The sequence below is a fragment of the Myripristis murdjan genome, chromosome 15, assembly GCF_902150065.1.
Source record: "Myripristis murdjan chromosome 15, fMyrMur1.1, whole genome shotgun sequence".
NCBI classification, from domain to species: domain Eukaryota; kingdom Metazoa; phylum Chordata; class Actinopteri; order Holocentriformes; family Holocentridae; genus Myripristis; species Myripristis murdjan.
Genome location: NC_043994.1, coordinates 23,744,610 through 24,030,782, shown reverse-complemented (window position 1 = coordinate 24,030,782; position 286,173 = coordinate 23,744,610). Strand labels below are relative to the sequence as shown.

General features: G+C 42.8%; 14 protein-coding genes across 29 annotated transcripts; 5 read left to right on the top strand and 9 right to left on the bottom strand.

Moving 5' to 3' along the window:
• Positions 1–44,501: 44,501 nt before the first annotated feature.
• LOC115373093 (interferon-induced, double-stranded RNA-activated protein kinase-like) lies at positions 44,502–52,007 on the bottom strand. The gene is made up of 12 exons (XM_030071342.1): positions 51,875–52,007; positions 51,033–51,162; positions 50,527–50,600; positions 49,942–50,002; positions 49,074–49,159; positions 48,779–48,898; positions 48,575–48,706; positions 48,266–48,467; positions 48,012–48,152; positions 45,371–45,472; positions 45,041–45,103; positions 44,502–44,918 (listed from the first exon to the last, which is right to left on the bottom strand). Exons 1-12 carry the CDS (start codon positions 51,979–51,981, stop codon positions 44,784–44,786), a joined length of 1,353 nt encoding a protein of 450 aa, XP_029927202.1. The 5' UTR covers positions 51,982–52,007; the 3' UTR covers positions 44,502–44,783.
• A 4,896-nt stretch (positions 52,008–56,903) lies between these two features.
• On the bottom strand, positions 56,904–69,116 carry LOC115373092 (interferon-induced, double-stranded RNA-activated protein kinase-like). Its single transcript, XM_030071341.1, has 19 exons — positions 68,896–69,116; positions 67,455–67,584; positions 67,196–67,338; positions 66,991–67,114; positions 66,687–66,760; positions 65,904–66,038; positions 65,629–65,761; positions 65,157–65,224; positions 65,001–65,067; positions 62,859–62,890; positions 62,588–62,630; positions 62,413–62,498; positions 61,010–61,129; positions 60,809–60,937; positions 60,502–60,703; positions 60,230–60,373; positions 58,007–58,108; positions 57,662–57,724; positions 56,904–57,538 (listed from the first exon to the last, which is right to left on the bottom strand). Exons 1-19 carry the CDS (start codon positions 69,000–69,002, stop codon positions 57,401–57,403), a joined length of 2,040 nt encoding a protein of 679 aa, XP_029927201.1. The 5' UTR covers positions 69,003–69,116; the 3' UTR covers positions 56,904–57,400.
• A 4,949-nt stretch (positions 69,117–74,065) lies between these two features.
• On the bottom strand, positions 74,066–82,843 carry eif2ak2 (eukaryotic translation initiation factor 2-alpha kinase 2). The gene is made up of 19 exons (XM_030071340.1): positions 82,579–82,843; positions 80,703–80,832; positions 80,432–80,586; positions 80,219–80,342; positions 79,938–80,011; positions 79,214–79,348; positions 78,939–79,071; positions 78,423–78,490; positions 78,267–78,333; positions 77,536–77,567; positions 77,239–77,281; positions 77,072–77,157; positions 76,865–76,984; positions 76,664–76,792; positions 76,357–76,558; positions 76,084–76,227; positions 74,921–75,022; positions 74,593–74,655; positions 74,066–74,470 (listed from the first exon to the last, which is right to left on the bottom strand). The coding sequence occupies exons 1-19, from the start codon at positions 82,683–82,685 to the stop codon at positions 74,333–74,335; spliced, it is 2,052 nt and encodes a 683-aa protein (XP_029927200.1). The 5' UTR covers positions 82,686–82,843; the 3' UTR covers positions 74,066–74,332.
• Positions 82,844–83,216: 373 nt separating this feature from the next.
• gpatch11 (G patch domain containing 11) lies at positions 83,217–86,514 on the bottom strand. The gene is made up of 8 exons (XM_030071343.1): positions 85,938–86,514; positions 85,373–85,599; positions 85,239–85,280; positions 85,028–85,148; positions 84,817–84,907; positions 84,027–84,143; positions 83,756–83,837; positions 83,217–83,668 (listed from the first exon to the last, which is right to left on the bottom strand). Exons 1-8 carry the CDS (start codon positions 85,985–85,987, stop codon positions 83,613–83,615), a joined length of 786 nt encoding a protein of 261 aa, XP_029927203.1. The 5' UTR covers positions 85,988–86,514; the 3' UTR covers positions 83,217–83,612.
• heatr5b (HEAT repeat containing 5B) lies at positions 86,303–109,127 on the top strand. Of its 4 annotated transcripts, none has more exons than XM_030071338.1 (37): positions 86,303–86,361; positions 87,593–87,812; positions 87,906–88,117; positions 88,916–89,024; positions 89,244–89,393; positions 90,275–90,446; positions 90,566–90,723; positions 90,819–91,068; positions 92,816–92,971; positions 93,265–93,515; positions 93,622–93,733; positions 93,845–93,997; positions 94,091–94,190; positions 94,435–94,544; positions 94,636–94,799; positions 95,360–95,535; positions 95,724–95,829; positions 95,947–96,137; positions 96,568–96,727; positions 97,091–97,280; positions 97,530–97,699; positions 97,849–97,996; positions 98,103–98,282; positions 98,621–98,875; positions 99,233–99,250; positions 100,125–100,306; positions 100,544–100,612; positions 101,686–101,865; positions 101,984–102,224; positions 102,927–103,160; positions 103,866–103,993; positions 104,418–104,562; positions 104,796–105,068; positions 105,555–105,779; positions 106,163–106,314; positions 106,405–106,618; positions 107,507–109,127. In XM_030071338.1, the coding sequence occupies exons 2-37, from the start codon at positions 87,687–87,689 to the stop codon at positions 107,812–107,814; spliced, it is 6,168 nt and encodes a 2,055-aa protein (XP_029927198.1). In that variant the 5' UTR covers positions 86,303–86,361; positions 87,593–87,686; the 3' UTR covers positions 107,815–109,127. The 4 variants fall into 4 exon arrangements, with proteins under 4 accessions (XP_029927198.1, XP_029927195.1, XP_029927199.1 ...); XM_030071335.1 differs by having other exon boundaries at positions 90,819–91,113; XM_030071339.1 differs by lacking the exon at positions 99,233–99,250.
• Positions 109,128–109,397: 270 nt separating this feature from the next.
• LOC115372318 (striatin) lies at positions 109,398–142,563 on the top strand. Its single transcript, XM_030070113.1, has 17 exons — positions 109,398–109,728; positions 122,390–122,493; positions 125,665–125,738; positions 128,103–128,181; positions 129,391–129,564; positions 131,110–131,245; positions 131,344–131,509; positions 134,144–134,254; positions 135,784–135,927; positions 136,044–136,180; positions 136,852–137,027; positions 138,286–138,333; positions 138,441–138,562; positions 138,673–138,840; positions 138,960–139,100; positions 139,927–140,115; positions 140,920–142,563. Exons 1-17 carry the CDS (start codon positions 109,519–109,521, stop codon positions 141,087–141,089), a joined length of 2,349 nt encoding a protein of 782 aa, XP_029925973.1. The 5' UTR covers positions 109,398–109,518; the 3' UTR covers positions 141,090–142,563.
• Positions 142,564–142,702: 139 nt separating this feature from the next.
• vit (vitrin) lies at positions 142,703–164,999 on the bottom strand. Of its 11 annotated transcripts, none has more exons than XM_030070103.1 (23): positions 164,935–164,999; positions 158,757–158,847; positions 158,379–158,444; positions 157,579–157,735; positions 157,189–157,322; positions 157,032–157,109; positions 156,468–156,683; positions 155,115–155,150; positions 154,592–154,630; positions 154,444–154,494; positions 153,387–153,449; positions 152,730–152,792; positions 150,288–150,362; positions 149,488–149,553; positions 148,956–149,018; positions 147,965–148,027; positions 147,599–147,646; positions 146,955–147,020; positions 146,704–146,851; positions 146,499–146,602; positions 145,375–145,601; positions 144,781–145,294; positions 142,703–144,036 (listed from the first exon to the last, which is right to left on the bottom strand). In XM_030070103.1, the coding sequence occupies exons 2-23, from the start codon at positions 158,788–158,790 to the stop codon at positions 143,858–143,860; spliced, it is 2,490 nt and encodes an 829-aa protein (XP_029925963.1). In that variant the 5' UTR covers positions 158,791–158,847; positions 164,935–164,999; the 3' UTR covers positions 142,703–143,857. The 11 variants fall into 11 exon arrangements, with proteins under 11 accessions (XP_029925963.1, XP_029925961.1, XP_029925964.1 ...); XM_030070101.1 differs by lacking the exon at positions 164,935–164,999 and adding an exon at positions 164,357–164,694; XM_030070104.1 differs by lacking the exon at positions 164,935–164,999 and adding an exon at positions 164,357–164,694 and having other exon boundaries at positions 158,757–158,842.
• A 1,078-nt stretch (positions 165,000–166,077) lies between these two features.
• LOC115372181 (visual pigment-like receptor peropsin) lies at positions 166,078–172,606 on the bottom strand. The gene is made up of 6 exons (XM_030069863.1): positions 172,358–172,606; positions 171,420–171,625; positions 168,761–168,860; positions 167,676–167,780; positions 167,349–167,566; positions 166,078–166,729 (listed from the first exon to the last, which is right to left on the bottom strand). The coding sequence occupies exons 1-6, from the start codon at positions 172,494–172,496 to the stop codon at positions 166,247–166,249; spliced, it is 1,251 nt and encodes a 416-aa protein (XP_029925723.1). The 5' UTR covers positions 172,497–172,606; the 3' UTR covers positions 166,078–166,246.
• Positions 172,607–188,757: 16,151 nt separating this feature from the next.
• On the bottom strand, positions 188,758–195,094 carry LOC115372842 (spastin-like). 2 transcript variants are annotated; one of them, XM_030070997.1, is made up of 16 exons: positions 194,717–195,094; positions 194,495–194,578; positions 194,318–194,401; positions 193,176–193,336; positions 192,865–192,998; positions 192,456–192,549; positions 192,273–192,347; positions 192,047–192,118; positions 191,856–191,931; positions 191,319–191,410; positions 191,100–191,179; positions 190,958–191,000; positions 190,139–190,218; positions 189,959–190,029; positions 189,802–189,842; positions 188,758–189,679 (listed from the first exon to the last, which is right to left on the bottom strand). In XM_030070997.1, the coding sequence occupies exons 1-16, from the start codon at positions 194,832–194,834 to the stop codon at positions 189,554–189,556; spliced, it is 1,431 nt and encodes a 476-aa protein (XP_029926857.1). In that variant the 5' UTR covers positions 194,835–195,094; the 3' UTR covers positions 188,758–189,553. The 2 variants fall into 2 exon arrangements, with proteins under 2 accessions (XP_029926857.1, XP_029926856.1); XM_030070996.1 differs by having other exon boundaries at positions 193,170–193,336; positions 194,717–195,093.
• Positions 195,095–196,481: 1,387 nt separating this feature from the next.
• memo1 (mediator of cell motility 1) lies at positions 196,482–205,075 on the top strand. Its single transcript, XM_030070584.1, has 9 exons — positions 196,482–196,969; positions 198,658–198,739; positions 198,843–198,911; positions 199,065–199,177; positions 199,737–199,848; positions 200,526–200,668; positions 200,838–200,914; positions 201,461–201,565; positions 202,188–205,075. The coding sequence occupies exons 1-9, from the start codon at positions 196,909–196,911 to the stop codon at positions 202,317–202,319; spliced, it is 894 nt and encodes a 297-aa protein (XP_029926444.1). The 5' UTR covers positions 196,482–196,908; the 3' UTR covers positions 202,320–205,075.
• Positions 205,076–206,873: 1,798 nt separating this feature from the next.
• On the top strand, positions 206,874–210,862 carry srd5a2b (steroid-5-alpha-reductase, alpha polypeptide 2b). 2 transcript variants are annotated; one of them, XM_030070711.1, is made up of 6 exons: positions 206,874–207,203; positions 208,531–208,874; positions 209,592–209,755; positions 209,930–210,031; positions 210,128–210,278; positions 210,429–210,862. In XM_030070711.1, exons 2-6 carry the CDS (start codon positions 208,564–208,566, stop codon positions 210,493–210,495), a joined length of 795 nt encoding a protein of 264 aa, XP_029926571.1. In that variant the 5' UTR covers positions 206,874–207,203; positions 208,531–208,563; the 3' UTR covers positions 210,496–210,862. The 2 variants fall into 2 exon arrangements, with proteins under 2 accessions (XP_029926571.1, XP_029926572.1); XM_030070712.1 differs by lacking the exon at positions 206,874–207,203 and having other exon boundaries at positions 208,332–208,874.
• On the bottom strand, positions 210,059–215,089 carry mkks (MKKS centrosomal shuttling protein). The gene is made up of 5 exons (XM_030070709.1): positions 214,593–215,089; positions 213,508–214,500; positions 213,021–213,202; positions 212,528–212,638; positions 210,059–211,971 (listed from the first exon to the last, which is right to left on the bottom strand). Exons 2-5 carry the CDS (start codon positions 214,496–214,498, stop codon positions 211,543–211,545), a joined length of 1,713 nt encoding a protein of 570 aa, XP_029926569.1. The 5' UTR covers positions 214,499–214,500; positions 214,593–215,089; the 3' UTR covers positions 210,059–211,542.
• A 4-nt stretch (positions 215,090–215,093) lies between these two features.
• slx4ip (SLX4 interacting protein) lies at positions 215,094–248,493 on the top strand. The gene is made up of 8 exons (XM_030070710.1): positions 215,094–215,189; positions 216,795–216,852; positions 224,687–224,776; positions 225,182–225,308; positions 236,566–236,643; positions 237,797–237,885; positions 246,423–246,529; positions 246,620–248,493. Exons 2-8 carry the CDS (start codon positions 216,826–216,828, stop codon positions 247,443–247,445), a joined length of 1,344 nt encoding a protein of 447 aa, XP_029926570.1. The 5' UTR covers positions 215,094–215,189; positions 216,795–216,825; the 3' UTR covers positions 247,446–248,493.
• Positions 248,494–250,472: 1,979 nt separating this feature from the next.
• Positions 250,473–280,102, bottom strand: jag1b (jagged canonical Notch ligand 1b). Its single transcript, XM_030070817.1, has 26 exons — positions 279,824–280,102; positions 279,188–279,493; positions 271,091–271,142; positions 268,293–268,550; positions 267,804–267,864; positions 265,330–265,460; positions 265,096–265,215; positions 262,734–262,847; positions 262,519–262,632; positions 262,306–262,419; positions 261,588–261,634; positions 260,911–261,084; positions 260,314–260,464; positions 259,366–259,530; positions 259,163–259,276; positions 258,254–258,367; positions 257,946–258,059; positions 257,371–257,487; positions 256,555–256,582; positions 255,924–256,009; positions 255,224–255,337; positions 255,022–255,131; positions 253,173–253,412; positions 252,395–252,526; positions 251,948–252,089; positions 250,473–251,303 (listed from the first exon to the last, which is right to left on the bottom strand). The coding sequence occupies exons 1-26, from the start codon at positions 279,878–279,880 to the stop codon at positions 250,819–250,821; spliced, it is 3,660 nt and encodes a 1,219-aa protein (XP_029926677.1). The 5' UTR covers positions 279,881–280,102; the 3' UTR covers positions 250,473–250,818.
• Positions 280,103–286,173: the final 6,071 nt, after the last annotated feature.

The following is a 286,173-nucleotide window of genomic DNA, read 5'->3' as shown; positions in this document are numbered from 1 at the left end:
GCAGAATTGGAATTGCATTCTGTGAATTCTCGTGCTGTCCTTGCCAAGGTCTGACATGAGGGAATCAATGACTTCACTGAAATATCAAACTGTGCCATAAATTATAATGTTTCATTGCCTACAACCTTGATCCGCCGGAGTGAGGCAATTTCACCATCTTTGCCACTGAAGACGAGCCGCGGCTCTCCAGCTGCACTCCTGCAGATATTCAAATAATTGCCCTGCTCTCTGTGTGAGAGAGAGAATGAATTTGAATAATGTATTGCAATGGGAGTGAGGCCACAAGGCCTCCGAGGTCGTAAATTCTGCTGCTACATCAGCTCAGCCCACGGGAACGGGAGGCACACAGGGTTGTTTATAAAATGCCCTTGGAAAAATGAGTCTAATCCCCAGCCAAACCGTAAGCCATGGGGAGAGCATTAGATAACCCACAAGCTGCAGAGTAATGAGAGTAATGAGGGAGATGGAGAGGCAGAGCCAGGGCAGGGGAGAATGCATCCATTTATTGGCTGTATGCTCTGATTGCCCAGACCATTTGAGACAAACTGGAGCCTGACACAGTGCTGGAGTCCATTTCGTCTGATCAGCAGCAATACCAACCCTCTTTCCTCGGCCAGTGAGTGGTCCAGGCCAACCACAGCCATACATCATGTAATTTATATAAGCTACTGATATCATGTTATTGTAGCATCAACATGAACGTCCCTCTGCGACTGAGTGTGCTGCACACCGTCAGTCAACCATACGCAAACCTTGACACACAATCAAAATAATACATGTAACACTGATGAAACTAAACATGGCGATGCGCTGGGCAGAGTTTGATGCGAAACATGTCCAAGTGGCGTCTGAGCGCCGTTGCTTTCAGCCCAAAGAAACACCTTGAATCGAGGAACGACACAAATAGATCCTGTTTCTCACTTTGTTGCCTGTTTGCATTACCTGAAATATGCCAAGAGTGTCACCACGCGACTCTGTTTTCACACTGCTAACAACTACATCACCTGCGAGGTGAGTGCTAGCTGTAGTGCAAATGATGCTACAGCGACTTGTAACAATGTTAGGTTGTGACTGGCTGCTAATGGGAAACGATGCCTAAAAGTTCAGCTCTTGCCAGTTTTTTTCCATACCGGCAAATGAGGAATTGAAGCAGCTGTAGTTGATATCCTGACGATGTTTTGTGGTTTTACAGAATGAATGGACTTCAAGCGAATTGTTACTCAAGTTGCCTCTGGCTTAGAACACACACTCGCACGCGGGCACACACACACACACACACACACACATGCACATACACACCATGACAGACTAGTTTACCGGCTTTACAAAGCAAGCCCATTTTCCCCAGCTCCCCTTGATGTCTCATTAGCAGCAGAGGCAGGCTTCCTCCTGTTTGGCCAAAAATGGAGGAGGGGGGGTACTAAAGGGTACTTTTCCAGAGTGCAGGTGAGCTGCGGGGCTGGCTGACTGACTGCTGTGTTATTGCCTCCAGAAGGGTTCCTGTAAATGAGGGCTGCCTGCCTGCCACTGCGTCCCCCCCAGCCCTTTTTCTGGCAGCCCACCCCATAAAGCCTGAGTGACGGAGCAGGTAATAAAGGGCCTGAACGCAATGACTCAGCGGTTTAGCCTCCATTTAATTTCATCTGAACGCAGTACGGACCCCCCCGCCACCCCCACCCCCACCAAACTGTCTCCCCATACCTCCACTCTTTTCTCCTCTCTCCCTGCAGTGCACTTAACCCATTCCTACCTCTCCCGTGTCAGACTGTGTTTTCAGCCGTCAAGTGATTGCATGGCAGCTCTGTCATATTACGGAACAAACGCCGCCTCGTTCCTCAAAACACCGTCCCCAGTCACCTCACGAAAATGCCAGTGAGTCACGACCGTGTGCTTTGAGCGTTTACGTCCTTTGTTGTTTTTGGTGTGCAGCCTCTTAACTTCACTCTGCTGACAGAAGTGTTGCTGCTGGAGAGGGAGAGGCGGGGTCTAAGAGAAGGAAGGAGAGAGGGGAGAGAGGGAGGGGAGGGGGGGAATGTAGGCCACACATTCCTTTCCTAGGAGCTGTCTGAGCACAAGCAAACACTGCACAATCAGACCAGGATTTCCGGCATTCCACAGCATGGGCCAGACTCTCCGAGTTTTCCCCTCACTTCGCACGAACCTCAGCTCTGATCCCTGCCGTCCTTGCAGCTCCCCGTCTTGCCCTTTCGGTGACGTGCACCTCCCCGTCTGCAAAACAGATCCATCTCCTTGCATTAACACTAATTGCTAGACGCTGCCCTTCTCTGCATCGGAATGATTGCTTTCCAGGCCGAATGCCATTCGTCATGTCTGTCACACCTAGATATGCACACTCAGTCAAACCTGCAACGTGGGATTGGTGCGTTCTCTTTCCCTACAACACACTGTACAGTCTGCAAATACTTTCAAAGAAACCTCTTCAGCGCTGCCAGTGCCATTGGCTGGTTTGTTTTTACAAGTGCATGCTGCATCGCTGAGCTTTGTTCAAACCCACAGATGTTTATTTTGAATTCGAGTGGAGAACACAACGTTTCCAAAGATGCCAAATATGCCCTGCTGAATTACAGGGAAAAGCATATAAAATGCTGCATGAGACATCTAGATATTTTCTGTTTGATGGTGATTTGATTTCAATCGTGCAGCCGTGAACTAATGACATCTCGGATTTGAATATTCCTCTCAATGTAAGTGTGATGCAACTTGAGTGTGGTGTTGCAAGCAGCAGATAGATGTATGTGATATTTTTTGTACACTGTGCAAAAAAAGAAAAGTTTCTCACACATAAGGGGAAATTTCGAGATAGAATCAGGGTTCAAGAGGTTCAACACTGAAAATGTGGGATTGGTCCAATTCTCCCTCATTCTGCTAAACAAGGTTAGATCCGTCCTCATCCACCCAGTAGGACAATGTCTAATTATGGCCTGTCCCTGTGCTGTTCTCTCTTCTGCCCCTGGGCCCCCACTGGGCTCTCTCATTATTACTTATTGTTTGTGCTGTTTCCTGGGAAGGAGGGATGATACTGTCCAGACCCCCTCTCTTGCTTCTCCGTCCCCTCCTTCTCTCCTTCCAACTTCTCTCTCTATCTCTCTTTATCTTCCTTCTTTCAACTCCCTCTTTCCGTCTCTGCCTTTTGTGTCTCATGCAGCTGCAGCACAATAACAGTGTTTGAGTGCAATAGCTCAGACAGGCCTTGGTTTAAATAAGCACCCCCGGGGCCATGTAATAACCCAGCAACCCCGTGTCCTATCCCCGTCTCCCAGTCGCTCTCCCAGTGCTGTGGCCCGGTCCACAACACATTCCTCCTCGTGCACCCTGCCAGCCAACCCGCCAAACCACCATAGGAAAAACACAGAGCATGGAACTGTGATTCACAGCCCTGATATAGAATATCACCTCCTCCCTCCTCCCAATCCAACAGCTGGTTTCCTGGAAGCAGGCTCGTGTGGTGGGATTTTGGGACGGGGAGGGCAGGCGGTGGAATGGAGGAGGCTCTGGCTCTGCTCCTTCCTTCAAAGCCCTCTCTATCCACATCTGCAGCTCCTCGGTTGAAGCATTAGTCAGGCGGCAGCAAAGCCTTCACAGGAGGCCTGTTTTTATGTGAGGTGCAAACATGCACCGTGCAAAAACAGGGGGGGGTTGACGTAATGCAGGTTATCTCATAATGACGAAGTATGGTTATGGTTTTCGCAGGCTGAACCACCCTTCATCTTCTCAGGTTAAAGGTGAGGCAGATGATGGAGCCTTCATTTCTCCAGCTGTCACAGATTGCAGAATAAGTGTTGCTTGCATTGCTGGCGATCTTGGAATTATTAGCCTGTTCTGCTGAATAAAGACATCAATTAAATGCCTGCGATGTCAACGTAAACCCTCATTTATCTAAAACCCCCGAGAGATCGATGTCATCCACGGCAATGAAAGCGCCATTTAGCTTAACTTGTCACCTTGCAATTTTCCTTCAATCCAAACGGGAAGGGGCAAAACAGTGGTGCACCGTGTTATTTGCGATTGCGAGTGGAGTGCCCTTAACCTACTTTAGAGAGTATGTCAAGTCATATGTCTCTGTAGCCTTTCCTGTCTACACAATGACCCTTGAGTGCAGGAGAAGAATGGGCACAGGACTCACTTCCCTCCTGTGCATGAACAGCCTAATTTAGGAAAGCGTGTCAGTGTGAACCTTTGTCACATTGCGAGGCTCAGAATACCCATTGTTCCCTTGATAGACTCATTCCACTTGGCTTTTAAAAGAGCAGAGAATATCCTGCATCCTGTGCCCGCATAGACATCTGCATTAGTATGTATGCACTCACCAATTTGGTGCGCACACACACGCACACACACACTGGCGAGACTGCTCACTCATACACACAGACACACAGAGTGATATGGAGAGATTAAGAATGGAAGTAGGCTAGCATGAGATCATGCATGCTCTGGCTCATTAGGTACATTTAATATAGTCTGCCTGCAAAGCCATCTGTTCCATGCGGATGGTGCCAGATATGATGTGATGCTGGCAGCCATGGTTTTTCCTGTTTACCATTTCGGAAGATGGTTGTTACGGGGAAGACTAGAATTGGGTGAGTGATTTCAAAGCTTGGAGTGCTAGTTTTCATTTTTGAGTCTGCCTCTGAAGCAGCATCTCCGTGCGGCTTTCGGGGCTCAGTTTTAATGCAGTAAATGACGTAAACAGTGATTTTACTTGTTTAAAACACCAAATGAGGTGTGATGTCAGTCTGAATTCGGAGAAAGTATTGGGAGTTGTCATCTGAATGTCTGTCTGTGTCTGTGTGACTGTGTTTCTGTGTGTGTTTCCCTGCAGCAGGAAGTGTGTGCATGCGAATCCACAGAGACAGAGAGCCCCCCCTGCCTCTTTGCAGCCCCCCCTCCTCCCCCCTTTCTGGCTGGGAGGGTCTTGGGGATTAACTTTCCACTTCTCTGATCCACTTTTCCACAGAGCCAATAGCTATGCAGGTCTGGAAATGTGTTATGTGGCTGGGTGAGAGAAAATCAAGGCCAATTCCAAACTAAATTTATGACCCCTGTCTCAAGGTTATTTCTGTTCTATGCCTATGCTGCCTATTCATTTTGGCGCTCTCATCTCCATTAAGAACCTCGCAGTAAACAAGGACATTCTCTCCAAAAGATATTGCTCTTTCACAGAAAGCGTGACTTTATTTACACAGACACCACAGTCCACTATATTGCTGCATTTCCCATTGAGAGCTGTAGCTGGCTTTAGAATTCCTCTCCCCTTATGCATTACATAAGCTTGTTTTGCATATTTCCATTAAGTTTCTGTATTCAAGCTGCTTTCCAAATCATAGTAATTGCTTCCTCCATTCGTCTATTGAGTCTGAAGAGATTACCCGTTGCAAATGATTTCGGTTTTTACAATTGGACGGGGAATCCAAAATTGGGATGGGGTGAATACGTGGTGACAAAACTGAAGTTATACTATTATTCCACCTCTGGCTGCTGGAGCTCTTAATGCACTGCGGTTTATTAGTGCAGTATATCTTGGATTTCAGGGAGCACTGTAAGATTCAGCAGAGTGTCATTCAAACCGCAGGGTAGAGATATAAAATGGTACAGTCCTTTAGGAGAGGGGATTGAAAGCCTCCATCAAGGCAGCCAGGGAGGGGGGAGCTGAGGTATTCCTTTGAAGTGGGTGGCTCAGATATTAAATAATTGAGTTGTAGAAGATTAAAGTTTCAGGAGCTAATTTGGCCCCCTCCACGGCCTGTCACTCCGGGGCTGGAGGAGTCTGCAGTCTGCAGACGGCTGGTGAATAACTGTGACTCACTTCCTGTGTGGCTAGGCTGGAGAAACCCTATATCTGTGGCTGACTGAAACAGGAAGTTCAGCCAGGGCACACTCTCTGTCTCTGACTCACAGCGAGGGTGACGCCATCTTTGCACTCGGAGCTTCAGGAATCCAGGCTCCCATGTGCTCTACAAACAAAGAGGCACAGAGAGATTTCACTTCCCCTTCTTTTTCCACATAAACAGTTGAGATAGTTGCTGACAGCCAAACTCTTATATGGAAAGAGGCTAATTTGCTGATGCAAGAGGAATACGTTGCTTGTGTAAGCCTGGATTTCAATGTTATTTGGACATGAGGGTTTCAGTTTCAGTCACCGCATTCTGACAGGGAGCTGAATAGCCTGGAGGTGAAATCTCTGTTATTTTTGTCTGGGATGCCTCTCAGCTGACATTGAAACCTAATTTTCAAACACCTTGAGGATGACACTGCCTAAGTCATAAAGTAATTGATATGTATGAGGGCATATACACATAAGCACATTGTCTTTGAGGACAAATAGCTGCAATGAGCGCATACAGACACCACTGAAGGAGGTGTAAGGACATGGTGGTGAATTACCTATCTTGCTTTCTTTTCTCTCTCTGTGTGAATTATGTTGGTGCAGCGGCGCCACAGTGGGCGAGAAGTCTTCCACAATGACTCAAACCCCTGCGGCGATAATGAAAAAGAACAACTCCATCTTCCTGGGGCTAGATTGGCTGGATAAGGCCCCGGTGTAGGGGGCTGTAGATTTGTTTTCCTGAGTCTTTAACCTTGCAAAGACGTCAAGATGAATCAGGCAAAGATGTGCCCCAGCTGAGGCCCAAACTGTCTCTATGGCTTTGAGATATGAGACTCAAATGTCTAGTTCCCCGTCGCTCCGCGTGGCCCTGAGCTCACGCCTTTAACGCCTTTGTTTACAATTCCTCTTATTTAACAAAGCAAATATGCGGTGTCTAGTCATCCTGTGCTTTTTAATACAAGGCGATGTCGTCATGCCAGTTCAAGAGCCTGATTTGAATGCTTATAGCACCCTACCCCTGGAGTATTTTTGCTGCTCAGAGGGTGTGAAGCCTCTGTCACCTGGTCCAGTAATATGTTTTGACTGTCAAGGGTCACAGTGAGCTTAGGGCGTTGTTGCTATGTTGCAGGGAAAAACAGGCCTCCCGTTGTCATGTGGGCCAGAGGGCTGCTGGGACGGAGAGCCAAAGCCCTGTGGTAAGATCAGTTTATGGAGGAGGACTATGTTTAAGAATGAGCCCCTGTGGGCTGTTTATACTGTGCTGAACCAGCATTACTCCCATCCAACTGGAAGAACAACAAATAAAGCTCAAAACCTGAATTTGAAATGCATTATTAGTGCTTCACGACTGTGTTATTACTATTTGCTGTCTGTTTTTATGTTACATTTAAAAATAAATCCTGCAGAAAACAAAAATGATTCCTTGCTTAAGTGTACTAAAATACTATATTAATACACTGGAGAAACTCATTCACCTGAAATTCATAAATTCAGTTTGACTGATACATAAAATAGGCATGATAAGTATAAAAATACAGTGTTTTATTGAGTGTGCACAATTTCTGTTGTTGAATTTCAGTGTTGATACAAACAACAGGGACTCAGCTGTTAATGAGATTGTACAAGGTGTTTTGTAATATATGTACATGAGAGGTCCATATTAATGTTGACATTTCAGATTTAAATAGGCCCATGTGTGAGGAGGATGGCACCATGAGGAATATGTGTAGGTGGGTGTTGATGGGTTTGATGACAACTCCTTTAATTGCGTTCATGACAAACTCAGGATGAAAACCATTACACACGCACACACGTTGTTGGCAAGCACTGGAAGACATTTATTACTCTTTTGCCCTAAATTTTACAATCAGTGATGAAACAGTGAAGTTGCTTAAGATCAGTCACCAAGGGAATGACAACATAAGCTCCAGATAAACACACAATATTATGACTAAAACAACGATCGCAACGTAAAAGGCGGGGTTTGCCTTCACTGGGGAGGCACGGCCCCTCACCTGCGTCCCTCTTCTGTTCATCTCAGTCCAACCTGAAAAGTTTACAATACCTTATGAAAATAGCCAAAGGGCCTGAGCGCGTTTTCAGCGCGGCACTCAAAACCACCCCTGCGCACGTTACTTCTCTCTTTCACTCCGGCGAGATAATGTCTCCGCCGCCTTGAGGGACAGTCTCTCGAATGAACCCTGAAGATGAAAGAGAGCAGCGTGAGGAAAAGGCGAAAACAAAGGAAGACCAAACACAACCTGGGTTGGGAGTGAGCGGTGGCAGCTACACAAAAGGCCCACAGCAACGTCGATCCCTCCCTCCTCTGGTATGGTGGCCAGGCATGCTGGAGCTCTGTCTGTGTCTGTGGTCCTGTGCAGACTAGCTCCAATTTAGCTGCAGGCTAGAGGGAGGAACGGTGGGCAGGGTGTGTCTGCTCACTATGGAAGCAGGTGGGCAGATTGTATTGGGTGAATGGGGGGGTGGGGGGTGGGGGGGGTGGACAGAGCAGGTGGTGTGGTGCCACTGGCTCACCCCCACCCTCAAAAGCCTAGGAGCCCTGAGGTGACGTGACGGCGCTGCTGATGAAATCACGTAGGCCAGGGACTCGGCGCAGTCACCTATTCAGCAGGAGAGACGGCGCAGACAAAGGCATTCACTCTGCACATGCGACGTGAATGTAGCCGGGCTGATATTGTTCACATACATCCTTTCACTGCCGCTCTGAATATAACCATCTGCTCTTCTAACTTGGAGGCCGGTGCCTTTTCCAGTGAACACTTTTTTTCAGAGATGCATATGTAACGTGTACGAGTGCAATGAAGCCATCTGTACTCGCTGTGGTCTTGATCGCTCCGCCAGACATCGCCATATTAAGAACATATATTCTCATACGTTTTAAAAGCGATATGTTGTTTTGAGGCGATGGTTTCCTTTTGGTCACTTTTTGAGACATTTTTTTTTTTTTTTTTTTTTCTGAAGGTTGTCCCAGATATTTGGAAATGGTTGATCTAGGCCAGCTCCACAGCAGGGTAGCCAAGGGGAAACCAAGGAGCCAAGTTAACTAGTTCATGTCACGGATCGACTTATTTCAATAGATATACTGCAGGATAATAAACGGAATGTAGTCTTTACCAAAAAAAAATGAAATATAAGAATAATAATGACAATAATAATGGCAGCATAGTGTAAGTAAACTGCAAAAAAGAGCTTGCAGCTAAGACGACTTCGTGACCTGCTTTTAGTACGTTGCTGCGGATGTGAGACGTTCTCACATTCCAGAAAGATTTTTCTGACACTAAGCAGCTTATTTTATATATTTCATTTACATTCGCGTCTCCGTTGTGTTTGCCAGGTCAAATAAAAAAGATACACAAGTTCAAACCGGGGCTAAACAAAGCAACCACTGTCATAAGCCATCAAATTCTAATAAGGCATAACCTAGTCCTGGGTGGGCGAGGGAAGCCGGTGTTTTTCTGCTATTTCCATTTATAGACTGCGCCAACGAGCCTCCTGGGAGATTGCTCGCCATGACTCATGTCTCCAGTGCTTCTGGTCCAGACTGCAGTGCTGCTCACCCCCCCCCAACACACACACACACACACACACACACACCCCCAAGAGCACCACTGCCTTTTCTACCCAACCATCCTGTCACGCTGTAGCTCACTTCGTGTTTACCTCACTTTTCTTTATCCCCCTTTATTTATTTTTCTCCCCCCACCCCCTCTGCTTTTTTCTCTGCTGCTGTCATGCTCTCTGCCTGCCATTCTCTCATTTATGTACACATAGCAAGCAAGACAAGGCTTTGTGTGCGCCCCAACAGACAGCGTGAAAAAAAAGAGAAAGGGAGGTTTAATGGGAGGAGTGAAGCAGGAGGGTCAGGCCAGCCACTGTAGCTGATGATGAAAGCGATAAGCAGGCTGAATCAGTCACATGTAAATAGTAGCTACAGTACAGACGGCAGCCATTTCCCAGAACTGTTGTTGTGGTGAAACGGCAGCGTCAATATGGGGGGATGTCTGTCTGCCTTTCCCAGCATAGCAGCCTGCAGGCTTTTCACCATCACGTGGTGTGCTTGTCCTCTCTCCCACTCCCTCCCTCCCCCTCTCCCTTTGGTTATATTCCAGTCACGGCAACCCCCCACCCCTCGCTCCCTCTACCCCGCCCCTCTGTGCTCTGTCAGGTCACCCGCCTTGTTTGTTCAGATGGAACAGAAGAGGAAATGAAAGCTCTGAGCCCAGTGTTAACCCATTCCTGGGACTCGCGCTGACAATGCTCGCTCCACTTTACTGTACGCATTCCTGCTGTTTTTCAGCCTTTCATCTGGGGAAAAAAAAAAAAAAAGAGAAACTTGTCATCTCGCTTTGATGATCTGTGTCTATATTAGGAAGCAATAACAAAAGGGGCCAGTTCCTGTTCTTTTCCAGTATGGTTTAGTGTGCACAAAGGATTGGGATAAAATAACAACAACAACAAAAAATAAAAAAAAAATGTCTTGACTGACTCCAGATCTTATATGGTGAAAATGTTCGGAGGGTCACAGCAACAGTGGTCTATTTAGCGTGCAGCACAGCTCTTTGCCACAGGACATTATGCACAACATGCATGTATGACCTCATTGGAAAAATGCTGTGTCAGTGCCTTGCTGGAGCCAAGGCCAGGAGTCAGAGTCTTCCCTTTTCTACTATATTCTATTTGCATTATCTCAAATGCATGTGACCTGTTGGAATATTTTGAGTTTGGAGGCTGTATTTAAGTCTGTCTGCCTGTCAGTGGGTGTTTATGCAAGCTTTTGCGTATGCATGTTTATCCTCCAGTCTAACCGTGTCCTTGGTTGGTTACTATGCAACCAGGTCAGGACAACATGGACACCACAGTAGCTTGAATGGCCATTTTGGGTAAAAGCTCTCTGCAATAATAAACAGCTTCTGGCAACGTGAAGATGTTTTCCAGCTGCAGATCAGTGCCAAAATACAGAATTAACTGCAATACCATTTACTGCTGTGGAAAAACATCAGCCGTCCAAACCAACATACCTTTAGCGTCTCTGAACAGCTTGTAATCTCTCACCAACGAGATGTCTGTCAAAAACATACCAGCTTCAGCTGTTGCCAAAGAAATTATTCATCGGTTACCGTATTAATTTAAACTCATTCCTCTCTCCTCAGCATGTTGGAGGTACTTTTCCAGGGGACTGAAAAAGGAATTGTGTGAGCTCACATTTGTTTTTAAAAGACAGCTTTTTTATCTTGACTTGGCTACAGTTGACCATTGTGTTTGCTGGAAGCCCCAAGATGTCTTTACATGGGGAAGATAAGCCTTAGAAGCACAAAACAGCTGCCTAGGATTTTTACAGTGTTGGAGCAGGAGTGATTCATGCTTATTTTGGACTGGCTCCAGAGATATTTGGACTGATTTGAAGGGAGATCAACCGAACTTTACCCTCTCTCAGAGAAAGGGAAGAGAAGCAGAGATGCCGCGACTGCCAGATCCTGTGAGGCCCGAATTAATTTGGAAACTACAAAGAGGGGCTGTTTAGGTATAGTTAAGAATTAACATTTACTTTCCTGTAGGTCATTCTTTCATGTGCCTCATTTTAATGTAGCAGCTATGTTCCAGCAGTTATCTGTTAATGACTTGAATCAGTAAAGACGGATACAGATAACTCTCAAGCAAAATACCAAGGCTACAATTTCTGCTGAGCTGTGAGTACAGGCCGTGGTGTATTTGTGTTGCCCTGACATGTCATCATCACGGCCTCCATGACCACTATGCCTGGTTTCTTGGAATTGCTGGGAACATAACTATTTTCCCTGGCAGGAGGCCAAGTTAAACAGATCAGTCACACAGTGTGTTTTGTAATTGAATCAAATAAACAGGATGAGCTGGCCAGTAAACATTGGAAGGAGGGCAGGGCGTTGCAGGAGAGCTCGGTCCTCCCAGGTCGGAGATCCACACATGCTGCTCCACCCACATCATCAAGGCAAAAGTCCACGAGGTCAACCACCCTGCTATCAGTAGCTGGGCACGTGTACTGTAATGTACACAAATTATACACTGACACACACACACACACACAAGACTTTTGTTGTATCCTACAACAGTCAACCTGCATCTGTTTTTTTCCCCGGTGACTCCACGTCTGTTATACTGCACTGTGTGTTATGGTCGCTACAAAAATATCTACGCTGATTATGGATGATGTGAAAGCCAAAAGATCAAAAGGGCATTTAAGAAGTGCCAAGTATTCTATGTGAAAATTGGTGTTTGTATGCAAATGTGAAAGTAATATTTTACTTTTTTCTCATCTGTTCTTTTATACCACACACAGGCCCAAGGCAAAGCCCTACTCAGTTTGAATTATCCGAACCTGAATGTGAATTCAGTCAAGAGTGGCGGGTGTCCAGCGGTCTCATCAGATGCACACGAGCATAGCTGTTGAATTTGAACAATCTGACGGATTACTGAGACTGAAATTTGGGTATTTAATTTAGAACCCTTTATTGTCAGCCATGCCTCTCAAGCTTTCTGCCTTTCTTCTGGAAGGAACCAAACAAATGTGCTGCAGCCTTTAGCCATAAGTTACTCTGAAGTGCTGAACAAGAGGTTATCCAGAAGTGAAGGCCTGTCATCTTACAGGACAGAATAGAAGGGGTCACAGGTCATGATCCAGCCCTGGGATATGGAGAAGGTCACCTTTGTGATTTGTGGATAAATATATGATGCCATTGTGCCCCGGGCGGTATCCAGGCAGGACTTCAATCTGCAGCCCTCCCTCCCCCTCTGCGATCAGTGGGACTGGGCTGTTATGACTGGGCCAGTCTGACAGATAGACCATGATGAGATTCAAGGCTGAAAGCCAGGCTCTGTGACTGGAGGGCCGGGCCAGGCCAGGGATGACGCAGACACTGGGAAACAGAGAGTACTGTGGACAGCCCTGGCCCCGGCTCTGGGCCCCCCAGCCCCTCCTGTGCCTCCAAGCACTTCCTGCCACTGTCATTCTACCAGCAAATCCAATCCCTGATCAAAGGCCAAGGAGAAAAAAAGGGGAAGAGAGGAGAGAGGAGACAGAGAAGTGAAAAGGGCGAGAGAGATTGACGTGCGTGTTGGAGGGGGAAAGAGGGAAAACAACAAACAGCTCTTTATCTGACGGGGGAGGCAGCTGCTCAGGCTGGGGCACCTGTGTGCCTGCTGCCTCCCAACCCGGCGCCAAGCTCCGCCCAACTGCCCGCAAGTGCCAGACCCATGAAAGGTTGCCATGGCAACACCCCCGGCCCATCGTCTGAAATAAACAACCTTTCAACCTGATCTGAGGAGAGTAACCTTTAGATGATCCATAGCCAGGCTGCAGTAGCGCTGGCACAACAGTCATGACTAACTAACGACTGTGCCACTTTCACATTTTACCTATTTTTTGTTTTTCTTTGTGTGTGCATCATCTGTATACACCCACTGACAACCACAAAAATAGCCATATCACCTGTATACACGCAGATACAGACACAAATATAGTACACTTTTTTTTTTTTTGCTGCTCTTTTGGTATTTAATCACAGACAGCTCACTGTCCTCTGATGTCTGTTCCGGTTGTGGAAATTTGGCGGTGCACAAGAAGCTTAGCGAGATGAGAAGTATGCAATGTCTGAAGTCAAAGGAGATCACCCACCTTTTCCTGTCACTGCCTGAAGCAAGGCCATGCAGAGATCCTGCAGCGTCTGCGGCGACTCAGACTGGACTGCTGTTTCAGGGCAATTACCCGGGCCAGATTAAAAATCAACTATCATTGAGCAGATGTCCTACCTTTCTGTCCCAGTACGAGGGAGGGAGGGAGGGCAAAATCTTATTACATCTCTCCAGGCGGGGCACGGACAGTGGAACCCTTTTCTTTAGGATTGGATGTGTCCTCCCTGTTTAAAGTCTCCACACACACACACACACACGCACGCACACACTTACACACTGTTTTAGAGGACAAGGTTTCTGGTTCTAAGCAGAAGTGACATCCCATTCATTTGAGCTGGTCAGGGTCTGATGTTCCCCATCTTATCTTACAAGGCTTAGTGCTGTGAAATGACATTGGCTCTGCACCAGCAAAGACCACTGCAGTGGCTAGCATCCCTGAAGCCAGCTCACTCTACACCCCACACTCTGACGCTGTCTGCAGCTTAATACCCTGTTATGGTTAAATGCCGCTATTCAGTATCATTTCACAGCTGTTAATGTCCAAAGCGGTCAGTGTCTGTCATCGCTAAAAATATCCCAGACAAGGGCTTGCTAATTGATGTCAAATGTGAAGCTGAATTTGTCAAGAAGTGCCAGCTGATTGCCTCAAAACTGGTGGTAAAAATCAGACTAGTTTGCATCTAGCTCCTGCACTGGGAATATAAAGCAAGCTGAGATTAGTGGGCTTAGGGCTGTGTGAAAATGAATATGTATTGGTAAATCTCCAATGAAATTTGCTTGAATATGTTTTGCGGTTTGTTTTCTCAGCTCTTGTCATTAGCTGTCTCCTTTGCTGGTAATGGTGCAGCAGGATCAGGAGACAGTTGCCATGGTAAACAGACTCATGCACAGGCGTAAGCATCTCTTGAGTGAAGACTTCTGACATAATTGCCTTCATTAAATTCCTTGTTAGGAGCAACAATAAATGTACGAATACACATGGAGACAAATAGATACCTGCTAGGAATTATTACAGAGGCAAGAAGTGCACGCACACACACACATATCCATATTTATATATGCATATGTGTGTGTGTGTGTATGTGTGTGTGTGTGTGCAGTACAGTACAAGTATATTCAGATATTCAGTATGTAAGCATGTCTGTGCACATCCACTGGGACAAAGCTATTTCTGCATGGAAAAAAGGAAACCTGAGATATATATATGTACATACATATAAAGAAGGAGGAACACATGATGCTTTAACACTATGTTGCATGTTCCACCATCACCAGTGTCACACCGCTTTGGTTGACTGGAGGTAAAAAATGAAATCCTGTCATCCTGGCCGTACTTGAACCTTCTATCCATGTCGCCAGCGCCGTTCGTCCGGCTTGTCCTCTCTTAAGAGTGTCTGTTCTTTGAAGGTTTCACTCTTTCATCCCCCTCCATTTAATCTCCCCTTGCATGACAGCATCGTCCCCCGTCTCTGTGTTTTTCTGCACGGGGCTGCTTCAGAGGGATGATGGGAGTGTGGGAGGGTGGATGATTGATACTGGCGGGCTGGCGGCTCCGGTACAGTGTGCAGCAGCGAGCACGCGGCGTCACACGATGATCGAGGTGGCGTACACGACCATACAAAAAGGTGATGAGACGAGCCTTTGAGGGGAAACTATTTCTGTACTTACCTTAGTGATTTATGATTTACCTTTTGGGGTTTTTTTGTGTGTGTTAAGACTAAGGGCTAAAACAATCTTCAAATGGTTGAGAGCCCCATAGAGCAAATGGGATTTCTCATTTGTTTTTTTTTTTTTGTTTTTTTTTTTTACCCATAATATTTTTCCAGCCCTTGGCGAAGTAAAACATGTAAAAAAAGACACTGAAATAAAAGCATCTTCTGAACTTGTTTTGCCAATGACCAATTTAATCCAGTTTCAGCACTTTGAACAACAAAGACAACACTATTTGATGTGCTTTTTGTGCCCATTATGCACTCTAATTCTTTGCTTCATCACATCCTTTTTGATTGCTGAATCAATTCGCCTGGGTATCACTTGTGCTGTGCTCCATGCAGCCTGTTAATATTCCAGTCATCTCCTGTATCAGATAAAGGAGAGAGACAGGCTCCTCTTCATCTCTCAAAACACCAGCTGTGCAGAGCTGTGAGACGCACACAGACACGCGTGCACACACATACACATGTATATAAATGTAAACAGAGCATTGCACGCACTCTACTAACAGATTAATACATACAGGCAAACTTATATAATTGAGGAGTTTGAGGGCAACAGCATCAATTTTGCATGGCATTCATCCTGCATGATTCACAACGTGCACAGACTCTTACTCTTGCTCGCCAGCAGTTTTTCTCGGTGGTGCTCGGCCCTCCAACCATTTTCCCCATTTCAACTGAGGCACCTGTGTGCATCGGGTAACAGAAAATAGCAAAGGTGGATGTGGAGGAGGGGAGGAAGTGACAGCCAGAGATGGATAGATATCACCTCACTCCAGTCAGGGAGCTGTTGATATGCTGCTGGCACCCCCAAACAGTCCTCTCTTTCATATCCTACTCATCCCACCTGTCAATCCGCCATTTCTTTGAGCCCTTCACTTGCTCGTGCTCCAGCGTATCCTTGGTTTTTTTCCCCTCAAACAAGAAAAGTGCACTGAAGCAGTAGTTTTCCCCCATGCCCCTGGGCTTTGCTGGTCCCCTCTCTTCTAACGTGATTAGTCACTCAGGCATCGAGTGGACCAAGAGTCTGGAAGCCTCTGATAGAGGACCGCTCACAGCCCGAGTGACAAACTCAAGGACATTTTGGTGTTGTTGTTGTTGTTGCTGCCGTTATTTATGTGGAGGGCTGCATGAGAGTGGCCGGCTCCTGGGGGCTGAGTCGAGGCAGTCAGCCATGGCGATTACATGCCACTCGTCCCAGTTCTTTCTCTCACTCCACTCACCATCACCAGCAAAGAGCTAACAGCTTGTGTGTTATCTTTACAATGATTCACCCATCAGTTCACATGGACACAGCACTCTCTGCACCCTCTCTGCACACAAGCACTCGGCCATAACCCTCGCACAAATTCACCCACTGCACAGCTAAATGGAAATGCATGGGGGCGACCATACGCATGGAGCTGAATGTCAACAAATGCAGGATTTCCTTTTCTGAGAATGCTGATTATCTTTATTCTGTGCCCCCGTGCCTCATCGGAATCACTTTTCCGATCAACTACATGAATAATATATATGTTATACCCATCAGCTCGCATCCTAGCACACATAGGGCAAATTAGTAAGGTTGCTGAGCATTACAGTGGGTTACCTTGTTTCCCGGGAAACAACAAAATCCAATTAAAGGAGCCCATGAACCATAGCAACATGTGGTAAACACAGCATGGCACAGCCGCGAGGTTGTTATTCAATCATCAGAAGTAAAACAAACAATTACTGCAGAATGACCCTAATGCAGGAACAAATGAGAATTTATGCATGAGGAGGCGTGGGCTGGGAAGGAAAGTGATTCATCCCTTATACACATCCGCAAGAGACTGCTCAGGTTCCTTATTCACAAGAATAATGATAATAGTGATGAGACAAGCATTGTGGGGAATTTATTATTTTGCTTTCTAAGTGTCTTTCATGTTGAGGACAAAGCATTTCCAGTGATTTTGCATTTCAAAGAGAATCTACAGTATTGTTTTTATTGGAATTGATGGAGGTATGTTACCAATGCTAATGAACTAATGCAAATTTTGTGGTTGCATCAATTAAAATAGATCAGAGGAACAGCACCTTGAAGCTGATGAATTTTTCATGTCTCATCTTTCTCAAACCCATGATATTTTATTTTTAATCTAGCAGAAGGATTCATATTATATCATTATTCATATTTCTTCTGTTATATCCACAGTACAGACCACCAGTACAGGTGTATGAGCCTCAAGACAACAGATATTCATGGCATGTTGGTGCTGAGGAAACCACAGGAACAAAATCCATTTTAATTTTAAGGAGGAATAACATATCAAAGCTGGCTGACTCTCCCAGTTGCCATGGCAACAATCTAACAGAGTTGGGGTTAGATGAATAAAATGGTTACACACTGACAGAATAAAGCAGGAAAAAAATGTATCCATACTGTGGATGCAAAATAACACCAGCTTTCTACAGTCTGTTTTGATTGAATTAAATCGATTTTATTCTCTCAGCTGATGCAGATGGAGAGGAGGAGATGATCAAGAAGGTAAAAACATGAAAATAAAATCTTGCAGCAACTTACTTCCTCTGCAAAAGCTAATCATTTTGTGCATCTGTCGTGTCAAACTGGTCGTGATGTGCACCGTGCTGACCTTTTGTAATTTTGCGATAATGAATCGCTTGTAAGGCTCACACTCACGAACAGGGACTCATAGCTTTTTGTGCGAGTTTGCTGTTGCCTCCAAGTACCTGCATAGCCTGTGAGCATCTATAGCTGACTCATAGTAGCTGTTAGCGGAGGCTTCGGCCTACAGCTTGTTAATCATCTTATTCTGAGCAGCAGCGCAGGCTGTTTCTTCTCTGATATACAGTATTTACCAGAATGCTAGAGGGATGATTAAATCTTGTGTTGTGGAAGCATGCAGAGAGAAAGAGATTGCCTCGGTGCAATGGAGTTGACGCTGGATGTGATTGAATCGTCCTTGTGATTGGAGCCGAGCCTCTCTCTCTCTCTCTCTTCCTTGCCCGCGTCTTGAGACTGAGCGCGGTTGTGGTGGCCTGTAACCATGGTGACGGCTGGTCTGGTTACCTGCGTGCAGAGGTAGGGGAGGCGGGTGTACAGCGAGCTCGTGACTCCGAAGCTTGGGTTACTAACCACGGTGGACAGAGGGAGGTCGTGTGGGGGAAGGGCACTTCACACAAAGACCATACTGTTCTCTGCACATCCATTCACGGGTAGACCAGCCAGTGGGGGAAACAAGATCAATAGCATGAAGTAGTTGATTAGAGTAACTCAATATTACTACTTAAGTTTCCACAGATGCTTTTAGAGCGAGCTGAGACCAACCATATCAGGCCCTTTCTGTCCGCTTATCTGTCTCTATCTTTCTCCTGCATGTAGAAGTACACACACAGGCACGCAGAATCATCATGAATAACGGAGCAAACATGGCAGTGACTTCGCCGCCCCCACAGGGAACCCCAGTGACACGTATTTACCTTGCACAGGCAATCACACAGCTTACACTGAAAGAGGCCTATGGAGTTTTAATCGCCTCTCCCTGGAGAATTGATGCACGTTTCATTTACTGCACATACATAAATTATTGCGTGTCATAGCTGTCAAACAAATGACTTCAAATTGCTTGGTGTAAGTTTTCTCTCATTAGGCTCACTAATTTGTCACTCATTCTTTGTAGATCCCCAATATGTACCTCGCCCCGACTAGTTTGACTTCAAGGCCCCCTTTAGTCTTTATTTACACATTGACTTATTATTGAGAGAGGCTGCTTTACACAGAGAAGTAATTAATTTTTGACTAATGATGTGCCAGTTGCTTGACAACAGCAATTACATCTTAATGACTGAAAAGCTTAGTGTCAAATGATTGAGATGCAGCTGGATTGGCGCTAAATAGCATTTAAGCCCTTAGAAAAGCCAGTACTGACAACATGCTCTGGCTTGAATACACAGTTTCATCTTCCATCATATCATGTAGTGTGTAATTTATGTGGTGACACTGAAGTCTGTGAGCATGAGATATGTGTGTTATAAATGATTGAACAGCCATGTTTTAAGCCTGAGAACATTCTCTGAACTGCAGAGCACAAGGCAGGACTGTGGAGCAGCAGACAGAGTAAAACCCTTAAAGATATTTCAGTGGTTTAAAAAATGTGCCTGTGAGACTGTCAGAGGCTCTGCTTTGTAAAGAAACATCGCACATTTTCATTGAGGCCGACTTCCCCCTGGTTTCAGCGGAGCGAGGTGAAGTCAATGCAGAAACTGTACATTCACTCAGCACTGAGCAGCTGCTCAAATGGCCCAAGGTTTCCCCTAGAAACAGGCCAACGCATTCCAGAGATGCATCAATGGGATTTGTTGTTATGATGGAGCGAGGCTGGCAGTGGCCAGATTCGGAAGGACTGTTGCCATGGAAACCACTCGAAGGGCCAAAAGCAGCTGTAGACAGTCAGCTGATGCCCTTTGGGTAAATCCTTTCAAACATTATTTGCCTACTTCTTTATTTATTTATTTCTCTTTCAGTTTAACAGAAAGCCACTCACATGCACAGGCATGAGTTGCCGGCGCCATTTTGTATCCGGTAAAAGCACGCTAAATGGAAAACTGAAATGTCACACACCGTCAGATTCCACATTAACACGGACGGTCGTATGCTGAATGTCTGATTCTGACTGTGTGAAACGCAGTGCACTAAAGCCGTGCCTCGTTTTACCTCTGGAAAAAAACGGCATCTTGTTACCAAGTAAAGATCCTCGCGCTTCAGTGTCTGTAAATGTATGCGGCGTGTCACTCATGTGAGTCACATGTTGCTTGTGTTATCCTCGCACTGTCTCTGGAACAGGCTGAGGCTGTGTGAGCTGTCATGAATTGGAGCTGTTTTACGGATAATGGAGCCCAGCATGTCAAAGGGACAATGTGATCTTTCTGGTCCGGAAGGGACTGTGTAACACTATCTGCAGCTTAAATGGAGCAAGACAAAGAGTCAGGGTATCGTCGTGTATCACCACTGCCACTATTCTGGATGAAACAACAGTGGGTGTGTGGCATCATTCAGTTTCCAATTGCTGTTTTGTGCACATCATGAATGATATTCTTAGACCATGTGATTTGACCTTACTGTAGTATTATCAGCGAATATCATGCTACAGCTGAGATAAGGACAATGTTTTGGTGGTGCTACGTGTCACGGGATTTTATTTCAAGACGAGTCACTCACTGCCAGACTGCCTTTCTATATACTATAATAAGAGCCTCAGCACTCACATCATGACTGCAGGTGATAACACTGAACAATGTAATGAAATCTTGCCGAGCTTGTTTTGAGTGTTGAGGATTGGGTGGAGTTGCCTCAAGTAATCCTCATTTTCCTATAACAAGCGACACCCAGTACAGTCAGGATGAGACATACATTATCTTCCAGCATCACTGTTTGCTCTATAAACAGACTGTACAACGAGCGCTCCCGCTTTTGTGTGGGAGGGACGGAAAGCGCCACTGTTGTAGAAAGATAATTGTAACTTCAAATCTTGTAACTGAAGGTTTAGCCGTCACGGGCAGAGGCGAGTTTCACGGCCCTGGCCTGAAACTGACATTTTGAAGGTGCTGCATTTTAGCCTGACAGCAGTGAAAGGCTTACGTGGGTGTGGGTGTGGGTGAGTCGTGCACGACGGCGTTTGTTTGCAGTGCAACTAATCCGGCTCGACTTACCTTGCTCTACCATTAACTGTGGGAAAGAATGCGGCTCCTCTACTGTACTTGTTTTTCTTTCTGTCAGGGGTGTGGCCCGTTCATTGTGAGGCCGTGCCACTGGTTCTCATGACAGACATGCTTCCCAAGTGTCGCCTTTCCAGATTATCATGTTGATACTACAGTGGGGGAAGACTCTTTAAACAAATGCTACAGTGACATCATCTGCCTTGAGAGGTTCACAGCATATGGCCGTGGTTTCACTTTACGGTCGTCGCTGTCATTTGAAATGATGATCAGTGAGCAAGACGCTGCTTGACAGAAATTATGAAAATGGTGCTGCTAAAACCTTTTTTTTGCCACAAGCAGTTAAGAAATTATATAATGACTTACTGTAAACGCTACAGTAGCTGTTACAGTGCACACATCATTAGAGCTCTATTAAACAATCAAATTAGGTGCATAAAATTAGTGGTGTCTTCTCATTACTTTGAAACTATGTCAACAGCACTTTAACATCCAGCCTCTGCATTTTCATGAGTAATGCAGAGCCGCATTTATAAACAAGTCACTTGGCTTTAATAGCTAATCACATCAAGCAAGCATCAAAAGCTATTTATTCGGTTCCATGTCCTCTCTATGCAATTAAAGATTAACTATACGATGTATGCTATGTAATAAAGCACATGCTTGTGGCCAAATCATATTAAACTTATTTTAGGGGCTTGGGCACTAAATGCGGATCATTCCACATGTCTAGGAAACATGTTTTATCTATCTTCCCGTGCTTTCACAACCAACTTCACAGTTCCCCCCTTGTTAGCCCTCTGCGCACATCAGCAAGGGCCCATTACAAGGAAATGCTGACCACTTGGCCGAGGTTTGGTATGGCTCTGACACATTTGGGCCCATTTAAAGCAATGTTTCCCAACCTTCGGCAGCTGCTTTCCATCTAGTGGCATTTTCCTTGTCTGCCCCCCTCCACACACACACACACACACACACACACACACACACTACTCCCCCCCCACGCACCCCTTCTTTCTTCACGTCAAACTTGGCAGGCAAGTTTACACTCTGATTTTCAAAGCCGCCCTGTTCTCTGTCAAATGTTGCGTGGCAACATCAAACGCTCTGCCGGACAGAGCCTTCCTGGGATTCCAGCGTGGTGGGCGGATAATTGGAGGCAGGCCTCAGCGGATCTGGCAGATGTGTGATGAGTTTTTACTGGAGCGTTTTTTTTGAAAGTGGGGGGTGGGGGGTGGGGGGGTTGTGAGGGACGGGTTTTAGAGGGAAAACATAAGGGCTTTCTTTGTTGTCGTCCCCTGCTCCCTCCCTAAAGCTGGCCACAGGGGCGTCTTATTGGCCCAGTGGCCAAGTTAGGCCTGAGTGTGGCAGTAAACATCACATACAGACACGATATCTGAACCCAGCATGTGGAATTTGATGTCTTTGGTCTGACTCACAAAGCCTTTAAGCCTCCAAACATTTCCACATGTCCTGTCTTGCTTTTTCACTGTTTGGCTTTTTTTGGGGGGGAAGTTCTCTGTATTCATTACTTTTGCAAGAAATATCCAGATAATTACTGGGAATTTGATTGCAACTTTGGATGAAGGTCATTGGAGTTGCTGTCAAAGCTTTAGTGATTGCAAAGACACTCAGGAATTCCCCCTCCTCCCTCCACCCCTTCATCCCACTGTAAAAGCAGGAATGCTGCACTAGGATTCTTAGTCTTCCTGTCCATCCATCATTGAGCAAGCATAACAGAGACCCAGACCAGCTCCTCCCTAGCCAAGGGTGGGCTTCCACTGAAAGTGCAAGAGGCCAGGGCTCAGTGGAGGGGTAGGGAGAGGGAAGGGAGGATGAGGGGGCGGGTGCTCTTGGGCTTGGGAAATTGTTAGACAGAGAGGGAAATGGACAAAGGAAAAGAGACATGCAGACAGAGTTCCAAGCAAAAAAAAAAAAAAAAAAAACCCACAGCCCTCCCATGTTTTTGTTAAGGCCCAGGGGCTCATGCAGACAGTATTAAGTTTTAATTTTTTTCTTTTTACACAGGAAGGCGGTGCAGATGTTCCTGAGAGCAGGCCTGCGGTTTCCCTGTTTTCCCTTTGCTGGTCCGTTCCCGGCTCTCCAGCGTTGCCAAGGCGCTCCCTTACTCGGTGCTGGCGTTTTTGTTTTTCCTGAGAGTGGGGCTCCAGCAGGAGGGTCATCTCCAGGCCAGCTCCAAATGAGAAATAGTTGGCCGGCTGCCCTGGCGGCCGCTCAAATCCGCCCTTTTGAAAAGATTACTGTGCTGCTGCTGCCGCCGCCTCCTGTGGGGCATGCCAGATCTGCTGAGGGGAGAGGAATGTGCAGGAGGGCTCGGGGAAGGAGGGAGGGGGGCACCGGGGGGCCACATTTCATTCGACCTCTTTCAGAAAGTTTTTCTCATTACTTTTCTTCTCCCTCTGCTCCTCTCTCCTTCTCCTCCTCAAATGTTTCAATTTCTCCTGCACAGAACAGGCCATGGACTGTTCCCAAATAAAACCTGACAGGGTTTTTCCATCCAGCCAAGAGCTGTGTGACACAGTCCAGTTCAGCTGCCTCCCTGCCTCCCTCCCCTGGCTGTCTTTTGGCTGCTTGTTTTTGTTTCTTAGGGACTGGTGATGAATGATCGATTGATAGCGTTAAGGCCCACTCTGGGACTGCCGCAGGCTATCTCTGCTAAGCTGCTTTGCCTGATAGGCTGCTGACTGTGGAGACTCCAAAGCCGGAGCAATAAAAGTTGATTTGTGGGGGCATTGTGAGAAGCCCCAGACACTTTAGAGAGGTGTGCATGTCTCCTCTGGCCTGTCACAATCAATACTACCCCACCACCGCTGGGCCTCTCTGTCTCCACCGTGTTTACTCTTAAATAATGCATCACACTCTCGCACAAATACCTTCCATTCACACTGGGGATGGAGACCATTAGCCATGGCCATGTGGAGCAATGAAATACAGCCCCTGCGTCCACTTTCTTTTTATACAACTAGCAGATAGGGCATTTCCTTTCTTTGAGTGCTTCTGCGAGGCATCATTTTAGTGCTGCCTGACCTAATTGAACAACTTCAACATCCAATCTTTTCAGGCTCAGATTACACACCCGCCTAGTTTCAGCTGGGATTAACCTCGGAAAAGAACTCTATTACAATTAGTGGAACAATGGAGATAAGAAGGTCTTGCATGAGCTGGGTTCTTTGAAACTGACATGTTTTGTCCTTCTTAACAACCTGCCCTAAGGGGACGCACGCTTATGAGAAGTGCAGTCATCAGACACCAAAGTATATGACATGAGATGTTTACAAGACATTGTCATGCAAAAGGAAACATTGACATTTCCATTGAATATCGTCATGCATTGCTACGTTTGATTAGCTGTCACATTACTGATGAGTCTGACAAATGCTGAGTCATTACGTCATTACTTAGCTATAAGAGCACTGGAGCCTCCCCTGGGATCATTAAGCTGCTGACGGATTTGGAGTGATGAGGCCTTGGTGGGTGGTCCTTATCTGAGAGTCAGGAAACAGGGCCAGACTCATAAACACCCCTCTCACCACAGAGGAAGCACCCAAGTGTGGAGACCACACCCAAAGTTGCTGTAAACCATGTACATGCCCAAAAGAAAACAACCACTATGGCTAACTAAGCCTCATCCAAATCTCCAGCTCTCACAACACTTATGGGAGCAGCCAAGGCGGAGATGGCAGTGTTGCAGAGAAAACAATAAGCCAGCTTGGTTTGATTTGCTCGAATAGTGTGCTCCAGCAGACATCACCACGCAGGCAGAATCAGAGTGTTGGTATCAGTCTGTCTGCTCCGAGCTGACACTATATGAATAGCAGTGTGTTCCTGAGTCACATCATCTGCTTAGTAACATGCACACAGGGGAGGGCAGGACAGAGTGCTGTGATTGGGGGAAACCAGGACCCTCAGGATATTGAGCGCTAATTGCAAAGCTGTTTTTCTTCTCCATTTTTAACAGATGCAATACGCCAGCCACAGAAAAAGGGTTGCATAACAGGATTTTACAGCAGATACCCCTCCTCCTCTGTGGCTGTCTCCCTCCATCTCCATCCTTCTACTCCCACCCCCCCCTCCACCCCCCTGCCTTTCCAAGCTACTCCATCTCTTTCTCTCTATCCTCTCATAACAGCTGGAGCTGAGCCAGATGGTTCAGATGCTATTTTAAAGATTACAGACAGAGGAAAAAGAGAGAAGATTGTTATTTTTAAGTATTTTTACTGCAGAGAGAGAAAACATGTCTGTCAGACTGTGGTTGAAATTGCATGCTTATGTTTTCAATGTATTTAAAGGACTGCATGGTTATCCTGGGAAGATTCGTGGGTACAGTCACACTGGTCATGTATGTATGTGTATTTGTGTACTTCAGGAAGCTTTGGAAAATCTTCGTTAATTGGTTTCAAGGCTTGTGGACCTTGTGTTGTTCCCATTGATGGACCTGACATGGGTCTTTGGCAGCGGCAACAAAGAGCTCAGTGTGGCTGGTCTTTGTTGCCGCAGAGCTGGAAGGCCAGTTTCCATATTGGGACAATATGCGCTGTGACCTCTGACCCTGCTGAGAGGCGGCTGCTACAGAGCACTTGGAGATTTATACAGAAACACGTAGCACTCAAGGCTTGCACACACCAGCGAATAACCTTCTGGTAGGTAAAATTTACTGGAACACTTAGAGTATGAACACATACAGACAAATTAACTGTAACTTTTGCTCATCAACACCCCAGCCAAAAATTACACATGCAAGCGTTTTGCCGTCTGACGGGGGCAGGGCAGACTTGGCCGGGGGAGCTGAAAAGATTTGCTACACATACACACAGACTGGTGATCTCACTCTGTGTAAGGGAAGGCGAACATGAAGTATTTGTTGCCACAGGGCCAAGTATGTGTGTGGGACATGAGCGTGAGGGGGTGGGATTTGTTGCTTTGTGAGAAGGGAGTGGGAAGCATACATAGCTGTTGTATGACTTTTTGTTCAGCACAGTTAAGTGCTGCGTTTCCACATCAGTCCTGGAGAAAACAATGAAGAATTATGTAATGCTATTGTTACTCAACGCTGATTACTGCCCCTCATGTGAACAACAGGAAAAGGACAGTACATTGTGCCAGCGCGACTGTGCATGTACACTTACTGCACGAAATATTACATCTTCCTGATACTGAGCTGGAGATTGTTTTGCACAATCCACACCTCAGCTGTCTCAAACCATAAAAATTCTTTTCAAATTCATATTTAATCATTTGCATACACCTCGTTCACTGTGACTGGTATAGATTTGAAATATTTCCTTCATTCACATCAATGTAGTTCATAAAAAAAAATATTTTGCATTCAGTTTGCATGCATGTGCACATGTGTGAGTGTATATATGTGTAGCGGGGGCACACACTCATAGGCCACTGTATGCATGCACGGATGACTACATCTGCCGTCCACAATAACCCTTGGAGTGATATCCAATATGCTGAGTATGTTCTGATGTTTGTGCTCTTGCTTGGCGGGGGTGAGGGGAGGATAGTCCAGAAATAGAAGTGTTTCATGAAAACATCAGAATGGAGAGTCATTGCACTGTAAAGGCTAGTTTTATAATCGCCCCAGAGGAACTCGGGCTTGTCTGTTCCATTTGATCTCCCTTTTTGCCCTAATTCAGTTCTGCAACTCTAATGTATTTAACCCACTGTCAGGTCTGACTATCCCTGCTCTCTATCCCAGCCTTTTCCCTTGTCAGGTCATGTTTGTTACAAAAGAGTTGAGTCGTTTTATTTATTTATTTTCTCTCCCCCCCCCCCTTCGTCTGGGAAGTGCTGTTACCATTAGGGACTGTGATGATGACTGGATTATGTAAGGCAGCGATCATCTCCCTGAATGCCAGTCAGACTAGGAGAGGGGAGGCGAGGAGGGGACAGCCATGAGCAAACAATGAAATGATTTACAGAGGAAACTTGTTTCCTTGACCGAGCAGTCTCTTAATCATTCTGTTGTTGAGGATTCTCCCAGGACTTGTGAGTGGCAGTGACAGCAGCCGAGTCTCAGAGCCTTTTCTGGCAGGATGGTTTGAAATAGGCTTGTCAGAGCTCAGGGCACAACAGACAAAGTTTATGTAAGTATCCAAAAATAAAGTGGCAGCACATTTGGCCATGTTTAACATTAGCCCTGAGTTCACTAGCTTTCAGCACAGCATTATGTGACTGTTCAATGTGGCCTTGATTTTTCACTGATTTGACAAGGATAACAACAAATCAAGGTGTGGATTGATCCTGATTTGGACTGAATCAGGGTCAAGACATGTGGCATTCACATAGTGGCAACAGTACCACCGCATACAAGCCTGCCGTGAGCACAAACCATATCTGATGTCCCATATGAATTACAAAACCTTATGGTGCATATTGTGACGAGTCATGTGCAAAATTGAATCTTGCATTTCATAACATGAATGAAGAGCAACCTTTGTCAAACATGGCCTTACACACTGCTCTTTATTATTGCACAGCTAGCCAATAAATTCCACAGGGATGTCTCTGCTGACCTAACTGACTGCCCCCTTTATCATATACATATATTGAATATGTAAACTGGCCCATTCCTGCTATCTTCAGCATCCTCATTAATGTGAAAGCCCTGCACTATGAGCTGTTAATCGTTGGGACGTCCACAGAGGCACACAGATACTCAGGTACAATGACACAGATACCAGATTCAACATGATTTTTTATCTTTTCATTGGCCCTTTGAGTCCACGTTTTTTTTTTTTTTTTTTTTTGCTCTATGGTTGCTAAAGCCTGTACTATACTCAAATGAAGACTTACATGACCTAAAAACAAATTCCCGAATAGTAAGGTCTGCTTGTTCATGGTAAAAGTCTGCATCCCAACCCCCTTCAAGAGTCACACACACTGTGCTCAACCAGCCAAACCAGCTTGCCTCCTGACTGAACACTGGATCAATGTGTATCCAGATCAATAGGCTTATTATTGCTGCAGTTGACTGGTGAACAAAGCCGATTAGCCAAGTCTCCACAGCGTGTCCCCCTCAGGTTGAGGAGAAACACAAAAAGGTCACCAGTCACAAGGTTAGTGTGCTCCGTGGAGCTGCTGCTTGTACATACCAAGGAAGTCCTTACTCCCTCTCAGCGAATATGATTAATAGAATTAGACACTGGGAAACATTGATCAGCAGACTTTGTGCTTGCTCGGATCCATGCAGAAATCCCATTGATTTTTCGTTACGTTGGTTTCCCTTTCTGAACATTAGTTGTACTCATGTTTTGCTGTTTTAATGTTTAAAGGAGTCACTCGATTTTTAGCCTAAAATGAACTATCCACATGATTAACCGTACGCACAAAAAGCGGTTTACATCCAGCCTCCTTTCTAGCATTTCCCCCCAGTGTTTTGAAGGTCAACTGCACAATAAGCCCATTAATGATACCAGGAGGCATCAGGTGAAATCATTTCTATGGACCCTGGGGCTCAGCAGTGAGCTGGGAATGGATGGTGTGTCTATGACAGTCAAAGAAGGCAGTGTTCTCCAGTGAAAGGCTACGACATGAGTGGACTCAGGGCCGGGGTCATTTTGTTGCATTTTCTACCTGAGACCATGTCTGAGAACCTGCCAAGAGACACTTAAGACTTTGTGAATTCTGCCTATTTAGGGTGTATAAGACTGCATACATGGAGTGAATGAAAGAGACTTATTCATACCCTGAGGGTAATTTCATGATCATGAGAAACCAGGGCCTCATAAATCTTTTCATTTAGCAACATATTATGTGCCTTCAATCACTGAAATCCTTTAACTATAACATTCAAGGGTCTGTTGCGCATTGTATTACTCAACACTTTTTTATTTGCTCCCATTCAAGCATACCTATTGGTAATATAGAGTTTTTTATGGTGTTTGCAGGTATTAAATGAGTTCATGCACTGTAGCATAAATAATCTTTGAGGTGATTAAACCTTGGTGAAAGTGTGCTTTATGAAAACACAGTGTGATGTTTATGTTTGAACGGAGAGGCAACTTTGTCCCTCACATGTGCGACTACCATCCAAAGCCAAAGATGAATGGGCCACTCTTTTCCACAGAGATATAGGCCTTGTGTCTTGTGAATGGAGGGCTCTCTGTCTGCCCTGTCACTCGCCTGTATCCTGAAACCCAGTAAGTCCATGGGGGGAGCTTGACTGTCCTGGTCAGCTCTGACCCCCACACAAAGGCCACCTTTGATTGTGAGGCCTGTAATGAGGTGGAGGCGGGAGGGAAGCAGAAGCCAGGGGAATATCTGATGACTAAGAGACTGCGTACGCCACTGTACATGACTGTTTGATTAATGAATGCAGCATCATCACAGATTGGCCTTCATCCAACCTCCTGAGATCATAACCTCCACTCTCTCTGCTTGTGTTACAGCATAAGCACAGGAAAGGAAATCTTAGCTTTTATTTATGTGTATTATTTCCTTCCATTTACATGAACTTACACGTCATTTGGGTGTTTTTTTTTTTGTTTTTTTTTTTAAATATAGGAGAGGTTCTCATAAGTCAATTGAGGTGTGTCTGTGGATACTGACCTGGAGCCGTGTGTCTCATGTGCTGGCTCAGGGTTTATTTGCAGCTGCTGTTACTGGAAATGGATCCCTGGAGTGATCTGGATTCAGCTGATCCAATTAAACGCTGTGAATAATTGATCTGACAGTGAAACTGAGCCCCGTCACACGGGAGCAGTGACATCATCATTTAAGGGTGAAACTGTACTCCTGTGCGGCTGGACTGCCCCGGGTCGTTTGTTCCACAATCAGTCCACTGTATCTGATTACTGCCGGTGGAGGACACAAAGCAGAGCATGAGGGCAGCAAGGGAGGTTACACCGCCATTATCACGCTCAGCAAGACTGTGCAAAGACAACAGATTCACTGATGGCCCGGGCGAGGAAACTCATGAGATCGTCACATGTTGCAGGCTGAAAAACTGATCCCACTAAGCTTTTGAGGAATGTATTTCTCATTTCATCCAATAAAATTCCTCCTGTGGAGCTGTCTTTTGGTGTCAATGACATTCAAGTTGAATTCTCAAACCCCAAACCAAATTGTCGTCTCCATTCTCACGTTCTTTGCTTGTCTCTGATGTTGCTCTTGCAGCGCGTTGAGGGCTGTGCTTGCGTGCTACAAAGGACAACCTTATTAAACAAGACCTCCATGTGAACCAGATGGACTCTGCGTGGGTCGATTATCTTCCTGGCCATGAAATAAGGTGCAAATAGGAGCCATCTTTGACCCTGGCCTTGGGAAGCTTAGATTGTAATATCTAATGAATCCCCTCCAGAGAGGTCTGCTCCTGCCGCTCGCCACCTTTTCATCTAGATCTGCACCACAAATGAGAAAAGGAGGCTGTTGAACATCCAACATCTTGTCTGCATTAGCCCCAAACCCCTGGGCAGGAATTGGGGGGGGCCCTGCTCTCTATGTCTCTCCGCGCTTTCTCACGGAGGGAGGAAAGGGTGTGGGGTCCTGCTTTCAGCTGACTCTCATGCAGCAAACATTTTGCTGGGTCGGCACTTCTGATCCGGTCATTATGAACTCATGAGCCTGATGAGATCACCCAGACTGCTTCTCCACACATGGCAACACAGCCATCATATATCACGATGTAATGTCCATGTTTCAGAAGTGGCATTATGGCTCTTTGCCTGTGGACAATTCAGAGACTCATTGGCCTCGGTTCAAAGCCTGATTCAGAGGCATGACTAAATGTGACCACAGCAGGTGTTTGGTTGATGGTCACTCTCCATCTCTCACTCTCTGGCTGGGAAGGACAATCCCTTTTTAGTCCTTCACCACTTACATCATGAAAGGAGATCAAGCTCTAGCAGTGTGGATAGCAACTGTGGTGCTTGTACAGTATAAAATACATGTTGATTTCCTTAGGCTGAAACGGTATCAGGCACATATTCCATGCCAGATTATATGCCATCTCTTAAAATGAATAAATAGCCTTCTAAATCTGCAAACAGAGCTTTGCTGGGCAAAACTAAAGCTGGTAAATAAACACTATAATGCTGGGTTGTCTCATTTGCATGTAGAGTAGTAGGCTCTCACCTCTCCAATAGTGACTGCCAGTCTGTCTTAAGTGAAGAGTTTAAATCAGATCTGCTTGATTGGAGTTTGCTTTTGTTTTTTGTTTTTTTCCAAAGAGGAGGCTGGTGTACGCAAACATGACTTTGCTCCATATTTCTTTATGAATTGAGTCATTGGAACTTCTCATGGGCAATGAGGGGACCATGTCAGTTAATTAGATGAGGGCGGTGACGGCTCCATCCATCACCTTAGGTTTTCTTTCATCCAGGAACCAAGTCCAGTTGGAACATTTCCCTCATCCGTCAAACGGGAGAACATTTCCAATGACAAAGACCACCACTGAGTGCAGAGCCGGGCCCTTTTTTTCAGGGATGAAATCTTTCGAACAACATTCTGACATGAGCTCGACCTCCCAGGAAAAGGTCATGTGGTGTTCCCATGGCAACAGGGAACACCACCAGTATGTTAAAAAGGTGGCAGAGGGGGGATCTAAACTGAATCCGTGGCTGCGGAATTCAGTGGGTGGATGCCGATGCACGTTGAATATTAAAATATTCTCTCTAAATGAAGTCTGAGTAGCCGTGCCTCCATTCATTACACCACTCTGATGTTCCATAACCATTAACATCTGTTAAAGCCCAATACGCACCATGACACATCCAGCTCTCTGGACAAGGAGGGTATTTTTAGACATGTACTCATTAACGCTGAGAGATCATTTGTAATGAAGGACAGAGGGAGAAGGAGGCCAATAACCCTGTGAAAGATGGTATCCATATTCAAATACCTGCGAAGCGAGGGGGCTTAACTGGGAGTTGAAAAGAGCGGAGGTGGGATGTGAAGGGCAGGCCAATCAAAGACTTTAGGATGGCGACGTGGTACAACACTCACAGTCGAGGAAATTATACAGAACATTTACATGCATCCCTGACTGTTTATAGCTCTTCTTCTACGAGACAAAACCACATATGAAGTTATAGCTAACTGCGCGTACATATAAAACTGGTGTGCTCCCTGAATCGGTATCAGTGCTATTGTTCTTGCTGAGGTCAACATTCCTCCAGTAATTCGGCTATAATTCAAATGAGCCAGTCAGTTCTATTAGCGGGCCACGGCTATCATTCAGAATCAGGCATGGTATCGATTGATGGACTGTCCTCATTGAGAACCATTCAATTATTCCCCTCACAAATGATATATATTCTGCAGCCAACATGTACCATATTTCCTGTTTGGGTCATACAATGGCGGTATTGAATTGTGGGAGTGTTATCTGTTTTTCAATAATGGGATTCTGATTTAATTTGCTGCAGGAGGGAGAGTGCCGTGCGTTCGGTCTCTTTCTTCAGGTAGAGGTTAGATTGGATAAGAATATAGTGCCATTGTCTTACAAAGTGAGGACACAAACACAGATAGGGTGATAGCCAGCCCTGTTTTCCCTCCTCCATCAGCTCTCATGGCGTCCTGCAGACTGATACAACAGTGCCCCCTAGAGGACAGACTGCACCTGGTGAGAGCGCTTGCCTGCTAGAGGCAACTAGAGGCTATTCCAGGTGTTTGTCTTTACAGATTGAATATGTATCACAATATACTGCATATGTAATGTAATTAGCAGAGTGCACTTTTTTCAGTGTTTTGTCCAATTGGCAGATGCTGTGTTGCATATGACTATGGCAGTCTGACAAAACACATCCATATGCTTTTATGAAAGAAGAAGAAGAAGAAAAAAAAAAGTAAAAGCAGTACAAAAGAGAGTTGGAATAGCCATGTAGGCCAAATATGTTTTTGCATACCCCAGCCATGTCTCACCAGGCTGGCACTGTCCCCAGCAAAACACAATGGAGCGAGGGAGGGACTCATTTGGCCAGAATGCCCTTTGCTGCTACACAATTAGCAGCAGAACAGTGGGTACACTAAATACCCAAGTGCCACTAAGGCCAACTTGGCCTGTGGCTCAAACTGGACTTGGCCAAGTTGGCCGGTGACTTCACTAGTGTCTAAGGCCAGTGATTGTCCTCCCAGGCAGCCGGCAGATGGAAAAGAACAGGGGCCAGGTGCTGAAAAGGACAGTCAGTGATGGAGTGATAATATCATAACATCAGTGTTAATATTTATTCATGATTGGAAATTATAACATTTGATGAAATCCAACTCAGTCGATAGATCCTGCCAGCTTGTATTTTGTTGCTGGCGAGACGGAATGTGTGTCGCCCTTGTAAATGTCTGTTTCATGCTATTTTCACATTTTGCTGTGTTTCAGGCTGAGCACATGAATGTACAATTCCTCTGACAAATCAGAAGCGAAGAAGTGGAACCAGAGACCAGATTTTGATAATGAGGAGAATGAACATGCCGCGAAAAGCACCTGAGTGCTTGCTAATGTGGGTCTACATCATCTTCATTATTAATCTACATGAACAAAGGCAGGGAATGAAACAATGGTGTACGACCTTGAGGATGGAAACACTGATTAATCAGAGACTTTCTTTTTACATTTTATATTTTATTTATCTATTTATTTTTTTACTGTGGTTCTCTTTCCACAAGTAAACAAGAGGTGGCAACTTCTAGCAAGCCTAACATCCATTTACTCAGTTTGTACAAACTCAAACCACTGATGCATCTTACAAGGAAGCCCAGCAGGTGATAAACTCATTAGGTGTGTGTGTGTGTATGCATGTGTGTATGTGGAGCTGAGCAGTATGATGGCTAAGTACCAAGCTATCAGAGATTCAGCCCACGTTGCCCAACAGCCCTTTCTGCACCACCTAAGAATTAATCAATCTGCACCAAGCTATTATTATCCTGGCTACTGCTGTTCATTGTAATTCCCAATTCTCTTGTTCTTTGTCTTTCTCCACCTTCACATGTCCAGCGCTAATTCTCCGCCGTTCTCCCCAACCCCAAAAAGCTACTTATATGGTCGAATTGCTTCCTTTTTCAATCATGCAGAATCTAAATGAGTCTGATTTGTATATGGTGAGTCATGAAATGTAAAGTCGGGCTTAGAGACCTGCAATGACATTTGGAATCGAATGCAAAGGTTTTACATTTCTTTCTGTTGGGTTGCAGGTGAAAGAGAAGAAAAAAAAGAAGAAAAAAGCATCAACAGTTAATTTAATTTCTCTAGGACCACGTGGAGTGAGCCACCCACGCCTGATTTAAGAGCCTTGAAATTTTATTCATGTGGTTTTTCTTTTTACATAGCGTACAAAAAGTGAGGATTCAGAGCTGACTTACTGGAAGAGGACACAGATGCACTCATCCTTGTTATTATCACAAAGTAAAGAAATGGATGTGATGTCAGCAGTGTATCCAGCAGTACTCCAGCATCACCACACAGCATTTCCCAGCCATAAATGGATGTGCACACATTTTCCACAAATGTTGCTATATACTGATCACTGGAAATTATGTGCCGTGCAGGGAAAGCTCTCGGGGACGGCGTTCTCTCTGATGCTCTCTGCAGAGTGATGTGGCTGTATTGACGAAGCTCAGTGTGTAGTCATAGGGGAGAAGCAGTTGATGGTGCTTAGAGACCTCCCTGGGAAAAAGAAAGGCAGACGACAGGATGGTGAACGTGATTCCGACCGCAGGGTGTTGATTTCTGGGAAAGTGGCTCAGGAGGCTGGAAGTGCGGTGTCGACTACAAAGACAGATGGCCGCACAGTGCACTCAGGGGTGCCGCCAGAGATTTTGTGCTCCATGAAGGGATATCACTTTGGACCCCGCCACTCCCAACCCTGTTCAACAGCTGTAATCGTACATCCAGAACCCAGTCAAAGGTTTAAATGCCTCTACCTTACATTTACTGAAAATGAGATATGTCAAAATGTCTAACAACAGGCAGAGATGTATGCATTGTGAAAAATTTACTATATGATACAGAACTCTCTAATATATCAAAAACCCAAATAAGCATCAGGTTTCTAAGTAAAAAGCATACAAATTATGGTAAACATATTAGTATAAGCTACATAATAGCACTTTTTCAGTATCCTTACTCAGTATCCTGTCTTTGTCTCTCTCTTGTCCAGGTGCTCGTCGCTTCTTTGATATCAATTATTATCATCCAAACTGCTCCTACTGCATTATTATCTGTATTATTACCTAATTATCGGTCACTATGACTCGTACATTGCAGCGTTGATGATACTGAGTGACTGACTCTTCAGAGAGTTTGCCTGGTTCAGTGTGTTCAGCGGGGCACACAGCTGCGGGATGCTGTATTGGTTGGATCTGGCATCAGGACAACTGATTTTTGTGTGAATAGCTGGCTAAAAGTTCACCTGGCTGCAGCTTGCTTATTACATTTAGGTTAGCAGAATGTAACATTTTAACATCTTGCTGTGTTGTGCTGGGACACGCTTCACTTCGCCCGCCGGACTCTCAGGTAGGCCTAATTACATTCATGCGACATGCGGAGGGGGCAGGACTGAACCATTTCATGCAAAAGGGACAGGGGTTGGGGTGTTACTTTTTGGCCAAAAACAAGGAAAAACAACGACAGAAAGCAATGGTTTTATTATCACTACAGTATGAGTAAAGAAATAAAAAAATATTTACCTTGTGCTCTGATATTGTTTGAGGCCCTCTGTCAGTTGTGGGCCCTTAAAACCATTCTCAGTCCCCCACACACTCCATATGGTACCGCTGGGTGCACTGATTCCCCTCTGACGCTTCACACACTACAAGAAATCCATTTATGAGATGGCTCTCTGTCTGTAATGCCACTAATTTGGGTCTGATGAAGAACACTGGAGCCGAGTGCCAGCAAAGGGGACTTTCAGCCGTCCCTAAATGGATTTCTGAAGGCCCAGATGTGCCATGCATTGAATTTAATTCAACTTTGTTTATACCCGCAGGGCCTATTAAAGGGTTGTTTTGTCAGAATATATATAGACACTTTTATATACAACAGAAACGTTTGTAATGATCCTAGAGTCTCAGCTTAGCAGCTCTGAAGACGTTTAAAACCTACAAATAATTATATAGACAATTTAGACACTTAGATAGAGTAGCAGTACTGATAGGGCTGGGTATCGGTAAGGACCTCATAGTGCAATACATATCACCATATCACAGTGCATAGGTCAGAATATGAATTATATCATGATACATTGCAATGCTCTATAGAATTGACTAAAATGTACAAAGAGAGCTTAAAATACAACCTACTGCATAAAACTTTGGTAGATTCATAAAACATACATCATTAAAAACAGTTAAATTCAAAATTTCCATTCCAATTCATTAAAGCAGAATTAGCACAATGCACTTGTTTTAAATAACACATAGTGCATAAAAATGTAGATGTCATAATATTGTATCAAAATGGAGTGCATAAACAATATATATTGATACAAGGGGCAAGAAAATCTTTTTTTGTTGTTGTTGTTGTTGCATGAATAGAGATACTGGCATTGCATCAAATCAGTTTCACAAAATTCTTCCATTTGTGAACAGCTCCTACTACTGTACTACTACTGGCACGTGTTTTGAAATCATTCACCAGTGCCTGTTTTAAATGTGCATGCTAATGAGTGGTAAAGACCATACACTCGTACTGACTGGCATTGATTTTTTGAGGCGCCAGACAAAAGCAGCAGTTCTCATTTCTAGGGAACAATAACGATCAATACAGTTGTCTGGGACGGCACCCTTTCTGCAAAAAGGGAGATGTGATCAACCCCCAACTCTCCAACCACAGACAGGGCTGAGAGGAGGCCCCAGGACCCCGGCGAGGAGAGGAGATCTGTGTGCTGCCAGCGCACACAGGGGCACTGAAGCGGGACCACAGACCTTCAGACAACAGGTTCTCCATGTGATGTATTAATCCTATTGTGCCTTTAATCTGCAGTCATCCTTCCACTTGTCCTTTCTGTGTGGCTTTTCTCATGTTCAAGATACCTCTGGACACCACGGACATTCTCAAGGACTTTGATTTATTTTACTTTATTTTTTCCCCCACCGGCACAAATGTACATTTAAATGTGAGATCAAACACAGGCTGAGGCGAGATGAAATTCACTGAATTCATCTTTGAAATGTACAACCTTAAGTGACCATTTCACTTAATGCGAACAAACCCACTCAAGCAGAAAAGAGGTTTAACAGCTCTCAAATATGAGACAGGGGGGCTGATTGCAGAGAACCAGGCAGAGAGTGTCTGCTTTTAGAGGCTGTGTTGGCTTGAGTGAAGCCAAACTGGACACAAATCATCTGGAGCACCATCCAGAGGGGTGGGCGTGTGGGTGGGTGTGTGGGTGGGTGGGAAGGCAGAACAGATAAAACGAATCCTAAAAAGCTCCTGGCAGCTGAATAAAACAGCCCAAAGGCTGTCTGTCATGGCATGGTGTTCAAGCATTGGCCCCTCTTTCTGTTCTGGCTTTGTTCATGTCCTGGTTTCACAGTGCTTTCATCTCTCTCCCTGCCTCTCCCATAGGTGCCTGCGTAATTACTACTGACACAGAGAGAGGAAGAGGCAAACACGAAACCTCAAACACTATAAACACAATTCACTCCTGTCAATTCACTCTCTATCTGTCAATTGCTTTTTTCTTCCCCTCTTTCTTCCCTGTTACTTTGATGAAAAAAAAGTGGAGGGCCTATATTCCCAAGTGCATTGGGTTCAGTGAAGTTTTTTTTTTTTTTTTTTTTTTTTTTTCAGTAAACCACTGTGATGCCAGTACCTGCCTCTGCTGTTGTTGCATACCATGTAAGCTATGCAAAGACTTTACCTTGCATGCTCCCGCCAATACTGAATTTTATCCTTGCTGCAAAGTCTCTCCTCTGTGTCAGAATATCTTTAAATAACCCAGACCATAAACACTTCACTGCCGGTGAACCACAGCTTTTATGAGCATCATGCAACATTTATAGCACATGGAACATGAATCTTATCCCATAACTTGAATGATAAAGTTTGTGCCTGCGGGTGCAGTGTGGGAGTAGGCGCCTCCTTTTGTATCATTTAAGAGCAAATAAAATAATAGTTATTTTACAGTCTCTGGGAGTAGAAAACTCTCTGTTAGGATCATTACCGCCTATTGTCTCTATGTTTTTCCCAGTGAGGATATTTTTGCAGCCTGTCTAGGGTGTTTTGCCGCCTTCTGCCCAATGTATGCTGGTATATGCTCAAGCCCCCTCATGACCCTGATTGGGAATAAATAAATATAGACTTGGAATAAAATGGTTGGTTGGATGTTTGGATGCAAGATATTTTTGCAACTACAACAAGGAGGATATCCAGAAATCTTTGTCCTTGGTTTGGAAGGATTTGTAAAAAAAAAAAAAAAAAAGAAAAAAAAAAAAAAAACAGTAAAAAAAGCAAATAAGCAAACAAACAAACAAACAAACAAAAACAGTCGCACCGGGGGTTGAAATGGGTACAGACTGTTTTGTAACCTTCAGCTGCTGCACCTGTCACAGATGAACACACAAACTGCTCTGACACATGGAGCGCACGCTATATTTCCTCACTTCATGGTGTCGCTTTTCGTGAAAAGCTGTCCTTCTCGTTTCTTTTCTTTCATTTTCATTTCATTTTTTTTTTTAAACCATAAGCCTTCTTCTCCTGAGGGCCGATAATCCATAATAACATCATGATTGCATCACCTCACACATGTCTTTCATTTGGGCATGAAATCAGCACAACAGCTGGCCTGTCAGACAATGTTATTTTTGTAAAAGCAAGCAGGGGAGTAAACTGGTTGCAGAACCCTTCAGAGGTTCCTCCTGGCACGCTGCCTCCTCCCCTGCCGCTCCGCCATGAACTATTGAACCCCAGATGGGAGTGACTCATGACTTATTAAAAATCTTACCAGGTGAGTCCGCCATCATGCCTTTGACCTTCAAAGCCGCGAGACAGGGCTGTGACAATTTACCGAATGAAAACGGAGAGGGTTTGAGGATTTGAGGGGGCAGGAAGTTGACAAACGGCTATGATGGCTTTGCCAGGGGACAGCGTAGGCAAGCTGTCAACAGAGAGAATGCAATATCGTTTGTAGTAAATTACCAACCCACACAAAGTGACACGAGGCAGTGTAAGTCAAGGGGCTCTGACAGGTTTGTCAGCTGCCACGCACAGGGCACATCTTCTCAGAAAACCTCACTTACACTTACACACACATACACACAGGCATGTCCCATGTTACCCTCACATGGAAAGCCGTATGCCAATGAAAGATGCAACCAAACCAAAAAAAGATACATCTGTCAGACTCACACTTCAGCACGGAATGGCTGGATTTTGCACAAATAACAACAGTTAAGAGTAAACAGTGTAAGTTTTCACTTTTGGTGAAATTTAACAGAATTTTGAAGGAGAAACTTTTGAATAAACACTGTTATACATGTTTCCCATATTCAACCACAAGTAGGCCTATACCACGATCACTAGATGTGTGGGAAATCCAGCCAGCCCAAAAAGTACCTGATGAATTTGAGTGAAATTTGGTGGCAAGTTTAGCCAGAGGTCAGCAAAGAGGTCATTAACTGTCCGGGCTATTTGGACTCAAAGGGGCGTGGTGGTGGGCGGGGCATGACACAAACAAGGACCTTGGTGTCCATACAACCTGGCTGGACAGCTGGTGACAAGTCAAGGTGGCACTGACCAACTCTGATTGGCCAAAAGGGGCGTGTCCCATTCCTGAGAAGGGCTTAACACAATACATAGTACATAATACATACACAGTGTAAATAAGAAAGCTTCAGAGTCTCTGTAAAGTTTATTTTTTCTCTTTGACAGAGCTAGGCTAGTGTTGTCTTTAAACAATTTCAGCATCTTCTTTATTGTTACTGGTAGTGAGAAAAAAACAAAAGAGAAACAACACTGGAGACAAGTAAAATAATCTTGCCAACTCATAACAATGTTGTCTCGAGTTATTCTCAGTTATTTGGAGGGTGAGTGTGATTTTAATAGCAAATATGTGATGAAATTGTTGTTTTTTGCAGTGTGGGAGAATGGCTGATGGAGAGCAAGAGGAGGAGGAGGAGGAGACACAGCCGCTGCCAAAGTCTAGCCAGCACGCATCACATCCTATGATGTGAAAATATCATTTCCCCTATCTGACAGGTCTACTCTCAGGGGACGGCGGAGTGATAGTTTTTGAAGAACGAATAGAAGGAGCGAGGAGGAGTGAATGATATCTCCGTGGAATATTCCGTCGATGTGGAGCAAAGTTTGCCGAGTGTGTTGTCTCTGATTCATAATGCATTCAGCGTAGACCAGAGTAGTCATATGAAATGAGTTTTATGTAACTAGATTACAAGAGCTCGGGGGAGGATGTACTGTAGGTGTGATGGAGAGCCTCTGATCTCGTCTGCTGATTGGAGATGAGGCAGGTGGCTCAGGGTGAGCACAAGGTGATTTTCACAAAACGGAGAGCTCAGATACTCACAGGCCTTGATTGTGATTCAAGTTAACTCTATTTGTCCCTCAAGAGCAAAGAGTTTTGCCACCTGAATGCACAAAAAACATGAAAACGTCAAGGACAGTTTAAAACATTGACGTAAATCAGTATTAAAACCGTGAAGCAACAAATAAGATGAATCAGATAATAAACACATGCAGCACAAAAAATAGAAATAAACATCTGAAATAAAATGAGGTAGGCTATAGAGTACATGATAAACGTTTCTAGGGTGGGGTACAGAGTGTTTCAGGTAAAAAAAAAAAAAAAAAAAAAAAAAAATGCTCCAGAAGTTGAGTATACTGTGAGATAGTTCAAAGGAACACTTGTATTTTTATTATTGTGCCAGTCGTCTAGGTTGCCCTGCTAATTTAAATTATTCCTGATGTTATTTGCACAGAGTCAGCATCGCTGGAGATTCCAGTGCTAGCTTTTCACAGTAAACATGAAACCTTAATTTGGTTTTGTCAAAGTTTCTGTTTTATGATTATTTCAATGTGCCCCAGTTGAGTGTTTTCATATCAGCGTGTGCACTGCCTTACGCTGTTCTCACTGTCAATCACATGGAGGAAAGTGGAGTTTAGATACTTAGATTAAGCTGGGCCAGCAGCTGCTTGCCATTCACTCCACGACATGAAAAATAACTTTCAGAGATTTTTAACTTTCTTCACACCAGTGTTGCATCACCATAATGAAGTCGGTCATATTAGTTTTCCTAAAAGCAGCAGAAGCAGAACGTTGTAAGGTGGTTATTTGAGCCCAAAATTTGAATTTCAAAATCAGTTGATTATGTTGTGAAATCTTTAGTACCTCTGCAAGAATGTAAATTATAGGGTAAATTGTAGTAAGTGGGCCAAACACTCAAAATCACTTGTATGGTCCTTTAAGGAAATGTACTGTATGTGTTTTTTTTTTCATATGTGAACTAGTTTTATGGTCTAAAAATGGATCAGAGGTCCTCTAAAATCTAATCTCATGCAGCATGCTTTGGAGGAAATGTAAAGGAGCTGTAGTGAGAGGTAAACAAGCCATAGCTCTAAGTGACACAGGTATTGTACTCTAAGTGTGGTGAGAGTGGAGTGGACAGCGGCAGGATGTGGTTCTGGAGCAGTGGAAAGTCCAGAGGAGAGGAGCCAAGCGAGGCGTGCGGCGAGGCACAGCATGTGACCATGCTCCAGTTAACTGGCGGTCACCAGAGGTAAGTGGGCTATAACATGACAACAGAAACTTCTGAAATATATGTATGGCAGGGAGGATGACAATACTATCTGACAGTTCATGTGTCTCTTCAACTGTCATTTTGACTCTGATGTCTGCTGCTGGGCAATAGTTTTGTCTTTGCAGCGAGGCAGATTCCTGTGACCCACCGTGCAGAACAAACTCTGGTTGCTGCCTCTGCTACGACCCTATCCACTGAGTAATCGTTTGCTCTGACCCTTGGGACTGCAGGGAGACACTCCATTGCTCTGCTCTCGACTGGAGAGTCCATTTTGCCACAGGCAACACGGTCCAGGCCACTGACTAGAGCGCTGCTTCAGTGCCCACACTGCTCTCAGAGGAAGTGACCTCAATACATCCAATAACCTTGCTCACACAAGTGAGACAGCCGAGGAAGATTGGAAACACACCAGGTTCCTTATCGCAGATAGTGCTAAAATGCCAGAGTACTTTTTTGTGGTGCAAATAACAACTTAGGGATGATTCATTGTTTTCTGATACACTGCGTCTGCTGACCGACACGTCACTCAGCAAAAACAAGAAACAACTATTATCTGATAACTCTGATGGTGATTATTAGATGGAAGTGAAACTTTTAAGAAGAGTTAATCATGATTTCAAAAATATATCATCAACAATGCATTTTATCATTTAAAAATATGGTCATAGTTACTGCTCTTTGCCTATGCAGAAGTAATACAAATAAGAATAAGAAAATTTAAGCATGAATCACTTTTCAAAAAACAGTTTACAAAATGCTAAACAGAAAAAGATATGGAACAAAATCCAAACACAGAATGAAATGCAACAAAACACAACTCAGTAATACACCACCACACAATTCAGAATACAAAAAAAAAAAAAAAAAAAAAAAAAAAAAAAAAACACAGCTCAGTAGAAATAGATGGAAAGGTCATGTTTTGCAGGTGGCGTTTTAAAAACATCCACTAATTTAGCAGTTTTTACAAGGAAAATAGTCACCTCATAAGGTCAGCTATTCTAAAATACTCATTGATGCTTTTGCAGTCATCCATTTGGCCCATTCAAATCATCCAGCTGAAAACTATATAAACAGAGCTCATTCAAAAAGTCACTGTTTTGCCTTTTTTTAGCGTGGGGTGTGACTGTCTTTAAAAAAAACAAAAAACAAAAAAACAACTATTGTGGCTAGATGTCAGATGATGGTATGCTGTTCCTCCTTAACATAAATTTGCAGCGCAGCACATACAACACAAACCTTTTTCTGTCTACAGAGGAGGCAACAAATTAGATGTAACGCTCTGGCGTGTGGATGCGGGGCCCTGTGTGCATGCCATTGGCTGAACTATCTACTCAATGAAACATGCCTCAGATCACAGGGCACGCTTGGAGTTCATGCTTCAAAATGACCTGCATATTGGTCTCTGCACAAAGAGGAAAAAGTCATTCAGAGCTTATGAACCTATAGAGAACCCTCTGCTGTTATTTCCGGAAGTACCTGCCGGGGTTTAGCTGTTGTCGCTGCCAGATTCCACCTGTGAGGAAGGGCCATGGCTGATGGCAGGCAGAAATAAACTGAGTTGTTCAGTCTACATGATGGCAATCGATCCACCTATGGCCTCTATCCACAGGCACTAAGCTAATTTTAGGGAGCTTTGCAGTCTGGTGATTGTTGAGTTAACACACCAAGAGCCGCAGGAGCTGATTTGTGCTGATTACCGGGGCCTGTGTGGCTTTGTGCTCCAAGGCCAGGTGATTGTGTGGGATCCTGCATTTGGCACTTGTTATTGTTGTTTTCCACAGAGATGCTAATCATCCAGCATGCGCCGGAGGCATGATTAAATGTCACACAGCTCCCTCGGTTTTGGCCCTCTCACTGTGAATAAACCTCTCTCTCCCACAGGCTGCGAGGGCCCAGAGACTGCGGCCGTGCTCTGCACACAGCGGCCTGGGCAGACCCACAGCTCCTCCTAGCTGTCACACTTGGTAAGACAACAACACTTGTGTCAGTGTGTTTGCAACCTGTTATGCATCATCCACGCTGAACTTTAGTGACACACTAGTGTAGGATGATTATCAGATTTTAAAAATGCTTTCTCAGATGTTTGGATAGTGGTTATTTAAAGTACACAACACACAGTAATCAACCAAGTTTTGAACAAATCTTCACAAAAAAAAAAATCACAAAAATGATGAAGTCATCAAACAATTGAGAGAAACAGTGCTTTATGGATTTTATAAGGAAAAAATTAAAAGTTACAGAATAAAACGATCCATTTCTTAGCATTGTACTCAGAATACTCAGATTATATAAAAAAAGCCATCTCAAGCTCTAAGTCTTTTTGCAGATGTTTTGTTGATCCTGAAATGAATACAGGTTTCAAATACCGTGTAATTCATATACGAAAAAGAACATCTCATTTAAGAAAGATAGAAATAAATGAAGAAAGAAAGAAAGTGTGTTGCATTTACAACATTGGTGAGAGCTGATCTAAGAAGGCAGGAAAGATGACTTTCTGGGAATTAGAACACACTTGCTGACTCAGAGTTGATAACACTCCCTGTTGGCAGAGTTCAGTGCACATTGTTCTGCGTGTGTACCAGTTATCATCATTAAACATAAAATCAATACTGACGGAGGAATTAAAAGCTGGGAGGAACAAGGAGACGTCCACACGTGTTCTCATACAACTCAATCTGACCTTGTTTATTGAAACGGCCATCAAAAAGACAGGTCAGCATTGATCAGTAACACGCATCTGCGATTTCAATCAATTTCAAAATAAGAGTCACGAATGTCAACACACCCATACAGGCTCATTTGGATGTAAAAACGTTCCTGCACTGAATCCACAATGCAACACATCTGCTATGAAAAGCTCCACAGTATTCAGACCCTTCTGAAATTCAAAATGTATCTGAAACACAACTACATATATATTATCTTTAGCTAGTCAACCCTTACACCTTAACCCTTACACCCTAAATCACCATTGCTGTAAATTGATATAAATATTGTTTAAATTTTTTTGGTTTTTCAGCATTTGTGTCTAATTTGATAGTGAAAGTTGAGAAATGTGAAAAAGAGGGGGGGGTGACATGCAGCACAGGGCCTAAACTGCATGTCCAGGTCAGTCAACACAATCAGATGATCCAGCACAATTTCTTCTTCTGAGCCCCGACTGGTGTGAGAGAAATTGTTTCCAGCTCTGTCTTTACTTCGCTTGCCTCTGGTCGGTCTTCTGGCATCGCGCACAGCATGGACGTGATTAATTTGTGCTGCAACAGAACAACATAAGGGTCAGCAACTGAAATCACCAAAACAATATTATTAAGGCTCTTACACTGCATTATTTTCTGAGAAGAACTGAAGATGATATAATGATAATGTAATAATGTACCTCTTGGGGAAACTTCAGTGCAAAGCCTGTGGGAGGTTTCTGACCTCGGATATCCTCCCAAATCTGGTATTAGAAAGAAATAGCGGTTAGCCCGTCTGATATAAACTAAAAATTTGTCAGATGATGCTTTATGTGTGTCAAGCATCATCATGTTAAACACATAAAACAAAAAAGACTGAACATAAAAATGAATGGGGCAAAATCTGAAATCTGTTACCTACACTGTGCCTTTCTTTAAAAATAATCCAATTTTACTGGAAAATACACACGCTGGTTTCTTACTTGCATGAGACATACAAGATAATGACAGATACAGCAGTTTTGCATTACCTCTGATCTTTCCGAATGTGTAAAGATGTTGCAAAGGACTTCAAAATATATCAGCCCCAAAGCAAATATGTCCACTTTTCTGTCATAGGTGCTGTGGCTCCTCTGTCACGAAACAAGAACACAATATTAGTATGAGCTGCCTAACGTGCCACTATAATCACTAAGATATATTACACATAAGCAGATATGCTAATTATGTCATTAATTAAGCGAATTAATTGATTAATTAGCTTAATTAGGTATCAATATGAACTCCACATCTTAAAACCATGAGGAATTATTGTAGTTTCAAATGGACATTTTCTTCTATAATATGCAAATACAACTGTGATCAGATTTTGCAGATTTTGAAGGTCAGAAGTGGAGCAAGGGAGCTTTTGGCTCTGTCTCTGGACGAAAGACAAGGCTTGGGGGAGAGAACCCTAACCCTAACCAGCTGCAGGGGGTGGCAGGGAGACTGCCACTGCTCCACTACCCAGAGATGTTCTGGAATTAAAGGAGTTGGCAGTTGGTCCAATGGCACTAGTGGAAGTGCGTCAGGCAGGAATGGCGTGCAGGTGGTCCCACCTGTGCTTGCATTAGGGCCGAACGATTTGGGAAAATAATGTAATTGTGATTTTTTCCCCCGATATTGCGATTGCGATTTAATATGCGATTTTTTATTTTATCCTCTTTTTTTTACCCCCCAAAAATCGTAATGATTGATTTAAATTTGTCCAACACAATATTAGATACATTTTGTATACAATGTTCTTTCCCATAGGCTGGGCCAATTTGTTAGAATTAAATTAAAAGATGTATGACTTGAAATAAATGACATTTTTATTTCACTGCTCATTACAGAATACAGAAACATAAGAACAACATATCTGTGGTTTTGCCACTGTGCATTTAAGTAATTTAAACAAAGTCACTGTAAGAAAAAGGTAGTGTAAAAAGTAAAAACACTGTGTGCAAAATTTACAGTCTTAAGAAAATAAATAAATAAATAAATTAAAATTATATGTATATTACTGCTCCCAAGTCAGTAACATACACACAAGACATGATAACTTACCACTGGCAAGATGTAATGTGTGCCCAAAACACTGGAGCCTCATCCATTCATTCAGCTGTGCAGCCAGCACCATATTTGATGCGTTGTCTGTCGTGATACAGACATGTTTTTCCTCATGGAGATCCCAGCTGTTGCGCGATGGCCTCTGGCTCAACGGAGCAGTCAGAAACTGACACAAGTGAGACTTTAGTCTCGAAGAGGAACCGCACGTCGGTGGTGTGGAATTATTTTGATTTCAAAAAAGATGTTGCGCAGCGGCAGGTGCTGTGCAGAACATGCCATGCTACCGTTGCTACTTCAGAGAATAACACTACAAACTTGTTCCAGCACTTAAAAAAATACCACAAAACCATATATGACAGTTGTCTGGCCAAAATGCCGAGCACCAGTGCGCCTGGCAAGCCAAATACCTCAAGACAGGGATCACTGACCGAAATGTTTGAAAGTGTTACCCCGTGAAGTAGCAATGGTAGCACGGCATGTTCTGCAGCACAACACCTGCCGCTGTGCAACATCTTTTTTGAAACCAAAATAATTTCACACCACCGACGTGCTGTTCCTCTTCAAGACTAAAGTCTCACTTGTGTCAGTTTCTGACTGCTCCGTTGAGCCAGAGGCCATTGCGCAACAGGTGGGCAGGATGAAAAGTTGGTGTGGCTGAGAGCTCTACTTGCTGTAGCTCGCGTCTTGTGACCAACTTATAATCGCACAAGTTGCGGTTAGGAAATCGCATTTTATCATATCGCGATATTATCGCAAATGCAATTAATCTTTCAGCCCTAGCTTGCATCTCGTCTGTTTCTATTCAGATACCCCTTAATGGTCAAAGTGGCAAACAATGTCACTTTTTTGTTAGCCAGTCGTCAAAATGGAATAGAAGCCTTTATTGTCACTGTATGCCAGATACAGCAAAACTGGAGATGCTGCTCCTAATGGTTTATGGTTCAAAAAGGTCCATGTATTCAGTAATTATTGAGAGTTTAGGGCAGTAATGGCCTGGGGAAAGAAACTGTTCCTAAATCTGGATGTGTGTGTCTTGATGGACCGATAGCGTCTGCCTGAAGGCAGCAGCTGAAACAAGTTATGGCCAGGTGGGTAGAGTCTTTTGAAATGGTGGAGGCGCACTTGTCACCACAGCTACAACCAGACAGGGTAGCTGGGCACAAGGCCACACTTTGGTGGTGTGTCTCTGGTGACATCCACAGGAAGAACAAACCAGCTTTTAGTCTTGTTTTGGAAACGAATGTCTACACGGAGCTGAATCAAGGACAACTGGACCCGAAGAACGGTCCTCAAAGCGGCAGAGGCAGGACGTTACGAAGTGTTCACTCCTGGAGTCACAACAGGGAAGAGCACTAACCAGCCAGGGACCTGGATAACATCCACACACAGGTTAAAGACCTGGGTCTCCCCACCAGTCTGTCAGAACTAAGAAGTGGGTGAGAAGTGAAACTCCTTTGAGAATCTACCAACAAGTCCAGCTGCCCTCGATTCAACTCGATGTGGATCACCATGACGTGGATGAACCTCCACAGACATCGTGGAGAAGAATCACTGAGTAAATGTGAAAGCAGCTCATCTTACTTGTTCAGGAGCCATGTAAGACTTGGATCCTGTACTCTTTGTCCGCTCTATCAGGTTCTCGTCACTCTTATTGTCCTCGGTAACCAGACCAAAGTCCCCAATCTTCACCTCTCCTTCATTTCCAAACATGATGTTGGCAGGCTAACCATTGCAAAACAGTAACAGCAACATATTAACATAACATAAGCATCCAAACATCTTCTCAAGTGATGTTTGGCAAGAAAAAACCAAATATTTGTTTCACTTTGCCTCACCTTAAGGTCTCGGTGGAGCAGATTCTCGGAGTGGATATATACAACTCCATTAACTATCTGCTTCATGATAGTCAGACCTTCTTCCCTTCTCTTGTGATCTCGCTGTTGGCCGTTCTTCTCATCTATCCACTCTCTAAGTGTTTTCTTGTCACATAACTCCATCTGAATGTACAGGTACTGTGCAGATGAACTGCTGCTGGACCTTGAAAAGCAAATAAAGAGAACAAAATAGTCAAATGTAAATCCCTTAAGTTTAGTAAAAAAAATTATTAAGCAGGGTAAGTAATTTAATGAGTGGATAAGACATACTGGGAAGTGCTGTCGCTGTCAGATGAAGAAGAGTCACTTTTGTACTCTGAAGGCTCGGTCCAAGCTGTGTGGTATCGCACAATGTTAGGATGCTGGAACTTAGCCAGCGCCTCCACCTCTCGTTGAGCTTTTCTGTAATAAAATAGGTCAGTTATTCACACTTGTTGTATATCTGTATGTAACAGTGTTGTATCCCAGACTTACTCTTTAAAGCGGATGATCTTTACAGCATAAAACCTCTTCTCAAGTTTTCGTCTTGCTTTGTACACATGACCGAAGCCTCCTCTGCCAAGGCGCTCAACGGAGTCAAAGTCTGCTGTGAAACTATGGAAATATTAATATTTATGTGATGTGGAGGCAAACAAACAAAGCAAAACAAAAAACCCATAAATGTCTACCTGATTGTACAAAAATTATTGTGAGCGACACACAGATCTAAAAACCACAGAGGTATTAAGAAAAAAAAAAAAATGCCAGCACAATTTAAAGTTTTCCATACCTTGCGGTTGCCAGGTGGGTAGATGAATTCTCACTGGGTGTTTTTTTGATATTCCCGTTTACTTTTAAATATGGAATCATCCCATCCTTAGAGAATCATAGAATGAGAAAATGTGGAGTTTAAAATGCTTAAATTAATGGAAAGTTAAAGTTATTTCAGTGATCTGTGGTCCTACTTCTTTGCGCTTCACATCAGATTTTGATTTCTTTGTTAATGGAAGAAGAAATGCAAGCATATCAAAAATAGCAATACCTTTTACAAGCATATTGAGTGGAATTTTCCTGTTGCATAAGATAAGGATTATTAGATGCAGTAACACACCTGAACCCTGAAAGGACTGATGAGCTTCAACTGTTAGTGCTGCACTTCACACATTGAAAAGGTTTGTTAATCTGTGCCAACAAGAAATTTATTTTTATAATATTTTATATATATTTTGTTTATTTGAGAATATTTTATTTATTTGAAAACTTATTTTATACATATTTTTGTTTATTTGATAAAATTGCATCTATTGAAAAGCTTATTTTATATATATTTTGTTTATAATGAGAATATTTTATTTATTGGAAAACTTATTACCGGCACTTGGCAGCAGTATTCTATTTTTTTTTTTTAATTATTATTATTTCTATATTTTGTATGATGTTACAATAAAGTTGCTTATAAACAAGCAATTTTATGTTTTGCAATTTGTTCCCATACTGTACCGAAAATGAACCTCAATGGAGACCTCAAAACCGAGGTATGTACTAAACCGAGATTTTTGTGTATCGTTATACCCCTAGCACTTACCTTGTAAATGATCTACTGATGCCACATAGCAATTAAAAACATACTGATAAAGGGGACTGGCAGCAATAAATATCTGGCTGTTAAAGTTGGACTGTACCTGAAGAGCGTCGTAGCCCAGGTGATTCATTTTATCACTGCAGTAACAGAAAAATCACAAACTGATTAAAATCTGTAAAAATAACAGTCAAACTGAGTAAAAACACACAGGGATTGTTAACAGCACAGTGTTTTTGCCACAGAAATGGAATAAGCAGAATCTACAGTTGATAATGGGTTTACTTGACAACTCCTTTGCGACAAAACAAGCATTATTAAAAATATTGGTAATGGATACTATCTTCAATTGTGATTTGAACAAAAGTGAAAATAGTTTGTGACAAACTTTACAAACCATTATTAGTGGTATCTGCCACATTAGATCACAGTAACATTAAGGGGGAAACCAGCTCATTTACTTAGGGTTATGTCAGATAATCAGCTGCATTAATGTTACCAGACTGTTGAATAAGTTATATGACATCCGAAAATACTACCTGTTAGCCGTGCATCAGGTGTTCACAGCAGCTTGGTTCCGGCTGCAGTTCCTTATTTTTATTTTTTTTTCTGCAAAACTGAAGAAATCCAAATGAAGCAGTGTACTGTGGCTGTTTCTACTCACTTGAAGCTGGAAAGACTGTCATTCAGTTGCCCGTTTGGTTGACCTGATGTACTGCTCTCATTCTCATCTGCAGTCTTGAAAATGACAAAATATGCTTTCAGTATGACTCACTGACTGTTGTGTGGCCTGTGGTGAGCGTGACACCCCAGATTTTGCTTTATAATATCATTATAATCCATTTTTACACCCACAGTGGCCAGCAACATGATTCAGACTATTAAGGCAATTTTATATTAAGGCTATGTTATTTGGGCACTCTCTGGTTGACTCCACAGCTCTTATGGAGATCCTGTTTTTCTGACTATGTTCATTGAGCCAGTATGTAAAGTTGGGTTGGCTGACATTTCTCTGATAAAGTGGTGCGCTGTTATTTTCCACTGATGTTTCCATCTGCCAAGACAACAGCCAACATGCACAGGAACCACACACAGCACACAGTCTTTCACTTTTTAAACAAAGAGAATCAAACACACACTACTTCATATAATGAGCAAAGTTAATCTTACGGAGTAGCCTGGATCCTGCAGCTCCAAGCCGATCAGAGCCTGTTTAGCTGCATTTTGCTTGGCTTCTTTTTTGTTCTTCCCCACCCCATTGGGATAAACACGACCATTAATCACTGCCCTCAGGGTGAATCTGTAGAGTAAATGTGAAACCTAATTTAACCAAGCAAGTTGGGATACTAAGATAATGTTCACCAGTAGTGAATCCATTCACTTGACATAACATCAGTGTGGGACAGTGTGTCGATCTTTTAAAAAGTATCCTCTGGCATAAAAGTGATCTGATTGGGATGAATCTGAAAATTCAGTTTCTCAAAATAGATTATGACATTTCTGATCCTGAAGATTTGGACTTGGACTTTCTGATCCGATCCAGCCTTTAATCAAGATTAAATGTTGTCTTTGTTTTTTTTTTTTTTTTTTTTTTTTAACTCATAGAAGAATCTGGAGAAATTTAATACCAAAAATCAGAATAACTTTGATCCCACCCAGATTCAGAGCGGACTGGCCACAGACAAACTCCACAGGAAGGTGAAGAGAAGCTCACTGCTCCAACAATCCTGACTTGAGACAAATTACCCATTTCTGAAAGTAATGTTTTTGTGCCAAAGATTAACCTAACTAACCCTAACCCTAACAGAGTATATTGCCGTGACAATTTTGTGATTGAGTAATTTCCCCAGCACTACCTTTCCCCCACTTGTGGCATCACCAAAACATGCTGAATCATCATAGGGACTCCCGACCCTCCCTCACATTACTTCAGGTGAAACATGACTGTGCAGTTCTGGGGTGTGCTGCTCCTGAAATCCCAAAGGAGAGAAAGAAAAAGCGATGCAACTCACGTTTTACTGTGATCGGAGCCGTCAGAGCCAAGTTCCTTGTAGTAAAGCACCGAGCGTGTTTTTTGTGCATAATCATTTAATTTACCGACATAATTTTCGCCGTCCATCGTTAATTATTCTAAGAGAGGCCTGACAGATACACTATATTACCAACTATATTATCAAGTATTCGCTCACCTGCCTTTACTCATACTATGAACTGAAGTGCCATCCCATTCCTAACCCATAGAGTTCAATATGATGTCGGTCCACCTTTTGCAGCTATTACAGCTTCAACTCTTCTGGGAAGACTGTCCACAAGGTTGAGGAGAGTGTTTATAGGAATTTTTGACCATTCTTCCAAAAGCGCATTGGTGAGGTCACACACTGATGTTGGTCGAGAAGGCCTGGCTCTCAGTCTCCGCTCTAATTCATCCCAAAGGTGTTCTATCGGGTTCAGGTCAGGACTCTGTGCAGGCCAGTCAAGTTCATCCACACCAGACTCTGTCATCCATGTCTTTATGGACCTTGCTTTGTGCACTGGTGCACAGTCATGTTGGAAGAGGAAGGGGCCCGCTCCAAACTGTTCCCACAAGGTTGGGAGCATGGAATTGTCCAAAATGTTTTGGTATCCTGAAGCATTCAAAGTTCCTTTCACTGGAACTAAGGGGCCAAGCCCAGCTCCTGAAAAACAACCCCACACCATAATTCCTCCTCCACCAAATTTCACAGTCGGCACAATGCAGTCTGAAATGTACCGTTCTCCTGGCAACCTCCAAACCCAGACTCGTCCATCAGATTGCCAGATGGAAAAGCGTGATTCATCACTCCAGAGAACGCGTCTCCACTGCTCTAGAGGCCAGTGGCGGCGTGCTTTACACCATTGCATCCGACGCTTTGCATTGCACTTGGTGATGTGTGGCTTGGCTGCAGCTGCTCGGCCATGGAAACCCATTCCATGAAGCTCTCTGCGTACTGTACTTGGGCTAATCTGAAGGTCACATGAAGTTTGTAGCTCTGTAGCAATTGACTGTGCAGAAAGTCGGCGACCTCTTTGCACTATGCGCTTCAGCATCCGCTGACCCCTCTCCGTCACTTTACGTGGCCTACCACTTCATGGCTGAGTTGCTGTTGTTCCCAAACGCTTCCATTTTGTTATAATAGAGCTGACAGTTGACTGTGGAATATTTAGGAGCGAGGAAATTTCACGACTGGATTTGTTGCACAGGTGGCATCCTATGACAGTTCCACGCTGGAATTCACTGAGCTCCTGAGAGCGGCCCATTCTTTCACAAATGTCTTGTTTCACAGTCTGCATGCCTGAGTGCTTGATTTTATACACCTGTGGCCAGGCCAAGTGATTAGGACACCTGATTCTGATCATTTGAATGGGTGAGCGAATACTTTTGGTAATATAGTGTATGTTAGGTAACTCTCAAATTGCTAGGATCTCTTATCCACCTCAGTCCCGTCTGATCCACTTAGTTGTTTCTCACTTTCGTTTCACTAAAATACATGATGCAATGATCGCTTCCCACCAAGACTGATGTCGCTTCCTTGTTCAGCGAGTCTTCGTTTTTACCTGTGTTTGGAGGAGACGCTAGACCAGGGGCATATTCAACGACGTTACGATAAGTAACGTTGTGTGACGTTGTCTCATTGAACGATCTGTTTGGTCGTAACGTTTTGTAACAGAGAGCAACATGCCTCAGAGGTAGTTTTCCTCCGTTTTGTGGATGTGTCAGAGGTGTTATCCAATCAGCACCAGCCTGTATTTGAGCCTCCGCGATTTAAAACGATAGAGCTTCATTATGGCTTCCAAGTTGCTAAATCAGTGTAGCCAATGTTTAAAATGTTACCCATCGTTTGAAGAGGTAAAAGCACATGTGGTAAGTATGATGATAGATCAGACATAGACTGTTGTTTTTCTTCAATAATATGGCAACTCTTATTCAACTTAAAACTTAAAACATGGTGGTTAGAAAAAAAAACACTTTTATTCCATTTTATAAACAGTGGTTCGTAAGTCTATGTCTAAGTGATAGTTCAGCTCACAAGAGGTGCATAAACACAGTAGAGTAGAGCAGAAATGTTTCTCTCACAGTAGAGTAGAACATGAAATGTTTCTCTTCTCATCCTAAAATGAGCAACAAAGGTCGGGTCAGTGTAGTTACGAACTAAAGTTTCCGCATAACCACTGATCCGGGTTGGAGGTCTCCTCCTGCGTCTGATCGCCAAAGCAGTGGCAGTTATGTTGCAGTACCCCTATTTAGGCATGGGCGGGGTTAACCGGGTACCCAACTATCCGAGGGGAGTTAGCAATAGCAACTCGGTTACAAATTACTACTTGGTCATCCACGGCATACAAAAGTGCCCAGTCCAGCTTAGGATCAAACTACATAATCATGTCATAGTTTAGGTATTCTTGATGTTAAACATTTTTGGATCAAACAATATGGTTTTTTGTTTTGTGAAAGCATATTTTTTTTATCAAGCCTCAAACTTTTCAAATCAAATCAAATCAAATTTTATTTATATAGCACCTTTCATACATAAAACAAATGCAACACAAAGTGCTTTACATTAAAATACATACAACCCTAATCCCCCACCCCCTCATACTCACCCACACACACACAAGTACAACATATTTCACACATGCATACACTCCAGGCATACACCCCACCACACCCCAGCCCACCCCAACCCAACCCAAAGATAGAATAAAATATGGCTGAGCACTGAGGGACCAGATGAGGAAACACCATTCATTCTTTGGGAGCCATCCACACCGGGAGGCGTCCCAGCCCACGACTACAGGGGGCACCACCACAGAGACCACCCCGACCCAGACAGATAGGAGCCCACACCACGGCCATAAGGCCCTGGAGCAGGGCCCCCAACCATCCAGGCCAGGACAACCCCCAGGCCGGCACCCCCCGCAGGCAGGCCAGACACAGCTCCCGGTGTGGAGGGCCCCCATGAGGAAAACACTGGAGCTAAAAACTAAAAGATAACAGAGTAAAATACAATCAATACTAAACGGAATAGAGAAAAAATAAGTAAATAAATAATATATAAACATATAAAAAATGAAGTGTAATAAATGATAATAAATTAAAAACAATAAAATTAAAACAATAAAACAATGCAGGCAACATAAATATGTATTAAAAAGTAAAAAAAAGAAATTATTTAATCAGCAACTAAAAGCAGTAAAAACAATAGAAGCAGCATAAAAGAGTGGAAATAGAATCAGATAAAAGCCAGATTAAAAAGGTGGGTCTTGAGCCTGCGTTTAAAAACATCAACAGTCTGAGCAGCCCTGAGGTTCTCCGGCAGGCTGTTCCACAGACGTGGGCCATAATAATAAAATGAAGATTCACCATGAGTTTTTGTTCTAACGTTGGGAACAGTTAAAAGACCAGTACCGGAGGACCTCAGGGTGCGCGAGGGCTGGTAGGGTAAAAGCAGGTCAGACAGATAAGAAGGCCCAAGGCCGTTAAGACACTTAAAAACTAATAAAAGAACCTTAAAATCAATCCTGAAACGCACAGGGAGCCAATGCAGTGATTTTAAAACTGGTGTAATATGAGCCTATGGAGTTGGCCCTGCCTATAGGCTAGAGCTAAGAAGAATGTAGAGAGCAGGGAGGGAGAGGCTATCGCATCTGTTAGAAAACATTCTGAAACGTTAACGTTATTGTTCAGTGATTCTCAAATTTAAGCACAACTCTTCTCGGACAACTTTCATCGAGCAAGATTTTCAATTTTCAGAGAGAGGGTACCTACTTGGCTATGCGCATCCACACTGAAGACTGCTTATTCTGTCAGCTTTGTGAACACTGGTTGAGGCCAATTTATTTAATAAATGGATCCAACCACGCACACTAGACAGCATTTATACATGTTTATTTTATTTACTGGGACATGGACAAAACATGAAGATAACGATGACTGTGAAAAAAGTTTTCTCCTCGATTAAACAGGGGTATTTGTGCAAGGGATGAGCGAGTACGCCACTACCTGTAGGCTATCTGTATCTGTATCTGTTTAACCATCGACATTATCCGTATCCTTATTCGTATTCAGAGTGGGCGGGACCGAAACCGGAAGTTGTGGGGTTTGGCCGGAAATGGGTGAGGCTTAACCGGTATGTTATTTCAAGCCTGAAATTGATATAGGTTGATCAGAAGTTGCTATATTTAATGTTTATTGGAAAACTATTTACAGAACAACCTCAGAATTGAGCTTCAGATCAATGTTTTTGATCACAATAGTAAGCAAACTATTTACAGAACAAGTTTTTTTTTTTATTCTTAAGTGCATTCATGAATACAACACATGCAGTAGCAATGCAATTATGAAGTACTAGAGAGAGTGTATATCTATCTATCTATCTACCTATCTATCTAGATAGATAGATAGCGAGCTGAAAAAACCTGACCGCTACTGAAGAGAGGCGCGACGTGAGCTGTCACACCAGAGTGAGTGACAGCTGAGGTTGTCCCTGTTTGTGTGTGTGTGAGTGAGCGGGGCACACGGCGTAAGGGAGGCTAGCTGTGTGTGACTGGCCTATCACACAACGTGGACACAGTAAGCTACCCAGTGAGGATTTTCATTCATCACGAGCACAGATATTGACTCATATTACTCGGATAATACTCGTACTTGGCAAAAGTGCATATCCGTAGGCCTACTGGATACTCGTTTCAGCCGAGTACTCGGCTCAACCCTAGCAACAAGCGTTTCCGGTTTCAATCAATTTCAAAATAAGAGTTACGAATGTCAACACTCCCAATACAGGCTCATTTGGATGTAAAAACTATCTTCCACTGAATCCACAATGTAACACATCTGCCATGCAAATCTCCACAATATTCAGCCCCTCCTCAAATTCAAAACGTATCCAAAACACAACTACATATATATCATCTTTAGCTAGCCAACCCTTACACCTGAACCCTTACACAATAAATCACCATTGCTTTATCTTCAAATTGATACAAATATTGATTTAATGCTTTGATTTAATTCTTTTGATGGTGAAAGTTGAGAAATGTGAAAGAGAAGTGGGATGACATGCAGCACAGGGCCTGAACTGCATGTCCAGGTCAGTTAATAATAATATGGTACACACTCTACCACATCAGCCACCGAGGCGGCCCTTCAAAGTGCAATACTAGTTTAACTGCACACGCTGAAAACATCATCATGAATTAAAAACATTTAACCGTTTGCTCAATTGACTACTTTGAAACAAATATTTGACACAGTAATTCATTATTTGTTGACAAAAATCTGCACAGACTGCTTCACAAAGTTCTTCAAAGCATGATCCAACACTGATTTCATAGTCATTGACAAAACATGAGGAAATGTGTGACATTTTTCATTAAGCTTCTTTCATTTAATAATCATGATCATTTTGTTAAAAGATATGACAAAGCATGCAAGAAGTTAAAATGGGAATATGAAGGACAAGAAATGACGATGCTTGCAATGTCTAATGTGTTTCCGTTCCTTTTTGAACATTTTCTTGTTACAATCAGACGGTCCTATTGTCCAGTTTCATGACGTGTTCCCTGTCTAGTGCGAGAGAAATTAATTCCAGCTCTGTCTTTACTTTGCTTGCCTCTGGTCGGTCTTCTGGCATCGCGCACAGCATGGACGTGATTAATTTGTGCTGCAACAGAACAACATAAAGGTCAGCAACCAAAAATCGCCAAAACAATATTATTAAGGCTCTTGCACTGCATTATTTTCTGAGCAGAACTGAAGATGATATAATGATAATGTAATAATGTACCTCTTGGCGAAACTTCACTGAAAAGCCTGTGGGAAGTTTCTGACCTCGGATATCATTCCAGATCTGGTATTAGAGAGAAAGAGCGGTTAGCCTGTCTGATATAAACTAACAATTTGTCAAATGATGCTTTATGTGTGCATCATCATTTTAAACACATCAAACAAAAAAGACTGAACATAAAAATGAATGGGGCAAAATCTGAAATCTGTTACCTATACTGTGCCTTTCTTTAAAAATAATCAAATTTTACTGGAAAATACACACGCTGGTTTCTTACTTGCATGAGACAGACAAGATAATAATTATATATACAGCAGTTTTGCATTCTGTCATTAAAAGACTTACCTTTGCTCTTTCCTGATGAGTAGAGATGTTGCAAAGGACTTCAAAATATATCAACCCCAAAGCAAATATGTCCACTTTTCTGTCGTAGGTGCTGTGGCTCTCCTGTCATGAAACAAGAACACAATATTAGTATGAGCTGCCTAACGTGCCACTATAATCATGAAGATATATTACACATAAGCAGATATGCTAATGATTCCATTAATTAAGCAAATTAATGGATTAATTAGCTTAATTAGGTATTAATATGAACTCCACATCTTAAAGCCATGAGGAATTATTGTAGTTTCAAATGAAGGAGATTTTCTTCTGTAATATGCAAATACAACTGTGATCAGATTTTGAAGGTCAGATTTTGTTGCTGTTAGGTTTCACTTTCAGCAGATGGAAGTCCTCACCATGATTGTTTTTTGTTCGTTTTTGGGTGGCATTTCTGCTTTATTAGACAATTAGTCCAGTCATTTTATGAAAAAACCTAGGACAAATTGCAAGAGAAGCAAACTCAACTGATTTTGTATCCTCAGTTTGTCCTGAGTGAGGGAAAAAAAGTCCCATGAAATCCCATTGGTGGAAAGTTTTGAAAATCACCTATTTATGACCATAAATTACCAAAAAACACTGTTTTTAACACACAGGGGAAAGGGGTTCAAAATTTTACTTTCAGATATCACTATAAAAATTCATAAGTTGATTACACACACAAAGACAAGAAAAAAAGTCAATTACAAGTTCTTTGAATTATTCTGTTTACACATGCATATCATACATTATCTGATTTGATATGCGCTAATAAGGAATATAAGAAATAAATGCCAGAACAGATATTTAAACAGTGAATTAAAAGGTTACTATATATATAGTAACCTTTTAATTCACTGTTACATAGTAACCTTTTAATTCAAGGTTACTATATACATAGCAACCTTTTAATTCATTGTTTAAATGTCTCTGCTGGCATTTATTCCTTATATTCCTTATTAGCCCATATCAAATCAGATAATGTGTGATATGCAAGTGTAAACAGAATAATTCAAAGAACTTGTAATTGACTTTTTTTCTTGTCTTTGTGTGTGTAATCACCTTGTGAATTTTTATAGTGATATCTGAAAATAAATTTTGAACCCTTTCCCCTGTGTCTTAAAAACAGTGTTTTTTTTTTTGTAATATGTGGTCATAAATAGGTGATTTTCAAAACTTTCCACCAATGGGATTTCTTGGGACTTTTTTTCCCCTCACTCAGGACAAACTGAGGATACAAAATCAGTTGAGTTTACTTCTCTTGCAATTTGTCCTAGGTTTTTTCATAAAATGACTGGACTAATTGTCTAATAAAGCAGAAATGCCACCCAAAAACGAACAAAAAACAATCATGGTGAGGACTTCCATCTGCTGAAAGTGAAACCTAACAGCAACAAAATCTGACCTACAAAATCTGATCACAGTTGTATTTGCATACAAAATCAGTTGAGTTTGCTTCTCTTGCAATTTGTCCTAGGTTGACCCCAATTTTGGCCTAAAATTACTGGACTAAATCACGATGGAGAGAGACAGGAAAGACGGGGCGGAGAGAGGGGATGACATGCAGCAAAGGGCCTGGGCCCGATTCAAACCCATGCTGCTGCTGCTACACGCTCTACCAGGGTGCCCAGTTGGTGTGATGGATCACCATGGTGACAGCAAATAAGCCGATTCAATATCGTATATATGAATGTGGTCTGTTTCTGTTCAGATACCCCTTAAAGGTCAAAGTGACAAACAATGTCACTTTTTTGTCAGCCAGTCATCAAAGGAGGCACACGTGTCACCACAGCCACGACCGGACAGGGTGGCAGGGCACAAGGCCGCACTTTGGCGGTGTGTCTCCAGCTTTTAGTCTTGTTTTGGAGATGAATATCCACACAGAGTTGAATTGAGGGCAACTGGACCTGAACGACGGTGTGAGGTGTTGACTCCTTTGGTCACTCCTGGAGTCACAACAGGGAGGAGCACTAACCAGCCAGCGACCTGGATGGCGTCGACACACAGGTTAAAGACCTGGGTCTCCTCCCCAGTCTGTTAGAACTGAAGGAGCTTCTTGTATGAGAAGTGAAACTCCTTTGAGAATCTACAAACAAGTCCAGCTGCCCTCGATTCAACTCGATGTGGATCACCATGACGTGGATGAACCTCCACAGACCTCGTGGAGAAGAATCACTGAGAAAATGTGAAAGCAGCTCATCTTACTTGTTCAGGAGCCATGTAAGACTTGGTTCCTGTTCTCTTTGTCCGCTCTATCAGGTTCTCGTCACTCTCGTTGTCCTCGGCGGTAACCAGACCAAAGTCCCCAATCTTCACCTCTCCTTCCCTTCCAAACATGATGTTGGCAGGCTAACCATTGAAAAGCAAACCCCCCCCAGCAAAACATTAACATGACATAAGCATCCAAACATCTTCTCAAGTGATGTCTGGCAAGAAAAAAAAAAAAAAGATTTTTAGATGTTTTCACTTTGCCTCACCTTGAGGTCTCGGTGGAGCAGCCTCTTGGAGTGGATATACACGACTCCATTAACTATCTGCTTCATGATAGTCAGACCTACTTCCCTTCTCTTGTGATCTCGCTGTTGGGTGTTCTTCTCATCTATCCACTCTCTAAGTGTTTTCTTGTCACATAACTCCATCTGAATGTACAGGTACTGTGCAGATGGATCGCTGCTGGACCTTGAAAAGCAAATAAAGAGAGCAAAACAGTCAAATCTACAATCCTTAAGTTTAGTAAAAGATTATTAAGTAGGGTAAGGAATTTAACGAGTGGATAGGACGTACTGGGAAGTGCTGTCGCCGTCAGATGAAGAGTCACTTTTGTACTCTGAAGGCTCGGTCCAAGCTGTGTAGTATCGCACGATGTTAGGATGCTGGAACTCAGCCAGCGCCCCCACCTCTCGTCGAGCTTTTCTGTAATAAAATAGGTCAGTTACTCACACTTGTTGTATATCAGTATGTAACAGTGTTGTATCCCAGACTTACTCTTTAAAGCGGACGATCTTTACAGCGAAAAACCTCTCTTCAAGTTTTCGTCTCGCCTTGTACACACGACCGAAGCCTCCTCTGCCAAGGCGCTCAATGGAGTCAAATTCTGATGTGAACCTATGGAAATATTAACATTTATGTGATGTGGAGGCAAAAAATAAAACAACCCCCGCCCCAGAAATATCTACCTGATTGTACAAAAATTATTGTGAGTGACAACACAAATTTAAAAACCACAGAGGTATTAAAAAATATATACACTCCTGATCAAAAATTTAAGACCAGTTGAAAAATTGCAAGAATGAACAGCCTATTTCAGTTTAATGGTTGTTTTGCAATAAATTGCTTACTCAAAATTTTTTTTTGTCTCACTCCCATTTCTTCTTTTTGCATTTTGAAGATCTACCTGGAACCTTCTTAAGATCCAACAGTGTAAAATGTAAATTCTTGCAATTTCTCAACTGGTCTTAAAATTTTGATCAGGAGTGTAGGCTGTTCTTCAGCTGATCAAAAGTTTAAGACCATTGCCTTTAAAAGCCCAAATCTTCACAAAAATGTGGATTCAGTGTCATTTTCTGTCAGGTATCCACACTGTCATGACCAGGACCATCAAGGTAAAATTTTTTCTCATCAGAGAATAAAACTTTCTTCCACATTTCAATGTCCCATATTTGGTGCTCTCGTGCAAACTCCAAATGAGCAATTTTGTGCCGTTGAAGGAGACCAGGCCTTTGAAGACGTTTTTTGTTCTTAAAACCCTTCTCTCTCAGATGCTGTCTGATGGTTATGGGACTGCAGTTGGCACCAGTGACAAGCTTAATTTGGGCCAAGGATCGTCCCGTGTCTTGATGGACAGCCAATTGGATCCTCCGGCTCAGGTCCAGTGAAATTTTTTTGGGTCTACCACTTGACTTTTTTGTTCCATAACCCTCAGGATCTTTTAAGAAGTTTAAAATGACTGTCTTACTGCGTCCAACCTCAGCAGCAATGGCACACTGCAAGAGGCCTTGCTTATGCAGCTCAACAATCCGACCGCGTTCAAGGAGAGAAAGTTTTTTTGCCTTTGCCATCAGGAGGTCATGACAGTGTGGAAACCTGACAGAAAATGACACTGAATCCACATTTTTGCGAAGATTTGAGCTTTTAAAGGCAGTGGTCTTAAACTTTTGATCAGCTGATGAACAGCCTATTTCAGTTTAATGGTTGTTTGCAATAAATTGCTTGCTCAATTTTTTTTTTTTTTGTCTCACTCCCATTTCTTCTTTTTGCATTTTGAAGCTCTACTTAGAACCTTCTTAAGATCCAACAGTGCAAAATGTAAATTCTTGCAATTTCTCAGCTGGTCTTAAAATTTTGATCAGGAGTGTATATATGCCAGCACAATTTAAAGTTTTCCGTACCTTGAAATTACCACGTGGGTAGACGGATTCTCACTGAGTGTTTTTTTGATATTCCTGTATACTTTTAAATCTGGAATCATCCCATCCTTAGAGAATCATATAATGAGAAAATTTGGAGTTTAAAATGCTTAAATGAATGGAAAGTTAAAGTTATTTCAGTGATCTGTGGTCCTACCTCTCTGCTCTTTCCTTGTGCATTCTGGAAATTCACTGCAAGACTAGCAAAACAAAGAAAAAGGATCAGGAATAATTGTTAGTTCTACAGAATATCTATTTGTATTGACATGAGATGTTTTATTTTATGCGCTCTGTACACAGTCTTTTCTAAAAAAATATTATTGATTTATGTTGCAATACACCCTTTGCGGGTTATATTCTACACAGGATGTTCATTTAAAAAGGAGATGAACTTAAAAAACATATTTTCCATCTAAAAGATGACTTACTTTCTTCTAGGCTTTACATCAGGTTTTGGTTCCTTTGTTAACGGAAGAAGAAATGCAAGCATATCAAAAATAGGAATACCTTTTAGCAGCATATAGAATAAAGCAACAAGTAAGATGAAGAGTTTGTTTTCTACTAATAAGGGAATTTGGCGACGCAGATGGTGAATTGAATCCAAACTGCATCATGATTCGTCTCACACATTTATTTACACTCCATATCAAACGTTCATTGTAAATCCACTTCATAACAAACATTCCAAACAGCAGTGATATTTGTGCTGGCGCTACTGAGCCATAACTATTACATAAGGAACTTGCAATTTAAAAAAAAAAAAAAAAGAGAGAGAGAGAGGACTATATTGTAACGAGTGTAACTGATGAAATTATTATCATTAGTAGGAGACAAATTACACAAATAACATTAAAGAATTGCAGCACAGTGCGTTCCCCTGTCACACTTCCGTCTTCAAATCATGCCAGGGTGGTGGATATCACAGATTGAAATGTAAATTGTGACAAGTTTTGAGGCAAGCAGTCTAATTGCTGTAAACATATAAATACTGTGGTGACACTCGTGCGTAATTGCTGGCGTCTTAATAATAATAATAATGATAATAATAATAATAATAATAATAATAATAAAAAAACTTATTGTAGAAATTCTAACCATTCAAGCCTGACGTACTGATGCACTTTTCCGCTATAACCTGCAGCCTGCAGCCTGCCAGTAGCCACTGTCACCTGCAGCCTGCAGGTGACAGTGGCTACTGGCTCTTAACCCCCCTCTCCAAACCCCCAGAGCGCGTTCAAGAAGACAGCAATAATGCTCAGTTTTTAACAAATTCTTTTAATGTGTTTGCCATCTCAGACATAACGTCAGACACACATTAGTCATAAGTATTCTAATTTCTTTAAGTTCGTCAGCTATGGCACTCATCGCCCTAAGCGTCTTCCTCTGATTTTGCAGAACAGGGGCTCGGGGCGCACTGGTGCTGGGGACAGCCAGATCCTCGGCGCCTATGGCCCCCTCGCCCGGACTCTCCTCACTGGGTCTTATTTTAGCCTCCACCTTCAAATCCGACCTTTTTTTTTTTTTTTTAACAGCGGTAACAGCGTGTTGCCACTCTCCACACTTCCTCTCATTTGTAACACCACTACTGTGGCTGCCAAATAACAGACACGTTCTCCTCTCCACCTCACCCACAAGCACCTCGATTTCTGCATCTGTAAAATTCCGTTTTTTCCGCCTTTCTCTCGCAGGTTGCCATGATTAACCGTAACACACCATTGGTCAGCTGGATCATTTACATATTCATCAACATTCATGAGGTGCTTTGCATTGGCCATTTATGGTTGAATGTGGGCGTGTAGTGGGCGGAGGATGAGACGCAATCTTGTCTGCAAACTTTCAGGTGGTCGGTGATTTATAAAGGGAAATTGCTTGCAGGTGTGCGTACGCATGGTTTTATAAGTTTGGATTTTTTTGGGCGTACGCCATTTTCGGCTTTTGGGCGTACGTACACTTTTAGTATGGATCCTACACAAAGTTTTATAAATGAGGCCCCTGCTTTGTTGATTCCCTGTGAGTGTTTAAAGAACCTGAATCAGGAATAAAAAATGGGGGTGTGGTGTTTAAAAAAAAGTCAGGTAGGGACTCATCAGCACCAGATTCACAATGTGAACATCACCGCAAGCCTGCACTAATATTATGCCAAGCCAAACTAGCTCTGTTTCTGTCTGTGTAAACTGTTTGGCTGGTTTTTATTACAGCTGAACAGTGTGTGAGTGAAATTAGTGACTTTTCCTTTTTTTTTTTTAAACTGAGAGAAATGGTGTGATGACAGGCTATCAAACAATTCTAAAATAATTATTTATACTTTTCAAATGATTCCAAGTTTGGACGTGCCAAAAAAAGGTACATCAGGGACACGACTCACATTTTCTCACTCCTAAAACACTATTGCTATACCTATTGCCTCTCCATCTCCATCTCCAGGAGTTTGTGATTTCCATGTAGGAAATCACAAACTCCTGGAATGCACAATGTGTCACCAACAGATGATATGAAACACCATTAGGGGGTATCTGAGGGTGGAATTTCCCTATTGCATAAGATAAGGATTATTAAATGCAGTAACACACCTGAACCCTGAAAGGATTAGATGAGTCGTATGTTGCCATGCTTTGTGGTGTTTCATCAGTGGACTCCCTTGGAGAATAAAATTAATGAGATTACAAGAGCATTCTCACACCAAACTCTATTATCTGTTCTATTTCTTGTCTTAATTAATGCCTTACCATGTGCTCTGTGGTCTTGAGAAACTGGGTGTTGTGCCATCTTCAGACGTAACTGACTTGAAGGACACCTGGAAGACACAAAAAGGTGTTTGGCTATTACAAAAGATTTGCACCCTAACATCGGACGTGATTGGGGATTCACACAGGACATTTGGCACCCAGCATGTTCATGGACTGAAAGCATCTAAGCCACATTTTTGCAGACATGTTTTAATATAGGACTCCACAGAAACAGTCAACAGTCAACACAATTAGCTGGCCTGTAGATTTATTACCACCGCTTTTTGAAGTGCAATTTTCTTGAATTTTCTTCTTCATTTTCAAAACAGAAATGCTGGTGACTGTGGATCTCTACAGCAGCAAATCTGGATGACTGTTCATGAACTTCCATGCACTTACCTCGTAAATGATCTACTGAGGCCACATATCAATTAAAAACATACTGAAAAAGGGGATTGGCAGTAATAAATACCTGGCTGTTCCAGTCGGATTGTTCCTGAAGCGCAATGTAGGCCAGGTGAGCTGCGTTTTGCTTGGCTTCATTGACAGTCTTACCCTCACCTTCAGGGTACTCCTTGTCGTCAATTACAACTTTGTAGGAAAATCTGTGCACCACAGGGAGGAAGAGGTGTTTAATATGATGATCATGTTATGATTTCAACATCATATACTCTCTCATCAATCTAGCATTAGGATATTGTGTCTACAGCATCTATTCAGGCTCTATAGGGGTTCAGTCATACTTACATCGGGCAATGGGACGGACCAGTTTTTCTCACTAACATGAAGTCAGGGTGGCGACTTGTCTTCTGACAGTAGTGGTTGATAATTCCAATGAAATTTGTTTCTTTAGAGCTCATATTAATTTCTGTCATTTTATCACTGCAATAACAGAAAAATCACAAACCGATTAAAATCTGTAAAAATAAGTGACAAACTGAGTAAAAACACACAGGGATTGTTAACAGCACAGTGTTTTTGCCACAGAAATGGAATAAGTAGAATCTACAGTTGATAATGGGTTTACTTGACAGCTCCTTTGCAACAAAACAAGCATTATTAAAAATATTGGTAATGGATACTATCTTCAATTGTGATTTGAACAAAAAGTGAAAATAGTTTGCAACAAAGTTTACAAACCATTATGGACAAATGACATTAGTGATATCTGCCACATTAGGTCACGATAACGTTAAGGGGGGAACCAGCTCATTTACTTAGAGTTATGATATGATATATGTGTGATATGAGATATGTATCAGATAATCAGCTGCATTAATGTTACCAGACTGTTGAATAAGTCATATGACATCCGAAAATATTTCCTGTTAGCCGTGCATCAGGTGTTCACAGCAACTTCTGCCTTGGCAAGGTGAACGAGCCGGAAATAATCCAACTTGCCATGAACCTCAGGCCCCAGCCGATTCTACCTAATTCTATTTCTGTGTTGTTGTTTGTTGTTGTTGTTGTTGTTTTTGCAGTGATTAAGAAATCCAAATGAGGCAGTGTACTGTGGCTGTTTCTACTCACTTGATGCTGGAAAGACTGTCATTCAGTTGTCCGTTTGGTTGACCTGATGTACTGCTCTCATTCTCATCTGCAGTCTTGAAAATGACAAAATATGCTTTCAGTATGACTGACTGACTGTTGTGTGGCCTGTGATGAGTGTGACACCCCAGATTTTGCTTTATAATCCTTTTTTTTTTTTTTTACACTAACAATGGTCAGCAACATGATTCAGACTATTAAGGCAATTTTATAAAAAGGCAATTTTATATCAAGGCATGCAAAACTAGACAGAGAAACAGCTCTATCAGTGTGCACCATGACTTACACCTGTAGTTTGACTGCCAAATATGTCATTATATACAAGCCTGGCTGCTTCCTCCTTTGCTTCCTTTTTTGTTCTCCCATAGGCAGGTGGGTATTCCTTACCGCCAACCACAAAGTAACAGCATCTAATGGTACAAAAATCTTATTTAGTGTCCTTTCAAACAATGACCAAGACAAAACTAGTGGGCTACAGAGGAGAGACCTACTGAGTTGTGTTATTTGGGCCCATTCTGGTTGACTCCACAGGTTTTATGGTGATCCTGTTTTTCTGACCGTGTTCATTGAGCCAGCATATTAAGTTGGGTTGACTGACATTTCTCTGATAAAGTGGTTCCACTGATGTTTCCATCTGTCAAGACAACAGCCAACATACACAGGAACCACACACAGCACACAGTTTTTCACTTTTTAAATACAGAGAATCAAACATGCGCTATTTCAGGAAATGAGTAAAGTTAATCTTACGGAGAAGACTGGATCCTGCAGCTCCAAACTGGCCAGGGCCTGTCTAGCAGCATTTTGCTTGGCTTCCTTTTTGTTCTTCCCCACCCCACTGGGATAACCATGACCATTAATCACTGCCCTCTTGGTGAATCTGTTAGAATAGTAGAGTAAATATATATATATATATATATATATATATATATATATATATATATATATATATATATATATACACACACACACACACACACACACACACACACACACTTCTATATAGATAGATAGATAGATGTGTGTGTGTGTGTAGAGTAAATATTCAACCTAATTTAACCAAGCAAGTTGGGATACTGAGATAATGTTCCCCAATAGTGAATTGATTCACTTGACATAACATCAGTGTGGGAGAGTGTGTCAATATTTCAAAAGGTATCCTCCACTATAAAAGTCATCGGATTGGATTGAATCTGAAAATTCAGTTTCTCAAAATAGATTATGACATTTCTGATCCTGAGGATCTGGACTTGGACTTTCTGGTCCAACCCAGCCTTTAATCATGATTAAATGTTGTCTTTGGGCTTTTTCAAAACTCAAGGCCAGAATCTGGAGAAATTTAATACCAAAAATCAGAATAACTTTGATCCCACCCACAGACAAATTCTCCATTTTCTGAAAGTAATGTTTTTGTGCTAAAGATTAAAACTTGTTATAATAACTTCCTAACCAAGGTCCAATACAGGTCAGCAATAAAGACTTGAGCATGTTGGTGGTGCTCAAAAGTGAATGTACAGTGTATTTAAAATTTTCTGTGATTTTTGCATATGGCCTATCACAATGCAATTTTCAATTATTGTAGGCCCTATTTCTTTTCAGGGGTGGAAAGTGCATTTGCTGAACTTTTCAAGTAAAGTAAGTACAGTGTTGAGGTAATGACACTGTCATATTTCCACTGCGTGAGCCTTTTTGTCTTTTTACTCCAATGCATTTCAGAGGGACAGTTGTACTTTTCACCACACTTTATTTAGACTGTAGTGACTTGAGTGAACTTAAATAAGATGATAAAAAATAAGATGCTATGTGAGTTTAACCTATCCAACAATTTGTAGACAATGTTACAATGCTTGTTACAGATTCGTGCGTCAATAATTTAGCACTTCCTTACAATGACTTTACTTTTCCTACTTCAGCGGAGCTACATTTACTTTTTCATACTTTTAACAGAGTATATTGCCATGATAGTTTTGTGATTGAAGGTGCTTGAGTAAGTTCCCCAGCACTGATTCAGCATGTTTTGGTGATGCCACAAGGGGTTTTTTCCTCTCTTGTGGCATCACCAAAACATGCTGAATCACCGCAGGGACCTCTGATCCTCACTCACATTACCTCTGGTGAAACATGATTGTGCAGCTGTGAGCTGTGCAGCTCCTGAAATCTCAAAGGAGAGAAAGAAATCAATGCAACTCACGTTTTACTGTGATCGGGGCCGTCAGAACGAAGGTCCTCGTAGTGAAGCAGCGAGCATGTTTTTTGTGCAAACTCATTTAATCTAGTGACGTAATTATCGCCGTCCATCGTTAATTAATCTAAGACAGGACTGACAGGTATGTTAGATAACTCCCAAGGCGCTAGGGTCTCTTTTCCGTCTCCATACCGTCTGATCCACTTGGGTGTTTCTCACTTTCGTTTCACTAAAATACCTAGTTTCGATTTCATAGTTAAAACGTCAGGCCTCATCCAGTTCCATTATTACTGCTTTTAGCCGACAGGGGGCGTACCACTATTGCATTAAACTCTACACAAGACGCTCCTTTCTCTGTATGCTGCCTGTAATTGCTGTCAAAATTATTAGAAGTTGAGGCTGCGCAGGAAAGCTGCAGAGATGGAGGTCACTGGGGACCTTTGCATGAAGAAGTCAGGGAACTTTCAACTTTCCACCGGTCAGGAACTTTTTCAAGTGTCCTGGCCGGTGGTTTTCACTGTTGTCACAGTGATGAGGACAGAAATCTCATTCACCACTACCTGCACAGTTATCAGTGTCTGTATTTAGGCTGATTTCATGTATTTTGATGTACTATTAAAAAACAACAATAGAAAAAACAAACATCTGGTAGTAGCAAAGAGTAGAAAATACAAGGATACAAGGAAGTTTATTTGTCATTATACAACAGGTTGTATAGTGAAATTAAAATGTGGTTCCCTCTTGATTGATTAATTGATTGATTGTGTAGAAAATAGAATTATTAAGCCTGGAGGAGTTCAGATGGTGCATTTAGTAGTCTCACAGCCTGAGGGAAGAAGCTGCTCTGTAGTCTGGTTGTACGGCAGCGGATACTTCTGTATCTTTTTCCTGACGACAGCAGGGTGAACAGGCTGTGGCTGCGGTGGCTGTTGTCTTTTAGGATCCTTTTGGCTCTGCGCAGGCACCTCACCTCCCCGATATCACTGATGCTTGGTAGATGGGTGCCAATGATGTTTTGGGCAGTTTTAATCACTCGTTGCAGAGTCTTTCTGTCCTGGGCCGTACACATCCCATGCCAGTTTGTGATGTTTCCAGTCAGGATGCTTTCAATCGCTCCTTTGTAGAAGCTGACAAGAACTAGGCATGGGAATTTTGCTTTCTTAAGTTTCCTTAAGAAATACAGCTGTTTCTGAGCTTTTTTAACCAGGGCAGAGATATGTGAAGTCCATGTCAGGTTCTCTGTTATGTTGATTCCCAGGATCTTAAAGCTGCTCACTTGCTCCACCTCAGCTCCATTGATAGAAAATGTAAAACTTTTAATGAACACATGTAAGGGACTGTTTTGAAATCATTAAAAAGGGGAGCCAACATGTTGTCAAAATCATAAATAATACACAATTTACAAAACTGTCTCTGCATTCTGTCCACAGAGAAAAACGAAACACTGCACCAAAACAGCTGGAAGTGAGGTTTCCTTGCAAAGATGGTATAAAAACTGAGCAAGACACTCAATATTCCTCCGCATATGCTGCTTCAGTGACCTTTAGTGTGATGCATGATGAACATATCTCACATGATCTCACAGGATTTTGTCTGCTCTTATGTGGAAATATAATCTTTCTAGAGTCAAATATACTGTCACGGCTCTTCCACCCACAGGAACCTGAACATTTTTCTATGACGCAGTTCATTCGTGGTCTGCTGCTGTATTCCCGGGACAGTTGGAGCACAAATCCTCTTCGTCTGTGGGAAAAAGCAGAGGAATCGATATCAGTAAAGACGATAAAAACCAGCAGCGTAGCAGCAGCAGCTTTCTGGCATCACTCTTACAAGTGGACTCCTCTGAGGTAGGACATCAAAATCTGCAGCTTGTCAAGGGACTATAAAGGAACAAGGAGGCACATGTCAAATCTTTGTATTATATTATTCATTTGGGTAAAACATCGCACAAACTGTCTGAACTGCTGGCAAAACAATTTGAATGATAAGTGTTTATTCTACAGTTATATTATTATTCATGGCATCAGAGGATTTCACATAAAATCGCATCAGGAAACAATCTTGGTCGAATTTTTTTCTTGTATGGCTAATCGGGAGGACCGGGACAATTCCCTGTGGGCTGGTCTGATGTTTGGGCCGCGAGGGCCTTTTTTTTTTTTTTTTTTTTTCCACTTTTTCACTAAAGCGAGCTCGCCGTTTGAAACGACAAATGTGGACGATGAAACGGGTAAGGCAAGATGTTGAACTTTGCCTGCAAACCACCGTTATCAAGTCAATGAATTTTGTGGCGTTGTGACATATAACATAACGTTATGTAATTTAAATAATAGTATGATGCGACGCCACATAACTGAGAAACTTTGTCTTGTAGCCCCTCAGAGTCAGAAGCAAGATCCAGCACCAAGCACCAGCCATGAGCCCACAAGTCCAGAGTGGGCAGGCAGGATTGCTCATTGAGTGAATATTATTAGAATTAATATAATGAATAGTATGGTGTAGACCTGCTCTATATGGAAAGTGTCCTGAGATGCTAGATGATTCAGCACTACATTAATGAAACTGACCTGAATTGATCAGAAGGCTTTGTAAAAAGGGGAGATTTGTGCTGAGAATTATGACAATTTTAAAAATGTGATTTGGTGTCAGAAGCAGAGCCAGGAGCCAGTAGTGATGGGGGGGATTGCTCCTGTCAGTATGGAAGGAACATGTGAGCTTTTGTAACAGAGTGTGTGAACAAGCAAGCATTAGTTCCAATATAACCACTTTCTATGCCCAAACGATACTAGTGACCCGTTATATTTTTTGATTTTAATAATAATAGGTTGTGATCTAAAGTGGGCCGGTCTGAAGCATGAAACTCCAGGGCTGAAAATGAGTCCCACTCCGGCCCTGGTCTGGAGTTACAGTTGACAAAGCAACTCTGAGGGCATCCTAACAAAAAAGTAGTTTCTTGAAGTGTGCTATAAGTATACTTAAAAATGAGTATACTTTAAGTTTACTTTGTAAGTACATAACATATATATACTTAAGAATAGTAGCATATTTGACTTATACTTATACCAAGATACCACATCTCACTTTATTGATTGTCCCAAGAAGGGCGATTTGGTTTGCAGCAGACATCCTACAAATCACAAAGGGACATAAACACATAAAATACATACTGCACAAGTAGCAGCAAGTAGCAAGCATCGGCTCGCCACAGTAGTACAGTTCATGAAAGCCTATTCAATAAAAAGTGCATAGTAAGTATTGGTTGTAATTAAAAAGGAATAAATAAGTTAAAACGTAACATGAATGTCAACAGATAAACTAGGTAGCAGTATAAAATCTTCAAGTATACACCTCAACCCGTTGAAAAACAAACAAAACACAAGGAAACAACAGGTTGAACCTGTGCAAATAGCAGCAGCAACACAGAGCATTACCTTATCCTCTCCGTAGCATTAAACCCCGGATGGAGATAGGCACAAAGGAGAACTTGTAGGCTACAGGTTTTTAATGGCCAGGGGGACAGTTAAGCAAAGGCCTGAAGGAAGCAGCTTATATTCTGAGCTGAGCGGATGGGTGTCATCCATACGAATGGACTTGGCCTTCTTAAGCACCTGTGTATTAAAAATGCTATCCAGGCCATTAAATTTCACCCCAGCAACTTTGGAAGCAACTCTCACAATCCTCCCAAGGGAGTTCGTGTCTTTATTGCAGAGGTTTCCATACCAACAGATGATGGAGAAGGAAATGGCAGACTCAATAAAGGTAGTGTAAAACATTTTCATCAAAGTCCTGTCAATCTGGAATTTGGCGAGCTTTCTCGGGCAAAAAAGGCGTTGCTGATTCGCAGTTCACATCAAATTTCAGCTTATTGCTGATTATGGTGCCTAGATATTTGTAGTTCGTCACCAACTCGACTGGCCGATTATGGACAACACTACACTGAGGAACTGGGGAGGGTCATCTGAAATCAATGCACTTATCCTTTGTTTTGGAGACATTGAGAAAGGCTTTTTCGCACCAAGATATAAAATCGCCGAGAACCTGACCATGGCCAATTTGGCTTTAAGTACCTCAGCATATATTTTAAATATCATGTTATAAATTTACATGTTCTAATTTGTAGTAACAAGACTGTTATGGAGTTTAATAGATTACAGTAAATAGTACCTTGGCTGAATTAGATGATCATTTGTGTACTTTAAAAACCACACAGAAACATCCGAGATTAACATCTGGGTCCACTTTATTGACCAGAGTCTAGTCATGTTCATGATTTGGCAGAGGTGTTACATACAAGTTGTTTCAACAACAACACATTTCTTTATTATCATATCAGGCCAGATTGCATTAACTTTTCCACTTTCTAACCTCATGAATAAAAGTCTTCTGCACATTTATCTGTGAGTCTTTTCATACAGGCCTGCTAGATTTAGCAAAGACCTCACCTAAAACACAACATTTTTTGCACATGAACAAAATGCAGCAATTTGATGAGCACACATTTGTTAAAAAATAACTAAGTCATTAATTGGATACAGGTCCATTTGGTTTCATTTGTATACTCAGAGTTATGGGGTCCTGGAAATTAAAAGGTTTGAGAAGCACTGTCCTAGATAAATAACAGAGTACCACCTCTTAGTGATTACAATTCTGAACAGAAATGGCTTATTACTTTATCATTACCCATTACTTATGTGCATTAAACTGACACTGATATGCAAAACCCTATTTCCACAGTATTCCACCCCTCCTCAAATTCAAAACATATCCGAAACACAGCTATATATAAATTATCTTTAGCTAGCCAACCCTTACACACTAAATCACCATTGCTTTATCTTCAAATTGATACAAATATTGATTTAATACTTTGGTTTTTTGGCATTTGTGCCTCATTTGATAGTGAAAGTTGAGAAATGTGAAAGAGAAGTGGGATAACATGCAGTACAGGGCCTGAACTGCATGTCCAGGTCAGTTAATAATAATAATAGTATGGTACACACTCTACCACATCAGCCACCGGGGCGGTCCTTCAAAGTGCAATACTAGTTTAAGTGCACACGCTGAAAACATAATCATGAATTAAAAACATTTAACCGTTTGCTCAATTGACTACTGACACAAATATTTGACACAGTAATTCATTATTTGTTGACAAAAATCTGCACAGGGTGCTTCACAAAGTTCTTCAAAGCATGATCCAACACTGATTTCATACAGTCATTGACAAAACATGAGGAAACGTGTGACATTTTTCATTAAGCTTCCATTTTGTTAACAGAGATGATAAAAAATACAGTACTGAAAAGAGACAAAAACAGCTTTCCCAACTCTAAAAAGCAGACCTTAGCATGTAAGAAGTTAAAATGGGAATATGAAGGACAAGAAATGACGATGCTCGCAATGTCTAATGTGTTTCCGTTCCTTTTTGAACATTTTCCTGTTACAATCAGACGGTCCTATTGTCCAGTTTCATGATGTGTTCCCTGTCTAGTGCGAGAGAAATTAATTCCAGCTCTGTCTTTACTTTGCTTGCCTCTGGTCGGTCTTCTGGCATCGCGCACAGCATGGACGTGATTAATTTGTGCTGCAACAGAACAACATAAGTGTCAGCAACTGAAATTGCCAAAACAATATTATTAAGGCTCTTACACTGCATTATTTTCTGAGCAGAACTGAAGATGATATAATGATAATGTAATAATGTACCTCTTGGGGAAACTTCAGAGAAAAGCCTGTGGGAAGTTTCTGACCTCGGATATCATCCCAAATCTGGTATTAGAGAGAAAGAGCGGTTAGCCTGTGTGATATAAACTAACAATTTGTCAGATGATGCTTTATGTGTGTTAAGCATCATCATTTTAAACACATCAAACAAAAAAGATTGAACAAAAAAAATGACCAACAGGGCCAAACCTGAAATCTGTTACCTATACTGTACCTTTCTTTAAAAATAATCCAATTTCTTATTTGTATGAGACAGACAAGATAATAATACATATACAGCAGTTTTGCATTCTGTCTTTAAAAAACTTACCTTTGCTCTTTCCTGATGAGTAGAGATGTTGCAAAGGACTTCAAAATATATCAGCCCCAAAGCAAATATGTCCACTTTTCGGTCATAAGTGCTGTGGCTCTTCTGTCACGAAACAAGAACACAATATTAGTATGAGGTGCCTAACGTGCCACTATAATCACTAAGATATATTACACATAAGCACATATGCTAATGATGTCATTGATTAAGCAAATTAATGGATAAATTAGCCTAATTAGGTATTAATATGAACTCCACATCTTAAAGCCATGAGGAAGTATTGTAGTTTCAAATGAAGGAGATTTTCTTCTGTAATATGTAAATACAACTGTGATCCTCAGTGATCAGATTTTGAAGGTCAGATTTTGTTGCTGTTAGGTTTCACTTTCAGCAGATGGAAGTCCTCACCATGATCAATGTTTTTTGTTCTTTTTGGGGGGGCATTTATGCTTTATTAGACAGTCACGGTGGAGACGGACAGGAAAGACAGGGCGGAGAGAGGGGATGACATGCAGCAAAGGGTTGCATTGGGTCTGGGCCCAATTCAAACCCATGCTGCTGCTGCTACACGCTCTACCAGGGCGCCCAGTTGGTGTGATGGATCACCATGGTGACAGCAAATAAGCCGATTCAATATCGTATATATGAATGTGGTCTGTTTCTGTTCAGATACCCCGTAATGGTCAAAGTGACAAACAATGTCACTTTTTTGTCAGCCAGTCATCAAAGGAGGCACACGTGTCACCACAGCCACAACCGGACAGGGTGGCAGGGCACAAGGCCGCACTTTGGCAGTGTGTCTCCAGCTTTTAGTCTTGTTTTGGAGATGAATATCCACACAGAGTTGAATTGAGGGCAACTGGACCTGAACGACGGTGTGAAGTGTTGACTCCTTTGGTCACCCCTGGAGTCACAACAGGGAGGAGCACTAACCAGCCAGCGACCTGGATGGCGTCCACACACAGGTTAAAGACCTGGGTCTCCTCCCCAGTCTGTCAGAACTGAAGGAGCTTCTTGGATGAGAAGTGAAACTCCTTTGAGAATCTACCAACAAGTCCAGCTGCCCTCGATTCAACTCAATTTGGATCATCATGACCTGGATGAACCTCCACAGACATCGTGGAGAAGTATCACTGAGAAAATGTGAAAGCAGCTCATCTTACTTGTTCAGGAGCCATGTAAGACTTGGTTCCTGTTCTCTTTGTCCGCTCTATCAGGTTCTCGTCACTCTCGTTGTCCTCGGTGGTAACCAGACCAAAGTCCCCAATCTTCACCTCTCCTTCCCTTCCAAACATGATGTTGGCAGGCTAACCATTGAAAAGCAAAAAAACAGCAAAACATTAACATGACATAAGCATCCAAACATCTTCTTAAGTCATGTTTGGCAAGAAAAAAAAAAAAAAACGATTTTTTTAGATGTTTTCACTTTGCCTCACCTTGAGGTCTCGGTGGAGCAGCCTCTTGGAGTGGATATACACGACTCCATTAACTATCTGCTTCATGATAACGAGACCTTCTTCCCTTCTCTTGTGATCTCGCCGTTGGGTGTTCTTCTCATCTATCCACACTTTAAGTGTTTTCTTGTCACATAACTCCATCTGAATGTACAGGTACTGTGCAGATGAATCGCTGCTGGACCTTGAAAAGTAAATAAAGAGAACAAAATAGTCAAATCTAAAATCCTTATGTTTAGTAAAAGATTATTAAGTAGGGTAAGGAATTTAACGAGTGGATAGGACGTACTGGGAAGTGCTGTCGCTTTCAGATGAAGAGTCACTTTTGTACTCTGAAGGCTCGGTCCAAGCTGTGTAGTATCGCACGATGTTAGGATGCTGGAACTCAGCCAGCGCCCCCACCTCTCGTCGAGCTTTTCTGTAATAAAATAGGTCAGTTATTCACACTTGTTGTATATCAGTATGTAACAGTGTTGTATCCCAGACTTACTCTTTAAAGCGGACGATCTTTACAGCGAAAAACCTCTCTTCAAGTTTTCGTCTCGCCTTGTACACACGACCGAAGCCTCCTCTGCCAAGGCGCTCAATGGAGTCAAATTCTGATGTGAACCTATGGAAATATTAACATTTATGTGATGTGGAGGCAACAAAACAAAAAAAAAAACACAATGCCAGCATAATTGAAAGTTTTCCATACCTTGAGATTACGAGGTGGGTAGACGGATTCTCACTGGGTGTTTTTTTGATATTCCTGTTTACTTTTAAATCTGGAATCATCCCATCCTTAGAGAATCATGTAATGAGAAAATATGGAGTTTAAAATGCTTAAAAAGTTAAAGTTATTTCAGTGATCTGTGGTCCTACCTCTTTGCTCTTTCCTTGTGCATTCTGGAAATTCGCTGCAAGACTAGCAAAACAAAGAAAAAGGATCAGGAATAATTGTTAGTTCTACAGAATATCTATTTCTCTTTTATTTTATGCGCTTCATAATGTACACAGTCTTTTCTAAAAAAAAAAATATTATTGATTTATGTTGCCATACAACCATGTGTACTTGCTGTCTTTCCTCTGCACCCTTCGCCGGGTATTCTACACAGGATGTTAATTTAAAAAAGGAGATGAACCTAAAACACATATTTTCTATCTAAAAAAATGACTCACCTTCTTCTAGGCTTCACATCAGGTTTTGGTTCCTTTGTTAATGGAGGAAGAAATGCAAACATATCAAAAATAGTGCTACGTTTTACAAGCATATAGAATAAAGGAACAAGTAAGATGAAGAGTTTATTTTCCACTAATAAAACACTTTTTTCTCAGGCACAGACTTTAGCCCAAATGATCTGCTTTGTTGATTCCCTGTGAGTGTTTAAAGAACCTGAATCAGGAATAAAAAATGGGGGTGTGGTTTAAAAAAAAAAAAAAAAAAAAAAAAGAGTCAGCACCAGATTCACAATTTGAACATCACCGCAAGCCTGCACTAATATTATGCCAAGCCAAACTAGCTCTGTTTCTGTCTGTGTAAACTGTTTGGCTGGTTTTTATTACAGCTGAGCAGTGTGTGAGTGAAATTAGTGACTTTTCCTTTTTTTTTTTCTTAAACTGAGAGAAACGGTGTGATGACAGGCTATTGAACAATTCTAAAATAATTATTTATACTTTTCAAATGATTCCAAGTTTGGACGTGCCAAAAAAAGGGACATCAGGGACACGACTCACATTTTCTCACTCCTAAAACACTATTGCTACACCTATTGTGATTTCCATGTAGGAAATCACAAACTCCTGGAATGCACAATGTGTCACCAACGGATAATATGAAACACCATTAGGGGTATCTGAGGGTGGAATTTCCCTATTGCATAAGATAAGGATTATTAAATGCAGTAACACACCTGAACCCTGAAAGGATTAGATGAGTCGGATGTTGCCATGCTTTGTGGTGTTTCATCAGTGGACTCCCTTGGAGAATAAAATTAATGAGATTAAAAGAGCATTCTCACACCAAACTCTATTATCTGTCCTATTTCTTGTCTTAATTAATGCCTTACCATGTGCTCTGCGGTCTTGAGAAACTGGATGGTGTACCATCTTCAGACGCAGCTGACCTGAAGGACACCTGAAGACACAAAAAGGTGTTTGGCCATTACAAAAGATCTGCACCCTAACATGGAACGAGAGGGGGGATTCACACAGGACATTTGGCACCCAGCATGTTTTAAACCTTGAGAGGTGATGAAGTCCATTAGAAGAAGATTTAGCTTTGCTCTGTCAAAAGTTTTAGTGGTTGTTATTTGATGCTTCACAAATGCTAAAAATGTCAACGCTGCCTAACAGCATTACTTCACAATAAGGTTACACCTATGAATTAAAGAGATGCAGTGCAATTTTCTTTTTTCTATTGGAGAGGGTTTTCAAAAACAGAAATGCTGGTGACTGTGGATCTCTACAGCAGCAAATCTGGATGACTGCTCATGAATTTCCGTGCACTTTCCTCGTAAATGATCTACTGAGGCCACATATCAATTAAAAACATACTGATAAAGGGGATTGGCAGTAATAAATACCTGGCTGTTCCAGTCGGATTGTTCCTGAAGAGTTTCGTAGGCCAGGTGAGCTGCGTTTTGCTTGGCTTCCTTGGCAGTCTTACCCTCACCTTCAGGGTACTCCTTGCCGTCAATTACAACTTTGTAGAAAAATCTGTGCACCACAGGGAGGAAGAGGTGTTTAATATGATGATCATGTTATGATTTCAACATCATATACTTTCTCATCAATCTAGCATTAGGATATTGTGTCTACAGCATCTATTCAGGCTCTATAGGGGTTCAGTCATACTTACATCGGGCAATGGGACAGACCAGTTTTTCTCACTAACATGAAGTCATGGTGGCGATTTGTCTTCTGACAGTAGTGGTTGATAATTCCAATGAAATTTGTTTCTTTAGAGCTCATATTCATTTTTGTCATTTTATCACTGCAATAACAGAAAAATCACATACTGATTAAAATCTGTGAAATTAGGTGACAAACTGAGTAAAAACACACAGTGACTGTTAACAGCACGTAGAATCTACAGTTGATAATGGGTTTAATTGACAGCTCCTTTGCGACAAAACAAGCATTATTAAAAATACTGGCACTGGACGCTATCTTCAATTGTGATTTGAACAAAAGTGAAAATTGTTTGTGACAAATTTTACAAACCATTATTAGTGGTATCTTCCACATTAGGTCACGATAACATTAAGGGGGAAACCAGCTCATTTACTTAGAGTTATGTCAGATAATCAGGTGCATTAATGTTGCCAGACTGTTGAATAAGTCATATGACATCCGAAAATATTTCCTGTTAGCCGTGCATCAGGTGTTTACAGCAGCTTCTGCCTTGGCAAGGCGAACCAGCCGGAAATAATCCAACTTGCCATGAACCTCAGGCCCCAGCCGATTCTACCCAATTCTATATCTGTGTTGTTGTTTGTTGTTGTTGTTGTTGTTGTTGTTGTTGTTTTTGCAGTGATTAAGAAATCCAAATGAGGCAGTGTACTGTGGCTGTTTCTACTCACCTGATGCTGGAAACACTGTCATTCAGTTGCCCATTTGGTTGACCTGATGTACTGCTCTCATTCTCATCTGCAGTCTTGAAAATGACAAAATATGCTTTCATTATGACTCATTCACTGTTGTGTGGCCTGTGGTGAGTGTGACACCCCAAATTTTGCTTTATAATCCATTTTTTTACACCCACAATGGCCAGCAACATGATTCAGACTATTACGGCAATGTTATATTAAGGCATGCAAAACTAGACAGAGAAAGAGCTCTATCAGTGTGCACCATGACTTACACCTGTAGTTTGACTGCCAAATATTTCATTATATACAAGCCTGGCTGCTTCCTCCTTTGCTTCCTTTTTTGTTCTCCCATAGGCAGATGGGTATTCCTTACCGCCAACCACAAAGTAACAGCATCTAATGGCACAAAAATCGTATTTAGTGCCCTTTCAAACAATGACAACAGAGCCAAGACAAAACTAGTGGGCTACAGAGGAGAGACTTACTGAGTTGTGTTATTTGGGCCCATTCTGGTTGACTCCACAGCTTTTATGGTGATCCTGTTTTTGTGACCATGTTCATTGAGCCAGCATATTAAGTTGGGTTGACTGACACTTCTCTGATAAAGTGGTGCGCTGTTATTTTCCACTGAAGTTTCCACCTGCCAAGACAATAGCCAACATGCACAGGAACCACACACAGCACACAGTCTTTCACTTTTTAAACACAGAGATATAAACATGCACTATTTCAGGAAATGAGTAAAGTTAATCTCACGGAGTCAACTGGATCTTGCAGCTTCAAGCCGATCAGAGCCTGTTTAGCAGCATTTTGTTTGGCTTCCTTTTTGTTCTTCCCCACCCCATTGGGATAAACATGACCATCAATCACTGCCCTCAGAGTGAATCTGTAGAGTAAATATTAAACCCAATTTAACCAAGCAAGTTGGGATACTGAGATAATGTCCCCAAATAGAGAGTCAAGAGTCAAGATCTGGACTTGGACTTTCTGATCCAATCCAGCCTTTAATCAAGATTAAATGTTGTCTTTGGGTTTTTTCAAAACTCAGAGAATATGGAGAAATTTAATACCAAAAATCCCACCCACATTCAGAGCAGACTGAAAGTAATGTTTTTGTGCCAAAGATTGAAACTCATTACAATAACCTTCTAACCCAGGTCCAATACAGGTCAGACAGCAACAAGGACTTGAGCGTGTTGGTGGTGCTCAAAAGTGAATGTACAGTGTATTTAAGTTTCTCTGTGATTTGTGCACATGGCCTAGTGCAATACAATTTGGGATGACTGTAGGCCCTGTTTCTTTTCAGAGGTGCAGAGTACATTTGCTCAAGTTTTCAAGTAAAGTAAGAACAGTACTGGGGAACTGACACTGTCATATTTCCAATCTAATCTAACCCTAACCCTGTACTAAATGCATTTCAGAGGGACAGTTGTACTTTTCACCACACTTTATTCAGACTGTAGTGACTTGACTGAGCTTTGGCAACATAAAATAAGATGCAATGTGAGTTTAACCTACCCAACAATTTGTAGACAACGTTACAATGCTTGTTTACGGAAGCCCTAAAGGGCCATACATACATATATTTTATTTCCTCCGTTTTCCCGTGATAACGAGATAAATTTCCTCCGTTTTCTCGTTATAACGAAATAATTTTCCTCCGTTTTCTCGTGATAACGAGATAATTAAATCGAGAAAACAAAGCGATTGTGTAGTTTATTAAAGCATTGCAGACATCAGTCAGTGTAGCAATGTCAGAGGAGCAGGAGAATATCGATCACCGCATCACTTATCTGTTCAATCAAGGCCTGACACAGGCTGAAATAGCTTTATGCTTTATGTCAGGGGTCACCAATCATGTGCCATGCAGGGCCGAGAGGCTGCAGGTTTTCATTCCAACCAAGACCTCCACCAGGTGATTTCACTGATCACCTGGAGCTAATCGGTGAAATCACCTGGTGGAGGTCTTGGTTGGAATGAAAACCTGCAGCCTCTCGGCCCTCCATGGCACATGATTGGTGACCCCTGCTTTATGTGTCCAAGGAGACGTCAGTCAGCATGACATGTCACGTATGATGGAAATCTCAGGCCTATCACGTTTCATTCATTCATTCAAAACGGAGGGAAAATATCTCGTTATCACGAGAAAACGGAGGAAAATTATCTCGTTATCACGAGAAAACGGAGGGAAATTATCTCGTTATCACGGGAAAACGGAGGAAAATTATCTCGTTATCACGAGAAAACGGAGGAATTATCTCGTTATCACGAGAAAACGGAGGAAATAAAATTTATGTATGTATGGCCCTTTAGGGCTTCCGTAGGGTTACAGATTCGTGCGTCAATAATTTAGCACTTCCTTACAATGACTTTACTTTTCCTGCTTCAGCAGGGCTACATTTACTTTTCCAGACTTTTAACAGAGTATATTGCCATGATAGTTTTGTGATTGAAGGTGCTTGAATAATTTCCCCAGCACTGGCTTCCCCTTGTGACATCACCTAAACATGCTGAATCATCACAGGGACCTCTGATCCTCACTCACATTACCTATGGTGAAACATGATTGTGCAGTTGTGAGATGTGCAGCTCGTGAAATCCCAAAGGAGAGAAAGAAATCGATGCAACTCACGTTTTACTGTGATCGGGGCCGTCAGAGCCAAGGTCCTCGAAGAGAAGCACCGAGCATGTTTTTTGTGCATACTCATTTAATCTACCGACGTAATTATCGCCGTCCATCGTTAATTAATCTAAGACAGGACTGACAGGTATGTTAGATAACTCCCAAGGCGCTAGGGTCTCTTTTCCGTCTCCATCCCGTCTGATCCACTTGGGTGTTTCTCGCTTTCGTTTCACTAAAATACCTAGTTTCGATTTCATAGTTACAACGTCATGCCTCATCCAGTTCCATTATTACTGCTTTTAACCGACAGGGGGCGTACCACTATTGCATTAAACTCTATACAAGACGCTCCTTTCTCTGTATGCTGCCTGTAATTGCTGTCAAAATTATTAGAAGTTGAGGCTGCGTAGGAAAGCTGCAGAGATGGAGGTCACTGGGGACCTTTGCATGAAGAAGTCAGGGAACTTTCAACTTTCTACCGGCCAGGAACTTTTTCAAGTGTCCTGGCCGGTGGTTTTCACTGTTGTCACAGTGATGAGGACAGAAATCCCAGTCAACACTACCTGCACAGGTACCACTGTCTGTATTGAAGCTGATTTCATGTATTTTGATGTACTATTAAAAAACAACAATAGAAAAAACAAACATCTGGCAGTAGCAAAGAGTAGAAAATGTAAAAGTTTTAATGAACACATGTAAGGGACTGTTTTGAAATCATTAAAAAGGGGAGCCAATATGTTGTCAAAATCATAAATAATACACAATTTACAAAACTGTCTCTGCATTCTGTCCACAGAGAAAAACGAAACACTGCACCAAAACAGCTGGAAGTGAGGTTTCCTTGCAAAGATGGTATAAAAACTGAGCGAGACACTCAATATTCCTCCGCATATGCTGCTTCAGTGACCTTTAGTGTGATGCATGATGAACATATCTCACAGGATTTTGTCTGCTCTTATGTGGAAATATAATCTTTCTAGAGTCAAATATACTGTCACGGCTCTTCCACCCACAGGAACCTGCACATTTTTCTATGATGCAGTTCATTCGTGGTCTGCTGCTGTATTCCCGGGACAGTTGGAGCACAAATCCTCTTCGTCTGTGAGAAAAAGCAGAGGAATTGATATCAGTAAAGACGATAAAAACCAGCAGCGGAGCAGCAGCAGCTTTCTGGCATCACTCTTACCGTTGTACGTGGTCCCACACCATATGCAGTAAAAGTGGACTCCTCTGAGGTAGGACGTCAAAATCTGCAGCTTGTCAAGGGACTATAAAGGAACAAGAAGGCACATGTCATATCTTTGTATTATATTATTCCTCTGGGTATAACATCACACAAACGGTTTGAACTGCTGGCAAAACAATTTGAATGATAAGTGTTTATTTGTACAATTATCATGGCATCAGAGGATTTCACATAAAATCGCATCAGGAAACAATCTTGGTCGAACACTGACAGTTAATTCCACCACTTCATCCTCTTCCTCCTTTTCTTTTTCTTCGACATCCTCTTCCTCTTCCTCATCAGAGCCTGATTTGGGCCAGTACCAGTCTTCTCTGGGGACGGTGATGCTCTGAAATTAAAACAAAAGGATTCACATTAAGTGCTATGAGAATGGTGGATTGCCAAAATAAAGGTAACATGCTTACGGCCACACCACACTGAGCACGCCCAATCTCTTGAGTGTGATTATTATATTCTTGTAGATGTTAGAATAGTTAAGACCAAGCTGAGGTAAATTACAGGTTACGTTTAATGTAAACCTTTTGATAGTGATAGCTTAAAACTCGAATGTCGCCAGTACCTATTAGACTCCCTGCAAATGGTATTATATATATATATTTTTTTTTTGTGTGTGTGTGTGTGTTTTTTTTATTTACTTATTTATCTATTTATTATTTTGTATCTCGAGCCTTGGTTTTCTTATGTCGTATATATGTGTGTATTTTTTTCCTCTGTCTAATTGGAAAATTTAATAAACAAATTTGAATAAAAAATAAAGGTAACACCAGCAAGGTAAGGTAACGCCAGAGCTTTTCCCTTGGTGATATTGTTACGACACTGATCTAGATTATTTTGAGTATTTTGATTCTTTCTGTTTTTTATTCAGTGCAACACAATGTTGCAAGGTTAACTCTAATGTGCGGATAAGCCCTCCTTTTCTTATTCCCTGTCTGTGTTTTTTATCCAGGCCCTGTCTCACAGTAAATAAAAGATAGAAGAGATATTGCAAAGGTTCCTCCAACCTTTTGACTGTCCAGCTGCTCGCAGGCCCGCTGACTCCTCCTGAGATCTCCTTCAATCTTCCGCTCCTCTCTTTCTGTCCTCACCCTCACCCTGCGATGGAAAAAAAAAAAGCATAAACTCAAATAATACACACACGCACACACACACAGACACAATAATAGCTGCACTGTAATAAGGCAAAATCTTCAGTGACACGTCCGCAGACTTCACCTAAAATCTTCCATGGATTTTGTCTCATTCTGCTGTTTGGTGCGCACTTTCTGTCGATAATGCTCGAGCTCCTCCTCGGCTTTTCTTTTCCTGACCTCCTCCATTCCAATGCCGCCTCTGTCTGAGGAACAGATACAACAGCAAATCATTACATCTGTTTGATCGCCCATGTTTTTAATTGTTAAGCCTTGTTTAATGATTTGCTGCCTACCAGTTTTGATATTAAGTGGGATTGGATCCACCCTCCCTGCTCCTGTGAAGACAGCAGAGACTGATCGTTAACAAAACAAGAACCACAAATGACAGCGCACCTGCTAAATAAGAAATCGCTCAGTGGAAACCTACCCTCCTTCCCAAGGCCTTGTCCAGCTTTGTAACCCATTTTCTGCAAAAGTGCAAAGCCTTTGTTCTCATTGCTGATGGAGTTATGCAGAGCCGCCTCTCTGCTCTCCTGTTCTTGCTCTTTGTAGGTCTTCTGACGGTTCTTGGCATTTTTCTCAGTTTGTTGTGCCTCCTTCTTCATGGCCTCTTTCACTCGCTTCAACATGGGAAGACCAGGCTTCACATCTTGTCTGTCAATGAGAAAAATAAATAAATAAATAAATAAATAAATAAAGAAGACATGTAACGTAATGGGGGAAAATAAAAAAAAAAGCCAATAAACCTGTTAGTTACCTAGTTAATCACTGCTATTCAACATGTATTCTGAAAACTGGGCTGTTGCGAAAATAAATTAACCTCAGCTACCAGTTCTACATCTTCATTACTGATAGAAAATCCTTCTGGAGATGTATGAATGAGCTAAATTATGCTTTAACGCAGTACAAAATATCTCCGAGTCTGGAAATCTTTATTATTCTCAGGACCTGGGGATTTTAGTGCAAATTCAAGTTGCAGAAAAAACACTCACATTTTATTGAGAAATGCGTCAGACATGTAGTCCTCTTCCTCGTCAGACATCTTATTCGCGTATTCCTGCAATATTACAGAAAATAATAACTCCAGTCTTTAATGAACGCAGACGTTTCGCCTTTCCTCCTCCTGATGTTTGGGTCGGTCAATAATACAGTTCGACTCGCTCCCGGCTGCGCAACAAACGAGTTCCTGTGCTTTTGACGATCACGTGTATAAAACAGCTTAGAAGACGCAATTGAGTATGATCAAAACATAAAAAATAGAATTAGCATATGCATTTCAAATGACATTACATTTGACAATTTGCTAATACGATAATTTGTGTTTTCTAAGCATTTTTTTCCCCCCACGTCGGACACATTTCAATGCGACACCCCAGATGATACGTCGTCATTCATCCTGGGGTTAGCGACTGACAGGTAGGATGAACAAATTATACATTTCCCCAAGCCTTCGGGTAACCGCCGCGGCTGAGCTATTTTTCAGCGGCTAAATGTTTAAAACAGCGTCTGGTGGGTAACGTTAAAAGGAGAAGACAGCGTTTAGCCAGAGTTTAGCTTGTTGCTCGTAGAAAGTCGCTAGCATAGGTGGCTAACCTGCTCTGCCGTCAGCCGCCCCAACGGCAGGTAGGAGGAAGCGGCGAGCCTCCAACCACAGCTGGGCTTATTATTTTGGATATTTTTTTTGGATAAACACAAAGTTAAAGGCTCCAACAGCAGTGACATTTAAGTTGTAGTGGGCCCAGCAACCTCACAGCTGTAGCATAATAACTGTTACCTCTCCACAAACCAGGCTGAAGGTTAACTTTGAAGCATTGCTGCACGATATATCATCATCATATCGTTGTCTACACATGAACATGCGAAATATTAATATCTTAACATGGACGATATCAAGTTTAGGGTTAGAGTTAGCCTAAGAAGATAGTGACTGGTCTGTTAAAAAACAAACAAACAAACAAACAGACATATTTATGTTAACTGCATTTTCTACATCTAGGCTAGTTGGTATTATTATGCTGTTTTTGGAGGAATGCTTGTTGTTACACACAATATTGTTGAAGCATTGTGTCGAAGCAGAGGTGGCAGCAAAATATTAGATTTTATTTTTGAAATTATTTTGATGCAGACACAGACAGACAGACAGTTATTGGTCTATTCTGATCAATGATAAACTTGAGGAAGTAGCTGCATTTTCTACGTCCATTGGGTATTAGTATGCTTTCTTTTTTTTTTACATTGAAAATTTCAATTGCACTATTGTCTTCTACTTCACTTTTTCCATTAGTTGGTATTTTTTTTTTTTTGTGAGTTTATTTCCTTTTTATGCTCTGTACATAGCAGAAATATGTTTGTTTTATTGTGCTTGTATGTCTAACTCTGTGTAAGAACATGAGAGCGGCGGAAGGACTGGTACTAGCCTAAAGTCAAATTCCTTGTATGTGCATACATACTGGTGAATAAAACTGATTCTGATTCTGATAACCCATTGTCATATCGTCTATCGTATCACTGTTGAGATATTTGGCATAAATACTGAGGTATGAAATTTTGTCCATATTGAGCAGCTCTACTGTAAAGGGTGTCAGACCTCAGCTCAGCTTGCTAGAACTAAACGATAACCTGACTGAATGAAAGTGTGCCCTTACAGATTGTAGGGGTGAGGTTGCATCATCAAAAGGCTGCGTCAGAAGATCCCAAATTCCCCAGAGCTGTGTGTTGTTGCTGCCCGGGTCCCCCTCACCATGGAGCTGGCTCACAGTCTGCTGCTCAATGAAGATGCCTTGGCCCAGATCACCGAAGCGAAGAGGCCTGTCTTCATCTTTGAATGGCTCCGCTTCTTGGATAAAGTTCTTGTAGCAGCAAATAAGGTGACTGTTCGGATTTTGATGTTGTGTGATGATTAATAGGTGTAAGCAGGTGCTACATAGTGAATGACTCTGTTTTTTGTGTTTGAATGGAAGGTGGATGTAAAGGAGAAGCAGAAGAAGCTGGTGGAGCAGCTAACAGGACTGATTAGCAGCGCTCCGGGACCCCCAACAAGAAAACTGCTGGCCAAAAACCTGGCTACCCTTTACAGCATCGGTGACACATTCACAGTCTTCCAGACTCTGGATAAGTGCAATGACATCATTAAAAGCAAGGATGACACGCCTGCATACTTACCAACAAAACTGTGAGCTCCCATACATCAAATCTGTGTGTCTCTTAATAGTTTAGCAGCTTGTATTGTGTAGCCAATACACACTAAATTAAAATCATACACATTTGCATCAAGGTTTAAACCACTCAACGTTGCTGTCTGAGTTTTGGGTATATGCCCACCCTTAAGGGGATTAATACTTCAGCCAGATGTTAATCTGCAGAGTGACATTTTGTGTTTTAAAAGGGGGATTAAGTATGCTTCAACAGATTATATGTGGTGTTTCTTGCTGGTACTAATGGACACTCGCAGTGGATGAAACCACATCAGTTGTGCCATGTCGGCATAGTGTTTTAGTATAAATGATAATGTAAGCCTTGAAATTAAATTTGGTGGATAATGGAGATTATAATCATTGGTATTGTACTGTATGTGTCATTGAAAATAATGGGTATTTCACAAAATAAAACCAAAGCAAATTGAACACTAGAGGGCAGTCAGTAGAACACAATCTTTTATTATCAAGGTAATAGAAATAAATGTAAAGTAATTATCTTTAAGAAATACACCGAGACACATATTTTTAAGAAATGGTTGAAACATGTAAACAAAAGTGAGACTTGAATGCCAGGGATTGTCTGACATAAATAGAAGTCCAGAGATACAGTGCTTCAGTGTTAGGTTAAAAAAATGGATATGCATTTGAAGAATTCAAAATGCTCTTTAGATTATTGCATTTTTGTTATTTATAATAATATTAAGAACAACAAAAATATATTATAAATCACTGATTTATACCTTTACTCTAACCCAGTAACTCTTCTGTTGCAGTGCTGCAGTGGCATGTGTTGGAGCTTTTTATGAGAAAATGGGCAGGATGTTGGGAAGCTCCTTCCCAGACACCATTAACAATCTTTTGAAGGCATTAAAGAGTGCAGAGGTATGTCTTTTATGAATAAAATATTGTTAGTTCACATGAACAATTAAGAGGACTGGATACACGGTATTGTTTGATAGATAATGGAACACAAGCAGGAATGGATGACTAACTTGACGGATTGATAATTCAGTGATCACTTCTTTTGCATTCATCGCTTCTTTTGCTGGTTTTGCAATTAAATCCTTCCAATTCCCCCTCATTTTTGCTTTGTTGCTTTAGTCCCAAGGCAGGGGCGAGATCCTCCTGAGTCTGCAGAAGGTGCTCAGCGGACTCGGTGGGGCTGCAGCTTCATGTCACCGAGATATCTACAAGAACGCTCGCTCCCTTCTCACTGACAGGTCCATGGCAGTGCGCTGTGCAGTAGCAAAGGTTGGTTACAGAGAACATTTAGTGGAGTGTTTCAGGAGTTAACAATACAAATTTAAAAGGTACAGGACATGTTAAAAGTGAAGCCAGTACCAGTATATCTGAATGAAGGCCCTTCACTGGTGTTGGATTCTCTGCAAAATAATATCATCAACAGCCTAATATAATATTACTGTTGAGGAAACACATTTTTCATTTTGTCAAACGTGCCTATTTGCCTTTCTGGAATAATTTGGAAGCTTTGTTGTTTCTAATGTAAAGATTTGGATTTATCAGCCTCATCCTGTGATGCATTTTCTGCTATGGGATAATAATTCTTAATCACTGTGACAGCAATGGTCTCATTGTTTTAATTGTTCTGACAATGTTTGTCCCTTTGCTGAGCTGTATTGAGCCTTAATAGGAAATGTTGCAATAAGACCTGAGATTGCATTTTCCACTGCTTTTATAAAGATGAATAGCCTAAATGCTCTGTTGGAATAATTGTATTAGCAATGATTAGCCTTTGCCCATTTAGGAGATTAATAGATCAAAGCCATGCAACTAGCTTGTGCCACCTTTATAGAAAAAAATATGCCTGAAGAACATCTCTTTGTTCTTATGTTGTTTATATTAATGTAAAACTGTGATGCGTCTGAGTTGTGTTGTGTAAATGTTCTTCCCTATTGAGAAATACAGCTTCCTGTTTAAGAATCGTTATATCTGAGATAATATGAAGAGTATGGCTGTTGTGGGAATATTGTTATACATAGGTTTAAACAGCACATTCATATGTGACTGTATGCATGATCGGTTTCTATGATGATTCACAGTTGCTTTTGCATGTATAATATAAATGTCACTAATTAAGGTACCACCTTCCTTTTTTTTTTATCCTTGAGCAGTGCCTGCTGGAGCTACAGAATGAGGCAGTTTTCATGTGGACCACAGAACTAGAGAATGTGGCTACGCTGTGTTTTAAGGCCCTCGAAGGCTCCAACTATGGGGTCCGGGTTGCAGTGTCCAAACTGCTGGGGACAGTCATGGCTACTGCCCTGATGCCCAAACAAGCAGCCGGTGAGGATCTCTTTTTGCACAGTTTATATGTAATGTTAATCTGCTGTGCGATTTCATTTCATGTTAAGTAGTCTGTATCACCACTCTTGTTGTTAACCTGCTGATCCTTTTGTCCTTAGTGATGCGTCAGAATGTGAAGCGAGCCACCCTGGAGGAGGTGCTGGAGCTCATGGCCACTGGCTTCCTGCGTGGTGGATCTGGCTTCCTTAAGAGCGGGGGCGAGATGCTGAAAGGAGGCGCCTCTGTCAGCAGGGAGGTGCGGGTGGGCGTCACGCAGGTAATGCCAGTTCTGCTCAGGCAAACATGAGAAAAATCACGTCAGTGTTGTCTGATTCTGTAACTTCATATGTATTTCTTATTCATGTTCCTCAGGCCTATGTTGTGTTCGTGACTACACTTGGTGGTCAGTGGCTGGAGCGCAACTTCGCCACTTTCCTGTCCCACGTTTTGGACCTAGTGTCTCACCCACGGGCCACACAGACGCACGTAGAGGCTGTGTACTCGCGGCGCTGTGTCTCCTTCATGCTACGCGCCACCCTGGGGGGCTTGCTGGGAGAAAAAGCGCAGATTGCAGCGGGCAAGGAAATCTGCCAGGCTATCAGCAAGCAAATGAGGGCTGTGGGTAAGGAGGATGGGGGGGAAATATCACGGTTCAGAGCATTACAGAGTAAGTACTCATCCATTATTACATTTTTTTCCCCTTTTTCAATCACCATCCATATAATTGAAAAAAATTGCATGGCTGGCGGGTGTTGTGTGGATGGTTTTTCTTGCTTGCCCTGCGTTTTTGCTTGCTTCTGCTTCTTTTTGATCACTCTGCTCTTTTCTTAAACCTCTGTTAACAGCGAATGGCACAATACTGTCAGTGGCATTATCCATTTCCAACTCAACATTTAAGTTACTCATGCTTGCATAATAGACATGACTGTTTTGCCTGTTTATTCACATTCTGGTAATGCATTACAAGCACTAAGCAGCAGCGAGCATAAGTCTGACTGACTGTTGACATCTGGCTTGCACAAGCAGAAAAGCTGCATGTTCCACTAAATCCACTGACACTCAGTAGAAGCAAGACATTTTTCCTTAACAAGACATAATATTTGCAAGTACTGATTTTAATACATCATTTAATTTATTACTTTTAGTTCCAACATAATTTCTTCCCTCAGTGCATCACATTAATCATTTTTACAATCACCTTTATCTTTTTTTTTCAAAAGTGATGATTCTTACTCTGTGATTTGCTTTGAAATCTTTGAGCTCCTAAACTGTGGAGAACTGTGTCAGAAGTGCATTTCTTTTGCTGTAGTTTTTGATGTTAGAACAGCATTTGAAAAACATGTCGGTGTCCCTTAAGACTTTGTCCTGGACCCTTTTAGCTTTTCCGTTCGACTGAATTTCTGGAACCACTTGAAACGAGCCATAATGAATTTTCTGTGTGAAAAATAATTTGGGAAAATGCTTCCTGGAACCACAATGGAAGTGGGATTTCTCCATGGGCCCAATTGTTATCACTGATCCCTAAAACCCCTGTCTTGTAAAACAATATGACTGCCACAGTTAGGGAAACAGTTATAATATTACCTTTCAAATTTTGTCCTGTAGTCAGTTATCTTTTCCTTAAGGGTGATCCATTTCTCCTTTCTTGCATTTATTCTTGACCTTGTGTTTTAATTTTCTGAGCTTTACTACTGAATAATTGCCTCTTGTAGAGTTCTGAGGATTTCCATTAATGATTGTAGGCTAGCCTTTCAGTGATTTGTTTTAATTTGAAGAAAAAATCTGTTTGTCCCATTTTTCTTATAGTGCAACAGTTACCACTGATAGATGCGGGTTTTTACCTTTTTCTGAAAAAAAAAAAAAAATCCTCAGATCTCTGTGTTAGTGACATATATGTGTAGCAGTGTGCGTATCAATATTTGCCAGATTCTAGCACTTTATGTGCAGGGCTTTGCAGATTAATTAAGTGTGACAGTAGCACATGGATGCTAAAGTGGCCAGCCAGTCAGGTTATATAGATAAAAAAAATGTTTTTTATGCATCTTTTTATGTAAGTCCAAAGACTATGATTAATGGTTGACACAATGTGACACAACATGGCACTTTGCCTTGTATCTGAGAGAACTAACTGTCTGAGTTGTGATTTAATGTGCAGGCCACTTTATCAACCCATGCTGTATTTGAGTATTAGAATGTGTTTCTGTGAATCTGATTATGTGGAATTACATTTAATCACTTGTCAACAATTTTCTGCATTTAATGACAAGATTTTAGATCCTGTTCAACTTGACTGTTTTTTCATTTTTTTCTCCTTACAAATCCTTGACTCTTTTTTTTTTTTTTTTTTTTTCTGTTGCACATGTTAACAGAGGCAGTAGTGAATGACACCAGTGGAGAGAACAAGGCAGGGGCAGCAGATGTCTCTGCCAGTCAGCATGTTATGGTGTGTGCCCTCAAAGAGTTGGGCAGTCTGGTTCAGAGTCTGAGTGCCACAGCCTCACCACTCATCCAGGAGCCCTCCATAGGTGAGATACGCACAATACTGTGTGGGATATCATTCATTTGGTATAGTGTCCTCATGTTTCAATAAACATGCACTGTGGTTCATGTGGAATCAAGTATCCCATCAGTAATTGTAATAATACCCCATTCAGGACAAAAATGCTGGCTATCTGACCACATCAGATAGCCTGTTCTGAATTAAACTATTTTGTACGAAAGGCTGCTGTAAATTTTTGATAATGCATTTATCTACAGAATATTAGCTGGTAGTTGCTATATAACACAATATATACATTGTTGCTACTTTCTTCCTCAGGGCTTCTGGAAACTGTGACCTCAGTGCTCCTCCACCCGAGCATGGCAGCCCGTTTGGCAGCAGCATGGTGCCTGCGTTGTGTCGCAGTGGCGCTGCCTTATCAGTTGACCCCGCTGTTGGACCGCTGTGCTGAGCGCATCAACAACCTCAAGAGTTCGCCTGAGGCTGTGAGCGGCTACAGCTTCGCCATGGCTGCCCTACTGGGAGGCGTACACCAGTGCCCGCTGGGTATCCCCCACTCCAAGGGCAAGGTCAGTGGTCTCTGAATGTAATAAGCAGGTCTTTTTCCTCTTCCTGTCACTCTTATTCCCCTGGTTAGATTGAACGATTAACTCGTATGTGACTCCTTTCCTGTAGCTGGTGGTGAGTATAGCTGAGGATCTCTTGCGGACAGCTGCCCAGAACAGTCGATTGTCCCTGCAGCGCACACAGGCAGGCTGGCTGCTGCTGGGGGCCCTCATGACCCTGGGTGAGTCTCCCAGAAATTGCTGATTCCTTTGCCTTGATTTGTCTGCAGCATTGTTCAACCACCAACATGACCACTGCATTGAATTCTGACTGTATTCATACATGTGCCTAGGTCCGTCCCTGGTGCGCTATCACCTTCCCAAGATGCTGCTGCTGTGGAGGAATGTGTTCCCTCGCTCCCAGAAGGAGCTGGAGGCTGAAAAGGCCAGAGGAGACTCCTTCACCTGGCAGGTCACCTTGGAGGGCCGAGCGGGGGCGCTGTGTGGTAAAAGAAACACACCATCCTGCATGGCTACACATGATTTCTAATGTGAAAATACACGTTTTTGACAAGAATTCCTCTTCCTCCTTTCTGTAGCCATGCGTAGCTTTGTGGCCCACTGTCCTGAACTGCTTACAGAAGATGTGATCCGTAGGTTAATGACCCCCATTGAATGTGCCATGACCATGATGTCTCAGTGAGTGTGATTTTTTTTTTTTTTTTTTTTTTTGGTTATATGTTCTTAATTGAAGTTCTCAAGGTGCAGATTGCAGGGATATGCTTTTTTCTTCTTCAGCATTTTAGCCTTTTTGAACACAGCGATACCGTTACTTTCTAGTGATTTTCCTTCTTTTCCTTCACTATATCCTATTTTTGTGTTCCTGGTCAAGCAGTCAAGGTATTATGGTAAATGCTTCTGTTTTTTTTTTTCCTTTTGTCAGTGTTCCTGCCATCATCAAAGTCCATGGTGCCCATCTTAAGGCAAGCGCAGCCATGGTGAGGCTGAGGTTGTACGACATCCTGGCCCTTTTACCTCCCAAGACATATGAAGGTAGTAAAGTCAGTTCTGCAGTTTTGTACTCCTCTCGTAAGTCGGGGACTCCTAGACAAGGTGTTGTAAAACCTGTAATTGTCTTGTTTAGGCAGCTTCAATGCCCTCCTGAGGGAGCTGGTAGCTGAGTTCACTTTGACTGACAACTCAGCCAACACCACCACTTCCTTGCTACGCTCCCTCTGTCACTATGACGACAGTGTGCTCATGGGCTCATGGCTTCAGGAGACTGACCACAAGTCCATAGAGGATCAGGTAAGTCAAAGTCATCCATGGTATGAAGAATCCAAATATACTATAGTACCGTAGATGCTGTGTGTTTGTGTTTCTAGGAACGATTTTTGGGAAGACAGATTCTGACTGTGTTTGTCAGTTGGTTAACAGCGCAATCTATATTGTACACACATTAGTGCTGAATGATATGGTATAAATAATCATATTGCAATTATTTTGACAGATACTGCAGTGGTTTCATAATTCACCATTTTAGTGAGAATGATCATTTTTGCATCATCATTTTCAAAAAAAGTATTTAAATGGTGATGATGTGATTTTAGCTGCGGTCTGTACCGAACAAAATGCTTTCTCTTTCTGGAGAATATGATATGTAGACTAGGGCATGTCTGCAGCACCATAATACCTCATTTGTAATTGTATTTTGTATCACATTTAAAAAAAAAAAAAAAAAAAAAACAAAATTCTATTTGCGCTTGGCCATATTGTCATTTAGATAATATTTCAATTAATTATTCAGCTCTCGCTTGTTACACTGTATTCAGGTAGGTGATAATATTCTTATGATGGTTCCCATGCAGCTGCAGCCCAACAGCGCGTCGGGCAGTGGAGCTCTGGAACATGATCCCTCCTCCATTTACCTGCGTGTTCCCGTGGGCGAGGCTATTCCTGGGCCTCTCCCTTTGGGTGTGTCTGTCATCGATGCATCAGTGGCCCTGTTTGGTGTCGTCTTCCCCCATGTTTCCTTTAAACACAGGTGAATGTCCAATTTAATCCTTGCTGTAGAAGGTTTGAAAAAACAAAAAGGATTCAATATTTACTATGCTTCAGATATTACTTCATCTTTTTCTGTGAAGTTATCTGTATTTATATCGCTCTTTGCTTGGCACAGCTCTTTTCGTCAAGTCTATTTGAAAATTCAACCCAGCTTTTTGTGCACTGTAGGCTGCAGATGCTGGATCACTTTGCAGAGTGTATCAAGCAGGCGAAGGGAGTTCGACAGCAGGCAGTCCAATTGAACATCTTTACTGCAGTGCTTAGTGCCCTCAAGGTGAGAAGAACCTGTTTTATACACTGCCCTGACTCCTCAGGCAGAGGAAACATGTTTTATGAATCAGTTGATGCACCATGAGCCACAATGTCTCCCTTCTGTCCTCCCCGTCTAAAGGGCCTGGCAGAGAACAAGAGCACTCTGGGTCCTGAGGAAGTGCGTAAGTCGGCCCTGGCCCTGGTGATGGGAGCCTTGGACAATCCCAACCCCATTCTGCGCTGTGCTGCAGGAGAGGCCCTGGGCAGGATGGCTCAGGTGGTGGGAGAAGCTACCTTCATTGCCAGGATGGCACAGTACAGCTTTGACAAGTAAATAAATCACCTTGTGTGTGTGTGTGTGTGTGTGTGTGTGTGTGTGTGTGTGTGTGTGTGTGTGTGTGTGTGTGTGTGTGTGTGTGTGTTCAATAAATATAATCTTTATTCATCCAGGGTAGTCCTATTTGAGATTAAGGTTCTCTTTTTCAAGGGAGATATAGTCAAGAGAGCAGCAACTCATTTAGTTACAGACAAAAATACACTGGAATGCTTAAATTTAGGTTAGAGATGATTAAAAAAGTTCAGAAACGGTGATGCACCTCTAAAACAATCAAGCTATTCACAACATTGATATTTTATAAATGATTCAGTCTTTCATTGTCCTCGTAATTCATCTGAATCTCTCTCCCTTTTTCTCCAAAATATTTCTCTATGGTTGACTTTCATCATGGGACTCAAATCACCCCTTATCTTCTGTCTTAAGGCTGAAGTCAGCTCGTGATGTGGTGTCAAGAACAGGCCATTCCCTGGCTTTAGGCTGTCTGCATCGATATGTTGGAGGAATTGGCTCAGGCCAGCACTTAAAGACCAGTGTCAGCATCTTATTGGCTCTTGCCCAGGATGGATCCTCTCACGAAGTCCAGGTAAAAGGAATTACTCAGCAAGAATGATTTTAAAATTCACACGTAGCTGAGTGCAGAGGGTGGAGGTGGGTTGGGAAAGAAATTAAAGAAAGGCATAGAACTTTGAATAGCCACTTATTTTTATTTTCTCTTTGGCCTCCTTTGTCTGTGTTTCACTTTACATAGGCCTGCATACCTTGACTGTCAGTTGTGTTTCATCGTGAAAAGTGATGAAAAAAAAATGGTTTAAAATACATCAAAATCACAACTAGCATTTTTTCTGAGCATATGTTCTGCAGTTTGCAGTGTTGTCTCATATAATGCACAATATTTCTCATGTTTCAGACACTACTAATTCAGATTCTCTCCATCCTTATTTGGCAGACATGGGCACTGCACTCTCTTGCTCTGATCGTGGACTCCAGTGGTCCCATGTATCGAGGCTACGTAGAACCAACCCTGTCTCTGGTGCTCACCCTGCTTCTCACTGTACCCCCCTCCCACACAGAGGTGCACCAGTGTTTGGGCCGCTGCCTGGGTGCCCTTATCACCACCGTTGGACCAGAACTACAGGGTAACTATGGCAGGAACAAAGTCACAATCCTCTTTGCATCACAGTGACTGCTCCTATTGGCTGTTTACGCCGACTAAGCTTTGTAAATGTAATATACCCTTTCCATCCCAGCAGGTGGCACTGTAAGCCATTTTTATCCACCATCAAGCTCTAAGTCACTAAAGAAAACTTGGAGCCATAAGTCCTCTTACTGCTAAAAATGCTCTCTTTAGTGTCTGCCTCCCTAATCTCTGTTGGTGTGTTTTCCAGGGAATGGTGCCACCATCTCTACCATCCGTTCGTCATGCCTGGTTGGCTGTGCCATCATGCAGGACCACTCTGACTCCCTGGTGCAGGCGGCTGCCATCTCCTGTCTGCAACAGTTGCACATGTTCGCTCCTCGCCATGTCAACCTGTCCAGCTTGGTGCCCTGTCTCTGTGTAAGACGCCTTAGCAATCATGTTAATCAGTGCTCATGATCACTGTGATAAATATGCGTTCCTGACATACAACATGGAGCAGTGCTTCAGTGTACCTATATTTGTGATTTGTCATGATCTTTTATTTACTATCATGCGGATACCTTCAGGTTCACCTGTGCAGCTCCCACCTGTTGCTGCGCCGTGCCGCCGTAGCCTGTCTGAGACAGCTTGCCCAGAGAGAGGCTGCGGAGGTGTGTGAGTACGCCATGAGCCTGGCAAAGAGGGCTGGAGACAGCAAAGACAGCACTACCATCAGTGAGTACAGCCCTTTGGTGCTGACAAGAACATTCTCTGTGCAGCCAAGACTTCTGAACAGGACAGTGTGACTGTGACTGCGTTGACTGTTTTTTTTCTGGTGTAGATCTGAACATCACAGAGACGGGTCTGGAGGGTGTTCTGTTTGGCATGCTGGATCGTGAGACAGACAGGAAGCTCTGTTCTGACATCCATGACACACTGGGCCACATGCTCTCTTCTTTGGCTGTGGAAAAGCTTTCCCACTGGCTGAAACTCTGCAAGGATGTCCTAGCAGCCACCACAGGTGACTCCACAACATATTGCAAAGTGACAAATTAAAATCTATTGTCCCAAAGGAAACTGAATTGGCAGAGGCCAGCACAGAAACCAAAGTGAACAACATACACAACAGTGGGAAAGATAACACATTTGCAAGTTAACAACATTCACGCTATCAGTCCAGGCTGTTTAATAATGGAGATGAAAAAGCCAACACAGACAATGAATTGCAAAACATTTTACAGAACGGATTAAAGCTTCTATCTATGATAGTGATATCATTTATTACTACCCCAGCAGTACTTTGCAGGCATTTTGTGTTTGTTCCTCCTCACTGTCTTTTAAATCCTCTACTATTTGCAGAGGTGGGAGGTGCTGTCACATTTGAGATGGGGAAAGATGAGGAGGACTCTGAGAAGAAAGATGAGATGGACGATGACATCATGTTTACAGCTCTGGGTGAAGAGAACAAGACCAAGCCCTCGGTGGCGCCACGCTGGGTGACACGAGTGTTTGCTGCTGACTGCTTGTGCCGCATCATCTTGCTGTGTGAGAACGCAGACAAGACACACTTTGACCTGGCTGCTGCTCGCTCTGCACAAGCCAAGAACCCCAAAGGTGCAACTCACCACACACTGCCAGCCAGAATAGCTTAGATCTCACCTGGTTTGCAATTGACTAACAGTAGGCCGCCAGGGATCTCTTGTCAGTGCTGTGTTTTTTTTTTTCTTTTTGTGTACAATAAAGGAACGTGTGCATTCACTCTAGCACTGAGAGCTGAGAATGCTTTTAGCCTTCAACACAGTCAGAGTTAAAAATATTTTAGTGTTAACAAAAATGCTGTGCTCCAAATAGATTTCTAAAGACATGAAAGTGCTGCTAAAAAAAATGAAAGCAGATATTTGGTTGGCACAGGCCACTGATGATGCTGGAAAAGTGAATTTATGACTTTGTATGTCTTCTTGCTGCTTCTAGTGTCAGCTGTTGAAGAAGGTTGGTCTTGTGAGTGTGCTTTTATGAAACAGTGAAACAAAGCTTAAGATTAGTAAATGAAGAATGGAGGGATTTTTTCACTCTGACAGATAGAAGAGCCCAGTGTTTATATAAGCCTCTCTTAAAAAAGGAAACATTCTGCTAGCCAGGCACTCAGCACACAGCAGTGATTAGGTAGCAGTCTTCAGCCCGGGTAACAGCTAAGCCAAATTTAGTGACTGGGGTTTGAATGGTGGTTGGTCTGCATGCTGATGCTTCCACCTAATCCACTGAAAGGTGTGCTTTTTGGTTTCTTCTCAGTCAATGCATGTACACACTTAAAGTTAAAGCCATGATGGGGTGGCTGCACGGATCCATTGTGTCTGTCTGTATACATGGTTTTCTATTCATTTTCACTGAGAGGTGTCCATCGTCTGTATAGGGCTGATGACTTGTCTGTCATCAGATTTCCATCGGTTTTGATGGATAGAATGTTCAACTGAACTTAACCTTTTCTGAATTCATCACCATCTGTGTAGCCAATTAGAACTGAGAACTGAGGCAGCTGTTCCTAGGTTTGTTTTTGGAAAAATCACATGAAACTCTGAGAACTTGGAGGATGGCTATAATTAATGTGTGCACCATCCCATTGTTGTGTGATTTATTATCAGTGGATAATAAAAAAACAAAGATAAAATGGAGAATACCTGTCATAACATTTGGATGATTCATTCCAAAACAACCCAAATAGACAGAAGTCCATCCATCAACAATTTTCTCAGTTTTCTCACAGATCTCTTTGGCTGCCCCCTGAGATCCACTTCATGTGATCGATGCATATCTCTATTCCTCACACAATCCATACTGGCTTCCTTCCCATCTCCCGTCTGTCCAGGTGACCTGTTGGTGCTCCATTTGTCTGACCTGATCCGCATGGCCTTCATGGCAGCCACAGACCACAGTAATCAGCTGAGGATGGCTGGCCTGCAGGCCCTGGAGGACATCATTAAGAAGTTTGCCTCTGTGCCAGAGCCCGAGTTCCCTGGGCATGTTATCCTGGAACAATACCAGGCCAACGTGAGTCTGTCACAGTCTGCAAATTGCATCATGTTGCAGAAGTCCAAAAATCAATTGCAACATTGCAAATATTAAAGGAAATAAAAAGGAGTAGATCATTACCATTTCTTTGCTGTTGGACAAATGACTGTATCTATCCCCCAAAAAAGAAGAAGAAGAAATCCATTTTTCATTCTTGTATAATGCTTTTAAATTAATAGACATTTACTTATTACCACTAATCATGTATGCATGTAGGTTGGAGCTGCCCTGAGACCAGCCTTTTCACCAGATACACCGTCTGACATTACAGCTAAGGCATGCCAGGTAAGGCATCCTGAGTTGTGCAATAATTTTTAGTAAAAGGTTTTTTCTGTACCAATTGAATTGGGCTGGCTTCCTTTGTTTGTAGGTAAGTGCAAGCTACTTCACAGCCCTTTTTCAGGTGTGCTCTGTTCTCTTCCATAAAGATGCTATTGCACTAGTAACCAGCTCTTTTTATTTGTACTATAACACATGAGTCATTGAGTCAACAGCCCTCATATGTTCATGCTGTTACAGCACTATGGAGCACTGCTGGTGCAGTGTTACTGTAGCTAATTGCCACTGCATAGTGAGTCACCCTCCAATGAGAAACCCATCCAAATCTCTGTCTTAATGCTTAATGACTTATTTGATTTGTGGAAGATGAACGACAGGAGGAAACAACAGCAATCTGCCAGCAACCTGTCAGCAATATTATTTAAAACGCTTCTTCTTTTGATGTCCCCTTCTGTGTCTCAAGCTGAGCATTTTTACCTGCTGAAGCTATTTCAGTTCTATCTAAAGGAAGAGAGCTTGATCCTTGTTGTTTTCTGTCTCTGCTGTGAGAATGACTCATCCTATTTGGAAAAGAGAAAGCGTTATATCCTTTGGAGGCAATTTGCTCTACATCCGTGAGTTACAGTAGTAAAAGCTAACACACATCACTGCTATAGGATTAAATGCATATGTGCAGAACAGTCTGAAAAGTGCAAATAACAGGTCACCCTCTTAAAGTTTATTGTTAAGGACATTGCATCAGTATGTGCATACTTGCAACTCTTTTAAGAAAGCTCCCTCAGATCCTTACCCTTGGCCAGTAAGATTTATGCCTGCTCTAGTACAGGTTGTCCTCAGAGGGAAGTAATCTTAGAAATGACTGCAGCCCTTGAGTAGTCCTGAGATGTCAGTCCAATTTAATAATGGCATTCATTGTAATTATAGCAATAGTGCTTTGACCCTCCCTTTTATGCCATGCATGATGGTTTTCAGTTTTGTTAAAGAGATGTAAAAAGGTAATAGCACTGAAAGGTTGTGGGTGCTGTATATCAACAATTAGTATTGCCATTTCCGACCCTGACGCATGTGTATAATTTCAGGTGTGTAGTACGTGGATTGGTAGTGGTGTAGTCAGTGACCTCAATGACCTGCGGCGAGTCCACAACCTGCTGTTGTCCTCTCTGGACAAGGTGCAGGCTGGGAAGGGCTCCTCAAGCCAACTGTACAGTGAAAGTGCCACCACTATGGAGAAACTGGCTGTACTCAAGGCCTGGGCTGAGGTGAGAATGAAGACCCTGCTCACTCCTGCTCAGAATACTGTCCCATGTCTTCAACCCTGCAAATGATGTATATTTATTATGAAAAGCTGACTGCAGACACCATCTCTCTCCCTCTCAGGTGTATGTGGTGGCTATGAAGATCAAGAAAGAGGCTGAGTCCAAACCAGCCAAGCCAGTGCGTAGTGGGGATGATGAGGATGATGAGGACGATCTGGGGACAGACGTGCTTCCTCCTGACAGCCTCATCACCCTGGTGCAGCCAGAGCTTCCCTCCCTCAGCCGCCTGTGGCTGGCCATGCTCCAAGATTACGCTCTGCTCACCCTGCCTGCTGAGTTCTCCAGTCAGCTGCCCCCTGATGGTATAACACCAGTTCTCGTGTCACCCCCAAAAACTGAACAAAATCCTGTGATGTATTTGATCCAGTGATTATTTACACCTACCATTCATTTCTCATGAGCGGTCACTCTTATGACTAATGCTGTTGAACAGAACATGGGGATGTAACCCACTTCAAGCCCTAGTTTTTTAGATTGCTGCTCTAGTTTTTGACACTATAATTGTTGTTACTAATATTTCCTGATTTGGATCAGTAGTTATTGAGAAAGTGTGACTGAAAACACCTTTGAGTCCTTAGAGTACTGTCTGCAGCCTTTCATTCAGATAGGATCAGTTGTTCTGACATATTGTCAGAGATGCCCCAGGGAATGTATAACAAAACATCAGACAGGTTTTTTTTTGTTTGTTTGTTTCCAAGAAATAACAAACACATTAGAGTTTATCAGATGATGTCTGGTCAGTCAGTAGCCTCTCACTTGGTTGAATGCTTCCCCTCCCACCTTGGTTTGAAAATCAAGAAATTGATCAAATTGAACTTGGCACATAGATTAAATATTCACAGCTGTCCTTAAGGTAAATTATTTTGTCTATGGCATGTGGGAGAACATGTTTACAACAAACAGTGAATACACATTATGTTTTTATGTTTGTACCAAATGTAATTAATATTTGAAAGCCATTTACTATTGCCAAAGCACGTTTTTTGTTGTGTGTTTGTATTCAGGTGGTGCATTTTATACCCCTGAGACCATTGACACAGCACGGCTGCATTACCGCAACTCCTGGGCACCTGTCCTGCATGCTGTGGCCCTGTGGCTGAGCAGCACTGGGTTTGGTGGTGCAGAGGAATCTGAAGAGCCTCCTGCTCCTTCTAGAGCTCCTGGCCTCCCCCAGGGAGTCTCTGCAACCACTAAGACCTTTGAGGAGCTGGTCAAAGACAGAATGCATCTAATGTTGGGTAATGAGACAGCCAGTACCTATTAATTATAATATGTATGTTGCCTTTTTTCCCCACTGCCTTTGTCTCTGGGTCCCGCTGACCCACTCCCTTTCTGCTCCAGGTCCCACTGACCCGGTCCCACTGAAAAGGAGCAAAAAGGGAGTGGGTCAGTGGGACCTGGAGACGAAGGCAGCGGGAGTGTGTGTTCAGACAAGTGTACTACCCCCCTTTAGGTACTTTGGGGGACGTGTAAAGGAGTGGTGTGAGCAGAGCTATGTTGATTTCAAGAACTGAATGTTAACACTGATGTGCTAATTGCTCAACAAAAATAGAGTTTGTGTGTTGACTTCTGACCAAGCTACTTCTGGGTGTGTGAATGTAGTGCTCACTGCTTGTTGTGTATTTTGTGTGACCATAGCAAAGAGAGGACTGCCTGCTCTGGCTCTGGTGATCAAGGTAGAGGAGTCTATTTGGCATCAAACCACACATCCTCTGTGCTGTGATTGGTCAGCTCATGAAAATTGCAGCCAATTGACTCCTGTAAAAAGTTGAACTTTTGTTCACGTAAGAAACTGCTGTAGAAACTGAATATGTTTTCCAAAGTTGCTGCTTTGCATTCACCTTCCAGCTGGCCACTCCCTGTGGTGAAAAGGCGGCGCCAGATTGAAAAAGGCAGGGTACTGTGAACACACCCTAAGTGCATTTTTGTGTTCTGTCTCCCAGGTGTCAGTATTGAGTTTCTGTGCTTCCCTCGGCCTGAGGAGCCCATTGAACATGTGATGTCCTGCCTGCAGGCCTTGTGCACTCTGCTAGACTCTCCTTGTGCTAAGACCCATATCGCAGAGGACCAGGTAAAGGCACAAATCAGGAAGGACAGAAGTTATAGATATAAGGAAGAAAGACTAGCATATGACTGGTAAGTTCAAGGTCCAGAGGAAGGCTGACTGTTATGCAGCATTTACTGAAAATGGGTGGGAACAGCCTTCGGTGAGGCTATAGTTGCGTGAGTAATGTGTATCGTTTTGCCAAGTTTATGCTCCTTGTCTCCATCTCTCTGTTAACATTTGCCCCTTTATTCCACTCTTGATTGCTTGTCTGTGTGGGCTTGTTGGCAGTAGGCCAGAACAGATGAGTATTATGGAGTGTAGGCCATTAAATGGATTTGACCCATAGAAGCTTAATGGATACACACTCTGAATGTCAAGGCAGAGAGAGAATGTTCACACTCCTAGTGTTTCACAGTTGTGCTATTGAATATTGTTATTTGTGTCCTAGCTGTTGGCTGTGGAGCTGCTGAACGTCCTCCACAGGCTGCTGCTGACCCGAGACCCTCCAGCTGTACAGCTCCAGGTCACTGCTGTAGTACAGGAGACCATCAGGGCTGCTCTGGACCATCTGCGGCAGCAGAGGACCAGCCAGGGTCAGGAAGTGGCACATCTCACATCCTCAGCCTTGTTTTAAACTATGTGGCATATTGATACATTATACTCTCAAAACAAATAGTTAACTTTACTATTATCTGGAGGATGACTAAGCAAACTTATGTTCTGTAGGCATGCTCAGTCATTGGAGTTGTACTATTATAGCTGAGTTGGTGCAACTCTTTAACCATCAAGATTGATCAAGCTAGCTAACTCAAGTTATTGTCCTTAGGCAAAGAGGAAGGAGGAGAGAAGGACTCCCAGTCTACCCTGGGAGAAGGAGGAGACACAGGAGAGCTCCTGCCTGGCAAGTCCTTGGTGTTTGCAGCCATGGAACTGCTGGTGTTCATTCTGGTGCGCCACCTGCCACAACTAAATACACGGGTCAAGGAGTCACCGAGCCATGTGCCTCTCAGGCCCCAGCGTCTGCCTGAAGAGAGCGCCCGCCTGGTGGCAAACACAGTCTCTATTCTGGCGGAGCTGCCCTCACTCTGCTCCCCTGCTGGTGAGGCGTACAGCAAACTTTAACCTCATATACCCCAAGCAAAAATATAAACACATGCACACAACAAAGCAAAGTCCCTTTTCACACCATGTGTACAAGCACAGCACTCATTGATACTAAGACTCTGACCTGACTTGATAATTTCTACAACAATTAGCCTGACACGCTTCTCTATTTTGTAAAAGCTTATGACAAATCCTATCCCTAATCTCATTGACAAAGCTGGTCCTGCTTTGATTTACTGGAATTTTAACACCAAATTCAGCCTTTAAAGTAGCATGACTCAATATCCTCTTTCTCCATCTCCTTTTTAATGGTTTCTGTCCGGGCATAGATGTGCCTTTCAGCGTTCAGATGGTATTATGAAGTGCTGTACCCATTTGCAAGAGATTAAGAATAAGGATGAATATTATTAGCATAGCAATGTGGTGTTCATTGTGAGACGGTGCCCCTGCCATTTCTCACAGTTTCTACTTTCCTTCACAGGAAGCATGACCATACTACCGACAGTGCTGTTTCTGATCACCGGGGTACTGAGGGAAACCGCGGTTAAGACTGGTGACAACTCCGTGCCTTTGCCCGTGTCAGCCGCCCTGCAGGGCATCAAGACCATCATCACCTCCCCCTTGGCTCGGGTGGAGAGCACTCAAACACAGTGGACTGGCCTTGTGAGGAGCAGCCTAGCCTCTGTGCTAGAGTACTCACAGCCAGGTAAGCAAATATGCAAACACACACACAGACACACCTTTCATACATGATTAATACTTTAGGTAGCAGAGTGGCTCAGTGAGTGAAGAGACCGCCCTTGAACTATGAGCCTGGTTTGTCCCTGAGTAAAACAGAATACTTAGCACCTCTAGGGGTGCTGTAACTTGGACTGGCAACCTGCCCTCTACCAAAAGAATAAATTAGTCAGGGAATGAAATACAAAAGGCAGGGATGCATGCTACCCTCTGCTCAGTGCATGCTGGGATAGGCTCCAGGTCCTAGCAATTAGAAATAAATGTGTATGGAAAATGGATGGATTGATAAAGTGCTCGTTTTTCATTCCTTAACAGTTTACATTGTATTTGCCTCTTTGTGTAATTGCGTAGATGAGTCCAGGCCTGACATGGATGAGGTCAGTATGTTGACAGCTATCACGCTCTTCCTGCTGTCTGCCAGCAATGAGATTGTAGGAGTAACCGTCCTGCAGAAGGGTTGCATGGACCGCTTCCGAAATGGCCTCAACTCCAGTGATCCCTGGGTACGAGCCTATGCACACACAGTTGAAGCATGACGATTAAATGTGTAGCCAAGGTCAGTTAGGTGAGTGAATTTGTTATTTTTGCCACAGGTTCAGGCCAGGTGTTACCAGCTGCTCCTGTCAGTGTTTCAGCACTCCAGCCGTGCACTGTCTACTCCCTATATCCATGCCCTGGCTCCGCTTATGGTGGAGAAGCTAAAGGCAGTGGAGTGCAGCCGGCCAGGGACCGCTGCTGAACTGCAGGCTGTTCAGGAGGGCATCAGGGTTCTAGAGAACCTGGTTGGCATGGGAGAAGAGCAGAACCGTAAGTACACCCTCGCATTTTCATCTGCTGTTCAAAGTATTTAGTTTTGGTTACATTTCACTGAACTGTAATGTTTTTTAGTTTGAGGCAGCATCTTGAATCATTTGCCAGTAAGTTCTCTTAAATGTCAAACATGAAGATGATTTGAGAGCCAGTTTGTGTTTCAAGCAACATATTTGTGGTATTCATTTTCAGTTTCAAGCATGAGCATTTATTCAAGGACGAATGATTAGCTTGTTAAGTGGTGCTTCGAGATCTGATGAGCTCCATGTCCCTCTTCCTCCTACCTTGCCTGAGCTGGATGCTTGTCTTGCTCTTAATGATTACACTCTCCATAACCGTTCTGGCCAAACAGTCAGTGGCTACTGTGTCTCACCTTGATCGGCCATCTGTCATGTATCAGTCAGTACATACAGTATGACAGATTATTTCTCAAATCCTGTGTTTGCTGTCCACTGCAAACATAAGTTAACTGAAAAGGTAATTGTTATGATCAGAAAGCAGATTGTAAAAGTGGCTAAGCCTTTTCAGGTAACTTTCTATGTATATATACATTCAAAGGTTCAGTGTTTGTATACAGAGTAACCATTTTTGAGATATTCATGTCAAAACTTTCTTCTCAGATATTTTGGTTGCTTTGTTTTATTTGCTTCTTTTCTGAGGAACACTCCTGGCATGAGACATTGATTTGGTAACTGGCTCTTTTCACATGGTGCCTAATATAACTGGGCTGGGAACATTGGGTTTGGTTTATGGCCTCAAAGTCTGTCGGTGCAATAAAAATTGCCAAACCCTTTTCACATTAACTGGACTGTTTTAATTAATGCCACTGTTATGAATATTTGAATCTTTTCTTTCTATTTTAATTTCTTGTCATGTTTTCAATAGGGGTGCAGCTGCTGGCTCTTCTTGTTCCAACTCTGATCTCCTACCTTTTGGATGAAAACGCCATCTCCTCTGCTCCACAAGTTTCCAAAGGCCTGCATGATTTTGCTCTTCAGAACTTAATGCGGATTGGTCCACTCTATCCAGCTGCCTTCAAGACTGTAATTGGAGCAGCACCTGAGCTTAAAACCCGCCTGGAATCTGCCATACGGGCCAACCAGGCCAGCAGCAAAGCCAAAGCTGCAGCCAGGCAAGCTCAGCCCGCTGTGCAGGCTGCCCCAACTATCAAACTCAAGACCAGCTTCTTCTAAATCTCCAGAAATATACACCCCACCGCTTAACTCAGTGTTGTTTTTTGTGTTAAAAGAACACCCTATGTCATGTCTGTATCAGCGATAGTCTCTTAAATGTATTTATTTATTCTGCAACTCATCTTTGTTTCAGTGGGTGAGTATTCTGTTTTCTTGAAGTCAAGGAGACAATTATGTAAATATCATTAAAGCGTCTTTGAATGTTCACTTAAAAATCATCTGTAGGAAATGTCATTGTTTGAATGTATAATTTTCAACCTTAATGCACATATGTAAAGGGACACAATCTAAATGATCCCCCCCCTCCCCAATCCTTTCCTTTTTGTCTTTCCATCATTCCTCGCTGTCCAACATGTGACCTACACTGTGACATTCCTGTGTGATTTTTGCCTCACTGTAAGCATAGCAATCCACCTCAGTATTTTTGCTTTCTTTTTTAAAATTTCAATCATGCATGTCATTTTAATGGAGCTTGTTTTGCAGAATGAGCAGGCTTAGGGTCTGCTTTCAGAGAATTGCTTTAGTTAATCGATGCTGACGAATGCTGCTGTTTGCTGGAGAAAATGGTTTATTGCTGTTAAGATGCGTTCTAGATCAGTGGTTCTCAGCCTTCCTGGGATTGCAAGGATAATGTTGGGGTGTATTAAAATGTTTTATGAGATATGAAAAAAAATCTAAATTTGTAATCATGTCTATACTCTTCAGATTTTTCTCTCTTTTGTCCTTTCTCTTATGAAATAATGACTAGTTTTAACAATCCAGTCCTCCTCTGATCGTTAATCATTGAAACAACAAGAAAAGGAAAAACTGAGAACTGTAAACCTGTGAGGGGTATCATGAAAAGAGGTCTCATTTCATTTTTAAGGGTCAAAAACCAAAAAGGTTGAGAGATACTGTTCTAGACACTCCCATGTTCTAAAGTTACTTAGAAATTAACACTGATTTTTACTGAGGACTGAATAACACTTCATCAAAATTCTGGTAAAAATTAAATGTAGCAAGCTTTCAAATTGTTCTTTATGCAAAATAATAATAATAATAATAATAATTCTCAAAAAGGCAAAGCATTAATCTGTCAGAAATCTGTGTAGCCCACAGACTCTCATGCTACTATGTGGTGGCAGTGTGCACATTTACGCCTTGCTTACAGTTGATATTTGAGGCTCTCCTCATCTCTAGCTTTATGTCTTAACAGCTACATGGACAGTGACTTCAGTGAATATCAGCCACAGTGATTGGAAGGCACACTGTAATATTGCACTCCCCAGTCTTTTGAGATGAACTGTTACATAAATAAAGTTGTTTTAACCACAGTATGGTACTCTATGACTGTCTTTTGATTCTGTATTTTGGCTGCACATTTTAGCAAAAAAAGATATTTTGGCACATAAAGAACTGTGTGGGATCCAGGACAACATGCACATTATACAAGTGGAGTGTGGAGTTTCCTCCCTAGTGGGACAAATTAAGGGAGGTGTCGTCCTCCGGAAAATCGTGGTGAAGCAAATCGAGCGCACCCAACCAAAATGCTGTGGGCGTGGCCTCTGTCGGTGATGTCATTCAATGACAGCTAGCTGTCAGAAAGTGAGTTCATTCCCCGGAGCCGAGGAGACGGAGAACCGTCGATAGGTTTTTGCCCTCCCGTTGGTATCCAGTACCTCGAATCAGCGACACAACAGACAGACCTCTCCACCGAGCCCGGCCATGGACGAGCAGGCGGGGCCCGGCGTCTTCTTCAACAATAATAACTCTATTTTACCCGGCGGTGGGAAAGGACCGTTGGCTGATGGCGACGCTGGGGAGGCGGCTAGAGCGCAGTACAGTATCCCGGGGATCTTGCACTTCCTGCAGCACGAATGGGCCCGTTTCGAAGTGGAGAGAGCACAATGGGAGGTGGAGCGGGCCGAATTACAGGTGAAAACCAACATATTTAACCCACACACGACCACATATTGGTGGCAGCACCGGAGCATTGTGTTATCCCTGTTTGGTAGCACGCTTTTGAGTTGCTCAGTTTGATTGTTCTGGCTAACAGGCTAGCTTGTTAGCTCGGTGGCTCAGGAACTAACAGAGCTGCAGCGCCCCCTGACCCGACCGCATGACGACTTTCCTCTGATTCAAACAGCTAACTTGCTAGCTACCTGACAGATGTGGTAAACAAGCTTGAGAGAAATGTGGTGTAACTTATTGCACCGGTCTGCCCGGACGTTTTAATTAAACGACCCACCATTAGCTAACGTTACTTTAACCAAGAAAACGTTAACGTCTCTGTCCTCATAGTGGTGAAGAAACACGCTCACAAATAACGTTACCTGATTGTATTCATATGACTGGTTGGCATCAGGTACATATTTAATAGTTAGGCAGTGTTAGAGCAAATAAACAACATGATAGAAGTAGTCTTCCTCAGTGGTTTGACCTGTTGAGATTTGTCACTGACACCATACACTACATTAAAATTGAGGAATCAGTATCTTGTATGAATACTATCATGTATTTATTTATTTTTTATCTAGCTGGATGCCATGTCACTGTCACCTATAAATATAAAATCTTCAATGGCATTTTGTCCACAGTTTTAAGCACCCTTCAATAAATATCTCATTGTTTTCATTAGGCCTTCCAGCCGTGGAAAATAGACTAGATCTGCTCTAAGGAAGCAGAAGGTTTTCCTGCTAAGAACCAGAATTTTCCAAAAGGAAACAGGATACAGTCTGGGAGGCTTGTTAGTCACTTTTAGTCTGCTAAACCAGAGGTTACTGTCTTTCAAGAAAGAAGTTCTATAAACAATTGGAAAAAAAACAAGAACAAAACAAGCCTGAAACTCTCGCTTAACTTTGTAGTTTGTTAAAATTTTGTATTGAAAGTCATTTTTCATGCTTTCTGTTAAGTGTAATGTTTCACTATCCTTCCCTGTCTCCTTTTGCTGTATCTTTGACTGCTTTGATGTCAGTACATTGCCGAGATATACTAACCTTTTTGTAGCAGGTGAGTATAGACAAAGCTGAGCCATTTTTCAGACGCTATAAGCAACAACCTGACATGATCGATGTTTCACACTTTAAGGATCTAGAATAGAGGAAACTAACTTTCTGCATCCTGGATAAACCTGTGATTTTGGCCTCTTGGATTTCAGTAAATATTATTACAACTCATTACAAACTAATGAGTCATTTCATGCCCTTTTTAGTAAGAAGAAATCCCAGGTTCTTCCTGTTTTGATGTAGCAGTACAACCACCTGACAGACAAATGCCAGAGAGCTGACGTTGAGTTGTGAAGAAAAGGGGGACAGTGTGTGTTTTGTGATTTGACAACGAGCGGCTCTATCTATAGACTGTCATCCAGTTAACAAAGGAACATGGAGGGCGACGCTGCATTGTGTCTTGATCGATGATGTAAGCGCTGCTCAGTGTAGTAAGACTTTGAGTCATCAGCGTCGGCTCAGTCTGGCCTGTGATATTAACTTCCTGCCTGCCGTTTTGAAGCACGCTTATCAGTGAGGCAGCAGCAAGCAACTGCGGCAAAGCAGAGTGAGCCTGCAAACTTCCAAACCACCCAATAAGGTGGTTTGTTTGTGGCGGCAAAATGGTGCGCGCTCGGTTTAAGTTCTTGTTTTTGTATACTCTCTCACTGCTGTGCAATGACCCCTAAATGTAAGGCTTCATTTGCAGTTCTTGCAACAGGGTATTTCACACTTGTGGCTCGCTCAGTATTTCAACCCTATACTGTCCAGGAGCTATCACAATAGATGTTGCCAGAAGAATTAGTGTTTTGTTGACTGTGAGCAGCTGCTGTTTTCCCTCTCTTAGTGTCTTCTTGTGCTGCATTGTAGCTCAGAATTTAAGATGATTTGGTGTCGAAAAGCTGGTCGTATATAACTGGGACAGCAATCTTGTTGTGTCCTTGAGGAATGAGGGGTACCTATTTGTACTTGTACATATAGAAAGCAAGTATAGCCTTCAGTGAAAGTGCCACAGCGAAGAAGAAAAGATAGAAACTCATTAAAATGAAAGGAAATAGACATGTATGAATAATGAAAAGTTGCAGTGGGCTGAAAGCCTTAATGGAGGAGCATGCCATGCATCCATGTTCATTCTGTTCCACTTTGCTGTTAGTGCAATATTTGTTTTCATCACATGCTTTTTTTTTGATCATAGAACCATACAGGTGTATGATTTAAGTTACTACATTTCCTTTATTTTTATCAATGATAATAATAACTCTTATTTCAGAATACTCTGTTCTTTTGGTTGCTGAAGAGAGTTTTTTATGGATGGATGACAGTTGAGGCTTCGGCCTACGTTATTGGCTGGGACAAAGGTGAACCCCAGGGCTTGTTAGGAATGCCGTCCAGCCAGGTCATGCTTAGAGCCACTCCTCTCTACTGGAGCGGCACAGAAGCACAGTATATGCCTGACTAGATCTGCTGCTGTGCTGGTCATGTCGAGTGCAGACGTTGCTGTCATCCATGATTAGACTCCAGTTGAGTGGTCACCGATAATCAATTGATTGACTGACCCAAGCTGATTTGTTTCATTATTGCTAGTGAAAGCTCACAGCTCTATGCTGTCCGTGTTGTCATCTTGGTGCTAAAAGTGGCTCAAGTTTGACACTGTGATGAGAATATGGGTGACCCAAAGTTGTGTTGACTCCAAGTCAGATTAATGGGGCTACATTAGTTAAGTCTATTCATTTTTAATTAGTGGAGTACACACTGCCTGCTGCCTTAGACTTGCAAACTCTGATTAGTGCAGGTCCTCTCCTGGACAGATTGATTAGGTTGAGTCGAGTTACGCTTGTGTGGCCCAGGCAGTGATCCAGTGTGCCTCATCAGCCCTCTAGTCATGGGGAAATCCCTCCTCGATGGGGGTATCTCTTTGCCAGAAGTATCTGTCGGCAGCCATAATTTGACACCGGGAGAAGGTCAAAGGTGATTCAGGGTGTAAGGTGGCTCTGTGTGAGTGTGAAGTGAAAAGTGGACCAGCTGATGATCACTCTGGTAGAAATCTCAGTTGTATTCCTTAAGGAACACCAGTAATACAAACAAGTGGAAGTGGCTTATGTTATTCAGCAGCTCGTACGCATGTTTGATGAGGCTGTAGCTAAATGTAGAGCAGGCTGCTGGAATTAGCCTACCTCATTTAGATGACTTAGTATTTTTGTCTGTTTACTTTTGCTCATGGTAATGCCTGAGGCTTATTCACCTCAGTAGTGCAGCACTCGGTGGGGGAAGAAGATGTATGATTTCTATGGAAGACACTGTACACACACATACATACACATATACATACTGTGGTGTTAAGAAATCCAAATGGGTGGGACCGTCATTCCTCAGTCAATACTACCTCCACCCCCAAGCTGTAGTTATTTTTGCTTGTCCTCTCGATGGGTGGCTACGAATGGAATTGTGCACACATGATAGAATGGCCTTCCTCAATATGCAGGGTTTTTCTCACTTTTGTTGGTTTCAAGGACCAACACGCTAATTTCAAGGACTACAAATGTTAAAACTAATTGCCTGCTAGTTTACATCGAATGCTGCGCAACTTGCCCACACATTTTGTCAGATATAGCTAGACCACAGAGAAGCAGCCCTGCACTTTGCCTCACCTTCAATTTTAGGAAACACTGCACTAATGCTTGATAAGACCCCCATAAAGCCATGGCAGGTCATATCAGTACACATTTTACTGTGTACAGATCACAGTGAATTGTTAAAATGACTTAGCCTGTTTTTTCCTGTGAGAGTGACTGAAGGGAGCCATGTTTACTCTTAACTAAAGCCCAGTCCTCTGAGCTGTGCTCCACTGTCCCTGTTGGAATCACACCAGAGCCTTTCACCAAGTGTAGGGCTGTTAATTCCCCTCTCCTTCCTCCATTCACACTTACAAGCTTCATCTGTCTACGTGGGAGTGCGGGACAGCTGCCTGGTTGTGCCTGCCTCCCCCCCTTTTACAGTAAATCTGAGGTCGCCGGTCTGTCAAAGCTGCAAATTTGTGTACTCATCAGTTCAAATTGCCTGGCTCTGTGTAATAGTAAGTCAGTCGGTGTTGTATTTTCTTGCCTTTTAAAATTATTTTTTGGCTTGGTAGAACTGTTTTGTTACACATACTTTGATAAGTCAGTCACCCAAACTCGAAACATTGGAGACCTGTTGTCACATAATTAGATTTTCCTCATACTTATTCTCATTCTGTCTTAGTTTAGTTCATTTTACAGGAAACTCAAACTTGAAGTAACTGCAGACAGAAAGGGGGCAAAAAGCCTCAAATAGTCTTAATGATGAGATCCTTTTTATCTGGTTTTATTTCATCTGCAAAGGTAAAAAAAAAAAAAGTACTCAGGTGGAAAAAGTGAATTAAAACTAGGTAAGGTTGTGCAAAACGACAATATTAGGTTATGAACGATTAAAATGTCTCTACGACCTGCCTTTACTGAGAGATTGGGAGTACTGTGCTACAGTGATTCTGCACGTTCCTCAGCTGTCCTGACACTGCTTATATACATGCATTCAAAGTTGTTTCCTCAGTCAAACCTCAGATCACGCTATTTGCTAGTCCGTTTTGCATCTCCTTGGACAGACACACCAATAAACCAATAATAGCAAACAGTCATATGAGCCTTGGACTTCTGTCCCTCCTCCTTTTTATTTGGCAACATAGCAGCATGGTTGATAACAAGGAAGAGATGGTTCCTAAAATAAGTTTGGCACTATGGGACTGGTGTAGATTTTCCAAAATTGACACAATTATTTGCAAAGTTTGCAACGACACAGTTCGCGTTGTGGATGACAGCATGACAAACCCTTTTAACCACCTGAAAAGAAAGCACCCCAAAGAGCATGTCGAATATGAAACTGGAAGGGGATCTCATGTGAGCCACACAGCCAGAGGATACAAGACCAAAACAAACAACTTTAACAAAGCCATTTGAGAAAAGCATTCTGTACAACAAGACAAGTAAGCACTGAAGAGAGGTAAATGATGCAGTGGCATGTTATCTGGCCAAGGATATGATTCCCCTTAAAAATGGTTGAAAATGAGGGTTTCAAAAGACTGCTAAGAGTAGCTCATCTGTGTTACAAGTTACCGCAGATATTTTTTAAACATCACCAGTCCATGGCTGCACTTGGAGTGCTGTTTCATGACTGAACACAAAATTCACAACGTCCAGTTTTTAAAAGAGGAAAAAATGACCTGCATGACCAGACAGTGAGTCTAACATGGTTAAGGCCTTGCAGCTGAACAGATAGACTGTGACAAAATATAAAATGTAGTCTCTGTTGTTGTTTTTGTTTTTTAGGTTTTCTTTCCTTGTGGGACTAAATAAGGAAATTAGTTTGCTAGCACTGCTCAATAACTTGCAAAATATAAACATGAGAAAGAATTATGATCCTGCCTGAAAAAAAAAATCATGATATATTTTTGCCATATTTTCCACGCCTAAAGTAGCAATATAAAGGATCTCCATGTTGCGACAGTATTTTTGAGGTTTCTTCCTTGTTTTTTTGTCTGCCTGGTAGCTCAAGCTTGAGTTTCCAGTTTTGCCCTAACTACATGCCAAAGATACACTGGTTTGCGTAGGCTCAGTATCCCCTTTTTTTTTTCTTTGTTCAGTTTATTTACAGTCCACCCAAAATAGTTGCTAGTATTATCATATTATTCTGTATCCTCTATCTCATATTTTCAGAAGCCATTTGCCTGCCTGTACTTACCACTATCTCAACAGCGGATCTCCAGGGTAGTTCATGCTGAAGTTAGACTGCTTCTGACCTTTTGTGGGGGTGTATATATGCGGAAAAGTGAAAATATAGTTCCAAAATAAGTCATTGCTTTAATATTTGTTTGATATAGTGACCTGAAGCTGAAAAGTGAAGTATAAGCTCTGTCTGGCAGCCTTGACATCCCGACGATGTTGAAAATAGAAAATAGAAGGCTGCTACCTGGTACTCAGATTTTCTATCTTGCAGTAACACACACACACACACACACACACACACACACACACACACACAGTGGAGAGGCCAAAGGGCACCAGCTGCCACCTTGCTACTCTTTTAAGCACTGACAGGCTTTAGGGGGGTCGTCTCTGTCTGTTCCTATGCATCAGTATGTTCCCTGCCACCATCTCTTACTTCAATTCATATTTGGATGCAAGACTACACTCTTGGCTTCTTTTGAGTTGCTTTCACAAATAAATATAAACCCACTCTCTCGATAAACTGTTCAAACTCACATTGTTGTTGATGTTGGCTAGTAGTTAGTGGACAGAAGATAACATTTTACAGGAAATGCATACTTAAACAGTCAGACCATTTGCTGTGTATGCACCGCGTCATACTTCTTGAATGAAGAGCCAGAGCCATAGTGTGTTTTTTGGGCTCATAAAAACTGTTGCAGTCTGTTTATATATATTTTTGTCTCCCATTTCCAAGATTATTAGCTCTGCATTATATCTTCACTCACTACATTGCCAAGTCGCCAACAGCTATCTCCATGATAAGCAATATACAATCCATGGGTGTTTTTATCAACATAGCTGTGCCAGAGCTGCACCTTCCAGTCGCAAAATCCCATTTGTCAGGGAAAACGCTGATGTGTTGAAAAATTCAGCTCTGTGCCTGCGTGCATGTGTGCCATGAAGCCTTATGCAATATTAATGCAGCAACATGGGATGCAGCACCCTCATCCTCAAGAAGCCCAACATGGTGCCTTTGTTTGCACCTCCTGCAAGGTAGCACCGCAGTGTCAACTTGATGTCTGCAATGTAACAGCAAAGTGTAAAATGGAGCTCAAGTGGAAACTATTGATGAGATGAAAACAGCAAATCAATGTCTCTGTGAGGGTTTAGGGGGGGCCGGATTGATATTTGAATGTGAGCAATTTTCTTGCTGCAGAGAACTATTAGTTCTCTTTCATCTGTATTGTAGGCGAAACACAAAGCTAGGATCGTTTCAGAGACCAGAGCTGGATTCCTTTTATTAAATCACAGTTTGAGCTGCCTGCTATCTCACCCTGACCACTTTCTGATTATAGCAATCCTGACTCTAGGCCTGCAGACACGAGCCAGGTGGATCTTTGTGTGACTTCTTTGTTTGCAGGAGTAGGATCCAGCTTTGATCAGAGCTTTTCAGTCTTCTGCGGTGTATTTATTCGTTTTGGACCAGTCGATTAAACACAGTAGTTCGTCCATCTACCTCCATGTTGGTCAAGAAGTCCAGCTGAGCTGTGAGTGATTTTGAGGTTACTATGTTTGAAAAATGGGAAACGGGTAATGTGTTTAAATATGTTCCTACCACAGACCGTAAAAATAAAACAACAACAACCTTACAACCTCTTTAAACCCTTGTGGTGGTGATTTCAAAAAAGGGGAAGTTAGGGTTTTTTTTTAAGGTTAGGACTAGAGACCAGTTTAACCAATGAAATTATCCTAGAAGTGTCAGCTGGAAGTGAATATGGTGTTAAGGGGATTGCCCACCCACCCCAACATAGCCTTACTTTGAAGAAATAGCAGGTCACTGTGAACATCAGCAGCTCGCTACAAAATGTATGTAAAATGAATACAGGGAAATGACAGTCTCTGTGACTGCTCCTTTCAAAATATATGGGAACCTAACGTTATGGATATCTATCTATCTGTGATAACTATGGTACGATGGTATTACAGAACAAAGGTGTGATACTAAAGTGCCAAGTAGATACCCAGTTTTGAAATTGATACTAATATCATGGTGTGTAGTATGTCCACACTGTGTAATGTAGTCTTTGCCTATCTGTTTTAATACCTGAAGCACTTAAAGTTGCAGTCTTAGTTAGAGGACTTTTTTGTTGTTTTTGTTGTTTACATTTCATACAGTTCCTCAGATTCCAAATAAGTATTTTGGTGGGAAGCTTTGTTTTCTGCTTGAAGTCTACAGGCCACTGTTGCTCTAACTCTTTGTTTTTTATTCTAAAGTAGAGTTTCTGCTTACTTGTTAATATTTATACGGTTTTTGAATGCAGGAGTGTGCGCTGAATGGGATTGCTGTTTTTGTCGTGGTATTGAATCAGGTAACGAGGATTGTTGAGTTTCGCTGTTATTGGCATCAGCTACCAAAACTCTGTTTTTGTGACACCCCTAATAGACATAATTTATGCAGCTTTGTCATAAGTGATTGTAGATGTTAATTAATAACCTGTGTAATGTGCATTGTTTTGGTCGGAAAATTATTTTGAGCTGAGGTCATAGTTTTTGTTGACAAATTGAAGAGACCCTGCTGTGGCCACTATACAATAGTTCCTATAGCACAGCACCTCTGTCTTGCCTGTGTTGTTTTGCTGCTTTTTGTCTGTTGCTATGAGTGTAATGGAATGTGTGGAATGTACTTGGCTAGTTATCAGGTCAGCCATCTTGGTGCTTACTGGTTTGTGGTAACTGTGAGAGTAAAGCCACTGTTCATTGAAAGTAAGGTTGTTTGCATTGTAAATGTAGGGTTTCCTTCAGCGCTTGTTCCTGCTTCGGCCCTGACCGCAGCCAAAGGGCCAGCATATGTGAGCCAGCGTATGTGACCATTTTTGTTTGTGTGTAAGCCCCGAGGTTGTGTGAATATCCACAAAATTAGAGTGAGCTCAGTCTTGCCGCTGAGATGTGCCGGTCTTTTCAACAGAGTTCACTGTGTCTCGTTTAAATGGCCTCATTGTGTTTGGGATGTCTTTGGTGATGACGCAAAACTAGTCTGTAAGAAAACATGTCTGGAATTCACAAAACTCATCTCTTAAGATCCTGTCTAATTGAAAATAGTTTGAGTGTGGTTTTACAGATATCATGCAATAGATGAATCAGAAGATACAGACTATGACAACTTGGCTGGAAATTCTTCTTCCTTTGTTTCGCTTTCTCTCTCTCATGTATTCTCTCCATGTAGGGCTAATCCACTATTGACAATGCGTGTCCAATAAATGACGATGTGCACGTTATTATTGTTGTCATGTCTCTGCTGCAACTGTCAAACTGAAGAAAACTGGTTTGCAGCTATGAATATTTCACTTGCCAGTTGGACTAGAAATCCTTACTCTCATCTGACATCATATAGACAAAAATACTCATGAGCGGTCATGTTAAATTAGTATGCTTTTGTGACACTCACCATTATGAAGCTCCATCTGCAGTTGGCTCATTCAACTTTGTGTGTATCTCCCCTCAAATGTCTCGCAGACTGGGATTCAGGCCATTTGCAGGAGAGGAACCATAACTTTTTTCCAAAAAGCCACAGTGCCTTGCAGTTCCTTAAAATGTACTCACCCCTTTTCCATATTTCATTAATTCAGCTGAGTTGTAGAGCAGAAAATTGACCCCCAAACCTGGACTGCCTACCTGCCAGAGTGGCTGTTAGAGCAACACAAACTAGATAACCTGCATTTGACTGGTGGCTGGTGTTATTTCCCTCCTTAGCCATTAGGCCATCTCTTCTGTCTCTCTTTCCTGTCTCTGAAAAGGCCTGAGCTCTAGTTGGATGCCCCATTCTACATGTCTCTTAATGGAATAGACTAAGGAGCCCTTATCCAGCAGCCCAATAATGCAGTCAGTGTGAGGGCTGGAATTAAATGCTTCCTGTGTCTCTTTATGGCCCGAGTTGACTCATTGCATTCCTCCCAAGGTTAATGTTTGATGGAGGAGAGATGTTGAGCCAGAGATTCACAGAGCTGCTCTTTACTCTATCTCTGGCAGAGCAGGACGCCAAGGACCTTGGGCCAGCCCTTTATCTGGATTAGGAAGTGAATGGTAGTTTACTATCTTAATCAACACAGATGTATCAGTTTGATCTACAGTGGAAAATGAGTCAGTGTGTTTTCTCTGGGTTTTGACCCTTTATGCATCCACTGAGGTGCATCCAACATAACAAGCTCTCGGCAGCCTATTTGTGGGCTAAATTTGTCATTCTGTCGGACGTGACAGAGTTGCAGTTTGCAATGTGTGGTCTTGCTTTATATTTTATTGCAGACATGAGTAAGATGTTTTGTCTGTTGAGGAAACCATGCTACTCTGCTAGAGGTTCTGTGTTGTGAATTTATTGGGATTTTCAGTCCTGTTCAGTGTTTTACAGCCAGTAAGATTAAATGCATGTAGCAGCACACCAAGAAACATTTATTAGAAAATGGCTCTGACTAATTAGCTAGTATTTGTAGATTGTGCTGGCCAGTTGCAGATGATACAGTTTCAAGGCCCTGGGGCGGTAGTGGTCCACACTAATCTTTGAATGAGAGCCACTTTAGCCAGACTAAGTTATTATGGGAGCCACAAAGTCTGGCCTTGTCCAAACAGTGATATTTTTCCATATGCAGTATTTTCCTTATGCTTTATTTCCATATGCCTAATATCTACCCCTTCACATGCCCCTTCTCCCATTCTCCAAACACAGTACAACGTCCATATTATATTTGTGGACATTTCATTTTTTCACTCCTTTGGGCTACAGTGGTTGTTAGTTATGTCCATATTTTATAATGTTCACCTCTTGATATTCACAGAAAAATAATCATAGTGGCCGCTGTGCAAAATATGTGGTGATGCTCAATGATGCTGGCGTATGCATGTGAACGGGTCTTTGTCAGATGGACACTAAACTCTGTTAACTTTCTTGTCGATCAAGAATGCATTAGTATGGATCCAGCCGAATACAGCTGCGCATAAAACAAGATGAATAAGGAATCGGAGACTCCCTAAATGTATTAGAGAAAGTGGGTCTGCTGTTCTAAGCTACCTTTCTAAAGCATCAACTATTGGCATGGATGCAGACTGCTAGTGTATGATTGACGCCAGCTGCACTTAGTACTCTGCACTTTTCTTTTTTCCTTATTTTGGAGAGCCGCAAATAACCGGCTTGGGAACAGTGTCACTCCGAGGACCTGGACCCCTAAATCCTAAAGGCACTGTGGAGAGCAATTTGTTATGATTGAATTCCTCTGCAGAAAAATGTGGATGGTATGAAATCCTGTTATTAATACAAGGCAGACTGAAGTGCTGTCGTGACTCATTGTTGCAGGCAGTACTAGCAGCATTACTTGCTATCCAAGAGAAGCTGTGATGCAGCCCACTCAAACTTGCACCATCCCCAGCATGTGAACTGAAACGCATATATTCAAGTGGGCTGGATTTCACTTCATTAATGGATAGTTTTAGGAAGTAAATTTGAACTCTAACTATAAAACTATTGTGGCCGTTTCTAGCTAAGTTTATAATACATCTACCAGGCATCCTGAAGTGGCTCTTGTTTTTACTGATGGTTCACTATACTTTGTTTTTTCAGTTGTGTTGAGCCAAAATAGTTTTTTTCTGGCATTTGCAACCATTATGCCATTATGCCAAGTTCATGCTTTTTCACTTAAGCTACAGAGTGCTACTTGAAGTCCACCGCTTCTACTTCATTGTCTTTCTGTCCCATTTTCTCTGGTGATTTACTGCAGCAGAGATCGACTGTAAAGGATAAAGAGTACGTATGATGAAGTGCTGAAAGGGAAACAGCAGCAAGCTTAACCCCCTGTCTTTAAACAAAGCAGCCTCAAGAGTAGGGCTCATTCGTCATTTGGCAATCTTTGCTGTGCTGTAACCCACAACATACTGGACAGACTGTGTGGACAGGCTTTGTTGTTTTTAGTTTTGGTTCATCACTGTTCCTCAGACTATCACTAGGCGTGGGCCAATATGTCAGTTTCACACTGTGTTACGTACCACTCTAAAAAACATCTCGGGCAATGATAATTGTACTGGTGGTGATTTCTTTTACTACGGCTGGAGTGATCACTGGCTTTATATGAAGCCATGTTTAGTATACATGGTTAAAGGTACAATCTAAAGAAGTTATCATTACATGCTCCCTATTAATTGTATTTTTGCCTTGCAACAGGATCAAGTTGTTTTACTACCTCTTACCACAAACAATATTTTTCATAAAATTCTGAAGAATTACAGTACAATACTACTGACTGGGGTATTTGCTGATTATATTAATTGTAGCTTGCCTGACCTTGCTGTAAGATACTGTATAAACAGTATATTGTTCCCTTATGGTAGACGTGTCATCTGTCCTGGTGTTGGGGCTGTTGGGTGCAGCTCATAGATGCTGTTGCACTCTGAGCCAGACTCCACCACGCTTATTAAAAGTTTGTGTATGTGTGTCCCTCCATGCACACACTCACACGCACGCACGTGCATTTGTGTGTGGTACCCAGCGATGTAATGCTGACTCAGACCGAGTGCGTCAACAGCTGCTGCCTGTTACTGAAGAGAGAAACTGGTGTGCAGAGGGTAGGGATTTGAGAGGGGGAGGGGGGATATGAGGGTGTGTGGGAGAAATGAGTAGGTTAGATTAAAATAGAATTGTACAGATTGTCTTTTTATTTCCCATCATGCCACGCATATTGATTTGACATCATGCTATTTCAGTCTCTACAGAGGCTGATCTCTTCAGATGTTTCCGCTTTAAGGAGGTTGCCTTTTCACTTCACTTGGAAGTCGTGTTTTTTTTTTTTTAATGTTACTACCACACACCCAGTGTGTATATAAAATAAACTTGAATCCCTCTTCTTATGTTTGCAGGCTCAAATCGCCTTCCTGCAGGGAGAGAGGAAAGGTCAGGAGAACTTGAAGAAGGACCTTGTGAGGAGGATCAAGATGCTGGAGTACGCCCTGAAGCAGGAGAGGTGGGTGCCTGACCGCCTGCTACCACTACAAACCCACCCAACACAAATGCAAATACCTCTGCTCCTCTGCATCCACCAGACCTAAGAACAGCTTGCAGTGTTTCCATTTCTTGGTGTGCTCCTAAAGATAAATTCCTGCCACTGAGAAAATTAGAAAAGGGGTATTTGGGTGCGGTGTGAGACTCTGATTGGTTGACAGCTTGACATCCACTTGCACCTGAACAGAGCAGGCATACTCTAGAGTGCAACTCTGCATGTCTTTTTAAGGTTGTTCGCAAGATATTGACAATGGGCAAATAGCTTTTTCCTTTAAAATGCTAGCCTCCTCTTGTTAATATACTGTACCTACTAGAACTGTTCCTCAGCTGGTGTCAGTAGCGACAGTAATGGAGTGCCAGAGAAATTCCCCCGAGTCCAGCTGGTGTGATAGCTTTGGTCGACAGCATGTGTTGGCAGGAAGGCTTGGTCTGCTGTCTGATACCAGTGACTCTGCACTGTCCTCAGCAAGAGGATGGGACGGGCCAGGAGAATTCTTTCTCCAAGCAGGACAAGGTCACGATCACTGCTTTCTTTCTGCAGTAAACCAGCAGAATTGCGATGTCTTTACTTTCCCTGTGCGCCAACCTGTCAACTCTGTACAACAGGTCCCTGTGGTAGCTGAGGCGACGCATTGCATTTTTCCCCCTCCTTGACACATGGCTGCACACTGGAGCAGAGATATTTTGATGATGTCAACACTCCATGCAGCCAGCATCATTCGTCCTGGCTTTGCACAGCCATACTCTGATTTTGTATCCATTGTTCACTTCACAAAACAGAGTCAGGGTACCGGTACGTTTAGGGCAAGCGGTATCAGGTGTTTACAAAAATAAGCAGCAGTTGATTGGAACAACCATCTGTCTATCCTTAGCTGACTTGTCCAGTCAGACACATGCTTTGAAGCCAAACAGCAGCAACTATGAAGCAGATGATATACAGGCAAATTTTTAGGCAAATGTGGGGCAAAATTTGCTGGAGTGGGTACTGAGTGTGTGCAACTGGGCAGTGGCAACAGACAAATTTGTCAATTGGAAATGGATGAATTAAGACACTGCTGCCATCACTGCCATCTCAGTCTTGTCTTTGTTTAATCAATAATCATTTAATCCGCTGCACTTTCATAATGTGTATTATAGGCTTCTGTGTTAACCAGTATTTAGTCACAGCTATTATTTTCTATCATTAATATTAACAATTGTAGTTATTATTCAATGAATAGCTTAGTTATCCAGAATTAGTACTCACATTATCAACAGGTTATAAAAATAGGCCTATTTGTACATAAAGGAATTTAGATGATTAATAGTGAAGGCATAGAGACTGGCCAGTTTTCTTGTCTTTGATTGGATGATGTTGAAACATTGCTCTCGATCAACCATGGCCCTACAATTGCCCTGAATTTTTCCCTATGTATCATCAGCTTGCTGGAAAAAGCAAACAAACCAAACAGTAGGCTTATTGCTACCAAGTTAGGTTAGGTTGTGATTTTTGTGCTTCTTGTAAAGAAAATCTGTGCTACAGCATAAATCTCTTGAAGAGTAGCTGTTGTTACTGTTTTCAAAGTCAGTGGACCGTGTCTTCTCACTGACGTCATCACCTGAACCACACCAGTAGTTCCTCATGGGATGCTGACTGGTCTGACCACTTGGCGGCTTCCAATGATGCTCCAGTTGGAGCATGCCCAGATGGTTTCACAAGTCAAATGAAAGTGATGTCATGAGATCAGCTGGCTGAGAGAGGTTACAGTCATCATACAAAATATCTTTGATCACAGAAAGCAGGATGGTGATGAGAAGAAATGTTTCTGTCCACATGGGTCAGGATCAGTTCACACAATAACATGACTGAAATGTTAGCTGTAGCTCACAACATTTTGGCTGCTCTCCCACAGGTTTAATGGTACCTCTGTGTAGCAGCCAGGTAAGATTCAATCTGTAGCCCAAAGGTTAATGAATCAGTCTTGTAACCGGAAAGACAGGGAAAGTGAGCAAGTAGCTCTCCCTCCCATTAATAACTACCATAGAGGATGCCATTGAGCACAGCACTTAACCTTTAACTGCAGCAGCGAAATCGCTCCAGGGCCAGAATTAGAAGACTGTGGTTGTATTGGAAAACTACCAGATGGCATTGTGTGGTATTGTATGAATGTGAGGTAGAGCATTGCTGAAAAGAGCATGTGTATTCAGTGAAAACATCCCTGGATAAATGGAGGTTAAGAGTGGAAAAATGGAAAGTGAGACAGGTTGTTCAGAGGGCAGCAAATGAAAAGAGTGACTGCAAGTATCTTGTTAATTTGAGCTGGGAGACTGAGAGTGTCTAGACTAATGAGGGCCATGACACAACCGAGTTAGACAGGTGCCAAAATAGGTTAATGCTCTGGTATTCCTTTAGTGCAGTTGGAGGGTAGTTAAATTTCCTTTACTTGGCTCTGGCAGAAACATCATCATTAGGTTTGTTATGTGCGGACTTGTCTGCTTGCGGTCTATAGCATATATTCATCTAATTTTCTCCAGTGTTATCACCATGGGCTCTGCCTCAGGAGCAACACTTAACCCAGAATGAGTACCGCTTTCCCTGGTTGCCTAGCAACAGGTCATGTCTCAGAGGGCATCTAAAAGCAATATCAGGGATGGCCTTCTGCATGCAGGATGTTCCCAATTTAAAAGGAATTTGATTTTTTGACGGGTTGCTTCTTCTGGATCAGTGGAGACGTGGTGCTGTGGGACTGTGTAAACCCTGGTGCATGAAAGCTCTCTTGGTGTTTGGTTTTTACCTGTCCTACAGATATGGATCTATCTGCAGTCATGAGAAACTGCATTATTTTGGTCAGCACCTGTATGCTAAAACAGACTTAATCGAACCAGACATAAGCCTACATTGCTGCTTTTCTGCTCTGGTCCCTAAATGCATGTGGGTAAAATCACTGTAGTTGAATCAAGCATAACAGTCAATCTGTCAAGCAAGCTAATATTTTTGTGTAAAGTAGTGCAAGTTGCTGTTGAGATGAATTTCAAAGCCTGTGCAGATACCATGCATAATGAGTTTTAAAATAGCTTGTTGTCAAACCTTTTTGATCAGCACTGCTTGCTTATTTGTGCACCCCTCCCCCCTTTCCCTTTTTTCATCTTCCAGAGCAAAGTACCACAAGTTAAAATATGGAACGGAGTTGAATCAAGGTGACATGAAGCCCCCAAGCTACGACTCTGGTAAGTCTAGAGAACCACAAAGAACTGCCTCCATCTTGTCATTGCTAAATCGCAGTTTGATTGTTGTGTTCACATACCTCAAGTGACAGGATTGGTACATGTGTGAAGGCTGCATTCATGTTGAATCTTGTTCTCCGAAATACTTGCATTACAGTGTCCATTCCTGAGAGGTGAAACAATGCAGTTACGTTTGTATCGAGGCAACTTTTTCAGCGCCAGTATTGAGCTACTTAGTGTCTGGTTACACAAAACACTGAGTTGATCCGTTCCTTTTGGAAAACAGGACAGATTTAGACAATTCATGTGGGTATATGTCACAACAATCATATGAGAAATAATCCATTTTCCTCATTTGACGACATTTTGTGTGTGTGTGGGGGGGGAGGCTGGCAGTAATTTGATTTGATAGCCAACAGATAGACACACTCACACACACATGCATGCACACACGCATACACACACTCACACACATACACACTCTGGCACATTTGTTACAGTAGCAACAAATATGAAACACAATAAACAACATAACAAATTCAAAATCAGGATTATCATGACCAGATTTATTGAGATCTTCAGTATTATGGCAGTGTTGTTAAGTATATTGAAATCATTTCAACATGTTTTGTATGAATAAAACAACTTCAATTATGAGCACTATGAACTTGCTTTAAAATAACAAGGTAATCAACTTTAGAAATGCACAGCACAAGCATATCAAAGGCATTATGGATGATTAACGCTGTTGCCGTGAGAGGTCTGCACCTTGTGCACATGGCAGATAAGAGAAAACAGCAACCAAAAGACATTCTTCAAGTGAAATAGCAAAACAAATCAAATGTGCATTAATACAATAGCAACACTATGGTAGTGTTAAGGAGACTTGACTGGTTCATGTTGGACAGTTTGTACTGCAAAAACATGACTTCATGAAACGGTCAAGTCAAAAGCAGCCATCATGATAATTAAAATTTGTAATGGTGTAACTACACGTTGGATACTTTTTTACCTTTTAAAACCAGGTTCACACACACAGTATAAAAATGAACCTGAACCACATAGGCCTACTCTTCAACATGCATATTTTAGTATTGTGAATATTTTCCAACACAGTACTCTGTTTTACCCTGGTATCACCCCGATATCCAATCAGTGCTCAGATCTGTTCGCATTACTGTAGTATAATTGGACTTGTGTCTGTAACTCCCCTCCCATCATTAAGTCAGGTTGTGATATTTCCTCTTTTTCCTCCTCATCTCTATTCATGAAGGACGTTCAAAGCACCAGAGCCATTGAAGTGTTGATGAAGCAGGGAGGTGAGGGGGAGAGGTGTTAGGTTTAGGGGACGGATGGGGAGGAGAGGAACGGAGGAGGAGGTGTTGCACGTATGGTGGCGCACCTGCCCACCGCTCACCCTCTTGAATTAGGCATGACCCACTTTTGAGGCAGCCTCCTCGCCCTGCCCTGCCAGCTCAGCCTGCTGACACATACACACCACACCACACTTGCACAAATGCGTGCTCTTGCACCCCATCTATGTCTTATTGACACGGCTTTCTGCCCCGTGCTAGAATCCCACCCGATTCGCCACCCGAGTGCTGATGATGTTGTATATGACAGTGAGCCTTGAATCCCATCATTGTTTGTTTAGTCAGTGCTTTAGACAGTAATAAAGACTGCGCTGTTCTAGATGCTGCAGGCACAGACACACGTTGTTGCTCTTTCTAGTGTGTCATGGGACCTGGTTATAGCAGAGAACAGCCGTTTTGACGGTGTTGGAATGCATTATTAAATATTGCACTGTTCCGTAATGACAATCTCTTGTTCCAGCTCCAAGAAAGAGCTATTGCTAATGAGTTTTAAATCTTCTCTGCTCTGTTTCCACTGCCACTGTCTACAGTATTTTAATAAGGCGATAAATGCCCACAGGGACATAAATATTTGGAGCAGGCTAGTTATGGCAATTACAGAAGATGGTAATAAATTATGATTTAGGTCCATATTTCAACCAGAATCTTGGTCTTGGTTGTCTTGGTTAGAGCTCAGTTACTGGCTGCAATCGTACAGCTGGTGTAGGATTTTGTTTTTTGTTTTTTTTTTCTTTTACATAGAACTTACAAGCTTAGAATGTAATTTCAGTGGCAAAAGAGAAGCAATAAAAGATCTATGCAGTTATCAAACGGTCCCTTTTACTTAATTATAGTCCTCTATTGAGTCGGTGAAAGCAACCGAGGGCGGAATGTGCGTAGTTGCCTGGGTGCTGTGATGCAGGAATGTTCTCTGGTTTTGTTTACACAGTGGAATTAATGTCAGTGGCTGTGTGTTTGTGGAGCTGTGATTTGTGTCCTCTTCTCCCCCTCCCAGATGAGGCCAATGAGAACGAAGGTCCTGGTTCGCTCAACAATCAGCTGTCTTGGAAGCAAGGCCGCCAACTCCTCAGACAGTGAGTACACATGGCGGTTTTATTCTATTATGATAGTCTTCCACCACCAAATAATGTACACTTATCATAGGTGAATATTACTGCACTATGATGTACTGTATCTAAATACCACAATGCTACCTTGGTGATGTCAGACTCTTTGTCTGTTGGGTGCTAGACATGACAGTGTTTCTGAACTAAGTGTACTCATGTGCCAGCAGTTTGATGGCCATAAAAACTATGGAGAAGAGCTCCCTCAGCTGGCCAGAAGTAGTCATTACCCTCTTTGTTTTTTTTTGTTGTTTTTTTTTCTTCTGTGAACCCAGCAGGCTCAGGAGACTTTTGTTATCAACTCACCATATTCTCCAGTCAGTCTCTGTAAATGATCAGGGGCTCAGGCCTTTATCCCAGACACCATCAGGCAGCCTCACACATCATCTGCCCCAACATGCCGGCTTATGAGACAGCCAGTTTATTCTTGAGCCTGTGTCAAGTGACAGATCAATAATGTGCTTAAACACCTCTCCCCCTCAGTCAGTCGCCTGCTCAGATCTCCAGAGCTTCCACTGTGCAAGTCCATGCGTGGAAGGTGTAATATAGGATGTTAGCGATATTAGCTGTGCTGACATTATCTAGTACTAGTTTTGACAGTAACAAGTACGGCACTGTTGAATACTTATAGTAGATTAACCTGTTATGAGCTGTATTGTAAAAGTAGAATCCACTTAAGTTAAGTAAAGCCTTTCATCGTCATTAATCTCATTTACATGAGGGCTGGATGATGTAGACAAAATCCAGTAGTCCGATATCCTTGACCGAATCCTGAAATATCAATATTGTGATCATACTGTAGAGATGACAGATGGTGCTTTCACAAGATATTTGTACACAAGAGCTTGTTGATAAACAATCATTAAAAATGTATACATGATGACCAAGCAGGTAGAGACAAATCACAGAACAGAGAGAAGAGTCCCAACAAGTTCAGAAAATTGCAAATTCCCTCCAGAAAATTCCTTCAGTGTAATGCCTTTACAACCATGAAGACAACACTAAAATCATTATCACAGACAATATCTACCTAATATTTTTCAGCATTTTCATTACTAGTTAATCCATGCATTTTGCCAGCTGTAAATACTGCACTTTATGTTTATATTCCATTTTTAATATGTGACAGTTTTATGTTTGGGCAAGACCAAATGCAGCCAGCCTTGACTTGTGTTTCAGGTACCTGCAGGAGGTGGGTTATACAGACACCATCTTGGATGTGAAGTCCCAGCGGGTCCGAGCCCTGCTGGGTCTTGCTGGGGATGGAGGAGGTGGGAGAACAGGTGAACGGACTGGTACTGAGCCACTGGTCAATGGGACCGACACATCAACAAAGGGCATGGGCACCAGAGGGTAAGTAAGAGTGAAGGGGCAATCGGTTGAGCTATATAAACTTGTATTTTCTTTATTTTCTTGTTTTGGTGAGGTGACTCAGCGTATTGATGTTTTAGTCACATTTCAAGGTTTTACAACACAGTCATTCGCAGTGCAAAGACAAAGCATACACATTGTAAACACCCTCTGTGCATTAAGTTCACATTTAAACTTTAATTCAGTTTCCTCCCTTTTCATAAGAACACATTATCAAACATCTCTACTGTCTGCTTCATTACAGTCTAACATCAGTTTTTAAACCAAGGTGGGAGTCAAAGCGTTCATTTAGTGCGAAATGTCTGAGAAGACACTTCTGCTATGGTTAAAATGTGTCCAACTTGTGAAGTATTTATTGAAAAATAACAATCAGAACCTCTTGTACTTTGCAACCTCTATTTAAAATTTATTTCAAAGAACAATGACAGTATTTGCCAAGACGTTCACCAGGACGGCTCCAGCCATGTGTTGTGACAGCTAATCCCTTCTGAATGAATGACTGTTTGCAGCACCTTGGGGTAACACTGTATTCTAATTGCAGAAAGCGGAGTATTTTTTTCCCTCAAAGCTACTGATCCAAATCCTTTCAATCAAAGTGTTTGGCTCTCTCTGGGGAAGATTCAGTAGCAACAATGATGAGGCAAAAGACTGGAGCAGAAAACTGGAAAACTAATGCTTGATATGAGCTACTTCCCTTTGATCTGTGTGTTAAACTAAAAGAGCACACAAAGAAATTTGACTAAAATCATGCAAAATTGCAGTGCAGTATTGTAAAATTTTCTTGCATCAATGTTGAAACCACCTTGAATTTTAGTGTAAAAACACAGCAGGTAAAAAGTCCCATAGCTTCTGTATTTTTGAAAAAAGCCAAGTAACTCCCACCAGGAGTTTACCTTAAGTTCATTTAAGAACTCAAAAATATTGAGCAGCAGGAGCGAGGTTATGTACCACAGCTGCAATTAACAATTAAATATAGATTAATCTATCTTTTTTTCATTGTGTCATTTAGTTTATATTTCATTATAAATTGGAAAAAATATGTGACCATTGACTGAATACATTAATACAGATAGAATAAATTGTATAATGATATGAAACAGAAAAGCAAACAAGTGTTAACACTGGTAAGACTAGTAAATATTTGGGATTTTTACTATTTACTTACTACCAATTTCATTTTTTTTTTTTGTATTTGTTTTTATGAGATGTAATGGGGCATGAACACATAGTTATGGATATGCATAAAATGTTTTCAAATATCCTGAAGATGCACTCTATGTGACTTCAGTAGGGATAGGTTGAGGTTATTTGTAGTTAATTTTTCATCATGTCTGAGTGAAAATGCTTTTTGTTTATTCCTGCAACCTTTTCTTTTCATATATTTGTTACAGTCTGGTTTTCCCCTTGATTGTCCATGTACAAGAATACCATTGTTCAATAAGCAGCGACTTTGCTGTGTGATACATGAGCAGTTGCACGTTTTAATTACACCTGTATCTTCCTGCATGCTTCATTTTATTTTGACAGGAAAACAGAACTCTCTGACACTAGTGCTGTATTGGAGGCCTTCAAATTCATTGAGAGTGCAGCAGCTGAATTCAGTGATGAAGATGAGGATGAGGATAGCGAGGGGAAGGACAGGACGATCATGGAATCCAGGACGGTACGTAAACCTGTGCTTTTACTCCCTGCACTTTGAGCAAAGCTGAATGTGGTGAGGCATATATCTTTAATTTCATGGTTCTTCATGTCTTCCCCTAGATCATGAGGAAGAAGCCCTCTTCGTCATCATCGTCACCAGCCAATATGGACACCAGCGAAGATCCAGACGCAGAGGAAGCACTGAAGGGCTTTGACTTCCTGTCTAGCCCTGATGACATGGACACCTCGCCGGAGTCCCGAGGCCCAGGAGACGGCACAGACTGGGGTGAGTCATGGAGTTGAGGAACCAGAGGCATGAAAGGGGCCGTTGAGCCCACATAGGTCCAGTCAGTTGAAGGACAATTTTGGTATTTTTCAACATGGGCTGTGTTTTTCCACCTTTTGGGGCCCAAATGACTGATAGGCATAAAAATTTTTGGAATTGGTCCAGGATTGGGATAGATTGCTTCAGCTGGCAGCTGCAAAAACGGATTGTTGTGTAATCACACGGGGCAATTGCACTCGTCAAATTATGTCCAATAAAAGTGCTTGTTTTTGTCACTGACAGTTTCAGGTTTTTAGTATAAGTGTATGACATTATGGAACATTATGGAAAGGATCCATAAAGAGCTAAGCATGTATCTAGCTCAACGAAGAATGTTACTCTGAAATCTTGCATGAGGTCAGTTCTTGCGGAAAGACAGTGGAAGTGTGAGTGATGGCTGGAGAGCACCAGCCGGGAAAGGTTTGTTGTTCTGGAGTACGCTACAGAAAGTGTAGCTTAGTCTTATTTAAAAGTAAAAAACAAAAGTGGTTGGTGTTTGTGCATTTCCAAATTGTGGCAACAAAATGACATGCCACACTTGGTGCAGCTTTCGTAGAATACCTTTGTTTGATAGAGACACATGGAAGTTGTGGCTAGGTGTGCCACAAATGGATCCCAGCACTGTGCCTCGTAGACCATTAGGTCTTGACCATTTTGATCGGCATTAAAACTTCCAGCCAAAGAGGAGAAGAAATCCTCTACCAAAGCACTTTTACCTAAAGAAAATGGTGTTCCTAGAGTGGAGACACCTGCTGCTGACAGAGTGGTGGTAATGTTATTAGACGTAAAGAAAACCCTCTCGTTCTCCATAATGTTGTCAGACACTTACTTAAAATAACAATCTGAACCTGTCAGTGGCAAAAATAAACATTTTTAGTAGACATAATTTGACAGGAGCAAATGCCCTGTGTGATTACATTGCAGCCCATTTCGTGACTGCTGGCTCAAGCGGTCTAGGTCAATACTGGACCAATACCAAAATATTTTGTCGTTATCAGTCAGTTGGACCCTAAAAGTTGGAAAAATAGCACCCAGGCTGAAAAATACCAGAATTATTCTTCAGTTAAGACTAAAACATACTTAGTGTACACAAACAGGAAAGCTGCCAAAGGTGTGAAAACACAGATTTCTTTTGTCTTACAAAGTGACAGAAAGGTGTCGCTCCAATTCTGTAGAAGCACTTTAGAACCACTGAGAAGATTGCTATTTTTTTATTTATGTGAAAATCGAATGATTTCCAGTGTCTTTGGTCCAAAGTTGACATCTTGTCATAGTTTGGTGATTGTTCATGGAATACTCGTTTCCATCATTCACATACCATGCTGTGGTCATAAATCATGAGACTTGGAGTTTCACTGTTTAACCCATAGTTTGTGATTTCTTCCACTGTGTGTTCACATAGCCAGCCTGCGACCACAATGTCTGTTCCACTCCTGTGTTGATGTGTTGTCAAATCAACCCAATACCCCTTCAGTCTGAGACACGAGTCCTATAGATCCTAAAAGTATAGCCTGAAAAACAGGTCTTTATGTTATGTTGAGGTGTTCTATTACATTTGGACATTTGGATATTCATATACAACATATTAACCCTGTTCACACATTTTAAAAAAACGTTTTGAGTGATCAGATCACGAGTGGACAGCGCCAAGTATGGATGTGAAGGTGGCTCAGTGCATCTTGTGATCGATCACTCAAACCATCCTCTGAGGTGGTTAGGGACACATGTAGCCATTTAAAGTGGATTGGCGCGTCTTTGTGAATAGACCAGAGAAAAGGAGTTGGGTGGGTGGGGAATATTTGGACTATAGATGAAAACATAGAATAAAGAAGTGATGAGAAGTACAGAAAATTCAAAGACCGGAAATGAAGTCATTCTGGTAAATCCGAGCTCGATCCCAAGTCCAGTTGCAGGTTTTTCAATTACAAATGGTCACTGGAGATACATTTGAGATGCATGGTAATGCTAGATGTGAACAGTGATCTCTCTCGGCTCTGCCCTTATGATTGGATCACCTAAGATGGATGATGTTAGAACCAAGCCTGAACAGGGCCTCTGATTTTTAAGAAGATTTAATCCTTTAATTTCTCATGACTGAGAATCATAATGTTCCAAATGAAAGAACTCCCCATCTGGCATCAGATTCCCTCTCACCAATCTTACCTCTTCCGTACAAATGAAAGGTGAAAAAGATAAGAGATGGCTGCGAGAGCAGACTCGGCTGCCACATTCAGTGTCTCTTTAAGTCAATTCTGTGCCCATTTTGGTTAGAATGAACTTTAGAATTCAGATCTCACTATGGTTGTAGTGATTTCCTTTTAAAAGACAAGATGCTAATACCTTTAAGGCCCCATCACTCTCCTTGAGGCTTTCTACCTTCCTCTCAGCTCTTCTTGAACTGCTGGGCTGGACTGTTGAGTCAGGCCGGCAAGCTTCAGCAATGCAGGGGAAAATGCTAGATGAGCGTATAAACCTCCAGGAGAGTAGGAGCCTGAGAGAGGTCTCTACACATTTACCCACCCTGCCTGGCCACATGAGCCTCGACCAGGGCAGCGCCTCAACAGCCTCTCGGTCTGGTTTTGTCCCCCTGTGTAGAGAAGGACGAGCAGGGTCCCATTTCTGAGGCCTGGGATGTCGACCAAGGCCTGATAACCAAACTCAAGGAGCAGTACAGAAAGGAGCGCAAGGGGAAAAAGGGGGTGAAGAGTAAGTCCTATCGGGCGTTGCTGCCCCCCTCTCCTCTCTGTAGAGCCTGACTTTTCTGAACCCGAGTTCGGCCAGAAAGCTTCAAATCAAGAGCAAACATCTTCACTCTTTTTTCTCATCTCCTTCTCTAGCTGCTCCCTCTTATGCCTTCCACTTAGCACAGCTCTGTCCTCAGCTCTGTCTTGTGCCTCTGTCTGTCAGTGAATGTGTGATGTTTGTGTGTTTGTAGTAGGTGTTGCACTGTGCAAACAAAGTCTGTCACCACCATTCTCTGTCCCATACAAAATGTAATGCTGAATGTCTCTGTGTTGCATGCTTTTGTCCCCCATTTAAATATTTTTATTTCAATGTCAAAATCTCATTTACCACACCATTCTGTCCACACACACTCAAATATCAGATATGAATATGAGTGTCAGTCTCCACAACACTAGTTTCAAGAGTCATCTTTTTCCTACATTATGTTCTCCAATCATCATAACAATAATTATCACCATCATCGTCATAATCCTCATTTGTCAGCCATGCTCATACTAAAGTAATAATTTATTTTGCTGTTGTAGGTTGACTCCAATAAAAGCTTTTTCGATGACTCAGTGAAGTGACTCGACTGAATGCTGTTACACTCAAAATAATAGCCCTCTTCAGACTAGCCTCATTCAAAGGCTGAGAGCCCTTAGATTTCACAGTTTCAAGGCCAAAGCTGTGCTGCTCTGCTGCTGGTTTTTACTGCAACTTAATCATAAGATCAACAGCCCACGGTTCTCACCTACAGTAATAGTTCCTCACGCTTTCTTCTTTATTCAATTTATGTCCATCATCATTTTCCTCACTTTGCTTTTTCCTTCTCTGTTTTCAGCACAGTTCTGTTTTCATTCTTCATGCTGTCGGTCGGCTTGTCACTTTTGTGGGTGTGTGAAGGGAGATCATGTTAGGATGTGTGAGGAATTTTCTTTTCTTTTTTTTTCTTTTTTTTTTTTTTTTTTGAGATGTGGTTCAGGATCAACTCCTGTATAGCACTGACATCACGTTTGAGGTTTTTATTATCTGGGCCACCTGTGCTGCAATGTTTGCACTCATGGTACTTTAAGGTGCTTTGGATAAAGCATTCATAACCGGCATATTAATTAATCCTTCATGGTCAGAGATCTGAAGGAAATCCACCCTGCCTGCACTCTTAAAGTCAAATCTGCCTCCACATTCTCCCCGTTTTAAAAAAACTTTTTTTTTTTTTTTACCTTTTCAGTTCATCTAACAAGGACTCTGCACTGCTCTTACTTTCATTTTCTTCTCTACAGCTTATAATTTATTCATCTCCTTTTCTTCCCTTTTAATGCTTCTTTTTGTCCTTATTCACTCTGTATGCTTTCTTTCACAGTATTTTGACAGTATTTTTTTTCTTTACAAAACATTTTATTTTTTGGCTGCCATTCTATATATATATATATATATATTATTTTTTTTTTTTTTTTTTTTTTCCTCCATTGCCGCATGTCTGTGTGGTAACACTGTTTACCTAACTTGTACAGGGCCCAACAGGTCCAAGCTGCAGGACATGCTGGCTAACCTGAGAGATGCTGAGGACATGTCCCACTTGCAGCCTCCCTCCACACCGCAGGCCCGTCCCAACGTGGCCCGGCTCAACGAGCACGATGGGAACCGGACAGATGAAGGTGCTTGAGGGCGGATCAACCCTTACAACAGAAATTTGACTTTACATCCTGACAATATGTCTCTTTTCGGGCAGGAATTCAAGTCGAATAAATAATTGTGCTGTTTTTCTCCTTAGTTGAGGCGCTAACCTTCCCACCCACCTCAGGGAAGTCGTTCATTATGGTCGCTGACGAGGCCTTGGAGAGTGAGCTGGGCCTTGGGGAGCTGGCTGGCCTCACTGTGGCCAACGAGGCTGACAGTCTGGCGTATGACGTGAGTAGCACAGGAGTGGAATGGATTTGAAGACTCATGGGACCATCTCTCTTGAGAGAAGCTATTTCTGTTCACCTTTTTCTTTTTCTTTTTTTTCTTTTTTTTTTTTTGGTAGACTGCTGCTTTGAGTGACATATCCTTTCCACCTACTTCAATTCAACAGCATATGCCTCGTCACATCACCAGACAAATTGTTAATTTGTGTCTGAAACAGTCATTAATCAACAACATTTATTTCATATTAGGAGAAACTGATCTACAGTAGAGCTACCCTGAAGCAAAGTATAGTTTTGCTAACTATTGTTACTTAGAAAAAGTAGTTTGAAATATTAAAAAAAATCTTTCATATAACGCAGCACCAGACAGCTGCAAAAAATAGCACTGATTAGGCAGGCAGGACATTTATGAAAGGGTACGTGATCAAAGGCAGTAGTAGGCATTGTTGACAGTAGTTTAGTATACTTTGTCATTTTTGTCAAAACAATGGAAAAAAAATGAAAATAAAGAAAAGCCAAACTACTCCAGGTACAATCTAATTTTGAATTTAACTGACCTGTCACAAGGCTGCTGCAAGTGTAATTTTGTTTGTAACTACTAATTGTAGTAGTCGTAATTTTGGCTGAAATAGTTGTAAATGTAGTCAAGCTGCTGACTCGTGTCCTCATCCTCAGATTGGTAACAATAAGGATGCCCTGAGAAAGACGTGGAACCCCAAGTTCACTCTGCGGAGCCATTTTGACGGGATCCGGGGTCTGGCCTTCCACCCTGTGGAGCCCGTCCTGGTCACGGCTTCAGAGGATCACACACTCAAGATGTGGAACCTTCAGAAGACTGCTCCTGTCAAAAAGTAAGGATGTCTTCATTTGTCATACCTCTGTAACACCTCTGGATTATTGATGTCACACAGAAACTGTTTCAAGTGATTTAACATGTAGGCTACATTTGAACACTCTGTTACAAGTGCAACTTTGGCCTGTAGCCTTCAAGCACACAACACAGCAGGGCAACAAAATACTTTAAAGTAAATACAACGGTACAAGGCTAAGGCTACATTAGAATAGGAACACAGAGTTAAAGAGTGAGGGATCAAATTATGTTGATATTAAAAACGCTAGCTTTCATGTTGTTGCAAAAATGTTGGTATTGACTTTCATGAAACATCCCTTTCCAGCTGTGTGATCACTAAGGTTGGGAACAGAAACCCCAAAACACTTTTGCCTCATTGATTTCTATTACTGAGTCTTATTTATTTCACGATTCTTTAACCAAAAAAAAAAAAAATAATAATAATAATAAAAATACAATTCACTATTGAATTGTTACTACCTGGCAGACAGTAACAGTCAGGGAGCAGAGTTTCCAGCTCTCCTCAGCACAGTCACAGTTTCCTTGTAGGTGAAGCAACAAAGAAACCATGACAGCATTAGAAAGAGGAGATAACATTAAGGAGTGTAGCTTGTCCTCTTGGTGGCTGTAGCCTGGTGCTTTACACTCCATTTACAAGGTGTCTGCCCCCATGTGGCCGAGAAGTGAACTGAATACACTCTGCCTCCCCTGCCTCACTGTCATGTCACAACCCAGCAGCCACTCACACACACAGCTGAGGGATGTTTGTTCAGTTTTAGAGACTGCAGTGAAATCAGAGTAAAAAGTTTTTCAAAAGCACAATTTTTTTGAATAGTTGATAATTTTTTCTTATTTTCTTATTTTGAATTGGTAGAATTTCAGTCAGTTTCAGATATTGATTTTACAGTTTTTGTTTTTTGGGGTGAAAAGAAGGTATTATAATCTATATATGAGAAATGAACCATCAATTGAAGTGTCAATAATAATAAAATAGTTGCTCTTAAACACCAGCAATAACTTGATCTCTCTGAAGATATGTGAGCACTGTTCCTGTTGTATTGGAATGGTGCAAGTAGTGAAACAAACAAAAAAAGGTTTTCCTGTCACTAGATTGTTGGTAAAGAAGTAAATAGTTTATCATTTAACAGCATTTATGGCTAGAATTTTTCTTGTTGTGAAATTTAAACTGAATCATAAGCACTGACCCACAGTACCATGTAGCTCTATGTGAAATTGAAGAGTGCTCTCTTTCTTCACAGGAGTGCTTCTTTAGATGTGGAGCCCATCTACACCTTCAGGGCTCACAGGTAAATACCTTTCTTGTGAATAAACAGTGTTTCTATTTCAGTGTTGATTCAACAGACAATAAATCTTGTTAATCAGCACTAATAACATGATGGTGTTTACGCCACAGGGGGGCTGTGCTGAGCGTGGTCATGAGCAGCACAGGGGAGCAGTGTTTCAGCGGAGGGGTCGACGGGACCATCCAAAGCTGGAACACTCCCAACCCCAACATCGACCCATATGACTCCTACGGTAGAACATCGTCTACCATCTTCCTCCACCATACAAAACTCTACAGATGTGACAGTATTCAAATCGAGCCAGGAGAGCTGACCCTTCCTGTTTCATGTTTTCTTTGACAGAGCCGTCGGTGCTGCGCGGGGCGTTGTGTGGACACACTGACTCGGTGTGGGGTTTGGTGTACAGCAGCGCCCACCAGCGCCTCCTCTCCTGCTCGGCAGATGGCACTGTGAGACTGTGGGACGCTAACACCATCTCCCCCGCCCTCGCTGTATTCAATGAGAACAAAGGTACCGATAGATATGCCTGCTGACTTTCCTCTTGTGGTATGTTTTTTTTTTTTGTTGTTGTTGTTGTAATTGTTTGTTTTACTGGAGTTTTACGTTCTCTGTGTGTTTTTCCGCACCAGAGCTGGGCGTTCCCTCCTCAGTGGACCTGGTGTGCAGTGAACCGGCCCACATGGTCACCTCGTTCACCAGTGGGCAGATCGGCCTCTTCAACATGGAGACCCGTCAGCTGGTTCTCAACCTGGAGTCTGCTTTGGAGCCAGGTAGGCCGGGCATCATGGGTCAAGTGCGTGGATTGGACTGGGTTGAGCCTGATGTGCTGTGTGATGGATGTTAACAATTAAATAACTTGTCAGTTCATTACTAGGTGATGTTCTCTGCCATGAAAGGATAGAAATGAGCATATTCCCCAGAGGAGGTGCAGATTAAGGAGGAAATTCAGTCCATAGAAAGTAAAGCGTAACTGCACACTCAACTCTGAATACCCTCATTTATTGCTCTTGCTGAAATGGAAGTGTCCCAAATATCAAATTAAGTGTGAAGAAAGTTTTTAACAACATTTGAACAGTTTTGAAGAACCTCTAAAAAATTTGAACAGTTAGACCGCAGAACACTTAACCTCCACTGAAATCCAGGCTAAGAAGGAGATGTATGCAATCCAGTAAATATTTTAAATTACAGTAAATTTGGGTTAAGTTTCCCACTGACAACCACTGTAGTAGTAATAAATTACATACTCACTTCACGAACAAACAAACTGCATCATATCCATCATGTTGGAGGTCATTAGCACTGACTGGGTGGATCTGTTTTTCTAAGAAAAGGCTAATACTTTTTGATTTAGTGGTCTGTCCTAATGTAAATAACAGCTTTTATGCATAGCATGTATCATAAACTGCATTATATAGGTGTGCTTTGACCATGCACAGAAAGAGCCATCAATTAAGGCTGCATCTGTGTTTCTGGTTTAAGGCAAGCTGCTTCTTTGCCTTAAAACAACAGAAAATTCGGATTGATTTAAGTTGATTTAATCTAAATTTCCACTTTTACTGAATGCAGTAGTTTAATGTGTTTGTCTGTTTTAACCAGGCACTTCGTGTCAGATCAATAAGGTCCTCAGCCACCCCACCCTTCCCATCACCATCACCGCACAGGAGGACAGACACATCAAGTTCTTTGACAACAACACAGGGAAGCTGATCCACTCCATGGTCGCCCACCTGGACGCTGTCACAAGTTTAGCTGTGGACCCGAATGGGCTTTACCTGATGTCGGGCAGTGAGTATCATTGCTGTGTCTAACATGAGTATCTCTTCTCATCCAGCAGGGTGTTGACAAATCTTCTGCCTCAGAGGAATTACACTCAGATGTGTGCAAATCCATGCCCAAGTGTGTGTATGTGGTGCAAGGATTAGTTTGACATATTGCTGCTTTTGTAACTGAAATTTCTTAAATGTGTTGTGTTCTGTTTTTTTTTTTCCTTGTCTCTGATGATTTGGGCTTTGAAACCTGTTTAATTTCCATAAAAATAATTTCAATCTTAGGTGTGCCAGATTGAGAGGAGTGAGAGAGCATTATTTTCTTCATTCCTCAAAAATGTAATTAGTGGAGATGCACGTCAGTGGTTTTACAGGAGCCATAAATTATTTAGTGTTGCAGCAGGTCTGTGAAAGAGATGACAAACTTATCACTTTCTAGCCTGTTGTTAAAGGGTAATGCCACTGTGTGTGTGCGCCACATCTTAGTCTGCGGCGGTATACCAACTTGTGGATACACTTACATATTATGTGCTTTATAACTACATTATATTTTTATTTGGAAATAAATGTTTGCACATACATATAAACCCTCATCTCAAAGCTCATGTTGTCAGTGAAGCTGTCGCAGGCAGCTCATTATATACATTACTGCATACTGTGCCATACTGTATTAAACAGAGGAGTGTTCATACCAGACTTAAAGAGTGAAAGTTATGTCCAGAGTCACTGATTGCACTAAGCCAAGTCGTCAGAATAACTTTATTGCTTAAGTTGGTGCTCCCCCTTTACCCCATTAACCTCTAACTCTTCTGCCCCTCTACAGGTCATGACTGTTCAATCCGTCTGTGGAACCTGGAAAGCAAAACCTGCATCCAGGAGTTCACAGCTCACAGAAAGAAGTTTGAGGAGTCGATCCACGACGTGGCGTTTCATCCGTCAAAATGCTACATTGCCAGTGCTGGGGCAGACGCTCTCGCCAAGGTGTTTGTATGACGTGGAGCTGCCTTCTCGCCCTGCAGCCCCGCTCTCTGACGCAGCCTCCCAAGATCAGGGACCAATAGAGACACAGGAGGGGAGGGACCTTCAGGCATGGGTCCAATCCCACCTCACATAGCCCTCTCTGGCCACTGGTTTCCTGTTGGACTGGCAGACTATGTAGCTACTCGCCTCAAACAGGCCCTGACTCTTCGTAGAAAGGGCCACGGTTGGCTGGGAGGCCAGTTAGGAGGAGAACTGCTATGGGCGCAGGGCTCCTAGTCCCCATCCCCCATCCAGGCAGGCCTGGGTGTGACCGACCACAGGGCCCCCCAGCACCTACATAGACAAACTAAAGCTTGCCCTCTGTAGCTAGGAGGGCAGTGCAAGTGTTGAGTGTGGACTGGAGAAATGAGGTGTCAAGCCGGTCTTCTGCCCCAGTGACTTCACGCTCACCCCAAATCCCTCGGGCCCTCGACCTTTCCGCTCAGACGAGTGCGGTCAGGGCCCTTCCTCCAAGTCAGGTTTTGTGTTGTGTTGTTCCAGAAATGTGGGGTACTGAAGGCTCGCTGGAGCTGTCATGGAAGCCTCTCACTTTTTGCTTCCTAGACCGACTCTGCTTGCCGGCCTGCCTTTGCTTTTCCTTTTTAAAATAACACTTGTTGACAAATGTGCCTTTGCTTTAAAAAGGTCTTGAAAATGTTATTTTACCTAGCTTGTTTCGGGTAATGGGAAGGGAGGGGAAGGGACAATGGAGAAATGGAGCTGGTTGTCACAATGTTGTCCATTTTAAGAAAACATTGGATGTAAAATTACAAATGCTTATAATAAACAAAATATATATTCAGTCTTAAAAACTTATTGTGCAGCGTGAGTTTGAGTGCTCCTTTTTGATAAGTGTGGTTGGGGAATCAGTTTTATGCATTTCAAAGCAAAGCTGGCAGAGTGATACAGACCATTAAATATATTGCCTGTTTGTTAGATTTTCAAGTAATTGTACACTTCAGAGGTAAGATTACAAACGTATCTCTCCAAGTAAACCATTTTGGTTGTATGATTACAATTTCAAACTTGGTCATAGATCTCCATTTTAGGAATAACCAATTGATTTTGGCCAGTTTGCTCTCGTTTGAAATGAATGGCTTGTACTGTATGTAACTTTCCCCTATTGTGTGGACATGCCTGACTATGGTGTGATGTGTCATGTCCAGATATTTACAGTAGTCCAATGTTTAGCAAGAAGTTAGTGCCGTACTATAGGACTATTTGAAATAATATGAGTGATGCATCCAAAACTACAGGAAGGGAATGTCCTGACTACCCAGACCTGCGACTACAGTATACTGTAAGTTCTGTGAGGAGGAAATTATCCTGAGTGATGCAAATCAGTCAAGATAATGTACATGTACAGCACAGCTTCAAATGAGCCATTTTCTCAGTCACTGGTTTGTATATGAAAATCTGTTGAAAATAAAACCTGCTGTAAAATCTTTCCCTGGTCCCACTTTCATTATTTATCAAAAACGAATCCCATTCGTGAGTACCTGAAGATATTAAATTCTTAGTTAAAATTCGTCTCTTCATGCCTTGTTATTCAGAAATGACTCCATATCACATTGGGTTCACTTCATTTTCATTATTTTATTAAAAACCAATAAAATATTGATCAATTAGGTATTTGAACATTATAAGCGAAAGGCTTTTAATATGCATATGTACAAACAGGACATAATGGAGATATTATAAATACTCTTTCAACAAAACCAAAGACTTAACCTGCTACATAAAAAGAAACCACACTATTGGAAAGGAAAAGTGATGAAAGCAACTGCTTTCATTCCTGAGAAGCAAATTTATGATTTGCCATCGCTGCATACAAGGTTATATAGTGAGCAACCTGCGAAGTTCCTCTGTCCTCATGTCTGGAACACTTCTGTCTAATTCCTTGTCCCATGTTATTGATTTGAAAGGATTGGCCGGCCTTGTCACATCCATCTCTTAACATGTGGGTGTTTATTTCAACCAAGTACCATTAAAACCGACCTAGCCAAGCAACGGCACCAGTCTTCTTTTGCGAGGAACTTGAACAATGTCCCTACTATCACATCTCTCCTATTAGAAAGATCACAATGAACCAATTCTAAGAAAGTATGTCCTCTTTACAGAGAACTGTATTATAAAAAAAAAAAGCACCATGTTAAGTTTATGCAGTGTGTTAAGCCATAAAAGGAAGTGCTAGGCATGCTTAAAATCTACATTTCTCTGCAAGCACCATATCCCAGTAAGGTAGCTTTACTTTTATCAATCATATTGCATGATCAGGAACGAGAATGCACCCTGTTCTCTCTGTGGCACCGACTGTCACACACTACAGCACCAACAATAACGGGGGGAGGGGGGGGGGGGAAGTGAACATCAGAGTATTCTTTAAGATGCCCATATGTCGGTGTGGTTATGAGTCGTCGTGTATATGCAAACCCATAGCCGTTAGTTACTGCTGTTACCGCCGAATGCCATTTCACTTTTACATTTCCACAATCCTCACCTAATTCTAAACCCCTCCCTGTTCAAATATGGAGCGCTGCAGCCAATCCAGCACCGCCATCTGGGCAACAGAATGGGCAAATTTACAATCAGTCTTCTGTTAAGCCAGCCCCCCAATAGATGTAGTGACAGTCCAGGATCAAGATGCCCCCCCCTCCCTCCTCCATCCCAAACCCTTCCAACCCCTCGCCTCCCCACTCTGCTTCCCTCTGCCTCGTGTCCTTGGGTCCATGGTGTTTTCCTCAGTTCCTGGGCTGGGAGTTGAATTCCTGGCAGATGTTGTGGATGATCTTGGGCACAAATTTGTAGAGGCTGTCAAACTCGTCCACAAAGAAGGAGTGCTCTTTGTCGGGGTCCGTGGCGATGTACTCCAGCTCATCCTGGGCTGCCCAGGCGATCCCGATGGAGTAAGCGATGACACCTGGGTCACAGGAGAGAGAGGGGGTTGAATACACACAGGCCTCACGACTGCTTGCCACATCAAATAAAACAAGACACGACGCTAGACTGTGGATTGACACAGAACAGAGGAAGCAAGAAAGCTCATGTTCTGATGAAGGCCATGAAGCTGAAACGTGAGCATGTTTGTTGACATGGCCAAAATAAATTGAAATTGAGAAAATATGAACATATCACTGTTGTCTGGTGTCAAATGAAATCCTTTTATCTCCAACATGTCAAAAAGCAACTTGACCATCATGCATTTTTGTTGTTTAAATTGTTCATATTTCTATTTTTTTCTATATTCCTTGTTTATAATGTTTATATTGCTTTTTGCTATTTATTATCTGTTTATACTGTTTATAATGTAAATTATGCTTCATATTTTGCTATCCACTTTGCTGCTGTAATGCGTGAAATTTCCCCACCGTGGGACTAATAAAGGAATATCTTATCTCTTGTCTTATCTTATTTTTGACTTTATCCAGTGGGGTGTGAAAAGGTTTTATAAAAGTAAGGTTGAATTTTTCCAAACTATTCTAAATTTCTAGTGAATTACACTTTTGTGAATATAAACTATTCATCATTTTGCTGAGGACCCCCTAAAAACTTCATAAGGATACCCAGAGGTTCCTCAACCTCACTTTGAAAATCAGTCAACTTTTTAATGGTGATTTTTAGTACTGATAGTGCCATATTGGTTATTACTGTTGACCTTCCTCACCTTGACGATGGACGGCTAGTGCAGGTGCTCTGACGTCATCATAGGAGCGTCCGTCTGTAATGACAATCATGATTTTGCGTTTGTTGGGTTTGGATTTGCTGAAGAGCTGCTCGGCCGCGTAGGTGATGGCAGCCCCGGTGCTGGTCCCGCCGCTCCAGTAGTTGATGCGTTTGATGGCGTTCAGCAGGTCAGCCTTGTTGTTGTGCTGGCCGAAGGCAAACTCCAGCCTCTGCTCGTAGGTGTACTGCACGGCTCCGACCCGTGTGTCCGTGTCGGAGATCTCAAACTCCCTGGTGACGTTGGCCACAAACTGCAGCACCGTGCGGAAGTTGCCAGTTCCCACACTACTGGAGCCGTCGATGACAAAGGCAATGTCGTTAGCGTTAAGGCAGGTTTTGCTGCACACCAGGCGGTCGGTGTCACACACACGCTTCACCAGGGGCTGCACGGCCTTCCTCAGGGCAAACCAGCTGGACACAGGCAAGGAGAAGAAGCCGTTTGTCCGACACACAGCCTGAGGGATGAAAAGACGTGTTCAATTAAGCTCACAGTGCCACTGATTTCTAAGGCATGGACAGATCACTGGGACAGTACCTTGTCTACAAAATTGGCCTCCACCACGTTATGTTTTTCATTGTCGTCAGGGCCCTCAATGGTGACGAAAAAGATGTTGATGCCAGACTCTCTGGCGAGCCGAGACGCCTCTTCCACTTTATCTGTCGGCCAGCCATCCACCAGCACCACAGCCACATTGGGAGCTCCTCCTCTGTTGCCATTTGCATCACTGAAGTACTGCTTGTTGATGTAGGAAAGGGCCCTCCCTGTTAGGGCACCAGGAGGCAGAAGAGAGGCAGTCAAAACGAGTATTTTGACTGAGAGAGGCTCTCTCAAAGCATGTCAAACCTTTCAACAGTATCAAGTTTAAAATATGAATAAAACATGCACATGGATTCTATAAAATGTGCTTATTTAGCCTCTAAATGCCCCTACAGTTATAGAAATGTCTGCAGAGATCATTACATGGATTCAGTGGAATACATCTTTCGTATGCTTGGGGTTGGAATAATCACAGCTTATTATGGCTGTCCATGACCAATATATACAGAGGAGACCTTCTCAAAATATATACATTCTATCTATGCCGAACACAAACATGTCTTACTATATGTTTTGTGTATAAAAATGCATCAATGCCTGTAAAACATGTTGTTTGGTGTATATCCTTAGCAACAATGTATCATTAAGCCTTTCAAGGCATGAATGGTGGTCTGAGATATCTGAGAACATGGCAGGATCTGTTGTTAATCATATGGGGACTTATATATCTACTTGCATTGTTGCTTGATTAGAGGGGACTTCTGGGAAAGCACAAACAGCACTATTTGTATCAGGCTGCAAAATTTAGCATGGCAATTTAATGTGTGGCAATGAATGCATGCTGACGCACCAAGTAAAGCAGAAAAACAGCACTTACTTTTTGTAAACTGACCCCCTGGGCTGGTAAAAACCAAAATGCTTTTGGTCAGACCCAGAGAAAAACACAGCTTACAGAGGCAGGACTGTAATTTGGCTAACAGTGTCTCGTGGCAAATTTAGATTTAATTCTATCCTTGCACGTGAAAATGTGAGTGACTAGTAAACTGACTGCGATAATTGTCCCCCTTTCACTTTCACACTTGTGTTTTGTAGGCACTTTAGCTGGCAAATAGGTCACTCACCCACATTGGAGAGGCCTCCCTTCTGGACGATCTTATCTATGGCTGTCTTGACATCTCTGGAGTTGGAGTAAGTCTTCAGGCTGATCTCGGTCACTGGATCATCCCTTCAGAAATCACACAAATTCCCAACAATCAGATTTTTCCATCACATTATGTAGGTAAGTTCTCCACTGCGAAAGGGGCGTAGACAAAACAGTCATGCTACCCATATTGGATGATGCCCATCATCGGTCCAGCCACACCCACGTTGATGGCATGGGCCACCTCAGCCAAGAAGTCTTTCTGGATCTTAAAGCGGCGCTTCCCAATGCTCCAGCTTCCGTCCATCAGGAAGGCAAGGTCCACCTTACAGTCTGCAGAAACAGGAATCACCAGGGGACATCAGCACAACGCACTCCATACTGTGTGCTCATAACTATACAGGTGTAAAGAGTTACAGAAGCATGAAGGACTTACTTGGGTCTCCCTGGGATACAGGCTCTGGTGCTCTGGGTATAGAGTCCTGCTCCCTCACATTAAAGCCTGAAAATCAAGAAAAAAAAAAAAACTTCTTTAAAAAGACTTTTTGAGTGTTATTCCTCAAAAGTAGACTTTATCTGCAATTTCCTAAGATTTTTTCTCATGCAAGCTCAATATCAAATCAAAATTCAGTGCCAGAGTTTGATCTTGTACTATTTGTTTGAGATGGAATGAAAAAAGGACAGTCTTTGCTTTTCTATCATCAAACAACTAAATTTTATTGTGCTTTAGGAAAAGGTCTAATTTGCAGAACATCAGTGGTGGAATTGGTGGAATTCCCTTTAACACAGCAGCTCTGCAGCTGTTCACTGGCACGTATTCCCAGCCCCCGTGGATGTTGTGGCAGAAATTTTACCAAACTGGAACTGGTTTCATCCTCTAGCAACCATGCCATTTGACTCTGACTCCATAACTTTACAATTACAGGCTGCACAGTAGTGTGGTAACCAAACGCTTTTTAGGATGAGGCATTTTCCTCAGATGACCCTGGATAGGTTTGCACTTACAGTCTGAACTGAAAACCGGCAAAGCAGCTGTTTGAGAGGCAGAAAAGAAGTGCGCAGCATGGCAAGCTATCTTACCTGATTCATAAATATTTGCTTCTGGCTTCCAGACATCCACTGGCTCCACTGTGTAGACGATATTATACAAGCTCAGCGTTAGCAAATTTACAGCATAAAGCAACACATATCCAAAACTAAGATTACTCACCATAATAACTACACAAAAGTGGGGTTGCTTCTTCACAAAAGAAAATACTGCATTTGTTATGAGTTAATTATTGCTCACAGATGGCAAGCCTAAAGCAGCAGCGCTTTTAGCAAAATTGCAACTTATGGCAACAGAACTGACACCGTCAAATCTCCTCTACAAAAGCCTAAATGAAGATGTTATGAGTGTTTTATGCCCAGGATACAGAGTGGGGCTCCACATTAACCACTACTGACCTCGGGTATGGCTTGTGTCCAGTGGCAGTTTACGGTTGCCATCTGACTCAGGGGCGCGGGGTGCTGCAAGTAAACACTCCAGTCAACACACACTCTGACGCATCACACATCTGAGGCAAACGCATCATGGCAAAGCACCCAGCCCATATTTTTTCATTTGGTAGGGTGTGTGGCTGTATTTCTGTGGGACATGCTAGAAACAGCTAAGCCACTTGGTTTTCCAAACCATCTCTATCTAGAATTAGATGCCTCGCCAGTGTCATCAAACAGATGGAGCCATGGCCTGTAATCTGACTATGAGGCTTTGTGCATGCCCGTTTGTGTCCTGTCATTGGGCCATATAGTAAGTGGTTTGTGTTTTCTTGTATGAATGAGGGCTGTAACTAAAAACAAATCAGATTCTTTCGCTCTCAGGCATTGGATTGTCATGACCCAGTTCTTCATAAGCTTGTATTGTTCCTTAAAAAAAACTGAATGGAAAAAATAATTTTAATTAAAATACCCTGTGTGAGAGGAGCTTTAATTTATCTTATATGATCATGAAATAATAAAACACAGAAGGAAGAAAATAATGTGCAGGTGAGATAAAGAAACTCTGGGGGCTAATTAATACATCTTACCTCAAAATGACAAAGACACAACTCAACTGAACAGTGGAAACTAAATGAAATATATTAAACAATGTAGGCAAAAAAAAAAAATGAAATCATGGGAAAAGTGAGGGTGTGGTGACGATCATGTGTGTGTGTGTGGGTTTGTGTGTGTGTGTGTTCAAAAAGAGAAAGGGGGAAGGACAGTATGTGGTTGAAAGAAAATTGCAATCAGTTTCATTCTTAAAGTAGGTTTTAAGTCTACAGAATCACATACTGTACACATGACAACATAAAACCTCAACACCACAGCTTGTTAGTTCCCAGTAAATAAAACAGGAAAACAAACAAACAAACAAACAAACAAACAGACAAACAAACAAACAAACAAAAGGACTTACGGTACGGTCCAAAGTTATAATACCACCGCTCATACTCTGAGATATCAGGCCTTTGATCACGAGCTAGAGGAGGACGTTGTAAGACCCATTAGTATTCCCACAATGAACATCAGAGGAAGTTGCACAGATTCACATGGTTGCGATTGGTCAAACTGGACACATTCCACTCAGCCAATCCCAAACCATTGCAGGGAATTGACATTGTGCAGCCTCCACTCTTTAGAAAGTCACTCTGACATGCACAAACAGTAGACCCGCCCTTATGTTCATCCCCTCCATACATCACAGGGATGATACATCTGTCCTGTGGCAGGCAGATGGCATGTGCTTTAGCATCGTGGGAGACCCTGGCATTGCAAATACTTACAGGAAAGCAAATTTAACTCATACATGGTTAGCAGATACCAAACATGCACTGGACTTAGATTTCAATAGATGCTACAGTCTAGGTGTAGTAACCAGTCCCTGTGAGGGGGGGCGGCACACACCAAGCTGTCATGTTTGTGCTGTCGGCCAGTGGGTGTTGACTTACCTGCAGTGTCAGGTGTGTCCGCCTCGCTCCATGTGTAGCCTGAGTCTGGAGCTGCGTAACTAACATCTGAATGTACAGTAGAGAAGGTGGAGGCATCAGCAACTACAGAGATTACATTTCAGGGAGCAGAGGACCGTTCACATGGCTTTAAAGCTCCAATCCGCAGCTATGTCAGTGTACAAATTATGGCTGGAGCATATGAGTGGTGATTTTTGATGGATGGAGACTCCAAAGCAACACTAACAACCCATTTAGAGCTTCAAAATAGCATATGACATCTCAAAATGTTACACAGCATAAAACTGAGAGCCAGAAATGTCTCTAATAAGGTAAATAATCTTGATTGCGTCATTTCAGACTGGATATGAGACTGACTTTGAGAGTTCATGTGCGAATTCATTTGTATGAATTTATAAATCTAAATGGGCACTTGTCCAATTCATTGTCTATGGAGTTGTGCATCAACATGTCATCATAGACTGGGGTGCAAAAAAAAAGCTGTACATACTTAATTTTCTACTATGAGTTCTGAATGTTTATTTATACATACCAAATTTGGAGCTTGAGAATAACATTTAAAGAAATTTAGCTTCAGTTGCAGTCCCCTTTAACTTAAATGTAACTGTTAATGTACAACACCTTTGTGTTTCTCCAAAATACTGTAACAAAATCTGCCTGAAATCAAAATGTTTTCATAAAATTCTTACCATGGCTAGTTAAAACACTTTGCATTAGATTAAGGAAATGTTTTGTTGATTTGTTTGAGTGTTAGGGAGAGTATAATCTGTCCTGTTCAATACCTGCTGGTCGTCTAGCTCCAGGGAACCAATCAGGACGAGCAAAGGAGGGGGGCGGCCAATCCCTTCTGGGAAAAGCTGTGCAAGGGAAGATTAGAAAGCTGTGTTCACAGACAAGCATTGGCCAGTGTCATCAGTAGGACTAGCATACCTGTGACCTCCACTAAACCTGCCACGCCACCTTATTAGTGGGGTATGCACAAGATGTTTAGCCTAAGTCAGACACCAAAAATAGTCGCCTGGGGCCATTCTGTGACTGGGCGACTGGGCTGTTTATGTGAAGAGCAGCACCAAGTTGATTCCTTTGTGAGCCGTTCTCTCTCTCTCTCTCTTTAAAGAGACAAGCTGACACAAAGGAAGCTCAACTCTCTCGGCAAATGTGTTTCCCATTCTCCTATTTTGCAACCTGCTGCTCCTGGCATCGCAGTCTCCTCACACAGACTCCAAAGCACAGTTTCAACCTCAAAAACGTGGCAAAACGTTTGGTTGCAGTAATGTGACAGAGCACTGGTGGCAAAAATAGTTGAGCAAAACCATAACAGTACATTGCATGTCTCTGATCAAACTTAGCCATGACAACATACTTCAATTAACCCCTCCCTAACAGTCAATGCGGCGCTTACAAAAACACACAGCCTGAGCTCTGGGTTCCCATCCAGTGGCTGCTACTGAGCAGGCTCTTTGTTGACTGGGATCGGCTGAGAGCGCCCAGCTCACAGCCCAGTGGAGCGTGGGAGTATTGTTGTAATGCCGGTGTCAAACCAGGGACAGTATATACTGTAGGACACAGAGATTAGACTTATCTGCTGCTGGTCAAAGACCCAGCACTATACAGCAGACAGTAATGTTATTTTTCAGTTGAAACTGGCGCTTTAAAAGGATTGCCTTTAACTCGCCTATTCGTTCACACTCCAGTGAATGTTGTGGCCAGGAGGTCAGAGGGAAACAGAGGATAGTGATCCTCAACAAGGGCTATCATAGGCCACAGATGTTATGAAGTCTCATATTCAGTGTTAAAATCTTGTTTTTCTTCAAATAAATGAAAAATTTGCCAAATGGTGTTTGATTTATTTCAAGATTATATTCTAGGAACAGCTTTACATATCTGAATAAAGCAGATCAGCCCACTCATATCAAGAAAGACTTGACCACGTTTGGTCCAAGATTTTAACACTGATATATGAGACTTCAGTAGTAGCATGGAGGTGGCTGGTGGGTGAGGGTGCATCTCTGTGGCTGTCAGATGGGCACCTCTCGTTACAGATGTTAGGCTGAATTGGGTCGTAAAATCTCCAGAAGGCTCAGCAGTAAATTTTGACTTCCACTGAGGGCAGCAGGGTGGCACAGTGAATAGGGAGGCCATGCTTCAACCAGTAAAATGGGGGTCAACAAACATCTGCCGTGCTGGAGTGTCCTTGAGCAAGACAGTGAATCCCCACCGGCTCCAGGGATGCTGCCCACTGGAAGGGTGCATGCAAAGGATTTCATTAAAGGGATCAATAAAATATCACATTATTATCCTCTAACCATACATCTAAGCATCTGTTCTCAGCACTGATCTATTGCATCAACAATTTAGATTTATATTCATCGCACCTCACAGCCACTAATTCCCAAACTCAGTGTCAGTCTCAGCAGCAGCGGGTTAATGGGACGACTGACCCCCTCGGCTTGAACCAGCCTGCCCTGCAGCTCAGAAACCACACCATGCCATAAATCAGAATCAAAAGTGATATAATCCTGTATAATTTTGGTTTTGCATTCCACAGAAGCAAAACAGAGGCACATTCCTCAGCGGACCGAGCCTGGCCTGAACTTGAAGGGCAAACGCTTTCTGTTCCTATATCTATTCTTGCCGGAGAGTGGACCCAGGTCTCGCAGGCGTCCGAGGCGCAGTGGACCGGGTCGTGCGTCTCTCTTTGGGAGCAGCCCTGGGCCACTTGGTGCTGCTGCTTTCATCTCTCTCTCCCTCTGTAAGCATTTACAAGGGAGGAGAAGAGGCCAGACCAGATGGGATCTGTCATAGGATATTATTACAGTACTGACAGAGTGCATTTCTCATCATGGTCTTATCTAAAGAGAAAGCTTAGAGCTGGACTTCGCTGCTGGCTCGTATCTAATGGAGATATGTCACAAGATGAATTCATGATAATGATACAATCTCATCTCATCTGTGAGACATATCTGCATACCTACCGTCAGTCGGACTCTGCTAGTTGACCTGAATATCCACCTGTATTTTTAAATAGGAGCGACCGTGCATTGAACCGCAACATCACACAGAGGGTTAACATCAGTGCTGCTTTATAAAACATTTCAAGTGGAGTTTTATTGCTGTGGATACTTCCTTGTATGAGCAGATCTGTCTACTTCTTCACCTCTGCTAAGTATGGCTGTTTTGAAGTACATTTTTAAGAGTCCCTCTCATGGTCTGGAGATACTTACCAGGGCTGGACTGGCCGGTGCTCGGACTCCTCTCAGGTGGGGCCGGCTGAACCCTGTTAAAAGCTGTTTGTAGCAATGAGAAACAGGCAGACAGAGTGAAGAAAGGGGGAAGGAGGATGGAAGAGGGGGGAGTTGTGGTAAAGCGAAAGAGAGCTTCAGGTCGTGGGCTCCATTCACAAATGCAGCCCAGCTGTTATGCTTTGACTGAAGTTGAAAGCATTTTCTCCGCAGCATGATATCAAAAACAAAAGGATATATGCCGGGTACATTTACAGGCCTTAACGTGGCTTTCGCAAATTCATTTGCTCTTTTCATCTCCAAAAATAAAAACACGGATAAGGGGGATGAGCCCGATGGCAGAGTACAGCAGTTAACAGCGGTGATCTTGAAAGGAATGCTATGTTAGCTGAGATGCATGATGGAGTGGATTAGTGGTGACCCTGGGGTGAAGATCACAGAGGCTTATAGGTGAGGACATGAGGGTCAGACTTACAGCAGTCACCGTCTCCTGGGCTCCTGTTCCCACCAAGACATCTGTCCCCCTTCTGTCTGCTACCGCCCTTGACCCTCACTCCCTGTCTGTCCCACCATGCCTACCTATTTGTAAGTGTGTGTGCGTGTGTGTGTGGGGGGGGTGGATGGATGAGGGAGGCTGACCTGAGCCAACAGGGGACGCTGGCTGTCTCCTCATAGTTGACCCTGCCTCTGGTCTACGCAGACCTGGGACCAAGAGCAGGAAGCAAACATAACATGACATAACAGAAACATCATTCATCCAAGTAAAGGCAATAAATGATCTAACGTACGGTAACCTTTAAACATTACGTCTGCATGTTGGACACAAATAAATAACTTGGTAACAACGTTTTGTGAGACACTGAGAAGAACAGGGTGTTAGCTGTGTCATGAGAGCAGGGTACAGGAGTGTAAATGGGCCGGCAGCACGGCCTCGTTTAAAAGGGAATACCTCTCAATTACAGAATTCACATGTCATGTGGTACAGGACAGTTCAGTAAATATTTGCCAACATCTCTTAAATAACACTAGGGAACCAATCTGTGGAGCAAATGTGATCTGTGATGACATCAAGATGCACAGCCTGGAGCTGCTCCATTGACGGTGAATGGCTGACTTGGTGGAGAGATGCAATCTTTGACATTTTACAGCCAGATGGTAGTTATTTGATAGCAGAGACAATAGTTTTGGACCAGAAAAAAAAACACCTATGCCTTCCAAGAAAGGTGACACATTGCCGTACAGTCACATTCACCATTTGTTCCCACTGAGTCAGTACATTTGATAAGGGGTGAGGTAAGCTCTCCTCTCCTTTCTGGCCAAAGGGGACAAAGATGTCGGCTAATACAAACTGAGCTGTCTCGTGGCGGTCAAACGGCATATTTGAAAACTGTAATTCAGTGGTATTCTACTTTAAGGACAACAGAGCAGATGCCGGGCTGCTCTACAACAGTCTGGTCCAGCTCTGTGTTAGCGGTCTAGTAAAAAAGTCTTGTAGGCAGCTGTGCACATAGAGAACAGAGATGCCATGCAGAGTTTAGAGATTGTATATCAGTAAAAAGAATGAGAGAAAGCGAGAATGGGAGCATATAAAAGAACAAAAACTGCAGCTGCGTGTCTGAGGCAGCTGTGGCCTAGCCTTGTCCCAAAAGGTAAAAATAACAAAGAGACACATCAGGATGATTAAAGCTTGATTTACCTGGATTGGCACGTGGTGAGAATCTATTCGCATAGGCACTTCCTCTGAATACTTTGAAGAAATTTGATTGTTTAGTCAAACTTGAATGATTGTATGGTGTTAAAAGGACTTTGCAAGAGTTTCAGAATCAATAAGAGTTTGGACATACCTTGGCCGGGACCTTTTCTTTGACCATTCTGTGACTGCCCTATACCAATATTGAGAATAACACAATGTAGATATTTGTAGATTTATACTGTCTACATGCGAATAATTAGCTGCAAATGTAAATGAACAAAGACCATAATTTTCATTGCTTACCTGTAGGTTAGGAACTTTGTTTTAAGTGTTTGGCTTAAAACAAGTGGATTGATTTCACCCATTAAAATACGCAAGTTATGCCGTTGATATATGACTTAACTTGCTTTGGAAATATGAATAGCTTAATGCTGTGATTACTAATATCCCTCATAAGCTTTAATACAGAATGCTTTTAATCCTGATGCACAAAAATCCCAGAGGAGTAGTGTGAAGCAAACACCTGATGTCAAATACATAAAAAGAAACAAGACAAAAAATAAATAAATAAACAAATAAATAAATTACTGTGCGCCCCAGTGGTAAGCAACACCACCGCACCCTTTCATGCTCCCAGTGAAAATCCCAACCCCTGTATGCCTTGCTTCACTTACTTGAACTTGCGGCTGCAAAGTACGGGTGACTGCTGCCTAGATAGAAGAAACAGACATTGGGTGCCAATGAGAGGAGAGAGATAGCGTTACAGAAAAACGAGGGAGAGAGGGAGGTGGTGCAGAGAGGAGGAGACACACCTCATTTATACACATACCTTAAGACACAGCAGCATTGTCTGCATACCTGCGTTTGTGTCGTAAAGGGGCAGATGACTCAAACCGATTACCCTCTGATCATGTTTACATTTAATGAGAGCGATGAATGGCCTACAGTTTATGCAGCGAGTCGAGCGAGAGAACCGCGCAGTCGTAATCTTGGCTCTGGCCAACTGTAATTTGTCTTAATTACAGTTGTGCCTTGTAATTACCAACTGCAATCTTCATCACTCATTATCACACAAATGAAAGCTTGTTCAGGTAATCAGAGCAATTCCAATTATAAGCTCCATGCCACAGTCAATTAGACATCAGCATCATTAGCCAACAGGCTGACGACAGCGGATCTGCTGTGTCTGGATTGGGATTACTGGATCAGGTGTTAAAGGAATAGTTCACCCAAAATACAAAGAAGATATTTTCCCATTTATCCACGGTAGAGTCTATTAATCCACGTAGTTTCTGTTTGATTTGGTGAGGTTTCCAGTCTTCTATGGCAGCTTTCCAGTATCCCAATACAAAGGGGCTGGATGAGTATTCATATGACACGGACATCTGGCATAATCCATCATAGAGCTCTTGGGGGTGATGATTTTTGTTGGGAACTACTTAATGCCAAAAAACACAGGCAAACTGTTCAAGTCAAAAAGTCTTTCCACACACCAGCGAAGCTCTGGAACCTCATGGTAGATGCGTTATTTATTTAAACATGTTTGTTTTGCAAGCAAAAAGCAATATGGCAAGCAAAGCATTTCAAGCGTGCTGCAAATAGTTTATTTACCAAGTGGGTCACAAGCTTTGTTGGCATGCAGCAAGACTTTTTGGCTTGAACATTTTTAAGATTTCCTCAACCACCACCCTAACAAATAGCGTGACTGTGCAGGAGACTATCTATTTATTAGCCTCTCCAAATTATAAAGAAACTATCTGAATGGATAAATTCCACCAGAAGTACAGTATGTAGTGATAAATATATATATTTTTTAGCGTTTTGCATTTTGGGTGTACTGTTCCTTTAAGTTTATTATCAAATCATATATCCTGCATCCAAGTAAACACGCAATCCTCTACATAACATACATGGATCCATTTATGTTAGAAAGAAAAAGCACTCTTATTACATGTATGTATGCAACACATACTGCAGGGGTATGCATGATGCATGCGTGTGTGTGTGTGTGTGTGTGTCTCATTCACCTGCATCCCTGACTTTGTGCAGTGCAGCGCGAGCCTTGGCAGTGGTGGGGGGTGGAGTTGTGGTGGTGATGGTGGTGGTGCTGGTGGTGGTTGTGGGTGCTGGCGTGGTGGTGGTGGTGGTGGTGGTGGGTTCGGGTGCTGTGGTGGTGGCGGGTTCAGGTGCTGTCGTCACAGGCAGCGCTGTGGTGGCTACCGGAGCTTTGGCCTCCTTTTGACCTGAAAGGAGAGGACAGACGGAGAAGGAACTGTACACGATGGATGGATCGGGAGGAAGAGCGTCCACTGTAACTGCTGTGTTGCCGTGCATTCTTCACATTCTTCACCGGACTGCAGCGCTCCGGCTCCTCACTCAACCACAGTGGGCTTCAGAATGCCTCAGCCAATCATGGGATCTTTGAGCAGTGACAGGAGTTTATCTCATAACCTCTTGTCCTTATCGGTACGTTTGATCATTGTGAAACACTAAGCATCCATCCATCAACCAAGACAGGCTACATTTAGCGCTCTACCAATGCATATTATTATGGGGGGAAAAAATCCTTCTCAGAACAACCCCCTTCTTACTTGTTTTCACGTAGGTTGGTCTTGAAGGGGTGTAGTCCAGGGTAGATGGGTAGATCACTCCTTTCTTTGGCTTCCCCACTGAAACACAGAACTAAATGAAGGCTGAGGAATAACTTAAAGGCTATGGCAGTTTGCACTGTATTCCTGAGTTTAATACCTGAGACAACAAATGATTCCCTCCACTTGGGCAGAGAGAGCGAGCGCACTCCGTTGGAATTGGTGCCCTTGTAGATGTTCTGCCCCGCCATCTTCCTCACAATCACCTTCCCCCCTGAGTTCGTGATCACCCCGCTGTGGACACAAAATTTTTGTTGGGATCCATTGATCTAAAAATGAATTTCACTGACGCAAAGCTTTGTCACTGGTACAATAGGGGGAAAAAATTACAAAGACGTCCCACAGGAGCTTTTCAGGCAGTATACATTGCAGAAGTGTAGAAGAACAAGGAGTTGTCTTGCAAACTCACCCTTCTCTCAGGACCGCAGTTCACTTATAGAGTGTTTTAATAAAATCATTTCTCATTTCAGTTCACAGTCTAGTACTGCACCTGTGGATCGCTGCGTTGCAGATGCTGGAGATGGAGGCAAACACTCCGGTCCCATACACTTGCTGCTTGGTCTCCTTGCAGTGGGCTGGACACTTCACTATGAACTCGGGCAGGTTGATCTTTCCAGCTCTGACGTCACACTCGATGGCTGGAACAACTGCAGCACAGAGGTACAACAGAGCAAGACTGGGGTTAGGCCTGAATTATACAGTTAAAAAAAAAAAAAAAAATCACATTGCAATTATTTTGACACATAATATAATGCAATATTGCAATGCAATTTTTTGCCTCATAATTGTCATTTTCACTAGAAAAAAAGATTTTTTAAAATGATGACGATGTGATTTTTGATGGAGTTCTTATAAAACAACCATGTTCTTACATCTCAAGCATACAATTTATAGGCCAGGGCATCTCTGTAGTACTATAACACTTAATTTATAAAAACATTTTGTCGCACATTTTATCTTTATCCAAAAATTGCAGCCCCTGCGATTGATAATGTTCCGATTTATTGCTCAGCCCGAGTTGGAATCAATTCACCTTCACTTTGATCAAGTGAGGAAGTCCCTTAACATGCACAAATATTTTATCATAAGGTTTTTAAACTAACTCTATACAGAAACTAATGTGAACAGAGCCTCTGAGGGTTTTGGGCTGTGTGTACAAAGTGAATTAAAATTTTTAGCTGAGTGAATTAAACATGAACTGACTGCAAACTTGCAAGCGAGAGAGCTAATAGAGACATAACAGTGGGACTGACACAGAGATTATAGGCTGGGTTTGTTTATGATGTCTACCTTGCTTTGGCTTCTTGTTCTTTGATCCATTTGGCTTGGCCGAGTAAGCGCAGGACAGAAGGAGGGCTGCAGGGAAAGGAGAAATAAGCCTGGGAGATTCACGTAATCGCAGACAAAATCACATAATTATCAAAGTGTTTACTGTACACAGAAGATTTCTCATGGTAGGGTTTGTGTGATGTTTGTGTTCATTGGCATTGATGTACAGGAAACACGGACGCTGAAGGAGTGAGTACCAAGGGTATTAAGGAAACACGCTCATTAAGAATGATATAAAAAACAGTGTACCCATGCAGGGAGTTTGTGCTTCAAGAGAAAGGGAACTACGCAGAGAAATGAGAGAGACAGGAAGAGACATTTTGGGAAGGGGCGTGTTACCGAGGCAGATGGCAGTGAGCGATGGCCTGATCATGTTGGGTGGTGTGCTGGTTCAGCGGGTCAACCAGATGTCCTTGTATAACCTCCTAACCTTAGGGAGAAAGAAGAACCAGAAGAATTTCATTATGTTATCCCGTGCAACACCTTCACTCAGCCTGTTCACTCAAAGTCGCTCTAAAAATAACCTTGCACTCTTTACAGTCAACATTTGTGGGCATGACAAGTGTTGGCTTGAAGCAAGACAGAATAAACTCATGTCATCGAGCTACACTTTCCAGAGCTTTGTAATAAAGGCGAGGCTGTGGAAAACGTAAAAAGAGTGACTTTACGGGATGTGGAATCAACTTGTGCACAGAATCAAACAACACTGTGAATGAAGCCAATCTGATCAGTCAAAGATTTAACAAATGTGTGTTTTTAGGTGAGTGGATTCTTGCTTTCATTGTCTCAGGATGTGCAATACTGTACCAGATATGCGTCACCAAAGACTGAAAGAAAGAGCTGTTAATCAGAAGCTGCATGTCCACATACTTTAGGGGACCTCAATGGGTAACATATGAGCTTGGAAACATAAACGTCCATGTGTGATCTCTCCCAGTAATACCTATGCAGTCAGACGCAATTAGGGAGGTCATACAGATATAATATTTTCCATGAGGAATGGGAATCTGTGTTTAATTACTTGGCTTCATGTTTGACCGCAAAACAGCCACATCAGGATGAATCATGATTTCAAAAGCAGATCCTTTAATTTATGACAGAAAACATCTCAGAGTCGCATTCACATTCAAAAGGTACACTCATACAAAGACATGAAACAATGTCAGAGCCTGTGTAAACAAGAACACATCCAAGTCGCCAAGACTTCATTCCAGACACTGCCATTCTCTTGTAGTAATGATAGCGCTGGTGATAATGGATAACTAGGTCTTTCTGTCAGTGTAAATTCACTGTGTTCCAGCACAGCAGACCTTGTAATCACAGCGACAGCCAGAGAAAGCCTGAGAGACAGTGTGAGCTAATTCTGCACACCAGAACATTCAGCTGTTGAACAATAAATGCCAACAAATTCACAAATTTCTTAACTGTTTTTTTTTCTTTAATATGATTATTGTTCATAAAATAAAATCCTGGAGAACAGTGTAGCTTTATTGATGATGAAAATACCAGTTTTACTCACTGGGCATGCACATATGGGCGTCACTAACTGATTTTGATCCCTCCACTTTTCGGCCCACTCCGGTCATGTTCCTCCAATATGCATTTCTTTCTTCTTCTTTCTTTAAGTAAAGTTGATCGCACAGCACGTGAGCACCTTCTGCACATTCCACACGGCTGTAGTCACTCACCACATCACTTGACACAGAGTTTTTAACAAGCGCCGAAATATGGTAAATGCTTACATACCATGTGATCAGCTCTACATAAAGAAGTGCAAATATTACTGTCTGAAGTGCTTGAAGGTGTGATGACAAGGACAAAAGTGCTCCTTCAATGCATAGTTCAATGCACAGGTTATGCCCCATTGGTCATCTATATTGACCAACACCATAATCTTAACCACTAATCTAATCAATGCACATATGTGGTCCAAATCAGGTATGGGATCCAAAACCAGGTAGCCACAATATATATGCAAACCCAGCGGGTGCATTTAGCATTTCCCTCTTGCTGAACTAGTAGGCATGAACACATTTCCACCAATAAAACCATCACATTTTCAAACAATCCCGCCCCTCGCATCAAATAAAACTGCCTTTCTCTCTCTGACTGATCTCCCACTGGTTCACAACAAGAGCCTCTCAAAATGCTCGGTCACTGTGACTTTGAAGTTCCTTGCTCCTGTCCTCAGTGTCCTTCATGCACACGGTTGAGGATGGCCTGGCTGTCAGGACGGCAGCCGTCCCAGATTGTGCTGTGCACCGGGGCAGCAGGGCAGAACTCCTCGGTGGGGAGGTGATGACTGAAGGCTCGCTGTTACCAGAGGAATGCTGTACCTCCCACGAGGGCGGCGTCTTGTCTGTCACTGCTGCCACACACTCCGCAGGTTCAGTTTGATCCAGAGGCGACGATGTGATCATCTAATGACCTCTCAAGCAAGGTCAGATGATGATGTAGTTTTGCATGACATATGGTCTGTATACAGTGTATGTTGGCCAAATGGTAGTGAAGCTACACCTGGCAATTTTTTAAACAAAGATACAGCCGCCTTATCAGCCTAAATCGCAAAGGGTGCCTAAAGCCTACAAATGAAATCCTGCTGTTGGGTATAGACAATGCCCTGCCTGCAGGAAGTGACAAAGCAAACGCCCAAAGCAAAATGCAAACAGTTAATCACAGTGAGCAGGCAATTTGTCCAGAAAAAACTGGGCACACAAGTCTTAGATCTTTTGCCACTCTGGTCCCATTATTATGAAGAGATCACACACTCTCACCAGGCTCATTAATGTGAGCTGCTGTGTGCAATTTACTGACATGTCACATGATTTGTGGGTATTTAAAGTTCAAGTTTTTCACATAGTTACATCTAACTGCCATTTGGAGCCACCAGTATGCACAGTTTCCCAGTATAGATTTAACCTTAAGTCAAGTGAGTCTCCTGTTGTGCACTGAACTGTATGATTTCTTATTGAATACTGGGAGTTTTATAGTACGCAGACACTGCAAACTAAACATATCTGTTAAATTAAAAGTGATATGGCATAAGTTCTAATACAGTTCAACATTTTTATCTGACACTGATAAGCGCCGACATGGTTTTTCCACTGTGTTGTGCTTTGACAGGCAGGTAGATCCCCTGCTGCTTAATATTACAATTTGTCCTCGCAGGGAAGAGCGCTGGGGCTGGGAACAAGCCGGGGCACATATGAGTGTCTGCAGAAGGCAGACCTGCAGCACGGGAGAGGTGAGTCAGTGTGCTCCACTGCAGTGCTCATTTGACAAACACCTGCAAGTTAATCTGAACTAAATCATACTGGGCATTCCCGTCTCCCAAACTAGCACTTTGATTAAACAAAAACAAAAACAAAAAAAGATAAAGATTCCTAATTTTTTGAATAATCTTTTAGGAGAGACTTACAGTTAGAAATAAAGTTTAAACAAGTACAGAGAGTCATTTACAGCTCCTAAAGTGTGTGCCTCTAAATGCCTCCCCCTCCAATGGTGAAAAGAAATACAAATGATATCCTTTCACAAACAGTGTGGGGAGTTTCCTGTAGATAATAGATTCTGGGAGGAACTTGCGGAGACACAATCTCCAGGCATTCAGCTGAGGAAAGGATCAAAACAAAATAAACACAGACCAAATAGAGGGGAGAGCTTATCGCTTGCTCAGGCGGCTGTGAAGAATATGACGACCTGCAAGGGACTTTCAGAGTCTCTACTTATAACCACAAATTACAAAGCGGGAGGGGTTACATGCTGTATAGGTGCTTTATATCTTGCTTAACACCTGCACTAAACTTATGATATTGTTATGTGTTGTGAAATTACCATGGCTACGGGTTGCTTTTTTTTTTTTTTTTTTTTTTTAACAATCCCATTATTTAACACGTCAGGCATTGCAAACATCACATTTCTGCTGGGAGGGATGCAAATCATGTCAGGCCATAAATCTGCTGACAGCTAACAATGAAAGACACTGTAGAAAATTTGTAAATCCTCCATCAAAAGGCAGTCAGTTTTCCAGACATTGCACGAGTGATGGGCTCTGTGCATGGAAGGAGTTTCAGTCACTTTTACGTAATACTCAACAGTTCAGACAGGTCACATAGTTTCAAAGAATTAAATCACTACTGAATTTGGGATAACGTTCTCGCCACAACCTTACATCAGTGGATTTTACTTAGCAAAATAACACTACTGAGATTAGACCGGGCCAATCTGTTCTGCATAAACCGATACTTATTTGTCTCTTGTTGCGTGAATATTACTGTGTGAATATTTCATTTCTCTTGAGTGAAAATCATTAAACACATAACTATGAGAAATCTGATACTGCTGGCTGAAATCCTCCTCTAGGTGTCCATTATAGTAGTAGAAGCAGTAGTTATGGTCCAATCAGGATGTACAGTAGCTGACTAGGTGTATTTCTAAACCCAGCACACAAAAGGTTCACAAAGCGTGAAGAGGTCACACACACCTGGCTCACCGCTGCCTGCAGCTGGCACAACATACAGGTAGCCTGAATGAGAGGAAAATCTCGGCTGCCTCACTAACATAGAACGGCTTACACTTGCTTGAATAGCAATGCTCCCCAGAGTGCACTCAATGGAAACAGTGACAAATTTTGAACAGGATATGCAAACACATGTTAATCCACATTATCATCTCTTGTGTGTTCATGCAATTCGGCTGCCATTATTCACAGTGAATTTTAGAGAATAGATCTCCTGCTGTGCAACTCCATTCCCAAACACAAGGGCCATATTTCAATTTAACTCCATTTCAACAGCACCCACATTCCTCCTGAGGTAGCCACTGGATACTGAGGAAAGTATAAATGCAAAAAAGGAGGGGACAGGGCTGAGTCTTTATGTGAATCTCACGACCAACTTTGGTTTTACAGTGTTTCTAAGTGATGGCATGTGTGGCACGACACTGTAATTTGCACACAGCCCATACCAAAGAAATGGCCATGTTGTGTTAATTCCCAGCTTTCACAGGTGTCAGAAATGTACTTTAAACACTATACATGTGCCAAGTGCTGCAGCAACAAGCCAACTGAGAGCCATAGAGAGAGATCAGAGGCACAGGAAAGCCAACATGTCTCTACAAGGTCATTTCCACGCACAGCAGTCTTTTGCATTTCATATTCTACCACAGCCAGGGCTCTGTTTGTTTACTGAGTACAGCACAGGCTGAATTACTTTAATTCTTGGCACTGTCTCTCGTGCAAGCCAGAGCATGTAATCTGCTGCTGGACATATTGTATAAGGACCACCTGCTCTTCATCAGCCCTGCTCAAGGACAAAAATATGGGGAAATAATTCATATGGAAACAAAATAAAAACAGAAGGACTGGCGTCTCATGCATGCTGCTTTCTGATATGGCATTTCAGATTTTTCCAAAAAGCTTAGAAGAGTAGCTAATCACAGAAATAAAGCCTGATTATTTTGCACCATCACCCATCTGAAATACACTGCCTCGGCTCCACGTCGTCATTCAAACTCACTTTAGGAAAGGTGGAAATGAGTTTTGCTGGGGGGAACAAAACCACATTTACGCAGCAGTGTGCTTTGGGCAGCCGGTCAAGTCCCTACTAGCGCTGCTGAAGAGAGCAGGGGGCCATAAAAAATAAATTTAAAAAGAGCCAAATAACTCTTGAAAAAAAAAGCAAAACGTCGTCTTATGTGATTTGAATCTCATGACCAGACTCCTGGCTGATCAATGGGAAAGAGGCATTTGAACGCAGCGGTTATCAATTAAGCAAAATAGCCACATCACCAAGAAAGCAGTTAATTAATTAAACCGTGTCGTGGCCAAAATAAATAAATAAATAAAATCAACATAGGCTACGATCCACAGTTCATATTTCGGGAGAAGTGTGGGTAAGTATCCTGTCAAAATTCAGATTTCAGCAGAGTGAAGGTGAACTTACCTGAGACGGTAAAGTAATTCCTCAGGCGGTAAAAAAAAAAAAATATTTCCAGTTTTTTTTTTCTTTTGTTTCCTTTTCTTCTTTTTTTCTCTTACAGTATAACCTGGTTCATTGAAAGCAGTTTGAATCAGCAGGCAATGAACTCTTCCACCCGGACTTTTAGGTCTGCATGATCGGAGCGCTCATTAAAAGTGGAGAACGGGACGGGGCCAGAGTTTACCCCCTTTGCCCGTCCCACTCCGGGCTGTTACTACTTCACCGGAGCAGCAGCAGCAGCAGCGCAGTTAGCCCAGGGCCATGAGGAGAGAGAGGATGCAGGCTCCTGGCACCCTCCAGCACACCAGTGCAAGCATTTCAAGCTGTCAGCGTCTTTTTTTGTGTGTTTGACAAGTTACTTTAAGAGGGAATCACCAAACAGTTTCATATGAGTCTACTTGCCTAAGCAGGCTGTATTATCTTTCAAATGGCATCTCTTCTGTATTCTTCTGCTATTATTCTGTCAAAGTGTTGACTCCCAGCTCATCCCATTCACTCACTGAGAAATAAAACAACCAAGAGTGACAAGTATGTATACTCACACCAGAGCAATCACTCCTCCTCCTGCAGCCTGGCACCAAATAAACCAATCCACACCTGTCTGGGAAACACACTCTTCAAGTCACACTCACTTTAACTTTGTGGGTTTCTTCTGCTGTTGTGGTCTACACACACACACACACACACACACACACACACACACACACACACACACACACACACACACACACACATACACACACACACACACACACACATGCACACTCACACACACAGACTCACAGACTCACACAGGCAGTGCTATGTCAACCTCATGGGGAGGTGCTGCACCATCAGAGTTTGTTGGTTTATGCAGATTGGCACACAAGCTCCTGCCATTATGGACTCTGGTTGGCTATGTTGAGGCTGCCTGCCATTTTGATTTAATGGTCTTAAGCACCGCTGTAAAAGAGCTCATTGTGCTTACGATAATGGTCACTACAAGTGTAGAAACCGCCTCGGGAACTTTTTAGGATTACACTTCCATGCCTCAAGTAGATAATTGGTCACTGATATTGCTAGAAAAAAAAAAAAATCAGGGGTCTGTTTCAGAGTTGCTCATTTGTCTGTCAACAAGCTCCTTAGTTTGACAGCTTGTCAAACAGACAGAGTTGTCCTAATTCACCACACCCCATGGGCTACTGGAAGAGTTTTGACATTTTACTGTAAAAACAGAGACACCTTCCTTCCCCTAATGAAACCCATAACCCAACCCGCTTTTCAGCATGATGTGATGATATATCGCCAAGTATGTGCTCTTTGATATATTGGCTTCTTAAATGCATGGATATTTTAAAAAGGCACATTTGGGAGATGGTTGGCTGGCATCTCCTGGGGAACGTGGGGCACACATGAGATCTGAATAGCATGTTCCCCCCGAGGGTAAGCTGGGAAAATAAGCAAATACCATGCCATCATGTTGTTTCTATTGGGCTGAGGACAGTTCAGTGTTTCCAGATGTTGCCATGCATCGCTTGTCTCACTACCACTGCTGACTACACATTTCATCGGTTGAATGCATCGTGAATACATTCAGGTGAAGCATTTAAGCACCACCGCACACTGTCAGTAACACCATTTTGGGATTGGATGAGTGGCAAAGTCGTTTCAGGGACTGGAAATGAAAACTCTCGCTTCAACATGTGTAAAATCCTCATTGGGTATCACAAAAGGATTTATTGACAGAGTTAAGCATACAGTCTATTAATATGGGTAAGACTGAAAAATACAAAAATAACCTGATTTTTCCCCTATAATCCAATGAGTAAGTTTCATTCAAGTAATATGGAAAGAGAAACGAGCAGAGTGCCGTCTTTAGAGTCTGTCACACCAGTACTCTGACGTTTCAACATGCGAGGGCACATCGATGTGGAAGACCTCCTGCGTGTCAGGTGGCGGGGTGTGAGGAAGGCTGTTGACCCCTGAGTCGCTGTCAGCGCTGGGTTGTTTCAGCTCTCCTGTTGTGTATTTAGCTTCCTGCTTCTGGACAGGAAGCGATGCAGTAGCAGCAGCGACGGGGGGCGTGGCCTCCGCCTTGGGTTTGATGTTTTTAAAGTGCTGCAGACGTACCACCTCCCTTTTCTCTCGGCTGCACGGCAGCAGCACAGAGACATCCTTGCGGAATTTGGAGCTCATGCCAAAGTAGATGAGCGGGTTATAGAAGCTGGCAGACTTGGCAAAGAGACGGGTGATGATGCTGGTTGTGCTGGGCACGTGGAAGCCCCAGGCAGACCACATGGACACCACTGCATAGGGCGACCAGGCCATGATGAAAGCTGTGCAGATTACAATGGAAACCTAGACAGGAACATCAGGAAATAATCGTCAAGAGGTGCAGTAGGGGACTTTTATGTGTAGTTTAAAGGAACAGTTCACAAAAAAAAAGATGTTTTCCAAATTACCCCTCGTGCAATCTATGCATCTGTAAAAGGTCATGTGTGATTTGGTGAGGTTTCCAGTCTAACATGATCTCCCTTTTATCCCACCCCAATACTATGGAGCTGCATGGGAATCGGTTTGTAGAGCTCGAACAATCAACAATTTACATGGGAAAAACTCACAAGAACACTGGCAAACTATGTATATCTATCCCAAATGAATATAAATTAGAGGTGAATGAGATGCCAGCATTCTTTGTCAGGAAATAGTTTGCAACAAAACTCTTCGTCCCCAAGGGTTGTGGGTTATGACAGTTTGACCTCCATCAAGCAGTTCCTATCCAGTCCCTTTGCACTGGAATGAAGAGAGACAGGGAAGGTCATAGCAGACTGAAAACCTCACCAAATAGATAATACAAGGGGTAAGTGGGGAAATACCTTTTTTGTATTTTAGGCGAACTGTTCCATTATTTTTCTCATTATTTCCAGCTGTTGCCAAGTCTTTCTGATGCAACGAGGCCTTAATTTCAATCACCTACCCTGGTAACATCTCTCTCCACCTTCCTCTGTCGGGCAGTGAGGTAGCCATCCGCCGACAGCGTGTTCTTCACCATGTTGATGATGGACACGTAGCAGAAGAACATGATCATCACCGGGATGAGGAAGCAGGAGATGAGGATGGAGATGATGTATGACTTGTAGATGGTGGAGTAATTGGCTTTGGACCAGTCCACCTCACAGGTCCCATAACCTCGATCTGCAGAACATGAGGAGTTTTTTTATTCACATTATGGCTTTATACATCTATCTCTCCTTAGACAAAGCCAAATCTGCTGTTATTTTATGTATACTGTGTGACAACAGACCTGTGTAGCTGCCCCAGCCCAGAATTGGAGCCACAGACCAGAAGAATGCTCCTGTCCAGATGCATATTAGTGATATGGCAATGGTGTTCAGGCTGATACAGTTCGCTGCAGATACACACAAGAGGGAACCACAGCATGAATACAATGTGATTTATTTGACGAATTGAATTAAGCACTGAAACTGCTGTTTAAACACATGCTGTTTAGAAAGGTCAAATGTCACAATTTTGGCAACGCAGGACCGAAAAAAGTGAGGGGCACTTGAGATGCAGCATTCTTGCTTTGTTATGAATGTCAGATTGTGACATTTCTTTCACAATGGGTGCCTTTCTAGTCCTGACAACCATTGCAAACAACTTTGGTTGAAAAGAATCTCTGTTGACAAAGTACACATAGCTTTGTATTCAGAAGAAATCAGTCTGTTCTACTTCCAAAGCTATATATATATATAAAGCAGAGCTGACTTATCTAGGGTAAATATATCTGGAGTTCATTTTGTGTGATAAGATGGGCATATACTGTACAGTACCTTCACATGGCCTACTCAGATATATTTGGTATTAAGTTATATTGCTGTACATTTTACACTTTTTTAATTTACACAAATCCACAATCAAATTTTAGATTGCTTAATTAAGGTTTAGGTGCAATTTCACATTCAAAGCGGGAGAATATTTTGACACACAAAAGTCAGATGAAGCCATACACGACCCACTGATTTCCTTAAAAAAAAAAAAGGTTTATATAGGTTTCGCTTTTTGAAAACCCACAAACAGTAAAACCCTTATCCCATTCTGACAACAGAGGCAGTTGCTCTGCCTAATTTCCATATAATTAAGACATTCTTCAGCATCAATTACACCCCAAAATAGAAAACCTTACCTCAAATTAAGTTAATGACATGTTAAATTAAATTGGCGGAGTCAAGCGGTGGTTATTCCCACAGCTGAAGTCGGTAATACACTTTCATTAGCACAGAAAAACACTTTCCGTCAGATAAGAGCTACTGGAATGTAAGGAAGGCAGAGATAGAGGCCTGAAACTTTCCTTACATTCCCTCGGTGAGGAGCCAAGTTAGCTCTAACCTTTTTGTGGGTGGCATCCCTTGATGTATCTGGTGACACTGATGACGGTTAAGGTGTTGATGCTTACAAGGCCAAAGAGCAAGGTGAAGAAACCGTCTATCTGGAGGGAGACAGAGAGAAGGGTCAGCCAATCATGAGAGCACAGCTTCATCTTCATCTTTTTGCTTGTGACTCCATGATGAAGAGCGTCTCAGTGGAAGCATCTGAGCTCGAGGGGATAACCCCATTGACTGCCTAATTGTCCCAGACATTTGTTTGCTGAGTGTCTTTTGCTTTGAACTGCATCAGATCGAGACGCTTCGGCTTAAGATCCCCTCCTGAGAGTCAGCTTACATTTTCCAGACGTACACAGCACTTCCTGTGATCTGGAGTCAGCTTAACCTGGAGGACTGGCACTGGGAGATTAAAATGGAAACTCTCTACCACAGTTCCTAGATGTGGCACAGTTCGAGCTCCAAATTCATGGAAAAACTGTGGCCAAAATGTAAAATATCTGGCCAATACAATCACATCATTATACAATCTGCAGTTTCGGCATAGATAAATGATGATCTTATTTTTACAGCTCTTATCGCAGGGAACTATCTCACTGTGTTTCGGTCTGGTTCCCATTATGTGACACTCAGGACCCTGCTGGGACATTTCCGGGTGACAGGGCTCAGTTAAGGTCTCTGATTACTCTCTTGAGCTTCCCTAAGTACTAATCCTATTACTGTCAATCTTCACCTTTTTTCACCACCACATTCTGCAGATTACTACACGGCCAGTGTCTGCACTTTTGTCAAAATAGTCTGCCTTGCCCTCAAATGTAGGTTATTGCACATCTAATAGGCATATAGGAAGATAATGGTATTTTGTTTAATGAATTCAAGACATGTTGCATCAAACCAGTCTTACAGTATGATGCACATCCAGAGATGCTTCACCTCTGCCTCTTTCTGAACTGTTGTTGATGTTAGGACACTTTGGGCCATGGAGCAAAAGGCACAAAATTATGATGACAAACCCAGAGGCCAAAATCTTTATGTGCCTTGTACATTGCTTTTGTGCAATCTTCTCTATAATTCAGTTTGCACGACAGGTTTGTGTTCATTGTCACTATTGTCTAGTCCCACAGAGCAGGAAACACAGAGATCTGGCCCAGCTTGGCTCAGCCCATACTATGTGTGACTGTTCATGTCCCATCATGCTGATGCAGAAATCTGCTAATGCCTCTCACATGCCTGGCTCATTCGGTCTCATGTTCCTCCCCTCCTCTGTTACTGCCACTTCTTACTTTCCCCCCGTCTTGACTTCAAGCTCTCCCTTTCTCTGCCCCTCTCTCTCAGGGGAGGGTGAAGTGAGAGGGGTGTACTACTATCACAATATTTCTCCTTCACCTGAAAACCTGAGGTAGGATGGCTGAGAGATGAGATCACCTCAGTTGTCCGTTCTTGAAAAGAGCGGTGCTTAAGCCTTACGGCAGCAAACCTCTCTCTGTCTCTCTAGCTCAGATTATGAGGTCTACCCCTCTGAGAGTGAAGCTGTTATTGTTTCACCCGTGTTTTTTTTATGATTCCACAGAGATTCCTCTCACAGGAGCGCGGATATCACGGTTTCTAGCAGGGGTTAGCCTTGAGCAAGAAAAATAACATGAAAAAATTCCAAGCTAAAGCATGAAAACTATTTCATTGCAAGCAAAAACCTTGGAAGAAGGCATATATAAATAATAGTAGCATATATAAAACAATAGTGCATCCTATAAATTGCTCAGAAAACAGTTGCAAATATGACACTTAGCCTTGGTTTCCATGAAAGATTTATGACTTGATTTTTAGAATGTATGCATTAATCTTATTCATGGGATAGAGGCACCGTTTTCTAGTATTCATCTGTCAAAATGTTGGCCACTAAAGCCTTAAAATGCCACAGAGTGAGTCTCCATCTCATTGTCAGTGAAGCAGCACCAGAAAGCACTGGATTTTGAGTTTTATAAAGACATTTGTACCTATCCAATATCACTGGAATACCACAGTTAAAAAAAACCCCAAACATATCAGTAGAATTCAGTAATCATCTCTACTGATTATGTTAAATGAAACCAGTCCTGCATGCAGCATTGTTCTTTTGATTGCAGAATAATTCAAACAATAAGAAATCCTCATAAAATTATGCAACAGATACACCCCGCAGCTCGCATTTGTTGCCTAGTTGGTTGTTGACAGATGCCATGCTGTTGGAATAGTTTCCCCATTTAAAGGGCCCCACTGTGGTAATCTGATTAGATTTAACCTCCAACCTACATGGGTACTAGCGTAATCCCCAACTCGTGCACACACGCGCACACACTCACACACACTCACACACACACTTTACTGTAAGACTTCCTCACATTCTTTTACCATACTTCATTAATTGGGATTGGCCACAGACATTGGCAGATGGATACACACAATCCCTTCTTGCAAGCTGTGCACAATCATAATTTTTAAGGCTATTTTGACCCAGCATTTCTGGGACTTGATAAGTCATTAAAGCTGCCAACAATAAGTTTTTTTTCAAAATGGTCCACAAACAGAGATTTGTTGGAGATTGTTATGGGAATTTGGAGCAGCAATACCGCCTCACTCTTTTCAGTTTTGGATAAGGATAACTATAAGCATCCTGGTCGGGCTTTTACCTGGCACGTCCAGATCCAGGTGATCAAATACCCATCATCCTGTAAGATGTTGAATATCTCTAGAATCCCCCTGGAGTAGCCAAATATTGAGATGCTGGCGTCAGAGATGGCGAGATTTAAAGTGAGGAAATCTGTCGGCTGAAGGGAAGCCCGCTGTCTGTACAGGACAAAGATCACTAGACTGTTCCCGAACCAGGAGAGCCACCCTAAGGAGAAACAGACATACAGTATAAACTCAACAGAGGTTCAACCAGCACGTGCCTCTCAGTCTGGCTGGTACACGCACATTTAACAATATCACAGTGTTTTGTATCATGTAGTATTGTCTCATATTGTATAATACTCCATTGTATTGTATTGTATTGTACAAATGCTGATTGATAACAATATCATCATCTTTTTGCCCCTCAGTCTGTGGAAAGCCTGAGTGGGTTCGCTGACATGGAGTCACAGACAGCTGTGCCACCGACACAGCAGCCAAACTGTGTATGTCAGCTTGGCATTTGGAAAACACTATGGACAACAGTTGTTTTGTTGTTGGCACTTCTGCAATGTGCAGCTCTGTCTTGTGAATAATCTGACAAATAAGATCCAAAAGGGCAAATCCTCACTGAGGCACTGTGAGGGTACAATTTTTGTGATACAGAATGAAGGCAGTCTGATTTGTAGGGGGCAAATTTAACAGCTAAAAAAACATCAGTGTGACACAGAAATGCAATCAGAAATTCAAAGCAATCAGAAATTTATCACCAATGCGTACCATCTGGTGAACATTTTTACCCAGCCTGCCTGTCAGTGGCATGAATGCATATATTTCAGCTCCATTAAGAATCCAGCTGTAGCAGTGCTAAGTGTCATGCAAAATGAAAACTGGAGCAAGCCATTCAAATGAGCCCTGTTGAGCTATTGCATTTGAAATATTAGTGGCAGTGACTTACCAAGCACTAACAGGTACACTCCAATGATGGTCTCTCCTTGGTCTGACAGAGGAGGCTCTGTATACGGGGTACTGAGGTTATTATTCCTCCATGGAATATTAGCAATCTTTATAAAATGGGACTTCAGAGTTATATCCATGGCCTGGATTTTGATTCCACGGCATGAATCCTTGCTGGTTTCTGTGCTCTCTATCCTGCTTTCAATGGGACGCGTCTGCAAAATGCCACCAGGGACTGTTGGTCATCCCCTGTTAAATCCATCTTAGACGCGCTCACTAATACCCCCACAACTCACTGTCCGAATGATAGCGCCTGTAATCCCATTTATTTCTTAGCGACTTAGCAGATGGAGCTTTTGGTGGGAAATCCTGACCAACACAGACAAAATGACCAAGCTGCTGCGCCACGGGAGGTGGAAGTCATCTGGGTTACTTTAGCAAAATTAATTCATACTCCTCAGACCCACATGATCACAGAGTCAACAGAGACACAACATGTCCATGTGTCACAGCTGCAGCCTCAAGAACAACTTGCTTTTTATCATTTGATTTCTAGCTTTGATTTTCCATAAAAATAACACAATTTGCAATACTGCTCAGGCGACTTTAGTCCCCGATGGTCGATTTTCCCACCAGAACATGAACCCAGGATAATAGCAATAACTAAAAATAAATAGATGAATGAATGAATGAATGAATGAATGAAATGAATGAATGCATCCAGATTGGGATCACCTCCTAAATATAATCAACTGATCCTTGGGCTGAAGGCAGCAATAGCACCGGACCTGCAGACCTGCACAGGGAATTTTGGTAGCTACGCTTTAAATAGACTTTTATAAGGTCTGGCAACAATTTGTATCACCCTAACCACAAAAAAAAAAAAAAAAAAATCCTTTGTACTTTGCACTTAACTCTCATGCTGATGACTACAAAGTAGTGCCTCTGAGTTTGTTGCTCTCCCTGGAGAGGTGTTCTAGTTTTCACAAATCATTTCCATTTAGGAAAGGTCATGCAGGTGATGACTGCAGTCCTGTCAGCTTTACTTCACCGAGCCAAAACGTGGAACAGAGCCATTGCCATGTACAAGGCAGCAGGGGTCTCATCATGTTTGATGAAGTTTGTGTGAGCTACTATGTGCACAGCATTTGCATGTGAGTGTGGGAGCATCTGGCACTTCTGCGCTCAAACAGAGGCACGTGAGAATCTCTCATTTAAACTGGACTCTCCATTGATATTCAGTATATTACAATCCAACACAAAGACATGTAGATCATGCATCAGTAAAAGTTTGGGGGAAAAGAGCATTATGGATAAGCATTTTCAAAAGCACTGCACACTCTGCGAGAGCATTGTTTTCTGTGGGATTTTTGAGCCAGTGATCAGCACCTCATGAACGTCTTTCAGTGTGTGCAACTTCCACACAATACAGTTTTATTGATCAACAGCTTTTGTTCTGTATGCCAGCAAACCAGCAATTGCGCCACAACTCCCCGTTCCCCGTCCCCCAAACCCCTCTCCCTCTTCACAGTGAGCTTCTCTGTGGTAAAACACCTAGCAATGAGGTAACCTGAGCACCCCCACCCTCCCCAGTCTGTTTAGATCACAGTGTACACCTTGTTTCCCTCCCCTCGCTGCCACAGAGCAGCTCTGCTGGCCCTCAGGATGTGGAGGGAAGGGCTGCTGCTGCCAGATGCCTTGGCGCTTCCGTGTCCTTCTTGTCAAACCCTTCCTTTGAGCCCCCAGAAGAGAGACTGGAGAGAGAGAGCGACGGGAGAGACTGAACCTCTGACCCTGACTGTCACCCGTCCAACAGGGAACACTGCTCCTAGTCATCTCTCAGCCCCACCTTCGCTCCCAGACGCCACGCGACAAGGCCTCGGCTCTGCAGTGATCTCTGTGTGCCTGGCCCACAGAGAGAGAGGGAGCTTTTCTCATGCAGCTGTGGTGAGGGTCCTCTAGTTAAAGTGGTTAATGTGTTGATTTCCTATATAAATAACACGGCATAGCATAGCTGCTCATGGCTGATGGTGTCAGGTCAGGTTTTATCTCACTGAATAACAAACCTTCAGTGTATTTATTGCATTCAGCAGGTGTGCTTGTATTGACTGGAAATCAAAACACCCATATGACAGCATTCTCAAGTGTCGTCATCTTTTAGTTGCTTTCAGATGTTATCTGGATCCATTGTTCTTTGCCTATGTCAAAAATAAAAATGACTCTTTGAATCTCCTTTTGCATTTGTTCTCTTTAAATGGTTGAAATAATCTATGTAGAAATCATATACATGACATATTTCACATGTGTTATTTCCGTCATTGCAGTTTCAAAACCCATCCACCTCAGTAAATAATGTAATGCATTGAAGAACACCTGAAATCAAAAGTAGGCCACATTTTCCCCAATCATTTTGCACTTTTATTCATTTTCCTGGCAGGGAAAAAGGGCCACATCCAGAATTGTTTTTATTTGGGCTGAAAAATTGGGTCACACTTTAGACAAGGACGGCAATATATTGCTGGCACACTTTAATGAATGATTGTACATGTTGTTAGGAATGTCACCCTGTCACAGTGAAAGTGAGGGATTAGCTTGTCTAGGTTAGCAGCAGCACTTGTCGTGCCATCAGTGTCGAGGACAGCTGCCACTGAGATTACACCGTCACTAAGCTGAGAGGCCACAGGCTGAGGAGGAACCTGCATCAACAGGTGCTCAAAGTATCTGTGACAGTAAATGGTGGACATGAGGCACAAGTGTGTGCCAACAAGTAACTGTCCTCCCTTTTTTCACATTCGGTCTGCGATAACCATCCAGGAATTTATGCTCTGCTGTGGCAAAGCGCCGGTTACATTTTATCACATGTGAGGCTTACGCTACGCATGACCCACTGACATGTACACTGTACAACGCTCAGGTGTGAGCACGTTACAGGAAATGGTTGTCATGATTAGCTTAGCTCTCCTCTGTGTACTTTGGCACGTGTGTGTGAAGCGTGGTAATCACAGTGGAGCCACAGTAGGCCACTGTATCATTAGGCTTATGATGATTGCCTCTCTCTCTCTCTCTCTCTCTCTCTCTCTCTCAATAGCATAACTGGGGATGTGAGGTTAAAAGCGCACAATTTTCCAAACTGAAAATCACAGACACAGATACTATTATGGAGGTGTGTGTCAAAGGCTAGGAGCTGTCTGAGGGCAACAAAGACTCTCTTCACTGAAGACATACACCAGGTCAAGAGACCAATATACTTTCTCCTTAAAAGGTTCACTTTCAACACTGAAAATGGGAGAAATAGTCCTCTCTCTCTCTCTCTCTCTCCCTGTCACTGAGTGAAGGTGCTCTGACACAAGGACTGCCTGTGTGAATACTCCACACAGTATTGAGGTAAAAAGGCTTGCCTGTAATTCTTCTAGGTCAAGCTGTGTAGGATATTGATAAATGGACAATCTCAGTGGATATTCCTTGCAGCAACAAATTATTCAATAGTTCCTTTCAGTTCATGGCGATAGGGTTGCAAGATATCGGTTGGCATGATTTACAGCTGTGTTGAAGGAATCTGTGATGGATCTCAGCTCATGGACGGTTTTCAGAGTCTGGCCTGTTTTATTGGTTGTCTCTCAGATGGTTGTCAGATTTGTGACCGAGCCTCCAACAGCAAACCTATAGGAGAAAACAGCTGTTCTGAGGAACATCTGATGTTTAGGGTGTAAGGAAAACGAGGAAAGGGTTTTCATCTCCACTGCTTACTCTCCGAGACAGGAAGAGTCCCTGAAAGGAGCATCCAGCTGGCTCACAGCTGAGGGTGGCATGGGTCCAGTAACAAAAAGTCACTATAAATCTCTACTGCCTGCCCACTACATGTTCACACCTTCTGCTCAAGGGCCCTGAACCTCCAAGGAGTAGTGCTGGCGTAAAGAAATGGGACATTCATTGTCACTACACTAGAGGGCAATTTTTCAACAGCGCAGATGTTTAGCATTGACCACACATTAATAATGCACTTTCACTGTGTTACTGAAAATATTGCTGTGGTGCCCAGGTGACCTAAAATGGACAGGATGTGGATGTTGAATAGGATACGGACGGTAACAGCTGGACAGCGTGTTTACCCCGCTCCAAAGCTTCATGGTGCAGCTCTGAGGTTTGAGAAGTGCTGCTGGCAGGGCAAGGGTTGTTGAATTTCATCAGTGCAGACCACAGCGCGTACAGTGGCTTAACCAAAGGTACAAAGACTGGACTGTTTTTCCTCATTCCCTTGCACCAAACCAGTTCTCAGTCTTGACAAGGCAAGCCTACAGAGGTAAAAGGCACTGCTTAAAATACCATTAGTCATATGATATTCTCAAACAAGTGCACGGTGTGAAAGATTTTTAGTCATGCTTAAATTCACATTCAGATTAATTTGCATGCAAGCAAAATGCACTTTCAATTATTGGTCTTATTTGTAACTATTATAGCGGGGATAGAAGAATTGCACTGTTGTGTGAAATCCTCATTGCATAATATCCCATAATAAACCCCATAGGAAAAGAATACATGAATAGTTCAGTATGCAGTGAAAAGCAAGTGAACGCGGGCTCTGTGCAGAGCCCAAGCAGCAATGTGGATTGCTTTTGTGGCTCAAGATCTTTGGCACTGAACCACATACAAACATTTATTTAGGCACTGTGTCGAGGTTGCAGTTTCTCCTCCAGACTTTGTGTTTGTTTAAGCAGGTAACTTATGTAAGTAGGTCTCATTTGAGGTTGAATATATGCCTATCCCCTTGGGAAAGGCACATCACTTTTGACATGACGGGATATTTTGCCAAAATATAAAGCGATTACCATGAGGAAATGGAAATGTGCAAATTAAGTTTCACGTCCTGTTTGGATGTGGACACAAACATGAGTGGACAATATGAAAAAGAAGCAAACAGAAATCAAAGAAACACAAAGGAATCAAGCAACCATGATTCTTTAACACCAAACTACAACACAGACTGCAGCCTTTGCCTCCACTGAGACTTGATCTGGTGTGGCTGGCAGCTCTGCAGCCCTGCTTGGCATGGCTGCAGAGGGCACGGATGGCTGATCTCCTCAGCCTCCTGCCCTGGGTGAAAGGCCTGTGTGCTAACACTTGACACTGGATACTCTCCTCAGGGCGTTAGGAGGAGATTAGTCCATTTACTCCTCTGTGCAGCTACAGCTGCAGGAGCCTGACAGACTGACATCGCAGATCTCTGCAGACATTTTCAGGGAAACCCAGCTGTCCCTCAGCCTGTTATGTCCAACAGGGACGCCTCGGTTGATGGTCAAAGGGTTTCAACAAATTCGAAACTGTCACTCAAGATCACAGCTGGATCAAGCAGGCATTTCAAATCTCCTCAAAAAAGCATGACCCCGTTACCAACACTCAAGTTTTCAGCTGTCCTGACTACCCTCAGGGTCGGTGGGTTGACCTGTGTGTGACAAGGGGTTACTGGAGCAGGCTATTACCCCCGCCCTCAGCAACAAGTTGTTATCCCCAAAGATGACACCCTCACTTCACCTGATGACCCATGACACATGCCGATTTGGGCCTAATTAACAAGGAACAGGACAACTCTCGAGCTGACCTGCTGACTGCTGGGTGAACATGGCCCCTCTCAGGGCCTCTGGTCCAAGTCAAAATAATAAATACTAGTACTATACAGCAGTTTAAAAATGAGGTTAAGGTGTCCTTGGCCAGTGGTTTTAAAAATGGGGTTTGAGGACCCTCATGGGTCCTTGAGGGGCTTTCACGGGGTCCCCAACAAGATGAGGAATAGTTTAATTTCACTATAATATAATGCAGTAGAAATTGTGACAATACACAAAACACACATAAAGTAGTATTTTGACATGATTTTTCATCTCACCACTTTGAATCTAGAGCGATTTAATACTTCACACAAACTATCTGTAGTTGGAATGCAGGAGGAAATCCACACAACCAGGAGGAGAACATGCAAACTGGCTGAGAGAGAACCACTGAGCCACCACGCTGCCTCATGGAAAATCCACTCCATTTCATTTCTGTCAGATTCAATCGAAATTTACTGATCCCTGCGGAGATGCTGAGACCTTAAAAACAGAGAATGCAGTGTCTTGACGATAATGCAACATATTGAGGTTAATCCAAATGCAAATAAAGATGACGCTCATGGTTCATATTTTACTGATCTATAATTAACAGCACAGGGTCTGCAAAATATCCGCTGCAGGTGCTGCACATTCTTAGATGTCTAGAGCAGATGTGCAATTATGCAGCTCGAGCTGTAAAGATCATACATGCATCATTTGTGAGAGTTGTATATATAATTAGCCTTGCACATTTAAATATGCAAATAAAGTTGTTTTTTTTTTTTTTCTTTTTAACACTGTATATCCATTTTGGAAAACTTGCATCCTAAATTTTAGTGGGAAATATTTCAAAATCACAGATGATTCTATCCTCAGAAACATTTTGTGAGGAAAGTTCTAAAAACAACTCTTCACTTCAATAGTCACCCATGACGGACTTAACCTGAACCCCACAAATGTGTATGTACCGGCTCAGATGCAGTGTTATGAACAGAAACCAGATCAGACTGTGCAAGACACACAGGAATTGGGAATTGTGCCAGAATATGTACATATCATGCATGAGCACATAGTGGAGATGTTCAAGATGTTCGGGGATGTGGGTTTGGATGTTTGAGATGTCCCGAGGAAACAAGTTATTGAAACTATTTTCAGATGCCTCTCCAGGCTCATTTCCAAATATGAAGGCTCAACCCTCTGAGGCCTGGTCTCACTTAGAGGGCAACTTCTCCCCGACCACCTGGACAGCATACCAGACGGTCCGTATTGTGACTCACTTAAGTGTCCGAAACCCAGCTGTAGCACACCTGGCAAGATCTGGGCTTCCTCTAAAAATACCAGTCACATGCTATTGTATGTTAACAGTGTGTGTGTTTATGGAACAGCTGAGTATATGGATCACAATGATGGCCTGCTTCTGGTTGCAGTAAAGATCTGCTGTAGCCCTATTTAAATCTATCACTATTATCTTATCTTCTCCTTTTGAGGTCCACTGCTAATGCACCTGTTTCATTTATCACACAGGTATTGCATTATAAAATTATGAGCAGTCATAAATCTACTGTGGTGATGAAAGGAATGATACAGTAAATTTACTCATCCTTTCAGGATCCCTGTGGCACAATTCCCATTAGTAATGATTCTGGATATTACACCGTGTTAATAATTGATGTGATCACAAAGTAATAGTTTTGCAGCTTCATCTCTTTCTCTGTGTGTAACATAAATACTCTCCACTCCGGCTTCCATTGCCTTTTCAAGCTGTTTAAACACAGGCTTGACCACAGTAGCAGATTCTGTGGCTTCCGGGCATGGATGCAATGCCAATTAGCACATTTCAGATGTTGATTCACACTTACAGTAATTGTCTAGTGATTTGCACAGGATGCTGCAATGGTGTGCATTTACATTTACATTTCCATATCAAAATTCATCATGTCCAACTTCTAATAATCACTGCAGTCATTCACAATCTGACCTCTGCTTTGCCTCACTTTAAAAGTGCTTTCAGAGTAGCATAAACAGGCTATTTACCATTTAACAGCTTTTTCCTGTTACTCGACTCTCATTCATTTCTCCTCAATCAAATCTATGTTTGAGTTTAATATGCCTCTTGACTCCTGCAGTGTAATGTTTACCGTGCAACAAAATTCAGGTTTCTCTGAGAAATTAACCTGAAAGATGCTGTGACAGAGTTGGGAAACAACATCCTCAGAGTGACCCCATTCTCCTGTCCCATCCCCCAGCAGACTGCACCTCATGGTCTGATGCTCTGGATAAGGAGACCTCTGTTTAACAGGTCATGTGATAGGGGTCAAGGTCTAGTCTGTGACTGTGTGCTCCTAGACAAGAGGAGACGGGACAAACAGGTCCTGATTCAAGGCAGACCCAGACTCTTGTGTCTCTGCCCTGATCTGAGATTATGGGAAGTGAGAGGAGTCTCTGTCAAGGGAGTTTAAATTTAAAGGGGTAATCTGTGAGACTCTTGCTTTGTTATCTGCTTCTTTGTATATTTACATACTTTTTTTTTTATTTATTTTGGTGACACCCTTGCTGACTGGGCTGCCACTTTACTTATCTCCATTTGTGGCATGTTGTGAGAATATCTGTACTCTTTTACATTTTAGAGTTTGTACTTGAAGAGTTCATTTGCAAAAACAGATATCTCCATTTCAATTTATTAAACCTTTTTAAACTTTTTTTAAAATTTACTTTATATTTATTTCTATTTTTTATATGTTTATTTAGTCTGGCATAATGTTTATTATCCTAAATCATGCTTTGTGTGTGTGTGTGTGTATATGTGTGTGTGTACTCCAAGCAGTATCAGTGAAAAGTGTATTCATTTTAAGAATGGCTTTTATCTGTTTTTGCAAATGAACGCTTCACTTTTTACTCCACTTTAATTCTGACAGCTGTTGTCACTATAGTTACTTTGCAGGGCTTACATACGAAATATGATGAGCTCACAAAATCGAATGCATTGTTGTTCTTCCAAACAGTGTATGGGGAAGTTACATATTATGCTTTGTAGTTCGCTGTGTGTGTGTTTTATGATACTTTGTCATTCTGTCGTTCTTTGTTTTATTTTGTAGGTACTTAGTCTTCTCTGTGGTACTTCATAGCATTTAGTGCCATTTTGTGGGTCTGTGTGCTATTTTCTTGCGATTAGTAGGACCTCTTGAAATGATCAGACAAACTGGGATAGTTTTGTGTAAGAGTGTGTGTGTGTTTTGTGTTTTGTGTCATGTGGTCATTTCACAGTGGTGCTGCGAGACAATGTGACACGCTGTGAGACACAGAGAGATGAAAGAGCTCCAGGCCTGTTCCCGGGCAGCAGGCCAAGGCAGTCGGCTTTGAAACATCCTGATGGCACCGTCGGCTTGTCTCACCAGTACGTCTGATAGAGTTTGATATCCCGCAGAAACGGGCATAAACGTGTTCAACCTCACACAGGTTCCCTTAATGCTTCAGCACATGTATGTTGCGTGCAACACTGGAAAAAAAACGCAGGCTGTGGGACTCGTGGAGCATGAAATCTGCTGTGACAGAAAATTAATGAATTATCTGGTTGGATTGGTGAAAGAATGCTCCTAGGCTTGATTTTTTTAAGCTGAGATCTGGGGCTTTTTCCAATGAAAAATAATTGTTTTATTCAGCTGTATCAGGTTACACAACAGCAGCTGGTAGCATTATGATGGCTAGACAGCTGGTTAAACTTTTTGACCAGGTGGGACGCACATGGGATGGGTAGCAAAGTGCCACTACCCAGTTTGCACATTAGCCTTTTTAAAAGAAATAGAGACCTGCACACACTGTAGGCTGCAGTTACTGTTAAGTCACTGTATAGGCTATAAACCATTACAAGCAATGCCTAATTTCAAAGGATACAATAATTACCAGCAGCATTACATCACCCAGTCCAACTGGATGCCAGTTTTACTAGGCTATTACACCTTCACTGCTGTAGTGTGAACATTGTTTCAGGTGCTTCTCACTGCCAGAGGTGGAGACAAACTTTGATGCTATTAACTGACTGGGCCCAAGCCACAAATGCAAGCCAGACAATTGTTGCTGTAGTGTCTGTCTCCATGGATGTGAATGAGGTTTCTCTACATATTGAGGAGTTTTCCGAGGTTTCAGAGACAAAAAAAAAAAAAAAAAAAAAACTCACTGGTGAAATGTTGAGCCTGGGGTCCCTGCAGGCCTGGGGTCCTCTGGATGCACCTGTGTGTCCCATCTAACACATGAATATTAATGAAGAGTAACAAGCACACCTGTGTTTGGTTGAGGACGCTGAACATTTTGATATATTACAGGTTTCCTGTTTGACTGAAAATGTGCAAATGACCACAGGCCGAAAGAACTGCTTAAAGCCAGTTTCTGCTGGAAAAGTCTGTCTTGGCCGCCTTTTTGAAGGTCCTCATGTAAAAAAGCAGAGGTCAAATTGTTAAGTTATCTATACAGTGTCTACATATGTAACATGCCTAAGTTTGTTTAAAACTGCAGGAAAAAAACACATTGAGTAGCCCGCCACTGAATTTCACTTTCTCTGGCTGGGCACATAAACCTTGGCCGACCTGTCGACCTGCCTTAGGGGGGCGGGACTTAGGATCGGTCAATTTAATAGCGATCACGCTGCAAAGATAAACTTCTCCCATGCACAAGCTCAAAAGTTTAAGCTGACCAACTGCATTAATCTGTTTTCATTGCAGACTGAATAGTATGTTTGACTGTTGTTATTAAGAAATACCCTTTAAAAATATAATTGGCCATGACTTCAAAATCAGTGTACCATTTGGGTCTGAACACACAACCATCTGAGAACTACAGCTGTCAGCCACTTGAGGAGCCACTTGTGGAGGTTTTGACTTGAGGATTTCCATTTTGGAAGCTCTTAAAAAGTATTTCCAAAGGCTCCAGTCCCAATGTGAACATTTTTCCTCCAGTGGGAGAAGGATAACTCATTGGTTTACTTTACGTAATAGTTGTTTTTTTTTTTTTTTTTTGGACATTTCACTCAGATGCTGAAGGAGTCTTACATCGCAGAAGCTGGCAGCACTTCAGGTAAAGCATGCTAACATGTTCAGATCTGCTGGCCTGTGACTCCGCAAACGGCGTCACTCCTTTTGGGTCTGCAGTTCATGCCAAGCCAAATAAAGAGTGAGTGTTTTCATTAATTCCCGCAGTACCTGCTAAAACAAGTCATGTTCAAAAGGCCTAGATAATTATTTTAATTTTTGTACATATTAAAGCACAAAAATGCAGTGTGTGGACATGAACGGTAGTGTGTGGTTTGTGATCCAGATTTTCAAGACTAAGAAAGCCGTGAGCAGAGGGTTTAAGAAATAGCTATATTAAGAAGAGCGTATTTGATCATTTGTAGTCGGTTGGATTTGCTGGTAAATCCAGTTTCTAAAGTATTTTACTGACTGACTTTGGTGTGATGGGCCATGGATCAAACCCCAAACTCCAAGCCTCCAATCTGGTCTCACTTTACAATGTAAGCAGTTACAAAAAGCCGCCTGGGGGAAGGTGTCACCCAAGCATGCCGAGGAGAATAGTTGCATTGTCTTGTCCGGGTTTCCTAGCAGTGCACCTGAAGTTCATCATCATTGTCGTTCAGAGACAAATGACTACACCATGCCATCAGCTGCCATCATGTAAAAAAATTCATTTAAGATTTGTGAAAAGCCACTTGTGGGCATTACTTATGGTGGGCTTAGTTACAGTATAACATGATACGTGATATTGCTCTCGGTGAAAACCCAAGGACTGAAAAGGTTTATTTCAAGATGTCTTTAATCCTGGCCCTGGAGGGTAGGGTTCAAGCTGGCCAGGTAGTGTGAGGTGGGAGGGGGGAGGTGGGTTCACTGCTGCCCAGTGAACCTGGCCGGGGTCAGAGGTGGAGGTGAACCACCGCTCTTGTCCTCACATGAATGACCTGAGGGAAAGGCAACAAAGAGATAAAAAATGGAGAGGACAAGGGCTGAGAGAAAAGCCAAATGACAGGCAGACGGAGCATTACTCGAGAAAACACACTCTTCGCTGCACTTTCACTTTTCATCAAGTGTTTTGGCTGTGCGTGGGCTGAAGGAATGCACCTCGGGGCAGCCTGGAGCTCACCCTGACACCGCACTCCTCCCCTCGGTGCCCCTGTTGCCTCCTCGCCCCTCCTCGCATCGCAACCTGCGTCTCGACATGTCCACCTCAGTCCAATATGCATCCTGAGCATCATCTGGGAGTTATAAATCCACAGGGGGAGGGGGACATCACCTTGGTGAAGTTCAGCCATCATACCATTCTATAGATTCTTTTTGCATTAGCATTTATCTTTAAGACATGGTCTCCAACCTGAAATTATAGCATTAATTGGCTTTGACTGGTGGATTAGCCTGATTCAACACTAAAAACATCCCTTTTCAGCGAGTTGTCAGATGCAGCTGCAGCAACTAGTGTCAAGTCTAATACATCGGCACAATGTCTGGGAAGTCAAAGGCATAGGGGTTTGGCTCCTCATTTCATGCAAAGTTTATTGAGATTAATGCCTTTACAGGTCATGTGTGGGCATGACGGAGTGTTTGCCTCCGCTCTGTCCACCCCTAAGTCATTTATAGCTTTGTGGCTGCAGGCTGCAGTCAAAGAGAAAACACATGTGAGCTTCTAGTTTGGTTCACCCCAAGGCATGCAGACATGGAGTACCTTCACCCTGAGACCCCTGCTGCGTTCCTCTGTGGGGTTTCTAAAAGTGTTTAACATAACCACTTATCCAAAATCAGCTATGAGCATAAACAGTCCCCTCCCTTCCTCGATCAAGCACCAGCATACATGCAATACCCCCCAAAAAAGTGTCCAAACCACAAGCTGTTTCCTTCCTACACCTTGTTAAAAAGTAGTGGCTTCCCAAATTAGATAGTGAAGGTTGTAAGACCTGCTATTAGTGACCTCACCACAGAGCTGATCTGCGTTAGAGTGAAGATTAAAAAATGACACACAGACAGGTGGTTCGTTGAAACGGAGTCCCTGAGTGCAATATATGAGCACAATCAGCCAGCAAACACAAAATCTGCTCAGTCTCCCAAATATTCAAGGATAGACCAAACTAGCTCTTATGTGAATCCAGATTGCTGGCGTGGAGATAATGATGGTGACTCTGATCCAAGAGCATGCATTTTGGCCTTACGATAATGATCTCTGTAACTGACAGTGTGTGGTATGCTTTCCAAGGTCTCTGGCATAATTCATTTTCAGTGTCTTCGGTGGTGGCAAAATTGAATGTTTGTAATGTCAGTTATCACCACAGAGGAGATTATATATATGTCAGGTCAAATTCACTACAATTTCACACCAAATCTCACTGTTTCCTGTTGATCTAATCCAATGAAACACCTCAGTGAGACAGATAGTGTTCATCTGCATGGATGCACAGAAAGGAAGACGCTGGCCAGAGTCTCTGTGTTATTAGGAAATTTCATGTATACCATCTAACCAGATTTTTTCCTCACTAATGTCTTGTCTTTTGATTTGTTTAAAGACAGAATAATTAGGATTTTCCTAAAAAAAAAAAAAAAATGTATAGACTCATACAAAACAATCCCTCTCAATCATCACTTCTGAGCCACTAGAAGTGTTTGTTGGCGTGTGTGTCTGCAGATACCCTGCCCTCTACCTGGATTTTCTTGTTTTGCTGAGCCTCTGGGCATCAGCCTTTTGGGCAGTGGGTGTGTAGCTCCCAGCCAATCACAGCATGCCAGATCGATAGCACAACATCCAATAGGAAGCTATACGTCGCGGCGACACGCCAAGGAGGAATCAGGGTTGGCTTTCACCACCTGCCGAGCGCTGAGGGAGACGTTGAGGATGAAGAGCGATGTGGTGTTGGCCTGTTTTTTTTTTTTGGACAGGTAGATGCCGGCAGGTCACATTTCTTTCCTTGGACAGTGACGTTACATTTTGGGTGGGCGTTTCATTCTGTCGGCATTTCAGGAAACAAAAATTCTCTATCGGTGGTGAGCTTAACAGGGAGGAGGGGGTAACTTTGAATGTTGTGTTTAAAAACCTCAGCCAACAAATTCAACTCATTCTGCCTGTAAATTAACACCAAATTATGAGCTTATGTGCATCTTGATTCACCGTCAGAGTGGACTAATGAATTTAAAATGTAGTATTAAGTCAGCCTATGCACATGGTTAAAATCATTAATTTGGTAAATAAAAAGTGAGCAAACAAAAGTCCAATATTTCCCAGCCAAACACTAGTAAATCATGCAGTATTACTAGTGTATAGCAATATAATGAGCATTAAAGGTGCACTATGCAAAACTGAGGGTTGATTGAAGCAACAAGGGATGGGAGCCATGTGAGACACAAGTTTTAAATTTTATGCTCATTCCAATGTTTTTGACAGTTGAGTCTAAAGGATCCTCACTTCAATGCAATTTTACACACTGCACCTTTAAATTATTATTATTATTTTTTTAAGAATTAAACCCTGCTAACTCTGTTTAGTGTTGGCTTCATATGTAAGAACTGCACAGCAATGACAGTTCTTGACACACTTTTCCTTGGTTCTTCCAAACCTCTGGGGCTGAGGTTACTACAAATCTCACAGACGAGCCTATGTTCACATACAGTATACACACATGCACATATCCATGCACCAACACCCCATTTTTTACACTGTGCACACAGAGACAGCCACAGACACCCACTCACCCACACACACGCAGCATAAATAAATAGTGAGTAAGAAAAATAAATTTGCTCATAAAAAACAGATGTTGCCATTGGATACAAGATTAGATTTGGCCTCTTGCCTGTCGTGAGAGAGAAAGATAATACTCCCATGGTAAATGAAGTTATATATTGGTTGTGCTGTCCTGTGGAACAGTAGCAGCCAGTACTTGAACGTGGACACACTCAGTCCTGAACACTTTCCACTGTGTCAGCCCTGAAACACACCTTTAAAGCAGAGGTGATAAAGGGGCCAAATCCCATATTTGGAGGGAAATCCCTTGGCACCAGCTGAAAAATTTACAATCAGGCTTTTACAATCAAGAGAGGGGCATTGAAGTTCACCACCACTCTCCAACACAGTCGGCGCACTGTCCTTATTTTTCTCTTTCAGTGTCTAAAGTGCAGCATTGTACGTTTGGACTATTAACAAATGATGTCGAGTTTGCAATTAATACACACACTCACAGAATGAATCCCTGCAGCTCAAGTGGCCTCGAAACGAGACGTGTGCACGGACCATAACAAAAGCCTCTCATCCACACACTGTTTTGATAACGAGCCACTTGAAGAAACACTCCTGGTCTGTTTGCTCAGTTGGTGAGTGGTCCTCACTGTGTTGACTATTATTCTTCTCACTGCAGGGTGGGCTGTTTCGGTGGAGGTATCAAATGATCACCTATTCTGTTTTCCCCTGAGTGGATGTAGTGGTCACAGCATCAATGAGCCACTGTGGAGGTGGAGGGCTCTTACATGCAACGAAGAAGGAAAGCTGTCAATCACCGACATGTTTATATCCACCTCAGTGCCGCTCTGTCTTCTCTAAGTGCAAAAATGTGACGTGTATTCATGTACGTCTGATTATTACTTTCAAATCACAGGTCAGCCTTGCAGTATTTGTAAAAAAATGCAGTGTAATCTTACCTTACCTTCAGGCACCCAGCTCACTTTGAGAAACATAATTGCAATGCTAGGAGAATTTGGTCAGTAAAAAACAAAATAATGAGGCTAAATCATCATTGCAACTTGTAATGGTCCACACTAAAGGCCATTTGTTTAATGTGCAGGATGCTGTCAGTGAAGAGTAAATAAAAAATACAGTGATGACTAAGCCATAACCCCTAACACTCTCCTCTCCAGCCTGCAGCTATGAAAGAGGCTCTTCAGTCATGACACGTAATAAAAACACCCATCCAAACATCTCTCCCCTGGGGCAAAGAGAGTAGTCCTAGGTGTGGTTGTGACTCTGTGAGTGTGAGTGTTGAACACATCTGACTTGTAATTTGTGTGCTTTTTCGTTCCGTCTCACGAGGACGGTGACTTTGAGCAGAGCAAAAAAAAAAAAAAAAAAAAGTCAGCAAGACAGTTTTCCACAGTGGAATTAATTGCCAAAAAAAGGTTTGCATTTACTGGGCTTGTAAACATCTGCAGGAACAGACAGTACAGCCGGAAGCCCACATAAACCGCAGGCAACACCACTGGCTGACCGAGGAAGGGCCTCTGGGAGAGAGGTTGAATTCAGATTGCATTTTTAATGGAAAAGCTTGGAGCGCACTGAAGCTGAGATTGAGGTCCGTGAGTGACCGCAAACACTTTGAAATCCAGAGTCGGCCCGCAACATGTCGTGACAGCTGATGGACTCTGGTTCGCACTCAGTCACTTGACGTGTTATTAGATGTTATGGGGTCTTGGCCACAACAAGCTGCATAACATAACTTCACTCATCAACACTGTGACCTCTCTCTGAAGAACTTGTACCCACATGTACGTACATGTGGCCCCTGGAAGCGTGACTTTCTGACCTTCATGCTCAATCCGGCCCTTATTCACTCAAATAACAACATCTACACATAAGAAAATGGTCTTTTTTCATCAATATTGGTTTACGGCATTCCACATATTGAAGATCGCCAAATATGATCATTCAAGATGTGGTTTGAGGCCATTGCAGGGAAAGATGGAAAGGACAAACACACTGAACTATGGCGCCATCTATCTAGAGGAGCCAAACATGACAATCATCTGTGTGGAGTGTTGATTATAGTATGTTAAAGAAAATGAATCTGTATTCATAGAAACAACACAGCTTAAGAGAGTTCTTTAACATTTATTATTGTGCAAGGGAAGTAGCAGCCACACACAGTTCCTCTCAAAGAGATGCTATTCTACTAAATGTGTCAAAACTCATGGATGTAAGGGAAAAAAAAGTGTGAATCTTAAGCAAACCATTAGGCCTCCTACTTTCAAATCATGCCATGTCAAAAGTCATGTGTTTAAATCTTTACCTGTATATGAAATGAAAACTTCTCCGCAAAAAAATTACACAAACCCGGATTAAGATACATTATAATTAATGCATTCAATTTAGGAAATCGTTATCCTTATATTGTCACTCTGGTCTTGTGGTAAGTGCAGTGAGAAATTAGTGATTGATTTCATCAGCTTGTCAATAACACACTTTACCAATAAATGTGATCATCAATCTACCAGCCAGCCTGTTGTATGTCATGATTTACAGAAATTTGCTGCCCTCTTGAGGCAAGAAAACACAATATTCTAGTTTTGCATGGAGTAGTTGAGAATAAATATGCAATATCAGGCAGCAGTAGTATTTAAAGAGCACATTTAAGACATAACACTGAAAAGAAACTCATAAAAAATCCCAATAATTAGCAAAGCATTCCATAAAACAGGAGGCTTGCTCATAGTGATTCTCTTTTCTCAATATTTATACTATGTACAGTGCAAGGATTTTACAAATACATTTAGATGGTAGTCCTCAAATTCGTCAATTTCATTTTTTACCTGGAGGAGCAACACTGAATATTCAAACTGTTAATTTATTTTCACCGATTTCTTTAAGTGCAAATGAGCTACCGGGTTTCAAAACGATGTCGTGTCGCCAAAGTCTTTGTTCCACTTGGTGTACATATCAAGAGTCTGTGGGCTGACGCTGGGCTTTATTCGCTTCAGGGACTCCTCAAAGTCTTTATACTTGATGTTCCGCATCTGTGAATACACACAAAAGTGTATTTACATGGGTAAAAATGATTACAAAACAGTAGTTTAAGAGCAAATGGAACTAGACATCTGCTCTAATTTGAATGGTTCACGTCTGAAGCGGTTCTCACCTCACTGGCAGCCATACTCCTGACCTGCTCTGGTCCCAGCTCTGTGTGAAAGAACATTTTCAAACTGAATGACAAGCTGACCAAGCACACCATGGAAGACAAAATATAGCCTCAATATATACCTCAACGTATAGCTCATGTCAGGAACACGTCTTACCCCTAATTGGCCCAAGTGCAGCATCTTTGGCTAAAGAAGTGAGATCACTTCCTGAGTATCCTGCAGTTGTTCTGCCGAGACACATAAGCAGGGATTAATACACGTTCAAAAAAACAAACAAACAAAAATATAAGTATAATGGTGAAGCTGCATTATGGAATAAATAAATATGAAACTCACTTTGCAAGTCGGGACAGGTCTCCTTGGCTAAGTGGGCTCCCATGCTTTCCCAAAAGATTTTTTAGCAGCTTGAATCTTGTCTGGAGGTGTGACAACAAGATCATATGACTTCATGAGGTCAAACAATCTTCAATGACTGACATTTCAAAGCTAAGCAAACACATGTGATAAACTGGTGATGTCTTTGTATGTTTCCCCCACAGGGTGTTTACAGTATCAGACAGTTCAATTTAACAATTTTTAACACCCCTAAAAAACAATTTTAGTGAAAACAAAGACACATTTTTGACCAATCTGCTTTACTCTATTCAAATAAACACTGCAGGTTAGTATAAAGGTAAGGTAATATATCTGATCAGTGCAGAGGTCAGTTTCAGGTAGGAATATTATTGGTTATTAACTGGATGATTCTATGAAATGTTCTTGATGTCAGATTTCAAAGCAGTGCTGTAAAAAATCTTTAATTTTTTGGGCAGAACTTGGATCAGGTAAGTACAAGGATTTTTTTTTTTTTTTTTTTTAGATTTAGCTCCACAGGTTAGGCATGACAGGTGAGCATACAGGCAGTATTAGGATCAGTGGGATACTTAACAACAGAAATGACTCTGAACATGACTCATTTTGAAAAAAAAAATGAATAAAGGAAATCATCCATCTATTTCTTTAATATGAGAATAATTATGTAAATTAAAAGTTAAGACTACCTAATGACTTTTGAGGCATGATGTTCATAAGAGATTAGAGATTTTAAGACTTTTGAAGGGCCTGCACACACACTGTTTCCAGTGATCAAGACACAAATGGGTCTACAGCACGCACCTCTTGATTTGGCAAGCTCACATACACCCTTTTCGCAAAGCGCCTGTAAGATAAACACAAGAAAATTTACAGTGACTTTTTGAAGGAAAGTAAATAAAAACAAATAAATAAAAAACAGACACCAGGATCTCGCTGCATGTACCTGAGCACTGCTTCATCAAGCTCCTGAGGCCTGTTGGTCGCTCCCATTACCAGCACTCTGTCACCGCCTCCTGACTGCACCTTCAATCAAGAGATGCCTTTATAAAAACGAATCACTGCTTTCTAATAAACATGATAATCATAAAAGTAAAAATAAAAGTAGAAATAAAGTGCTGTTAAGACACTGCAAGGTAGAGCTTCAAAGGCCTTCCGCTCTTACCCCATCAAACTCGATGAGGAACTCAGTTTTTAGTCGACGACTGGCATCGTGTTCTCCCTCTCTTCTCTCACAGAGCAGGCTGTCGATTTCATCTGCATCAGCACGTCAGGAAGAAATAAAATAACATTAATTCATATGATACTGCTGACTTAAAAGACATTTTATCATTTGCTGAAATGTGTTTGGAGTAGGGCTGGGCTCAATATGGTTGAAATCAAGAATACTACAATAATCAAAAGGACTGCTTCGATCATTAGACAGACAGACTAATCACATGTAGAATTGTGTAAAATAATCCAATTAAAGTTAATCTGAAGTTCATCTGAACTGAATTGCAAAGCTGAAATGTTCAGTTTGATCAACAGTTTTTGCATTTTGCTTTGCTATAATCAATTTAAGACACCAGAATGATGTCACAACATCCCAAAGTAATCTTACCATCACAATTACATTACACTGACAGACAGTAAAACAACAGTATTTATTTATTACTGAACCCTAGTCATGAGCATGTTCTATTACGAGATGAATACATACCAATAAAGATGATGGATGGCTGTAGTTCTCTGGCGACTGCAAACAAAGCTCTGACAAGCTTCTCGCCCTCTCCCACCTGTCATTAATATAAATGAGAATATCGAATAATAATGACTTTAGTAGCCCATGCATTGAGTTAAGTGTATCATGGAGTCCCACACCTCAAGAGCGCACTAATAGCGTCCACTTACATATTTCGAGGTCAAGCTGGCAGCACTGATGTTGAAGAACGTAGCATTTGACTCCATTGCAACCGCTTTGGCCTGATGAGAGGAAATATAAAGGCTGTGATTCCACTGACAATGAGCAGGCATTTAATGTGGATTAACCAAGAGAGAGGCAGCACTGTCGTCATACATATGCATTTAGTCAGATCTGCATGAATTATTTGCTTGCGTTGGAAAGAAGTCAACTCACCAGCATGGTTTTCCCATTTCCAGGAGGGCCAAATAACAGCAAACCTCGCGCCGGTGCTCTCAGGCCGGTAAAGAGCTAAATGGCAAGATGAGAAACTAAAACTTGAAATCTCAAAATTACAATTATGGCAGGAATGAAACAATGAAAGCGAACACAATATGTTTTTTTTTCTCAAGTGGTCACCTCTGGTCGTAAGGCAGGGAGGATAACAATCTCTTGGAGTGCTTGCTTGGCCAGTTCCTGTCCAGCGATGTCCTCAAAAGACACTGTTGTTCCACTGCAACGAACATACAGAGCTACTTCAACTGCAGCTTATTTCAATTTAAACTCCATGAACAGTGAACAAGAGATAAGAGCGTGCACATTCACACCAACAACTTTGGCCAGGAGCTGAATCGAATGTCCCAAGTCTAAAAGAAAGAGCACATCACAGGACTCAATTTAAATTTTTTAATGCACCATTTAAATACTCTGCCCTTGTGTCACTTCTTTGTGCATTAAAAAATCTAAATGGAGCACTGCAGTGTCCAACTGTTTTTTTGAGTACACCCATAATAAAATTAAATGTGGTGAGAGCCTTCTTTCTCCATACCCATCAACAATTTCATTCAGAATCAAGTTGGCCAGTTTGCTGTCCACATTCTTAAAGTTTTTCATATCCCTCTTTTGGGGTGGCCTCGCAGCAGCAGGTCTTCCATTATGACCTCTTCCCGCTCGTGGGGTAACCTTAGGGGGGAAAAATAAAGTAAAACGATGAAAAAAATAAGAAAAAAAGAGAAAAGAATACCAGGGGCAGAAAGTCTGAAAAGTTGCAAGAACATATAACTGCACAACTGATGAGCTGGAGGAAGAAATAAATAAAGAAATAAAGAAAGAAAATAAAAAGAAAGAAAAAACCTTTACATCGTTGGACCTGGGTCCCGGTCTGGCAGTAGCAGAGGGTTTGACGGTACTGGACACACCACCAGCCCCAAACTGACTTTTGGGAACAGGCTTTGGCTGGGGGAGAAGGTGATTTGAGGCCTTTGGAGGATCGCTTCTCCTTTTAGATGCCAGTGTAGTCTCTGTAAAACAAAAACACAGGGATCACAGGGATTTTACTTTAAGTAGTGATAACCTCAGTGTAGTTTGCAGAATCCAGGTCATGACTTGACACAACAGGGTTTTTAATTTTTTTTTTAAATACTGAATTTTAAGTAAAGTATTGGTATCATATGAAACTAGACGACCTGAGGAATCCGTTGGCACCAAGCATGTCATGTTAGGGACTAAATATTGCTCCAAGAAAAACTGGCATGGCCATTTTCAAGGACGTCCCTTGACCTCTGACCTCCAGATATCTGAATGAAAATAGGTTCTCTGGCCACCCAAGGGTCTCCCCATCGCAGACACACCCACCTCATGCTAATCCCATGCAGTCTGGGCCACAGACCAGTACAAATGGGTTAGTTTCACCTATTCTAAAATGATGTATTTCTGCATACTGGAGTCTAAACAGTCCTGGAGTTGCATAGATTGGGACCGACTGGAAAGCTGAGACTCTTGTGGAATCAATGAGCCACATTTTATTCATGTGTGTTGATGTTGGCCCCCATAGTAGCCATTTCATTACAGTGAGACCAATTTTGGGACTCAACATCACTGTATAAAATGATAAAATTACCCACTGTGATCTTTAGGATAACCAGCGTCTCATGGAACTTATCATCCACAAACTAGAGGATAACTCAAAACACAAAAACCACAATAAATCACAATATGGAATCGCCAAACCTTAGTATCGTGACAGTCAGGGGCGTCGTAGTGGGGGGAAAAGTGGGACTGATTACCCAGGGCCATAATGGGTGAGGGGGCCCTCGAAAGGCCTGAAATATAAAGGTTGGCTATACAAGGGCCCAATAAGATTTCTTTTCATGGGGCCCAAAATCCCTGGCGGCACCCCTGGTGACAGTATTGGATCAGGAGATAGACACATCGCCTCAGCCCTAACAGCCAGTTTCAGGGTTTTTTCTATTAGCTGACAGATTTACAAAATGTTCACTCACCTAGTAGTGCAAGTCTCTCTCTCGCCATGGTGAGATTAGTGACCATTTTATCTTGAAGTCTCTTTGCCCGGTCATATTGCTCTCCTGCAACAGTGAATATGGAGTAAGGCTAAAGCACACACACACACACACACTCTGCACAATGATTTAGCCTTATTGTGAAGAGTCAGGCATCACCTTGTCCTGTTATCTCGATTGAAATGCCTCTTTCCAGCTCCACAATGCCCTTTTTGTACCACTGCACGGCTTCCTCCTTTACACCTAGCATCACACACACACAGAGAGAGAGAGAGAGAGAGAGAAAGAGAGAGAGACATAGGAAGTGAACGGTGTGAGGTTAGCTAGCAAACTGCAGCGCCTAGCACGTTATAAACTCATGTTCAACACCATAAGCAACACCTTTATCGTCCTCGTCGATCCTCAGGGCCTTTGAGATGTGCTCAAACGCCTGCTTGTGGTGGTTTTTAACAACTTCTCCGCTGTCTTTGCTCTTTGGGATGTTTATTTTGGAAGACATGACTCCGCCGCGTCGCTCGCGCCTGTGAAACGCGACCCAACGGTTCGCTGCTCGTTACTCGGACTCAGGAAACGTCGTTTTTTATGTATCTATAACCGGGTCAAACCGCAGCCCATGAGCTCATAAAAACTGATCAGCCCAAAAAGATAACAGCTAGTCTTGTGCTTCATCTCGACATAAACAACTCCACGCGAGCTCCGGTTTTGCTACCGAAGAGCAGCTACGGCGAGAGAGGAGTACCGGAAGTGCCGCGTCGAGCTTACTTCCGCCCTCACTTCTGTTATTGTTTTTTTGTTATTGACCATGTATTTATGAGTATAAAATTCTCGTTGAGGCCACATACAAACTAATAAACTAATAATTAATAAGCTAAATTAAGATATAGAAACAAATAAATGAATGCGACATGGCGGTTTCGTACACAAAAATACAGAATTGTATAAACACACACACACACACACACACACACACACACACACACACACACACACACACACAGATAGATAGATAGATAGATAGATAGATTTTTTTAAAAATGTGATAAATATCGAAATTGGGAATGTCGTTTATCATAAGTGATAACCAAATGTATTTAATAGCCTTTCTTTTCATTTCCTCTTTTTTCCATTTGTTTCAATTTGTATGATTTAATTTATTTTTGTACTATTTTAAACTTTTGTGTACATGTATGGTAAGTGTGTGGAACATGAACATCCAGTGTTTCAATGAGTTAGAGTGCAATTTATTATATAAGTAACTTAATTAATTTAAAATAAATAAATCTATATTCCAGTGAGTGCTGCCACCTCTGGTCGGAAATGAGACCGGACAGCAGGCACGAGCTGTTTCAATATTGATTTTTATTGATTTTTATGATTAACTCGGCCATAGATGAGAACTTTGATCCCCCTGGGTTTGTAGAAGACATCCACGTAGACCATAAACATGTTCTGGAAGATGCAATACGCCGCCAGAACAGAGTCTTATCTTGTATACATTGATAATAAGAATAAGAATAAGAACAAGAATAAATGCTGCTTGTGCACAGTTGTGCCCTCTTACTAACGACACAACAGATGCACTTTGTGTGATTGCGAGGGTGGAAAACTATTAAACATTGTAAACTGTTTTTGGTTTGAGAAACAGAATAATTTCTCAAAACAAACAAACAAACAAACAAAACGTAGACAAAGATTTCACTCTGATACAAATCCGATTTTTTGGCAGATGACAATTATGTAATAAAGTTCATTACTGTTTTGGGTAAATATTATATCCAAAAAGGTCTAGGTTAAAAAAAGCATACTTTTATTTTTTTAAAGATAGCGATTTTAAAACATGCTTGACTAGTACTTATTATTTGACTTGTTTCTTTTCCTTATATTTTTTTGTTTATTGTAATCTATTTTCAGTTTTTTGTACAATGAAGTATATTTACTGAAACTCTCCTAATAAAAAAATATATGTATCATGTGCACTCAAATAAAGGGAGGGCAGTGCTGCAACAAAAACAAACGCACATCCTAGTCGATGGCCACGCCTTCAAAAAAATATATCCACGAATCATGTCACGCCGGCCGACGGAGCAGCCAATGGGCTTGCTCTGACGTCATCCTCAGGACACCTCGGACACGCCCCTCTCATCTGAGCCCGTCCAAACAGTAATCCACATCAGATTCCCGACTTGTGACAGTTTTTCGGGTTTTGTTATTGCTTTCCTGGAAGCCCACTGCACATCAGCTCGACCTCGACTATCCGCTCGATACTCACACGTTGTTTTCCGTGCCTCTCTAAAGTCGCTAGAAAACATTACCGGAGGGCTTAACGAGCTTCTCTCTGTGTCTTACTTGGTATTACCGGTAAGAGCAGGACGGCGAGCCGACGGTACAGCAGCAGCACTAGCCAGCTAACGTTAGCCCAGCTCTGTGCTCCAACTGCCCTTTGTCTCTGCTCCACAAACAAGTCAGCCAGCAGTCATTCTTTCATCTTTTGGGTGTAATATCGGTTTTGAAGATTTTATTTTGTTCGCCTGACAAGAGTTAAGTGAACCAAGATAGGCGGCTTGGGAACCAAGATGTCGAACCGAGTGGTGTGCAGAGAAGCAAGTCACGCCGGCAGCTGGTACTCTGCTTCGGGTAACTGTCAGAGCACCGGCCGCGTTAGCACACCTTGTGCCTACCCTGCACTTGTTTTTCCACAAGACTGCTCTTTGTCAAAAAAAAATAATGTATTGTTTAACATCGATGTTTAACATGACCAAGTATGGGATTGAACCTTCTCTCAAAATAGCGATAGCCAAAGGGCTGTGATCCAGCTACTGGAAACTAGGCTAGCTAGGTGGTACTGACTGTCTTATCTGTATTATCTCCTTCGGTGCATGGTTGGTTTGAGCTTATTCAGCACTTTCTCGTCAGATGGCCGATTGACATTTTGAAAACTAAGACATGTCTGCAGGTCTGTGTTTGTCTCGTCAGAGCGGCCACAGCTATCGTCAGCATCAACTTAATAATAGCTAACTTGGCTAACATTTCAGAACTTCCTGGCCTAGCAGCTAGCTGGCTAGATTAGACATTTCCTCAGCCAGCCTGCCGGAAACTATTTAAGATGCTCGTATTTTTGTGCTGTTGTCGGTGTGTGACCCTGACTCGCTTTGGTAAAGTGCAGGATTCTCCCTGCCTCGGAACAAAGGACTGGGTAGGGCAGGGCAGCAAATTGAAGGTTCATGTTGCACCGACAACCCCCTCCCCCATTTTACTAGCTAGCAGCTAGTTCTCTTTTATTAAGCCCAGCAAGCTTGACTGTTTATCCCTCTTAAGCCATTTCCACTGTAAAGTTAGTAATACCCCTTCCCCCCCTTTGCTCTGAACGTGTAACTTAGAAAAACACACCACACTAGCCTTTAGGTACATTTTGCTTTTTTAATGACTGCATATGCACTATAAAAACATCCAGAATCTAGCTGTAAAGGCATTAGAGCTGGGTTACCCCAGCCCAGATGAGCAAAAATGTGCCAGTGAGGTGTTAGACAAAGGAATCATTATTCATGTGTTTTGTAATGTGTGTTAATCAAGCAGTCAGTTGATTTTTGATTGCATTTGGAGTAGCATCTGTGGACAGTGGTGAAGATGATGTCTCTTGTAACCCTCAGGATAGTTTACCATAGTCATCCAATTTGATTAGTCATCATACCATTTTAAAAATTAAGTTAAACACTGTGGCACCTTTCAAGCTTTAGATCTGAACAGACTCACAGAGTGGTTTGCTCGAGATTGACTGAAAGTGTGTATGAGTGTTTCCTTTTAAAGGTCAGACATCAGAGGGCTTAGCAAGAGCAGCTAACATCAGAGGTGGGATTTTACTTATACATATCTGCAAAGGACATGTTAAAGCTAATTCTTGTTGACTTGCACCTCTCACTTGTGCTCTTGCATCAAAGGGAAAAATTTATCTCAAAACCCATGGTATTTAAAAGGTCACTGTTTGTAGCTTGCCGGTGTCCATCAAATCTTGTTTGTGTTGAATAGACAGTTTAAGTTTATTGTCATTTGCTAGTGCTGTCCTACTATGGCACTCGTGGGCATTTAAGTCAGGAAAATAGAGAGGCTGGATGGTGTCTGTGGTCTGTTTCTTCTTTAATTAACTGATCAGAGCAAACTCAGTAGTGAGACACTGTGAGGTTGCAGATGTTTTCTCACGATGGATGATAAACTAAAGTTGTTGATGTTTTTTGCTCCTTGTATGTGGTTAATTTTAAATGTTAAACACAGTCAGTGAGCACAAAATTTGACATTTACATTTTTTCCCCTTTCCTCTCCCTTTCCAGGATCCCAGCTGAATGCACAACTAGATGGCTGGCTGTCCCAAGCACAATCTACCATCAGACCTGCTAGAGCCATCATAGCACCGTAAGCACACACTCTTGAAATGGCACGAAAATATCATCTGATAATGGTCACAATTGCAGCAGCGCCATCCTTTTCTAATTGGACTGATTTTTCCCCCCCACAGGCATGCTGGGTATACTTACTGTGGTGCTTGTGCGGCACATGCTTACAAGCAAGTTGATCCCTCTGTTACGTGAGTCATTTGCTGTTTTCTATTGCTCACTATCAACAATTTGTAGGACATGAGTATATCTCTGTTAACGTCGTCCCCCACACGTTAAATCTTTTAATTTAGGTGCAGTTTTGGTGAACAGATTGAGTGAGATAATGCCCTGTTGTCCTTCAGTCGTAGGGTTTTCATCCTGGGACCTTCACACCATGTGCCCCTCTCCCGCTGTGCCCTCTCTCCTGCAGAGGTCTATAGAACACCCCTCTATGACCTGAGGATCGACCAGAAGGGTATTCACTGTTTTTCCTTGTTAAATCGTCGTTTTGTCGCTTCCACAAACATTTACAGATGGCAATTCTCACTTCTTTTTTTTATTTCTTGCCTTGATGTCGCACAAACACAATCACCATTTGGACTGCACTGTAGGTTTGGCTAGTTTAGAGATTAGTTCAGTCCTGCTTTGTATCATGGAACAAATGAGATGGAAAAAAATGTTCTCTGTCATTTTTGATGAATTGAATTGTAGAAGAAGTGCAAGCGGTGTTAGTAAAAAATGAGTGTGGCTTTTCTACTGCAGACTGGACATAATATTGCAGGTGCCAGATCTAATAATGCAGACCTCAAGCAGTCTTGGGAGGCAAAATACTTCTTAAACATCCCTTTAGTGAATTGAAATTTCCCTGACTCAGAGACAAAAGGCTTTGTCAGCTTACGAGGTTCAGTGCTGCTAAGCACTTATCAAAATGCCCACTTTAAACGAGAGCGTCCAGCTCCAAAAAATAATTTCATCGGAAGAAATGGACACAATAGCGTGCACAAATTAAAGCAAAACTCACCCCTGTCTTGCAGTTTATGCCGACCTCTGGAAAACTGGGATGTTTGAGCGGATGAGTCTGCAGACAGATGAAGATGAGCACAGTATTGAAATGCACTTGCCTTACACTGCTAAAGCCATGGAGAGGTAAGACGCATAAGCGTGCCATTTTTGAACAACAGGGAAATAGTCCCACAGTTTCTCAACCTTTATTGAAACATCTGTGCCACTACTAACAAAATTGCAGAAGATGGCATTTTTTTTTGCTCTTATTTCGTGCTTTCCATTGCCTTCCTATACATAAATCCAAATCACATTGGTGCAGTGACACATGGAACTTGTTAACATGCATAATTGATACAGCCTTCTGTTAGGTTGGCAGGAGTCAAAGGGAGTCTCTTGCTTCAGAAAAGCGGAGATCAGGTAGTATGAAGAGAACTGAGTACATTAGCTTAACATGTATCATCCAGCCATATGTAGCCAAAACCTCTGGTGTCGTGTGAACAGGAGGGGGTGTATAGAGGGGGTGACATGCACCAATCTTCCCTGTGCCACCTTATTATACAATCCATAGTCACTCTTTTCCTCCACCTTGTTTTAATCCTCCTGGCCTGGCTGCAGGCAGCTGGGCTGATTTGTTTACAGTGTGTGGATCTTTCTAATGAATTTTCACTGATGGATGCATGGTGAAAAAAAGAGGCTGTATTGATGCTGAGCTGTTGTTTTTTCCACCCTTGCTCATCAATCTGAATTTTGAAAGCAAGGCGACATTATTGCACCCAGATTGCTTAATCCAGTAATTTGATTTGTTCACCCTTTTGCAGCCACAAAGACGAGTTTAGCATCGTCCCTGTGCTGGTGGGTGCCCTGAGCGAGAGCAAGGAACAGGAGTATGGGAAGCTGCTCAGCAAGTACCTGGCAGACCCTTCCAACCTCTTCATCATCTCATCCGACTTCTGCCACTGGGGTACGTGTTGACAAATAACTTGGCATTGAAATTAGCAGTCATTGTTTGGATTTAACCTGACTATAACAATATAGTCTGTGTGCTCACAGGATAGTTTCATCATCAGGGCTTAAAATGTCCTAACTGTGTGTCTGGCTTTGCACTGATGTCCAGTTCTTCTTCTTTGTAGGTCAGCGGTTCCGTTATACATACTACGATGAATCTCAAGGGGAGATTTACAGATCTATTGAGCACCTCGATAAAATGGTAAACCCCATTACCATATTTAGCTTGGAAATTGCATTTTTATTTTTGTTCAGAAACGATAAAAAATGTAGAGTTTCAATATGTAAGTAAGTAAAAATGTGTTGGATTATGCTCAGCTAGGCAACTACTAAAGCAGCCAAGTGCATATCTAAGAGTCATCAAGTCATATATATGTTTAATCGATCCACATTAATGTACAAGAAATGGCAACATTGACAGGACTCTTGCACAGTGTACATGAATAATAAAGTCACATTTACACAGTAGAGAGTGAGCTGTATAATGAGAGAAGAGACCCGAGAGAAGTGGCACTATATCACAGAGCATGATAACACTAATTAATAATCCTTTGTCAAAGTGCTGTTGAAAATAAGAGAGAGGGGGTGTTGTTTCCAAATGGAATAAGAACCAAAAGCTTCATCAATAAGCCTGTCAACCCCTCACAGGTACACAGTATTATGAACTTTGTGCTATGGGACAGAAACGGTTGTGATTGATGCACCATTAAGTTTCATCAGCACTGCTTGTTTTCCTCTGCTTGTGAAGGGGATGGGCATTATAGAGCAGCTGGATCCCATGTCCTTCACCAACTACTTGAAGAAGTACCACAACACCATCTGTGGACGTCACCCAATTGGAGTGCTGCTAAATGTGAGTAGCGCAACTCACAGAGCAAAAAAAAAAAGAAAGAAAGAAAATCAATCAGTTATAATTTTGTTTATGTTTGTCATTTATCAAGTAAAAATACCAAGCTGATTATAACTTTTTTTTCTCTCGTTCACTAACATTAATTCTTCTGGCTGCTGGTCAGACTAAATCAACTTCACTTCCCAAACTTCCTTTGGGCACCTCTAACTTATCAGAGACAGTTGTTATTATTTTGCCATTTTTTTTTTAGAAGATATGATTAACTAAACAATTTAGAAACAATTTAGAAATATTGATTATATTATGAAACCTTTTTAGCAGTTGAACCTCAGCTTGAAACATAACCACAACTGCATAAAAGTACAAATGAAACAATGGACAGTGAAACTAAGCGTTAGGTGAAGCCCTGACCTGAGTCTGTTGGAGGGCTGATGAAGAGTTTGAATCAGCAGTGAGGGACAAATAGAAACTTGATAGATGTCAAAGTAGTTTGGCTGAATTGCCTGTTAAGAGGAAGATAGACACATCCTTGCCCTTATTGCATAATGCATGAATGTGTGTGTATGCACTCCTGCATGTGGGTCATTTTGTGAATGAATGACTGAGTGTGTCTTGTTGTCTGCAGGCTGTGGCTGAGCTGAGGAAGACGGGCTTAGAAATGAACTTCTCTTTCCTGAACTATGCCCAGTCAAGTGAGTGCAGGAACTGGCAGGACAGCTCCGTGAGTTACGCTGCCGGGGCGCTCATCGTCCATTGAGGTCGACTTTCCCAGGGGCCACTGCAGCACCGCCCCGCCCCACTCTTATTATCTCTTGCCATAACCTGACCCAGACACCCTCCCTCCCCTTCCCTCAACTACACCCACTATCTGCAGGAAGGACCTAGACACTCAAAGCCAATACAGTCTCCTTTCTCTCTCTCTCTCCCTCGGCTCTCCTGCCACTCTCCACCCTCCTTTCAGTTTGAAGTGTGTCTCAGAGCTTTTGGTTGAAACATTTTGCTTGAAGTGCAGTTTTGAGATTTTGTAGGAGCGAATGGTTAGCGGAGATAGGAGGAGTGCTTATTATTTTGGCTTGGAGTAAGCGTGGGGAGGGGGAGTCTTATATGGGATCTTGCAAGGACTGTAGTTGTCCTCTTAGTCCCTTTTGTTTTTCCTGACAAAAAGATGGATTTGAGTTGTAAAAATGTAATCTTTACATTTGCACTCTTGGTGATCTGTGCTCATGTAATTTGCCTCAGAAAAGGAATGATAATAAAACTGCAGATCTAAATGGAAATCCAGAATATTTAAATGTTGCCAGATGAATATGAAATGAGTGTTTTGACTGACTGCTTCAAGCTATATGCGACTTAAACTTTGAAAATAGCATCATAGGTAGCTACTACCACTGCTCTTCAACATATGTTGTAGTTGCTAACAAAGGGCTGCACCCAACAAAGTTACACTAACCCCCCTGCTGTACAAACCAAAAACTATTATTATTACTCTCATATTAGTCTATTAAATATGTTTTTTTGTTCATATTTTGTTCCCTTTATTTCTCCCTTTTTTGTATCATTATTATTATTTTTATTAGACTTAGTAGTATTTACCAGTAGTTTGGCAGTACATTTGAACAAAAAACAGTGTTGGCATTTATTCTCCAAAAGCCATCAATGTAGGTTTGCCCAAAGACTTACTGAGAGTAACACTGTACCCAGATTCTAATGACACCTTAGGAATATAAAATATATATTTTGGTGGGGTCAGGCCGCAGTTTTGGGTGCTACGAAAATGTAATCAGACTAGATACTGAGTGAATTACTCATAACCTCTCTGGCATGGTTAGTCTCTGTTTACACTGCCAGCTTGAATCTCTGTAAGTATTGCACTCCGTTCTCAGTATTGAAGATTTGAGCATGGATCTGTTTAGTCAGAGTGTCATTGCATTTTTCATCCAGAAATATTTACGAGTCAGTTATCTTGGCCTTAGCGCTTGTTATTATTTGGAACCAGAATTGACATAATGACCAAAAGGCTGAAAGGCAGATGGTCTGCTCAGATGCTAGATTTTCAGGCACGTCGGTAAACATTTGCAAAATGACAGCTCTTTTCGTCAATAAATCTTGACAGGATGCCAAAAAGTAGTTGGGCAGATGAAAGATTTTATTCAGTAAGGTCTGAAATCCATAAACACTAACCGTCTTTATTTTCAGGGCTGCTTTCCAGCCTTTTTGCCTTTATGTTTGTGTATGCATATGAGGATTCAGCTGTGATTGCACACTGAAATTACTCTTGAGGTAGTATCATATCTAGTAGATGGGGTGATGAAAACAAGTAAACACGGGCCTGAGTTATCAAAACAGCACTGAGTCATCATCATGCTCCTGCTAAAGAGCCTAGAGATTGACAGAAATAACTGACTGCTATTTCTCACTGCTAATTTTCTCATTGAACTCTGTCTCATCATGGATGTTTTGGATCTGAATCTGTCAAAGGAAATCGGAATATTTGCAGTCTTGAATGCCAGTCAACCATGAAGAACGCCAATTATGAGCCAATATACAGAAATTCTCTCATTCCTTTTCAATCTGCCTGAATAGCCAAGCTGACAGCAGAAACAAAACAGATTCAAGGTGGCAGAGTAAATACAGGCTTTTTGTTTGTGGATATGCTTAAATTGAGTTGTGTCTGCCATCCTATCTTTTGACCTTTTGACTATTGAGTTGTCACCGATAGATGCTCTTGCTGCCCAAGTTAAACAGTTCCCATTTAGACGATACAGTCCTCCCATCTCTATCCCTCCCTCTCGACCCATGCAGGGGAAATCCTTGGTTGCTGGGTTTCAGCACAACTCCGTAAGAGGCATTGCTAGTATCAACTTTAAGCTATCTGGTCGACCCAAGCGGGCACAGAACTGACTGAATCCCCAGACTCACTTGACCTCTGAAGTTCATTTAAGGGAAACTAGTAAAGCATGACACACTGTGCTATTGTGCCTTGGATCACTGTTGCACATATACATTTAAAGCGTATTTTCACTCTGAGTCTTATTTTAGAATGTGTACCTTGAGTTTTTTTTTTGTTTGTTTGTCCACATGTAACCCTCTCTCGCCCAGTGCCCAACAATGTCTCCCAACTCGCCCAGTACTCCAGGAGTGTGTGACCTGTCTCCATCTGTTGGTCTAAAATGGCACCAACTGTTATCTCCTTTCTCCAGCAGGGAGTGGTGTTCTGTTTCTCACCCACCTCACCTCATTCCTGTAGAGACAAAGGCTGAACCTCAACACTGTTCGTTTTCTGTTCTATGGATCTTTGTTTAACTGTTAGAAGATGTTTTTTTGTATTATTATTATTTTTTTCTTGCTTAGAGAGTGGGAAATTACACGTCACAAACCTAAAATATACTACTTAAATGCTCCCTGAAAGGAGTTTTTTTGATCTCAGGTTTCACTGACAAAGCATCCCAAAATGCTCTCCAGATAAAGGTCGAGGATTCATGTTACAAAAAAAGTAAAATCTACTGAAAAGCATGTCTTCTCTGGTGTCTTATTCTTTAAGTATTGACAATTACACAGCAAACTGTAGACTTGAAACTATGAATTTCACATTTTAGCCAAGTTTTAATTAGTATGTTGTCTGTACCCCCCTGTTGCAATAGAAGAACCCTGTCTTTTCAATGCTGCTGCAGACAAAGCATATAATGATATTTTATTTTTAGTTTGTAGTTTACAATGGGGTGTTAAATGTACTGCATCATTGGATAAAATGATTTTCTAGATTTTGCTCACCCTATGTTTTTATCCAAGTGATATTCAGGTAAATGTCACCAGTAGAGGGAGCCTGGTGACAGGAGGAATTTAGAAAAAAGGACATTCTTGCTCACCATTGCAAGAGCTTAACACTGTTTAGATAATATTGTTGATCCAACTGGGTGACTTAACGTACTGTTTAAGTTGAATTATGATACCCATAGCTTGTTCACTGAGGTAAAGTTCACCCCCCATGTTTGCCACAGGAGTTTTGGGGTGGATCTGCAACCTTTTTGGTTCAGCAGGGAATGTGCCTGCCTCTCTGAATCAGAATATTAAGAAAATACATTCTCCACGTGGCTGGACATGAACTGGAGGTCATGGGAACCAACGAGAGCAAATCATGTAGATATTTAATTTCAAAAGCAATCCATTCAGCATCTCTTTTGATAATCATGAATCACTTTGGTATTATTATAAATCACCCAGTGGTTAATGGTTGCCAAGACGTCTGAAAACAAAGGTGACAGTTTCCAAGTAACATCACTGAGACTTGTTTACTCACTGTGAGCAAACTGTATGTGCATACTTTGAAACAAAAGCTAAATGTTTTCACCTGAATTTGTATAGTGCACCCACATATTTGATCTAAGGCGTGACCAAGACATGATTTATACTGATATCTGCATTTGGTATTTGGCAAACCAGTTTTTTTCCCTCATAAAGGGCGACGTCAGATCACTACCGCTCACATTATATGGAATTACATGTAATATTACAGGGCAGCGCTGCCTGTCAGGATGTGTATGCATTGTTGATGGAGGTGCTTAAAGCCCCGGTTATGCCCCAATGTTTTTTAGTGCACCAGTCAAAGAGATGAATAATGTTGATTTCTGATTCTTGAGGTCTTGGACTGGCAAATAGTTGTATTAGTTAAATTGACCACTGATGCAAATTCTTAAAATGTCCACATGCAAATAAAGGGCAGATGCACTGTATATATATGCAGATGCATTGTATGTATGCACATATGTACACAGATTGTGCATACTGTTTGGCTTTTTATTAAGATTACAATAGCCATTTAATTTACTTTTCTACTTAAATCCTTAAGGGGAAAATATCCTCGGTCCTCTGTTTTTTCCTTCCTTTTGTAAAGCTCAGTGGACTGTGTGTCTGATTCACACATGACTATTCACAGGGAGTTGCCGCTCCTCCAGTTTGACCTATTTCATTTCCGACACCTTGGCCAATAACTTTTTTTTTCTATCCCAACCACAGACTTAAAATGACGTACAAGATTCTTTACTTTGTTTACCTTGGTGAGGAAGTTGCCATGTGCACCAGGACTGGCTCTTGATTAATGAATTCAAACAGGCTTTGGTGGAAACAGGCCTTTAAGTGCTTGGGGCCAAGAGGACATGTGCCATACTGTGAGGCCACCCAAATGCAGCTGCCTACCAGATGTTGTCCTCTCCTGCCTGTAGTTTCCAGACAAGCAGGGACAGCTGGAGGGAGGAGGCTTTACTTGGCACCGGCTCTTATAATATGAGCCCCAGGTGTCAAGTGCTAGTCGAGCATGGGGAAGAAGCTGGTCACCTGTTGGAGAAATTAATTTCATATCCATTTAATCCATCCAGTCCATATATAATCCCCAGTGATAATTATTGTTAAATGATTACAGAAATATGGTAGGCTACACCACGGTGTTCTTTGTTTTCCTGCCCACTAGAAACTTCCTCACTGCAATAATGAATACCAGTGTCCAGAGCTTGAAGAACAGGTTATTACGTAACACAGTTACATTTTCAGCCCGTTTCAGTGGCACAGAAATGGGTTTCGGTGGCATATAAATGAATTTGCTGGTGGCATATGAATTTGCTGTGATTTTGAGTGGCGGAGAAGAACGGTGAGTTATGATGAATGTCTGGATGTGTTAGACTGCATTTACTGTACATGCCGTGTCTTTATGTGTGCATTTTTGCCACATTCTTTCCTGGAGTTGCTTGGATGGAAGTCAGATATCATACTGGTTTCACCGTCGTGCTGGAGCTAGCCTTGTTTCCTAGGCCTAGAGAAACCCTAATCCTGAACAAACAACTAATCCACAATGGAAAAACGGCTGAAATTATTTTTTTCTGTCAGAGTGATAGTTAAATATTGTTTGAATAAACATTTATCTCCAGTTTATTCATTTCTGCAAACCATGTTTTTCCCCCATGTAAGATCAATCAAAAAAATTAGACGAGTAGGCCTAGTGCATAGGGAATACTGGCATTTGTGACAAAATGTTGGAGTTTGGATTATGTGATGTTTTTTTTCTCAAGTTTCTCAAGAATTGCATTTCTGTTTTTGCAAATCAACTCTTCCAATGCATTTTTGATAGTTATACAGTAAATGCATATATGGTCATAATTTAGGGAATGAAATCTATAAAAATGGTGCTTAGTCAAAAACTGTTAAACGTGTGTGTGGCTGTGGCTGGACTGTGTTGTAAAGTAAGACCGGTCAGTTCTCCCCTGGCAGACCCCTAAATCTGTTAGTTATACCACCCACTCTGCTCTCTGGCACTGAAAAAGGATGGAAAAGCTTGAAATCTGTCATCAGTGTTTAATTTGTGGGTTGTTATGACCATCAGAATATCTAGGAGACACACAATTGACATCTGGGACAGTTTGGGATGAAAACTGAATCCATAAAAAAAAAAAAAAAATGTTATGTTCACTTGAAGGATGGAATCATACCTCATTTTAATGGGCTTTCTAATTGGCTCATCCCACACTTTGAGAACTTAGTCAAAACAATTGAATCAAATCTAATAAATGAAAACAGATATATCACTTTGGTTTGATGCTGATGTCGCCTTGTAAATGTAAACAGCACAGACAAGCAGAGGAGATTTTCTGCAAGAGATTTCTTCAGATGTCTGAAAACCGAACAGATTTTTGAGCCGGTGATTCCTTCACTTGACCTACACAGATTACTATATTCCATGTCACCCTTATCTTTGGATATTGTCCAATGGATTTATTTTAGTATTTCAGTATGTTTAATCAGTGTTTAATGTTTAATGTTTAATCAGTGTCAGCACTAAAGGATAATCATGTCCTTGCCGGTTGATGAATTCACAGTCACTGTTATGAAAAGTGTAATGTGTCACTGGAAGAGTAAGCTGCCCTCTTTGTGCTTTTGGGGAGGAGTCAGCGTGGGTGTCTCTCTCCACTCAACCCCTACAGTAACGCTTCAGTCCATGGGAGGAATACTTTGCCATGACCCTAACCAACCCTGAGACTGAGACCTGCAATATGCACTGCTACGGGTACTTGGTCAACTTTCTCTGCTGTGGGTTGATGCTGGCGGGACTGTGGCACTTGGTCAACCACAGAACTTACCAGAGTGCGTATGGGCGCCACATGGGACACCCTCCTTGTGCCAGGACAGTACCGGCCAGAGTATCCTGGTTCGTCCAGGAGATGCCCGCTCTCCTGGTTCCTCTACTGTTGTTGCTCACAACGCACAAACCCTCCAGCATGGGGAAGTACCTGCTGCTCGGCACCTGGTGCCTTCACTACTTTCAAAGGTAAAAGAACCAGAGAGGTTTGAGGAGGCTGTTTATTTGGTTGTGTGGTCTGTGATTAAAGTGTAGTGGTGTTGGTGTTGTATGCAGGTAAACACATGCACTGATGCCTTTATGAAGAGACAAGCAACTGGACAAGGGTCAACTGTGACAGGAAGATTATGTATTGTAAGACTAAGTTAAAGTACGTTTTTCAGACTGGTTTTGTAAGGTTCAGTGTTGTTTTGTTGTATTTTATAGGAAAACTGTCAGTCATTTAGATTCAATCAGAGAGAAACATCTGACAAAATTCTCAAATTTTGTTTGCATTAAAAAAAATTATAATCACCATTCTGGGTAGTGCTTATAGTTAACTCGGGATGATGGCATATGACAACTACTGTCATTTCTTTATATCATTTCTGTCTACTTTATAGGCTTGTGTTCAGCAAACTTGAGTCAAACCTCAAACTAATTTTCAGGATACATTGAGAAAGGAGCTTGGAAAACAAACAAAAGATTCCCTGCTGTGGTAATCTCATGGCTAAAAACAATGCAAGGAATGCTTTGGTGACCTGCCATTATGGCTCCACTTTGTCAAAGCTCAAAGCTGGATCAGTGGTGGACGCCCCTCAGCCCGGGTGTGAAATATGATTTTTATACGTACCCAGCATGGATGAAGTGCAGCATCTTCCCCTTCTCTTTTCATCTGCTGTATTATATCTGCTATTTCTTCGATAGGACATTTGTTTACTCCCTGCTGACCCGAGGGCAGCCTGTCCCGGTGGATGTGATGATGACAGCAGGTCTTGTCTGCTCTGTTGTCGGCTTCCTGCAGGGACACTACCTGCTGCACTGTGCCCAGTTTGATGATGGGTGGTCAGCCGACTACCGCTTTAAAACTGGTAGGAGCGAGATTTAATCTGTATTGGCAAACAAGGTGTTTAATTTGAAGATAAGCAGGCCTAATAATCACCTGCCTCTGCCTGTTTGTGAATTTAAACCAGTGTGAAACTCACAATGTTTCTTTGACTTTTACTAAGCAACACTGCAGCCTCATCAGTAAGTGTCTCTTCTAGGTTTAGTGTTGTTTTACATCGGATTGGCAATCAATGTACACAGCGACTATATTCTACGCAACCTCAGAAAACCAGGAGAGGTCATTTACAAGATCCCTAAAGGTAAAGAACAGACACCACACATGGATTTTTTTTTTTTTTTTTTTTTTTTTTAATTTTGTAATTTTACTGACTTGTGATGTTCTTAATCTCCTGCAGGAGGTATGTTTGAATACGTGTCTGCTGCCAACTACTTAGGAGAGATTATGGAGTGGTTTGGGTACAGCATAGCCACCTGGTCCTTTCCGGGATTCTCCTTTGCCATATTTAGCTTGTGTTTCATTGGAACAAGAGCGTATTACCATCACAGGTGCTTGAGACACAAATGAACAGCCAAGTAATACCGATGCGAAAGTAATACTAATAGGAAAGAAATTCTCCTAGTGTTGTATTCTGAGCATATCCATGACCCTGAGCAATCTGTGGGTGATAACTGTCATCTCTTGCCTCACTCTTACAGGTACTACCTTGAGAAATTCAAAGACTATCCCAAATTACGAAAGGCGTTGATTCCATTCATCTTTTGAGAAAGGAGGCCTGGCCCTTCTCTTATAAAGGCAGACAATGAATAGGAACCTTCTGGGACTCAGCAGCAGCAAAAGACAAGCACGGGATTTTTGGCACTTTTGACATTCCTTTGGTATTTTTTAATCTGAACCTGCACTCCCTTTAAAGCATGAGAATAATTTCATCTTATTCTTTTACTTGTATCACTGATTTACTCTAGCCTTGTCTTGCTATAAACGACTGTACTGTCATTCTGTGTATGTTCATAGCTGTCAGGTATTGAATTATCACACCGGTCAGCATGATTATTGTGGTAACACTTTTGTATATAGAATAACATGAATGCATTCATTTTTCATCATAAATATTAAAGCTTTATAAATTTGCTCCCTAAGACTAGCTATTTTTTCCATTCCTTAAGTTTATATCAGACATTTATAACCATTCCACCTTTTGACAGTCTTATTAAATTTTAAAAGTCTGATTGGTTATTAAAGTGGTGAAACTGCTAGCAAATTTGTAAATTTACCGGCCACTGAATGTGTGACTATTTGTAGAAAAGTCTGCTTCCTGCCAGCTTTGACAGCAATATTAGAAAAATGAGTAAGTATAAAGCTGGGAAGTTAGCGTGTTATAAAAATGTACTAGAAATGGATATTGCATAGTAATATCTAATAAACAAAGTTACATCCAATATAGATGTGGTTTCCTTGCTTGTACTTCATCACAAATGGTTCAGTGTTGTTTACATTAGGTCAAAGATCAAAACTATACCACCAAATTCAAGGAGTGACAGATCATGTCCCAAGAAACAGTGTATTATTAAGTAATATTAATGACCAATAATAAGTAATTCAATAAATAAATAAATAAACGAATTGGTTCATCATACCAAAGTCAAAAGAGAACAAAACCATTCTTTTGAAAGATAAAGCTGGGCCTTATATCAGGTGTCTAAACTGAACTAAGCATTGAGGGAAAAGCTATAAAAACAACAGCATTCACTCTGTGTTGTGATCATTACAAAATCAAAATTCTACAGCAGAGAAGAAAAAAAAAAAAATCAGCTAGTTCACATCTTGAATTATATATCGGATATCCAGCACAAGATTAGCAGTTTCCACCGCAACTTGCAGCGCGTTGATCTTGGCTGTGAAGGAGTCCAGCACACGTGGATAAACAGCAGCGTTTTTCGAGAGAGGTGCAGGAGAGAAATCAGAGTATTTAGTGTTCAGGTGGGTCCATTTCACATGAGGTCCACTCTCCACCAGTCCACAGCCACAGGAACCCAAGGCGTCCTCCCTTTGGATTTCCGCTGTATCTGAATGGAGAGTCCAGTGGTGACCGTGGGTCAGATCAATGAGCGAGCTCCCACCGCTGTGCTGCAGCGCCGCGGCTACCGACTCCAGAGAGCGGCAGAACGCCTCCAAACCGAGCAGGTACTGACTCTGTGAGCACCCTAATACCTTTGCTGCCTCTGGCGCCTCATGTACGCTCTAGGATGAAAATATGACACCATCAGGACATGCTACTGCTGCTCAGACCAGACCACCTATAACGGTGTATGTACAGGTCAGGCTTATTAAGGCTCAAATGTAAAACTCCATGTCTTTCAGGACTTTTCATGACTAAAATTTTGAACTTCCATTACTTATATAAATGTAAAAATGTTCACTTTTTCCTTGATCAAAATTTTAAACACACTTCAGATTCAGAGATCGTATTCAAGTTTATTATTCTGTTGCATTCCGACAGAGAAGTGAATGAAACATCAGCACAATGGAAAGTAATATTCTGTTTGGTGAATAACTAGATGCTTTTTTTTTTTTTTACATTGATGCTGAACATGCCTTGGTGTTTCATGACAAGTGTTGATTAAATTCCCTGATTTTCCCCATCTCGGTGGAATAGACTTTCCAAAATTGCAGGACTTTCCAGAAATTCTACATCTTTTCCCTGTTCCACCTATTTAATCTTTCCTGAATATTTGTGAAATCGGTAAGGAGAGTTGGTTTGCAGCTAACTGGTTTAAAACCCGACCGTAGGGCTGACCTTGTTTCTGATGTAAGCGGCTAAGTGGGTCTCAGTGCATCCCCCTCCAAGCAGGGCAGATGGCTCCCTCAGGGTGAGCCTCAACACATGTTCTGTCTTCTGGCATGCCACCTGAAACAGTCCGACGGGGAATTTAAAGCATCGACCCATCTTTCACATTTCCTCATCAATAGATGTGTGAAGAGAAAGCAGTTTTAAGTATTTTAAGATTATTATTTGAATGAAAACATGTTTTGTAGGACGGAGGCTCCCGGCAGGAACTGAATCTCTAAACCCTGGCAATGTTAGTGCCATGCTCTACCTATTAAGCTGTAGAGGCCTACACATTTTAATTACATTTCTGCTTTATTAGACAGTGTCCAGTGGAGACAGGAAACCTAGGAGGGGGAATAACACACATCTGAGGCTATGAGTCTGAGGTCATGAGATAACAATCACATGATATGCACTTAAGCCCAACAGAACAGCCCTTACAATGCTTGTTTAAGCTTACCTTCAACTCATTTAGCATTGTCTCATTCCTGTGACAGAGGATCATCGTGCAGATCACCGGTTCCCCAGCAGGATGTAAATGCAGCATCGTCTTGGATCCAAATTGCCTAATAGTGAGATCCTTTACCTGTCCGTAGGCCTTGGCTGGGATTGTGGTCTGTAATGTGGCCACAGGTTGAGCGCCTGGTATGTAAAGGTGGACAGAAATTAAGCAGGGCCTCAGATGCAGTGCAAACAAAAACTAATAGTTAGGTACAAAGTCAATGCCAAAATTTTGAAATCAAAACTAGTATTTGTGTTTTTAGTGTCAACAGACTGACTCTGTAACTTCTTATTCTAATGTAACCTAAGTAGTCTAAGCCTATATGTTTGCATACCTGAACCAGTTAAAAGCTGAAGTCACACTTACAAGACTGCAAAATGAGTGCATATTATTATACAATTGCTTTTGTTATTGTTATATGGCACTAAAATGTTAAGAGGCCAACCTGTCAGCTGAGAGAGTGGCTCCATCAGAGCAGCTCCCACTCTCTCTACCACCACTACCCCGTGTTGCCTCAGGTACTGCTGCAGGACCGGGTGGATGACCTTCTGGCACACAAAGAGCTTCACCTCATCTTTTACCACCTGTTTCCCGAGCTCCAACAGCTGATCCAGGACCTGCGAGTCTGCGTCTGCACCCCGGTGCACCTCAAGAGTCCCGTCTCCCAGGTCAGAGAGGTCCCCGGACAGGGACACACCAAGCAAAACCATCTGCAGTGGATTTGACTGGAGGTTCTCCACATTGCCCAGGGAGGAGGCATCAGGCACGTCCAGCAGCAGCCCTGAAAACACTGCAGAGTCCAGGACGGGCTGGCCTTCAACAGACACTGTCACCGTCCTGCCAAGCCTGACAGTACCTGGACTGTCACAGGGGACAGTCAGGACAAAGGCTTGCACGGCCAGCTTACTGATGTGCACCGCCTCCAGCTCTGTGAGTACACAGCCTGGCTTGCTGGAGATAACACTCCGAGCTAATGTGATCAAGCTCCGGCTGCTGCAGAAGTCAAGCCTCACTTTACACCCACAGTCCTCTCGCTGGAGGTAATCGGTGCACATCCGCAGTAAATGCTTGTTCACCCTGATAGCCACGTCTCTTCTGAGGCCAGACTGCCGTCTCGCTGCCTGATCAACAAGAGACAAACAGAGAACGGCAGCAAACAAGCCGCAGTCACTGAAACGAGAAACGTGGTTGAGGATGGAGGTTGTTAGGAGCCTGACAGCAGGCTGGGATGAAGAAGCGGCACTCAGGAGAACAGAGGAGGTGGAGGTGGTGATAACGTGGCCGCCTATGTTGTTACGGATGTGTTTTAGTCTGCCACTCGGCCCGAAACACGACCGGAGAAGCTGCCTGAGACAGTCAAACCTCTGGCAGAGATCTGGGTTTTCAAGCGGCTCATCCGTGCACACAGACGGCGATTTCTTGGTGAGTCGAGACATGACTAAACAAACAAAAAATATCTGAATTACTCCTTTATCTGAACAACCAAGCAGGTCAAGGGTAACGTAATGTCATGACACAACATATAAATACCTTTCTTCTGCTCAAATGTCTTCTTAGCAAGGTGTAAACACAGACACAACCATGCTTTGCCAAACACAGCCTGAATAGCGAGGTATACGGCGTTGCCTGATTTTAATCAAACTTTTAAAAAATCCATACGATAAGTATACTGCATTTGAATGTACAAAAAGTTGTAAATTTGATGTAGCTGTATTTTTGTAGTGGGAATATAGAAGCAAATATTTCTGGACGACGTATAAGTTCAAAATCAAAACAGGCTTTTTAGTGCAAGCCAGTCGTTTCCATGGTTTCGCTCTTAGCGTCGGGTCCTATGGAGCCCTGCACTTTAAAAGATTTCTCTCGCGAGTCTTTAAAAAAAAATTACCAAAACAAACAATCGGATCAACCGAAACACTAAAACGCGACACGCAAACTAAGACGTTTAGTTCATTATCGCGCAAAGGTAGCACATACTTCCAAGCTTTAAATGCTTTAGTATTCACAAAAAGAGCATCGGCTAACTGCTAACAGCGCTTACACTTCCTGGTGGGAGGAGAACGAGAGTGTGACGTCACGTTCAGCTGCAGATCTCGTCGGCTTTTGAAAAACGTTCAAAACTGTTTGGCGGTAGGACATTTATCAGTTTTTATCTGTGACTTTTTTATGTAGCCACATTGTTTTCAGTGTACTTATACTCTGCTAACGATGGGCCGGATCTATAGCTGTTTTGTGCTGATAACGATTCCAGTTTTGTGCGTGTTGATGTCGAGATTAAAGCCTGAACTGTTCACATTAACTTTACGTGAAAAGGGGAAGTCACTTTGAATCGTAACGTCCAATTTGTTAATCTGTGCATATCCTGGTCACATAATCCGGTTGAACGCCACAGAATAATGGCGATATCAGTCAAAATATATCAGTTAAAATGAAGATTATATTGGATAGCCTGTGGTGATGGAGAAAACTTCAGTCATGCAGCTACAATCAGCCTTAAAACCTAAACCATAGTATATATACCAAACCACTATGGCGACTGAATCACGTAAAGCACAAGAATATGTTCACTATAAATCCACATTATAGACACAATATTAATATCTGTGGACGATATGCTTATCTCCAGATTTGATACTATCATGATACTTTGATAGATAGATAGATAGATAGATAGATAGATAGATAGATAGATAGATAGATAGATACTTTATTCATCCCGCAGGAAATTCACAGTTTTTCAGCAGTATCCACAGATTACAGATTAAATAAAATAAAAAAGATGAAAAAAAAATAAAGAATAAGATCTAAGTACAACAGAATAAGATCTAAGTACAAGCCAGTGTGCAAAAAGCAATGTGCAAAAAAAAAACAAAACAAACAAAAACAGAAAAAACCGTGTGCATGGGTGTAGAAAATGTGCATAGAGGTAGGTCAATGTGCAAATTTAGAAGAAATATACAGTATACACATGATAAATAGCAGAAGCAATATAAACACTATAAACAAGGATTATAAAAAAAATAGAAATATGAACAATTTAAACAGAAGTATTAACAATTTAAACAGTGTTTGGGTGTGGATTCGATATGTATTGTGATCCTTTAAGTATTGGGATTCGATATTATGATTTTTTTTGTGTATTTACTTATTTATTTATTTATTTATTATCCTCTAGTTTGTGCATGTAAAGTTTCGTGAGGCTCTGATTATCCTTAGGTTAGGTTGACATCACTTGTGATTAAAATTGGGCTTATTTAATCCACAAGAGTCTCAGCTTTCCAGTCAAGACCCATTTTATGCAACTCCGAGTGTCCAAATTGACATGTTTGGGCTGCATGTTTTTTGGGGATTTGCACAAGGTGGGCAGGTCTGCGAAGAGAAGACCCGCTGGGTGGCCATAAAACCCATTTTCATTCAGAAATCTGGAGGTCGGAGGTCAAGGGACCACTGTGAAAACGGCCATGCCATATTTTCCCTTGCTAAAATTTATCCTAACTTTAGAGCAATATTTAGTCCCCTTGCCGACAGCCCTTGGTAATAAAAATTGATTAAAAAAATTGTAAGAAAAACAAAATACCTTCCCACCCCTACTATTTACACAGTAAATACACATTAAAATAAATAGCCTGCCAGTGTGAATTGGCAGGGCATTTATGATACTGAGTGATGATGTGATCATTTGAGGCTCTGACTGAAAGGCACCACATGTGATCTTTGACTTTGCACTTGTTTTAGATTAAACTGACTGACTGCTGTTATCGCTACAATGTCTCCTCTCAAATTTGTCATTAAGGTGAGTGAAAATAAAATATTATATGCCTTTTATAATGACACACTAACTAAATTTTGTTACAAGGCTGTCCTATTTATCTTGCATTGCACTACAAAGACTAATAGTATTGCAAAGCAAATGTGTACAATCATATAGACAAAATATGACATGACTAAATACTAGGCCTATGTGATTTTTCCCCCCTCTGAATGCTGAATGAATTAAAATAATATTCCACATCTAATGAATGTGTTATATTTCTTAAGATGTTATTTGTTTCAGCTCACAGTTGCTTACCTTTGTATTATGCACTTATTAGAGTTTAGAATACAGTTTTTTTTTATTTTAAATTAAAATGTTCAAGATGCTGATCATTTTAAAGAAAATCATAGTCTCACGTATGCATATTTTATGTATCTGTCTGTTTAAAGTGTATTGGGTATATTAGGAGAGTTCTATGTGAAGAAAAAAGTTTGTATGTATTTTTGATTCTAACCTTTCATTTGATATTGTTCAGATCTGTGCAGAACCCTTGAGAACAGCTGGGTTTATTCTGTGTTGCTTTCATGTTAGAAGTTAGTTTTTATATTTTGTTTCTTTTTCCGCAGTGGTTTTTCTGCAGTTAGAGAAATCAAAACATATTGGTCACACATTGCATGCTGATGTAATCTTACTACTATTACAAGTCCTGGGTAAACAGCTTATAAACATTATTTGGCAATGTCTTATGTTGCCATTATGCTGCATTTCCTCCCCAGTCACAAATTCTTTGGCCACTAGAGGGAAGTAGAGATGCATAATTCAACTGTCTTCCCTCTGACATACTGACATTTCTCTAGGTCCATCCTTTAGAATTAGTTCTTCGGTGTTTCAAGTCACCTTTTGCAAAGCTTAAGACTGACCGTCTCCTTGAAAGACTTTTGTTAATGGACACACGGCAATACAGGGAAGAGGAAACTAATTCTGTTAAACAAGCCATCCTTAGACTGAGGCTCTGTCAGGAATAATGCACATCAGATGTTTTTGTTAAGTGCAAGGAAAGCTGCCGGTCTCTGCTTTTGTTGATATTTCATTTATTGAGAGTTTTGGACGATGGCCGCGGACATTTGCGCTGATCTCTCACATCCTCTGTAATGCCTTGTGTGCCTAGTTGACCAGATATTGCATTCGCTCCCTTTATTCGTTTCATATGCATGCCTGCGTACAGGCTACCCCACCACCCCCTCAGCTGGTTGTGGGAGAGTAAAGCCCTGGAGGTTCACGAAAGGTTCCTTCCCAGTGGGCACATAATGATACTGTTGTGTTACTCTGCCTGAGAAAATGCAGAGAGCCTCTACCATTCTTAACCAACTAACCACAAACAAGCATGCTAGAATGGATCAGTCCAAACAATAGTGTTTAAGGCACAATTCTGGGCTCCTCTTGTGCAAAACAAACAGCACTACCACTTCGTTTTTTAATGAGCGAATAAACTTCTCTGAATGTGAGCGGACAAGAATATGTGTAAATATTGCTCTCAAGCAGGCCTTTTGCAAACTCTGTTTACCAAAATGCCTCGAGTGCAAGGATAATCCACCAAATTATGAGTAATGTTCTTAGATTCAACTTGCCATGTTTAAGTGGGCTGTTGAGCAGAGTGTTTTATGATGCCGTCTCCTTAAATGTTTTCAAAGCAGATCTCTCCCATGGTCTGTGGAGCTGCAGGAGGTGCTGGTATGCTCCTACTTAAATAGGCTTAGACTATAGTGACCTGCCACTTCTCAGACCTCCCCAAAAGGGCCTGCAGGCTAAAACACTGATCCACTGAACCACATGCTGTCTGCCAGGACATTACTTCTCCAGAGCCCTGCAATCTGCCTTCTGTTAGCAGCATGCACTTCTGACTTTCCAACCATCTAATGTTGTGGGATGACAGAGAGACCAAATTGTTTCTGAGTATAAAAAGTTTGAGGTAGCGCAGTGCAGTTTAATGTCAGAGGTTTATGTGCTGTTTAGTGTTGTTGTCACTCTGTGGATGAGCTCATATCAGACCACACATCAAGCCTCTGTGCAAAGTCAATGCAAACTGATCGGAAGAATTTTGACACATTCCAACTTGGGGAACCCGTCAGGAGCGGGGCTGCCGGGTGGGAGGCAGGGGTTAAAAAGCGCTCTAAGACTCCCTCGCTGCCCCCTATGGAATCCATGTTTCCTAATGAGCCCAAGCCTTTCACAGCCTACTACTTATGCCTATCTACCAATTCTCAGGGATGTGTTTCCGTGAGCTTTGTTTGCTGAGTGTTACCTGGAGATATTCCTGTCTGTTCTTGCTGCTGGAATTCCGCTCCTGGGTTGTGTCCCTTTTTTATCATCAAATAAAGAGGACTCAGGTGTGCTTACTTACATTCACCTGAATGAAAGGAGCTTTGCACACAAAACGCTTCCGCAACTAACCTGTAAAGAACATTCGCCTCAGTGATAATCACATTTGTGCTCTCAAGTCTCTTACCGCCTGGAATCTGGCACAATTTGAGTTTTGGTAAGGAGGCTTGTCTTTTTTTTTTTTTTTTTTTTTTTTTTTTTCTTAGGGGAAACCCAGGTGACTCACAGCACAGAGCGAGACCAACAGAGAGCTGGGAATGAACCAAATAAAGCCTAAAAGAGCAAGGTTGTCACACCCACAGATCTAAAGAGCTCCCCTGGGCTCTTTGCAGACTGCAGAGAGAGAGAGCGAAAGACACAGAGAGAGAGAGATGCAAGTTTTATTGAGTGAGACCGCATCTGCTGCCCCTTCTCTCCCAGTGTAAACATCTGTGGCTGGTTAGTGTTAGCCTCTGAGCTAAGTGCAGGCCGAGGAGGTCTGGTTCTTATACGGCGCGATAGCAGTGGCAAAGGGCAGCGAGGTGGGGAGGCGGGTAGAGCTGCTCCTAGAATTTGGGCCCCGTGCCCAACTTAGAGCGGTGCAGGCGGGAGGATGGAGAGCGGGTCTGGGAGAGAGATAAGGGAAGGTAGAGAGTGTCTTGGGAACTGAGAGTGATACAGACCAGAACCCTGAAGAGCAGAAAAGGGAAAGGAGCCGTTAGTGGGATTCATTTGCTATTTGTTTAGTTACTTATTGCAGACAGAAAATAGAATGACTTTGCCTTGGAGCTGAGCTGTCAACCTTTGGGTATGATGGGCCGTTTAGGTTTCGAGTGTTCTTCCTGTTTTTGTCTGCGTTTATGAATTCACTTGATTATTAGCAGGTCATGCTTATCAGATTGGCAGCCGGGAGAATAGATAGAGGAGTTGAGCTTAGCCTGCAGGAAGGCTCAGTCCTATTCATTCACTGTGTGACAGCACACAAAAGATGGCACAATAAAGGATTTGGTATTAAGTAGCACTCTTAGCTGCTTCTCATTCAGCCTTTAACCTCTGTTCATAACTCTAAAAAGCCTGTGCATAGCAGGAAACAAAGCAGTACTGGCCCACTTTAGTATGTATGAAAGAGTAACTTCCTCTAGAGCTTGGCGCTTTATCAAACCTCCTTCCAACAACAGCGGCACTTGCTGTGAATATCACCTTAAATGTGTCAAAGCAAAGTAAATATATTAGGATGGCTGATGCATTTGATAAATGAGTGTGTTAACAAAATCCTTTAGCAATATGTTCGTTATACTGTGGACATAATATTTGAAAGAGAGGCACCTGTTGTGCAGTATTTACTCTCAGGGATCTTTTGAATTACCTCTGTTATGGTATTTTTGGTGTAACTCTAGCATGCTGGATTTCTTAGCTGTATTTCAGATGTGCTCCCTGATAAGGTTCTTGTGGTTTCGATTACTGCACCCACAAAGGATTAAGCTGCTTGGAGAGATCTCACCAAACAGACTAGAGGCCATAGCTGGGCTTGTGTGGGTGGGGGGGCTCGTCACATGGAGGTCACAGGTCATGGCAGGGTTCGGCTTAGGGACCCACTGGTCACTCTTTGTGCTCAGAGCTGACAAATTTGGATCACATGATCTGATTGTCGTCACGGCTTTTGTGTAAAATTGGATTCTTCCCCTTTTCTGGCTCTCTTCATATAGTGTGACACCGCCGCCACACTCAACACGGAAAGCCTTTGTGAAGATGCTGATTGCTGCGCCTGAACTGTGCAGCAGGGACCAAAAGATTCACACACTGGAAGGAAATTAGTGCCTCCACTGATTCACCAATTATGCTAGTCAAATTAATCATTTTCTCATTAGTGCGATTGTGTTAGTTTGCATTCCTGGCATAGCCTCCTTTTTCTGAGAAGCGCAGAGAATCACATGCTGTTTTTGCGTGAGGGACAGACCAGTGTTTATCATTAATGTCCAGTTCCCAGTCTTGTCTCGTCTGCAGCTCTAATGTGATAAAAGGGAGCTAGTCGAAGGCTAGCTAGTTGTCTGGCTTCCTGCCAAAAGCACAAACTCAATCAGAAGCCGAGAAACCACTTTAGAGGATTCACCCTGCTGTGCTTGTCCATAAGGGCTGCACTCGGAGACCCTACTGCGCTCTCAAGTCCAAGATATTGATCACATTATCCTCGTGTTGCTCCTGAGACCTTGCATTAGGTTGCATAATTCGAATCCAAATAGCTCAGTGGATTGATTGTGTCGTCCCCGCTGGGGTTTCACAGATCACACTTTATTCCCACTGTTAGATATTGACTCATTTATAGCACTTCTTGTGATTTTTCCAAGTAAATCCTGCAAAATATCGCATAGCTGATGTTGAACGTAGCATATATATGTATATATATCTCAGGAACATTCCTATCCTTGTCTGTAACAGCATTTTTTGGTCTCAAAAGGCAAAAACTAAAGGCACAATCCCAAAGCCAATTCAGCGTCTGTCAAGTCCAGCCCAAGAGGCCACTGTGGGTCTCAGCCGCCAGTCAGTCCCTCTCTGTGTGATTGACAGGGCCTGGCCCGCCGCTGCCTGGCTTTCCCACGCACTGGTAATTGCTGGAACCAGTGAGCTGAAGCCACTGGTCATCCGTGGACCAACATGAGACAAAGGGCAGAGGACAGGGAGAATGCAGATCTGTAGGGAAGTGCTGGCCCTGCACTGACGGACACACATGCACACGTTTTAATACATGAGGAGCTGGCACATAAGGAGAGCTCTGTTCTGACACATGGCTTTTGTGTCCTTGTGCAAGGCTTTTGTTTTAAAAGGAAAACAACTTGTGTTTGTTTCTTTTAGGCCAAGCTGTGCCAAATACTGTTATATTTAATTTTATATGGAGTATTTCGTGTTTAGCACGAGTCTAGGATTGGCACATATGCAGATGATATGGTAATGTTTGCAGTTTTGTACTTTGTCATGTTTGCATACATTTTATTATATGCATGGTGAAGTCAGGTACAGCCACCCATACAAGAGAGGCACAGAGTCACATTCATTTTGCATTAGAAGCAGTGACAGGCCTTCAGCAATTTGTCTTAGTGACACTGGTGCAGAGACATATTGACAATGCGAACTGTACAAAGTGTATCATATAACATACTCTGCATGTATTAACAATACACTTGTACTTTTTGTCTCGCTTTGATTGATGGCGCCTTTCTTTGCATTCTGCCTGTAAGATAAGACTTTTTATCTCTTCTCTCCATTTTAATGTGTATACTTTTGTTCCCCTGCCACTTTCTCAGAATAAAACAAACAAAACAGAACAAAACAACAACAAAAAATCAGGTTTTTATCATAGCCAGATTATCGGGTTAGTGATAACTTCAAAACAAAATATCTTCTGAAATTTTGTTTATTATTAGTAGTCTCCAGCATGGACTGAGTCATCAAGTTTTGTTTATAGATTCAAATCACTCTCACCAGAGTATAAAAATGTTTGCAGAGTTATCTGGCTAACTTTCGAATCCTGCTTTGTGGGAATACCCCCCAGGATTTGACATATTTTACAAGAGAACAGTGCAAAACATACGGCAGACAGCAGAGAATGCTATAAATATTCACCGATGGAGCCATATGGAGGCAGATTTGCAAGCAGCAGTAGGGAAGCAGCTCGATTTCGATATTGTTTACAGAGAAACAATCAGAAAAAAAATCATGCTTTCATGTGAAAAGAAGATATTTCACAGCTTCATTTACCCAGAACCATCCTTGCGCTGATTTAGCCTTTCAGTCCCCGCTGACGAAAGTTTCTCGGCCCAACCATCATTTTTGTGATCAAAGTAAATTAGATTCACTCTTCTCTCGCTCTCTCTGAGGAGCCGCACTCCTTTTTTTAAAAGAGAGGCGGAGGCAACAGGAGGGAGTTTGGAGTCAGGGAAATGTAGGCTTGTGTCCAGAATTAGGACCTAAGTAGCCGGGGTCTTCCCCTACACACCCTTTTAATTCACTCTCACACGTCACCCTGAGAGCTGGGCCGCAGGAACACCCCTCCGGTCTGGGTTCATAACTCCACTTGTGGACCTTAGCCATCATGTCTGTGATACTCCGGCCCAGGGGAAGGGCCTGGCTGGGGCCTGATCGAAATAAAACTGCTGCCTTAATGAGGGCCTGCTGCATGGAGTTACTCTATTTTCGTGCTTAGATACTCACTCGGGCTGGGTGGTATACCAATATATCAATATTGTTACATGGGACTAGGTATCGTTTGGGATTTTGGCTGTTGTGATGTCATGATATGAACTAAGTGCTGTCTTTGTCTGGTTTTAAAGGCTACATTACATTAAAGGGATGCATGTGTCTGGACTTATTAGACTCGTAGCTGTTATTTCTACCTGAAAATATCCTTTGAAAGCACCCAATAGTCATCCCTGCAGTATCACCACAATATCAATACTGAAGTACCTGTAACAAAAACATTAAAAAAACATTAAAAGCCACAGAGGATCTTACCAACAGATTATGTGTATCAATATTGAGTTATTCAGTCAAAGATATTGTTTGATTATGTCCGTATCGCTCAGCCCTAATACCTCCTAATGATTACCATTGTCACCTTGTGTCTGTCCACAAGCTATTCCAGTTCTTCACTCATGATCCTGAATGCTACTGTGTGTTTAGTTTTCTATTTATATGTCCCTCTGTGTTCTCGCTTCCCATTTCCACTCAGGTTGGTGCCTTGGGGGTATTATCACTCCGGGTTCCAGGGCACTGCTTGTTGCTCCTCTGTGTCGTGTTGCGGGTGGTCTCAGTCCATCCATCACTTGCTTGTCCAAGGAGAGGCGAGGTTCACACGAGACCCACATCCATTCGCTCTCCGCAGCGGGCAGCTTTTGCACTCATGTGTAAACCATAATCAGGCGAGCTTGAGAAAGATGTAACAGCAACTTAACCAGCCGCGGCGTTTCTGGCCTCCCTGTCCCATGTGGCTTATTGTCGATGACATGATGACGTCGTGCCTCAGGAATCCACTCTGCCGCCCTCTACTCAGCTTTCTGCAGCACTGAGAGTTTTGCAGCTCAGAAGTACAGCAAAATGTACTGCTTTTTGGTAGATGTTGTGTGTGTGTGTTTTTTTTTTTTTTTTTTTCACTGCTTTGCTAATACATTGGATAATCCTCATTGTGCAGCACATAGGCTGTTTTGTGCAGACTAATCTGGCCTTAGATAGTGACTATACAGCATGGCTGATAGGGAGGCAAACAGGTTTTTATGCTGAGGAAGGGAAATACAGGGAGACAGAGGTTAGGTCATGCTTTTTGTGAAGAGATCGGTAGAGAGATGGCTAGACAGAGAAGCGGGAGGGAGGGGACTGTTGTGAGAGGCCTGGGGTGATGTTTGAGGACGTAGGGGGTCGTTGTGGTTTGTCTTGCTGTCAATCACCCACACTCTGATGTCCTTTGTTGTCTGTGAGTCCAATGCCCCTCAGCAACCTGTGGCTGTCCTCCCTCTTTGTGTTACAGTGTGGGAACTTCGCTGTGCTGGTGGATCTCCACGTTCTGCCCCTGGGCGGCCAAGGGGACGCCAGCTGGTTTACTACGGAGCACGTCGAGGTACAGACACAGGGAGAAGGGTGTGTGTGTGTGTGTGAATGTATAGCTTATGTTCTGGTGGGGGCCTTTTCAAAAGACAGCAACAGCGTGGAATCTAAAATGACTTTGAGCCTTCTCTTTTTTCTTTCTAGGGACTTCATTGTTGTCAAATGCAAACTGTTCCCATCTCCCCACCCAGCCCCTCGTACTGTTGCTTGTCTGGCTTTACACTTGAGTCTTTCACTGACCTACGCAATGGTGCTCATTAGTTTGCTCTTTGCTTGGATCGTTGCGCTCTGCGTCTCACCAAGGATGTGTCACAACTTTCTGCTTCCAAGTCACCACTTCCACTAAATTGTAACCTCAAAAGTAAATTTCCTCAGCAAGCCAACAAATGCTGCTTGTTGTCTGCAAACCTTTTTGTAGGACGTTACAGTGTTGGTTCGTGATGCTGTGGACCAGAGGGTGAAGCAGTACACGGAGTTCCTCCAGAGTAGAAAACAGCCCAAACAGAAGAAGGAGCTGGCACCTGCTCCAGCTCTTAGTGTGAAAGGTAATTACACATCACACCCCTGCAGCTCCTATTTGCCCATACACTGAACCACAACCATATAGTTCACGTATTTGTTGTCATACTATAGACCAGTCCTCCTCCAAACTGAATCCTGTTTTAAAATTACACCAGGGCCTACATTTCCCCGACTCCATATTTACTTTGAGCATTCATTTAAATTCTTGTATTTACATGGTTGCTCCAGTGGCTCAGCTGGTTGATGTACCCTTAAGGCTAAGTTCTTGTCACTGGCCCGGGTTCAATTGCGGCCTGGGCCCTTTGCTGCATGTCATCCCCTCTCTCCCTGCCCTGTCTTTCCTGTCTCTCTCCACTGTACCTGAGTAACAAAGCAGAAAAAAATCTTTTAAAAATATTATGATATGATAATGTGAGGCTTTGTTATTTATTATCCGCGTCCTGATTTCAAGCCAATGCTCGGTCCTTTGGCATCCACTCCTTTTTGTCTTTCCTCGCCCTGTCTTAGGTGTGTTTGTCATCAAACCTTGAACTCGGTGAAATGGTTTATTTTGGCTCGGTTCATAACAATTATTTATTCGCTTGGACCTCAGTGCACAGATATGGATGTCTGCATGCAGGCAGGCTATGGGATTCTGGAAACAGGGTGGGAATGGAGTTGCAAAACACTTTACAAAATGTGTCATGGCTGCCTCACTGACAAGTGTGGGTGCAGACAAAACAGAACTAGTTGGGACATGGTGGCTTTCGACGCCCAGGGTGTGACCTGTGGAGGTGAGAGCTGATACAAGTTTTTATATTGTGCTGCACTGTTTACCTTGGCATGTCTCAGCCACATTATGCATATAATATGTAAGTCCATTAAAATGGCGAATGTTTGTTATGTTTCTTGTTTAATATGCTGCCGACACACCTGTGTTGATCCGCACTTCTCACAATTAACTGCCTGCCAGCAAAAACAGTTGCCCTGACACCCAACCATATACACAATACACAAAGAGAAAGATCAATATACTATCAGTGCACATGAGAAGACTTGTTCAAAATGTCCCCACCTATCCAGTGCATGGACATTCCCCCAGCCACCCACGCACATGCCTTTGAAGCACTGTAAGCCCAGCTTCACAGGAACCCCCAGCTGTGTGGTAGAAGGCAGACAGGTTTGTCACAGGTAGCAGTTAAGGGCAGTTAAACTGGGCTCACTCAGCAGGGCAGGGCTGCCTGAGAGAGTGGGATTACAGGGCAGCCGTCCCCATAAAGTTTCTCCTGTGGCTGCAGCGCTGCCTCTCACGCTACTCCTCACTAGTCCTCCCCCTCCACCACAACTGTGTGCCCATGTGCGCCTGCATTTGTTCATGCACATGCATCTACGTGCACGTATACATGCGCACAAGCATTTGTACACGCTAAACTCACCTTTGGCATTTTCTTGATATACATAAATGTGTGCAAACATACCAGCTGAGGTGTATGTATACACACATGTACACACAACAGGGCCAGTGAGAATCAGAGGGAGCGACAGTGTGTTGGAGAGATATATCCTCCCCCTGGGCTAGGTGTGAACAGGCTGACAGGGTAAGGTTACTGAAAAGCCTGACTCATATTCCCCGTGACAGACTGAGGAGAGACAGACATCTCTAATGATGGAGATCACAGAGACTGAGACTCCACACACACTTATGCGCACATACACACTCCACTGTGTGAACAAGGGGACGATCAGTATTTCAGCAGTGAAATATGCATGTAAAAATGATTAAGCTCCTTGCAGCTTTGCCAAAGAAGAACGTAACCAGTGGAACATGACTCCATGCCATATCAGAGTATTTTCCCCTTTGACAACATGAAACGGGGTAGTGCCTCAACAGGCCTACACAGTTGCGCTTTAGTCCTATTAAAGGTCTTAAGTGAGTGTAATGACATTCTTGGCCTTTTTGTTGTCCCATGCGAGGGAGGCGGGCAGCAGTAAAGGTGGAGACTGTGAGTGTGAGAAGCAGGCAGGCAGGCAGGAGCCATAAAAAGGGGAGGACAGACTATAGGCTTAGGGAGGGAAGTCCAGCAAACCTCAGGGTGGGTATTAAGTATTGGGGTCGTCTATTCTGCAGGCAGGTCAAACGCTAACCTGCTAATCCTCACAAGGCTTTCAAACTGTCCATAGCAGTGGGAGTGGAAGCTGGGTTTCACTGTGTATCTGTTTCGACACAGATTCTCTTTGTATCTGTGTGTGTCTGTGCATTATTATGTTATTTGTGTGTGTGTGTGTGTGTGTGTGTGTTTTTCCACGTGGAAATGTCATGTATATACATATAGAGGATTTCTATATACATGTGTCCTCATGTGTCCCGCATTTTTTTTTTTACCAGCTGCTACTGTTATATAAGTGCATTGAGCAGGTATGGGTACACCCAGGACGCTATGTTATATTCATACATGCACATATATAAGTTCAGCATAATATAGACCACACATATTATCGCCATATCCAGACTAGAGTATATGTGTTTGCCTATAGATGTAACATGTATAACAACATTTCTCTGGTGTAGGGGCATTTATGTTCATATGTTAGATTTCCTTATGAACAAGTGTGCAGAATTATGTTATTTGAGAGAAAAATTAAGTGAGGTGTGTGTAGCATGTGCACACGCATGTGTTGCATTTAGATAAAGGTATTGGTTGGGGTAGTATTGATGTCCGGGCCAAGAATAGGAGGCTGCAGCGTGGTGGGCCATGCTATGTCTGGCCTGATGCATTGAGGGGTATTCTGGGTCTCATATGAGGTGGCGCTTGCACTGGTGCCAGCGTGGAATCACAGGGGTTTCCGCCAGCGCCCAGCAGTAAGCACAGCGTAACAGCCTCAGCTGTTGGCACTTCAAATGAGCCATCAACAGCTTTTAACATTCCAAGGCCCTTCAGTGCAAGTGTTTGTATCCGATTATCTCCATGGGTTATTGTATTTATGTATGTACACTCCGCTGTGGGTGCAGTATGTATAGCACCCAGTGAGCATGTCAGAGTGCGGCTTGTCCCATGTATCCCACCGACATAAATCCAAACCATTTCCCTCAATCTCAGCTGCAGAGGCCAATTTCCAAATGTCAGTCCCCCCATTTTTTTTAACCACTCTACTTGAGAATTCATGATTAGCTCATAGTGATATGATTTATTTATGTTCTTAGAGAGCTGAGCTGAGGGAACTTTTCCCACCAAACATTTTGGCTCTGGTCAAGCAGAATGGACAAGCTGGACTTCAGAAGCCCAGGGAAGGGAAGGGGAGCTTGGGAGAGGCTTCTCACATTCTCCCTGGTAGACTGCATTGAACACACCCACATTTCTCAGAGGGTAATTACAGATTGAAAAGTGAGTGGATAATAGCTTCTCTATGTTTTGAGGAATACATTTTTTTGTCATTTGATACGACAGATATTTGAGGGAGGAAGCTGGCGGTTATGCTGTATGAAAGCATGAGTGTCATAGTTATCTTTATGGAGATGCCACTGATCTGCCCCTGCACTGATCAGCAGGAAACCCCTTCATGCCAGATGTGGCCCTCTTGAGTATCTCACAGTATCCAAACTCTTATTAAGCTTACAGACCGTCCAAGAGATTGTTTGTGGGACTTTACCAGTGTGCTTTTACTTTTTATATTAGATTAGCTCTTGTTTACTTACCATGTTGATTGTGTGCTATCGCAACTCATGCTTGATCTTAGTCTAGTCCTATTTTTGCCTCAAGTAAATGTTGATTTTGTATTTCTGAGTGGTGTACATATTTGTGCAAGTGTGTGTGCGGGGCTCCTTAGAGTGTAAACTGAGAAGGTCCCTTTTGCACGGATTTAGTTAACATGCCATTTCAAACTGCCAAAGCACATTAGCAGATGTCTTACTTCCACTGTTAATATTGATTCAGCCGCATTGATCTCTCCATGAGAGCACTGGTCTTCTGCGTATGTCCAGCTTGAGACCCAGACTCTGCCACCAATCACAGGAGTCAGAGTTGCCCTGGCAAAGGCTCCCAGTGGTACCTATCGTCGCTTTCAGCTCATGGGCAGAGCTGGGTTTCTCCTCCTCTCCCTGCACAGGTGCCAGGGCTTAGGGGAGGGAACACCTGCCAGCCTGTTTCCCCATGGCCACGGCAGGCTGGAGAGGCATTTTCCCAGGCTCCCCAGATGAATGGTCACTAATAGCCGTGGGAGAGGGCTTTGCGAGCACTGCACAGTGTACCACTGACTCCTCTTGGCAGCCCTATGAAGGGGGCTTAAGGCAGCCTGGCCACGGCCGTTGCGGAAAAAGCACAAGTGTTGCTGGATAGCTTTACTGTTAGAGAATGTGTTTACGAATGACCATCTCCCTCCTCATGAAGAATGCGGAGGATGTGTGAAGGCTGAAAGGGAGAAAAGGTTCAAGAGGAGTGATGTTAATTTTTGCTCTCTCTTGTCATAGATTTAGCTTTGTTTGGCTCCTCCAGTCCTTTGAAGACCTGCAGCCCCAGACTAAAACAGTTTTTCAAATGTGGCAGAGATCATTGGTCAAACTGTGAGTGGGACGCTTCCTGCATGTAATGGATGAACATAATGAAACACCCACTCCTCCATAAACTGTTACCTGTGGCCTGGGTGTGTCTTCATATTTGGTCTAAAGAATAGATAAATAAATACATTTCAACAGCAAACATTATTCTCCCTTGTTCCTGCTCAGCACACTCACAGCTATTGCTATTTATGTGTGTGGCTGTTGTTCTGTATGCTGTGTATATCCATGCCAAAGAGGGACTGGTCTGTAAATAGAGAGGCATGCCTGCGGCAGAGTTACCTGCCCCGCTCTGTGTTACTGGGCGTGAGGCAGGCTGGGATTAAGGCGAGGGGGAAACGGAGACCTGTGACAGGAACAAAGGAATTCCAAGGCCCAGGCTGGAAATGGATCCTGATCAGAGTCGCCGCCCCAGCCTGCATGCCCCTCTTCCCAGCTCCCCTCCCTCCCCCAGCCCCTGCTGGGCAACCCCCTTCCCCCTGGTGCTTTGTGGTGTTGCTGTGGCTCTGTAAATCCTTCCTGTAAGCCCCTGGCCTTACTCAGCAGCAACACATAGGACAGTCTGACTCCAGTGTTAACTCTCTGCACATTATTGTGCACACACAGATACACACAGTTTATTTTTCTGTCTGTGTATATGTCCTTGTCTTTCCCATTATCACACACATCTCTTCTCTTCTCTTCTCTTCTCTTCTCTTCTCTTCTCTTCTCTTCTCTTCTCTTCTCTTCTCTTCTCTTCTCTTCTCTTCTCTTCTCTTCTTCTCTTCTCTTCTTCTCTTCTCTTCTCTTCTCCTCTTCTCCTCTCTTCTCTTCTCCTCTTCTCTTTCTCTGCTCTTCTCTTCCTATGTTCTGTTCTTCTCCTCATGTCCTCTCACTTTCTCTCTCTTCCCTTCTCCACAGGGTCAGCTGCAGTCTCTTAGGACATGACCGCAACCCCAGCCATAGCTGTCACACCACACTCTTTCCCATATAATTAGGGCCGTGGAATGGTAGCCTGAGCACGGATCACATTCATGTGACTGTTCCCCCTTTACCACAATCTGGTCTGGGAGACGGCACACACTTTCCTGAACTCAGGCTAACTATTCAGCCAGACCAAAAGGCCTTGTTTTAAGAATTAGTAAAACATTTTAGAGGATCTCCATGTTTTTCTCTCATCTTTTGTTTCACTTTGAGTGAGTAATATCCCGGGCCCTTGTCATGTGCTCTTGCGAGCTGTGTGTTTTCCCTGGGAACAGGTGTCGTGGCAGTGCAGTGTGCCAGATTGGCCTTGTGTTGTCAGGAAAGGTCAGCCGGCCCAGGATGGCTTTATGAAAGCAACAGTTACTGCACTGCACTGCACTGCGGTGTAATTGTAGACATTAATGCTTTCCAGGCCTTGAAGAGATGAGGTCAGAACATTACAACACTTAAACATTTTTTTAAGTAAAAAAACAAACAAAGTCGGGCACTTAAAAATTAATCCAGCACAACACTTTTTTTCTGCTTGCTGTGGCCATACTTGTCTGTTGTCATTAGACAGTGGTAGCGAGACAGATAGGATCTCCATGTGTTCCATGGGCCTGTTTCATCTATCTAGATTTATAAACACACAGGCCAGCAGATTTACAGGGGGAACCAGCAAGCAGAAGCGGCTTGCTTCCAATGAGATTTAAAGGGCCAGCACAGTGCATAACTCAAGTCCTCAAACTGCTCTGCACAACATTAATCCAAAGGAGTTTAAAACAAAACAAGCACTTCCATTTCAAACACTATTTTGGATATAAACAATGGCATAGGTCTGCTGTACTTTGAGAGATTTCTGGCTGCCGGGGCTAATTAAGATATAATGATGATTGAGAGTGACATTTTGTATTGTGACTGCGTTTCTTTCATCAGATTGTGTTTCTGAGAAACAGATTCTTTCCCTTGATAATTGTTCTGTCCTCCCAAATGCTCCCCACCACTTTAGTCACATGCTGCATAATGGGTTGGCCTGCGCTACCATGCTGCGGCGTATTTCGTAACTGCGATGAAGGGGTCACCCAAATGTTAAATTGAACACTCATGTGCAAATATTGTTTCAGGTGGACGTTGAGCGGGATGATAAGGCACAGCGCGCTGCTACGGCTGCAGTTACAGTTACACACAGAGAGTGATGTCCTTCCAGGAAAGCCCCCACTTACATATGGGTAACTTCCTCATGCTCTCTCAAGTGTGCCCCCTCCCCTCTCTACCCACCCAAACCCCCGATTGTCCATCCCACTCTTGAGGACAGAGGGAGGCGGTCGACATCAAAGCTGAGATATCAAAGAAGCAGGATTCTCAGGCACTGATGTCTGACTGTCCTGCTGATTCAACTCCTGTTCATAAAGGGGTTGCGTGGGAATGCACTTCTCCTGTCATATAGTGGAGACACACAGTAAAGTAGTCATCTTTACAGGCCCCTGGCCCACTGTGGTCAGGCTAATGCATGGCAGAGACCAGCTAGGAGCCCCAGAAATGCCTCCATATCAGGGCAGAAATGCCTATGGATTGCTGTGTGAGTCACAAAAACACGGGCCGCCAGGAATGCGGATGGCGAGGAGAAGTCGGCTGTTTTCTATGGCTTGTTTTAATGATCTCCTCGGGATATGACTGGAGTTAATGAAGTCTGTTCCATGGGGGCTTACCTTTGACCCTGGTCTGAATGCCTCTCACCCCTGTCTGTTCCATTTTACAGTCCCACTCACTCTGGATGCCTCTCGGTTTGTTGACTTTACTTTCCTCTCATTGTTTTCCCAGGAAGTGGTGAAAGCTGCAGGGATGTGTGTGTGTGTGTGTGTATATGTGTGCGCGTGTGTGTCCACGTCCGCATATGTGTGTGAGACTGACGCGCATAAGTACAGTATTCTAGCCTTGGCACCAGCCCTGTGGAGCCTGTGTCTTGTCCAACAGTTGTCTTGCGGTATATTACAAGACGGCAGAAGTCTCTCCATGCAAGTGGTTACAATATTATCTACCACATTTCTGAAAACATGGCGTGCTGGCTTGTTTACTGTTTGATTTGACCCGTCATAATATTGTTGTGCATCAGGTTTCAAAACAATTAAGCAAGGCCGTCCTCCCTTGAAGGAAGTAGAAATAAAACCCTTGAAAGTCTCGGCTCTGCAGATCGGGGTATTGCAGCACTGTGGGCTGCAGTTGCCACAGAAAGGGGCCACTCATTCCCCAAGGAGGCACCAGCAAACTGTTTGTGAGAGGGAAACATGAATGTAAGCTTAGCACGAGAGAGCCCGGGCCGAGTGCCAAAAGCAACTCTGCGCTGTGCTGGACGTTATAAAGTTGGAGCAACAGCTGATGTCTCGAGTCATGCCGTTTCACTGGTTCCCAACTCTGTGTCCAGACGTCCCTGTCAGACTTGTCCTGGGAATTGGCAAGCTCAACTCACCAGGGAAGGCAATGAGAATAGTTGTGCAGCTAGACATGAGGCTAGAGAGTCTAATGGACTAAATCAAAGCTTTTAAAAACACACAAACCCATCCGTGTGCAATGAAAGATGCTTGCTTCCTGGTCCCTCCTGATCCCAGAATGGGCAGAAAAAACAAAGCACAGATACCGATCTGCATTCCTCTCTGGGTAGACACCCGGCATGCTCAATAGATGACCAATGCGTTGCTATTTAAAGCATAACAGAATGCTGGATTTTTTTCCCCATAAAGGAATGCTGCTTTTCATTGTACAGACACTCAAGGTGCCATGCAGTTTATTGAGGCCTACTGACTTATAAATTCCATATTTTGTTTGTGTACACCCCTAATCTGAGGAGTAGACCTCTGAGCACCCCAAATCTAGACAACTGAATGAGATAGGAGCCACAACAGTATGTGGTACCCATAAATCTGTGGTATTAAATATGCTCTTACATCCATGCTTCAACAAGAAGTCTATGTCATCAGTCCCCACACTCATGCATGTGGAGTACCTGATCTCTGGGTTAGGAAATTAGTTGTAAAATGATTCTGTAAGTCCCAATTTATCATACATGATGTGTGCCTCTTGCAGCAGGAGTCCCATCCACAGGGAATGGGCCCAATATGTGTATTCTTGACTGCTGTTCTTAAATGGGCTTCTGTCATATGAGAGCTCACCTTCCACACTGAGGTGACACTGGAGGGGAAAATCAACTTAAACAAGGATTTGCATAACTTTATTCTTGGAATTGGTGAGACTTTGTGAACATGAACAACTCTGGTCCAAAGCTAAAAATCCAGATAAGTAAGGCTCTTTTATATGATGCTATCAAATGACATTTCCTGAGGCTGCGTCATTTACAATATATGGGTTCTCACAGAAAACATATCTCATCTTTTACACACAAAAACAAGCTTTGTTTTGCAGCAGTGCTAACATGCTCACACAGAAAATGCATGCGTATTCCTGATAAATTGCCCCTCTAGCAGTGTCTACAAAGAGTCCACTATGTATTGCAGATTTTAGATTAGTTTTGTTCCTAGCTTTAAGAGATTGTTCTTCATGTTCTCACATCTTGCCCGAGCTGTCCAGCACAACGGGAAAAAATGATGCTAATACAGCCTCAGGGTGAATTTCCATGTTCAAGCTTTCGAAGGTTGTAAATATTCTCACAGAAGCCAAACTGGCAAGTTTTACAACCTGTCACCTAGATAGTTTCACCCTTTTGTTTTAAGAAAAATGTTTATCATAATAATTTAGCATTATAGTAATAATCTCTGGGTGTTTCATATTTAGAAACCCATAACAACCCACATTTCTTTCTCTGCTTCATGGCACGTTCTTTTCTCAGGACATGCTAATCTTAAATGGAGCTTAATATTGCAAGCAACGGACTATGAACATCACAAGCAGGGTTTGATTTAAGAAGATTTAGTAGAATAGATTTATGTAATAATAATATAATGTTGCTACAATTAATTCTTCCCACTGAAGTGTTGACCTCGGTAGCCAACTAATCCACTAGCCAAGGGAAGAAGAAAGTAGAGGTAGTGCCATTAATCACTGGCCAGTGGACTTTACTGTCTACCTGTGGCAGTTTTGTTGCAAGCCATTTCTGTAATTGCATGTCATTACCTACAGAATCGCTACACGGCCCTTTTGTTGTAGATGATAATTAGACGCTTTGAGCTGGAACCTGGATGACATCAGCAAACAGAGAAAGGGGAGATGTTCACACAGGCCCCTACTCACTTCTGTGTGGCCCCGCGCTGTCAACACGCTGTCTGCCCTGGATGTTGTGCTCATATTTTGGGTGTTTGTCCCAGTTGTAGGTCAAGCTGCTGTAAGGGAATGTATGTAGGCTGTCAGTTACTGTCAAAGTTGATTGTCCAAATATTTCTGACTCCAGGTCCTCTGTGTGGTGATGTGTGACTGTCAGTTCCTGAAAATGTGATGTTTCACTGATTCATGTCAAAACTGCCTTGTTTTTAGGTTGATTGCTGTGTATTTTTGGACATTGCACAATGGGTTTTGTAAGGGTTTCATAAGCACAAGAGGCCGGAGGACTCTGAGTGCATGCAGGAACATGTAATCCTGAATACATGAAAATCACCAAAATAGGAGTTATGAGGTTTTCACAAGACAAAAGCAATAATTGGAATGCAAATTGTGAACAAGAGAAAAATAAGAGCTGGTGGAACAGCGGTGGTTTTACAGTGTCTACATGAGCTAGAGGAGAACTGCAGAGGTAGATGAGCAGTCTCTCTAGCCTGTGCATGGGGTGTGCAGGCTCTGTCAGCTTCCCAGGACTGTTGTCTTGTTTACAAAGAACAACTGGATAGCGTGTTAGCCAGACCCCCGTTTTTTTGTCAACAAATTCCTACCAGATTAGGCAACAGGACTCTGTCTTTGCCCGGCGCATCTTACATTCCGTGGATAATGACAAACAGAGTGGAGGCCAAGGACGCGGTTTCTGTGCTCTCGCCAGGCTGATGGTCAGCTAAATTACAACAGAATGAACAGTTTCTCACTGAATGAATGAATGAGCTCATCTCGTACATGCCAGCCCTCAGATTGAGCCCAATGTTATGAATGTTGTACAGTGGGGTTTCGGTGGGCTGTGCTATGTAGGACAGAGAGGATGTCTGGACTGGTATTGACCTTTGACACGTTGAACCCACAGTAATGGATGATATCCTGCTGGATCAGGTATTGTTTTATGAATTTATGAAACAGACTTGTTTCAACTTTGCAGCTTTGATGTTGTCATCACATCAAAGGTTCCTGTATCCTTGGGCTCCATGCATGACAGAGCCAAATACAGAGATGAAAACAGATAAGGGGTTTTTTAATTTTCCTTGACAGTGCTGTATTCACTTTAATTGCAGCTTCATGAGTTTGCCTCAGCGGTCTGTCTTTAATCAGAAAGCCCAGCCTTTGTCTATGTGCTCAGGATGGTGCCAGTTGTGGTACTCATCACCCACAAGGCTTCTGATGTGAAGATATTAAAAATATTTGCAATTGCAGCTTTAACTCACTGTCTTGACTACCTTTTCCATAGCCAGCAAGTTGGTTTGAATACCAACAGTGGCATGCTTTTGTCAGTATGGTAAATTGAATAAATGTTTTCACTATATCACTCTATGAAAGCAGTGTAAGCCCACCCCACTGGTGTCTGTAGTAAAATATTCCCAATCAAAATGACACCTTTTTAACCCTTGCAGATGTTTTTTTTATGTATTTATTTATTTATTTATTTTAGTTTTTTATGTGCCTATTCTACTGTTAACTGATTTTTTTCTTTTGCTTTTCTATAGGAAAAAGCTTCAACCTTGTGGCCAACTTCCTGAAGCGGCACTACAACCTCAGATGTGTTGTCAAACAGCTCTATGGAGGTATGTAACTATAAGGTTTCAGTAAATCTTAGCTAAATGAATCAGAAATAGCCATCTTGGCCGCTCGTATCCGGCCAAATTTCCCACAGAAAAGAGCAACTCATCCAATTTGGTCCAAATGTTGATTTTTCTCCCCCTCACTTGTTTTTATGTCCTGTTCCTACCTGCTCTGGGTGTTGTTGAGAGCAGGCAGCCATTAAGTGGTTCCCTTGAGAGGCTTCTGAGAGTGGGAGAGAAACACTCGAGGGCTGTCTGTGGAGGGCAGTGAGAATCTATCTCCATGGCCCATCTAATGCCTCTGACCCACAGCCACCTTTTCATGGGACCAACATGGCCCTCTTCCTGTCAGTAAAGTTAATATCTGCTCCCCAGGGATGTGGATGTTAAAGCAGCGCTGACCTGCTGCCGGCTGAGATGACGGCTTCCCTCAGCAGGTCCCTTACACATCAAATTAGACTTTGTCAAACAGGGGTCAAAGGTAGTATAATTTGGTCAACTGTGTTAGCGCTACGTTGTGGTCAGGTCATTTGAATTTGAAATAAATTATATAGTGTCTCTGACAACTAATGTGGCCACAGACTAAGAAAAATTACATTTGGAGAAATGTGTATCAGTTTATTATTCAGGCATCTTCCAGCAGCCACAAACGAATGAACAGGAATCAGTGAGATGATGTGGTTACATTCAATTTTATGTGCAGGAAAATCACAATCCCTCTGAAGTTTCAGTCGGATGCTGGCCAGCTAAGCTAAGCTGCTCTTGTCCAGTTGAAGCGGTAAAATGAGGTCAGACCATTTGGGATACTAATGGACTGTTAGGGAGTGGAGTAATATAATAAATGTAATATTGAGAATTGTTGTTCTTTAAATGGTCATTAACCCTGAAGCTGATAAAACATTCAGATTGCTCCCTAAAAGCCATTGTCAATGTAAAATTTCCTTATATTTCATGCTGTGCACATGGCTCATAAAGACTGGCAATCATCTGTAAACTGTCATTTTCGCTTCGGTTTGAGGGCTAGTAAATACTTGGAGCTTACTGATGGCCTTACAAACCTCCACCACAATTCCCTGTGTCTGACTTTGACTCACAGCCAGAATTGAGCCCACATTATTAACTAGCCCGGTCTCTGTTGTTCCTCCACCTGCCCCAGAGTTGCGTGTGTTTCCTGAACGCTATGTTGTGTGTGTAAGCTGTCCAGAGGATGCCTCAGCGCGCCATGGAAACCTGAGCCTGGCCGCGGTGAGTGCTGTTTATACTCCCCTGTTTCCTCTTCCAGTCGCCTGGCAAAAAGTCCTGCACGGGCCTGTGTGTTATTATAGTGATGCATTGCCAAATTGTGCTCTCACTGTATATATATGCTGGTCCTGTTTACATGGAGTAGCCTCTGAACCTGCAGGGCCTGTTTCAGAGCGGGTACCCAGACACTAATGATGGGGAGGTGGGTGTTCCTGCATTCGATTTTGGTGTTTAAAAAGCAGAACCTTTACAGAACCTTATTTTAAACTCTACTGGCGATCCAAAGGTTTCCGAAAATACCAATTATGTCCTGCTGAATGCAGAAGGCATCTAAATATATTCTATTCCTTTCTATTCTATTCTGTTCTATTCTATTCTATTCTATTCTGTTCTATTCTATTCTATTCTATTCTAATCTTTTCAGTTTTTTTCTGTAATGATGCAGCCATGAAATAACAGCATCTTGGGTTTTATCATTTTACTCCATATACCGGTAGGTATGATGTAGCTTCAGTGAAGTGTTGCAGCCATCCGATAGAGAATACATATTGACTTTATCCTACAATATGGAGGAAAATCAAACTTTCACGCTTTTTAAGGGAAAATCAGAGTTTAAGGGATTACTAGGTCAGTATAGGTACAGCCTAAAGGTTGTGGAACAGGTCTCCTAAAGGTAAATTTGACACTGTTTCAGTTCATGTGTCTTCATCAATCATATCTCCATCAGTTTCAATCCTTAAATGACTGAAAGCCCATATTCTTATCTCTTAATTGATCATCCCCATAAAATAAACTAAATACTACTTTTTTTTTCAGCTGATGAAATCCACACTTCATTTCAAAATTTTTCTACATGACATGTTGACATCAGTCATTTGTAATGTCATGCTGAGACTACATCATGAGACACATTTCCCCCTTTGGTGCCTATCTGCTACGTCCTATGAACTTAAATTTGATATGTAGCTTTACAGACTTACAGGGAATAATTGACAGCTTTAACAGACAGATGTATCTAAAATTACATGAAATGTGCAGTTTTCTTTTGTGGAGGCCCCCCACCCTGACTTTGCTCCCCCCTAATGTGGGAGATACAGTTACATCCTTGCAGAGCGACACATCCTGCCAAGTCAGCCCAGCTGCACAGTTTTAGTTCATTTCGTCAACTCAAACATGGGGCAGTCGTAAACCTCAAAAATATTGGGAAGTCAAAGGATGTTTATACCAGAACTAATTCTGCAAATTGCACATCTTTAGGAAGAGTTTTGTGTTAGAAAAATGATGAGTAGAATTTTGACAGACTCGATATCTGGTAAGAAATTGGAGCAGATGACAGTAAAAAGTTGAAATTCCTTTTTATCACAGCTCATTTTGCCACTGCAATCAAAGTCGACATTGTCAGAAGACATCACCATCTGAGAGAAAGATTCGTTTTTCTGTGCAAATTTTCTCAGGCATGCCTTCTCCAGTACAGATCTTTCACGCTATCCTGTTAGAGTTTATGCAATTACAGCGACACTCTTCATCCTTCTATTACATGTACATTGTCTCGGGTTGTTAGGGGGGAATTCACTTGACAAGATTGTCTGCAGTCAGCTGTCATGTGCTTTGATTGATTGGACTCAGATGAGGTTGGGGGCAGTGGGATTTCCCTTTAAGAGTGCATGCTGTGTGTATCGTGTTGCTCTGTTGCCCTTGTCATAAGACCTAACACTGTAGTTCTTTTTTGTCCATTCGTATTATAGGCAAATATCCTTCGGCCAGTGCTCATTTGAACCCAAACTCCCCAGAGTATTCTGGGAAATTGTGGTGGAGCCTCTCACCTTGGCACTGACATCAAGGACAGACATCTCTCCCATCACATCCCATGATCAGTGGCCCACTGTTTTTCTATGGGGTTTTTGCTATTGTTTCCCTTTGAAATGTCTCTGCACTCTCCACAGTTTGGCTCCCAATGAAAGCAGCGATTGTAATATTTTTAGTGGAGCAGTACAGTCGTCAGTGAAAAGTTCAGATTGTGTAACCAATTTTCCAGTTCAAGGAGGCATTGCTGTCGATTGCGTTCCTCTTCTCAGGATGTGGTTCTCTGGGCTCATACAGAACAAGCAGAGGGAATTGGAGGGTGGGAGTCCTGCGGTGGAGCTCTCACTAGCCCAACCTCGAGCGTGGTTTGTAAGGGAAAGATACCAGACGGCAAGGCTGAAGTTTTTCACATGACAAAAGCAATTATTTGTTTACCTCCTTCACTCTTCTCTAATTTGTCAGCGAGGGAGTTTTTGCAATTTCAACGTTGCCAGGAAAGTCCTGAATCGAAATGAAAAAATGAGGTTTTTGCCGAATGAGTCACAACCGATGTAAAGGCATAATGTTGCTGTCTAAAAAGTAATGCTGTTGTTGGAGTTGTACGTCAGAAGTACTCACATGTTTACGAGGGGGTCTTTTAGCCCACAAATCTTGGCGGCAGGAGCTTGCCAGGCCCCAAGAAATGCCACGTTTCCCAGTACTCCGGGAGGTTCAGAGCTCTGTTGTTTGGATTCAGCGTGTGTAATTTGTTGAACAAAAGTCTTCGACCACAGTGGAAATATAGACTCATCAAATTAGCACTTCTCAAAAGGTCAAGGGGTTATGTTGTGAGGGAACTAAAGTGACATCATGGTTGGCCTTTAATATCCACTGAACGCCAGCAACACTCTCCCACACTCGAGCAAGTTGTACTGTATGTCTCTTGCATATTGTGCTCACTGATTAGTCATATCCTGAGCTTTGGTTCGGCAAAAAAAGCACATGGAGTTCTGTGGTCATTTCCAATACTGTAGCAGGGTATGAAAGACCAATACTGGCTGACCAATACAATTTAAAGACTGACACCAATGCCTATATTTGTGGATTGAAGCTGCTAATGGCTGACATTTTAATCTGATAGTATCTTAAAATCTGACCATGATTCTTGACAAAAGATTCCAAAAAAAAAAAAAAAAAATACAGATTGTTATTCTTCACAGGATGGAAAAGCTCTGAAAGAGCATTTAGACCATCATGGGACCAAAACTCTCAGTTGAAACCCATACTAATGAAATTCTTTTTGGTGGTTTTGCAGCTCTTTAAGCAAGTTTCATTGCAGATTTTACAGACTGCCACCCCTGAGGCTGTTGAGTAAAATCAGTCCTCACCTCCATCATATCCACCAGGAATGATGCTGCCTGGCTTGTATCTGATCTTCATTAAAAGACCAGTATTGGCCCAACAGCAATGTATCCGTCTAACCATAGAGGAGACTGTTGCTGTGCAGAGCTAGAGCCCTTGAAACTCAACGCCTGAGAGGTTTGCACGAGACTGTGGGAATCAGAAACAAAAGGCACCCCCTAGACCATGTGGCCTTTTTTTCCCTTGACATTTTGGGATTACGAGTCGCTTATAAAAAGATGCTCCCATTGTGAGTCAGCACCAACAGTGAGGAGGGCAGGATGGGAAGGAAGAGCTTGTGTTTTAGATTGTGGCCGTTGTTTTTTAGTCAGGCATAGAGTGGGCAGCTGAGGTGAGTGGCGTGCTGGGCTGCAGAAGGTTGGATCAAAGGCAGAGCAGATGTGTTTCTAGTCCCCCCTCTCCTGAGCTCTGGAAGAGCTTGTGTGTTTACTCATGACCTCAGCACGCCTCTGTTCTTCACAGCTCTCAACAGCCAGCAGCAGCTCTTTCCCAATGGCCTGAGTAATGGCATCCAGTGTCTGCTGATCTTCTCCCCACGTAGGCCAGCTTTGGCTGTAGTGTGTTAGAGTGCACGATCATGCCACCCCATGCCACCTTGTCAAAAGCTTGTTTCATTGGCTCTAAGCGCTTTAAGTGATACCTGCACACAACCCGATCCGCCAAACTTGAAGGAAGGCATCCAAACAGTTAATGGTTTGTTTTGATCTTTGCAGATGGGTGGGTCCAGAAACTTTTGCATTGTACGGGATAACAACTGCTCTCCTTTCTTTAGAGGTATGTGCCCATGCATGTTTGTTGAATTTGTTGCATAGAAGATGTGGTGAGCTTACACAAACAGACCATGCTTCCTCTGTGGGAGCGAGGCAAGTGGGGGGTGAGGCATTTCTGTTTTGAGGGCAAGTGGAGACAGTGGAATTTGTGGACTGGTGCAGTTGTTTCACGATCATCCCCATAGGAGGTATTGTACCGTGACCCTATTAAACGATGTTGCTGTTTGTGGTGCCAATTTGAGGATTTTTTTGTACTTAGTCTTACCATTACCAAGACAGCGAGGCAATCCAAAAATAAACAATCTCACGCCCATTGTCGCCCTATGAGATCATATGCCATGATGAATTGATGGTTGATTGCAGGTACTGTGGCGTTCCAGAACAGAATGTTGTTAGATGATGTACAATATATTTTATCCTTTGTCAGTGGCAGATCAAAACTTTGTAACTCCTGGTGCTTTTCATGGTTTAACCTAAATTGAAGGATTACATGGTCCTCAATCAAACCATTCAAAATCCACTGCCTAAGCTGAAAAAAACATGGTCATTTTTTTTTTCTAAGCTTCCGAAAAGTTGAGATTTTGGAGATACAACAGTGCTGTGCTGCTGTGCAGATGAATACACAATACATGGGCTCTGTGTATAGAGAATAAATCTGCTCAGTGTCTTCATAGTCAAGGCTACTACATAAATAATGTCTTCACATACTAAGAATAAAAGTTTGTCATCCTCTACAGAAGCTGCACTCAACAGGGCTGCTGCTCTGTTTGGCCATATCAGTCTGTTACTTTCAAGTGCAGCTGCATTTAAAGATAACCCACCGTAATCTTACTATCTGTGCTCCTACCTTATCTTTGATGGCTGAAGAGAGAGTGTTCTCTCCATGCATTTAATACAATCTCAGCTGGTGATCTTTTTGAAGTTGTGTCCAGCAGTCGTCCAGGGAGTAGAGTAAGAGTGGGGGCAAGATTGAGAATTGGGAACAGTATCCTTTTAAACGTATTGATTTATTTTCTGTGCTCTTCTCGTTCTTTGGCGAGGCTTAACTCTGTAATCTGACATCCAGATGTGCTGTCTGTCGTAGCTCCTGTGGTGGAACCGTGTTGTTTGGAGGCCAGGCTCCAGAGCTGGGGAGGGTAATGTTAGTCTACTCTACATGTTGCATCACGAGAGCTGTTTTGCAGCTTTGTGTGGGGGCGAGCAGACTGGCTGGCGTTGAGGGGGTTTAAATCCTTGTTGCTGAGGGAGAGGTGGTGGTGGCGGCTGGAGGTTCTTATTTACCACCATCTCTGGCTCCTCCTTCTCTCCCTCCCTCCCTCTTTCCATGAACGCTCTCCAGCCATTTGGGGTTTGCATCATTCCGTACAAGATTAGGCCACCCCGGTTCCCACACGCTACTTGCTGTTTTATCCACATAGCTTGTGATAATTACCCATGCGCCACCCCCCCCACCTCTCTCCCCTTTCCAGTTCCTTCTCAATTGCTATGTATGACCAACCTCTTCCTCTCTTCATCCTCTTTCCCCTGTATCTCTATGTTCTTGTCTTTTACTCTTGTTGGGTCCCTCTGTCTTGCTCTTTTGATGTTGTGCCGACAGGAACAGAGAGACACAAAAGTTCCCCAGAGAACCTCCCATTGGCTTCTTGTTGGTTTTTCTTTCAAGTTCATTTTCAAACAGCATTTATTCATATTAAACAGATGAGAATCCATAATCAAGGCATTACAATGCAAATGATTGCACCCACATCTTTCTCAGAATTGTTGTTGCTGTTGGGGTGTGTGTGTGTGGGTGCGTGCATGCATGCGTGCGTGCTGGTCACTGTCCCAAATCCAAGGGTAGCCATGGTTTTGGGTATGAGAGTGCACAGAGACAGATCCTCAGCCCACACTCTTACATGACTCCATCTCCACACAAAGGGCAGCCTGTGGAGACTTCCTGTGTGAGGATTCTTGTGTTTGTGGGCATGTTGGACAGACTGCTGAGGTCAGGGAATATGACTCTGGGGGAGGGGGGCGCCTCCTTTTTTGTTTTACTCCACTCTATACTCTCTCATTCATTCTCTGTTATATATCGCCGCTCGTTTCTTGTCCTCTCCTCCTACTCCTCTGTTTCCCAACCCACCCGCCCATCCACTCCCCTGGCCCTGCGCTCCCCTTCGTCTGGCCTCTTTATGCCGTCCACCGCACCGCAGACCATATTGCAGTGGCTAGGTCTCAGCACCCAGTGCCAAGCCACAATGCCCCAACTTACCCTTTGAATTCCTTTGTGTATCAGGTCTTATATTGTAATTCGTATCTTGAAATATCAATTTGAACAGTCAGCAGGAACAGAAAACCTTTCTTGCACCCTGATCACAGAGGCGAGTGGATTCCAGGGCTTACCAGGCAATTTGATTATTTTGCCAGACAATTTTTGGAATAGTAATGAACCCACAAATAATTGTTTATCTTCCAAAGTGGCTGGTAGAGTAAACAAAACACCCTGCTAAAGCCTAATATTTATACCAGCAGATTTTGGCTGGTAGTAATTTCCCACCCCTTTAGTCTATAAAGTAGGGCGCAGCTGCCAACTACCCAGTGTAGGGAACCTGTTATGCTTCTTTTCCACCAAAACGTTCTGGTTCCAAGTTGTCGGATGCTAGAACAGGTTTCCGGAGGCAAATGAAGGACCTTAAGTATTTCTACCACACCCTGAGAACAGCAAACGCCATGCAAATAGGTGTCTAGTCATTATGCACGTGACTGACAACAGCAAAGCAGTAAACATGGAAGATGTTGGAGCTGTTACATTCATGATTGTTTATCACTCTGCCACTCGGATGCTGAATTTGTTTTTGGAGATGCGCAGAGGCTGAAAATTGAGGATCCTAGAAAAGCAAGAGCTGAAAAGAGGAGGTTGCCTGGAGATTAACTGTGGCATGGTGTGCCGTCACAAATTGTATGTTTCTCTCTCAATTACTAACCAAATGAACTTTTGATTAAACAATCTTATAATAATTTTTGTTTACATTTGCTTGCCCTTTTTTTTTTATGTCAGGGGTGATACTTTCACGCTGCTTCATACATTTAACCAGTCAAGGTTCTTGAGTGCTAAAACTCCACTTCAACAGGCCCTAAGAACTTGGAGAATGCTAATTCAGTGGTAGGGGCCATTTTAGGGCACAGGAACTCAACCCCAGGCAAAAAGAAGGGCTTGTTCCTCCAGTGCAAACAGGGATAAGGACTCCTCGTCTCTCAAAGGCGTTCTTGTGTTCTGGGGACAGTGCTTGTGGTGGGAAAGGGGTCTTTGGTGTCAACGGGTAAGGCTTTTCATTTATATGTTTCGCCTTGCAATGAAATGATTCTACCTGGCCTTTATTTCTAAACCAGAGCTACTCTGTTATTCTCCCACCAGCTTCTCCGATGCAGTGATTTTTAGATAGATTGACAGGCTCTCAGCCTTCAAGTTATGCTCAATTTCCTTGCAGCGTCCCTCACCCTCTCATAAGTCCATGGTCTGTTCTGGCTCAGCCAAGGAAAGACCCACGATTAACCTTCATTAGTGGCCTGTTGAAGGCACACGTTGGTGAGATCCAATCTCTGCCTCTCCCCTCGTTCTGCCTCAGAGAGTGCCTTGCCCATCACTGATATTGAAAAGACTTCAAAGTGTGTGTATATTGAACTTTTAACTCTCATTTAACCAGGCAGGTTATTGAGGTAGGGGAGAGGGCTTTTCAGTCCCTTTGCTTGTTGATGTTTTTCTAGGCTGTCAATGGATTTGAACCAGTGAGCCCAGCAGCTAAGTTGCTTCACTAAGCATGAGGCTACCTCCACTAAATTGTTCAAGTATTATCCTTTGTGCCTTTTGCCATTTTTTTTTTTTACCCTATTTTTGCATTTTTCCATTGCTGTCCTTAGTTGCATTTTCCCCTTGCCTTGCTCCATCACCCTATTAATGAAGCTTCTTGAATTGCTGTTTTAACTTGTCAACATGGTTTCACAGTTTTGTAATTCTGCCTTAGGCTGCAAGTATCCCTCCAAGCCTCAGAGTGGAGACTATGAAATGCACGTCACACGATGATGGCCGGGTGATTATTTTCACAAGGCTTTGAAGTGGTTCCTTTGGACAGTCTTAGTCAAGTGCAGGGCTGATTCTTTGTGCCAGCTGGGGTGTTAAGTGTCTCTGAAGGCATGATAGCAAACATTCTTAATGTACTATATCATACTTCAATAAAACTGTCTGCCTAAGCTCAGACGACGACTAAGACAGCTAATCAGTGAGATTATGAAATAGGAGACACCACTGTCTGGAATTCAATAGAATTAAAAGGGTATGTATGTATTCCCATATACACATGTATAATGTATATAAGCTCACTGCACAACCCTCTTCTTTTTTGTACTGTACTATTTAATCTTTTAATCATATTAAGTATATTTTTTCCAGCAGGTTAAGTCTAGTGAGTGTAATCTGCCTTTCTGTAGTGTCTGAAAATGATGACAGCAGTCCACTGCAGAGCCAAACCTTTCCAGTGGATGCCAGGAATAATATTTTTTGTTTACACTGATTCTGTTTGTCCTCTCTAGACTGAGCTGAGTGAACAAAGCAGATCAGAATATTTTTCCAGAGTGGGAGAAACCCAAGAGCCTTTAAACAGCTCCACAAAAACAAAGAAGACTGTGCTTCAAAAGATGTAAGCATGATCTAATGCAGAACTTTCCAACCCCTCCAGTCAGAGAGGATGCTCATGTATCTGTTCATATCCTCCTTTCAACTTTTTCAGAGCCAGACAAGCCAGTGTCCAGCGAGAGCGCCATGGTTTCAGTGTGGGGGAGCAGGAACTTGACCAGAGAGCCTATCCTAAAGAGCAAAGAGATGATCTCAACCCGGGAGAGTCAGAAACAAACGCAAAAGAAACTGCATCCAGTCCTGAAGGGGAGGCGCCCCTCCCTGAGGCAGAGCTCCAGGTAAACCTGCTGCCTTGCCCTGCCGACATAGACTCCATGACTCGCGTTGAGATCAGTGAAAAGCAGGATCCAACCCAAAAGCTGCAGACAGAGAACAGACTCCCAGACAGTATCAACCCCAATGGAGCCTCAGTAGTTTCCTCCCAGCATAAAATGAGTCAGGAGACCAGCAAGAGCAAGAGGTGCAAGCCGAGCAATGAAGGGAAAGACCCTCACCCGCAGAGGGCCAAGAGGACGTGCCTTGGAGGACCTCCAGCCTCCGTAGCGCATGCGCTCACAGTGCAAACAGACTCCATCGAAGGCTCCTCGCAAACATCCAAGTATGACCCTCTTCCTCTGCCGCCCCTTCCTCCAGTCAAACCCAAAGCCAAGGCAGAGTCCAAGGCTTTCCCAGTCTCAGAGTGCAACAAAACCACACTGGAAGTAGAGCTGCTTACTCCAGGGAAACGGGCCCAGAGGCTCCCCCTCACAAGCAATAACACGGCACAGACAAACCAAAACAGGCTGGCCGCAAGTCTGAGGGGCCTATCTGTCAAGCCTGCATCCTCAGGCTCCTCTATTAGTTCCAGATCCACACTCGGAGAGGAGGGGAGCGTAAATGTGCCCAGAACCTCCAGATTACGACGGCTGAAGAGGTCCTGAGGGGTAGAGACAAGCTACAGTAAAGATGCCTGACGCCATGGAGATAGAGATGATATTGTGTCAGGCTAGAAGTTTACCCTGCGCAGTCTCTCAGCTACACACGCACTTAAACTACAATCTCCATTCTTCTCACACATGCTGCACATACAGCGCACACACTCACACACGCATATCAAATGCTTAACATATTGTGGCAATTGATACATGAGTGTTTGAATTATGCTTTGTCAAATAGTTGAAACAGACTTTGCCTCCACCCATAAGTAGTGGTGGTCAAGAGAGACTCGCAAATGAAAGTTAAAAAACAAAAAAAACAAAAAAAACTTTAATTGGAGTTTAGATTTGGTTTTGTGTTAAAGATTGGGGATTTCAGACAGGCAGGAGCCATGTAGTACGTCATGGGTTTTAGTCTGAAACACTGGCTCCTACGTGTCTGAAAACTGTCCAGTTTCCCTGCTGAAGTTGTAGTATGTGATTGATTCCTGTTTCCAGATTTACTTCATCACCCTCTTTGTTTTTAAAGTTGTATTGAAACCTCTTCATACTGTGGTTAGCATGCATTCATGTGCCAGCTTGGCAAGTACTTAGTTACTGAGCACCTGAAGTTTATTTTTAAAGGGAGTGTATTATACCGCTCCAATATTGAATTTAACTGTCCAAATATGTTAGTACCATAACGGTGTTGAAATATTTGTGGTTTTATGTGGTAATAACTAGACTGCTTAAGTATCACAGGTTGAGGTGTAGCAGCTATTCTCTGCAGAGGAACCCCTCGACTTACTGTGGTCAGGATCCTCACAGGGGGGCCCCGGGGCCTCACTGGGGGCGGATATGCCTGTGTGCTGTCACCCCACCATCGGTCCCCAACTGTCTCACGCTTTCTCTGGCTTTGGTCACACATACCCAGTACAGGCATGATGCCCCCATTTAAGGACCAAGATGTTCCACTAGATGAGTCATGAAATTGCTCAAACACGTTACTCTTGATTTATAATTTTTTATTTTCATGGAGAGACATTTTATGGTTTCAATAAAGATGTTTTTCCCAGGAAAGAGTCCCTGCGTCTTTGTGGAAATATGTAAATAGGCTGAAGATTCGTGGGGAGCAACCAGCATGAAATACCATGTAGATCTGTGCACGCTGTCTTGATTGCACACAAAGGGCAGACTGGGCTGATGCCGCTGCAGCAAACCAACATGACTTTCAGGGGATGATCGTGGCAATTTCACAGTGCAATGTTTGCCTGTGAAAGCCAGTTTAACATAACTGATGCTGCAAATATGAACCACTATTTCTGTTCCTCTTTCCCCTCCATGGCTTACCGTTGGGTGTAATCTGAGCTGGAGCCATCCCAGTCACTAGCAGAGGCCCTCTTGATCCAGTCCTGTCCATATCAAGGCAGAGACAAGATGCTGGATTAGTTCAAATGACCCCGGTGTTTAAGATCATTCTCGAGAGGTGCTGATAATCTGTTGCCTTAGCTTTAATCCTTTTAAACAGATTCTCCAGACGTCTAGGCTCAGTTCATCTCCACATCACGGCGTAGGCGTCTCGGGCCTGCTATTTTGAAAAGGTTTTCTTAAGTCCGCTAGTTCAACCAATCCAACAAGGGCAACATTGTCTGAGGATCATGAGGAACGTGGGTATTTTTGTCACAATGTCTGTCTTCAGGATTGACTTGATTAATGTGAGGCTCACTTGCTACAACATAATTAGTTGTAAACACATTTGGACAGAGACCTTGCTCTCGTCTATGATGTCTCTCCAGCAGCAGTTCCCACGCTAGCTCTCTGAGAGTACGTTCATATGCTCTGACATGTTTGGCTGGATGCATTAGAGACAGACTCTGTGCAGTCGCTCTCCAAAACAAAGACAACTTTAATTCTCTTTTCATACAAAATATTTAATAAATATGACTTTCAAAAATATATTGCCAGATCAACACAAATAATTCTCAAGTTCATAAACACAAGTCAAAAAAAAAAAAAAAAAAAAAAGGACACAAAATGTTGCCATGATCTCAAAGGGTTAACAAATGAGATAAAACATGTTTGTCTTTAAGAGCCTCATTTAAAAAGAAACAAATGTGCACAGAAAGAAAGCAGACTCCTGCAGAGCAAGGCAGTGTATTTTATCTGATTCTACAGTGTTCCCATTGCCCCCCTACTGTTCAAGTACTCGTGGTCTAGCTTATGATATTATGCTGACTAAAGCAGATGGGAATTCTGGCGTGTCGTGTTGATGTGATCTGCCTACAAGGTGGTAGATTTTGACAGCCTTTACATATCAATGGGTTCAATTTTGAAGCTGCTAAAGGATTTTGTTCCCTTAAGTATTTATCCATTAATGGCAAGCAATATGTCTGCCACAATGTGCATCCTTCAAAGCAGCCACTCTTCTGTTGTCCTAAGCTCACTTGCCTTCCATTAAGGTCCTGGCAAAAAAGTAATCCAAAACAATGAAATGTCAAAATGTGTGAAATAAAAAAAAAAAAAAAAAAAGTTTCAGGCCAAAACTGCCCATCCTTTGTCTTCTTTGAAATTTGGCATTTATAGAATGACTAAAAAAAAAAAAATTAAGTCATTGAAAGAAACGGTAAGCTTTCATACCTATCAAAACCTTCAAACTCTAGACAGAACATATAAATAAAAAGGAATGATATCTTAAGGCTCTTGATTATTAAGTTAATAAATCAAATATACACAATGATTAATAAAAAAATGTACATATCTACAGGTTCTAAATTGACATAAATTCTTCATATTGGCAGCAACTGCTGACATTGATCCCACCCACCCGCTCCCACCCTCCCAAAAGAAAAAGAAAAATAAATAATAAAGTTGATCTTTTTTTTCTCATTTTTGACAGCTGCTGAGGTCTAAAGCTGAAAAGGCACTTTCTCCAGACAGAACCGTTTGTTCATCAGGTAGGGAAAATTCAAACACGTACTAAAATAATTAGCTCTAGTGTTGAACATGCGGGTACTTTTAGTCATTGTACAACAATTACTACTAAAGAATATTTTAAATAATGCTGAAATTTAAAAAAAAAATTAAGAGGAAACTGAGCCCCTTAAACGTGTCCACTAAACAGACAGAAAATGAAATGCATAGGAGGACATTTTTGCAACTAGTTCTGCTATGAAATGTGTATCAGTGCCTAGCATTTCCAGCCAACCAAAGCAACCGTCACTGCCAGTGTAAGCCAGCTTGTCAAAACTTAAATTAACACGGGGAATATCTGAAAATACTAACTGTGGGGTCAAGATTGACACGACAGTTTAAGGAACTACACACCCCAAAGCTTCCCCGTTTCACCCGCCACCGGGGTTTGAGGGCATAGGGCTTGGTTGCACAGCAACGCAGCTGTCTGCTATACAATGTAGTCCATCCTGTTTATGCTGTTTGCTGTCTCCAAGTCTCTGTTGTCCTGTTTATTAGTCCAATTAGGATGTTTGCTGGTTGTGGAGTTGGAGTTCGGGTTGGAGATGGGCGTCTTCTCGTCCCTCTCCACCAGTGTGTATGCTGGCTGTTTGGCAAAGCGGCCCTTCTGTAAGTGCCTCTCCTTGTCATCCTCATCCCCCTCAGGATGATTTGTCCTTATTTTGGCAATGATGGAGTTCTTGTCTTCATAGTCTTTGATGGCCACTGTGAGGCCCACATGCTTCTCTATAGGGTTCTTGATCTGGTTCAGCTGCTCCCGCACGTTATTGGTGGTATTGTCCTCTGAGCCGGTGGTCGTCGTGTTGCCATGGCTGCTCTGTTTCCGCCGGCGACGCATGCACCACAAGAAGATGGAGACCAGCACGAGGACCCAGATGACAATGAAGATAGAGCTGAGGAGGGGCACCAGGTAGTCTGACAAAACACAGACAGACAGTCAGGGTCACAATAAACAGGATTTCGATCTGAAAGGATGAAGTCACAATAAAAATATTCATATGCAATAGGCTTTATTACACATCTGCACTAAATCAAAGTCTCTGCATCATTAATAAACTCCCGCCAGTGCAACCTGACCTCTGAGCCCCTTACATGGGAGGAGGGGAGGCTTCTGTCTGGCCGTGGCAGAAGTCTGCTGTCACCATGTTGATGAATGGTGGACACACATGCAGGAGTCTTACTACAACTCCAGCCAGTCAAACTGCGAGCCAATCTGAAGCCACCAAGCCAAGAGGCTCAGGTCTTTCCATAGAAATCCTGGCTACATTCTTTTGCAGCTCCATTTACAGCTGCCATGACTGTCAAACTGCCCGGGCAGACCTGGGCAGTCTGAGAAGCGTGGGAGGATTGTGAATTATTCTGCATGCATCTTTTTTTTTTTTTTTTTTTTTTTGTACTTTGTACTTTCCTTTCTTCTCTGGGGTGTCGTCCTAGTCAGGGCGAGACACTCTATCTCATCTGATCTCCTTCCCCCTCTTTACACATGCAAGTGTGTGCACGTCTTGGAAGTTTCACAAAACAGTCTAAGCAACAATCAAGAGTGAAGAGGCGGTTCATACCGGGTTTGCTGGGGCTTGGCACGCGCACCTTTACGATGGCAGCAATGATGGTGTTGTTCCCGTTGCGTTTGCTAACCAGGTCGATTATTCTGTCTGTGATCTCTTTAATGGGACTCCTGTCCAGCCGATGGTCCTCAGTCGACTAGAAACATCAAGGAGAGAGAAAGTGAGATTTAAATGTACTGGTGAGGGTTTTTTTTTTTTGTTTGTCACCCAAATTCCGTCTTGTCTGCTACTGTTGGTTTCCTCGTTGTCAACAAACCTCATGACTAAAGCTAAATTTGCCACATCTCCCACAAGATGATGTCAAAACAAGTGTAGCACGCTATTAACCAAAGAGGGTTTTCCACAGCAGGTTGGTTTATAGAGATTTTTTTTTGATATATGTACTGATAAAAGGCAGGTAAGAGTATGGCGGAGGTGCATGACAGAACAGGAGATACTTACGATGCAGACGTGGATCTCGTTGCTGGCTGAGAACGACGGGTCGCAGGTTATGGACACTGAATGCTCCAGGGACAGATTCTTCACCACGTACAAGTGCCTCAGCTCCTTGCACACAAGCTCCACAGTCAAGCTCTGGACAGAAGGGTAAGAAATTAAGCAAATGTTAATGCACATGGAAAACCGAGGAAATAGGCGGGGAAGTGAAAGGAAGAGTTAAGCCTGCATTCTGGCAATATGTTCACCACTCTATCGCGTTGGGATCCACCTCATTTAGATTAAAGACCGCAGGCTCATATTCTTGTCACTACGTGCCGTCATGCTTGTTAGACAACTGGCGAGTGATGATCCTATGTGGTGACAGAGTCGCCAGTGGTCCTGTTTTAGCTCAAATCCATATGATCCTGAAATTAATCTCCCAGTGCGGTCAGGTTAAGAGTGGACTGGCATTAGTTATGAAGTCATGAATGCTTTGCTGCTGAGAAAGACCAAAACTTGGATGCAGGCAATGACACACAGGGACAGAGGAGAGAAATCCCCCCCATTTTTTCTTCCTGGAACCCATTTATATACATGACTGAACCCTTCACGAGAGAGGCTTGGACTGGAAACTTTTTCCCCCCAGGAGGGACGGCTTGAGCACTTCTGAAAACCTGATCTTTCACAGTTTGCTGCTCCCATTGAATTACGAGTGGTGGTGGAAAAGTAGGGTGGAGGAGAGGCATGAAAAATGACCCAATAACCTTTAATTCAATCTGTCTCTGGTGCCTAGGTAACTCACTTGAGGCATGGTTTCCTTGTTGAAGGTGAAGGTGATGTTGGCGCAGCTGTTGTCCTGGTAACTGGAGCTGGGGTGGCATTTGGTGGGAGGCGGAGGAGGGTTGGAGCGCCAGCACTCTCCGAGGCCGAGACAGGGCTTCACGAAGCAGTGGCCCTCTCGGATAGGTATGCAGCTCTGGCCCGAGGGACACGCGCCTCGACTCTTGGCGCCCAGATGGCACGATTTGGGTCCGCACCACATCTGGACAGCAAAATAAAACAGAAGCCGTGGTGAGATAACGTCGCAGTCGCGCACACGTGTTTCGCTGCGTTCAGTGAAACCTAATGTATAATTATGCCTAAGAAACTATTTATGTACCATGGAAATGAAACACAGCACTGTAAACAGGGTATGGGCAAAATAATGGAAACACTAATACCAAATTTTCCCCACAGTCAAGGATATTGGTGGCTCTGTAATGGTACATTTCCTGTCATGGTTTTGGCCCAACTATCCCTAAGTTGTCAAGGCTAATGTTTAAATGCAGTAAAAGTTCAGATTACTTTGCATGCCTTTGGGTGCTATGGTCAAACTTTCACTGTGTATTTATTTAATAATTATTTTAATTACCATAATAATATGTGTAACTGTATTTTATGGCATTTGTCCCTCCCTTTACCCCAACACAAACTATAAACAGTGATGTGATGTCTTTTAGATGTCTTCTCGTGGTTAACAAAATGCTGCGGGGTAATGCACATTTTTCTTACTTTCATGAAATATTTAATACAAATAAACAGTAAAAAAATAAAATATTGCAGGCAAAACTATAAAAAAAAGAGTGCCTTTTCTGTATTTATATCACAGGACAACTCTCATTTTGTTCCCATGATGCCATTTCTTCCCTGAGGGGAGCGGCACCAGCGTGGCACAATTGTTCACCCAGTGGTTAGGCGAGCATGATAACATGGCGCTCTAATTCACAAACTCTGAACCCAGAGCGATTATGGGAGATTCTGAAATGGCACTTGACACCTGTTTTTAACAACGCCATTGTGTTTCTCATCAAAGCATAACTGCATCATCTCTGTATAGAATTCAACACTCCACCCCAAGCAACTCCACCCTATGACTCAATCTGTTGTGGCCTGTGAAGTCTCTGACACCGTTTCCTTGATTTTTGTAGTTGATACTCAGATTTATGCGCTGATAATCAGACCATTGTCACTTTTTTTTTTTTTTTTTTTTTTTTTGGACTATGTGTGTAACTGCCTGTGTATACTGCCTGGATGAAAGTCTTTACAGCCACAATGAAATGAAAAACGACCTCTTAAACTTGTTAGCTAATTTTCCATGTTAGACTTCTATTTTTTTGCATTTTCATGTCAAGATACTGTGACTTCTACATCCCATAAAACCGTTGATCTTAGATGGTGATGTCATACTGCACCAGTAGGCACGAACCAAAATTTCAAGCAATAAAAAACAAATGTTTTTGAACAGTCATGACCCTCCCATCTAATAAAACTGCCCGTCTCTCTAAAACTGATCGGCCACTGGTTGACACTTTTGAAAGAGGCTGGCCCCGAATCCTCAAATTAAGGAAGGAAGAGGCTCTCAAAATACCATTTCACTGTGACTTTGACTATTTATTGAAGTCATTCTGCATGACCCCTCTCCGATCAGGAAACAAATGCATCACATGCTGAGTACGGTGATTCACGGGGAGACAGGATGATCAAAACCATGGAGGAAATGAAGTTCACAGCCCTACACATCCACCAGGCACGTCACACTACTGGAACACTTTTAACAGTATGTTCTTCCTGTATTTAATACATACGCAGAATAATATTAGGTGAAGACATACCCTTGTACAAACAACTTTCCCATTCGAACAGTGGCATGTGTTGCAGTCCTCGTCCCACTTGGCTCCATCAGGGGTGACTTGTCCGTTAACGGTGCAAGGTCTTCTCGTCACTGTGTGAGGCGCAACAAACGTGTTGAAAACACAACCTCAGAAATACGTGAATGTTTATGCCTGTTCCTGCTGTTCTGAGGGAGACATCTACCTTCCTGACAGTGGGGTCCAGTCCGGTCTGGTGGACACAGGCAGCGGTACCCGTTAATCTCATCCATACAGGTGGAACCGAAGGCGCACGGGGAGGACTGGCACTCGTTAATATCTGCCACAGAGGAAAGAGTTACAGGTAAGAAACGGCACCCTAATGGAGTAAAGACAGCACAAACACCGATTTAGCAGTCAGCACACAAATCTAATTCCTGAGTCGAATTCACATGTGTCATTTGAACCATATGTACGTGTACACACCGGTTAATAAAAGACAAGCAAACAAGCTTTAAATCAGCCTGGGACTGTTTGCCCCGTGCAGCTCGATATTAAAAGCTGCATCATTAGCAGGTATGCGGGAGCTAAAGGCTGGACTTAGGAGAACAAAGGGTTCCCAATGGGAAAGAATGTGGCCATCTGAAAGCCTTTAAGAGGGAAAACAATCTGTGTAATCAGTGTCAGAGAGCATGGCTGATTAGCTGCTGGCCTGGTAAGCCTGTTTCCCCCGGGGACGGCAGCACGGCCGCGAGTATGGCCCGGCCGAGTGACACCGGCGCGGTTGGCCTGCCGCCCAATGCGCGGATAATTGGCCGGCTAGACCTTCCATTTGGAGCGACCATGACAGTCCCCCCGGCTTGGGCCCGCTCTGACCCGCGGCTCAGCCAGGGATCAGAGAAAGGGGAGGTGGAGTTAATACTCACTGATCCGACAGTCTGGACCTGCGAAGCCTGGGGCGCATTCGCATCGGTACCAGTTGTCCCCATCGACGCATGTTCCACTGTTGTAGCTGCACAAAGAGAGAGAGAGGGAGAGAGAGAGGGAGAGAGAGAGATGTAAGGGGAAGGCCGGTCAGTCAACTCACCATGGAGGCATGTCTCCGGATGCCCAAGGGTCTAGTTTTCCAGACTGATATCAATACACGCTGCCCATGCCCATAACACTTCACATCAAACATTCACCAAGCTGGAATCTTCCCTCCAATCACCATATAATAACCATTTCTGAAAGGCAATTAAGGCAATCAGGCTTGTTCTTTTTTAATGGACAAGTATGCTTGGGTTTTGGAGTGAGCTCCAGTGGTGTGTGGTTAACTGCAATCGCGCCTGGGAGCTCAAAATAGAGGGTTAGCTGATTGCATCCCAGGAATGACAGGGAAGGGTGTGTGCTTGTTTCTCAGCAGTGAGACACAAGGAGAACGAGAGAAGAGAGAGAGAAAGGGAGAGAGAGAGAGAGAGGGAGGGAGGGAGCCTGCAGGTGAGAAACTACCGTAACAGGAGGAGCACCTTGGTTATGCATCTCTAGCTGTACAGGAAATGTTTAGCTTCCACTTACCATGGGTGGGGACTGCAGTCGTTGGTATCTGAAAGAGAAAGGAGAGAGGGTAGGAGGGAGGGAGAGAGACAGAAAAAAGTGAGTGCGTTGTTTTTTTTTTTCTCCCCACACACGCATGAGCATTTAGGGCAGATGACAGCGAAGAGCACGTCTGAGCTTGCGTGTGCAGAGGCGTGTTGGGCCGGTCGGGCTCCACACTGCCTGATTACTCTGCCTTATTAACTACACAGAGCAAACAACACGGTCGACTCTCACCCTCAAAATGAGTTCCAGCTCCCCCCACTCCCCAATTCCCACCCCGACTGCTTCTCCCTCCATTATAAATGTAGGGGAATTTATGTTTCGGAGTACATGCATACAGGGCAGGGATCCCAGGGAAGCCAGGGAAATGGAGGAGGGCTGCAGAACAAGCCGACATGTCATTGTTTGGACAGGAATGCACAACGAGAGAGAGAGAGAGAGAGAGAGAGGGAGAGGGGTGTGTGTCGAAAGAGGAGGGGGAGAAACATCTGTCTCCACTTTCCTCAGCTTGAACCCCTTTCTCCTTCCCTCCCTCCCTCCCTGCCTGCCTCTCTTCTGATGGCCAGCAACAGCCTGAAGCCAGGCAGCGAGGGAGAGAGCGGAAAGAGGAAAGAGATTAAAAAGAAAAGAGGTGAGGATCAAGATGAGATGGGAGAGGAAAGAATGGGGGGGGGGACTGAGGGAAGCCGTACAAAAGAACTGCACCGCGGCACTGAGCAAAGTTTTATTATCATTTAGTGATTATAATTGGAAGTTCCCACACTAACCACCCGTCCCTCCCACAGGCGAACTCACTCTGGGTGCAGGTGGGGCCCTCCCAGCCCTCTTTGCAGACGCAGGTAAAGGAGTCTCCGCTCACCACACAGGTTCCTCCATTCTCGCAGGGGTTTGGAAGGCAGCTGGAATTCTTGGCTGAGGTTTAAAAAAAAAAAAAAAAAAAAAAAGACAAGAGGTTCAGTTTTGTCAGTGTAAATTACTGCGCAGTCCCATTTTTCAGATGTGGATTATCAGTACAATCAGTGTTCACGAAAACCTAACAGACATGCTGCTGTTGGTGTGGTTTTTTCGGTTAGGGCTTCGCTTTCTCCGAGGGGGAATCTGCATTCCCCAAATTTGCAGTGTATTATCAGTGCAATCGGGGGGATTTTTTTTTTTTTTGCAGATATCTGTCAACAAGAGAGGGAAAAATGGGCGCGGGAGGTGGGAAGGGAGTGAGCGCTGACAGACTGAGGGGATAAAAACTGTTTGTGGACCTCACGGATCTGACAGATCTGATAAAAATCTGAGACAAGGCTGAGCTCTCCCACACAGCTATCTTCTGTGTACATAAATACGTGGCTCTACCGTGCGGCCCCATGTGCGCGGCTCACCTATGTTGCACGTCGTCCCCTCCCACCCTGGAGAGCATTTGCACTGGAAGGTGTCTCCCTCATCATGACAGGTGCCTCCGTTGTTGCATGTGGCCTCATCACACTGGCTTTCGCCTGCGGGGGAACAATTTGCATCTTATGGGTTGCTCAATCGGCACACTCACAGAAGTCAGCATATACCACACATGTTCGGTACACACACACAAGTATAGAAAATATGGGTAATTACATACAGCCATAAGCAAATACCATGAGCCTGCGCAGGCAGACTGCATGGGTGTGGAAGAAAAGAAAAAAGGGGTTCTTACGGGAGTGGCACGTCTTTCCCTTCCAGCCATTCTTGCACTCGCAGAAGAAATCAGTCACCAGGTCTCGACATGTCCCTCCATTGTGACAGGGGTTGGTGCTGCAGTCATCAATGTCTGGTAGAAACATCAACAGATGGGAGTGTGATTTATAGCATACAAACAGTGTTCCCCATATGTGTGTATAATGCGACCCATTTAGGGTTTCCAAGTTTAACAGTGCCAGTTCCCCATATAAGCATATAAGGTACCTGTACAGAACCTTATATGCTTCACTACTACAGACAAACAGAGTAGATATGTCAGTAACAACAAGCCGCCTCCATACGCGGCTCACTTGCTATTGTGAAAACAGCACTGTAGGTGAAAAAAATTCAAGACGCGAGTTGTGTTTTTTTGGGTGTGTGTGCAGCGAGACAGTACAGGTGTGCGTGTGTGGGAAAGAAAACTGAAGGGAGAAGCAAGGTGGTTAAGATAGTTTGACACAAAAATAGAACTAACTAGAATTAAAATGGTGAAATAAGAAATACCGGAAATAGGCTAATACTTTCAAATAATAATTCCCCGCCACATCATTCTGTGGGAAACTCTGTAACATGCAAATCATCCAGCTAACAGGAAACTTTATGCGCTGACACACAGCCAGTGTTACCCATGTGACATGCACGAGCTCGCTTTCCTCTTGTCTCATCATGTGAGTGGTGCTGATACATTTAATTGTGCTCAACAGTCACTGATTATCAATGAGATTTATTCATTTTTTGTTCTTGTCATTATTTTCTACCCTTTTCATGTTGTCAATGTCTAAGTGCACCCAGCAAAGGTTATGCGATTGAGTTTTCGGCTAATTGGGGATTGTTAAATAACCAAACTGTCTCACTCTGTGCTCACGGTGAAAGAAATCCTACTCACTGATCTCGCAGTGGTCGCCTTCCCAGCCGTCACCACAGATGCACTGGTACACGCTGACTTTATCGATGCAGGTGCCTCCGTTACGACATGGATTGCTCTCACAGTCGTTGATGTCTACAAAAGGCGGAAAGGTCAATTTTACTTAGAGGAAATGTTATTTGAGAGGATTACTTTACTACAAATTCATTACAAAAGCGTCTTACTCTCGTGGCAGTAGGTGCCTCTGAAGCCCTCCTGGCACTCGCAGCTGAACTGGCCCCCGGCCTGGCTCCGGCAGCGGCCGTGGGGTCCACACACGTTGGATGAGATGTAGCGCTCCCCTCCCGGTGTGCTGTTGGACGCCACGGCAACCGTGCAGCTGTCAATCACTGCGGGGAGAGACAGATGTGCTCGCCGGTTAGGGAGACTGCAGCAAACAACCGAGGTCAACACGATGCACTTCAGTGAGTGCCCGCTCCAAAACATATCATGTGGTTTGTTTTCCTGACTGAAAAGGAATGTGATGGAAAAATTGTGATAGGAGCAATAGCGATAAGCTGTTATGCTTTCATAAGTAATTCAGAGCGATCTGCTTCACTCTACACTGAAATCCCTCTCCTTCCCCCTGTCTGATCCAGTTAGGGGAGGGGGTGGGGGCGACTTCGCTCCCCTGTAATCACTCAATTCTTGCCAACAGCAGAGAGAATCTCACAGTGTATGGTATCTGGCTCCGTGGTTGGTCCGCACACACACACACACACACACACATGAAATGTGCACACTCATTGAGGGAAGAAAAAGAGGTAGCCCACCAAGTCATTACCAAGAACACACACAGTGCTATCAGCCTTTTGCCAGATTTTCAGGGAACTCAGAGGAGGGGAGAGTCATTGGAAAAGCTTTGCTGAAAAAAAATGTTGGTGGAGGGGGGGCATTCATCAACGGAGCTGCACTCAAAAACAGCCCACCTTGGCCAAGGAACTTCAGTGCATGAAACTAAAACTTAGGTATTGCTCCCGTGGGAAACGTGTGGGCAAAGTGTTCAGGCGAATGAACGAGGACCTCGTCTTACTCAGCGTTTTAATACAGCACGCAGCACGGATCACCTTACAGAAAACTGGTGGAAAAAGACACAGGGAAGAGATGGTGGTTACCGGAGGTGGGAGACGTACCTTTACATGTGGTGGTGCGACAGTGGTCTTTGAGGTGGGAGCAGTTTTTGCCCTCGTAGTCTTCCGGGCAGGCGCAGTAGTAGTCGGTGGCCAGGTTGAAGCAGGGCGCCCCGTTCTGACACGGGTTGGGCAGGCAGTAATCGATATCCAGCTGAAGCAAAGAAAGGTATTGAATAGAGAGCGCTGAACCTGATAGTTGACATAGTTTCTGCTACACTAAACAGTGCACAACCCACAGCATCCTCCCTACAGGCCGTGCCAGGAAACAACACACGCACAGCACTCCGAGGAAGGGGGAAAATAAGGCAGAGACATAGGAGCCGTCCTCTGAGTCTGGGCTTCAGCACTGAGGAATGTATCCCGCTGTAGCCAGGAGCAGCTTCAACAAAGCACTCCCTTTTAAAAGGAGGATTGTGGAACAACAGCCATTTAAGAGGGTGGGGCAGGAAAACTTTACAACGAACCCAAAGATACAGCAATGCTGGCAGAGGGCGGGGGGGGGCTTAAGATGCGAAATGATAGCGAGGATGAGTTGTACGGGTGTTTGCTTTTGTTTGCGTGTGGGATGGTGGTGGGAGTTGTTTAACTTTGTCTCACCTGGCACAGGTTTCCTGAGAATCCGGCCAAACAAAGGCACTGGAACCCATTCACCTCGTCCTGACAGCGGCCGCCGTTCAGACACGGAGCGCTCGCACACTCGTCGATGTCCCTCTCGCAGTGCTCCCCGGCAAAGCCAGGTGGACACACGCAGCGATAGCCGTTCACCAAGTCCTGAGACAGAAAACCAGAGCGGGGTTAACCTTACCCAGCCACGGATTTGGTAACCGCTTCGGGCAGGGCGGGGTCCAAACAATAACTGTCAAACCGGGGAGAGAATGAGGAGCAGACAGCGAGGCTGAGAGGGGGGGGAGGGCCGAGACAAGTTTTGAAGGAACATTATCACAGCTCCGCAATTATTTCAACACATTTTCCTGGCAGGGGCTCAACACAATAATGTTTATGGTAATTCAATCTAGTGTGGTCGAAGAACTTGTGTGTCCCTCCCTAAGAAACCCCTCTGAACCCACTCCCCTCAGATTTGATTTCAGAGAGGAATTCCACAACACTTCCACTGTCGGTTTGGAGAGAACGGTTTACAGCAGCTATTTATGTGACCACGGTAAATGACTCAGGCCTCGACATGAAACGGGAACAAAAAGGCTAAATAAATAAACAAGCTGGCAAACAAAGTGGAGATACCAGATAACACGAGATGGCTTTGACACAACACGTACCTTGCAAGTTCCCCCATTCTGGCACTGGTCCTTGCAGTCGTTTATGTCTGAAAAAGCAGGGGGGAAACAAATCTCAGAATGATTCCTGAACAGCTTGGCTACGTCGTCCGCCTGTGAAACCGACTCCGTGCCTCATGTTTCCCATGCTTGGGGCCTTTAAAAAAAACTTTGAAAGAACTAGAAAAACCCTGGGCAGGAGCAGGATAATATGGCTACAGAATCAATGCAGCACAGACTGTTGAGCAATCCTTTCTGCTGCCAAGTGAAACTAGCCCTGGGATTGTTTCGAGCCACCGCTAATCACCACAACCTTGGTCAATACTCAGGCCAATAATGATAGAGCAGGGTCATTTATACTGCAAGAGTAGACTTCTCTTGTCTAAATGTTAACTCCCTGCTTTCATATCTTTGTCAGGTGGAAAACCTTGTAACTCAAAGTGATTTTTTTTTTTCTTCTTTTTTTCATGTTTAGCCTCAAATTGAAGGATTCCACGTTTGCAGCCATTGGGATTATAAAACCCCTTAAAACCAACTGGAAAATCTCAAGATAAGAGCAAGGCTGAGCAAGGAGATACAAGGTTTTCACCCAATAATTATTAGAGTTACAAATTAGCCAGAGCTAAATGGATTGAAAGAAAAAAAAGAGTGGGGGAGACAGCCTTGAGATAGGCGCCCCCCCCACCTCCCCCACAGCTGCAGCTGACAGCCGTCAACTCACTGGTGTCGCAGTTCTGGCCCGTCCAACCAGGGATGCACTCGCAGAAGTATCCACCAATCAGGTTGCGGCATGAGTTGGCATTAACACAAGGCTTGCTATCACATTCGTTGGCATCTAGGGAGTGAAAGGGAGCATGGTTAGTGGTGTGTGTGTGTGTGTGTGTGTGTGTGTGTGAAGCTGACAGGCATGAAGTCCACAGGGACTGAGGCTTACCTATGAGACACGTCTTGCCGGTCCACTGGGGAGGACAGTGACACTTGTAGCCATTGACCAGATCCTGGCAGGTTCCTCCATGATTACAGGGGTTTGGAGCACATTCATCAATGTCTAGGGAGGAGAAGACAATTCAAGTTATTCACTTTTATATTTTGTGTGAAGATTTAGATTTTTTTTTTTTTTTTTATGTGTGCAAATTGAGTTTGTCTTACTGATGGTGCAGGAGGGGCCGCTCCACCCTGGCGCACACTGACATTCATAGCCTTGGCTGGTCTCTGCACAGCTCCCACCATTAGAGCACGGATTGGACAGACAAGCATGTTCCGCTGCAACGAGGGGACGGAAATGTTAAAACAGCCGCACACCTTTACATTCACCTTCAAGAGATGAAAAATCCCACCTTGGATAATCTGTGATGTTGAATGCATTCCACGAGATATTTACAGATGAAGTGCTGTCATCTACCTTTTTGTCTTATTTGCTTTCCCTAACTCTTCCTGGTCTAGTTCTACTTCAGCTGTGGCTTTCTAGTTTTCCCAGGATGACTTTAAATCAGCCTACTTCTGTTTCAACTGTGAGACACATGTAAGAGGCGAGAGCAGTAGCAATAGTGGAGTGAGGAAGAGAGCCGTTTAACACAAAACTCATGTCTTAAAATGCATTCTTCTCTTGGCGTAGAGATTCTTGGCCTTTCCTCTTCTATTATGGATTTATTTCTGTATGATTGGTCAGCATTGGGATACAATTATTCAGAGATTGACAACAAAACCCTGATGTTTTCCAATGATGATGCTGTCAATCTCCCTCCTATCACGACTCCGATGTAGCTGCGCTGGAAATATCTCAAAGTGACGTCACATTTTACACACAGTTTACATTTGGCCACTCAAACAACAACAAAATGGGCACAGAGAAGCAACATAGACCGCCAATAGCTGTTTTAAGGTTTCAAGCCTCTGACTCTCATCCCTCCAGGGCCACCTAATTGTCAGCAAAGTACACCCAAGGGCAGACTCCCACCCAGCACCATCACCTATCCCCAGCCCTCCCCTTCCCGCCCCAATAGCCCGCTCAAATCCCCATCTCACTCTCATTACCCGCCCGGCAGACCACACCGCCAGGAAATCATCTTTCATGCTAAGTTGACCCGACCAATGCACCGTGACTTCCCTCTGACTCCCCGCCATTCTTCTTCTGAGAGGCGGCACAAGATGAGAGAGCGGCGGGAGGGTGAGGGGAGAGGGGAGGCTCGAGCCTGGAGTTTCTCCTTTGTGGAAGAGTTAAGGATGAGTGGGTCCCAAATGAATCAAAAATGAATGATTCACTTGGGGAATAACTAAGCAGTCGGAGGTGACCAGCGGATAGCTCTTGGTATGCCGGAGGGAGGAGGGGACGCGATGGGAGAGGATGCAGGTCTGCACCCGGGGGCCTCACCGCTACAATAGCCCCAACGTAGCCCTAGTCTGCGGACCTCCTGTCACGGAGGGCACGGTTTCCTGACATCTCTGCAGTTAAGCTGTCAGCACTCGGCGAGTCTCAGATTTAATGAGGAAAAAAACATCATCTCCATGGTAAGTGTTCCCAGCAGCTGAACTTTAGCACCACACCCATCTGTCTCGAGCGTCTGAGGAGCTGAGGGATGACCAGCCCCTGCAGATCAAACCAGTGGATTACCTGACTTGGGGCCACTCAAGCCAGGGTGGAAACAGATTAGGGCCAAGCTACCACCTCCTCTAATTACAAACTGCAGTCACCCCTGACCTCTCCTCCGACAGCTTGCCGAGCCCCGAATCCTTTCCTCCTTATTATCAGCTGCAAGTCTGACTTACCAAATTTTCCATTTTACATGAGGTGTCAACTGTCTTGAGATACGTGAAATCTGGGAGCTGCAATGCTTTGTCTTGCTTTAATCAATTGCGTAAAATCAGTAGCTAAGTGGCCATAAGCAATATGATGCCATATTTTCTGCATGTTCATAGTAGGGGTGTAACAACTGATTCATTGCATTGATGCATTCATTACATATTCTGCCAGCTCAACAGAATCAATATGCTGGAATGAATAAATAGAATGAATCGCTCTGACTTCGACTTGAATTGATATGAAATGCTTCGAATCACAATTTTTTACAAAAAAAAATCAAGAAGAAAAACAGACCTAACATTTTCTTAGAGAATACTATGAATTGCAGGTTTTCTCAGCGATGTTTTTGTTTTTAGTACATGTATAAAGAATTATGCGGTTTGTGATTTTCTTTCACATTTCAGAAGAAAAAGGATGGTTTTGCATTGTTGTATGTTTATGTAATGGGGATAAAATGTTGGCTGAAGGCACTGAATCAAATCGTTGATTGGAGTCAGAGTTTATGATTCAAACTCAATCACTCCAGAAAAGAAAAATAGTTGTCAAAACAATCACAAAATAGTGAATCATGAATTTAATTAATTCTGTTAAGCCAAAGATTCACTCCCCTGATGCATGTCGTCAGAAAAAACATGTCTCAAATCAATAAGTGAGCGTTAGTCAGCCTTTTTCCAGCTGCTGAGAATCTGGCAAAAACAGCAGTTCACTCACCTCTCTCACAGTTGGCTCCAGAGTAGCCTTCAGCACAGGAGCACTGGTACTTGTCAGGTCCTGTGTTGATACATGTGCCTCCGTTCAGGCACGGCTGATGAGTGCCACAAAAATTCAGATCTGGGGAGAAGGGCATTTCACACAGATTTAGTTTGTTATGAGAAAGCTTCTCCGAAAGCCAGGTAAACCACTTTGAAGCTGCAGCTGCAACTGAAATGAGAGAGAGAAATTAACCTTTATCACAAAGATGGCCACCCCAGTTGGTGTCGCACAGGCACTGCCAGGGCTCCACACAGGTGCCGTGGACACAGCCAGGGTGTGGGATGCACTTGTCACAGTACTGGCCCTGCCAGCCATAAAGACACCTGCAAGACACATGAGAGCCATGCTATCAGACGCTTATCCTCAGAAACTGGAACACAGAATAAAAATCAGCACACACACACACACACACACAGACCACAAATACTGGAGAAATACACCACAGCGACACATAGTGGAAATTCAGGCCAAATCTAAACAACCCAATTCAGGGCAAATAATCTCTGTGGGATCTGAAAATGCTAATATCTTAATCATTTGGTTAATCTAAATTCCATTATAAGCAATCCAGCGATAATCTGAACTTAATGAACTACACATTAGTATATACAACATGGTGCTGTACAAATGGAACAAAGAGCCAGTATTCTTGCCCTCACAACTGGGCGAAGTCTTTAAAGACCACAAATGAATCTCAAGTAGCAGGCATGTTTATGCAACAGCTTTTCAACAATAGTTGGGGACAGGAAAACAGAGGAGTATTTAGCTTTTTACCAAACAAAAAAACAAAACACTAAATTACGGTTCCAATGGGACCTTTAGCACGGCTAACATTAGCATGCGGCCAGACGCTCTCAGTAACAACACTTTGCCTGTGGCTTGGCAGTAGCAATAGCCTTGCAGAGGGGGAGTGTTCAGCCTCCTCTCTGCTGTTACTGAGAACACAGAAGGACTCCTCATCCTGGTTCCCATGAGTCAGGAATCAGGTTTGTGCCCTAGGGGAGGGGAGGAGGGCAGAGCTCACTGACCACAGAGCTGTGCAGGTCCATAATTACACTGATAAAGCTGAACTCCTCTTCCTGGGCTCTATAATTCAGAAGGCAATCCAGCCCTTGGCCCCGACTGATAAGTCAGCCTTTTAAAAGGTGGCAAAGCAGCAATACGGTGCCGCTCTGGAGCTGAGCGACAGGAAACCCGGCATCCCTCTGGGGGAACGGCGTGCTGATTAGCGCAGAGAAACGGACGGACTGTAAAAATAAACGCGGTGGTTAAGTAAACCTCAGTCTGTGATTAAAGAGGCTATTCTTAAGAGAGTGCTAATCCTCTCCATGAGAAGCGGACCAGGATTCCCCAGCGGGATCCCATATCGTCTCCAGTTATTACTCGGCCAAATTACTGGGAAACGGGACATTACATTGTGCAGCACAAGTGATGCTCGTAAAGTTTTAAGTCCTGGACCGAAAACAGTTCTGCATTTCCAAGGTAATCTATATTTGCGGCTATTTTGAAAGTGCTTTCCAAACTAGCGCACTAGTGTGGCAGTCTTTGTCTCTAGGTGCACTGTTATTACTGTATTAGTAAAGAGTTACTATGAAATCGGAGGGGACCATAAAACGTCCTGGCTGAAATGCCCCAGGAAGTGTTGTTAGCTGTGATTACACTAACATGAGTTAGTGACAAGGACACTGCCCTAGCCTGCAGCGAGTGGTGCTGTGCACTGCTGTTGTGCAATTCTGTAATACAGGCCTATGATGGGAAAAGTTCTCCCTGACTACAGCATTAGTCGAGTTTGCTGGCAGAGTCCATCTAAACAGAATTAAACCCAGGGCTTGAAACACAGCCACACCTGTGCAGAGAGTGAGGCAGTTCAACCTCCAGTTCTGCCAGTGGCCACATAACCATTTACATGAAACTTGATGATGTCAATGCTTGGGAAAACAACAAAGCTGCTGCAGAGAAAGAACAAACCTGATCATCCATGTGCTTGAATTATGGCCAAATCAGACACCCAAAAGCTACCAATCCCTGAGCACTAGGAGGAGCCTGGCAGTGCAGGGCCTCCTCCAGGATGAGGATATTATTGCTTTTGGTTTAACAAGTACTGCACACAATGCCCCAGCTCTGATATCCATCTGCGCCTGGCTTTCCCTCTAGCTGTGTGCATAAACAGCATTAGGAAACCATTAGCTACACAAACAGTTCACTTTAAGGCTCATCCAAGAGTTACACACAATTTGACTGATAACGCTTGCCTCATTAGAGGGAACATATAGCTCTCATGTCCAACATGGAGTCTTGGTGATTCAGCCTCTACTTTCCCCAGACAGACTGCTCAAAGTCCACAGCTCCACAACAGATTTCCAAACAGCTCTGTGTGTCTCTGTGAAAGCCCTGGCCCTGATAGTCTCTTGGGCACATACAGTAAACTATGCATGATAGAACTGGTGCTTGAACGTAATCCCTACATGTCTGAATGCTCAGGACTGCAGGCCTCTGGCACAGACCTCCATAATAAGTTAGAGCACTTGAACAAACCACTTCCGATTCTAAACCAAGATCCTGCGACATTTCACATGATAAGACTTTGTTTGTCAAGTCATTAATAACAGGCTGATGAATGAGAAAAAGGATCAAAGAGGGGAGTAGGAGAAGCCGTGATAACTTACTTGCAGCCACCTGGCTCTTTGCACGATCCATGCTCTGTGCTGCAGCCTTGTCGGCATATAGCTACAAGAGGAAGAGGAAAAATCATGTACTTGACTGGAAACCAGATTCAAACTTAGCACCAATTTGGCGCATTGTAATTATAGCACTGAATTATGTAAATTACTACAATATTTTAGTCTGCAATAATGAGCATTCCCTACTGTCTTGACAGGAAGAGCTTGACCTGCTTTGTATGCTATGATGCTCAGTTCCATATCTAATGAAAAAAATCACCAAGCTAATTTCCTATGCATAATGGTACATGTCCTGTTCACAGATAACTTCACTAATAATAAAAAGCTCATTCAAACGGAGAGGCTAAGAAAAATATAATTTGAGTTCAACAGGCTCAATTTTTAGAAGACAGACATTCATATTCATCAATACTACCTTGATTATCTTAACTAGTATTCCCCTTTTACACCCAGTGTGCTGTTATCATGGCTTACCTGTGTTGCAGTCAGGCCCAGACCAGCCTTCCAGGCAGGTCTTGTTACCGTTGTAGTCGCAGGTGTAATGTCCAAAGAACTCGTCTCTGGGCCGGCAGAACTTGTTGCAGCCGAAGCCGTAGTAGTGCTCATCGCAGCTGACCCGGATTTGGTACTCAAACTGGGCTATGGGGCCGTTGTGGGTCAGCTTCTGCCAATGGGGGCTGGGGTTGATCATGCCGGAATGAAAGGCTTTCTCTATCGCCTGCCCATCTGCACCTAAACACCAGTTTCAACACTATAAGCATCGACTCCAACTGCAACTATGGATCACATTCTTTAAAAAAAAAAAAAGGACAAAATATCCTTTAGTCAGAGAAACAAGAATACTACAATGCAGGATCCTGTGTTGCGTACGTGGGAGTTGCAACGTTGGACATGATCATACGGTGGGAAGCCAAAAATGTCCCAAACATTCTTACACAAATTGCAGAAGATCTCTTAGATGGCAGATGATATGTAATTAAAGCAACTGGTGTGTGCTGGAGAGGAAGAAAAGTGCAAGGAGGAAATGCAGAAAAATGAAAAGCCTGTCTGTAATGAGTAGTGGTGACTGCTTTATTTCTCACGCTCCCTCTCCCTGGTTGGTTTCTGTCTCTCAGGTTTACAGCTTTAGGATATTGCTGGGCTCGGATGCTGCCCTCTCCATCTGCTCCAACGAGGACAGAACCACAGTCATCGTAAATTACAGCATAAGGACACCAGCGCCACAGTCACTGCTGGGAAGCCTGCCAGTGCGCCATCAGCATTTTTTCCCTCCCTGACTGCCTTTCTCACATACATTTCATGTACAAACACCAGTCAAAAGGTCTCGAGTCAAGTCTTTTTACACACTCTTTTAAACTCCGTCCGCACTTCACGTGGGGAGCAAATTTTCAGCCCGCGTTGTGACCACGCAATCCTTGACAGGACTACAAACACACACAGACCTGGCCTCTCTGTTTTTTTTCCGGCCATGTCAAACAAGACGAGGTCATGGGTCTGTCAGAGTGGCAAGGACTGGCCTGGGAGCCAAGGGCTGTAATGAGCTTCACACACAGAGCAAACAGACTCATACTGTGCAAACACACAGCAGCTCAGCCCAGCCTTCAGTCCCCCTGCAACCATACACACATGCCTACGTGCAAGATACAAGACTTGCATATTAACTTCACACACTTTGGCTCACAAATGTAATACTCGCTACATGATATCCAAATCTTCACTTGGGAGAGAATGAAAAATGTGTCAGACGAGTTATTTACTGTGCTCAGACGAGGCGAGGTGGCTGACCGTTGGGTGAATCGCCCCTCTGTGAAGTATGATGCAATGCAACAGACTGGAGGAGGGCCACTGTCGTTTATTTACTACCCATGGATTGGGGAGGAGGGGGGTGCGTGCTGAAATCACAGTGCCCGGCAACATTTCGCAGTAGTCTGGCATCCAGAGCTCGGCCGTGTGGCATTTCTCTACCGGCCGCTGGCCTGCAGTGTCAGGAGTGGCACATCCTTACTACCTGCTGCCTGGCTCAGAGCTGCACATAAATCAGACAAGCTTCATAAAGGCCACGCTCGAAGACCAAGGACACTAAACTGATCTATTACAGAGAGGAGCTGAATTCTGAAAAGAGGCTCAGATATTGATGAGCGGGATATAAAAAGTGCTCTTACGTTTAAATTTGGTTTGAGAAATAATTTTAAGCCAAACTTACTACAAAACTAAACTGTGGGGAGGTTTTACTTTTATTTGTAAGACAAATGAGTCTAAATTTAAAAATCAGTCGATGTGATGATGGGTCGAGCTAACAGAGCTCCGGGCAAGCCTGGTGGAGCTCAGAGGGGCTTAACCAGCATTGAGTGTGTACATTCAGGGGGCTTTTCACACCAATGCCCTAATAGCTCTCTGGGGAGCGGCAAATACAGCAGAAAAGACCGAAACCTCATTGACCTCAAACAGACCTGCATAAACAAGCATGGGATAAGGCAGCGAGAGGCGCAGCCCACCCTCAGCTGGAATTGCCACACGGTTGCCAATCTAACCACCAACCAGCAGGAATCTCAGGACCATAAAACTGCAGAAACCAAACCCAACAACCAGCATGCAGATGGAACTTGCTACCGCAGCGAAACTACTCAGTGTGTCTCTAATATGAGCCACGTTGACACAGGGACATAACACCATCTTCATGAAGAAGGTGTACGGCAGCTCTGAGCTCAGCCTGCAGCACACCTGTGCCAGAGGTTAACTTTAACCTACGGACAGCACAGCTCGAAGCCCCTCTGTCTCGCATTGTGACTGGAGCCAGGTCGCTTTGCTGGGCCGGGCGGCCGGATGAACTCTGTGTTTCACGCCTCAGTGACAGTGAGATAGTGTGACCCTGACCCTGGCTGGCAGCACCTGCCATCAGTCATCAGCCAAATGAAAACATTTTCATAGGGGGGCGGCGTGGCCCCCTCTGTACGACCCCCGCCTCCCCCTCTACCTCACCACACTTCCTCCTATCTGTCTGCAGCCCCCGCCTGCTCCCTGCCTCTTCCTCTTCCCCTTTGCCTCCCCGTCCAGCTCTCCCTTGTTACAGGCACCTGTCAGCACGCTTTTTTAACACAGATACACGCAAGACACCCAACAGACCCTGCGGAAGAGGGCAGTGGGTTCAGGAAGAATAAATTTCCTTTTCTGACCTTCAACACACCTCCTCCAGAAGTAGCCCTGTGGGAGCAGTACAGACAGAAGGAGAGAGAAGAGAAGCAAGATGGAGATGCCAGAGGACGGATACTCACCACCGGTTTCATTGTTGAAGTCCAAGGCTTCCACTATCAAAGTGTAGGACCTCTGGGGAAGACAGATACAAGCAGGGTCAGCCACCACCAAAATGAACACTCAAAAAGCAGCAGCATCGACCAATGACTGAACCATATGAGCAATCAAACAATAGTGGGACACACAATGGCACTTGAAATGACTGTGGAAAGACATTTACTCACTACGCAGAGGAAAAACCCAGCTGCTGATACCTCTGTGTTTGTTAGTAACATTGCAACTCTACTACGGCATTCCAACACCTTTTTACACTAACATGCTGATCTCATGAGCTGGTGCAACATGGCCCAGGTTTAGTTGCTATATAAACCTATTACAGTGGACTTGTGTAATCAGGGAAAATGTTAATTGGGTTATTAGCCAGTTCCCTCACAAGATGATCTCTGCCAACAGCTAAATTTAATGTTTAAGTCTTCAAAAAAGAATTAAAAAAAAGGAGGGAGGGTGAGTTTTAAACATTGAGAATTACATTTTCAAGCCTGGCAAATAGCAAATTCCATTTCCATTACTTTTCCAGGTCTCCCATGACCTTAGAAGCCCTGCTAATGAAGCTTCATCTCGCTCTCATTGAGTTAACTTACAATGAGGCCTACCGCAGAAGCTGGTAACTGTTAACTTGTAACAATGGTCCTGCTGATCTGATTAAGAGGGGATAAGCTCGTGGTTGTTCAGAGGTCTCTGCGTCGCACAGATTAGGATGACAGACACATGGGCAGTGGTCTGATCTAGCAGGACAACCACCCAGCAGGAGGGCGTCTGATGCGCCAAAACCAGCGTGGTAGGGCAAGGCGGCACAGAACACAGTGCCAGCTTAATAATTGTTACAATAACACATAGAGAAGCCTATATCTCTAAGCCTAATACCAAAAACATGTCTTCCTGTCGGCTAACTTTGCTCGCTTGGCTCAGCTTCAACATCAGTTTTTCCCCATATTTGTGTAATGTGGCAAGACAGGTCAGTGAATGATTTCCAATCCTCTGAGAAAACACAGACTCAAGTCATTTCTGTTTTGCGCTGCATACAGGATTTCCAATTTCATGCTGAATTATAGACATCCAACAGAGTGCCATTCTGCTGCGACGGTTCCAGACTGAAGTGCTGAAGGATGCTGGTTTTGAGACGCAGTCAGAACCACCAGGGGAAAAAATGGAGCGAGAACGCGGAATGGGAGAGAGAAAAAAAAAATAGAAGTGTGTGTTTTGGGAGGGTGGAGAGGGGGACAGAAAGAATGAGAGAGTGAGAGAGAGAGAGACTATGAGTGTTACACTCTGCAGGGCCTGTCTTGATTTCAGCACTCCTGAAACGCTTTGTCTGATTCAGGGTCAGTAGCGCTCACACCAATATCAGCTTACACATCCACACTGGCCTGTGCCACAGTCATGGGGAAATAGACAGCACTGTGTGTGTGTGAGACAGGGAGAAAGTATGCGATTGTAAGAAAGCGTAATCCACTTACAGTGCTTGAGCATCCATTAGAGACACCTACTTGCTACATTCACACACTTCTGCCTGACAGCCCTGCTCAGAGGCATTTCAGAAATCCTGCGTTTCTGCCGTGACCTCATGGTAATCAAACCTGCGAGAGTGAAAAGCCTTCCTCCTGTTCACTTTCTACTGAAAAGGCTATGGCAGCTATTTATAATGTAATACCTTACCTGGTATTTTTACTTTATATAAATATATATATATATTTTTTACTACTATGTCTTGTCTTAGTAGTCCACCTCATTGGCTTGCAATGACAACCAATCCAACAAATAAAATGAAGAATTATGAGTCAACTGTCTCGAATCCAAGCAAAAATAAACTAGCTGACAATAGAAGATTCGAGACGCCTTCAAAGTCGGTGAGCTCATCCTAAAACTGGGAACTCAACGCCAGTGTCATCACCGCGGCGCGTCATCTGTCTCTCTAGAATCAGTCATCGTAGCAAAGCTGAATTGGCATGGTCATGACTAACATGAGTAAGCTTATATTCACTGAAAAAACAACAAAAAAAAAAAAAGAAAGAAAAACAAGACACTCTCGCAATTGAGTGCGTGTTTTGACACCAAAGTTAAAAGACGCCCTCCAGTGACCTCTCAAACAAACTGAAAATTTTCAACCAGGCTTTGCAAGCACTTATTGTTTTACTGAAGGGGTGGGGTGTGGGGTGTGTGTGTGTGGGGTGTGTGTGGGGGGTGGATAAATCATGCGCAACAGCTGATTCCTGCCAAACGAAAAAAGGCAAAGCTGAACATCCCCACCCTGATTCGTGGGCTACACACCTTAACGCCATACCTTTATGAGGAACTTTATCAGCAGTCAATCTCGATGCGATTTCTGATTTTTCCCACCAGTCAGAGAGGCTTACACGTTTGAATGGGTTAATGAGTTTACTGGCAGGCACTTTTAAAGCCCGGATCTGCAACTGCATGGGAAAACGCAGCGATCCTTTGCTCACTTTAGACTTGCCCCGACATGGAAATTATTGCTGCATCACCATCGTCATCTTTGGCTGATCCTTTTATTAGTCCTCCTACATGTGTGTGACACAGCCCATACCACAAACAAAGTTGAACAGTTAATACTAGCCTACATTTAAAAGTTAAGTAGCAGCAGACAACAATGTGTGCTATTCAGCAATGGAGTAAAAAAAAAAAAAAAACCAATAACTGCACCCATAAACTCAAAATGATGTTCTATCTTTGAGTCTTAAATTGAAGCTGAAGATCAACAGACTTTGCATTATGTGACAGTAATGTCACACAATGCAAGGCAAGGTCTTGGTTAAACTTTAAGTAAACTGACTCTGTTGGGTCATTTAGGCCCAGACCTTGTAATTGCTTCCAAAAAGTGAGATACTGCATGCCTCCTCATTCACTAACACGCCATAACTCCTAGGCAGTTATCAGCTAGGAATTGTCTGCCGCTGCCAGGTTCACTTTTCCCAGGCTCCCAGCTGACTCACAACTTCTCTTTGAACTACAGGAGACGCACACACCCATAGTCACACACACACACACGCTCCCTCCCACACACACACACATGCACACACACGTCCAATTCAAATAAGTGGCCATATGTCTTATCTTCTCTGGCCATCTAGACCCTGTGCACCAAACTGACAACATAAGTGATAAAGAAGATCATCCCAGTTCCAATCATGCTGACTTGCCAAAGAACACTACTGGATTCAGTCTCGAGGGGAATTCACCAAACACACAATGAAAGAAAGACAAGCCTCTCATTTTGCACTTGATTGGAAATGGAGCCAAAAGATGTACCCTTCCAAAGTCATCCAACGCAATAAAAAAGAGGAATGTCTCCCTGACGAACGAGCAAAAGCAACAGCCAAAGGTCTAAATTAAGGCTAGGCCAAAACAGATTAGACTTAGGTAGCCTAGGCCTGCACTCAGCACAGAGGAAATGTAAACAATGCAGTCAAAGGGATGTTGACCTTCTGTATCAGTTTTCCTGAGTCAATCACTTAAACAGTATCAACCCCAGATCTCACCAATGATTGCAACTTCTCAGTAACACACCCTGTTTGCCACAGAAATTGAAGCCCAGGCTCAGCCATGAAAAGACAACTCTCATAATCAGCTTCAAAGCCCGTGCACTGATGGGCTGGAAGGAAGGAATACATTGTTTGCCAAGAGATAGTCATCAAAACACGAGTTGGAGATAGAATGTTCTTCAATCAAAAACCTATTACTTCAGCAGGGATAAGACTCTGCCTTTCCCCAACAAAAAAATGCCATCGTTTGCCAACTGACACCAAGGCACAGGTTTTGTATATCTTGTCAGTCAAGCAAGATCAAAACTCCAACTTAGGAGGAGGCAATTGCATCAACAACTGAACTTGACAAGCGGCCAATAAATCTCTCTTTTGAAAGGGACATTAACCATTTCAGAACGTGCACCAGTGACTCCAATTTAAAATATTCACTCCATACGACTCCATAAGTTTAGATAACTTTAAGATTTTGAGAGTCATTACATAACACTGCACTGACAACACACCACAAGCACATTTAAGAAGACTTGTTAAACTGGAGGACTGAGTGAAATGGGGAAAACAGAGAGAACACATTTTCTTCCCTCTTTCACTTGAGTAATTTGCACTTAACTGCCACATCAGAGCTGACTATATAAAGCAAACATGTCATTACTCCCACAGCTGCTGGCAGTGCTTATCCTCAAGGCTGAGCTAACCATTGTTCAACAACTCACCTGACCCCCCCGTGCTCAGATCGTGCCGACTAGTCATCAATCATCCCGATGCTGACACATCCCAGGTCTGACGGTACATGCCAGCTTTGTGTTAAATGGAAGATTGAGGAAAATTAAGGCATGATGTATGGGCACGATCACATCAAATAAGAGTAAATCTGGGCTGCCAGAAGAACTAAAACTCATCATGTGAAGCAAGAGATTGCTCAAGAAGCGACTGGAAGAAAATGTGCAAATAAGCAGACTTGTAAAAGCCACCCAGAACCCAAAAGCGGCTGGACTGACCAGACCTGATAAAGAAACGTCCACTTTTTGATCATGATCTCCATGGTGTTGCTCGTCATGGGCCAACATGCTGAGGTGGCCACAGAGACAAGTAAGGTCACGGTTTGTCTGAGAGCCAACTTCATCAGTGCTGAGTCTACTACAACTGTTTCCTGTTGCTTGCCCTGCACTGGCATTATATCTGCACTGCCTCCATTATGCTCTGTAATCCTCACTGTAGTCACTGAGGGCACACCATTGTCTCTGCTTGATACACTGTGAAGGCCTGCTTCAGACTGGGTGGCTGGGCCCACACTTCTCTGTGGATTAAAAGCATAAAAGTGGCTGCAGTGGCGTGCTGTTGAGCAGAGGCTGGTGAATCCATACAGGCCTCTAATGCCCCTTTTCCACTAGTACCTACTCAGCTCGACTCAGCTCGACTCGGCTCGACTCTACTCGGTTTAAGAGCTTTTCCATTAGGTCGTAGTACCTGCTAGCAGGTCCCATTTTAGCACCTACTCAGCCGGGGTTCCAAGCGAGCTGAGTCGAGCTGAGTCGAGCTGAAAATGTGACGTTAACGCCGTGCAGGCAACTGATTGGACAGGGAGTGACGAGAGTGACTCCCGCACGAAAACAAAACCCGACATTTAAAAAAAAAAAAAAAACGGCAACAGCGGCCGTGCGCATTGACCGTCAGTGAAGTTGTCAAAGTCGGAAAATGGCAAGCAAACCGCGACCGCGGTCAAATAAAGACGTGGAGACTTTTCTGAGCTTGTTGGCGGCCCAAAGAATCCAGAGGGAGCTGGACGGTGCGCCGCGACTCCACCCACGGCGAGGTGCGACTCAACTGTAATGGAAAACCACCTAAACCGTGTCGAGGCGAGTAGAGTCGAGCCGAGGCGAGCTGAGTCGAGCCGAGTAGATACTAATGGAAAAGGGCCATAAATCAGTGATGTATTCATGCTAAAGAAGCCCAGGCTAAAACATTCAGCTGGATGCCTGGCTGTTGCCCTACCTGATCTAAGCACATGTGTGTAGCCTCATTAAGTGCAGCAGTTACTGTGGGTGGCAAGGTTAAAGCGATGAAATGCCTGGGGTCCAACCGAGCGTGACTTAAACAAAGCCCTAGGCCTGGACAAGAGGCCAACTTCATGCAGCTCAAAAGAGAGGATGAAGGGGGAAAAAAAACCTTCATGAACTCAAAGTACCCAACAACCCAAATGCCCCGTACTGCCATCTGTCCACAACAGCCAATCAACTCATGAAACGGACAAAGAGTGATATCATATCTAACCTGACGATTGTTAATGTGCACTGAAGTAAAGCACTTGAAGTGAGGGATGGGAGAATCAAAAGAAAGCACTCTGTTCCTGCATAATCTCTGCCAATGTGCCTGGAACTCCTCTTTCCTACGGTATAATTACTTTACCTGAACCTGGGAATTGGATAGACAAAAAAATATATATCTGGTGACATCTGCAATAATATTATTTCATCATTTTGCACACATCTTGGAGTCTCATTGAATATATGGCCATCCTCCACTCAGCCTGAGAGATGTAGGCCGTCCTCAGAGAACGGCATCGCTCCTACAAGCAAAAACTATGAGAGTCCTGTAACTGTAAATCGTGCATGGGTTTTATTTCCATGTCCTCAAGTGCGGCTTTCCAGTAGGAATGATTTTCATCTGGTAAACTGAAACTTTAATCTGGCACTGGTGTCTGAGGTTTGATGCCGTCTTAGTGTTGCCATAGCGTGAACATAAACAGCAACCTTTGTGTTTTAAAAGGTGTGAGGCGCCAGTGACTAAGACGAGAGCAAATAAAAAATATAGACCATATCAAATTGCATGGTACCCTGCTGAGAACATTGTTTCACTGGCTATCAAAGGACAAAGAGAAAAAAAAACAATCCTTAAATAATTTAATCGGCACTGCAGATAACCGTTTGGTGGGAAAGACTTGAAAAGAAAAAAAAAAAAGAAGTACAAACACGGAGTGAAGTTGCACATGACCTGAGGTTTTCCAGTTCCTTAGCTGTTGGAGATTATCAGTGCAGACAAAACTTGAAATTACAACAAGAACTCGTATCCAGATTGAGGTAAAAATAGCTTTTATGTAATTGGACACATGCATACCAATGGACTGTGCCTTTCACCCATCAGGCACAGAGGAGAACTTTGTGGGCCAAGCCATGGGGCCAGTCAGTCTGAGCAGAGTCCCACTTTTTCATTACTTCTAAATCTGCTCCAGCATGGCAAATCATCTCTCACGGACCTACAACACTACCATACGCCTGTCAGCTCCATTTATTTACTCTGAGCAGAAGAGCTGACACTTGGGAAGACAGAAAATGGGCTTTCACTTGGGGTCGGGCTTAAGTTACTGTACTGTGCAACCTTGGAACCAGTTGCCGGGGACACAGAGGAGGGTAAACTCACCTAAATACAGCTTACCCAACTTTTTTTTCTTTTTCTTTTTTAAATCTGAGTAACAGAGATCACCCACTGTTTTAAACTGGAATAAATAATTATGAGGCACAGTTAAAGTTTTACAATACAAGTCTTATCCAACTGATGTGTATTATGTGAGGAGGGGGTATTTAGAGGGGGGAAAATAGCATAAAATGGTACTTTTTATAAAAGGTTTGGTTTTTATTAATATAGATGTCTGGTTGCCTGATGATCACCAACTAGAAGTCACAGTTTACCCACATTTTTATTTACCGTTACATTAGTAACTGCAAGTTTATGCCAGATTCTGAGGTTTTATGGTCACTTATTAAGCAAAGTTTTAAAGCAAATCTTCTCTGCTAAGTTGTTTTCGGGCTGGGCAATATGGCCGCAAATGCTATCACAATAAAATGTATCATACTGGTTGATATCAGTAATTATCTTGATATATATCAGATAATTATTATGTCACATTTAAAAGGGTAGTTTTTGGCTTCTGGGTGAAATCAGAGGAAACCAGAAATGCTCATTATGTTTACCCCCTTTATCCAACCAAAACAATACAGCATGTAGTTTATGTGCCTGTGTGTCTCCTTGCTCCTAACCCGCCGTGCAACTGGACCTTTCCTCTATTCCTGCCACATGATTGGCAGTCTGTCTGCCATTTGTGTGCCAGCTGTCCATTCTTGCCATATGATTGGCTATTTGTGCGCCAAGCACAGACGATAACTATGTTGAAATTTATTGACATTTTGTTAAACACTTTTTTTCATATTTAGATTGATGAAAAATATATTGAGACAACTGCTGTTTTTGTTTCACTGCCCAGCCCTGGTTGTGATACTGGCTGCAGACAGAAAAAGCTTGGACTGGGCCTGATGGAGAAAAATACCTGCACCTGGTTAATTGACCCAGATAATGAGAAGACCATGGGGGTCTTTCCTCAAAAGGACAATTCATGAAAGAAAGAAAGATTCATGCTATGTTTGTTTTTCCCCGTTTAGAAGAGGAATGACTGACGGACAGTAATTGCTGGGAATTGCCCTACAAGCCGAGATTTTCCCAAGTTTGTTTTTTAAGAGAAGCGCGTCGGGAGGCAAATTGCTTTTCAGGGCTCCAACTTACCGGCCAGGCAAACCTGAAGGGCAAAACTATCCTGGATCTCTCATTCCTGACAGTGCTCTTGAAAGAAAAGGTATTCCCTCCAAGAACAGGCGTAGATCCCGTCCCGAAGCTGCAGGGCCCCGCAGCAGAGACTCTAGACTGGTATTCCTTCAGGCAAACTTTAAAAAAGGTATCGCACTCGTCCCGTGTGCATTTTCTATCCGCCGTGTTCCTAGAGCCATCACAACACAGGCCGTTCAGCAACTCTCCGTTCACATTATGCATCGATAAGATTTGCAACTCGAATTGTCCCGATCCCTCTGACACCTGTTGAAGACAGAACAGTGAGTGCAATGGAAAACTTTGACGTTAATATTTGAAAAAGAAAAAAAAAAAAACATCGCAAAAGTTGCAGAACTTTGTCCGTAAAAGCCTAGGCCAAACACTAGAGCGACTGCTTTGCCTCTGGTAACATTATTTGCACTTGCAGCGGGCTAACTGTGGAGCCCGACGCAGTTTTGCATGTGAGGCATGGTTATGTGTAACGCTAGCATAGCCGTGCATATAAGGCTAGATAAGGCATGCAAGTCAAGTACTTCCATACAGTTGCACTGACTGATCTTATTCCACTGTTTCCACCTTAAGTAGTCCACATACCTTCGCAAGAAAGCAGAGTAAAAAGGCAGCAACGACTGAGCCCCGTCTCAAAATCATGCCTCCTCACTGCTGTTGCCACTCGTTTGTACTAGTCGTCTGGCCGACACACGGCACCAGAGTACTCCTCTGATTTAAACATGCACGAGTGGGAAACAACACTTTGATCGACAGAGCACAGGTTTCCAATTCATAGAAGAACTCTTCCTAGTATTTCCTCAACCGTTTGTTCTTCTTGTTATGATTATCCGACAGCTTCCACTTGTAAATGAAGAAAAGTCTACACAGTAGCCATGCGGCAGCCGAGCCCACTGCTGACTGCTGGTCCGGACTGGAACTGGCTGCACAAGTTCAACATGGGGGAGTGGCTGCGGAGCCCAGGGTCTCCATATTCATGAGCTGAGGAGGAGTGAGCCCGCCCCCCTCTGTATATTATGACGATAATAATAAACCCCAGCGCTTATTATGACAATTAGGCAGTGATGTATTGGAAAATAAAAGTGGAAAGTAAACTATGATTTCCAGGTGGTGATCACTGTAAGGCACTGCAACCACAAATGTAAACATAAATCAGTTAAAATTTCAGAAAAATCATTAATTTAGCTTTGCCCCCTTTAAAGACCCTATTTTCATATATCATACATCAGGCTGATACTGCTTGCTGCAATTTATACAATAAATATACCTAATAAAGATTTATGTCAGCCTAAAAGGTGGGTAAACTGAGTTTAGTTGGCTTTCCCCTCCTCAATATCCCTGCCATTAGGCTGCACAATAAATCTTCTGGACTGCAAAATGAGCTTGCATCAAGGCCAGTAGCTGAGTCAAGGGCATTTCAGTGAATTCATGGTATGCTGCATATCTTTTCTCATGTAATGCAAGCCTTGGAAAATAAACATGAAGTTCCTGCACCAAAAATGTCAATATCAGCATATTTTCAACATATTTCCTTGTCAAACAGTAAGTAAAGTTAATCAAATTCTGCATATGAAAACAAACCACAATAGTGATATCAGGGGTGCACACAAGAGTGCCCCAGGGTGGCAGCACTGTGGGCTTTATGTCTGTCTTTGGTATGTGACATGGTTTAGATAATATTTATGGCTTGCAATTCAAGGCTACATTCTACAATCAATGTTAATTTTTGTCCAAACATGATGCCAGGTTGTAGCAGTCTGAACACATTGTTGATGACTGGAGTTAGGGTTTAAAAATGGAATTCAATCAAGTGGTACAGACAAATCATTGCTGAAAGATATTATTGTCCCAATATCTTTTTCTGCCCTCTAGTGTCAAAGGGCAATTGCACTCAGGTGTATCTCCGGAAGAAGGTTATGAGTGAAGTGGATCAGTGACTTGGCCTACACACAGACACACACACACACACACACACACATTCATATGAGAGGATGGGAACCCCTCTGCCCCTGTAGTTAGTGATTTGTGTGGACCAATTACACAGGTCACTCAATGGGTCACAATCAAGGAAACACAGTTGGGAACTCTCACTCTGCAGAAAAGACCATATCAATCAGTAACTATGTAATATTTCACCATCACACTTTATAGCCATTTATGAGCATGTCACACACTGTCTCAACTGTGTGAGTTCCCACCTGATAAGCAGAAAGACAGGGTGTTTTCAAGCTATTTTAGTGAGAAATCTTAGTGACAGAGCTCTAGTCCACAGTTTTCAAGCAAAGTGACTTATCATTGGTTAAGATGTCCAAGTTACACAGAGGTACTTCACAGCAGCTTCTGCAGCGCCTGTGCTTAAACTATGACTTGAAATACCCCTTTTTGTTGATATTGTTTTTGCATGTTGTCTGATTTCACTGGTGTCACATATCCAAAGCGGGAAACTTGCCAGCAGTAAAGTGCCGTGGCCACCGCACCGCTGCGAATATGCAGATGTGATATTTCCTCTGGTTGAACTTCAACATGAAAGGTATAGTTTCCTCTTTGCCCACCGCAGTCATTCAACCCGTAGACATCTCAGGTTACAGACCTCATTCAAATGCTCTCTCTTTAGGTAATTAGGGTTAATTGGAGAACTTTTAAACTCTAGGGAGACTGTCATTTTTTCCTTGATGGCTCAGCTAAAATTGAGTTTAGGCAATCTCGCAGAGATTGTAAGAGTGTTTGGGGGATGTGACAGGATCCCCTCTGCCGTGCCCCCATGACCTGCCCAGAGGTGATGCCTCTGTTGGGATGACAGAGGTGGGGGAGGATGTCGGTAGTGAACCTCAGTCTAATGAGACTGTGAGAGACTGTCTGGTGGCGCTAAGCAGATGAGCCTATGGACCGAGAAAGTGAATTATTTTGACAATCTATTAGTTTTGTCTTGGGGAAAGTGTATGCCATGGCTATCAGATTCAGTATTTTCTTTGAATTTCAGCTCCAATGTTTTAACCAGAAATTATTTTTCACTGGCCTGCAATATATATCACATTACACCAGATGCACATTATGTATACATGCATTTTACGACGTCATGTTAATAAGGACTATGATCTAAGGACTATGTGCAGGATAAAACAACCCAAAAGTGGTAAATTATCTCTGCCCTTGGATTATCCAGCTCCTCTACTTGACTAGCTGTTTGCCTGGCTGTCATGTAGTTAATACTATAGGTATCTAAACACCATGCTCACTCTTCCCCAAGCATGGTCTATAGTCGTCATGGAGCAGAGACAGTGTTTCTCCTCTGAGGCCATGGTGCTAATCTCCTGCAGCCTTAATGTGATTATGGTAATGATCACACAAATGACCCCTGGGCTTTTGGGGGATCCGTGATTCACACTTCCTAACGCAGGCCGCACAGGCACTGTGACTCCACTGGCCTGCACACTAGACCACCAGACTGAGCCGGCCCCGGTGGCCTGCTCCTGTTCTTCTGTCCTTGCTGAGCTTGGAAGAGTAGAGTGAATGACCAAATAAATTCCAGCCAGCAACAAAAGAGCTGAGCGGCCACGAGAGAGATGGATATCTTTTGTTGTCTGACACTCAATGCCGTATTCCAATCCAATTACCTCAGCCTTTTGCAACCCCTCCTATCACACCGCATGGCATTGAAGCTTGCCTCAATTCAGACTCGAACCCCTGACAAGAATGCAGTGGATTATGTGCTTAATGAGCATTCCCTTCCCCCCTGTTTTTTTTTTAACCAAAATTGGGTGTGCACTCTCTCCTAAAAAGATTTAGTGCTGCCAGATTTCTATTCCAAATTCAGTCCCATTTATTTTGAAGCTGCCATTGCCTGCCTTTCAAAGCAATAAAAGGAAACTATGTCTGCTGGCAATATCTTATGGCATGCCAATATTTCTTCAGTGGGGACTCCTTTTGTGGAACATCAACACATTGAAGAACGAGGAAAGACTATTTGCCACAGTCATGCAGATACATGGTGAATTAGCGAATTCACATAGTGAAGTCAGTCTTTCTATGTGTGAGTGAAAGATGTGCTGTGTGAGGGAGCACATCTGAGGGAGGGAGAAGAAGATAAGTGGCCCTGCATTGCTGATCCTGGCCAGACCACTTTTCTATAAACCCTTTGCTGTTTCGGAGGTTTGACTAGGACCTCTGCAGCTCAGTGTTCGGCCTATTTAAAAGTCTCGCAGTGTTTACACAGTGTGTTTATGAGAGCTGCTTTTACAGAATGTGTTACAGATGGTATCAACGACCTGCTTTCAGATAAATATTATTTTCCACTGTAAAGGTGGCCGCTTTGTTATTTTCAACATTTATTCAAACGCTGGTTCTGTGAGGTGACGGGCATTTTGATGTGTGAGTGTGTATGAGGTAAGCCCCTTGATGCGGTTAGTGCACGGGGACCCCAGCTGCTGTGTGGGGGTTAAGAGGAAAATAGATTTTGATGGCAAGGTTTAGAGCTTCGGTTTTGATTTCCATTGGTTCATACTGTGCTTATTTGCTGTGGGTGCCTCTTTTATGTCTTGCTGACTCTTTGGTTCTTGCAGTTTCTTTTCTTTTTTTGTCAAAGGGTCGCTGTATATAACAGGATGCCAGTGACACCAGGACACTACAGGCAGGGACTAACTTTTTAGCAGGTCCATCAACAATGTCATTAAAGGTGACTGGATCAGTGCTCTGTGTGGGTGCTCAAGCTCAAGCATGCCTGTAGAGAACCTGTGAATGGATCATCAGTCTGTGTGTGTCCTCACACCTCCTAATGGTTGGGAGGTGTTTGATCCTGTGAGGCAAGGGGAGGGGAGGCCAGAGGGCTGCAGTCAGTGAAACAAATCAGATTATCCCTGCTTAGGCTAGTAGCCTACTACTCACCAGCATAGCATTTCCACCTGGCCAACAATACGCAGTCTCATACTCCTGAGCTGACCCTTGTGATCATGTGATTAAGCGATTTATGTGTGTGTGTGTGGTGATGTGTGTGTGTGTGTGTGTGTGTGTGAGTCTGTGGAAGGTCTGTCTGCGCTGGCTTCAGGATCAGCGAGTCAGAACAGTGCTCTCTTCAAACAGGATATTGCCCTTCGCGTGAGGCGAGCAAGCCTAATTACCTGAACTTCCTATCTGGAGGAGGTGACACTGATAAAACTCTTCCTCTCCTTTGTCCCCTGTCAGTCGATCACATTACAGTTTGGATCATGTAAATGTGTGTCTGTGTGTGTTTGAGCAAGAGAGAGAAAGAGGGTGAGTTATTCTTTCCTGCGACACAGTCGTGCAAACTTTCAAAAGAATGATGTGTGGACTTGCAGAGGGGAACTCGAACATGTAGGCCTGGTCAAAATGACAGCCATTGCCAGCCTTTGAATGAAAATATTGATGCTGGCAAAGCCTTCACGTCCCCAGCACCATGACGTAGCGGTTTTTCCATGACACATTTGATGATTGCTTCCAAATGGGCCTGTCAGTTTTAATAAAGGCGACCCCGGCATTTCACTTTCTTCTAAAGTAAACAAAATCCACCGGCTCTCCCAGACACATACAGAACCAATGATCACACTGCAGGAATGGGTCTTGAGGTAGAGCAGGCAATTGTGAGCTGATGTATGTTTTCACGTTCAATCTTCTCACTCTTCGAGGAATGGGTGAGGCAGCTGGCGGTTTGAATTGATATTGTTTTCTTAAGTTTGCCGATTGAAATCCGCAATGTTATTTTAGGAAACTGGATGTGAACTGATGATATGACATTAAAGAATTAGCATGTGGCATTAGGAAGTCAAAACATGTGACCAATAGGGCTTAAGCTAATCCAATCCAAGATGTCAGTACATTTACCTTTTTACTTCTCTTCACCGTAATGAATTTAAGACAAAAAAAAAATTGTCCAAGTATGTTCTATTAACCTTGTAGAATAATAAACTAATTTCTTGTATTGTTTAAAGCTGGGCTGAGACCCAAAATCAACATTTAGTGCGTCAGTATACTGAAAATTAGATTATACAGTGTAAACTAGCAAGTGGAGGACAGTATTAAGAGTGTGTATATAACTGTGTGTGACTGTAATGCCGGAAAAAGGGGAGCAACCGCAGAGAACATGCAAATATGTGAGAAAAAGTCTCACTTGCAAGCAACATGCCAGAGTAGAATATTAGTAGCCTGGGGTCCACTTCATTGGAGCATATCAACTACCTGTTAATGTTAAACTAATGAGCCTTATTTTCCCGCTCATTGTGGCTGTGCTGCTTTTTTAAAAGGTCTGACTCTTGACATAAATCACTATGTACAAGTGTAATGGTACAACAAGGAGGGACTGTGCAGGGTTGTATGTGTTGGCTCTCCTCAGTATCCTTTGTCATGAGCTCTGTGTACACTGAAACACTCATCCATTACAACTTTAATTGAGTTGGATTAACTAATGGCTTATTGGAGGAGCCATTTCATCTCCTCTTTAGTGAGTGGGTGCGTGTATATGTGTGTGTGTGTGTGTGTGTGTGTGTGTGTGCACTCCTTGGTTTAAGAGTATGTGAGCTAAGAGCAGACGCACATACCAGACCACAATGTGCCAAGGCCATGATAAATCTGTTTATTCAGATGGGCCATTCAAAATATGATCTGGTCTTGATATAGCTCTGACAGCTAAAACAAACTGGCTTATGATATACAGACCAATAAGGAAACACTCTTTCATTTTTAATCTAAATTGTGTCTGTAGTCAGGAGTGAGCTTTTAAACACATAAGAATAAAAGAATAATGAGGAGCCATGGCCAAGTTTTTGGAAATTGCAACGCACGCATTCAACCACTAATGTTTACAGACTTGAACTGGCAGACTAAAAATGATCTGTCCCATTATATTGCATTCTGTAGAAAAAGAGGGATCTGTTTAAAACAAAAGGTAAAGATATTACCGGTCAAGCCTGTGTACAATAGGCTAT

Coding starts and splice junctions, on each gene's coding strand:
- LOC115373093 (XM_030071342.1), bottom strand. CDS start 51,981: ATGGACGGCGAAAATTATGTCGGTAAATTAAATGATTATGCACAAAAA. Junction 48,899..49,073: donor ACCCACCTGGCAACCGCAAG/GTATGGAAAACT, acceptor ATATTTCCATAG/TTTCACAGCAGACTTTGACT. Junction 45,473..48,011: donor CTTACATGGCTCCTGAACAA/GTAAGATGAGCT, acceptor GTTTCGTGACAG/AGGAGCCACAGCACCTATGA.
- LOC115373092 (XM_030071341.1), bottom strand. CDS start 69,002: ATGGACGGCGATAATTACGTCACTAGATTAAATGAGTTTGCACAAAAA. Junction 66,761..66,990: donor TTGGCAGTCAAACTACAGGT/GTAAGTCATGGT, acceptor GTCATTTTCAAG/ACTGCAGATGAGAATGAGAG. Junction 62,891..65,000: donor CTAATCCTTTCAGGGTTCAG/GTGTGTTACTGC, acceptor CCGTTAACAAAG/GAACCAAAACCTGATGTAAA.
- eif2ak2 (XM_030071340.1), bottom strand. CDS start 82,685: ATGGACGGCGATAATTACGTCGGTAGATTAAATGAGTATGCACAAAAA. Junction 77,568..78,266: donor CTAATCCTTTCAGGGTTCAG/GTGTGTTACTGC, acceptor CCATTAACAAAG/GAACCAAAACCTGATGTGAA. Junction 74,656..74,920: donor CTCATCAGGAAAGAGCAAAG/GTAAGTTTTTTA, acceptor CTCTAATACCAG/ATTTGGGATGATATCCGAGG.
- gpatch11 (XM_030071343.1), bottom strand. CDS start 85,987: ATGTCTGACGAGGAAGAGGACTACATGTCTGACGCATTTCTCAATAAA. Junction 85,149..85,238: donor CCCACTTAATATCAAAACTG/GTAGGCAGCAAA, acceptor TCTGTTCCTCAG/ACAGAGGCGGCATTGGAATG. Junction 84,144..84,816: donor AGCAGCTGGACAGTCAAAAG/GTTGGAGGAACC, acceptor TTTTAATTTCAG/AGCATCACCGTCCCCAGAGA.
- heatr5b (XM_030071335.1), top strand. CDS start 87,687: ATGGAGCTGGCTCACAGTCTGCTGCTCAATGAAGATGCCTTGGCCCAG. Junction 89,025..89,243: donor AGGCATTAAAGAGTGCAGAG/GTATGTCTTTTA, acceptor TTGTTGCTTTAG/TCCCAAGGCAGGGGCGAGAT. Junction 101,866..101,983: donor TACTCAAGGCCTGGGCTGAG/GTGAGAATGAAG, acceptor TCTCCCTCTCAG/GTGTATGTGGTGGCTATGAA.
- LOC115372318 (XM_030070113.1), top strand. CDS start 109,519: ATGGACGAGCAGGCGGGGCCCGGCGTCTTCTTCAACAATAATAACTCT. Junction 122,494..125,664: donor TACGCCCTGAAGCAGGAGAG/GTGGGTGCCTGA, acceptor TTCATCTTCCAG/AGCAAAGTACCACAAGTTAA. Junction 136,181..136,851: donor CTGACAGTCTGGCGTATGAC/GTGAGTAGCACA, acceptor CCTCATCCTCAG/ATTGGTAACAATAAGGATGC.
- vit (XM_030070103.1), bottom strand. CDS start 158,790: ATGATCAGGCCATCGCTCACTGCCATCTGCCTCG. Junction 157,110..157,188: donor GGAATCATTTGTTGTCTCAG/GTATTAAACTCA, acceptor TCTGTGTTTCAG/TGGGGAAGCCAAAGAAAGGA. Junction 144,037..144,780: donor ACTAGCCGTCCATCGTCAAG/GTGAGGAAGGTC, acceptor CCTGTGACCCAG/GTGTCATCGCTTACTCCATC.
- LOC115372181 (XM_030069863.1), bottom strand. CDS start 172,496: ATGGATATAACTCTGAAGTCCCATTTTATAAAGATTGCTAATATTCCA. Junction 167,567..167,675: donor GGGCTGGGGCAGCTACACAG/GTCTGTTGTCAC, acceptor CATGTTCTGCAG/ATCGAGGTTATGGGACCTGT. Junction 166,730..167,348: donor TGGAGAGAGATGTTACCAGG/GTAGGTGATTGA, acceptor GTTCCTGTCTAG/GTTTCCATTGTAATCTGCAC.
- LOC115372842 (XM_030070996.1), bottom strand. CDS start 194,834: ATGTCTTCCAAAATAAACATCCCAAAGAGCAAAGACAGCGGAGAAGTT. Junction 192,348..192,455: donor TCCCTGCCTTACGACCAGAG/GTGACCACTTGA, acceptor CTTGCCATTTAG/CTCTTTACCGGCCTGAGAGC. Junction 191,180..191,318: donor TCCTCATCGAGTTTGATGGG/GTAAGAGCGGAA, acceptor TCTTGATTGAAG/GTGCAGTCAGGAGGCGGTGA.
- memo1 (XM_030070584.1), top strand. CDS start 196,909: ATGTCGAACCGAGTGGTGTGCAGAGAAGCAAGTCACGCCGGCAGCTGG. Junction 198,740..198,842: donor GCTAGAGCCATCATAGCACC/GTAAGCACACAC, acceptor TCCCCCCCACAG/GCATGCTGGGTATACTTACT. Junction 198,912..199,064: donor CAAGTTGATCCCTCTGTTAC/GTGAGTCATTTG, acceptor GTTGTCCTTCAG/TCGTAGGGTTTTCATCCTGG.
- srd5a2b (XM_030070711.1), top strand. CDS start 208,564: ATGACCCTAACCAACCCTGAGACTGAGACCTGCAATATGCACTGCTAC. Junction 209,756..209,929: donor CGACTACCGCTTTAAAACTG/GTAGGAGCGAGA, acceptor TGTCTCTTCTAG/GTTTAGTGTTGTTTTACATC. Junction 210,279..210,428: donor AGAGCGTATTACCATCACAG/GTGCTTGAGACA, acceptor TCACTCTTACAG/GTACTACCTTGAGAAATTCA.
- mkks (XM_030070709.1), bottom strand. CDS start 214,498: ATGTCTCGACTCACCAAGAAATCGCCGTCTGTGTGCACGGATGAGCCG. Junction 213,203..213,507: donor GCCACTCTCTCAGCTGACAG/GTTGGCCTCTTA, acceptor TTTACATACCAG/GCGCTCAACCTGTGGCCACA. Junction 212,639..213,020: donor CAATGCTAAATGAGTTGAAG/GTAAGCTTAAAC, acceptor GGACTGTTTCAG/GTGGCATGCCAGAAGACAGA.
- slx4ip (XM_030070710.1), top strand. CDS start 216,826: ATGTCTCCTCTCAAATTTGTCATTAAG. Junction 216,853..224,686: donor CTCTCAAATTTGTCATTAAG/GTGAGTGAAAAT, acceptor TTTGTGTTACAG/TGTGGGAACTTCGCTGTGCT. Junction 224,777..225,181: donor TTACTACGGAGCACGTCGAG/GTACAGACACAG, acceptor ACCTTTTTGTAG/GACGTTACAGTGTTGGTTCG.
- jag1b (XM_030070817.1), bottom strand. CDS start 279,880: ATGATTTTGAGACGGGGCTCAGTCGTTGCTGCCTTTTTACTCTGCTTT. Junction 258,060..258,253: donor GGGAAAGACGTGCCACTCCC/GTAAGAACCCCT, acceptor GTTCCCCCGCAG/GCGAAAGCCAGTGTGATGAG. Junction 251,304..251,947: donor GCCAAGCCCCAGCAAACCCG/GTATGAACCGCC, acceptor GTGTTTTGTCAG/ACTACCTGGTGCCCCTCCTC.